The 235,632-nt window shown below is 41.2% G+C and overlaps 9 protein-coding genes across 24 annotated transcripts; 5 read left to right on the top strand and 4 right to left on the bottom strand.

The window, feature by feature from the left end:
• Positions 1 to 3,800: 3,800 nt before the first annotated feature.
• Positions 3,801 to 37,101, bottom strand: LOC146370861 (phospholipid-transporting ATPase IH-like). Of its 7 annotated transcripts, XR_014797115.1 has the most exons (32): positions 36,615 to 37,100; positions 27,992 to 28,114; positions 27,664 to 27,753; positions 26,545 to 26,625; positions 25,754 to 25,861; positions 23,315 to 23,443; positions 20,633 to 20,736; positions 20,473 to 20,523; positions 20,304 to 20,368; positions 20,113 to 20,194; positions 19,850 to 20,000; positions 19,550 to 19,747; positions 19,283 to 19,456; positions 18,566 to 18,732; positions 16,851 to 16,922; positions 15,950 to 16,023; positions 15,762 to 15,865; positions 14,884 to 15,065; positions 14,195 to 14,428; positions 13,877 to 14,054; positions 13,685 to 13,787; positions 13,258 to 13,403; positions 12,780 to 12,839; positions 11,755 to 11,882; positions 11,525 to 11,660; positions 10,997 to 11,020; positions 10,089 to 10,154; positions 9,844 to 9,947; positions 9,571 to 9,736; positions 8,829 to 8,943; positions 7,668 to 7,887; positions 6,653 to 6,751 (listed from the first exon to the last, which is right to left on the bottom strand). XR_014797115.1 is itself a non-coding variant. In XM_084907639.1 (31 exons), exons 2-31 carry the CDS (start codon positions 36,651 to 36,653, stop codon positions 6,479 to 6,481), a joined length of 3,612 nt encoding a protein of 1,203 aa, XP_084763765.1. In that variant the 5' UTR covers positions 36,654 to 36,835; positions 36,929 to 37,101; the 3' UTR covers positions 3,801 to 6,478. The 7 variants fall into 7 exon arrangements, 6 of the variants coding, with proteins under 6 accessions (XP_084763765.1, XP_084763766.1, XP_084763763.1 ...); XM_084907639.1 differs by lacking the exons at positions 7,668 to 7,887; positions 8,829 to 8,943 and having other exon boundaries at positions 3,801 to 6,751; positions 36,615 to 36,835; positions 36,929 to 37,101; XM_084907640.1 differs by lacking the exons at positions 7,668 to 7,887; positions 8,829 to 8,943 and having other exon boundaries at positions 3,801 to 6,751; positions 36,615 to 36,782; positions 36,929 to 37,101.
• A 16,947-nt stretch (positions 37,102 to 54,048) lies between these two features.
• On the bottom strand, positions 54,049 to 135,925 carry sox1a (SRY-box transcription factor 1a). Of its 7 annotated transcripts, XR_014797166.1 has the most exons (4): positions 135,357 to 135,925; positions 134,849 to 134,957; positions 61,533 to 61,581; positions 54,881 to 54,928 (listed from the first exon to the last, which is right to left on the bottom strand). XR_014797166.1 is itself a non-coding variant. In XM_084908053.1 (3 exons), exons 1-2 carry the CDS (start codon positions 66,342 to 66,344, stop codon positions 61,561 to 61,563), a joined length of 864 nt encoding a protein of 287 aa, XP_084764179.1. In that variant the 5' UTR covers positions 66,345 to 68,790; the 3' UTR covers positions 54,049 to 54,928; positions 61,533 to 61,560. The 7 variants fall into 7 exon arrangements, 3 of the variants coding, with proteins under 3 accessions (XP_084764179.1, XP_084764178.1, XP_084764177.1); XR_014797167.1 differs by lacking the exon at positions 61,533 to 61,581 and having other exon boundaries at positions 54,049 to 54,928; positions 135,357 to 135,923; XM_084908053.1 differs by lacking the exons at positions 134,849 to 134,957; positions 135,357 to 135,925 and adding an exon at positions 65,502 to 68,790 and having other exon boundaries at positions 54,049 to 54,928.
• A 2,973-nt stretch (positions 135,926 to 138,898) lies between these two features.
• On the bottom strand, positions 138,899 to 172,234 carry arhgef7a (Rho guanine nucleotide exchange factor (GEF) 7a). 3 transcript variants are annotated; one of them, XM_084907592.1, is made up of 23 exons: positions 171,780 to 172,234; positions 171,425 to 171,670; positions 166,282 to 166,365; positions 160,464 to 160,548; positions 160,237 to 160,370; positions 158,583 to 158,784; positions 156,767 to 156,855; positions 155,946 to 156,040; positions 155,654 to 155,749; positions 155,281 to 155,403; positions 152,919 to 153,057; positions 152,773 to 152,832; positions 152,513 to 152,659; positions 152,070 to 152,156; positions 151,882 to 151,960; positions 151,655 to 151,794; positions 149,571 to 149,792; positions 149,331 to 149,424; positions 148,933 to 149,022; positions 148,326 to 148,505; positions 144,328 to 144,427; positions 139,934 to 139,988; positions 138,899 to 139,786 (listed from the first exon to the last, which is right to left on the bottom strand). In XM_084907592.1, the coding sequence occupies exons 2-23, from the start codon at positions 171,587 to 171,589 to the stop codon at positions 139,664 to 139,666; spliced, it is 2,589 nt and encodes an 862-aa protein (XP_084763718.1). In that variant the 5' UTR covers positions 171,590 to 171,670; positions 171,780 to 172,234; the 3' UTR covers positions 138,899 to 139,663. The 3 variants fall into 3 exon arrangements, with proteins under 3 accessions (XP_084763718.1, XP_084763716.1, XP_084763717.1); XM_084907590.1 differs by lacking the exon at positions 148,326 to 148,505 and having other exon boundaries at positions 171,780 to 172,233; XM_084907591.1 differs by lacking the exons at positions 138,899 to 139,786; positions 139,934 to 139,988; positions 144,328 to 144,427 and having other exon boundaries at positions 144,792 to 148,505; positions 171,780 to 172,230.
• A 6,216-nt stretch (positions 172,235 to 178,450) lies between these two features.
• Positions 178,451 to 196,554, top strand: aff3 (AF4/FMR2 family, member 3). The gene is made up of 19 exons (XM_084908066.1): positions 178,451 to 178,852; positions 180,709 to 180,753; positions 184,003 to 184,080; positions 185,159 to 185,192; positions 185,302 to 185,359; positions 187,475 to 187,526; positions 187,764 to 187,798; positions 187,946 to 188,135; positions 190,189 to 192,147; positions 192,293 to 192,411; positions 192,525 to 192,690; positions 192,775 to 192,878; positions 193,410 to 193,473; positions 194,875 to 195,011; positions 195,114 to 195,185; positions 195,289 to 195,382; positions 195,474 to 195,523; positions 195,628 to 195,833; positions 195,949 to 196,554. The coding sequence occupies exons 1-19, from the start codon at positions 178,781 to 178,783 to the stop codon at positions 196,068 to 196,070; spliced, it is 3,657 nt and encodes a 1,218-aa protein (XP_084764192.1). The 5' UTR covers positions 178,451 to 178,780; the 3' UTR covers positions 196,071 to 196,554.
• A 3,001-nt stretch (positions 196,555 to 199,555) lies between these two features.
• rev1 (REV1 DNA directed polymerase) lies at positions 199,556 to 211,422 on the top strand. Its single transcript, XM_084908065.1, has 22 exons — positions 199,556 to 200,139; positions 200,935 to 201,009; positions 201,550 to 201,682; positions 202,779 to 202,947; positions 203,043 to 203,504; positions 204,017 to 204,858; positions 205,283 to 205,381; positions 205,483 to 205,599; positions 205,687 to 205,813; positions 205,891 to 206,019; positions 206,112 to 206,266; positions 206,352 to 206,471; positions 206,566 to 206,786; positions 206,893 to 207,065; positions 207,191 to 207,420; positions 207,499 to 207,689; positions 207,778 to 208,044; positions 208,358 to 208,457; positions 208,609 to 208,814; positions 208,917 to 209,067; positions 209,188 to 209,290; positions 209,393 to 211,422. Exons 2-22 carry the CDS (start codon positions 200,944 to 200,946, stop codon positions 209,502 to 209,504), a joined length of 4,173 nt encoding a protein of 1,390 aa, XP_084764191.1. The 5' UTR covers positions 199,556 to 200,139; positions 200,935 to 200,943; the 3' UTR covers positions 209,505 to 211,422.
• Positions 211,423 to 212,210: 788 nt separating this feature from the next.
• txndc9 (thioredoxin domain containing 9) lies at positions 212,211 to 215,020 on the top strand. The gene is made up of 5 exons (XM_084908059.1): positions 212,211 to 212,314; positions 213,116 to 213,301; positions 213,642 to 213,760; positions 214,050 to 214,304; positions 214,394 to 215,020. The coding sequence occupies exons 2-5, from the start codon at positions 213,128 to 213,130 to the stop codon at positions 214,506 to 214,508; spliced, it is 663 nt and encodes a 220-aa protein (XP_084764185.1). The 5' UTR covers positions 212,211 to 212,314; positions 213,116 to 213,127; the 3' UTR covers positions 214,509 to 215,020.
• A 1,266-nt stretch (positions 215,021 to 216,286) lies between these two features.
• On the bottom strand, positions 216,287 to 219,478 carry mrpl30 (mitochondrial ribosomal protein L30). Its single transcript, XM_084908060.1, has 5 exons — positions 219,181 to 219,478; positions 217,714 to 217,800; positions 217,272 to 217,418; positions 216,873 to 216,946; positions 216,287 to 216,727 (listed from the first exon to the last, which is right to left on the bottom strand). The coding sequence occupies exons 1-5, from the start codon at positions 219,220 to 219,222 to the stop codon at positions 216,595 to 216,597; spliced, it is 483 nt and encodes a 160-aa protein (XP_084764186.1). The 5' UTR covers positions 219,223 to 219,478; the 3' UTR covers positions 216,287 to 216,594.
• Positions 219,479 to 219,688: 210 nt separating this feature from the next.
• Positions 219,689 to 223,882, top strand: mitd1 (MIT, microtubule interacting and transport, domain containing 1). The gene is made up of 7 exons (XM_084908058.1): positions 219,689 to 219,937; positions 220,042 to 220,143; positions 220,735 to 220,871; positions 221,546 to 221,632; positions 221,732 to 221,844; positions 222,024 to 222,084; positions 222,175 to 223,882. Exons 1-7 carry the CDS (start codon positions 219,793 to 219,795, stop codon positions 222,268 to 222,270), a joined length of 741 nt encoding a protein of 246 aa, XP_084764184.1. The 5' UTR covers positions 219,689 to 219,792; the 3' UTR covers positions 222,271 to 223,882.
• Positions 223,883 to 225,181: 1,299 nt separating this feature from the next.
• Positions 225,182 to 232,396, top strand: cracdla (cracd like a). Of its 2 annotated transcripts, none has more exons than XR_014797170.1 (10): positions 225,182 to 225,757; positions 226,651 to 226,710; positions 226,905 to 227,049; positions 227,147 to 227,282; positions 227,373 to 227,525; positions 228,188 to 228,439; positions 228,555 to 229,629; positions 230,156 to 231,067; positions 231,440 to 231,554; positions 231,659 to 231,769. XR_014797170.1 is itself a non-coding variant. In XM_084908056.1 (10 exons), exons 2-10 carry the CDS (start codon positions 226,662 to 226,664, stop codon positions 231,853 to 231,855), a joined length of 3,027 nt encoding a protein of 1,008 aa, XP_084764182.1. In that variant the 5' UTR covers positions 225,366 to 225,757; positions 226,651 to 226,661; the 3' UTR covers positions 231,856 to 232,396. The 2 variants fall into 2 exon arrangements, 1 of the variants encoding a protein (XP_084764182.1); XM_084908056.1 differs by having other exon boundaries at positions 225,366 to 225,757; positions 230,156 to 231,060; positions 231,659 to 232,396.
• Positions 232,397 to 235,632: the final 3,236 nt, after the last annotated feature.

Genomic DNA, 235,632 nt, shown 5'->3' with positions numbered 1-235,632 from the left:
GGATCATCTTTGGTAACCCTCTTTGCAAATTCCATGTGTAAACAAACTTCACAGACTGCATATATAAGAGCTTTAATTACATGCATCCTTGACACAGCTAGGTAAGACGCTCAATAAAATGATGGATGAATTTCATAAATCTGTATTCATTGTGGGTGCTGGCTGCTGCTTATCTAGTTTCTAATGTTTTAGCGATGTCTTGTGTAGACTCAAAACCTGAAAATACAAGATAATCCAGGGAAATTCAAAGAAAATGTCACTCAGACAATAGCAATACAGCATTTAATCCATAAGTTAGCAGACAGACCTCTTAGGTGAGGACCATCATTATTATGTACTTTTCCATTCAGGTGACACTAGGTCTCTTCTGGGGACTCTGACCCCAGTGACCTTGTATTTTTAGCACTAATGTAGAACAAGAGGTTTATTGTTGTTTATCTGTCATTGCTCTACTCCAGTTATGTCAGATGTTCACTCATTTTCTTACACTGCCATAGTTGTACGGCAGGGATGTTCTTGCCATCTGTAGAAGCTAAGCCTACGCTTGAAGCCACTGAGGTGTTCGTTGATGGGGATGACGCGATGTCACTGGTATGCATGAATTCATTAAACAGTCGAATAACTCCAGCCTTACTTATTGACAATAAGAAGTGCACATTCTGGCTTGACTGGTTGACACCTCAAGATAGAAGTGGTATTGTCAGTTAGTCCAGAGAGAAATCTGTGACATTGCATGATGAACTTTCTTCTCATTTATATCATGAGGACTAACCCTAGCTGCCCTAACCCAGAACTGCAAACATTTATGATAACTGGCAAGTCTGGCGAGTCTTTCAAATTGTTGTGGAAGAATTTTGCCCCACTCTTCTTTACAGAATTTGCAAATTGCAATGCAGTTTTCAAGCATAAATGGCTTGTTTAACTTCATGCCAAAACATGTCAATTGGACTCAGTTCAGACTTTTTTCACTCCGAAACCTACCGTTTGTTTTGTGAGCCATTCAGAGATGGACTTGCCTGTATGTTTCGGATCATTGTCCCACTGCATAAACCAAGTGAGCTTGAGCTTTAGGACACAAACTGGTGGAAATCCTCTTTTAGGATTTTCTGGTAGAAAACAGAACATTCATCAATTACGGCAAATTGTCCAGGTCCTGAAGTGGCAAAGCAGCCTCTGACCATCACACTATCACCAACATGTTTGATTGTTGCTTTGATGCTCTTTCTATGAAATGCTGTGTTAGTTTTATGTAAAATGCAACAGAATTTAAACTTTCCAAAAAGTCCAACTTTAGTCTCATAGTCCACAGAATATTTACCTAAAAGACTCTGTGTTTTTTTTGGTCAGGAGTGGTTTTCGCCAAGTCTCCAATGGATGCCATTTTTGCCCAGTTGCTTTCTTATTGTTGAATCATGAACTCTGACTTTAACTGAAATAAGTGAGGCCTGCAGTTCTTTTGATGTTTTTTGATACTATATTGCTGAAAATATTCACTCATCCATTGAAGTCAAGTCATTGAATTCAATCACTTCCATGGCTATGTGTGCAACTTGTCTGCTAGCTAGCTAATGTCCAGCTAACTTCACTCAGAGATGGAGAAAGAAAGACAGGTCAGGAAAGGAATACCTAGTTAAAGGTAAGGACTGCTCAGTGGTATTTAATAAACTGGAAATATATGCAAGTTCTCAATTGTTAAATCAGATTTTGGATATGTATTTGATGTGAATTTATGTTATTCTAAATTGAGAGACATCCTGTAAAACAAACTACAGTGTGCTAACTCTACGGGAGGGGATTAGGGCCACTGGGGGGGGGGGGGGGGAATTCTGAGATTGATGTCAGAATTCTAACTAGTTAGAATTCTTACTAGTTAGAATTATGAGAGAAAGGTCAAAATTCTGAGATTAAAATAAGCATTCTGACATTTTCTCAGAATTCTGAGTCAGATTTCTAAATTTTTTCTCAGAATTCTTTTTCTCAGAATTCTGACTTTTTTCTCAGAATTCTGAGTCGGAATTCTGAGAAAATGTCAGAATGCTTATTTTAATCTCAGAATTCTGAGTGAGAATTCTAATTTTAATCTCAGAATTCTGACTTTTTTTTCTCTTCAGAATTCTAACTTTAATCTGAGAATACTGAGTCTGAATTCTAACTTTAATCTCGGAATTTTGAGTCAGAATTCTGACTTTTTTCTCAGAATTCTGGCTATAATCTCAGAATTCTAACTTTAATCTCGGAATTCTGAGTTAGAATTATAACTTTAATCTCAGAAATCTGAGTCAGAATGCTGACTTTAATCTCAGGATTCTGAGAAAAATGTCAGAATTCTGACTTTAATCTCAGAATTCTGAGTGAGAAATCTAACTTTAATCTCAGAATCAGAGTCAGAATTCTGACTAAAATCTCAGAAATCTGACTCAGGATTCTGACTTCTTTTTTTTTCAGAATTCTGAGTCAGAATTCTGACTAAAATCTCAGAATTCTGAGAAAATGTCATAATTTTGACTATAATCTCAGAATTCTGTGAAAAACGTCAGAATTCTGACTTTTTTCTCAGGATTCCGACTTTAATCTCAGAATACTGGATTCTGAGATACGAAAGAGGATTAGGGCCGCTGGAAAAAAAAGAATTCTGAGATTAAAGTCAGAATTCTTACTAGTTAGTTTGTTAGTTTGCTGAAGTGTGATGGACAGTGTGCTGGGTGGAGCTAGGTTACATAAAGGATAGCAGAGATAAAAATGAATTTAGCTGAGTGGCATTCACTGAAATTAACCTTCATAGCTACTTTATACCATCTAGTATAAACAAAATATTGTCAGTGTACAAGATGGAAATCAGCCAAGACCATTCATGAAACATCTGCTTACATCTAGTTGAATTCAGTCGTGCGAATCCACACAGAGCAGTGAACCTAATAGTAGCAGCAGTAGGCCAGATCGGCTGATCACAGCCTATACACTAAGAAAACCCACTGGAGCTCACAATAAAAATTTTCAGCTGTGATTCTTTACCCAATGCTGTGATACTACGACCAATTTTAGGGTTCCCCCACCTGCCAAGTTTCAATTTAACACTCCCCTTTTTTCCATAACTGATTCAAGCAGAGTAGATTTATAAGGACTCATTAGACTGAAATAAAGTTTGCATTCGCATTTGTATTCCCGCGCTATGTTAATGTGATTTTAATTACATTAATATAACATAAGGTTCAACTAGCTTTCCACAGAAATAGCTGGTAGAAACATCTTCAAAAGAGCTACTTTAAGTAAGTTTCAGAGCCCGTACTTTTTCACTTTTACTTGAGTAATGAAGTTGAATCAATACTTTAACTTTCATAAAATTTCTGTACTTTTGCTTCCTCTACAAAGCAGCTTCATCCAAGCCTTACATCAGCAAGTGCAATGCACTGAATGCAGTGGTGTAAAGCACACCACTACTGGACTCTAGAGGAGTGGAGACATGTCCTTTGGAATGATGAATCAGACTTCTCTGTCCAGCAATTTCCAGAACGGTGCTTGTGTGACTGCATTATACCAAGTGTAAGTTGGGACAACTCCCCCACCCACCAAAGTTAGGTGGAGGGGGAATTATGCTACAGGGCTGTTTTTCAGGAGTCGGGTTCGGCTCTTGCAGAAAGCCTTCCCAGATGAGTTGACGCTGTTGTAGCTACAAAGGCTGGGCCGACATGTTCAAGCCTATTGATCAAGAATGAAATGTTACTCAGTTGCACCTACGTGTGATGGCAGATGAGCAAATACTTTTGGCGATATAGTGTATAACACAAACCATGGCAGGAAAAGTGTTTTCACTCTTTATTACAAGCAGAATGACAATACAGTGCTTTGCCCTCATTTGCTACAGACAGGCTGGCAAAAAGTCAACAGGTGAACTTTTAAAATCTTTTATCCAAAACGGAAAAAAAGTAATTTCTCAAAACCTGTTTAGTAATACAAACAGTGCCATACTAAAAAGGTATGATATGAAGTGTGCTGCTCAGAGCACAGAAGTCGACATTTCAGACCTTTGCCAAGCTCAGGAGTGACAAGATGAGCACCTGCTGTTGTGCTGATGGACATAGAAAAAAGCAGTTTGACATTCTGATCAGCAGTAGAAGGCTGGTGTGATAAATCCATTGCGACAGAGCTGACACATACAGACAGTTCATTCCTAGTCAAGTTATTTGGTCACTTCTTTTTATTCCCCCTCCCCTTCTCACCAAATACAATCTTCTTAGAAAAATAACTTGTGAGGAAGAGTGAACCATAAACCCCAGCTGACAAGACAATAAGACCTGGTTTTGAATGGTCAAACAGATCTGTTGTAAAACAAAGTGCACTGTGTATAACTATTGGTAAATCTAATGAATCTTATAGTTTTTTCCTCTCGTTTTGGTTACAAACTCGACCACATACTCTAGCATAGAGTTAAAATATAGTCTTCTCTCTGAGATACAAAAGTAGCAAAAAAAATATACACAATGGACAACACAAAAATTGACTAAATGGTGAAGATTTGAAATGTGGAGGAATTTGCTACTAAACATGTCTGAATTACAACAAATGCTTCCCCGTCATATCACAAAAGTTACATTATTCTTGTAGAATATGACATTTAGACTATGTCTCGATATGGTATGGCAACGGCACAGTGAGGTGGGACACTGTGTTACAAGCACCAAGTACGTTCCTTTTATCGCTGAGGTCAGGATGTTGAGCCCCTCCACGTTTGCACACCTGTGGAGGCTTGTGGAGTGAAAACTGAAGGGAAAAGTCCAGATTAATGATTTTATACATATTGGCAAATGGTGATGTGTATGAAACGGTATAAATGTATAAAAAAAAAAAAAAGAAGAAAATCTCACATTCATGACTTCCAGAGTCAGTAACTTGCTATGTAACCCAACAAAATTCAGATTTTTAGAAATGCAGAAAAAGAGGTTCACCGAAAATGAGCTACAATCTTCAGCTGGAGGACGTGATGGACAAATCACTTCAACATTCTCATTGATTTGATTGTGACATCGCCGATTCAAGTCTCCCACCTTCTTACAACAAATTAAATCTATCCAACACCCCTTCTCACCACAATATAGATCAACATTGTTTTTTTAAATTTACATCCACACATCAATAGTGACTGACATCAATAATTTTAGAACAGTACAAAAAAAAAAAAGCCTCATGGAATTATGTGACACAGAGACAACCCCTTATAACGTGACAACATTAGCATTCTTACGTTAACTTTTGCATAACACGGAGCACAGCAGCAAACACACGAGCACAATGCAACAGGGAGGAGTAGCAAGTCATTTAGGACATCCACAAACAAACACGCAAACTGCTGCTGTTACCCTGCACAACCACATGGTGGCAGGAGAGGGTGCAGTTTTGCTAACTGTTCAGGGAAAAGGAAAAAAAAAAAAAACACAAGTGCCGTGGAAGGTTTGGTGATGAATGATGTCTGGGACAAAGAAGGATGTGGAACAACTGAGAGAAGAATAAATCAGCATGCAGAGAGAGATCTGACATGCTACGCTGACAGATAAGGGAAACAAAGCTCGACACAATTGTGAGGGTAAAAGAAAGTAGGAGGAATAATAGACTCATTGTACTGTATATATTTATATCTATGCTCTTTGAACCTCCTTGTACTCTCACAAATGTGTTTAAAGTGACCAAATGTAATCAGTTTAAAAGGGGAAAAAAGGGCATCTATGAATTAAGGCAGGGTGGCTAAAATACTGCACATCCCTCTTCAGATTTCCCCCGCCTCTCTCCTTCAGCTGATGGTTGTGTGTAAGGCTTTGTAAAAACATCACTTATGCTTCTTTTTTTTCCCAGTTTTTCTAAATCTAAACACCTTTCTCCTTTGGCTCCTAGCCTGCTGCTGTGTTGTTACCTGTAAGGCAAAGGTGTGTCACATACAAACATACAATAAACAGGCAAAATTCATGCGTACTCACGCTCATGCACACGCACGCACACCTAAAGGGCTGAGCTTGAAGGCTATCCCCCTTACTTGGCCAGACCACAAAATGTACATAAATGTTTCCGACAAACATTTACAAAGAAGCGAAAAAAGGGGACGCAAAAGTGGAGGACCAGGCAAGAATGTCAGACTGAAAATGAGACGAGGAAATACAAAAAGGTTCAACAGTTCAAACGGCACAGCTCCACGGTGCGAGAAGCATTTTCGCACATGGTTCTCCTTTTGCTCAAACTTTTTCAAGTAAGAGTCTGAGCAGGGAATTTGCTGAATCAAACCAAAAAAAAAAAAAGAAAAGAAAATGAGACAAGTATGTGAATTAGGAGTACGGGCAATACTAACTAAAGGGTTTTTCACTCAGGTGTAGCCCAAAAATGCACATGGTGAACTTAGCATGGAGTGTCCATGCTTCAGATGTGTTTGAACATGTCTGCGTTGTGTAATTCACGGATCTCTGAGATGCAGAAGCTTCAGAGTCTGCATCTGTGTTCACACTGAGGTTTCCGGCCCAGGAGCGTAGTAGGCGAACCCTGCCCCAGAGAGACGGAGCATGTAAGGGCTGAGAGGACACAATTCTGTCCCTCCGCTCTCTGCCAAATGGGCCAGGAGTTTCTGGGGTAGAGGGTCAGACCTGCAGAGCGTCAGTGACTCTGCGGTGCCAAGGTGGAGGTGAGAGGAGTCCGCGCTCGTGCCTTTGCAGGATCGACAAAAGGACAGTGGAGTCACGGCCGCCACGCTACCCGGCAACAGCTTCTGATGATCCTGCACAAAAACAGAGAATCCACCATCATAAGACATTTCAAGCGATAGAAGAGGAAACTGGAGGAAAAGAAACATGCAGGTGAAATTATAGAATTTGCGAGAAAATCTGACACATGCACACGAAAGGCAGAATTATTTTCAGAAGGTTTAATATACTTATTTGGTGGTCTGCATATTTATTTCTTTCTTTTTTAAATGTGAAAAGTAACCTTGACTCTGCTTTAAATGCTGAAAAGAACATACTCAATAACAATAAACCTTCTGAAAACAACCCATCATGATCAGCCGTCATGTTCGATTAAGCATGCTTGTGTAATGAAGACAAAACTCACTTGCAATTCTATGTTTCAGCACCAGATGGCGCCAGTGTACACTTATTACAGACACTGATGCACAACCTGGTTTGCCAAATTGCCAGAGACAAACTAAATTTCACCCCTGAGTTTAATTTGTTAACATGAGTGCTGGAAGTAACCTACTTGGGGCCTTTCCTAATAAAATATAACCTTAGTTACAGACTGCACTTATCAAATCTGTATTAAACCTGTAGCCTTCTCTCTGGGTGCCCAAACTTTACTATTGACTGCATCATAAGCTACACCCAACAAACCATGACACGTATCCTCATGTATAATAAAGACAGGATTTCTCTCCTGGCTTCTACCCAGATCAAGTTAATTCTCATCCCACATGTGATGAGTTGCTTTGAAACTAGCGCTGCTGACTTAATTGGGGATTGTGATTCCTGAAAGTAGCTTTGGCAGAAGGAAATTCTTCATGAAGCAGCACTGCACCCCCGTCACTCTGAGCCACAGCACAATTGCATGCCGCATGCAGTGCAAAGCAGCAGGAAGCATCATGGCATCAGCATTAAGAGCCCAACACCCCACTATCCACGCCCTTTGTGTGCCGTTACCATGGTGACCCTAGCCCCCCTGTTGTGGGTACTCTAGGGTTTGCTGAGTAGGGTGCTGTGACTATGTGGTACCAAGGAGTCAGAGCTTCTAGCAGCTTTTTTTCCCACTGTCTCCTTCACAGGTCCTATCAGGGTGGAGTGGGTCCCTTTCACGGCCTCCACCTCCACCAGCAGAGCCAGGAGACAGGCCGTCCTCCAGAACCTGCACTGAACTTACCCTCTGTGGATGATGTTAAAGGACAGGGGTTGATGAAGGAATCTGCTCAGCCTTTTGTCTTTTGTCTAGTAATGCTTCAATACTTTAAGCTGACATGAGGATTCAAAATGTGTTTTCTAGATGGATTTAAAAGAAATATGGATATTTAATTTTGGGGTGAACAGTCCCTTTAACAGCTGTCTAATTCCCAGACATGGTCTGGGATTGCAAATCTTTTCCATAAATCAGGTTTGTGCTATCATGTAAGGCTGCTATGGTTTGGTGATGTTTGAAAAACTTGAACTCCAGGACTATTTGTCATTAAATATACAGCTACTCTTGGCTGCTCCCTTATTCACAAGGGGTGAACCACAGTGGATGGATTTGCATATTTGATATGCAGATTTTTACACTGCATGCCCTTCCAGACACCCCCACCACCACCCCCTCAACGGATTTGTGTCTCCTCCTGGGATTGACCTGGGGATTTTTAACTTGTTAGGCAAATGTATAAACTGCTACACTATTTGTCATTAAATTCAATTTTAGAATTGTTGGCCAAGGCAACAAACATCTAAAAATGAATCAAAAACAATTAAAAAACCCCAAGAATACTTGCTTAAAGTGACATGAAAGTTACTCAATTCAACTGTTTCAGGTAAAACCTAATATGACAAAAGTCCTACCAACAACGACACATCATCATTTTAACAACATATAGATGAGACTGGCTGGAACGGTGACAACAAAATACATGTCACACATACCAAGGGAAACTAAACACAATGAAATATGTAATGAAAATGGCAGCAAAAGGATACTACAAATGCAACCTTACAAACCGGGTACTGTGTCGTCATTAGCAGCTAGTAGTTAGTTTCACATTAGTAGAGATGGTGCTATGTGGTTTATACAGGGGCATGCCACCATGCAAACAGAGATGAGGGCTTAAAAGAGAGAGTCACCTCCTCTTCCCGCTCCTCTCTCGTCTCTCTGGCCCAATCAGAAACTCATTCTGCTGGAGGACTGCGAAAGCATGAAGATGGTGGATGGTTCCACAGTAAGGCACGGGCGGGTGGACTGTAGTTACCATGAAAGAGCGTGTGAGTGAGTGGGGGGACAAAACAAAGGAGGGCGAGAGAGGAGACAGTAATGAGGAGGGAGGAAGAAAAAAAATAATAAAGAGGAGGATGGAAGTAGTGAAGATAAGGCATAACAAGGCAAAAAGAAAGGAAAGGAGAGAAAGGCTCAATGAGAGGTGGTGTGGATTTTGATTACGGTGATCCATTAGGGTGCAGTGAGAAAGAAGAGAAGAGGAGGGGAAAAAAAGCACAAGAGGAAGAAATCTGTCAGACCTTTCACTCGCTTTTCCACTCACGGTGAAGCTTGTTTCACGGCAACGTAAGGCTAAGCCACAGGGAACGGGAAGTCAGTAAATCCAGCTGATATTCAAATAAACTAAGGATCTGAATGGCCTCCTTTCATAATACAGTCAACAGATTTATGGCACACCACTAGGGTACTGAGATGTGTAGTATGAGCTCAGATTTTGAGTAGTGAAAAGGGGGAAAGCGTTAATTAGTCACTGGTTAGCATTTAGTGAACACTATCAGAAATCACTAAAGTGAAAAAATATCTACAGCCTAATTTCAGACACGAGACAATTCAAACCTCCAGCTTCATGTGGAGGTGGTGCCAACATTGTACCTGTGCGCGTTCAGTGGCTGTGGGACACATGGCCCTGCAGAGGACCTTCTTGATGACATCTGGCAGCAAGCTGACTGTAATGAGGAGGATGATGCTGAGCCAGGCCGGACCGCTGGACAGCATCTGCATGAACACGTAGTACATCCTCTGGTAGTTCAGGAAGGGCCTGAGCAGCAAAATAAAAGGCAGAAAGAAAAAAAATCAATGACTTTCCTGAAATACACTGATCAGCATAAACTTTACTGATACAAGTAAAATCATAGCACATCTTACCAAATGATCCCACCCCAGAGAAGAGAGAAAATAACATAGAAAAGTAGCGACCCCCAGATGACAAAGTGATTAATCCAGGTCCAGTGGTGCGTGTCCAAGGCAAGCTGAAACAAACAGAACATAGACATAGCGAAAAGGAGCTAGCCAATGAAGTCGGTGGGTACAAACTAAGATATCATTTATGTAAAGGTAGTTGATATTAGCTTTTCTTAAATATTTTCCCCTCAGTGGATTTCCAAACACACCTTTAGTGTTACAGTGAACACCAGAACAGTAAAGATGAGAGTCCCAAACGTCCAGTTCCCAAACATCTGCAGGGATAAGAGAGGAAGAAGAGAGTTAGAGGCAACATCAATCGCACAAGCTGTTCTCCCTGCATCCACGGATTACTTAACACCCTACGATACCCGCCCGCCCCTCCAGCAAGTAAAACGAGGAGGGAACAGACACTCTTACATCATATCTGCTGTGATAAAAGGTGAGAGAAAGGGATATTGTGGGCACTGAACTGGAGGCTTTTTCACTTCATATCTCAGTGTGCAAATATTTCTACCTGATGAAATCCTAGAAAGGTTTAAGGAGACATCGGGGGTGAACAGATGGGATGAGAAGATGAAAGAGGGAGGATCGTGACAGGATAGGAAGATCAAGGCAAAGAAACCAGCTGTCTGTTGATACCAGTGTCCATTACTTCTTTCCTTTATAAACTGCAGAAATAGTACGGACCCCCCCCCCTTTTATAAACCTCCCACATCAGTGAAATTACATGGACGTACAAATACACACAAATGCACAAACAAGGTTGACGGAAAACAAACAAAACAAACAGATGTTGGATCTCGAGCCACAGCGATACTAGTATTCATTTGTTTACTACCAGAAGGAAACACAAGGATAATGTGAGGAAGCATCTAAGATTTCTACCATGTCAGTTAAGATCAGGATACTGTGCAAGGATTCAGGGCTTTACATAGATTAGGGGAATAATGGAGCGCTAGAAAACTACACATTCAAACGGAAGTGCATGGATGGCGGTGACGTGAGAAAGGATGGAGCGGTATGAGACGGTCAAACTGAAGGCGTAAACAATACGACAGGAACGAAAAAGGGTATGAGAGACAGAGAGAGCTGACAGGGAGGGAGACAGGCTTACCATCTGTGTGTTGGTGGTCATAAGCTGAAGGAGGAGAGGGAGAAGAAGAAGAAGAAAGAGGAGCAAAATAAAGAGAGAGGAAGCAGGGAGAAGGAGGGGGAGGGGAGAAAAGAGAAAAGAATCAGGACAAAGGGCAAAATGAATTTCAGGATGTCTCAACTTAAAAAACAGGACCGATCAAAAACAGTTGACATGATACAAATTAACAATACAGAGAAAGATGCTATTGTCAATATGAATGGAGATCCAATGTAGCTGACCTATGGGGACCCAGGACAGACACGTTACTACTACAGATCCACAATACCAGGACCGCAAAGTCAAACCGCTACACCTAAGCTCCTCTTTAACGAGACCCCATCGAGTGAGCGTTTATAATGAGAGCACTTACTTTACATCCATTTATTCCCTCTAATCCCCTAAAAGATGCCTCAAACACCACAAACACCCCTTAAGTCTTCAGTTTCCGCTCTGTTCGCGTACTGGCCGTTATCACCGCCTTTTGCCGACAGGGAGACAGAGGCTTACCTGGCCGTTGCTGGTGAAGGTGGTGTTGTCAAACAGGAAGTAGGCACCGAAGAAGAAGACAACAGCATCAAACACACCCAGGCATGTCCAGTAGAGAAAGACGGGCCAGCGGAGGAGGGAGTTCTTCGCAATGTCCCTGAGACAAACACAGAGTGACAACGTACATTAGGAACAACAGCTATTACATGCACAAAGAGAATCTTTGGGGATCGGATTTCTTCTGAGCTCACCTGTACAAGGAGGGCTCTCTCTTCAATGTGTCCATGCTGACGTGCTGCTCAACCAGGCTGTACAGCAGAATGGGGAGGGAGGTGAAGCTGATGTTGTAAAGCGTCAAATACGCCGTGTCGTACAGAGGCTGCAGAGGAAACACAGACCGCATCAGTGATCTGAAACCATTTACATACTGACATATTTGACTTATTAGAGCTAGGAACGTTACTGTGGTTCTCTTAACGGTGTCCGGTGAAACCCTTTAGGTGCACAAACAACTTTTACACCAACAAAACAAGCACAATGGCTAATGTGTGATGGCTTTTGATGAAGTGACATGAAACAACCCCTTCCCTCCTCACTCTGATGCTCAGTTTGAGTTCTCACAAGTCATCTTGAATACGCCTACATGTCTCAACGAACTGGGCTGCTGCCATGTTAACTGCATTAACAAGCTGTTAAACATGTCTAATTTATTCTATCGGTTTTAAATTGGTCTCAACAGCTATATGCTTCGCTAAGTTTGCCAGATGATTAGTGACTTCATCTGCCATATAAATACTGTTGTGCATGTAATGTTGTTTTATGTTACTATGGTTGATAGTTCCTCAGAGCTGGAGAGAACACAGAACTGAGAGAAAATGTGGCGTCTATGGGTGCTTTTCATTATAATAACTTATGAACTATCACTTCCTCTCTCCTCCATCTATAAATTATTCCTTGTCCAGCATCGCTGAAGTTCTTGTAATCACTTAAATTCACTTCAAGACACCTCAAGAGAGCCTTTTGGATAAGGATTAGGTCATGTCTCCTCTCTTGCCCCTCTCTCCTACATCAGTGGGAGGAGTTAAGAATCAAAGAAGAGATACAAGTGAGGGAAGAAGGATGACATGCCAGCACACGGCTTGAGCAAAACTTCTCTCATCATCAGTGATAGATACAGAAATAGTTACTATTTGAAGCTCCTGTGACAATATGTGACCAATGCAAATATGACTGCGTGCTTCTCAATGATAACTCTGACACCGTATAAAGTACTTACCTGCTGGGAGAATCCACAGAAGAATTGATAGAGGAACTGAGGGAAGATGAAGCATACATTCTGGAAAGATTTAAGGGGGGGGGGAAAAGAAAAAAAACACAACAAGCAAAGAAAGTGATAAGCTTGTGACAAGTACGAATGAAAAAAAATTAAAGACTCTAAAAATGCTACTATCTACACATTTCTGTTTATGCAGAAATTGTGTGCTATAAGCTCACTGAGTGGGCCGTAAGCAGCTGGCCTGCCAAAAAGGGAAAAAAATGAATCAGTTGGCAGGGCACTGTTTGCTGTGGAAGCCGCCCACACTGATCATCATGGGCATGAATCCGGGAATAGGTTGCACCACGGATTCATGAATCCAGTAATCTGTCAGAGTAGCTGCAAAATCTGGTTCATTGTGGCTGTGTTTCACTGGGAATTACGATAAAGTGATTAAAACGTATGAGCCACTTGAGCGCATGAGGCGCCCGTCTAGTACCTTGTAGAAGAAGTACTGAACGAGCTCAGCAATTCGGATGTAGTAGTAATGGCCATGGACCAGAAGCATCTTCTTCAGGTGTTTAAACTTCGGGATGGCGTAGTCACTATTTCTTGCTGCTTGTCTACCTTCTTTACCCATGATGCCTAAAGAAATGAAAAGAGGGTTAAATGCAGCCTGATCACGAGTCTAATCGCATGATTATTGCTGCAGTTGCTGCCTTTAGCATTTTACTTGCAAATATCCTGCAATTACTACAATCATGCCACATGTGATCACCTAAATTGATAGATTATTGTCAAAAACAAAGGTTTACTTTAGGTTAACCTAACGCTCTGCTATCAAATATCATGATCAGCATTGGGTTAAATACTAAATGGATGATTTAGCAAATTAGCTGCTAATTATGGTGCTTAAATGTACTCACCAATTCCCACATGTGCTTCCAAGATCATGCTGACATCGTTGGCTCCATCGCCAATAGCGAGGGTTATGGGGTGCTCCTTGGAGGCTTTAATCAGCTTCACAATCTGCAAAAAGCCCATCCCATTCCAATCAGCACCACTGTGAATGTGCCTCTTTGGAGGTGGCATATTTACTTCACGCATACTTCCTTTACCTGTGCTTTTTGCAGAGGTGCCATGCGACAGCAGAGTACGGCGCTACAGTTACGACAGATCTCTAGAAAGATCTCTCTGTAGTTGCCGTGGCCTGCACCCTCCTGGTTGGGCTTCAATACTGCAGAAAGAGTGGCCCCGTCGATAATGAGGCCAAAGTCGAGGCAGTCTACGGACAAGCTGAGAAAAATAAAAAAAACAATGCATCACAGACTAATCAACAGGGAAATCCATCTACACATCAGAAGGACTAAAAGATCTACTGATTTGACCAAGAGGCAGTTGCACACATAATGCAGATTGCCCACGTGAGCATATACCCAGAGATGGAGCGCTGTCTGAGAACAGTCCTGTTGAGTTCAAACAACACATCGTGAAGGCTCTGCTCTTCCGTGCGTTTCTTGGTGAGCTCCAGGATTTGGGTGGTGCGACGGAACAGCTTGCTGGCGTAGCAAGTAGCCGCCGCTGTCTCCATCTTGTCCCCCGTCAGGACCCAAACTTTCATCCCAGCCTTGTGCAGTGACTCAATAGTGTCTGCTGCTTTCTCCTGGAGCCTGCACATCGATAAGTCAATAAGTGATGCAGCCTCCACTCAGCTATGCAGAACTAAAGCATTCATCAAAGCTTCAATCAATCCATTACAGACTGGTGATAACTTATCAATGCATGGCCACCCCTGTCCCTGCCCATCAGCAGCTTATCTGTTAGGAAATTAAACTGTTGTGCTTGCGATCAATCAAGTTGGGGTCAATGCTGTGGTCTGCTATTTCCGAGCGTAAAAACATCTTGCATATTTATTCTCTCAGTGGAAAAGAAACAGCAGTATTAATAGTAAGTCACCTATCAGAGCTCTGACACAATATTCTTCTTGCACTCATGAGTCATGAGAACGCTCTGAAGACAATCCTTTAAGGGCGGCTTAATGATTCATTAATCTTCCCTTCTGTCCTTCTGTCCCCCCGCTGCTGCACTGTTTTTAAATCTCTCTGTTCGCCTCTTTCTGACCAACCTGTCCTCCACTGCTGTGGCGCCCAGAAGAACAAAGTCTCTCTCGATGATGTCATAGGCCTGAGCCAGCCTCTGCTCCCTGTCCTGCAGGGCCAGTTTGGCTTCCATCAGGTGATGACACGCCTCCTGGTATTCAGACTGTGAGAGCCTTCGATAGGCGACGCACAGAGTTCGCAGCCCTTCCTGGTGTTACAGCGAAGTGAGCGATGGAGAAAAATGAACAAATTCAAATGCTGATCGCAAGTGTTCCAATCTCATCCACATTAGAGCCATACGTGCTTTAGAATAAAATGTGTTTTCATTCACATCTAGCAGAGTTATAAGTGCACTAGCATTTATTTGTAGTTACATTTGTATCTGTCATTTCAAGGTAGGTGCAATCTTCACTTTTTAGCTGGGCTCCAAAAACTCCCCTGAGGGAAATATATGGCTCTTTAACTGCTACATGCTCAACTATCCTGTCTAAGTAGTTGCTAACTTTGTCTTCTAATAATTTGAGTGCTGGATCGGTACCATTTAGAGATTTTTTTGTTGGCTGGAACAGTGGACTGCTTTAGCTAAAAGTAAGACTCATTAAGGTGCAAGGCGTCAAAGAAGGGCAGTAAAAAACAACAAAAAAAACAACAACAACAACAAAAAACACACACAAAAAAACTAGTATGCTAAAAGATGAAAAAATAAAAATGCCACAGAGAGGTACTCTTCATGTTTTTAAAGGAAATATTAATTTTCTTTAAACCTCTTGTTCAAATGTAACATTAAAATTTAAGTTTATAGCATGAAGCTATGAAAGATTTCTGAATGATATCTAAAACTGACCTGATGCAGTGTATCATCAATCCCCTTATATAACCAGTGCTGGTCAAACTGTCCACTTACCACTGCATTTTGTTCCACCCGGGCTTTAACTTGTTCCACCTTTCCCGAGACCACCCGTGGAAAAATGGATGAGTCAGCACCCTTACAGAACAGCAGGTAGTCTCCTGGGAGCACGCAAAACAAATATCCGTAAAGCCAACTGCAAGAAGTGCATCCGATAAACAGCCCCGTGTTAGACGATATCTTACCTGAGCTCGACTTGACTATAACGCTCATTCGCCTCCTGACAGAGTCAAAGTTCAGTACATGGAGCAATTCAAACCTGATGGAGAGACGGCATTGGCAAAGACGCAGTTATTGTTTTGTTAATTTTCTTATTTGCAAAGATATTTGATTGTGGCTTTTTTTTCAGTGCTGCATATTATCTACAAATTGTCCAACACTCAACAGTTCTGATAAGTGCACACACTCATTTTTGCATTTTTTTTCCTCCATTCAATTTAGTTTTCCAATAATTTGTAAGATAAACAACTCACATTATCCCCTCTTACAGTTTCATTACATCCTTTAACTTCCTGATTAGCAAGCTGTAAAACAGACCACAATGCAGATTGATGGCCGAGGCTTAAATTAATTCTATTTTTGGCTCGAGTGGTCTTGGATCCCTTAAAAAGGGTAAAAGCACAAAATGCAAGAAAGCTGTAAAACCTTTTGCTTTCACATTGCCGCTAAAGTCTTCACCGCTGCCCACTGCACCACCCTCCCTTCCTGAGCTCCCCTGCTTCCTTAAAATAGCTCACTATTGACAGGCCACTGCAGAGAGTGATAGGGAGGGAAAGCGGTTACACAAACACATCCCACGGATCAAAACATTAAACACTTGCCACAAAACCACTCTCTAATGGAAACTCGTTCGGCTTCCGTTTTTTCTGATCAGCTGGAACGTTTTGATTCGATTGAGTAGTTTCGTAAAAAGCAACCCTCTGCCTGCTCTTTGGTGGTTGTAGTTTTTTTGTAACCTCGGGTGAACATGAGACACAAGCTGAGGGCTGTTGTATGACGGCTTATGTGTGACCGCAACTCCATCAAGTGAATTAATCTCATTTTATCTCCTGTGGAGTAACCGCACCAGTCTCTTAGCACACCGACCTTTCAATCTCATCATCTTTGTTGAGGATCTCCATGTAGTTGTCCTTCAGTCTTAGATATGTGTAACCGAGCCTAGCAACAAGAGTGAAAGGAAAAAGATGCATTAAAGCCCAAAAAAAAGGAACCATGTACACCAATACTCGCTTATGCCCCACTTGGAAAGGCTAAAGGTGCTCTGACGCATTCTGCGTAACCTGAGCTCACACATACGCCGAAGACAGAGCACATCTGTGAAAGCTATATAAGACAGCAGCATTCCCTGATGGTGCATGGTTGACGTGTCCTACACTATACTATTAAAATAGCACACACAAAAAAAATGAAAAGGTTCTCTGTGTTGGCGTGGACTTGGTGCTTCTTGGTATAAAGATTATAAACACTGTAGGTGGTCCAGTTTGAGTAATTCAACAGTAATCAGACAGTAAAACACAGCACAAGTTATTCAAGGATAATACAAGTCTGAAAACTTCACAGCAACCTGTCTGCATCTTCCTCTGTGCCATCAAGGCTTTAAATTGTTCTTGACCGACCAACAATTTGCACTGCCAGATAGTACTTCAGGAAAAATTGAGCCAAGACCATTTTGTTGGAGGGGGTGACCCTGCACCCTCCCTCTGCCAACATAGTGGACTCACTGCAAGTGGTGAGAGGAGGATATGTCGTTGAAAACAAGCTGTTACTACAATCAACTGTACAGGAAGTTATCATAGTTATATTTTTCAAACAATTTTATTAAAATGTCCCAAAAGCTGCCACAAACATAATCTAAAGGAGCTCAGAGTCATAACTTAACAGAAGGGACAGCGAGCAGACTGTATCAGCACCTACCTGTCACACATTACTTTAAATTATAATATAAATTAAATGGGTCAGTTTAATAAGCATTCACTCCTGAGCAGCTATCATGAAGGAGGCAATTCACCATGGAAACCTAAACTGTTTATTTGGGCTCTAACATGGAGACAGCCTCAAGGGGTCATTTGTGGAACTGCAGTTTTTGGTACTTGCGGTACAAAGAAGTGTGGTCAAATATTTAAAAAAAAAGAACATCTCCTTTACTTTACTTCAGAGAAACACAGTAATGAAAGAAAAGATGACTAAAAAGGTGTGAAGGAGAATTTCCAAAGACTGATTATACTTACATTAGACTAGTAACTGTCTGTAATACTGAAATCCAGAAGATGGATTCCAAAATGCACCAATATGTTGCACCATGTCGTTTCATACAGGTCAGATTAAATAAAAAATAAAATACTGGTGCAACATATTCATTAAAAGGTTGAGATTTTAAATAATACAAACAGCCTATAAAATAAAACAAACTGTAATATCTTATTTTATCCTGTGTATCCTCTGCTACAGGAGGTAACAAAGGAACCAAGGAAGCACTTTCCCTTAGTATTTAGAGAATTTAACCAGCTCCTGTTATGGCTACCACACAGACACTTCCAGGTCAGGTTTCCCTTCCTGAAGCCTTTCTAGATAAAACTGATGAATCGGCCAAACCCCTAATCCGTTGTGAAATAAACAGCAGATTCCTGTTTACTGGCTGAGTCCGTGTTGGAAGAGCAGCCTGAAGGCAAAAGTAAAAGTTCTGGACGGTAATTGACCGAAATACATTTTCAACCAAAATATAAAATACGCACTAATAAAGTTTAATGTAACTTGAACCTATAAAGATTTTAGGGGACTTTGTGTGGTTTTAGCACATTTACCTTTTCATTCCCTCGACCAAAGCTACCTCATCTGGTGAGGAAGAGATGTAGAAGGAGGTGGGCCTGCCCTGGTGGATGCCCCTCTTGATGCCATCCACCGTCTCCTCCTCCTTCACCTGCACCGTGTGGCACAGACACAGCGCCCGAAAAAACAAATCCTCGTATTCCTGCAGCGACAGACAAAAGGCACAGCTACATATCGTAATCATTTCTTATGGAGGCAACAGGCCGAGTTAGAAGGTGCATAATTAAAACAAGAGTGAAGAACGAATCCTCTTTTTGTTTTTTACACAATCAATTCTGTTTAGTCGATAGCGTGACATTTCTGTAGTATATATCAAAAAAAAAACCAAACAAACCCCCCCCCCCCCCCAACAATAACGCAGGAAATCTTTTCAGCACTTTTTGGCAGTGAGCACCCTTCGTCCTCTCTCTCTCGCGCTCTAGTCATCTGTGGCAGCTACTGCTGCTCATGCTGACTACACAAGTTTTCTTTTATTAAATCTAAACTAATCTTTGTTGCCACTACCATAAGTGCAATGCTCATCACTTTTCCGTGTACCAGAGGACTTTTTTTCACCCCCAATATAAGACAAAGTATACACTATACAATGAAAGTGTTAAAATTTATATGTATTGGGTATAGGATATATCAAAATCCTCCAGCCTTATAACTGAGGTTAGCTTCCCCTTGTTTGTTTAGCAAAACACACTTACTCTTCTGTAGCCACCAGGTGAGGAATCAATCATGTCTATACTTGACGCAGCGCTGAGGATTTGGCCGTTGCAGATCGCGTGTGGGATATAGACGTTCCCATCAACGCAGCATTCGATAAACTCCATGTTGTTCTCAGTTAGAGTGCCCGTCTTATCAGTAAACACGTATTCCACCTAGGAGGGAGAAAGGAGAAGGGTACAGTAAGGGCATGCCTCAACAGAGTTTAGATTGCATCCGACAGTCCGCATCTGGGCGTGCGCGTGTACCTGTCCCAGCTCTTCATTCAGGTCCGAGGTGTTCACCTGAGCGCCTTCTCCCAGCTCCTCGTCAAACATCTCCTCGTCCCAGCTGATGAAATAGGAGCCAAGAAATTTCTGCATCTCCACCGTTACATACATGGACACGGGGATGATGTAATTAAACAAAACCATGAAGGCCAGGAAGTCTGTGAAGGCTCGGATCACCTGAGTTGGGGGAGGGAGACAAACAGCTATGAAGTTTTAAGTGACACCAGACGCTTGGTTTAAGTGTTTGCTTTTAAAAACGTAGAGGACTTATGAACGGACCACATGGCGCTGACGCTCGTGCTCAGTCCTGTGGTTGTACCAGGGCTCATCCCGATCGGGCGACCACTGCCAAGCGTACTTCAGAACAGTGTTGATCACCGCTTTACTGATCAAGATGCACAAGTACACTATGAGGAAGGCATTCATCGACCTGCAGAGGGAGAAGGAGAGAGAGTATGCGTACAGAAGGGTGCATTTCAATTAACCAGTTCAAAGAACAACTTTCAATCATGCAGTGAAATGAGCTGGGACATTCATCATACTTTTCCACAGCAGAGCGCTTCTGAGATTTAGACTGGTAATTAAGTGCCATCTTGGTCTCCATGCCAGTGTAGACTGCAACAGCTGAAGGCACAGACAACAGTGAGTTACAAATGCAGAAATGATACCAGCATTTCTTCAACTGTTGTAAAACATTCAGGAGTCATTAAGCAAAGTGAATCCACATCAATACCGTAAATATGCTGTGTGTTCTTCAGCGTGGCTCCTCTAAGGAGCAAATTCTCAGCTCCAAGTGGTCTGAAACAATACAATTAAGATGCTGGTGTTATTACAGAGAAAACAATTGAAGGCCGTTGGCATTAAACCCTTGAAACACACACACTCACAAAGTGAACACAAACCTCGCCACAGGCTCTTCTTTGTCCTTGTAAATATTGATACGTCCCACAAATCTGTAAAGAAGTCAGTGCGATGTCAAAACAAGACCCACACAGTGACGAGGACGTATCTTGTAACAGGTTTGTGTATAAAGATGCATCAGTGAGCATGCTTCCCACTCACTTGTAGAGGTCAGGCTGCGGTTGTTCACATTCAATAGTGGCATGTAGTGAATCCACCTCCTGCTCTGTTCTAAAGGCCATGGTATCTGGTATAGCATAATAGGTCTGAGACAGAAAAGGTGCCGGAGAGGGGGATGAAGAAGACAACAAGAGGAAAATGTCACCCACAGTCGCTAATGAGAAGAGCCTCAGCCTCAGCAGGTTCACTAAATGACTGAGGGAAAAAAAAAAAGGCAGCGAGATGAGTCGGGCGCTCTTGGGGTCACCAGGGGACAGCATGCTGGGATGGTGAACACATCAGAGGGCTGCCCCGAGGGCATGTATGAGGAAGATGAGTTCAGTAGTCTGTTCTATACTGTGGGTAATACGTGTGTGTGTTTGTGTATGCATATGATCATCCATGCATAAGATCATGTGAGTGACACCAGTGATCACCTATGGAGGAAAAAAAAAATGCAGTGCTGGTGGGCCAGTGTGTCACCTCGATCATTATGAATTTATGAGTAGGTGCATGTTGCCTGAAAAGTGCAGGGCTGCAGCCAGTTACTGTTCTGATTAGTGAGTAAATCTGCTGATTATTTTTTGTGAATAATCACTGACAGAAAACACGAGAAAGTAGAATAAATGGAAACATCACACTCCCGCTAAACCTTAAGGGTGCCTTCTTAAACTGCTCCGTTTTTCAGACCAACCAAAAAGATATTTGTCCTATTATTAGCAACAAATCTGTACATTCGACAACCTGATTTTTACCCTAAAGTGGCACGTGAATCAATTAAATTCATCGTTACATGGTCGCTACTTGCAGAATGTATGAAATGACAATAAATCATTGATACAATCATACTTCATTTATCTGCAATGTTCGCTGCTGTGTTCCAGTGGCAGTGTCACCCAATGAAAGGTCATTATGGCATTTCTGTTTTTCCTTCGTTTACACTGGCGTTCATAATAAACACGGGCATAATTTTATCCCTGTGAGCCAAAACCTCAGACTTGGGACTGCTCCAAACACTTCAACCTTTTCTTTTTTAAACGTTTAGATCTTCATGATGTCAAAGAGATAAGATATCCTTAATATGTTCATCTCGGCCACACAGCTCTGCCTGTGAGCACAGCAGGCCCGCCCACCTGCTGTTCAAATCTTCTATTTGTGGGGTCAGAAGAAAGTTAACTTAAGGGGAGTTAAACTTTTAAGAGAAGGGAGCCAAATGATTGGCACAGTTTAAAATAAATGAATCTTTTAAATACTGGCAGAGTCAGGGAGCTGGAAAATAGCGTAATAAATATGTAATAAATTAACCTTTAGTCAAACAGCCAAAAAGCAGGGTTGTAAAGCAGCTTGCACGAGCCCAGCAACTGTGAGCAGGGTAAAGCAGCTTAAATAGTGCACTGCAGCAGATAACTAGTAATAATTACAGGCAATATTCACACAATTTAAAATCTGTAACACATAAGACTTTTCTTACTCCAGGTAATTAAAAACTCCCAAATTATAAACCATAAGGTTTATAGGTTTACAGTAAAACACTGCAGAATAGTGTTGAGATTACATATTTACTAGAATGATGAACATGGTTACGTTAGCTTCCTGCATTTTTTCTTAATCAATATTATAATAATCAATAGTCCTGGCAATGCAAACTCATGGATGTGAGATTTTTATTTTCATAATACATACAATAATCTTTTCTCCGTATGCCTGGAAACAGTGATGCTTTCCTTTTTTGTTAGGGAGACTAAAACAGTTTAGGGAGAGAATAATAGCATTGGATAATACTACACTGTTACATAACAACTGTTGTTCTTTGTGAGCAGACAGGCATTGTTTGATTTCATAAAAGACTTTTATTTGTGGTGATTTGGTGCTTCAGAAGGCCTTAACTTTGATTAATTTAAGGACCTATGTAAACTTCTTTTTTGACAGGAAATATAAAGACAATCAGCCGGAATAGGGTGGAGTGCCCACTCCGGGTCGGGGATGAGTTCCTGCCCCAAGTGGAGGAGTTCAAGTATCTCGGGGTCTTGTTCGCGAGTGATGGGAGAAGGGAGCCAGAGATCGACAGACGGATTGGTGCGGCGGCTGCAGTGATGCGGACGCTGCACCGGTCCGTCGTGGTGAAGAGGGAGCTGAGTGTAAAAGCGAAGCTCTCAATTTACCGGTCGATCTACGTCCCTACCCTCACCTATGGTCACGAGCTGTGGGAAGTGACCGAAAGAACGAGATCGCGGATACAAGCGTCGGAAATGAGCTTCCTCCGAAGGGTGGCTGGCCTCTCCCTCAGAGATAGGGTGAGAAGTTCGGCCATCCGGGAGGGGCTCAGAGTAGAGCCGCTGCTCCTCCACATCGAAAGGGGCCAGCTGAGGTGGTTCGGGCATCTGACAAGGATGCCTCCTGGGCACCTCCTGGGGTTGGTGTTCCTGGCATGTCCCACCGGGAGGAGGCCCCCGGGGCAGACCCAGGACACGCTGGAGAGATTATATCTCTCGGCTGGCCTGGGAACGCCTTGGTGTTCCCCCAGATAAGCTGGAGGAGGTGGCTGGGGAGAGGGAGGTCTGGGCTTCTCTGCTTAGGCTGCTGTCCCCGCGACCCGGCCCCGGATAAAGCGGATGAAGATGGATGGATGGATATAAAGACAAGTTGAGAACAGACTGATTCAAACAGTTTCACTAGTTGTGGCACCTTGTGACTAGACTCCCCGTCCAAGCTGGTGGTGGTGACGTAGCAGGTCCCATCAGGGCGACTAGAGGAGAGAAGAATGAGGTCACAGGGGAACGTTTCATCTTCCTTCACCACAACGATGTCCCCCACCTGGTAGAGGACAAACAGTGGTTTCGATATCATTAATAATAAATACATAAACACAGAATTAGTGACAGGGACTGACAAACCTGTTAGAAATCCTTTACCATCTCTCTTTAAAAAAAATTAAAAAAATAAAATCAGAAATTGCATAACGGATTATGCGAGCAGAGCAGCTTAAACTCTGATAAATCCCATCTCCACGGTGACCATACACATGACACACGCTCTCTGATTTTGCATGATTAATGTATTCATCATTATTCCTGCTCCCAAGTCACACTTTAATCCTCTCTGATCTATGGAAGGAAGAAACCTTAGCACTAAAGAAGAAAAAAAAATCCCCCAGAAGACAGACACAGACAGCTAGAGAGAGGCAGAAAGACAGGAAAGAGACAGTGACAGATAAAGCCAGGCAGGAAACATAAAAAAAAAAGAAAAGAAAAAAAAAGTATATTTGTGCATTTGGGCTTTCACTTGGTAGATTTGTGCAAACTATATACCGAGGTTCCCACATAGTCTGCATTAACTCTACTTTAAGAGCAGCAGACACGACATGTAACCAGCACCAATTACATATTATGAAAAAACAATGCTTCAAAACGAGAATGAATGTGTCGTTATTTATGAGTCCTTAATAAATTGGCAATGCAGTTTAAAAATGATCTCATTTTATTGTCTCAACAAGTCGTCGATTACTCATTTATGCTCTACCCCACTCAGATCAGCTGGTTGTTGTGTATGTGGCGGTCCAAACACATAAACAGTAATGGAAAAAGGACTGGTTCTTATACAGGGATTTTCTACTTCAGCAGGCAAAGCACTTTATACAACATGCCACATTCACCCATTCATACAAACACTGTTTTTTATGCTTCTTCTAAGTGTTTTCTATATTCTGATGAACGCTTTAGAGCAGCGGTCCCCAACCTTTTTTGTGCCACGGACCGGTTTATGCCTGACAATATTTTTACGGACCGGCCTTTAAGGTGTCGCAGGTAAATACAACAAAATAAAACTAGTACCGGTACCGAAAAAATGAAGATTTATTCATAACACATGTGAAAAGACCCAGGAAAACTGAGTTAACGATAAAAACGATAACAAAATAACGCTGAAAACCGATAAAAACCCTGAAAACCATACATTTCACACCTGAGCCTCAACTCTCGCAGCCCGGTACCAAACGACTCACGGACTGGTACCGGTCCGAGGCCCGGGGGTTGGGGACCGCTGCTTTAGAGAGCAACTGGTGGTTCAGCATCTCACTGATGGAGACTGGAGCAGCCTGTCTACCTCATGACCTACAGGCACTCCTGTGTCGCCAACAGGTAAGTTTTAGAGTTGTAACACCCATTACACGGTTGAAGGGTGTTTCTCCGCTCTCTTCTTTCCTTTTTTTCTAGCAGATAAATTAAAAATTTATCGGCTGCTATAACTGCCAATGCAGATTCATCAGATCAGCAGACTGATATTAGCACACACATAATATCGGTCAGGCTCTATTCTATACATCTATATTTTAGGTGATGGGCTAGTATTAAGCAGTCTGATGTTTTCATTCATACTTGGATGATACAGGACAGATTACTGCAGAGCAGCATGCCAGCTGAGTGACACTAGTTTATATTTTTCACAGAAATATTGGCATTCGCCCCTGCATTTGGTACCACGAGCAGCACTGCTGTAAATAAAGCCACACTAATAAATGCAAATTAATGAGCCTTATTTCCAGTGTGTTTTCATACAGAAAGAGGTGTAATGGCTCTATAAAAAGAAGAAGAGTTCATTTGTGCATTAAAGTGAACAGAATCGGATAGTGGGCTGAGAAGATAATACTGGAATAACGTGAAATCCTGTGTGAGCTGAGATGGAAACATTAAAAAAAACAAAAAAACAAACTAGCAGTTGGATCAAAGATGGGATGTGAAATTATGAAAATCATTTGCAGAGGGCAAACTGAATTACACCACCAAACAGAGATTTGCTGTTGCATCAGAATGACAGAAGAGAACATCAGAGGATGATGACAGGAATATCCTAAATCGTGAAATACATCAGTCGTCTTCGTCCTCCGAGGGACTTGCGCGCTACACCAGGGGACAATCTATCACAGCTTCGGGGAAATTAATTGGTGGGAAAGTGAAGAGAGAGCAAAAGCAGCAGTAAAGAAAGTTCGAGAGGACTGCAGAGAGGAAGAGAAAGGGGTGGGCTGGTGAGAGCGACAGTTACAGGGAAAAAAAAGTGAGCTATGCAGCAGAACAGCAGTGTTGCTTTGTGGCCTCAGGTGCTATGCTGCTCTAATGAGGCCATTCTTACCCGTAGCTTGTGACTCTGTGTCCTCACCACCTTCCCCTGCTGCACCACGTCCACCGGACACTCGTTTATAGAGCAGTCAGCTTTGTGTCTGAGCCAATCCTCGTAGCCCTGAGAGAGATGCAGCAAGTGGGTTGCAGCAAGGGAAGGGATAGAAAACGAGATTGTAAGGGGAGGCGGACAAAAAAGGAGGAAATAAATATGTGTGTGTGTGTGTGTGTGTGTGTGTGTGTGTGTGTGTGTGTGTGTGTGTGTGTGTGTGTGTGTGTGTTGACAGTGGGGAAACAAAGAATATAGACTGTTGTACAAGCAGAATCGGGGCCAGCACCAGATCAAGAGAGAGGAGAGCAAGAGGTCAAAGTCATACATAGTAATTAATTAGCATCGCACTTTCTGAGCTTGGTGACCCGTTTCCTGGATTTGTAGCCAATGTGTCATGTTTTAGATTTATGTCCTAGTAAAGCTCTGGCTTCCTGAGCGAGAATAGCTCTATCTATCACTGATAGTACCCCATCCCTCAGTACTGGGACGGAACGGAGAGGATGCATCGCCCAGAGTCACGGGATCCTCAGCTCAAGTGATTAACAGAGGAGACCATTCATGATCATATTTCTCACATCAGCAGACAGATTCAATGGCATGCCCCTTTGCTGGGAGTGGAATGTGTATATACAGATAATAGAGCAACGGAGAACGGAGAGTGCGTGGGTATTTGAGGCCAGCAGTTGATGCGTATAAAGGATAATCACAGGCAATTTTTCTTGGACATATAAGCATATTTGTGTGCATCCTACCTGTTTGATGGCGGTGACCGTGATAACAAAGAAGAGGGGCAGGCCACTAGTGACTGGGCTGGTGGGGGTGTCGATGATGAGCTGCAAGGGAAAGAAACAGGAGGAGGAAGACGTAGAGTGGGGGGGGGGTGAAGAAGTGGCCACAAATAGAAGATAGGATGTCAAGTAAACAGCACTGTTTCAATGTGCATCAGTGAAGAGCTTTTAAAACTTCAAGCTTGGGATCAAATTTGATCTTTTCCTTTAGGATTAACCTCCTGGGATAGTTATGATCAGTATATTTAGGCGTATACACCCCTACAGTTTCAGAGACACATTAAATGCAGCAAGCAATGTCATTATTTCAGTTTAAAAAATGTTATTAAATTACAAACACATCCTCAGCACGCCCCATCATCAATAAATGCATGCACCCAGTCTGTGGCCATGTTTCAAAATCCTCTATCAAGGCAACTGCTGGAAGAGAAATTGCTTTAATAGACCGGAACTATTAACTATCGGACTATTATCACTAGTCCATCCTTGCATTGTTATTCAGCCACTATATTAGATACAATGTGGCAGTTCTGAAGAAGAAGAAAAGCTTCTGACGTACAGAGAGAGCACTACAACAATCCATTCGAGAACGTTGACTTTGCAAATTTGCATTAGCCTCAGATGAGTGAGTGCTCTTATTTTGAAATATGTGAACGATAAGGGAGTGTCTAAACAGCTTTCAGCACTCATATGATTAAACAGTGCACACAGCCACATAATGAGACAGCACCACTGTGACTTCTGGCAATTATGAATCAATGCCAGACTCTTAACAAATGTAAAATCAGCAGATTCTAAAACAACCAGAGATCCATATTAAGGGTGGAAATCAAAGAGTGACACAGAACACTATTACTGTTTCCAAAGAACTTGTGAAGCTGTGTTTAAAAGAAAGAAACCAACACCCCCCAAAAAAATTTGGAAAAAAATGATTTGCTAATTCTACAAGGACGGAAATCTGGCATAAACATACAGTATCTTCTACAGAGAGTGCACAAACATGCAGTGCCTGCAGTGCTCGCACAGTAGGCAGATTAAAGAGATGTGGAAAAATAATTGTCATTAATAAAGCTGAAATCTCACCTGAACCAAAAATATGACCAAAAAGTAAAAGTTAGCGATTCTTCTGAACTGCTCAAACAGGTTCTTGGGAATGAAGTTCCAGAAGGTGTACTGTGGAAGAGAGTAACAGCAAACTTACTATCAAGGCATTTAGAAGAAAAGAAAAGCAAACATCATAACAGATCCTGTGCCAAAAAACAATGATAAAGACAAAAAAAGTAAAGCATCCTTTAAAAATAAAAGAAACGCAGCTACAAAACAGGATTACTTGGTTGCCTGAGTATAAAACTAACATAGCGTGATGATAAAAAGTGTTACAGCAGTGACTTGTGGGCTGAGGACCGCTCACCTTGGAGGACACAATGCGGTTGTCGGGATAACGCTGAGGGATGTACGCCTCAGCTCCTGGAGGGGGTTCTTTATGCCCGATATACACCGTCCGACTGTCCACCCAGATCTCCTCCCCGACACACTGCAGAAGAAAGAAATAACATGCAGATATAAATAGCAATAGAAGGTAGGGACAAGACACTGGGTTATAGGGCTGTGCGATATGACCAAAATCTCATATCCTGATATTAAGACATCTATCGTCCAATAACGATATAAATCACAAAAATTTATCATTTTCTATAAATTCTGTAAATCTCGGGCAGCTCGACTTGCGTGAAGTGTTTCCAGCTGGGCGTCGCGTACCTGGAGTTGAGTGTTTTAACTGATGCATGAAACTATACATTTTTAGACATAAGTTGTAACGGCGACGTTTTCTTTGTGAGTACTTATTACACGGCGTGCTGCAGGGGAAAGTCTGTTCTAACGTTTGAGTCTAAGGTTTTGTTTTTTTTTTAGCACCTGGCGGCTCTTTTTTAATTCTCATCCGTAAACACTCTGCATCTTTCACGTGATTCAGTTTATTTTGAAAAGTCAACAGGATCTTGAGGTTTATTGTGAAAGGTTTATGTGGAACAAGCGGACACGCGGTGGTTTTACGGTCGTTGTTGCTAACGACAACACATAAAAACAAACGCTTGTCTGTCTGTAGTGTGGTTATATTAAATATAAGAGAAAGTGAGAACTTTAAGAAATTAATATAGCTGCTACAGTGACCATCAAAATAATGAAAAAATATTGCCGTAAACAGTTTATTTTGCGACACCACGAAACAAACGATAGCGTAAAATGAAACAATAGATGTTTTTATATCATCATCATCCGATATATATCGTTATATCGAACAGCCCTACTGGGTTATATCACAAAGTGTCCGATTACAATTAATGACCTCCTTGCTATTATCTGGCTTACATCAATTGAAACGATGCAGCTGAATAACACCAGCATTTTACCAGCACCTCCTTAAAACATGACTTCACAGCGTGAAAGCATAGTTTACCAGTATATGAGCAGCCAGTATACATTATTGTAGATAATATACAACTAATCAAAAAATACTTGCAAACAGTATTTATACATTTTTTTGATTAGAATCAAGAAAAACAGAGTCCTACATGAAAAACTGCAACAGAATGTTACACAAGACTGTGTTACACGACTTCTGTGACTTCTTTTAACAAACAACTTTACAGACAAGACAAGCCAAATTGAAGGATGTGTTAATGTTTGTGATGCGTGTAGGTGGGTTCGGCTCTGAGTCACGGTACAGTGGATTTGTCATTTATCTTTTTCTTCCTGCAGAAGAGTCAGGATATTCTGCAGTCAGCCCTTTGCTCCATCTTTCGATTACTCTCTTCCATCTGCACAGGTCCAAAACACAGCTATGTTGTTGCCCTTACAATTTTCAACTGATTCAGTGGCTTGACTTTAAAAAATTAAATACACATCAGTTCCCGTGCATGCAAACCATCCCCAGGGCTTAACAGAAGGCACTGTGGGACTTCACCGCAGCACATTTTTTCTCAGAGATGTCCCACATTAAAAGCTACTGCAGTAACAGAGCTCTCCGAGACAAAACAAGAATCACGAGACCAGGATTTGGCTGTTTGCGTCTACACGAGTCCTAATGTTTTGGCCTGAGTGGGCACCGTTAGCGTAGACTTTGGCAAAGCGGCCGACCTGACACAGCTCAAAGCAGAAGTGTTGACCATTAGCAGAAAAGTTCTGGAACAAGCACTTTAGAGGAAGTAGCGCTTCACTGCTTCAAACGTCCTCAACATTTTGGCAGAGACGAAGCTCATTATTGTCAGTGAGAAAAAAAACAAAAAAACAACTTCTAATACATTTGTGCTCAGTCCACAGGACGTACATGTCCCAAATGTGTTTCCTGTCAACTTAATCCACAAGTTTTAACAAGTTTAAGATCAAATGAAGGTTAATGCAACATCACAGTGAATTCAATGCAAGATGAGACACCCAAATAGCTAACTGCAAAACTTAAAAGCAAAGAGACCCAGATCCTGGCATCAGACGCTTGGCAGTGAGATAAAAATAGACACAGATCCAACAGTGTCAGCCGACTGGAGACCCCTCCAAACTATTACGGGGTGGAGGAGCAGCATGACCCAGACAAACACTGAAAACGGAAAGAAACCGAAAGAAACTCAAAGTAAGCCAGAAACCAAAAGCAGCAAAAGCAGAGAACAGGAAGAAATCAGCAACAACAGATTTCTACAGAAGAAAAAGGGTAACAAGGACAAAGGATGTATAGGGAGAGTAACGGGGAGAGAAGGTGGGGCTGAGGGCAAAAATAGAAGCAGTTGTCACTGACATGATGCAGCATGTGCGAGTAATCTTTCATTTATTTATTTTTTGTAAAGGGAACTGACCAAATCAAACAGCTGTCCTGGTAATATTAAGCCACCTATCCTTGAGCCTTAGTTGTTTACTTTAAACGTCTTATAAATACCCGACATAACCATGATGTGCAAAGGAATTTCATGTTCATGTTAATACCGAAACAACAACAACAAAAAAAACTTGGTTACAATCAAACTCTCTGACCATACAGTACATTTGATGGTTTAATATTAAGAACAGTGTATTGGACCAAGGACGGCTTTGTACAATTTGTTATAGTGCTTGCATCAAATCAAGCTAAGGATGTGATCCATTCAAAGGACAAACCGGGGATCTAAATGGGAGGCTGGAGAATAGAAAGCACTGTCAACTAAAAGGGCAAATTCCAAATACTCCTAATTTGGCATTCCAGGTTTTTCCTGCTATAGAAAGGGCCTTTGGTGGGAGGTTCACTTTATTTGACAAGAGGAAGCTACTTTCAGCTGGTCCCTTGTCACATGGGGCAGTTCCACATATTTGATTTGACAGAGTTTGGCCTTTTGAACCAGTGACCTTTCAGTGGCCAAGTAAATGCATAAACCATGTGTATTTTTCACCTTAATTGACAGCAATAAAGACACCAAGCAGGACAAAACACAAACTACAGGAGTAGATAAAAGTCTGAGCCTGGGTCACCTGATCCAGCCCCAACTATAGGTTTGATCGAAAAGGAAGTCTAATCATGTATGAGGGTGTTTATCTTCCAAATCTAAACTGAGAGCTGATAACACACATGAGAGGAGGCTGATAGTTGAAGGTTCTGGCTCCCCTTCTACTTGTGGTAACTCACAAAGTGCTCAGTTGTGGATAATATGGTGATATGAAATCTTTACGATGTGACTGACCCTGATCGCTCAGGCCTTTAAATGTGAGGAGAAGGACTTTAAATTCAATTCTGGATTTAACAAAGAACCAGCGAAGAGAAGTCAGTAAGAGTGTGTGTGATCTGTCTTCCTGTTAGTGCTCTTGCAGCAGCATTTTGGTTCAACTGGAGACTTTCCATAAAGCTATCAGGAAAACCCGACTATAAGGAATTACAATAATCTAGCCTCAGATTCGTTATGCATTAGTGGGAGTTCAGATTAAAGTTTTGCACTCCAGTCAGGACAAATGTGGAAAATGGTCATTGCTATTTCAATGAAATTGCTCGCTTACATCTTAAACATTCTAAATATTTACTTCTGTCTATTTCTACATTAGTTCAACCATTCTTCAAATCCACAGTTCTCTGAATTCACCATCCATCTCCCCCATATTTCTATCTGCAGTGTTTTCTCCCTTTGTTCCCACCATCTCCTGGCAGCGAGTGTCACATTATGACAGCGTGACTGTGGGAGAGGGATGGAGGAAGACGCAGAGAGATTGCATTGTGGTGTGCAGTTATCTGATCATTAATCCTCACTGATCCGTATCAACCCATGTCCCACAGCTCCCTCTTCACTCTGCTGCTCCAACAGACAAAGTGGCTTGGTGGCTGGTAGCAGGACATGGAGGCTTTGTCTTTATTAACAACCCCAACCAGCAGAGCGACGGGTCTTACATCACCATCAATCATCAACAATGACAGGATATACTTTATTACAGCAAAGAATAAAAAATTAAATAAAAGAAACCACCACTACAACTTTCCCTTTTATGTTTCTGCAGTGTGTGAAGCACTCCTATTAGGTAGGTGCTTTGCCATTTGTTTATAATTCGAAATGCTGCTTTAGAAAGCCATGAGAGTATTTCCAGATCTAGCATTGTGTAATAATGTGCCTACCATTCACACAGGCTTTGCTCCATAAGCACTTAACGGCACCATGAATGTATATATTTTCATTACGAAAACACCAACTGGACCCCAGCAGTGCCATCTATGCCACCTCTGTGATGCGGTGCCTTTCTACTAGAGAGGGGCAATAAAAGACATACGCCATTAACTGGCTTGATTATATGGTCATGTCTCATACTTCCTCCACTGCCGAGTCATGCTGTGCTGCACGCAGCATGTTTAGCAGTGATCCTTCATTAACCGACAGATCAAATTCCTCTGAGCGAGCCTTACCTTAATGAACTCCTCATGCTAACATAGAATGGACAACGTACACAACTCCAGAGCAGGATGTGATGCTGTTTAGCTTTATTCAAAACAGAAGCTAGCGACCATATTATTAAGCAATTTTAGCTCGTTTTAAAATATATATTGCTACAGAGCCTCAGAAATGTTATCTTTGAGTATTATGTGGATGCTACAGTGACTCCATGCGTAACTGTCTCTTATCACCTGGTGCATTTCTTTAGTTTAATTGGCACGATTCAACTTTTAATTTTACTGCTGCTGTAACCCATCGATATTAGCCATCTAATGGACTCTGTTGCACTCTAATGAGCAAAGCAAGTAATTCTGTGTAAATTTGGGGTGGTAACACTAAAACAAATGCAATAACCTATTAACAGAGGCTTTGAAGTCTGTTGTCGCACTGAACACGGATAACAAAAAGGAGCCTGAGGACCTTGATCAAAAAAAGACACTCATTAGTCACTGACTGCCACAGCAATACAGTACGCAGAGACTTCTACAGCATGTCTGCAGGTTCATTAGGCAAAGAGACAGATCACAGAGGCTTCATTATAATGGCTGCAGATCGAACATGTAAGATTTTTTCCTCAATTTAATGCTCTGATACAACATTAGTCAAGTGATTATGAGACTGGATTAGTGTCCCAGAAAATATCCACAGTATCCTCTTGGTGTTTTTTTATTTGGTTCAATGAGACTTATTAGACTCTGTTGTTTATCAAATTTATTTTTGGGGGGTATAAAGTGAAATGAAAAAGGAAGTGGTAAAATAGGGAGAGAACATGGCTCCTAAGGACAATATGGGCATTTAGGGATTCTAATCATTCATTAAAAATAGTGTTTGGGACAAATAATTATACAGGCGCAAACAAACAAACAAAAAAGGGAATGGTGACCCTTCAGCCCGCGCACAGCATTTCAAAAGCTTTAAAGAGCCACCGGATACCTCATAACACAAACACCGGCAACATTATCAAAGGATAAATATGAGCTGATTACTTTAACATGACAACATTTGTATTCCGCTGTTGTCCCAGCTTCCTCTCCCACTTCAGCTCGCTGTGATCCAACAGTTACATAAGTCTTTAATCCAGCTGTGCTACTTCTCCTCTCCCTCTCCTCTCTCCTTTTCCTCCTGCCACCCTAATCTGCATCCAAAAAAAAAAAAAACCCAAACCCTCTCATTTTGTCTGCGTTTAACACTGAGACGATAATACAGGCTTGAAATGGTGTGTCATAAAGAAAACGTTGTCTTCGGGCCATGCTGCGAGAATCAAAAAAAATTAAAAAATCTGTCTTATTTGCCAGCACAAAAGATGTGTGACTGCTTCCTCTGATATTCACACAGATCATCGGGCAAAGCTCAACCCCAAACACAAATCCTGTGTGTTTTTGTCACCTACAGCTGCCATTGCTCCACCAGTGCCCCGTCTCCAAAGGGTGCAGCAGACAGGAATAGACTGCCCTTAACTGTTTGTAGCAGTGATGTGGCAAACAGTAATCTAGCAGGCTGTGTTCTGCCTTTCAACACCAGTCAGGACTCAAAGGGCTGTAAAGTTGCTAGAAACCCTTCTTAAGCCCTTCAGCGCGCAAGGTGCTGCTGGCACCTTTTTAATCAAAAGGGAAACATCGCTGGCCTTTCTCTTTTTATCTGCTGATTTTGTGAGAGGTCTCAGCATGAATAACAGTTTACATTTAGAGATAAGATAGAAGAGGGTTAGGATAGCAGGGGGGCAAGGGTAAATTACAGCTATATACAGCACAGTGCAGTGGCAATAAAGCAGATACGGTTTCAAATATTGAGACCCTGAGAGGCTGTTGTGGAAGTTAAAAGCATGAGGACATAATTATGCTATTACATGGCATCAGCTATTTCTAATAAGTCCAGCCCCATACACACAAGCACTATCTTATACAGATTATGACCTCATGCAGATCTCACAGTTTGCAACAGTCTAAGGCATCACTCCATCTCTATTATTACCAGATGAGAAAAGGGCACTGAAGAGGAAGGGGAGCGGAGATTGAGAACACACATAACACACACACTCAGAGCACAGGTGGTCCTTTTACAGATAAATTTAATTATAATAAAATCTCTTCCTGCAACGACTGCTAACATAGCAGAAGAAGTCTGTGTGCACACTCATGCACCTATCAGCCTCTATATCTCAATGCATGAGGGCTCAGCCATTCTTTTATGCGCAAAAAAAAAAAAAAAGTTTAACAGACTTAAGTTGTTACGCAACAAAAATGTCCCATTTAAACGTCACGCACCACAAAATCTCATGACACCACAGTTTTCTTTCCCGATATTGTTTGCCATGGTGCACAGGCCTAATTCAGCCGCAATTTTTCAGCCAGGGAAGAGGTGAACAAGCATGGCTGAATGCAGTGCAGAGTTTTCATCTAATTATAAAGGCGTATGCAACAGATCTGAACTATTACAGCAATGAGCAATATTGTTTTGAGCTATCTACAATACTTTATAGCGTCACTGACCAAGTGACAACATGTTTCAGTGATTTTATAGTTTTTAATGACTCTCTGTTGAAACAAAGACACCTGAAACAACAATGAAAATTTGTATTTTTTTTTTTAAATCTCTAACAAAACTAGGTTACACATATATGGCATTGCAATGCTGTCCAGAAAAACCAGGAAGCTCAAAGAGCAGAGTAGCAGAAATGCTTCAAGCAAGAAATCCTGAATTGATGACAGTAAAAATAAGGAAACTAGTTGCAAAAGCAATGGCTCAAAAACTTGCCCTGTGGATTAAAGTGGGCTAAATCAAATTCGCATCCTCTAACGGCCAAAGAACATGCACAGTCTTTTTTTAAACAACACTGATAAATAATTAGAGGGCTGGCTACATTTGGGCAGCAACCTCAACTTGGGTGTACTTGGCTCCATCTGGACTAAATAAAAAAGGCTTGGACCCTGTCCTCATCTCATGTAAGGATGTAAGGTTTGTTCTACTACGCACCCTCATTACCCGAGCATCTGTTATAATACGGCAGGGTTAATAGAAGGTGATACACAACTAATAGGTGCCAAGGCAGTCATCATCCATCCCTCCAGTTGCAAATCAATATGCAGAGGATTTAATTTGTGATTAATTGCATGTCTATTTAATATTGCAGGATGCAATTGGAAAAAAGAGCGAGGGATCGTAATGATGATGACCTCCCTCCCAGATCTGATTTCCCCTGACATTAGCCCTGCTGAAACATCAGTCAAGCTCCACGCACACTGTCGCGCACATGTGCACACACATAGACACCGAGGGGTACGAAACAGGCTTGAATGATGAGAAAGATAACTCGATACACGCTCGGCTATCGTCACTGCACCTGAGCCAGATTTAAGGTCACGGGAAAGGGCCACAGACGGTAGCAGATTTACCAATGCTCTATAGGTACACAGTCTGATGAGCATCACTGGGCCTGTCAAAGCAGGTTCCTAATAGTCATTTTTTTCCTCCTCTAATTCAGGCTCCCACCGACCAGCTGCCTCATGTCCAGATAGATAATCAGTGGCTGTTGATGACAGAGACTGAGACCAGACTAACCAGTAATATTATTACAGCTTGCAATCATTACTGTGTGGATATTTCCTGCTCACAAGCAGACCTGATTGCTCATTAGAGATAAATGATGAAGCTTTGATGGCCTCGCCTTTCTTAGAACCTCATTAACTTAACCTGAGCAACTTCTATCAAGCTAGAGGTGTAAGGCACGGCCTCTCACTTCTTTTGAGTCCCAGCCATGAGGAAGTTTAGTATGCATGCATGCATTTTTTCTTTAATTCTACACATTCACCAGTCATCACTGCATCTGTAGCTACTGGAACATTCTCCATTCAGCTCCACAAAAACATCGCAAAGCCCACAGCCACCGGCCTGTGCCAAAAAAACAAAACAAAATAAAACAGCTAGAGTCAAATGTGTATTATTGCAGTTAGTTATTTATCACTCTCACACAAACCCTCTGAGCAAATGTACACGCAACACGGTTTTAGGTGCAAAAACCAAAGCCATGAAAACGTGTATCGGAGCACTTCCAGTCACCGAGCTACACTTGTGTGACAGTGTTGACAGACACACTGGGGGCCTTACGTATCTGCTGATGATATTCCGGAGCAGGCTGAAATCCATCCTTTACACGGCTACACTGCGCGACTGAGACGTTCAGCTCTCCCTGGATGGATCTTCGTAAGCGCTACCTCGTGTAGATCTTTCCACGAGGATCCATCGCTCACCTCCTCCACCGTCGCCGCCGCGTGTCTGCGATAACGAGGAGCAGCAGTCACTCGGCTGCTCTGATTTTCATGGCATCCCTGGGAAGAGCCATGCAGCCCCCGAGAAATTACAACGACCCCTCACCAGCGCTGCTGGCTACATTTTACACTGAATTTTCAGCGCTTGCAAACCTCCAAACCCGCGGGTGTTGTTGCAGGGTGCTCTCCGTGTGACGAGTCCTTTTATTCTTGCAGGAGACGGTCCCTCGTGGAGTCTGTGTCCTGCTCTGTGTTACCAGCGGTGGCCCTCGATGTAGCGGTGCTGCGAAACGTCCAAAGCGCTCATCTGTCAGATGACTACGCTGCGCGTGCGCAATGGCATGTCTGGCGTCTCCCGGGATGTTATATTGAATGCTGCACCGAACGAGCGATATCCACATGCAGAAGCACGAGAGGGAAGAAAACGAGCACAGGTCCAACATCATAAACCCCACGTCCTGAGATCACAGCACGATTAAGCCTGTTAGACCTGGACAACTTTAGGTCAGTCTGTTTTAAAGATGGACCATTCAGTTGGAAAGAAATGCTTACTTAAATAAATAAATAGGCATAATCAAAATTAGAAAATACTCTACTAAAATTCATACATTCAAACTGCAATCACGTAAAAATGTACATATAAAATAAGCAGTTGCTCCTCTCCATTAGTAGACTGTTATGCAGGAAAATGGAATTTACTTATGGCATATTTCAAGTGCTTATTACAGAGTGCTGTGCAAACGTTTTGACATGCACAAATGTGCAAACATTAATGGAAATGTAGTATATAAGGCAATAACAGATTTTTTACAAATGTAATGAGCTTGAAGGTCAGTATTTGGTATCACCGTCGTAATTTTTTAACACAGCCTGAAATCTTAGACAGGCTTTCTTGTAATTTCTCAAAGTAGTCTTCTGGAATAGTTGACATGAACGACATTCAAAGCCCTTCTTTGGACACTGCCTTTTGTTCTGTTCTCTGTCAAGAGAACAAAATTCTTCAATACTGTTAAAGTGCAGGCTCTGGGGAGCATAATCAGTGACTGATAGTGTTGCATTGTATGATTTGTCTGTCTGGGTATGCTTTTACTGCACTGGCAGCATACACTTTCCAGATGTTATATCACAGTGGATCAAAATCTGGTACTTTTCCATCAGTCTTGACAAGATACCCAACACTAATGGCTGCAACGCCTCTCCAAACCAGGACAGAGCCTCCACTGTGTTCTACAGATGGGTGTAGATGCTCACAGCTGTACCTCTCCAGACCTCCTCCGTACATATTTACAATGATTTGAATTAAAAATTTGGATACATCACTCCATAAGACCTGTTGCCACTGTCAGCATATCTCCATTCCACAGCTTTTTTTAACGATAGATATGCCAGGTTGTCAGATGATAGCTCTTTGGGAATCACCTTATTGCTGCAGTATTTTATGCCTCTCAAACTATGTTAACTTTAGATTCATCAAAAAATGGGAACAATTATGTGTTTTTGCAATAGGCTGCTGGTAACAAAGTTCGTAAACATACCATTTAAAATTGGTTCTTTGCTAGGTTGTCTGTTATGTGTAGAGCATTCATCTGAAAATGCTCAGGTACAAGGACTAGACAGAAAATGAATGAAAAAGCAGCCAATGCCCAAAGAAAAAGTTGGCTGACTATTGCTTTTAAAATTTGAATCTGCAATTATCTCAGATTTACAGCTATTTCAAGTACAGCAATTAAGCTTAAGTTCAGAAAAAGACCATTTAATTCAGATGTGCCAAACATACAGCAAAGCCAGGTCTGCGAAATTATCCAGTCCTGAACACTGGATACAGAAATTAAACGTTTCAGAGAAGCATTTTTTTTCACTGTTTTTCTTGGCGAATGGATCATGTCATACAAACTCAATTTCATCCAGTATCGTCACTTTTACAATCCTCTTATTGACAACAGTAAGACATTGCTCATTGACCAGCCATTCCACACAAAGGTAAGATGGATGAGTTGTAAGTGGAGTTGTGACCACTTACTTTTTTATCTGTTCACAAGAGGATGTGTTTATATGTATGGACAGAAAATCTTCAGAAAAATGAGTCATGAAGGAAGAAGACCCAAATGTTGTCCAGAATCCAAATCTTTCCTCCAGAAGGATACCATTCAGTGGGGCAAACAATCTAATTGAGGAGTAGGCAAACAACACAAAACAAGTCCACAAATCAGTCCAGAGGCCACACACAAGAACAAACGAGAGGAACCCTGGAAAGCAGGTAAGAAAACTGCAGGTATACAGACGAGGCTGATGACTGCTGTGGCAGACAAAACACAAGCGACACTAACAAGGGTGATCTGAACAATCACACAAGGAAAATGAACAAAAACAGCAAATAAAACTCACAGGAATACCCAAAGACCAGCGATAACAAAATAAATCAGGAAATGACTCGATGGGAGAACAACCTTGTTATGTTTATGCAATGGTTTTACTGGTCGAGCCGGTGGTCTGAGCCACACGTGGCCTGTGATCTAAAAGGATGTCAGCAACCCTGACCTAACTTTCTAGAAATAATTGCTCAAATGTGCCAGGAGTGAACAGTGTTCTTACTTCATGTTTTTAATAGCTCAATAACAAATAAATCAGAAGTACACTAGAACACACACAAATACAAAGTCTGCAGACAACCTAGCAGAAATCAGCCAGCTCTAAAGCACACAAACCTACAGGTGTATGCAGAAATAATATGATAAAGTAGAAACCTAAAATCTAAAATTAGCTCCACATCCATCTGAGGGCATAAATCTGGCAGCAGGGCAGAAACACACGATGTCTTCCCCAGATGCTTTTATTTGTGGAATTATGACTTTCAATTAGCACTGACGCTATTAATAATGCAGGGATCCAGCACTTTCATGTCTGACCTGCTAATGTTTAATGTGGCTGTTTACGTCCCTCAGGGCACTTAATGGCTGATGACGAGCCCACCTCGGCATGCAAATTACACAGTCTTCTGTCTTTATCGGCTGTGACAATTATATGCATGTGTAACGCCATTGTTATGTGATTGAAGTATTCCTTCTTGCCTCTTTTAACCTTTGTTTTCCCACAAAAAGCTCATTGATAACAAGGGTTTAAGCTAGCTTATGAATGTCCCCACAGGAGGTATAAAATACTGTAGTGTATGCACTGTAATGTGTGCTATAAGGCTAACAGAGGGATTCCTGACTGATAAAACAATGTGTTCATGTTCACACACTATACCCTTGTTATAACAGGAGGAATGAATGAAAACCAAAAATCATTCTCCGAATAGCACATCTGGCTGGATCTGTTGTTTTTGTTTGTAACTGGCCTTAATTTCTAAAGTAAATGGGCCAAAAAATTTACCAAAATTAGCAGAATATGATAATGTTTCTGCTGTTGTTGCTGATATCATCACATAGTTCACTGGCTGTAACTGTTCCTTCTGAGAGGAAGAACTAGGTCATTGTTCATTTCTTCCTTCTGTCTTCTGTGTGGGTGAAAGACAGCAGCATATGGGGCAGTGGGTTACTTCTCTGTCGCCATCAGGCTGTTGTGGGCAGAAACTCTTTAACAATTAACTTTCCCTACAGGCTCAAGAGCTCAGATTGCTCAGTACAAGGCATGCTTGTATCATATAGCAATCTTTACACTATAGTACATTCAGTAGTTGCCATGTCAGTATCTTTTTTGTCATGTTTTAATACTAATTAATCATGAAGTATGATGATATAATCCATAGTCACAATGATTGATTCATTTGAATTACAGAAAGTTTGCCAGGAATCTTTTTCTGCTAAAGTAAAAATATTTGTTGGTATTGTAATAGCAGCTAATCTTGTGAGTCCTTATAGCAGAAGGTTCTAGTATCAGTATCAGTAGTTCATGAAGTGATAACTGTTTACTGTTTTCAAATTACAGAGGATCTAATTATTCCAGTACACGAGCTCTGGTCGAATTCTTGTTGTCTGATTTCATTACAAAGTTTCAGTGTGTACTTTTGTGTTTTTACTCGCCATAATAACAAAGTTATTACGCATTGACATATAGACCATATGGACAAAATTACTGGCAACCTACATTATACACCTAAATGAGCTGCTCAGCCACTGAAACCATGCCAGAAGCTCCCAGTACACTGTTTGTGTGCTGATGTTAATGCAATAGGAGATTTGGAGTGCTGGAGTTATTGAGGTGACTTTTACACACTTTGTGTGATCTACCACTTTGTGACTGAGTTGCTGTGGTTTCCTTACATTCACCTTGCATTAAAACTGCTTCCAGTTGATCGTGTAGTATGTAAGAAGGAAAATATTTCATCGTGTTACAGTAAGAAGTCTAAATCAAGCCAAAATTCGGAGATCTCTTTAGTGCAACTGATTTTTTCACAAATATTTGTAAATGTTAAATGCATGACTAGGTGCTTGATTTTACACATGTGGGATTGGGAGTGCAAACACCTGAATTCAAAGATAAAGAAATGTGTCCCAGTACTTTTGTGCATGTAGTGCATCATTTACAAAGTTGATAAATGCTATGAAAACACTAAGATGGGTGTGATTAAAGGCTTTGTGGTTTAAAGGTGTTTCATAAGTGTTTCTAACTGAAGATAGCTGGCTAAATATTCAAAAAATACTGTAAGTCATCGAGTTTCCATATGCTGACATGCAGTAGGGTAGCCAAACTACTAAAATATTTATAGAAAACATTTTTACATAACTTTTTTATGTGTGTTGTTTGATCATTGGTGCTCTTGTTACATTACAAGCAGCTGACAATGCACTGTTGTCAGCACTGGATACTATTATGCTGTAGATGTGAATTTGTTCTAGTATTGGTTTGCTGACACTGGACATTAAACAATCTGTGAGAAATGGCTGGATCTTGTTTGAGACATACGTCTCTTCTCAAAAGCGATGCAAGGATAAGTATTTTAATTAGAACAACAATAATACATTATTTTAGGTATGTAAGCCTTAAACATAAAATGTTGATTGCAATTCTGTGATTAATTTAAATAAATATAAAAAGTGTTTGTAAAGCTTCAGTTGTAAGTATCTAATTTGTTTTCAGCACAGAATATGACATTCATAAGGGAATGAAGACTGGATTAAGATCAGTTTATGTCGGTGCATTATGAGCTTTGACAGTGAATGTTTACCACAGATCCACTATGGTTATAGATGACTGGTGAAGGTTAGCTGGAGAGCTTCAGCATGAGCACTCAGGAAACGCTGGTATATGGTGCCATCTAGGGGTCGCCGTGCAAAAGCACATTAGATGCCTCAACGTGCAACACGCTTATATCTGCCCCACGGCGCTGCTGGTGCAGATTCAGGTAATTTGGTAGCTAATTAATTGCTTTGATTAGCTGTAATTGGAGGGCCGTTGAAGCACGAGTTAACCCTGTATCATGGGAGAGCAAATTAACAGAAGGTAACAATTAGGTCTATAGTCTTTTGTCAGCCGTTCGTTCATTCATGAAGCTTCCACGGTGTCAGCAACATCAGGCTGATGTGCTGTGACTTGACTGAATGAGTTTTAGAGTGTGTTTGGTGTGCGAGTGATTGCTCGGGTGAGTCGGTAAATGAAGAAGTGAATCAGCTTTCGGGTTTCTGTGTGACCTCTCGACTCGTGTCAGAGGTTAATGAATGTGGTTAATGCGGCTTGCGACACTGAGATCGTGTCAGTGTGCACGGTGCGCGCCGCAGGACGCCAGTGCCCCTCTGAGCAAAACAAAATAATAGGTGTGTTTGTGTCTCTGGCGGTGCTGATGCGCGTCACATGCCTTCTCTCCATGCCCGGTCCGGGTGCCAAGAGAGGGGCTTAAACCTGCGTCTGGAGATGGGAGCTGTGAGATCCCAGGGAACGGATGCTTGGCACCGTGAAATAGGATTTGGGAAGGACCGAAGCAATGAAGCGAGAGGGAGAAAAGCCACTGCCAAGTCCTCTCTACGGAATTGGTGCCCCCCTCCTCACCCCTTAAACACATTCAGTTTGCGCGCACACACACACACACACGTGGCTATATGAAGAGCAGAAAGAGGGGGTTGTGAATGGAAAGAGAAGAAAATAGAGAGTTTAAGAAGACGAACAGCGTTTGGAGCAATATCATACAGTCAGTGAGACATTGACCTCAACATGTGTTCCTCATCGTAACCAACTCTTACAACTCTCTAATCCTGTCACGGTGTTGTCAGGTGCTTCCTGTTTGCTTATTCGTGGGTGTAAATGTCCGCAGAGGCATATGGCATACGTGTGTGCGTAGACTATTCCCTATAAGAGGCTGACAAGACACGAAGAGAAATGGTAGGGAGGGATAGCAACATAAGGGGGTGGGGCTCCCCACTTGGCTGTCAAATACTGTGATTGATTTCCCACCCCGTGTTATCAAGGCCAGCAGCCACAAGGATCCTAATACACACAGGCTATGAGCAGCCTCAATGCACTGAAAATAGGTCTATCAAGTCTCTCGCTCGCTCCCGCTCACGTGGTCATAACAAATATCTAATCAGCATAATTGGCTCTGCGTGCATCGAGCAAAGAGAGCAGAAGAAAGAGAAAACATAGTTGGCTCAGAGTGTCTCCAGTCTTGACAGTGTACGAGACAGAGAGAAAGAGAAAAAATCAGTTAGGAACCTGAGCACAGACGACTGAGGATGTGTGGAGTCACATTTCTACTTCATCTCACACGTTTATTTATCTCACTCGGCGTGATCAGATCTGATCTGAGGAAAGCAGCTGAACTCGATAAGCCTCGCAGTCTAAGACAGACGGATGTTGTTCAAAGTGGGGACATCAGTAAAGAGTGAAAGAAAACTGGAGGCAAAAAAAGTTAAACCCCTGTCTTCGTCACACTTTCTTATTCTCTTTCTGCTTCCACCTGTCTTTCCTTTTCTTACCTCTTGCCCCCCCGAATGATTTCTCTCTCATTCTCCCCCCCACACCTCCAATTTTCTACAAAAGGACTTGTGCAATTTTGCCATTACTCATATTATTGCTGGTGGCTGCAAACCGAGTCTTGGCTCCATTCCTCAGGGGTAATTGGAAACTGCAGGTGTGAGAGGGCACATTAGCATACACAAGCCTTGCACAGCATACTGCTTCAACCCTAATGGCAGCATGAAAAATACATCTATCACGCTAATGCCGAAGAGACGGATGTGTTCTGTAGTTACACCACTGAGACCAGTCATAAAAATGCGATATCCTGTGGCGTTAGAGAGCCGGTGCACACTTTTTCCCAAAGTGCGTCTGTTTGTGCTTTTAACGCAAAGAAAGAAAGAGGAGAAGGGGAGCGCGCATCTTGTAGTATGTTAATTTAAAGACATTGACAGGTGTATTTTTCAAATATCTTAAATATGTCACAAGTTATATGAACTGTGGCTGAAAACATGCTGCTTTATGCAGCAAAAAAGGGGCTACTCTATGTACGGTGCCAAAATATGTCTCAGTATGCTGGCACAGGGGGCTTCAACCAGCAAACAAACAGCATTTACTGAACAATAAGTTACATTTAATGTGCAAAGTGTCAGTTGAACAGCAGCTGCGGGTTCCAGATGATTGAGGTAACAAGAAGAAAAATACCAGCCAGTGAAAATGATCAACCTTAAACTGAGCTGGTATTTAATGAAACAGGCAATAACCCAAAAAGGTTTTTTGGAAATTTCAGCATTTTAGAGACAATGTGACTGAAAAAGAAGCAGCTGAATACCTTACAGGTCATTCACTGAGCATAAACTATGAAATTTTGTCAACAATAAAAGCCTTTCTTGAAGCTGAGAAATGGTAGTATCATCTTAAATCAATCAGAGTGGCCAAATAACATCTCTTCAGATCTAATTTTGCCTTGAATATAAACAACAAAAATGCATTTAAAAATTGCAACAATCTTTTCTCTTGAAGGTGTTTCACGACATGACAGTAAGAGGGGAGAAAACTGCAGTTTTGCAAATGTATTTCTGCTATTGTTTAGCATTCAAAAATCCAACTTAATTTTATTAACTATATATCAAAATCACCTTAATCACAATTTAGTTGCAAGCACATGTGCCAAAACCTTATTTCTAGCTAGGTGAAACTTAAAGGGGACCTTTAAGTGTCATTTCTAGCTCACTAACAGTAACATATACATGACAGAGAATGGCTAAAAGCATAATAGGTGTAATTAAGAGTCATTTTCTGTGGTAAAAGCTCCCCAAAGCCTGCGTGACATGGCAACAGTTTGATCAGTAAAATCAGCTGTAACATCTGGTAAGGCTATATGATTACATGAAACATGTAATCTGTGTGTTTATGTTTTTTTACTGGTGACATATGCTTGGCTGGATTGTTGTCCTTGTTCATCAGTGCCTCCTTCAAATCATTATTACCAGGTGTTATTTAGGCCAAAAGCTTTCTTGCCACTTTGGCATTATTGGTGCCATCTGTTGCTCAGTTACATGATTTGTAAAAAAAAAAAAAATTAAATAAATAAATAAAGGAGGGCTTTGGCATTATATACAATCATAATCATGACTCGTGTTTTAAATCAGTTCTTCAAATAACATCAAAATAAAAAAATAGAATACATGTTGATCACTTCGGTTAATAGTCAATATTTTGAGATGAGACCTGCGGTGAAAACTGGCAAAGGAAAAAAAATCTGTTTCAGACAGTGATGGCAACCCTTCTGGATATAATTAAATGTGAGTTCTTTGAGTAATATTTGTTCAGAAATTATGATCTGGTGGATTATTGAGAAGCAGAGATGACTCTAAACTAATCACTAATTCCGCTTCTGAATCGGGAGACATTTGTTTGATTGTCATGAACTAAATGAGGAGAAAAAGTACAAGGAGAAAAACAGTAAGGACTCACACCATTGTAGGACATATTTTGCATATTTCTGCCATCAATCAGCCTTACTGCCGAATCTGTTTGTGTAATAACTTGTTGAAACCTTAAAAGAAACCTTGTACTTACAAGAAGCTGTTAAAATTATTTAAAAAACTTATGGAAATCATGCCCACATGGTTGTCAGCAATAAAAGAATTTAAAATTCACTAGAAATCCATATTGTCAAATGTAATTGTAGGATATTTTCTATATCTGGATGTCCAGTGAGTCACCGAGGTACACCTTGCCATCAAAAAGGAGAAATTTAAAGCAGAACAACCAATTTCTTCTAAGGATGTGAAATAATGACCCATTTGGACCCCCTGCTGTGTGTGCATAGGGTGTGTGCCCATTCAACTTGCTATGTTAGCAAATTAAAGGGGACACACAAGTCTGTATGTGTTATTACCATAACCGCACACACATACGCTGACTTGCAGAGACTTTCTTTGTCCTGTCTTCAGTTTTTCCTGTCTATAGGACACTGCTGTAACAGCTTGTTAAACAGTGACATGCATTGACTTCCAGACGCCCTGCTGTGCACATCTCACTGCAGTCAGGGCTTCAAGAACACGAATAAGCCATCACTCCACTTCTTCAAGGCTGTGGTTACTTCACAGTGACTGACTTGAGCAGCCTCACAGAACATGCATGTACTCTGTGACTATACAGAGGGAATATACAGAAAAACACAGGAAACCCGCCAAAAATGCAAAAAGAAGAACAGGAGAGATAGGGAGGTAGGACGGAGACGAGGCAATGAAAAATTTCAGAGCTGATCATTCATGTATTCAAATTTTAATACTTCGTGTCAGCTCTGAAAAAATGTTTCTTTGGTTTAAAACATCATATTTTCATCATTTGCATCACAAAAAAATGCAGCACAAAAATATGCATCCCATTTATTTGTAGCTTTGGTGGCAGCCTCATGCGCCATAACAGCTAGGTGATCTCAACAAGAAAACACACGAAGCTATACCAGTTATTATGATAATTAATGTTTGTCACACAATTTAAAACATAGAAGCACACAGAAAGTTCAAAGGTAGCCTATTCCTGCCTTTTTAAGCCTTTATTTTACCAGTTCATTACCCCAAGTGTGCCAGGATCACACAAGGCTGATAGGCCTTCTGTAGTTAGTCATTTAATTTACATATATGTTGAAATTACACAGATCAGTTTTAAAGGGGAGTTTAAGAGGGCAGTGTGTGAAATCTTGAACTGACACATAGGAAATGACTTAATCTAAAAAACAGAATAGATAAAAGAAAGAGCTAAGTGAGCTCAGTGGACTGGTTACAGGCAGGATCTCACATGTTTTGGGATGTCAGTACTTTCCCGTATCATCTGATGCTGTTGCGGTCAAGTTCTGCTGGTCCACACATTTGCAGTTATGAGTTATGGATGCGTTGTAAATATATGCAAAATGACTTACAAATAACTTTGACCGGCATAGCTATCTGTGGAAAAGAAAACTGAGACCTTTCTCTATGGAGTTTCTCCCTGTGCATGTGTTAGTTCCCTCTGGGTACTGTGCTTTCTGCTGCAAAGATGTGGTGACTTTAAATTTGTAATGGATATGAGGTAGATAAAGTGCTTGAAGTGTGTAGAATACAGCACTATATGAATATATTGTTAAAATCTGACTTGGTAAGTGGACTGGTTCTTATGTAGCACTTTTCTAGTCTACTTGAGCGCTCAAAGTGTTTCACACAACATGGCTCATTCATACAAGCACTTTTTTTCCCTACACCTAAGTGCTTTCTATCTAAAGCTCAGATGAATGAATCAACTTGGGGTTCAGCATCTTGCCCAAGGATACTTCAGCATCCAAACAGAAGCCAGGGATTGAACCACTAACCTTCTGATTAGTACATGACCAGCTCTACCTCCTGAGCTACACCCACCCCAACAAGCTTGCAGCAAGTACTACCTAAGGCCAACCTTAGCTTCAAGGACCAGACTATTTTGAGAAGTGCTCAGGGTGGTATGGCCATAAGCTAGTAAACTTGTTTTTTTAAGCACTTTGAGTTGCCTGTAAGAATAGAAAAGCTTTATATAAATGCACTATACTATGCTGTAGGCCTGCCAGATCTCTGAATCCCTGTTATATGGCCATCAGCTTGAGCCATTAGTGATACACTAGAATCACTTACCAAACGGTCAGCTGTTAAGTTCGATAGTGTGTAATGCAGCTGCCAGATTTTGATAAGGAATAACTCTGGTTCTGCTTTTGATACTGAAAACAAAAGCTTGTTTTAATCTGTGAAAATGTGCAGCCATTACCAGGCTGTAGCTATGTTCTACGTAAACTGTGCATCAGTGTCTCTGACTTCTTTTCAAACCTCACAGCAAATACAAATAATAGATTCTGTATTTGACAATGAGACGCAGCAGGTGAATGTCTGTTTCGAAGGTGGGTCATAGCCTAGCCTAACGTATAGTGCTCTTATTAGTGCCCACATGGGATTTTAGCCAAAAACGCTATGAGAAAAAAAGAGCAGTGAGGTGTTGTATCTGCGGCTTTTGGCAGATGGAGTTCATCAGTGAAACTGCAAATATTACAAAATAATGTCGCGAGGAGTTCATGTAGGTCTATTGTTTTCATTAAAATCTGTAAGTGTTGCTGGATGTGTGTGCATGTGCTCTCCTTGCAGGAGGTCAGTATACTCCTGCGCTGACTGACTGAGGAGGATTATTATGGGATTAGGGGTGTCTCGGTTACCGGGGTGAGATGATAATCACAGTGGCTGTCCTCTGATCTCGACGGGGATAGGAGTGTCAATCAAACTGGAAACACTCAGAGATGAGAGGTACCACTGCTGTGAGCGTGAACACGTGCGCAATGTGCTCTCTGAGCTGGGTGTTACATGTTTGATCACATGTGTGAATGTTTTGTGTGAATCAGCTGTCAGGTAAAGGGAAGTGGGGAAAAGAGGAGTTAGTGTTTTTTTTTTCTTTCTTTTTTTCATCTCGCTAGAAGATGAGTGAATTTATGTTTTATGGAAATAAAATATGGCCCACACCTCCCTCCCTGCCTCCAGATGGTCCCTGTGGAGAGAGGGTGATTATCTGGCCCATCTGAGCAAGGGAACCTGAGAGTGTTGATGTTGGGTGGGCAGTGCGGTGCCACGCCAAGCCTCCTGTCCCCAGGAGCCTGAATACGATCCCCTTTACCTGCCCCCTGTCTCTGGTCCTCTCCCTCCCTCCTCCACCCCATCACCGGCTAGGCTTACTGCAACTCCCCCACCTCCTCCTATCCTCCCGCTGTCTACGCCCCAGGATAGACTTTCTTCCACCTGACAAGGCTTGGCCTGGATTACTGGAATACCTGGACAGGTAAGTCAACTGATGAAGGTGTCAAGTGCATCTATGTGTTTTTATGTTAGTTTGTAATGCTTAGCAACCCATCAGGAACAAAGCAGTAAACATCCACAAAAGAGGGTTGCTAAGAACTCTGCAGAGCACTTTGTTCCAAAGTCCACTTTAGTAATCCCATGAATAAATAACCAAGGGCCACCAGCTCGGTTAATAAACTCTTCCTCATTTTGATTTTCAACCTTTTACTCCCTCCTTTCTCTCCCTCTCCTCTCTCCATCCTACTCGTCCTGCCTGCTAATTAGGCCAGGTCTTCGGTTTCCCTGCCATGGGTGATATGAGTTTATCAGAGCTGCCTGTCAGGCTGCAGGGGTCAGAGAACGGTGTTGTTGGACCAGACTGCAGCTTGAGCCGTGGCACTAGCTCAGCCATGAGACAGAGAAAAGAAGCTAACGGATCAGAACTAAAAGAGATCCTATCAGATGCATTTTGTTTTCAAGCTCAGAGATCCCGCTAAAGGCCTCAGCAGAAGACAAAAAAAATCATGACGGGACTTCTAAATGATATCGCAGCTACTGCCTGTATGTAACTGTTTCCTTATTATCACTGATATAACACTGAACTATAAGCACTAGACCAAACTTAACTAAATAAAGCTACAAGTCATCTCATGCTTCATTAATGTGGCAGTAAATAAAAACCCAGGTGTACATAGAGGTGTTTTGAGCACTTTTTGAGCTCGAGCACTAGTTTTCAAAAGCTAAGAGCTATTTTTCCTCTTAGCTGATTCTCATACATCCTATAAAAAAAAATTATGATTTTTTTTTTGCAACACTTTTAAATTTGGCATATGATTTGCAACAAACAGTGATTAAAGTCTTGATATGTCCTTTGCTGGTATTTAAGCAAGATAAGACAAAGATGAAAGGCTGATTAGCACTTCAGCTTCACTTTCTTTCTCCTTTGGTTAGTAATTAGTAGGTTTAATTTGACAGTTTTAGAAAGACTTTTATAAATAGATACTTGAGAGGTTGGCCTCTCTCACTGAACTCAAAACACAAGATCTTCTTAACCATTTTCTTCTTTCTTAATGTAATAGTACATTTTTTAAGCACTTATTATTTGAGTAATGCAAACATTTAATCATCCATAGTCCTAATATATTAAAAGTGAACTGAGTTGACATCAGTATAATCACTGATATTATTACACAAGAGTTTTTGCTGTTTTATTAAATAAAGATGTGCATAAGAAAAAAAACATTAAAATGAATGAGATATGTTTTAATTCATGAGATTCATTATGTTACATTTGTTATGGGTTTGTTAACGTATTAGAAAAAGAAACAGGTAATCCATTACTTTTGACTTGACATGAGATTGTGCTGTAGGTGAGAAGTTTAACAAAACAAATAATGATATATTACTTACCGATTTAGTCACATTGTATCAGGCTGTGCCACATGTGCTGTTCTACTCTTTTTAAAGGGACATCCTTTCTGTGAGATGTTGAACTATTAATTATACATCTTATTTCTTTATCTTTCCCTCCTGCTGCAGATTACGAGGGTGCACTGCAGTGCATTCAAAAGAGGGCAGTGTAACCACACATGCAGGCCTTCCTTGATGCTTGCCCCTATTTCCGCATCTCTCGTATAAACAATATTAAAGCGTTAGAATACACCTGTACATGTAGTATTTTATATAAACGTTTGCATCTTTGCAAATAAAACCTTTCCAACAGCAACTTGTTTTTTTTTGTTTCAGTTTAATAGCCTATTTGTCAGGGACACAACGTCGAGAGAGAGAGAGAGAGAGAGAGAGAGAAAATGAAGTATGACTAATGTAATTTGAACAGACATTTCAACAGTCAGAGTGAAAAACCCAGTGGTCAAGCTGTGAGGAAAAAGCTGCACCTGGTAATTGCTGCAACACCCACTGACCCCTGTGTAATGTGCATCAGCATAACCCTTCACAACATGTAAGAAAATTGCTTCATAGTTAGTGCATTATTGTTTCAGTGATGGCAGAGAGGTTGCTTTGCTTGGCCCTGGGTGGCATCATTAACACAGGCTGGAGCAACGCGTTTAAATCAGATGGCATTGTCACAGGTGTAACTACTGCTGTTCATGCATGTGATTAATGTCCCCTTTTTTGATTAATTTCCTACGTTGGCTGAGAAGTCCTCGCATTTGTGATTAATGAACCTGCAGCCTAATATAATGTAATAGTGGCTTATTTTTTATTTTTTTGTATGTGTATATGCATGTGTGCTCTCACTGGTTCCTGTGTGTGGTATCCCAGTTCAGTCAATAGTGGCAAGCGAAAGGTCGGGGTAGAAGAAATCATGCACAAAACCTGAAATTTTCTTAACAGAAGAGTCTGTCTCACTTGGAGTTGTGATAAGGGTAATATGCCAGGCTGCTACAATAAATCAGTTTTAAAAAGACAAGGGGAAAGATATAGAGAGCCTAGCACACAGCTAGATGAAAAGTTAGTGGGAGGCTGATACATAAATCCGCATACAATGATGCAACTCTGGTCTTAAGGGTCTAAGCTTCTGTGTCTGCCTGAGGGCTATGATGGGTGTGACCAAGATGCTGCAAACCAGATCCTCACACTCTTCTCTTTTCAAGAGGAAAAAAACCAATATACTGCTTGGTTATCCTCACTGTTGACCTTTTGATGTCTAAGTCAATATTGTGTCTTTTTTTTTCTCACCACCACTCTCAGGCTTCTTCCCTCTCCTGCCCACCTTCCCCATATCCCCGGTGGTGACAGAGATGGAGGACACAGGGGTCTGTAATTAGTTGGTTGACCCCGGGGTTGGGTTGTGTGACCCCGGCAGCCGTGAAGCGCAGATCCAGCCTGATCAGATGAGTAGTTCTGAGGGATCAGTGGTTGAAAGACAGCCGCCTCCGTACCTCGGCCAACCCAGTCACACTAGCCAGCGCAGCAGCGATGGGCACAGTTACAGGAGCCCGGCCGACGAGCCCAAACAGAGTCACAAACACCTGTCTGGGGTAGACTACAAACATACAGACACATGCTTTTCAACATCCACAGACACCGATGGGGCTGCAAAACAGACTACCTGCCACCATTCAAGGAAAGGAAGGGAGGAGGGGGGCTGAAGGGTAACCCGACCCAGGTAGGGGAAGGATAGGGAGGGAGGGGACGGGAGGTGAGGGAGGAGTAGTGCTGGCCCTTGGTCAAGTGCCTTGTATTCCACAAACAGGCCGCATCCAGTTACACTTTACCTGAGAAGCTGAGCCTGAGGAGAGGATTCAAAGAAAAGCTTGTGGACCTCCCTCTCTTTGGTGTACTTTCTTTGGCGAAGAACTACATTCTGATTTCTTCTGAGTGTATAACCAGGGATTTAGTGAAAACAAAGGCCAGTTCACATGTGTAAGTGCTGCACAAACATTATAAGAGCTGCCTTCACTGCGTTACTGTATGTACGAGCAAGACTGAGGATTGGTAAATGTGGCTCAGCTGCCTGCACTGCCTCCGCAGCTCACCACACTAATTAGAAGCGGCGAGATGGGAGAAAGGGAGAGAGTGTCATCAAGGACACGCTGGGAGACGTTCACCTGAGACAGCTCAGTCACTGATGCTCCGGGCACATCAGTGTGACCTGAACACCGGCACTGTTTGAAGTTGTGACAGAGAGAACGAGAGACAAAAGCGTCTGGATCTAACTGTAGGCCTTGGGGGAATAAAGAGATGGGAAGAAACAGAGAGGAGGGAACACAGAGTGAGGAGAAGGAAATTCGTTGGAGAAAAATAGGCAAAGAGGACAGGGAAGAAAAGCAAAGGGAGAGCACTTCCCCACTTTCCTGTGTGAAAATTGAGGCCTGCTCTTTAGGACACTTATTATTTAGTCTCACTTTCTGTTACTTATCCCTCATTTGTTTCTACCTCTTTACCTCTCTCAAGTCATCATGTTTACACAAGCTGTTACTGCCATTTCCCCGTTGTCTAACCCTCTGCTGTTTTTCCTCTTTTTTTTCTCTCCCCCCTCTTTCTTTGTCTTTTCGCTACTGGTTGGAAATCTGGAAGGCTTGCTCATCGGCGCCAGCCTCTGTTAATCCCCTCCCAAAGCACCTTAGCAACGCTAGGAATTTAGAGATGCTAAAAAAAAACCACACGACGACAACGACAACAACTGTTCTTAACACTGGGCTCATATTGGCAAGAGTGGCCACATCTTGAGATGTGTGTGTGTTTTCCATAAGTAGTTCAGAACAATCTGGAAGGGTGTGATAACCAAGGATCTCTCAAGAGTGTGTGTTTGTGTGTGTGCAAGTGCAGAACGTGTGGGTCTGAACGTGTGCACAGAGTGGGACTGCGTGTCTATGTAATATAGTTCCTATATAACAACCAGCAACCTGGTAATCACAGCATGTAGTCACCTGAGATACTTATTATCTAGTCTCTTTACATGTTCCCTCTTTGTCTGTACCACGGCACAAGCCGCATGCTGCTGGATGAGCGTTTGTCTTTGTGTGGCGGGCTGCACACACCTGAACAAGTCAATGAGAGGCTGAAAACGAGTGAAAGAAATATATAAATTATTACAGACTGCAGTGAACAATTTATGTTATTATGGGCCCAACTTTGATGCTAGCAAAATGCCTTGATGAAAAAAAAATCAATAAAGCAAGGTTACAACACTCACAGCAATTACGACGTCAGTTATTTTTCATTTATTGGCTTTGTGATTTTCACACATCAACACAGATCACCCCAGCACCTTTCGCTTTCTCTACCCAAAATCAATTACTTAGGGGCAATGGTAAAATAATTGAGGGCGCATTTAGGCCTTGAAATTAATACATAGTTTAAATGTTAAAACTTTTCTGTAACTTCTCACTTTGAAGTATTAATTTACCTCTCAAATTGAATGTGAAAATAAATGACGGAAAGCACAGTATTTTTTTTATTCTCAGGCCGTAATAAGATGCAAGAGTTTATTTGGTATGTACTCTTTATCCCCCCCCCAGCCATGGGTGGCTGTGTAAGCTAACAGAAAAAACAAACTGCAAAATGCAAGTGCATAGCACACGTCTATCTCATAAGATGACTTTTAATCCATCAAAAGACAAAACAAAACACACAGAAAAACCCGATAATAATAATAATAACAGTAGTTACTTTTCTAAAGCAAAAAATATATATGTATATTACATGGCGTATACACTCATGCACAAGAAAGATGTTAATAAGAAATTAACAGCATATCCAAACAATACATGTTTATTATAGGGGATTGTGTTCAAATGAAAATGACCTGTTTCATCTGATCCTCTGTTCCTATAGTGGCAAATCTTTACAAGGTTTCTTTTGGGCTGGTCAAACAGCACGTTAAATACACTTGAGGCTGTAGAAATATTCATTACAGGCATTTTGACGGATTTTACAAATCTGAAAATGCAGCGGGTTCTTGGACAACATGCCAGCTGAGGGACTAAGAGTATTAAGACAGTGAAACTGGCTCCAGTGAAAAACACGAGAAGAGCTGCTGCAGTCACTGCAGTTTCCTTTTGTGTGTGTGAGTGTGCATGTGTGTGTTTGTTTTTGCTCAGATGGGCAAAAATATGGGGCTAGGATTGTTTTGTTACCCACAATTTTAAGCTAAAAAAAAAAGCCACACGATCTGAAGTCATACACTTTACTTGGATACAAAACATTGGGTGACAGGAGAAAGGGGTTATGTAATTAAGGGGTTTCAAGAAGGTAGCATCACAGAGGAAAGAACGAGTTAATGGAAGAAATTTGGGGCTCTGACAGTTGCTGACATTTTCTGAGAGGTCTTTTCGCCCGCACCACCTATCTCCCAGTGCTCAAGGTAAAGATGGCCTGCCAGTAAAAGGGATGAGAAGCTATCTGTAAATCACAGTCTCCCCACAGTGATCCAGTTCAGCTGGTCATAGACTTGATGGCCATTGTCCTGGAAGACAGATAGAAGCACAAAAACAAGGAGACAAACAGATATATGTTACTAATTTGTAGAGGATATCAAAAGTCAGTAAAAGTAAAGTTATTAGCAAAAACACATAAGTATGTATATATATATATATATATATATATATATATATATATATATATATATATATATATATATATATGTATATATATATTATAAGCAGACAGAAACACATAGAGAACATGTACATTGTCTAGTCTGATGAATGGTTAAATGCATAGAATATATATTTGCAGAGAAATTAATCAAATTTATCCCACACCTTAAACAGTCTGATAGGTGACAACAATCTAATGGCTGCGGAAACAAATTGAATAGGGTTATAACCATTAAGAGCAATTTATCTGTACCTCTCTGACATTTTCCGGTGACATACACATCCTTCACTTGTTCCAATCTGACCTATCTAAACGACCCAGTGTTTTGATCACTTGACCCAGCAGAGTTCAAAGGGCAGCCGGTTCAAACGGCTATCAGTGCGCTGCAGGTTGCAGTGGGCATCATAAAACTGCTGTTTCTTATCTGAACTCTTTGACCCCTCATTAACCCCTCTCTACTGCTTTGAGAATTATCGCCTGCCGCACATTTGTCGAGGCGGTGAGAGTCACTGAGAGTCACTGAGAGTTTGTGAAACACCGAGCTAGTTGTAACATTTATAAGAGCAAGCATCTTTAGCTTCACTTTGGCAACGCAAGGGTTTTACCGAAATTGAAACAACAGCATTGTAACATGCTCGCGGTGCTAACATATCTATGCTGCACTGAGGTCATGTGGGAAAGGAAAAAAAAGATTTCCTTAATACCAACTTGTGAGTTTTGACATCTTCAAGAAAGCTGTGCGAATAATAAAATACTGTGAAGTGAAGAAATATGACAAAGTTTTGATGTGCGGCAACCTTATTTGCATGATTTAAAGGATCATATTAAAGTTAAACAGCGGAACTTTCCCTGTTATAATTAAAGCCTGGATATTCACAGGCACCCAGAAACTTTTAGTGACAACGCATGAATGTGGCATAATGTAAGCGGTGGTAATACTCACTGACTTCAGAATCACAGTTTCAGCTGAGGCTGATGGGAATGCTGTTATTTAGCGTTAAATACATAATTTGGTCTGTTAATGGCACATGATGAAAAGGGAGGGGATTATTAGATTTATTTGATGGGAAATATTGCATATGAACCACATGACTTATCAGCCTCACTGAAGGAAAACTCAGTACATCAACAAAGTCCTCAAGATACACTGGACTACATGGACTGGCCAACCTACAAATTATACCTACAGCAACTACTAAGCCATGGAAACCCATGTCACAAAGCTCCCTGTGCACAGTTTTTGTGCTGATGTTAATGTCATAGGAGGGTTGGAGCGCTGCAGTTATCGTCAGTAGAGCACTGGTGATTTTTATGCACTATACGCCTTAGCACTCAGCAACTCCGCTCTGTGGTCTGCCACTTCATGGCTGAGTTGCTGTGGTTTCTAAATGCTTCCACTTTGCCATAATACCACTTACAGTTGATTGTGGAGTATCTAGGAGGGAAGAAATTTCACAAACTGACTTGTCGCAATGGCGGCATTCATTTACAGCACCAAGCTTGAATTCAGTGAGCACTTTAAAATGACCCATTTTTTCCACAAATGTTTGTAAAGGTTGACTGCATGGCAAGGGGCTCGATTTTATATTCCTATGGCAATGGAACTGAAAACACCGGAACAGAGATGTGGCACAATACTTTTGTCTATATAGCATACATTGTCTGAGAACCATGCATCATGGCATTTTGTTTTGCAGATGAAAATATGTTATTGGACAGGTGAAGTCTCTGACCTTCTGGTGCACTAGAGGAAAAGTCAGCAGAATGCAACAAAAAGACTACGGAGAACATGAATTTTTTCTCAAAATTTCACCTCACTGCTTTTGCTAGACGGTGTCTGAACACCACCTGACATCGTCTACGATGTAAAGAGCATTGAGCATAGAGCATCTCTATGTGTGTCCAAAGCTTCAAAGTTTGCCTCATTGCTTTGTGGGGACCAGCTGGGAAAGAAGAAGCAGTGCTTCTGCATGTACATGCTTTTATTTTTAAATAAGACTTCAATCAACCTCCTGAAATTATAAGGTTCTGTTTAAAAAGAAAAAAAAGGTGTTCAAATGGGAGAGAAGAAAAAACAAGATAATAAGTAGGCTAGAAAGAAAACAATATTATTGTACTCAAAAGTACCATTACTTTTGTACTAAAAAGAACTTATTAGAGTCAAAATGCTTTCGAGAGTTTTATAGTTTCCGAATGCTCTCTTAGTTTATTCCCCCACCCCCCAAAAAGACTCAAGGTTATTGCATATATTTAGTGAGGGACAGGAAGCCACTTACCGTGCTTTCATTAACATTTATTCTAAAATCCCCTTTTCTCTCTGGAGCACATGTAATAGTCTGACTGTTGCTGCCAAACAACACTAAGTTTGCTTGTCTTGAAGAGTCCATGAAAGAAACTCTTTGTGGAAGCACTTCTGCTGAGAAAGGGGGAAAAAAAATCTAACAGTAAACGATTCTTCCTTCAAGAGCGCAAACAGGAGTATTTCAGAGGACACTTAAAACTTATCATGTGGCCTTTCCTTGTTGTTGTGTTTGGAACAAATAGGTACTGAGGTATTTTCTTATTTGAGCAAAGCAACACAATGCTTTTGCCTGAGAAAATGAGATTAACTTTTAAAATATCTGGGGGGGTTTTCATTTAAAGAACAAGATTATTTATTTTTAGTAGCAAATAGCTGATTTTATTCAGGTTAAGGAACAATTTCTTCATTTCAGAGCCTTAAAAACTTCCCTCTACATCTGTTCACCCATTGATGGATTATGGATTTATGTCAGGTAACAAGGAAGTCTCCAAGAGAAATAATTTCCTTCCATGGTCATAGTAAGTATGACAGGACCAATATGGCACATGGGTAAAGTTGGGCTTAAATTCTTAAAGGGCTGTACTTTAATCCAAATGATATTTCCTTAAACCCAAACAAGTTGTTTTATTATCTAAACCTAACCGAAGTGCTAGAAAACACGAACTAATGAGGAAAAAAGGTATTGTTGTTATTAAGCTGCAAAGTCCACATAGGGTGGAGGTCAGGGTTAGTGGATGGGTCAACAAAACACTTTTTTATTTCAAAATGCTCTTATTTTTTAACTATGTTCCTTAATCTTAACATGTTTAATATAATAAGCATGATGATCAAGGTTTTGTGTCTCGGCCTTTGCAAACATAGGCAGAAAACAGATGAACCATATTGTGCTCCAATGGGTTGTGTTCAAAGGGGTTAAGCTGGAGGACCTGTCACTGTGCTCGCCAAAGTAATTGCTTACATCTCCTTATGCTGCTGTAATCACTAAACAACTCTGACAAGGCAAGAGTCAAACAGTCAGGGAGACTGTAGAACAAGCCAGCTCTTACTTTTATCCATTTTAGTTGTGGTAAAAGTCACAAAGTCACATCTGTGAGGTGAGAAAAAATTAAAGAAATATCGCTCTGTATAATGCAATTTAATTTAACAGAGACACAGTCTGAATTATTAAAAATGACCATACAGTTGAATTGACACTTCTTTAAAAGAGTTAAAAAAAATTATATGAACACTATATTCTTCAAGAAGATGGGAATTTATTGACTGTATCTGACTTTTTAAGCAAAGTCGAAAGAATAAAATGCCTCCTGAAAGGACAATCTGATGAATGCCTGTAAAGGTTATTCAAGTTTTTCTTTTGTCTTTATTTTTGTCCTAATATAGCTTCAACCTAGGGGGTTTACTTAGAAGTTGTCTGTTGTCTGGCTGATTTTGTTTGGGCCTGACTTTTGTGCCACTTTATGATCGTTCTGCAGTTATTTGATTAATTATCAGAGCACTGCATGCACAGGTGCTTGTGAACTAGGCCTTTACCCCAACGCTGAAATCTAACATAAAAGATAGGATAATTAATTTTTAAACTCTAAACCAATCACATTACTTCACTCCTACCACTAAAAAAGTTGTGCCAGTCAGAGTGGCTCGCCACATTAAAAGATTCCTTTTAAGTGCTGTGTGCACGGTGGAGAACTTCGAGCCCTGAAAGCATGGCACAACAAATCTACAGTCAAAGTTTTTGTGGAAAAGGTGAAAGCTCAGTCATGTCATGTTATTTAAGTATGTTGACACTTATTCTTTGCAACACAGTAATCCAAAAATATACAGAACAGTCAGTATACTGTATGTAGTTTTGAATTTGTTGCAGGTATTAGTAACATGACATCAATCCAATATTTCTAGAAATAATTCTGCATCATATTTTAGCGTGATTAAAATTGTATTTAATAATAAAGCATGAAACACTGCTTTTGCCAGAAAAGTTGAAAAAAGGGTTATGATGCACAGGATTAATGATCTCTGAGTCCCCCTTCACAAACTGGCAGGTTACTGAATATTAATCCAACAGTATGATGAGTTTGGAGCTTCAGCCCGGTCTCATTTCCAAGTTTGTTTAATTAAAGGTAAACACAGTAGATCATTGTGAATGATGACAGTTCTCAAACCAGAAGCTGTATGTTTATCATTGATGATAATTCCCTGCTGCCATCAGAGGGCAACAGGACAGGTCATTTATTATATTATTTAAGTAACCCAAGGCGGTTTTTCACAAGTACTGACTGCTCTACCATACTTCTGCAATGCATATTTAAATTTTACACAGTAGGAACGTTTTTTTTATGTGTCTTGCATTTCTTATTTTGGACTTCCTATTTTGCTTGCCCATGTTTAAAGAACCTGCTGAGAAACCCGGTTTCTACCAGGTTTCTTCGCTTCATTTAGATGTAATGCCCACTTGTTTGCAAGTCTCCCACCTGCATGCCATGTAACTCTGAATTTAACAGAAACAGATGGAAAAAGCAGATGTTATGGTAGTTCTGCTGCCAGTACCTGTGCAACCTAAATTAAATACAGCAGCTGCCTGTGTCCTTGGATTTAAACTTATTCCTAACGACTTTAATACAGTTTGCTCCTGAATTTCTGCCATTAGGATTTTTTTTTTCCAGTGCGCGAAGTATCAAATTTCTACATGGCAGATAAGTCTCAGGTAGGATGATGGGGTGGCTGGTTTGGTCTTTAATATAAAAGCCTTTGACACACAGAATCTATAAATCATTTAACTCTATTATGGGAAACTGTTGTTAATTACACATCTCCTACTAATTGTATATGTTGGTATCTTTTACCCATTGCTATGAATCTTTGCCAGTCTTGACTAAATCATGCTAGCCACCTATACTGTGGCCACAGTGGAACATGATGGAAACACAATATCAATATTGAAATGTTGATATGGTGGACAATAGGAAAATGAAATTCACTGGTTGACAGTTTGGTCTGCTGCTGTCGTGGTGACAGAAACTGATGACAAAAATGTAAGTCATGAAGACATTATTTTTTGTAGAAAGTGATAAAATGTATTGGTGTGATTAAAGAAATTTTTAACACAAGACATTTCAAGAGTTTTTTTTCCACAGGCAAGGCTGGAGGAGGCTGAGATTGTGTCTTTTGTAACATTTTGTAACATTCTTTCAAAGTTGGATTCATGAAACTTTTTTCAGATGGCATTGGTGAAGATGTAAAATTAAAAAAAAAAAAAGAATACGAAGAAGAGGTAACAGTGTAGCCCAGATGGGAGGGTCGAATAAGCTTTGAAGATTTTTACTTATTTGCAGTAGTTTCATAAATGTCACTCCATGTTAGACTATTTTTATTAAACGAGAAGGGATAAGTCCAGATTGGTAAAGGGAGACTGCAGACTTGTGACTTTTGTAAAAATCCAGGCTACCATCTTGACTAGGAATCCTTAAACACTTTCATTCAGTGATGGACAGTGAGACCACTCAGTATGCTGCACCCCACCCCCTTAACTTGCATCTTCTACAGACTTATTCTTCCCTTTCTCCTCCTTCCTCCCCCCCAAAATCCCCGCTTCCTGTGGAGTGGCAGGTTTTGTGTGGTCCCCAGCACTGTCCCGTTTTTATCTGTCCTCTGACGGGTTACCCCGGTCCCCCTCGCACCTGCGCCGCTCCCAGGTCCCTACAGGAATGCGCTGGGGCTTGTAATCGCCTTTGTGGGGGCCATTGAGTTGTACGGCTGACTGAAACTTCCCAACCTCACAGCGCGCTGGCCGCTGAATGGGACTCAGCGTGGGGCGGCTCTCCAAACCGCGGACCCTGCCAAATTCCTACAGTGGCGCTCCACAATCACTCCCACACAGGCCCCGATATACCGCCAGGCAGGAGGGACGGGGAGGGGTCGGGATGTGGTGGTGGTGATTGTGTGTGTTGGATAGACACATGGCAAAGTCTACATTTAGCTCCAGACAAGACGGACACTTTCTGCGTCGCCACTCCGGATGCACATGGCTCACCCCCCCCCCCCCCTTTTTTTCGTTATTGTTATTATTATTATTATTATCATCATCATCATTATTGTCACTTTGTGAAGCTGTTACAGTAAAGCAATGATTTGGGGTAACAATAAATGAAGAAGATGTATTTTAATATCTCACCTCTTAAAAAAAAGTTCCAGTGCAGATGCTATTCCAGCAACGGTGAAATCTGGAAAAAAAAAGCAAATAAAAAAAATGCGTTTGGTGGATGTTGTGAACAAAGTTTCAAAATAAAGCAATTTCTCATAACTTTTAGTACATTTGTGCCGCGTTTCGGTGCATTAGGTCTGTGTGCCGGCATATAGCGTGGTAGCTGTGGGTAGATAGAGCAGCACTGCAGGATTAAGAGGCAGCAAGATTGTTAAACATGTCAACGTGTAATTGCACGATAAGGCCCTTCCGAGGAATTCATTGGCCCAGTTGCTTTCTCTATTCCGCGCTAATCTCGCCCGGCACATTCGCTCTGTGCAATCTGTCTCCATAATCTTCTGTGACAGAGCGGGCGACGAGAGCAGGCTGCTTGGTAATTTTTTTTAGGGAAGGGGGGAGACGCAGAGAAAATATGCAGAGGCGTGATAAAGTGACGCTAATTATCCCCATTTAGGACAGGGAGTGCAAGGGATCGGGGCTTTACGAACAACGGAGTGTGCGCTGGAGCTGATGGCCTCCTAGCACGGAATATATCGGTGGCTACAAGATAAGGGTATCGCACGGTGGAGAGATTTATTGGCCAGCCAGCTGTACGTGCGCGCACTCACACAAACACACATAGACTCTTTCTCCCACGCGCGCGCGCGAGCGCACGCAGCAGTAGCAGCAGCAAGCGCCACATAGCCTGTATACTTTGCACCCTACACTTACCCCCTCTTCCACCTCAAGGTGTAATTTATTCGGGTTAAATTTGCCAGAACGCTCCTCTTTTTAGCCTGGCGATGCGCCGTGACGCGCTCCGCCTCTCCGGGCTTTCAGTGTTAATCCGCATCTCTTCACATCAACAGATAAGATAGAAACAGATGCAAAAACACACGAGGAGGCCATCCCCTGCCATACGGTGCGCGCTGTATTGCGGAGATGTCTCCATAGATGCAATTGCTTTCGGGTTTTGGAATTTCAACTAATTTCCAGACGTTGTTCCTCTGATTTCCCCCCCCCCTAAAAGATTAATGCGCAGCCAGACGTTACATGCTTTACTATGAGGCCTAACAGGTTTAATTGACATAGCATGCAAGTCTTCATCAGTGTGAAATAGGCCCTTTAACTATGTATTTGAGATTAATTGATTTTTTTTTATGCCTAAGCAGGCATAAATTCCCCTCATTTGCATGTGTATGACTATTAGGGTATCATATGAGGCCTACAGGCGATAAAAACGGAAAATCTCAAAAACATCTGTGGCCTGTCTTCAGCCTAATATATACATATATTTCTTTTAGATTAATGATAATTATAAAAATGACGCGGGCATCTTATTCAAAATGCAGGTGTTTTTGTCAAAGGTACGAAAACCGGTCCAAAATCAAAACACTACATCTGTGAAATTCTGATGAGTCATCACCAACTCAACAAGCTACTTGTCTGTAGAGCTGTGACGAGTGGAAGTCAAAATTCAGTCCGAGCAACAGTTTGGACACTGTCAGGTTTGTGCGTCTGTTTTTCATCTAAACAGAGATTTTTCTCCTTTAATTACAATCACGGGTCGTTGGTTCACTCTCAAGTTTCAGTGGTTTTTATCGAACATGAAATTATTGTTCGAATCCCAGTTTGTGCCTCACGCACTTTGCCCACACCCCCTTTCACTTTCCTGCTATTTTGCTCGAGAGTAAAAGGAGCAAACAAGTCCCCCACCACCTTGCTGCTTCTCACATTATGGGAGTAAATAATTAGAATAAAAGCCAAGTAACATAGATTGCATTTATTTGTTAGACGAGTGATCAAGCCTCTTTAAGTGCCGGTTCTTTGATTAGCAAGCTGATGAAAATGCAGCTAAAGAAATTAGGATTCTTGTGAATCCCACCCTTTTTTTCTTTTTACCCTCTGTCGCATTCTAGCTTATAACGTAGAAATCAATATACATAATCTAATAATTCACATATATTATCTGACATCACCATAAAAATAAAGCTAATAAGAGAAGTGAATGCAAGATGAACTGATGGTGCAGTTCGGGTGAAAGATTACTGACAACCCAGACTTCGATTTTTATCCCCTTATTTAAAGAAACAAATAATTTTATCTTTAAAATCTTTTTCTTTCTTTAAGACATTTTTAGATAGCTGTTCTTTGCTACCCCTGCCTTATTCTTTTTTTTTATAGTGTGTTCAGAACAGAAGCTGTAAAATTGGAATTTTAAAAAAATGCATCTCAGGAGATCAAACACATGTTAAAAGTGATTAAATAAAAAAAATAGCTTAATATTTTCCTTTAAAAAATGAAATACACAGTGGAGAAGTTGTTCAGTTTTTAAGAGCAGTTTATACTAAAAAAAAATCTGCTTTCATCGGAAAAGAAATGAAATTCTGGCGCAAGTTTCCGGAAAAAAAATTGCAAATAGACACACTGATTAATATAATAGTAGAATAGATAATGAACTAGTTTCATTTAGAAATATATATATTTTTAAAAAAGATTTAAGCTGCTCTTGCTAATAAAGGATTAAAGGATTCACATCTCATAAGGTTTTAAAAGGGGAAAATGACATGTGCTTATTACAAAAATAATCAAATTTCTATTCATAAACGAGAAGGCTTCGTTCATAACACTAACAGGTGGCTGTCATGCTAAATGTTCTTCTTGTGCGTTATGTCATCATAACTTTTCAAAATATTCAAAATCAAGCTTGTCCTTTTATATTTATATTAAAGGAGAACGCGGGCCACAATCTGGGCCTGCATTGAATATTTAAAAAATGTTTTCATAGTATTGGAGCCTGCGTGCTACTGAAATAGAGAAAAGCAAACTTTTTAAAAACAATTTATGGACAGGTTTCTAAACATGAAACTTCAGCTTCTAAAACAGCATCCTGTTAGTGAAATGGTTCCCTCACAGCCCTACAGGCTGTAGCTTTTACGCGTAATTACGCACAAACAATTGGACCATTTAAAAGCTCGAGGGATCTGTCCACCAGCGTCAAAATTTAAATAGAAGATTTTGTTTTTCGTGAAGACTTCTGACGATATTCTTGTTACCTAAAACAAAACAAAACACTTCTGTAAGACCACTGTGAAAAATAATCAATCTAAGACGTTCTCTTAAGAATCAAAGCAACATCTTGTGAAATTTATTCAATTATTCTTCATTGCAATATCAGAGCTTTTCGCTCGCGGAAAAGCACTTAAATTACAACAGCGGTTGCCCGTCATCCTTTCAAATATTAAAATTATTCACAATTTACAAGAATTAGAGTGTTACAATAAAAAGAGATGATTTCCAAGAATTATGACACAGGCTTCTGCAAATGAACACAAATGTTTAAAGAAGCTGATTTTCCCATATCTTTTAAAGCACTTTCTTATGATTATGACACTTATCTCATTTTCAAATAACTTACAATAAACTCCCCCCTCCCCACCCCCGACCCCCAAAAATGATGAGACAATTGAAGCAAATCTCCCCAATGTGAAAACCTGGCGTAACCCTCAACTAAGACTGTGAAATAAAGGACAAAAAAAATAAATAAATGATAGCACAATAACCAATATCTCAGCATCATATTTGTTATATAATTCCACTGGTGGCTATTCCAAAAAAAGCCGAGATGAATATGCTATTTACCCTTCATTTACAATATCATAAACATTCTGTACAAAATGCAGGTAGTTCTCAGGACCGGGGTTATTTTAGAAAAGAGGTAAATATTTGGTTATGGTTCGTTTGCAGTTTTCAATTATTCTATGAGTTCTAAATGTGTGTTAGCGGGACGGTCCCGTTCACTCCAGCCGTGGCGCTCTGGTAATGCTGCGGCAAGGCATGGAGTCTAGTTTGCATTGAGGGGTCCCCCGGCTCTCCGGTAGGTAAATACATGCTTATCATCTCTCTCAAGTCTCCGGGGCAAGGACCCCGTGAGTGTGTGCTGCTGACGGGAGGGCTTACACTCGGCTCCGACTTCACCAGCGACCCTAATGTCCCCATGGCAGCTGAGGAAGAGACGCCGGAGCTCTGGTGCTGCGTGTAGGTGATCCCGCCGTAGCCGGATGGGGAAGCGTTCATGTAGCTCTGAGAGTTCGAGATGGGGCTGTACTGCAGGGCTGTCATGTCATAGCGGTGCATGGGCTGGGGGTTGTGTGAATGATGGTGGTGTGAGTGGTGGTGGTGGTGCGCTCCGCTCCCCGGGTGCTGGCTGTAGGCTAGCTGAGCCTCCTGCATCATCGCTGCGGCCGCCGCGGCAGCAGCCACCTGCCCCGAGTACGCACCGTTCGCCCAGCCGTTCATGTGCGCGTAGCCGGAGCTGGCGGAACCTCCGTGACCCCCGGGGCTCTCCAACCTCTGCCCGACCCCGGATGAACCCATGCCAACCCCTAAACCAACTCCACCGCCACCGCTCGGCCCAGAAAGAAGTCCACCAGCAAGGGAATATTTGTCCTTTTTCAGCAATGTCTTGGTCTTCCGTCTTGGTCGGTACTTGTAATCCGGATGCTCCTTCATGTGCATGGCTCGCAACCGTTTAGCCTCGTCGATGAATGGACGCTTTTCAGCCTCGGACATCAGCTTCCACTCGGCGCCCAGCCGCTTGCTAATTTCAGAGTTGTGCATTTTGGGGTTCTCCTGCGCCATCTTTCTCCGCTGCCCACGGGACCACACCATGAACGCGTTCATAGGTCTCTTCACCCGCTCCTGATTCGCTTTCGACCCGCTATTCGGCCCCGTTTGCCCCGTCGTCGTGTTCGTTTGGGGGCCGGGGGAATGAAGGTCAGTTTCCATCATCATGCTATACATTCACCTGGTTTTTAAACTTCGCCACCAACAGAGAAAAAAAAAGTCACTTTCACAACAGGTCAGGCGCACACAGGTACGGGTGCGCTCGAGATGACTGGGCTACAAAATTAATATTCTACCCCAAATTGAAATAAACACGTGATGAAAATTAATCCGAAAAGGCATATAAAATGTTCTCCAACCAGCAGTTCGCCCTGTTTTCGCCTGGGCTGGTTCACATCCACTGTGATAGAATGCGTATTTGAGCCACTTTTCCTGTCGGAGTTGAGAAGTTGGTTAAAGCGGCGGCCATATGATGAGCACTGACAGCGGTTAAATGAGCCACAAGCGGCCAATGAGGCTCTAGCAGCGGAATGATTTGCATGGCGTTTGGTCAGGTGACTAGAGGACGATAGAGGAAGAACACACCGGAGGAGGAGGAGGAGGAGAATGAGGAGGGAGAAAGGAGGGTCAATCCCACAAATAGCACGAGGCATTTGAAATTTCCAAACACGCTCTCGGAGACTTCATCCACAAAAATAACGAAGATTTGTTAGCACTGATGTAGCGGCCAAACAGTGGGTGCAGTCTGTGATTAGGATGAGTCAAACATCTCAATTTATTTATATTTTAAAAAAAATAGGTTAGACTATGGCTGCTGATTTTTTTTTTAAAAGAAGGAAGAAATCAGACAGCTTATAAATTAGGAAGCATAAAAGTTTAGGTGAAATTCTTTTTTACCTTCAACTTTCTTCCCAGATTTGACATTGAAAAGACACTTCCTCTCCTATTTAACAAGTTATCCTCACATTCGCAACGCGCACTAGAAGCCTGGGCCTCACTATTTTTATGCACAGGATTTGCAATACACTCTGCCCCCAAACTAGTCTCAGACGACTTGATGCAGAACAAGCGCCTCAGATATCAAATTTTAAACCATCTCTCTCTCTCCCTCTCCTGTGCCTCCTCACCCCCACCCCCTCCTCCTTCCAGGTATGTAATTAAGGTTTGAAGTAATAGCAGGTGTCAGATAGAGAAATTAAGCGCATTTATAGCTGAAAACTATTTGAAAGAGATTTGGTTAAAAGAAAACTGTTGGTCTGAGAGACGAAGCCCAAGAGGATGGATAGTCGTATAATGACGTGAAATTGCCGGGGCAAAGAGCCATTATCGCCGTCTGCTGGTGATGGTGAATGAGTCCTGGCCACGCGCCCGCATGCAGCTATAGATGAAAAGAAATACTACACGTAAACTGTCATTTTTAGTGGATATGTTGTGGGTCTGTTAACGCCTCTTATTTAACATCCAGTCAGGTATTCCGTTTGTTAAAAAAAAAAAAATACACGAGAGGGGAAAGCGGTCTGTGTCTTTGAGTCCGCGCATATATAATCCAGATTTCACAGCTGACCTCCCCTGAAAAGCCCAATCAACCTCTAATTGAAAGGGAAAACGAAATACCACTTCCCGCGGCGAGACTAACGATTTAATCATTCTATCGTTCTTTTGCTGTTTTTATTTTAATTGGAGCTTAGCTTGATATGGTTCTCTGTTTAGAACCAGAGGGAGCGAGATCACTCGGACGGATCCGGGCGTCTTTGGTGATAGGGTTAACTTGATGTCACGGTGGTCAATAAACGGTTACAGCGGTCCAGGCAAACGTGGCTTAAGGCCCGAGGGAGATGGCAATGTAATGATGACACCCGGAGAGCTTTGGGGAGGTGAGTGCGAGTGAAGCGATCACACACACGCACGCATAAAAAGAAAATAAGAAACCAATTCTTGTCTTATTATACAGATACAGTGATTTGTCAGTATCTGCTCAATATTAAAAGTCTAATTCATAAAAACATTTAACCTTCTTTTTTCTTTTAATTTAAACATATTTTTAACGAAATAGTGTAAGCACACATATAACACCGCTAATATTAAATCGGCCTATTAATAAATGTATTAAATACATTTTCATGCTTTTCAGATTTCTTAAACCTGCCTGGACCCTGCCCTGACACGACTCTGCTTTAATTCACACCAGTGCTGCAATGCATCAATGCATCTCCAGCAGTTATTTTAAAAAAGTCGACATCCTGATAAAAAGATTAGAATTGTTATCGTTAGCTTTCTTAAATAGCCAGTAGTAAGAGAAAATATGACTTCTACTATTACTGTCACTCTTGTTAGAATCATACTATTATTGTCGTTATTTGTTCTCCGTGCTGAGTGTCTTTAGGTTTGTACGCACAGGATTAGCCTTTACAGTGACATTGGGACCCTGGTGGCCCCTGTTTACTTTCTCTGTCATTCCCCGTCAGTCACTCCTCTTTTAACAAACCTCCTTTCAAACCTCCTCGCTCCTTTTGTGCGCGGCCTTTGTGACGGGTTGTGTGCGCACTGTGATGATGGTGCGCGACTGGGGCCAAGGGTCAAAGCGGTTATCCAACCCTCCCACCCTCCATGGCCACAAGAAAATAAAATATATATATAAATAAGTGAACAATTTTAAATAAATACACCCAGCTTGCGTGCCGACTCCTCGAGCGCAGCGGCCAGCGGGTGCTATTATGCTTTTTATTTTATTTTTTTATTTTACTCTGCGTCCAGGCAAAGGAACCCCTTAATTTAAAAAAACAAAAACAAAAAAAAGAAAAAAAAATCTTTTGACCGATTATATCTGGCTTCCTCCCTTTCATCTTCTTCTTCTTCTTCTTCTTTTTTTTTTTTTTTTTTTTACCCCTTGATGCAGTTAACCTGAGCGGGGACAGCGTTTTTACACGGCTGTGGCTGTGCCCGAGCAGTGCACAAGAGCCGGCGCTCGTGGAACTGGGTGGCGTTAGTTTTAAGGAAGTAAAAGGAGTCCTGAACACCAAGGACACAAAACGTTGAGCTAATTATTTAAACGAGTTTAAGAGACAAAGCATCTGCTCCTTAGCCTTAAATTACACATTCTAAATCTAAAGATGTGACGGTCAGCCCCCCGCCCCCGCCCTCCCCACAACCTACGGAAAAGTAGAAACACCAAGACAAACATAGAGTCCTGCGTGAAAACAGGCTGCCACTGGATAGTCTAATGCGTCCCCTCGTATTTTACACCATCAAACAGTTATTCTTGTTTACGGCGAAACAAATGTAGGCGCCGGCGATAACCTCATCCGATCATCTTCCCTCAGAAAAATCTAACTAAGCTGATTGAAGAGCAACTTGTAGGATCATGAAGCCACAGTGTGAGCTTTGCGCAGCCCCTTGTGGAGCTCACTTGTTCTAAAATAAAACGACAGCCTGCAGCTGGAAACACATATTATCTGCACTGCACTGAACACAGACGCTCCGAAATAAAGGCTGTCAACAAGACATTTATTTCAGCAAGCGGAAACGCCGAATTCAGAAAGCGTTCAAATTCGCTTCACTCTGTTATTATTATAATAATTTTGAGAATTAATTCCACCACGCGTTAAAAAGGCGATTTTACGCACAACAGACAGTTTAACTACAGATTAGATGTATATAAAAATGACTTTCTTGCGTAAGGAATTGTAATATGCAAACTTACGCATGTCCCCCTCGTTCCCTCTACTCCAGACAAAGTGGGAAGAATTCTCCCTCCATGCTCCTAAAGCCGTCCTAAACCCCTCCAAAGCTTCATGTAAAACCGCTACTCCCACTACAATCTGGCCGCTCGAGTGCCAAGGCCATCCGTGCCCGGTGCCCAAACCCACCACTCAACACACACTGAGGGGCAGAGACAAGAAGAAATGACATTTATTATACACTCTAAAAAAGACAATTCCAAGTTATTGTTTCTCTCTGCAAAAAGGGGGCTTGCTTCTAACATAATGAAGCGTCTTTTGTGTGGCACAGAACAATACAAAACAAGTATTCTAATAAATAGCCACTTTTTTGTGTGTGTGATGGTGGGGGGAGAGGAGTGTGTGTGTGTGTGTGGAGGGGGGGTGCTCTCCAGGATGAATGGGCTGGAGCGGCGGGGTTCTGAAAGGCAGCTGTGCGCCATTCGGAGAGGAGGGGCGAGGACTTGGCGAGGAGCCCCCGCACCCCCTTCGCCTCCTCCTGGATACTGACTCCCATTACTGATCCTGGAACAGAAAAGGACGCAAAGGTGGTGGGGGGGGAGGGGGGGGGGGTCGGTATTGACTTTGGAGGCTGTTTTTACTCAGGACATACACTGTTTCCTACAATATGATCTTGGAGTCATCAAATATTGCCTCATGCTGTGATGTCCACAGAATCCAATTAGATGTAACCTGCACAGCTTGTAAGCATGTGGTTTTGACAGCTTCTAGGTGGGGAAGGATTTAGCCTACACACACTCACTCACTCACACACACACACACACACGCGCGCGCGCGTGCATATAACATACAAAAAACATGCAACAGCCACACAGCTGGGCTGATTAAAGCTTTCCTATCTACACACAGGTTTACCGTTTTGAGATGCAGCATGTGTTTCACACACATGGTTCGGTCTCCTCCTCTGAACTCACCGTTGATTGCTTCACAGATTAATTTCTTCCCCGGCCTAACCCTCACATGTCCCATTTGTTTTGCAAACACAGGACCAGAGCCCATTTGAGCAGCTCCTTCATTGTTAATGGATTCAGCAGTGCTTCTGCTGCTGCTCCTCCTGTTGCTGCTCCTCTCTCCCTCCAATGCCTGTTGCAGCATCCCTGCTCCAGGGCTGCCAGAACTCACAGACTCCCTGACTTGTAGCTGACGGGTGTCTTTGCTGCAGGCATCCATCTGCCTACTGGGGGAACCAAGGTGGAAAAACTCCTAATAAAAGTAATTTCATGCTTTTTCATTCTTTGCCAATAAAAATGCTCTAGGAATGCTTTCTTACAAACGTTCATTATTGTTTAGTAACCTAATCAGTTTAGAAGGGCACACAGCACTTATGTTATTATCCCTCAAAATATTTTTCTTTTAAATTTGTTTTAAAGTGAAAATACATTTCATAGATGCCTAAACATAGATACATAGATGCCAAGATTTCTTCCTGGTGTGCAACGTCAAGATAACCCTCAAGGTGTGAGATAACCCACTGGCTTATTGCGTTAAACCACTGGTGGTTAACCAACATTTCCTTTTTTCTAAATCTACTTTCTTCCCAGGACAAAGAGAAGCCACATTGCAGATTAAAACAACTTCTCCACGCTGTCAGGTTTTACCGATTCGCCGGTGAATATTTTGCGAGACGTGTTGCATCAAATAAGCACTACAAATAAACCACATAAGTGGGAGATTGACACAGAGTGGCAAGCTAAGTAAAAGTGGCTGGGTGAGAGAGGGGGTGGGGTGGGGTGCAGGGTGAGGTTGGGTGAGACAGCCCGAGAGGGAGATAAGATCAAGTTCAGACCTAAAAGCGTTGAGGGAAAAAAGTGAGCCAATTGGCTAAAAGCAGAGGTCTTAGTTCAGTTCATTCTGTCTATCTCGAATCGCAATCATATGGCACTTAAAAATATGAAGACCTCAGTCAGCGATTTAATGTGATTTATCATCTGTTGCATGGGTGGAGAGGCGGTGTTTAGAATAGTTAACCTGGTTTATATGTAGGATTTCAAAATGTATTTCAGTAAATAGCTTAATGTCTTTATTGAGTCTCAAGCAGGATGGTAACCCCAAACTGCCAAAGTGAAAGTGTGTATTTTTTCTTTTTTCCCCCCTGTTTTTTTTTGACAAAGAGAACATAACATGTCATTCAAATCTGGGGCACTCTTGTCTACAAGCAATTTGTTCTTTTGTTGCTCCATGTGCTCTATTTTCATCTTCTTCTCTTGTTAGAACCGTGAGAGAAGAGCATATAAGGGTTTGATGGAGTGGTGAGTCAGAGACAGGATGACATAAAGAGAGAGAAAAGTGAGAAAAAGAGTGAGTAAAAAGAGAGAGAGAGGAGAAGAGAGGGGAGAGAGAAAGAGCAAGCGAGAGAGAGAGACCAAGAAGGCCAATGTCAATCCCACAGCAAACAGCAGCGGATAATCACGGGCTTTAGGAAAACACTGTGTCCATAATGCTATTACCCAGGATTACCTACTCCAGCAGAGAAGGCGAGACTCTCTTCACAATGTGCCACAGACCTTTCAGATAATCATCTTATCACAGATGACAAACCCAGAAGAAACATCCCATTATTCAAGAAAGAGGGGGGGAATCTACAGCATGTTTGGATGAAGACATATTGTAAGCCTAAATTATTCGAGTGAAAAAATATCAGATTTTGAAATTAGTACGCCAGCCACTTCCTCACTTCCTCTCTTTCATTCTCTCACTGTCTCTTTCTCCCAGGGTGCTTTCTCCTTTTCCCGCAGGGCAATTAGAGACAAGATTTTATGCATTGTTCAGCTTATCAATTAGCCATAACACCTTCCCCTCTGATTGGTCTGTAATGAACATAATGGTTTTAACAGTCAGGAGTTGCAACTCTTAGAGGTGCTGTGCTAATGGTGTCGCCACGGCGATGGAGTCACAGTAACAGCTTTGCGGAAAAGCAGAAGGAGGAGGAGGGGGTAAGTCAGCTCTCCCTAACACATCTCTAATTAGAGCTCACAGTCAGTCATTACTGATGTAATAGGGTATAACACTAATGGCTATCAGGCAAGCCTCCACAAACAACAGAGGGGGGCTCTTGTAAGGTGAGAGGAGCAGAAAATTTACGGAGGAGGGGGGAAAAAATGGGAGATTATGGTGAGGAGACAGGTGAAATGGAAAGTTGGGGTGTGGAGTGGTTGGGTGTGGGGGTGTGGGTCAAGGAGTGATTCAGGGAGAGTGTGCCTTGCAGCAGAGAAGGTTTTTAAGTACAGTAGTCAGACAAGGTCAGGGCCCATTAATGGAAAATCTTTCTTTGATGATAGTGAAATCTGTCACGCTAGACTTTGGGCAATATATAGAGACTGACAAGACTGAAAATTGTGAAAATTAAGGAGACATGAGGCTGGTTCAGGGAATGTAGATGACTGAGAGCGAGCCGGCGTGGCTGTGAGGGAGGACGGCGGTGAAGGCAGACTCCTAGTTAACCACTTTGGCACTTAGACCTTGTTAGCACTGATGTACTCCGCAGTCCCATTCAGCCATTGATGCATGTTTTTACACTTTTCAGCACAAATTGCTCTGGCTGTAGCAAAACAGAGTGACAGAGGTAAAGATAAGGAAGATGGTTGACAGGAAACCAATGTTGGGAGAAATGAAAAGTGAGAGATGTGAAAAGAAAGCCGCAAGTGCTGCTCACTGCATCTATCCAAAGAGAGAAACCAAAGTATGAGTAACTTTTTTTTAAAAAAAAAAGATCTTTACACTAATGTGTAGTTTATTTCAATATTTGTATACAGTGCTATCTATATGATGCACCACACAGGATGATACACATAGTTTTCAGTATTATCCTGAACTAATGACACACATTTTCTGTTTTCAAGCTTGGTAACTTTCTTGGTAATCATGAAAATAGGCCACGCTAACTGGAATAAAGGTTTTCTTCTGTGCTTGCTTCACCCAGGATCAAAAGTTGCAAAGACCAGCCTCTGTAGGTTAACACTGATATTCGACCACTTTATTTGCACACACTGGTGTTAATTGGCATTTGAGGTCATCACTGATAGTGTAAATGGTGGTGAAAATTGGTGGATTAGTCTTTGCATCGGTACAACTGGTAAGACAGAGGCAAGACATTTCTGTTCTTGTAATCCACCCATTAGTTCGCTGACTGTCTGTGACCTGAATGCCTCCAAAACATTTTTGGTTATTGTAAAACTGTGTGTGAAACAAGCTTCAGGGTTTACAAGTTTACGGTCAAAGTCCCAAACTTCAAGTCTTCTTTAACACAACATGGCATTCATTTTTGTAACCGTAATGGTGTGGCTGATGAGTTTTTACCTTATGGGTGTCCACAGCATTCTCAACCAGGTTCCAGCCCGAATTCAAGTTTACGAAAAATACCCAAACAAGCACTAAAGCTAGATGAGCAATTGCCTAAATGCCAACTACAGGCTTCAAAACAGGTGCGCACAAACCAGTAGATCTACGTTACAGTGACTAGTCCCACCTTTTACACAGTTTATCTCTATTATTTCTTATCTGCTGGTAGGTCACTGGAAAGGACTTAAGCAAACCCTTGGAATGCTTCCTCTCTGCTCCCTCCTTCACACTCACAAATCCCATGATGTCTTCTAATCCATCTGAGCCATTGGTAACCAGTTTTGTAGATGTAAAACATCACTGACAATGTATTGTGTCATTTTCTTGTTTTTTTTCACTGCTAATTAGCTGTTTTACAAGGTTTGAAGCTTGAAGATTGTTTGTAGATTTGTGCTCCAAATCTACACATAATCTCAGCCTTGCTGAAGGTGGTTTAGCACTTACTTGCTAAAGTAAGAAAGACTGTCTGGTTGGTACAATACTCCCCGCTGGCAGCAGCCTCCCCCAGCAGGACAATACATCATGAAAACTGTTCAGTAACAGTACAAAAAAATCACAAATATCCAAATGAGCCTGATCTACAGAGCTGTATGCTGACAACATATTTTCCTCTTTAACCAAGAGGATGCAGTATCCATAATTTCCCAAAAGATTTTCGGATTTTGATCAATCAGATCACAGGCCAGATTTCCACTTTGCCTCAGTCCATCTTATTTGCTTGGGCCCAGAGAAGGCTGCAGTGCTTCTGGATCCAGCAACCATTTGTGCCAATGACAATGAGACTTCCTGCATCCACGCAGTGATTTCCACTACACCATCAAGTCTGTTTTTAATGCTGTGCTGCCCAAGGGATGGAGGATTACTGCGGTTAAGTATTGTGTTTTTGACTTTTACCATTTGTCCAGAGATTTCTTTTAATAATATTATATACCGTACATAAGAAACACCCCAATTTTTGGCAACCATACATGGAGAACTATGCTTCTTCAGTTGTTGAAGTATTTGCCTGGGCAGTTTCACACAGTAGTAAACCTCTTCTCATCTTTACTTCTGAGAAACAAGCTTCCTTTTATACACATCCTTGTTACTGACTTTTTGCTAATTCAGTTTAATGTGATTGCCACTTAAATATGGATTTCAAATGATTTGCAAACATAGCATTCTTTTTCTATTTACACATCCTGCATCACAACTTTTTTCTTTGCTTTTCTTTTCTTTTTGGAAACTGAGCAGTGAGGAGAATTTAGTGTCTTTGTTGTCACTAGGATGTGAAGTTGAACCTTGAAGGAGTATTGTATGTGTAACCTATTGTGTAGCTTTACTAACGACGGCAGCAGCAGCTTGGCCTTTGAGGAGCTGCAGGACTTCAGGGGGGCTCTCTATTTCCGAACTCAGCCTTGAAAGTGTGTTTGATTGTGTTTGTGTGTGTGTGTCTGAGACAGAGGGGGGGCTCCTCAGTTGCCGAACTATAGTCCCTCACCCAGAATTTGAAATAAGGTCATCGTCCCCGGGAGGCCCCAAGTCAAAGCCTTCCTTCTTCACCTGCCCTTTAACTCTCCTCATCGCCCTCGTTTCTTAATTTAACTCTTCACCTGAGTCCCATGTTTCTTTACTCCCCTAACAGCCCTTCCCCTTTTTTTTGTTTTGCATTGTTTATACTTTAACACTTAGCCCTCTAATACATTCTGTAGATAAACGCCAACCAAAGGAAGCATAGACACGAAAGACCAGCATCACAATGACTCTGCCACTTCAACTAATATGGAATATTATGCTTTACCTCAAAAGTTTGAACTTGTTCTTTTTGTTTGTTTATTTTTTGTCTTGTCTTGTGCACAAAAATTGAAGCTCCCAATTATGTCATTGGGCCTTAAAACTGTAATTTGATTGGAGAAATGAATTTTATGGATTAGCGAGACAATAAAAACAAAAATGGCATTGTTCGTAGATAAGACAGGTAATAAGTGTATTAAAGCTTGTGGTCTGTGTGTGTGTGTGTGTGTGTCTGGAGCAACACAGATGCATATCCAATAGGATGCAGAGTGAGCAGGACAATAACGCACCATTCTTATGCTAATCAAGGAGGCCATTAATGTTTACATTCAAAATCAGGCCTTGCAAAGAAATGCATTCACTCCCTGCTAAACTGGGATAATTAGTTCCCTCTTAAACCCATATTCCATTAACTCAGGTGAATCCATCTGAGTTTCATCAAATTTCTGCCTCATTTTGCATAATAATACAATTAAATAGATAATGACATATTCAGACTACTCTGGGAAGACAAGCACCTATAAGAGAATATTATATGTGTAAAAAAAAAAGGCATTTTGCTCTATTTTACATGTATCTGAAAATATTTAAAAGCATTTCCTATAAGTCAGCAGGACTGACTTGTGCATAAATTAAATCTCTAACTGTAAACGGCTTATTAGAGATTAGTGACTGATGCATTTAATGCTCTCTGCAGAGTTTCTGCTCACTTTGTGTATACGACACATCATATTACACTGTTATTGGAGTGCGTTTATGTCTACAGAGAATCCCTGGAATCATCAGTGACATAACAGGCACTGCATTTAACTGGAATGTACTTTGATACATATTTGTGTGTGTGTGCGTTTCCTTGTGTTTGTGTCACTGAAAGAAGTTTTTTTAATACATTCACACATGCATGCTTGGGCGTATAAAGCTAAGCAGTTCCCATCAATATTCAGACTTTATCCCACCAACAGTTTTATAGAGCCAGTCACTTTTCCCATGGTGTGTGTGTGTACGAGTGGGTGTGAGTGTGCATACGAAGAAGCAAGTGCAGTCTTATTCAATATAAACCTTTAAATAATTTTTAAATAAAGTATTTTTTCTTCTTCTCATATTTTAGCCTTTATGTAATATGTATGTTTTTCATATCCTCATTTGGAACACAGACATTTAGTATGCTGAAAACACTTATGATTTATATAGGTGAGTAGCTTCACATGTCTCTCTTTCACTCACTCACACATACACGCATACACACACACACACATGCGCACACACTGTAATGGATAGGAGCTGGCTGAGGGCGTCTGTCAGGGGCGACTGTTCTAATCAGAGCAGTGGGGAGAGAGATAAAGGAGAAAATAATGAGTGTGGCATCAGGCCTTTCATAGCGCAACAAAAGGCCACGGGATCAGATAGACACACACAATGTGGAGAGGAGAGGAAGGGAGGAGAGGAAGAGAGGGAAAAGAGAGAGGGAGGGATGGGAGAAGGCAGCGCGGTGAAAGAGAACAAGGGATGGACGGGGGAATGGGTTTGCAAATATGCCTTCTTGCAAGCGTAGGTGATGTAGGCAACATTATGAAATGCAAGCTTATGTCTGGCTTCACTCGAAGGATGCCGTCAAATGGAGTGGATGGATGTTTCTATGACAACATCAATCATTTTAGCACAGAGTAGTCTTTCAGCAAGTACTGACTATAAATGCATTTGCCAGCACACATCCCTCCTTTTTTCCATCTCAAAGACTTTGCTGGCCTCGTGCCCTCTTTCTTACTGCAGATTAGTGCTGCTTCATTTACTGCGTGTGATAATTTCCAGTCATCCTTTGATTTTTAATGCTTAATTTATCCAGATTACACTCCTTTGATTATTAATGCCTAATTTAGCCTGATGACACCAATCATTAGATGGTACCCAAACTGAAAGCAAACAACCTTAGTGGTCTTCCAATGTACCGATACAGCCTCTTCTACAGATAATGATACCGTTCAGAGAGCCCTGTGAGTGTTAAGTCAATGCCCACATTTTTACCCAAACTCCCATCAAACTTTAAAGAGAAGAGAAATACTAATTAGAAACTGCAAGCTAGGAGAAATGAGCAGGCAGACTCAGAACAGAAAATCCTATTCAGGGACTTAATGAGCTTGTCGAAGCTGAATAATTGATTTCTAATTCTAGCCTGCAGCTGTTGACCCAACCAGGGAGTGTTTTGAATGGAACTGAAATATGTTGCGCTCTGACTTGGCACTGTTGGCTTTCTGGTAACAAAACCATTATCAGATACTCTCATGTCTACCTCACACTTTCAGGTTTTGTTTAAACCCAGATGTAAAGTTTCTTATTCAATTACTCGGCTGCCGTGTACCAACAAATATACCCAGGCTCGCCCTTTGTACTCCCTTGACACCTTAATCCTGCTACAAATCTTGTTTAATATTTCAGACTTGCAGATAATTTAGTAAAAGGCTGTTTGATTTGTACCCCCCCCCCCACCCCCCCTTTCCCAAAAAAGCCCAGTAAGGTAAACTCTCCCAGCGTTTTAAGCGTTGGGAACCACAGTCCATATCAGATTGTAGGTGTTTTATGTTTCGCTCATTTGCTGCGGAGTGATTCTTTGTTGCCCTGTGTGGACGATCATATCCTGGGGGCTCTGGGGCAGGAATAGCATAGAGCACCCTGTGTGTGAACCACAGCCGCCCAGCGTCCCTGTAAGATGACCTCACGGAAAATAGGCCTAATTATTACCGTGACAGCCCATGCTATCATATTCTGCCAGATCAGTCACTACAAGGGAGAGAGGGGAGGGGGGGAGCAGCGGGGGAGAAGAAAAATTAACAGAAATATATACCACTGTGCCACCAACCCCACCCCCCCCACCCCAAAAGTGCGCATTTATTTTTAATACCCTAATCAGCAAGTCCCAAAGGTGGTTTGGCTCTCACTCACCTGCACAGACAGACGTAGCCGAGCACAGGTAAGGCAGCAGTGAGAGAGCAGGAGGAGGTGAATTGGGAGCAGAGCCAGAATGAGGCCAGTTTTTATCGTGAGAGGCAGCGGCTCGTGCTGCGGTTCTGATCGAGAAATGAAAAATTAGCGTGCTCATATTGCATCCTCTCATGTTCTAGCAAAATAATTGCCTCAAAAGTTGCCAACACACAACCCCAATTTTTTTCTTTCCCTTTAAGAGGAAATTTCTTTCTGTACAGTAGATAGTAGATGGAAGGATGAAGTGGTGGGGGAGCGCAGAAGTAACACAGGGGGGCCCAGGAGGACACGGTAATTACAAGACACAGAGGTGAAGGTAGACAGCAGCGATTAACTGAAGGACTGTCCTACTCCTGAAGCCATAGTCATTAGGGCTGGATCATTATATGATAGATTTCAGGGCTATTTGCCTGGTTTTGTTCCCAGAGACAGTATTCCGAGAGACACCCTGGGAATGGGACATACTACACCAATAGCTACCTCCGTGAGAAAAAAACATGGCAAATATCAATGCTCTGTGCTGATGTGTGGTAGATGCTAATGATTATACTTGGATGCTTTCATACCAGACTGCTGGAGGTCACAACAATGGGTTACACAGTAAAAGAAAATTTTACACAGTGAGTTTTGACAATGACACAAAAAGCAGTTTGTACATTGTGCGTGGAATTATTCGGCTTCTTTTAACTTAAATGGAACTTTTATTGGACTTTCTTACACTTTTGAACATGAAAATTCCAGTCTTTTGTAACTTGGGTCTCTTATTTGCAGGTTTTGTTTTAGTTACAGTGACATCGCATTCAGCAGTTTGCACAAAAGCCAGCAGTTCAAACACATCTAACTTCTTTATTTAGAAGTACTACTAAAAGTGAGTGCACAGAAATGTCAGTAGTAATGTGTTTTGTTTTTTGTTTTTCTTGGATTTACAACGTATAAGAAGAAATTTCTCCTACCAAGTCAGTTCTACTTAGCCTTTGTTAGCAGAACTGGCTTTTTTGTCTGTATGATGATGTTTCTTTTAAGAAATCCTGCAAATTGTAGCATGTGTTACAAAAGCAGTCATTAATCATTGTTTCCTGGAATGACTCAGGGTGCTATGATGTCCCCATAAATTGAAATTTATCTGTGGTTTCCAATCATTTCCAAATCACAGTCAAACACTGTAGTTAACATTTGATATTTGTACCCACAAGCTTGGTTAGGTACAGGGAGAGATCATGCATGACCCATCCATCCACCCCAAACTTTGTTCCTCTACTAAAAATGCCTCTTTTCTTTTGACTTTATTACCAACACTGCAGGCTGGTTTCTTTCCTTGCTGATCTTTTTTTTTTTTAGTGATGTGGCATAGTTATCATTATACAATAAATAAATACACCAAAGGTTTATGTTTGACATTACAGCTTATTCAGGATTTTACGGTAAGGAAATTCTAACAGCTTGAAACAACTTTAGATGATCACTTCATATCTTCTACATTGCTGTGTTAGCAGGAAAAATATGTTCCCTGCTAACACTTACAAACATCACTTTTAGAAATAGAGACACACAGGCCACTTACATGATAAAATAATCTTAGTCAACATATTCTAATGATCAACAAAACAGAAAACGCTATGTAGACAGATCAAAACTGGGAGAGGGGGAGCGTTACTAAGCAGATGAAGCTTCTGTGGAAGTGAGTGCCATCCAAAAATCTTACACCACAGAATAACTAGTGGCAGCTCTTGGTTTTCTCCTGTGAGCTCACTGACTTTGGGGGAAAGGAAAGTATTTATTTTCTGTGAGAGCTCAGAAAACGTCTTAGGAGTGGCTTGTTTAACAGAACTTGATGCAATAATCCTTTTCAACATTTGTATGTGTTATGAGAGGCTTTTGAGGGGCTTGCTTGCTTTGAGATGCAAAAATTGTAGCAAGTAAAGAGTTAATGTTATTGTCTTGCTTGAAATACGTTTTTGAGCTTTTTTATATTAAAAATGTTTAGTTCTGTTAAATAAGTTGTTTGATCTTTATTTTCTTTTATATTTGTGATATACAGTGATTAGTAGCCACTCCTGATAGTGTTTCTTATTGTGTTTTTGTGTTTGGAACATTTTAGTTGGACCGCCCAGCCCTGTATGACCTAAAGCCAAAAAGACTTTTGTCACTTCACTAAGGCAGACTATAACAAAAAACGATCTCCACCTTAACAGGTCTTAAAATTAAGTTAATACAATGTGAGTTGAACAAAACATGACGTATGACACTGTGGCAATATTTATCCAACAAAATTCATCAAAAATGTAGAACCACTGTGTGAGAAACTAAAGACACACTCAGAGATTCCAAAGCTTGTTGAACCACTTTTAACAGGAATAACTTGAAGTAATAATTTTCTGTGTGACTTTATCAGTCTCTCACATAGTTGTAAAGACCTATTTGGACTTTGATTCGACCTTTGCAACACCTTGATTATTTTCTTTTTCAGCCATTCTGTTATAGATTTGCTGCAGTGTTTGGGATCGTTGTCGTGTTGCATGGCCCAAATTCAGACCAGGTTTATCTGTCAAACAGAAGGCTTCACATTTGACAATACTTCGGTATACAGAGGAGTTCATGTTTGACTCAGTGACTGCAAGGTGCCCAGGTCCTGTGGTTGCAAAACTGGCCCAAATCATCACCCTTCCACCACCGCGCTTCACAGTTGGTATGAGGTGTTTGTGCTAATATGCATCCCCACTTTGGTCTTGTTTGTCCAGAGGACATTATTCCAAATGTCATGTAGTTTGTTCAGAAGCAACTTTGCACACATAAGCCCATAAGTATTTACATTTGAACACGTAAGTATTCAAATGTGTTCAATTAAGCCATACTTTTTCTAACTGGGTTGTCATAAACTTTAATACTTTATATGATAAATAAGGCCAAAAGAATCTGAGAGGTAGTTCTACAGTTTCTCTGAACATTTGGGTATCTAACCTTTGGGTGAATTTGCTGGGACATCCACTCCTGGGGAGAATGACGACTGTTTTCCACTTGTGGAAAATCTTTCTCACTCTGGAATGATGGACTTCAAATTATCTGGGATTGACCTTATAACCTTCCACATATTGTTGGGCAGCAACTGTTGCTTCTTTAAGATCATTGTTAATGTCTTTCCAAACTTTAACTTTTATAAAGATGGCTACATTTGCTGATGATCAGTTAAAAAACTGCATTTGATTAGCAGCACCACGTGGCTGTTACTTACCCTCTTAATACCCATGTAAGGGAGTACTTCATTTTTCACACACTGCTTCTTTTTTGGCTTCATTTTTTGCTAAATAGATAATGACATTTTGGAATATGTCATATTTTATTGTTAATTCGAAGTTGCATTTACCAAATATTAACACCTGCTAACACCAGATGATTTTTATTATGTCCTAATACCCCTTAACGAAAAATCTAAACATTTCATACTTTCGTTGTACTTTGACTGTGAGCACCTTTTTGGGTAGGGTTAGAGGACCCTTGCACAGTTTGTCATATGTTGTGTTCTGTATGTAATAAATACTGTCTCATGTAAATTTGCATTAGCATGGTCCTTCGCAGGCAGAAATTTCACAGTAGACACATGTGCCGTCCAAGCTCGTATACAGATGAATAAACAAATGGATAAGGCTAAACGTGTGATATGTTGGCTGTAACAAAAAGCTTAAATTTCTGCTTTTCTACAAAAATGGACCCATGCAGGACTCCCGTGCTGGTTGCTGCAAATGGGGGTAATGCAGGCTATGTGTTTATTTGCATACAGAGTAGGAAAATCAGATTTAACTACAAATCATCGCAGGGGACACATGTGGAGACAAATTTTAATTCCAGGTGTAAACGGATGCTGATTTAACAGCAAAGGGTGATCACACCACATGGTGATTTGATTTGGTTTTGTTTTCTGCTCTTTGCATGATGTTAATTAATAAATTAAGAAAGTAAAACATGTCAACAGTGCTACAAATCACACACACACACACACACATACAGAATACACAATCAGGCAACAGTAATAAGCTAATAATGAGATTAATTCCACTGATTACAAAATCAGCCTTCATTTGAGACCACTGTATTTTCATTTGTGAGTTTTTGATTGTTTGTGTTGGTGTGTGTTGGGTGGGTGGCGGGGGGTACTATTTCGCTTGGGTTTGTTTTTTTTTTTCCTGGAAAAGAAAAGCAGACTGTAGAAGCCCTTGTAACCCAGCCCTGCCCTCCACCCCCAGACCCTCTCGCTGTCACCGGCCATGTGTAGTGTGTAACAGGCACTGACAGTTGCTGTGCAGGTCAGTAACCCTGTGGCCTTGTCTAATTGAGGCTAAGGATCCCGGCTTGTCCTGCCATCTATAATTAACCACATCATCTGCAGCCGTATGAAAGATTCAGCTGGACTGGGAGTGGCCGACACATGATCCCGCCGTTAGTGTTTACTGCTAGTGTGTATAAATGTGTGTGTGTTAGTGAATACATCATAGTCACGGTGACTTTCAGAATCTTCTGATTTACCCAATAGGTGGAATACGAATTTTTAATGCAAAAAAAAGTAATTTACTATATCTGATTAGATTTGGATGAATACATTTAGCCCTATAACTGTAATGCTGCAGACAGTCTGTCATGTTATTGCAAGTAAAAGCTTGCAAAATTTGCAGTAAATCCAAGGTATCCTTGTTACCTTCTCTTTAATTCCTGTTCCTTCCTCCCAAGCTTGAGCTTTGCCATGACAGAAACTTGAAGTGCACTCTACACCTTCAAACACCTTGGCTCTGCCTTCCCCTGCCCTTCTCTGCCTCCTCCACCTCTTCCATCCTCCTCCCGTTCGCTCAGCTCTCCCGGCTCACCCTGCCCCACTCAACTCCTCTCTCTGTCCTGTCGATGCCTTTGAAATAGGGCTTTCAAAAATGCTGCTTTTTGAATTAATGAATCATTTTTCGCCAGGTGTCGTCGCGAGAGGAGGAGGAGGGGGGAAGAGGTGTGGTGGGGGATGAGGGGAGTAAAGAGGAGGGAGTGGGGGCTAATAAATACAGAGTGGAGAGAGTCTCACCACTAGCAATCCCTCTCCTCCCTTTGCCCGACGTCCCCCCACGCCGCTCCACCTCTCCTCACCCAACACAGACACACACACACGCCTTTGCTTTCCTCCCACGCCTCTCCACCCCCAGCCCTAGATGAAAGGCCTAGCTCGTTCCTGTACCTTTAATTTAAAGCTGAAAAGGAAAACGAGAGCGGGGGTGCGAAACACGCTTATGAATATGGAGAAAATTGAATGAGAACCGTCCCTTTGAATAAATCAGTATGAATATCCCTTGGCCTTGTTGGGAGGAAGGTCACAGGAGACCCTTGGATATACAGATGGAGAGCGGCTTGATGGACCAGTATGTGTGTATGTGCATGTATCTGTGTTCTTGTTACATGTATGCATTTGTTTTGAGAAGTTTAGACTCTTTATTATGTTTTTGATAGTTTAGTACAAGGCAATTAAAGACAATCATTTGCTGATTAAATGGGATAGTGATTACTACTAGATGGACTCCGTTAGATAGATGATTTGAATGACTGATTCAACAGTTGTTATAGCCTGTAACGTCTGTGTCCATAAGCAGATACCTACTGCAGAGGCGCGTTCACCTTGAATGGCACGTGGCCCTGCAAAGCTTGAAAAGGAGAAAGCGCTAAAAAGAGTGCGTATAACCATGGCAGTATGGACCATTCCACATGAAGACTCTCGAGTTGTTATTTACTTGCAGAAGATTGCAGCAACGTCGCTGCAGACCAAGTTTGAGTATTATATAGTGTTCAAGGCTGCAAACAAGCAGTAAAGAAACTGTGGACTATGTGGGAGTTAACCCGCAAATTAAACGTATTGTGGAAGACATTCAACAACATCATCCCTCACATGAAAACAACAGAGTGGCAACAACGACAACTATATATATTTAATAACAATATAGCAATATGAGGAAAAGCAGCAGCACACTGTCCAGTCACTCACAATCAGAAGACATGAGGAGAACCAAAACAACACATTTATTAACACAATATTAATGTTGGCAGTTTAGTTTGATCTTGATCATTAATTAGCCAGATTACGGAGCAAGAATCCTGAACATTGTGATGAAAGTTTCTTTCTTTTGTTACATTATATTGAAGAGAAAGCACATTCTGAAGATAAAACTTGTGATATTTCCCGACGTCACATATGTGCATGTATGTGGGGTTGATGATGGTGGAGCAGATATTTAGCTGAACCAAAATAAATCTCTGTATGTTCAACACTGTGAACACATATACTTGAAGTATGATCCATCCCAGCAACCTAAACTTAACAGAATCTATTGTTTTCCACAGGAAGCTATTAAATCAGCAGGTAGTATAGGTAAGTTTTATTCTAAGTTGTTCTTCATTTTGTGTTGAAATAAACAGCAGGGCAACACATCCACAGCCCAGCAGGTTCATGGCTGCCTTTGCTGCTTATAGTTCTGTTATTGTGCGCTGTTCTGCACAATGAAAAAGAATCCTTCGATTTGGCTGAGAACATGATGCTTAGACTGTGACAAATCAGAGGGCACAGTGGTAATAGTATATATATATGTGTGGTGACAGTTGAAAAGATCCTTTGTTACACGTTTTCTCCTTGTACTTCCTGTCTCTATCTATCGTCAACTCATCAATAATGCTAAAATATAGAAACTTTTTTTAAAATAAATGTAAAATCAGAATAAGAATCGTCACACAATAAAATCCCAAGTTTGCAAAGAGTATGTTCTGCTGCCTGCACGAGTTGTTATTTCTAAATATTTGAAAAAGAAAAAGTTATGAACTTATTTTTGAGACGCTAGCTAAAAATGACTCAAAAAATGGAAAATCTATAGACAGAAATTTTAAGCACTACATCAAAAGAGTAATAAGATAAATTTTATATGATGTAATCAATGTTTTTTTTTTTTAAATCTGCATTTGGTTTATAAAGGCAGAATTTTTCCCAGTGCTTAAAGGGACATCTTAAAATGTCTTTCTGCAACCCCAAAAATATTTAGTTTGTACATAACAGGCTCAAACTAGAGACTTTGTTAGCTGTAAAATGTCCTATTAAAAATGTAATCTGTGAGCATAATAATAATCTATGATCGACTAATTCTTTCAGAATTACCAGTTAATTTGTTTATAATTCACCAAAACTTGGGTTAACGGTGAATACTTGTCGAGTCCATGACATAATCTGTCAGCAGGGTTCTCACTGAATCACTGATGCGCATTCTTCTGTTCTTCCTGCTGCTCATTTTCAGACGTAGGTTTTCATGTTTAAAATGACAAAAAAGAAGAAGGAGACAGTCTGTAACATTGTTGAAGATTCGGAAATTGAATTTGTAAGATCTGCTTCAACAGCCCAATGAAGACATGAATGAGTGGAAACGGAGAGCACGGAAAAGACAAAAAAACCAAAACACTGGAGGACAGAGGAAGACTGGAGGAGCAGATGATTGCAAGGACTCTGTATCATTTTGAGGTTGTCTTTAACCCAGTCCACTGCCTATTGTGAGAGAGTGGCAGGGAGAAATTGAATTCCCAGTTATTTTGGTGAACAAGGAAACACTGACTGAGTCTCATGAGTTAAATACTAATTGAAGGCGACAGAGATTTGGATGAAAGTCATGAGAGCCCAGCCTGAGTGGCACATGGCCTTGGTCTCAGAGCACCACAATAGAAGAAGCTAGAAGTGGTGTGTGTATTCTCGTTACTAGTGAATGTGGGTTTAAGGACACTCTTTCTTTCTTTCTTTTTGGTTGACACGTGGATTCCATTCGATCGCACACATAAAAACAGAGACGTAAACAGTGTTAATATCAGTAAACCAATCAGCAGGTTATTAAGAATCTAATAAGCTTAAGCATAGAAATCAATATATGTATATATTTTTTATTTGGTCTGGTAGTGTGAGGACGACGGGAGAGGATTAGGGCTACTGGGGAAAAAAGTGGGCACGTCTTTTTTTTCTTCTTCTTCAGAAGTCTGAGAAAAAGTCAGAATTCCGAGATTAAAGTTGGAATTCTGAGAAAAAAGTCAGAATTTTGAGATTAAATTTTGACTTTAATATCAGAATTTTTTTCTCAGAATTCTGGAGAAAAAGAAAAAAAGTCACTTTTTTTTCCAGTGACCCTAATTCCTCTTTTGTAGAGGACATCTACAAAGCAGGTGGAAGTGAATTCTTTGTCTCACAGAACATTTTCGGTCTTGTTTGGACTGAGCCAAGTAACATTTTAATGCCTTTGTAGTTTACATTAATGTGTCACATATCAATAGAAAGAGGAGAGAAATTTTAATGACATGTCATCTCATTGTTGTTGTTTTCTCTGTATTATTGTAGGTTTTTTACCTTAAAATATAAAGCACCTTGAAGCAACTGTCATTGTGTATTGCTGCTAAATAAATAAAATTGAATTGAATTGAATTTTGCTGTGTGCCGAGCATGACAAAAGTAAACATGGGAAGAAGGTGCCATGTTCTAGACTAGTTGCATGGAGAATTAACATTGATTTTATGGCTCGTTGCTAGTTTGTGAACTCTGCACATCTGTGGTACTCAGAATTCAAAGCATACCTGGCAACAGGAAGGCATTTAGTATAGCTAACAGCGCAGGTGTGAAAACATCCCTAGAAACCGAGCGTACGGCACACTCATACAGTAGCTACATGTCAGTGACAAGGTAGTCACATCATTTTCTGCTTCATTGTCTATTTTATTCAAAAAATGACCCTTATTCACAAAATCAACATCATGCCTGATAAGAGTCAAAAATAGCAATTCACACTAATCATGAAAGTGTTTACAGGATTGTTTACATAATATCTATACAACCTGACTTGCTTTTTTGAGTTGTCCCCGCTGCTGGCCATTTGGAGTAAGTCCTTTCTGCACACGTTTCATAACAAGTGGTTAGAAATTGGTCCCCAAAGAATGGAAGTACTAAACTAACTTTAGTACTATTTCTTTATGCCCATAGTATACATTAAATGACTTTGAAAAGACTTGATTGCTTACAAAACAGTCTGGGAAAAACTGGGAATCTTGTAGGGTCACTATTTGAAAGATTATAGCTTTCACTTTGAGATAATTTCCCATCATGTTTGTTTATTTGTACAAAGTGTGCCTCTTTGTGTTTCTGAAAGTTTGAGAAAAGAATAAAGAAATAAATAAATTGTCTTTTATTATGTAATGTGGCAATTGTCAATAAGGTGCTATGCAGCATGTCCATAAAAGTGAATTGAAATGTGCTAAAATTTAATATTGCGCAAACATGACATGTGTCAAGACATGCAAAAATACTGTGTCTGAAGTCCCCAACTGTTAAAATCTTTTTTTTGTCCATAATTGAAAAACTGAGGTTAATATGCAAACATTTCCTTCTTTTTAAATCACTAAGACACTTTTTAATTCATTAAAATGTTTATTTTCAGTTTATGTGGATACTAACTCACAATCCTTAAAATGATTGGTGCCCTAGGGGTTTTTAAATTTCTACTGTATGTCATTCAGACACCGCGAAAAGGTTTGAAGCCAACCTGAAAGTCACAGCTGTGACACATTATTCTTTCAATGTACATAAAACATATTTGAGTTAAAATAACAGAGACACAGAAACCTGCAGATACAACCAGAATAAAGAAATAGGAGCAAATACTCAAAGGTCCACAAAGACACATAGGGAGGTAAGCTACAGGAAGCTCAGAGACAAATGGTTGGAATTATACTAAAAAGAAAAAAACAGCTTTAACTTACTATTTCAATTAAGCGGCACTTCATTGGAATGACAGTCTCTAAAAACAACATTGCAAATGCATGAAATACAATTCAGTGACGCAAAAAAAGAACAATTTCTTCTATCTGATATCTTATCTTATCTTGTAAACAACTTATCTCAATTTTTGAACAATAGCACCTTTTCAGACTTGTCCCTTAGAGAAAGTTTTCCATCTTGCATGATATTAAATTTCTGATTGCTGAAATTTTGTTTAATATTGTTTCGAAATAGTTACTTTAAGATTCTGTTTTCAACTCAAGTGTGCCATTAATTTAGTTGTGACGCAATCATTATATAATATATAGGCCTGTCAGTTATGTGGTATGAAAAAAAATTAGATGGAACAAAAATACCCATAATTTTGTTGTTTTGGAAAAAACAACACAATTATCACAAATTCGTTTACGATGATGAAATATCTACTGTGCAAAAGCTGTCTGTCAGTTCTTTATATTTTCTAGGAAAGTGGCAAGTGGAAAAAAGTATATAAGGCAGTTTGTTCAGTTCTAATGTATGACCACCTGTATCCTTCAACAGAGCCTGAACTCTTAGGCAAACTTTCTTTAACTAGTCCTCAGGAATAGTTCTCCAGGCTTCTTGAAGGACATTCAAGGCTCTTATTTGGATGTTGACTACCTTTTGTTCAGCTCTCTGAAAAGACGATCCCACACAGCTTCAATAATGTTGAGGTCCGGGCTCTGGGGAGGTCAGTCCATGACTGATAGTGTACCAGTGTGTGTTTTTCTGTCCAGGTTTGCTTTTACTGAACTGGGGCCATTTCTGATGAGGCTTCAGCTAACAGCAGATGGATCGAATGAAGGGCCAAATGAGTCTCTCGGGTCCCGTGTGAGGTCCTGACTCGACTTTTTTTTTCCATTTCTTGAGTACATCACTTTCAGATATTGTTAATCTGCTGTAGATCGTTTTATAGGCCTGTCATCTCTTCTTTTGTCCTCTTCTTGTCCAGTTTCCTCAAATCTTTTGAAGAATGCAATGTACACCGTGCTCATATATGCCAAGTTTTCAGTTAATAGCACTTCGGGAATCACCTCATTAGTGCAAAAATACTACCTTATGGCTGTTGAACTGTTCAGATTCAGATAAAGAATTTTTTTTAATTGTGTAACTAGGCTGCTAATAATTAAAAGCCTAAAGACAAAATTTAGAATTAGAATTATTTATTTGATAAATTGTCTGTGATGCTTAGACACAACACTGGTTTGTTAGGTTCTTCTTTATGCTTGATTGACTCATAGGTCAGCTTTAACTGAGTTAACAAAAAAAGAAAAACAAAAAACATTCCTCTGAAAAGCCAGGAACATAGACTGGACTGAATGTATGGAAAAAGCCTGGAAAACTATAGCTCAAGACCACTTTAAAAATAACAACTCTGGATTTCTCGGTAGCAAAATAAAAATGAATAAGGGGTAGTGTCAGACTTTTGCACAGTACTGTATAATTGCATAAATGTAAATCCAGTCAAATGCAGACATAAGGCACATGGTCCTCTCAGCTGCTAATGGAGACTGCTTTTATTCAAGTATATCACTTTTTGTGTTTGATGAAGAAATGCAAACAAACCAGACACAACCCGAGTCTTACTACTCTCTCAATACCAGACTCGTACTCAAAAGATTTCCTTATCCTTGGATTCACCTAACCTGTCCTTTACAGGAATGCGAGCCTATCTTTAGCAGGCCTTCTTCTCCAGACTGAGAGAGTGATATTTTTCACTTTTTACCCAGCACATTTCCATGGGATCTCAGGGGCAGCAAATGCCAGCTCACAATAACATGCGGCCTTAACTGTATATATACAGTTTTAAAAAAACAAACAAACAGATGATGTAATAAAAAATAAAATAAAAAACAATAATAATAAAAAACATCAAAGATGTCTCAAGTGAAAGGTAACATCTGAAGTTTACAAATGATATCAGGTTTATGCCATTCGCTGCGACTCATGGAATAAAATGTAAAAAATATTTTCAACAATATGAGACGCCACTTAAAGCTCATTCTACCTTAGCTGGTGTAAAGGTTGTATATTTATCACCTGCCAAAGATACGGTCGAGATGCATGAAATGGAGAAAGTGGTTGGAGTATTTTTTTGTTTATACGTTCATCGTCCGTCTGCCATTCACAATAAATAAGTTCCAGCTGAAACTGAAGTGATGCATCTCATTTTGTCATGCAGTTGATAGCACTCAGCTTTGATCTTTTAAATGTCAAATTTTGCCTTTGTGAGCAAAGTCTTTGAGGCAGCAGACATATCTGCAGTGTTTGTTTTGTTTGGCCTAATGGTACGGATCACACAAATCATTTTGTGTTTCCATGTGGAAGCATTCAATGAAGTGACAACACATTGAGCAACACACACACACACGGTGCTCAGCCTGTATGTGGAAAGAAGGTTGGGGTCAAGTGCTGTGAGGCTAATTAGTTTTTCCAGAGGAATACAAGTAAAACCATCCAACGGCACAGTGTTTCTAGCTGCAGGTCAGGGTGATGACCTCATGTTAAGAGACACAGATCTTTTCTTCCACCTCCACCTCGCTCCACCTTCACTTTTACATTGCAAAAAAAAAAGAAGAAGAAAAAATTCAATTGACTTTTCCTCTCTTCTTCCTTCTGCTTCTTGGTCAAAACTCTCAAACGCAGGACATGAAAGGGGACGCTCCTGTATGTACACTCACCCATATTCACTTAAAGGTTACAAGGACTCGAGACAACTGAGACCAGTTTCCCGTCAGTGTTGTTACAAATTTTAGACAAACAATCTCTCAGATTCGTTCGAATTAAATTCTGTGCAGAAATTACGATTGAAATTTGCTTCATCTTGAGCTCTTGCACCACACTTGCAAGTTATGCATACACTCTGAGGCTACATGTTACTTATAGGAATAAAACTAGATGTTGAGCTTCGATTTTCTTGATTTAAAAATGAACAGAAAATGCTCGCTTGTATTTTTTTCTCCCTTTTTTAATTGAAAAGCTTGTCTCAGGGCTGTGCATCTCTTGTCGCTCTGCTAATTACAACCTTATTAGCCAGGAAGGACTCAGGTGCTGCAGAATCCTTCAGTGAGGGACATCTGTGGCTGACAGTGCCAGGAAGGCTGTGTCATCGAGTCTTAATAGCTAATGAACAAACACAAGGATTTTCTCTCAGATTCATTATCGTCACAATGAATGAATTCAAGGTCCTTTTGGTTGTCGTTCTCAGCATATTATCTTCCCATCAGCCCATCAATCATCTTAGCCGGCAAACAAGTCCCTCTCTGCCAACTCAAATATAGACGCACACACTGCGAGAACGCACACAAACATAGATACACCCAAGCAGACACACACCCACGCACAAAATCAGATCAGCTAATCAAGATGTGGTGGCTGAGTGGGAAGAAAAGTCAAACAGGGCCGGACAGATGTCTCACTCTGGTGACTTCAAAAGGCAACTAAAGAACACAAGGCCATGTAATGTGATTTAGATATAATGCTTCCAGGTCAGGGGTGATGGCTAGACTGCTGGGCAGTGGGAGAGCAGCTGACAAGCGTGTAACTAACCATGACGGATGGGAATTCAATGGACTGCCTACTCTGAACACTTTGAGCTAGACGGGAACAAATTACAGAGCTGACCACCTTGTCAGCTAGAGCAGAAGAGGAAATTCATTTGTTCCCAGAATATTTTCTGACATGTGTATGCACTATAATCAAGTCAGGCACAACTGTATTGTGAGGGAAATCCTTCTCGCTGACCCTGCAATAGTAATGTCCAGTCACCACAGAATGACATGATGATTAATAAGGGGGAAAAAGCCATTCTTACTGTTCTTCCAGCACTGGAAATATGTGGCAATGATGAGGCAGTTTTCAGTGGCTGTGGTGAGCTGAAAGCAGAACGCACTAGGTATTTAATGCTTAAAGGGTAACACTGATGATTTTTTTTACAGCTTTCCTACAGTCAACTGATTGATATTGCTAACAACAAAAATTGGCTGCCTATCTAAGACATGTATCCAATTCATGTGCCATAAAAATCCATTGCTGTCCAGAAACTATTAATGAGGCACAGACACACTGGGTCATGTGTCTTCATTTAGAAAAACATGAGCCATATGAGGCAGAAATCTCTGTAACATATTAAAGTCATCTTTTTATCTCTTGCTGTATGGGCCAAAGTCTTTGCTCATAGGGGGTCATATGATTATATAGATAATGACAAAAAAATCCATCAGTTTGTGTTGCAGTTGCAGAGATATAATGCTTTCACAATTGCATAAGTATTGGCCATGTTGTGGCCAAACTTTAGCCTTTTTTCCTTTTTTATTATTGAGAAACCCCAACCGGTCGCAGCAGATGGCCCCGCCCCTCCCTGAACCTGGTTTTGCTGGAGGTTTCTTCCTGTTAAAAGGGAGTTTTTCCTCCCACTGTCGGCAAAATGCTTGCTCATAGGGGGTCATATGATTGTTGGAGTTCTCTGTATGTATTATTGTGAGGTCAACCTTACAATATAAAGCCCCTCGAGGCAACGGTTGTTGTGATTTGGCGCTGTATATATGAATCTGAACTGAATAGAACTTAACCAAAAAATTTAAAAGTGCAGTGTTGAGATGGTTAGCACTTTAGTCTCACAGCAAGAAGGTCCTTAGTTCAAACACACCATTCGCCCGGGGTTTTACATGAGGGGTTTGCATGTTCTCTCTCTGTGTACAGCTCCCACAGTCCAAAGACATGCGGTTAGGAGGGGTTACATTTGGGTAAGGTTGGCTGTCTTTCTGAATTGGATAAGCGGAAGGGAAATTAATGGATGGCATCCACAGTATCAATCCTTGGACCCACCATTATACCACCAGCAGGACCAATCTATGTGCTAGTATTTCTGCTAAGCTAATGGCTACTGTCAGCAGATGAGACACCATCACAAAACAAAAGTTTTCTTTAAATAGATTCAAATAAATATGACAAAGAGTTCAATGGACTTCACTGGCCTCACGTAGTCACCAGGTCATAATACAACAGAAGATGCCATAGAGGGGAGAGTTACACAGAAATTACTTCATCCTATTATGTCAGTATGCCACTGTTTTCTATAGCTACTTAAATCCATGCCACAAAGAAATGTGACTTTTAAGAACAAAAAAAGGTCCTTATTCAGCATGACTATGCAATTCTGAGTGTTCTGTGAGCATACTTTAGATATTTTGTATCACTTATTGGTAGGTTGTCTTTTTATTGATAATGCTAATTGTTGCTTAGCCTCGTGTGTAACTTGAGCCATCCTAGGGATACCCTGTGACTCTGTCTTGCTTTATGCATTCTCACACGGGAGACTTTTATCATTTTCTTATTGGGTTTCTATCTATAATGGTACAGGGTTTTTAACTTTTTAATATAAAGTAACTCTAGACTATTGTTATTATTTTGTACTATATAAATATAATTAAATCAAAAGGTACATAACTTCTCTTTAATTGGAGCTTTGTAAATCTTTTCAGGTGTCATCACCACCAATGGTCTCAATTATCACACACCGTAGACCCCCTTCCGTTGTGCAATGAAGGACCTTGCATAGCATCAGTGTTTTGCAGGGAAAGAACTGCAGGTTTTGCATATATGATTGTTTGGTTTTCAGATTGCATTTACGACAGCTTTCACAAAAAGAATTTTGAAATGTGAACACCATTTACATATCTAAAACTCATTATTATTAAATTACTCCAATGTGACATGAATGTGTCACAACTTCAATGACGCCTCCCGGATGTCAATCCTTTCAAAAAGAACTTACATTGTTAGTGATGCATAACAGATGCTATATCAGCTCTTTGAAACAGGGTGAAATGTCTTGTATTAGACTAAAAGCAACAAGGCTATGACCTGCCACATTCACTAGTGCACCATAGTAGGTGATGGTATGTCTCCTTGTTTTTTTCAGATGTCACTCAACCACCCACAAATACATTCCCACAATTATGTATAAATTTTTCTCTTTTGCTATTTTGAAAGATGGAAAATTGAGAATAGTGAGAGCTTCATGGCTCTTTATTTTCTTTTAAAAATGTGAAGGGCCTTACATTTTAATTGTCTGCCGTGATGATAAAGAATAAATGAATTTACTTGCTGTATATCCCACTATTAGACTGCAATTGCCATTTATTATAAACCAACAGGCTATGTGACAAAACATTCAGAGAAAAAAGTTTCAGAAAAAAACTAATAACTCTGATATTTTTGAAGCTCAAGAAAAATCAGAGGTGATGACTTAATGTTGGGAAGCTCAGATGAGCTATTATGCAGAGAGCACAGACATCAGTAAAGAGGAGGTAAAGGAAGAAATTAAGACACTGAAGGGTTAAAGCATTTCACCAATTATGCTCCCACTCTTTCCTATACTCTGAGAAATTAATCGGAGAAATTAGCAAAGCAATTACCACTTTTAATTGGACTAATTCTTATGGTCCTGTCACAGCTGCATCCGGAGGTACAGCTTTAAACCTTGAACATGTCTTATTCGCCTTTTCACAAACGTTATTATTAATTTCTGTGACCCTCTTTTAGCCTTTGACATCTGAACCATTGAGGGTGAACTGCTGTCAGCTTCCCCTAGATTATTATCCTCTGTTAGCATCTCTATTTTTTCCATCTCTTACTCCCAAGGAAAGAAGACAGCGGTGCTGTCATCTGTGACAGAGAAAAATGGAAGTAATTAAAAACTGAGCTTTAAAGGTGTACAACTTTAAAGAGGCTGTGCAAAGTGTAAATAAAAACAGAATGCAATCATGGACAGATCATTAAAAACTCATATTTTAACTGAAAATAGTGCAACATATAAAATACTTCACTGAGAAATTTTTATTCTTTTTGTAACATATATGCTCATTTTAAAATATCATGGCACATTATAGCTCACGTTATATTTTACAAGAATTAAAGAATTTTGAATATTTTTAGGTAAAAAAACAAGAATGAAACTTTCTGGGCAAACAAGAAAATAAAACATTCTCTAAAATGCAAAATCCACAGCTGCCTTCTCTTGACCAGGATTGGAGCGAGTTTGAAAAAAAGGAAAATGATGGATGCCATGATCCTCTGGGCTTGTTTTCAGAACACAGTGCAAAATCCAGCAAAATCCAGTGTGTGCAATAGTGCACATGGTATAGGAAACTCGCACATCTGTGAAGATGTCCTAGATGACTAAACATACACAGTGTTTGATACAACATATGGTACTGTCCAGACAGCATCTTCAGGGAAGGCCTTGTTTGTTTCAGCAAGACAGTTTCAGTCACAAGCAAAAGAGAAATCTTGTGCACAAACAACCTGTATAACCTTTTTGCCTCTTGTTTTCAACCTTACAAGCTTTATTTAATTTGCTAATGCCATCTGAACACCAAGAGCTTTTCATTGGTTAAATGTATTATCAATACAAGAGACTTTTTTTTTTGAGAAGCACATATTGTGCCAAAATATTTATCTATATTTTGCTGATCAAACACATTTGCACTCCTCAGAGTTAAAATCCATATTAAGCCTCCAATCTGTTATGGAAGTTGCTGTGCTTAGTAAAAAAAAAATGTTTTTGGCTGACTCACTCTTTTCAACAGGGAATCTAATTATGCTCATGAGGACATAATTAGATACCATGAAAATGTTATTGTGAAAATTCAAACTCAAAATGGCCATACGAGGCTAATTAGGTCATCACAACTAAGCAAAGAAAGCCCAGCTTAGCCTATTCTTTATTGGACCTACAACAGACTTATCCAATGTGCCCAGCTGTATCATCAGGTCTGGAAGATGCAGAGTCAGCCATGCAGAGTCATGTTAATTATATAGCATCAGAAAACCTTTGCATAATTGTTTGAACTGCAATTTCTATGCTGGATCTTTAAAATAAGATGGCTGGAAGGAGGCAGGCAGAAATATATATACTCTTTAAGGTTTGATTTTTACTTGTTCTTTGTAGAGAGAAAGCTATCTTAGCTATGTCCATAATTCCTAGGGTATGCCACTGGCTGCACTGTAGGTGACACGCAGCCTAATTAAAAAATCGAGCTGAATGCACCTGGGGACCACAAATAGCTGTGACTGGTCTGTATGGGTTATTGTATTTTGTCTTTTAAGTTTTCAAATGCTGTGGAATCTTCAGCGTGCCTACAGCACAAAGCGATTCACCATTCAATTAACCCCGCGCTTTAGGGTTAAACAGGAAAGATCTAGCCGAGGATATGAAAAAATGCCAATACTTTCACTGTTTCGTTTCATACACAAAAAATGGCCATAGGAAAGAAAAGAACACCCCTTCTGTTTACTGTTGCTCAACACTGCTGTCTTAAAACTCAATTGATCCGACTCGACGCCAAGTAGTTCACTTGAGATAGAGTCAGAGTATATTTTACACCGAAGAGGAAGAGACAGAAGCATCTGTTGCCCCTGATAGCTTTGACTTATTCGACTTTTCCTGACACAGAAAGATTGGTGCCTGCTTTGAACCTTCTCAGATATGTTAGCTACAATACATTAACCCCGGCCGGTAGCAGTGATTCCCACTGGGGCCACTCACAGAATGTCCTGCCCTGATGGGCTGATGGGAATCAGAGGAAATCAATAAGCAATGATAGACTTCTGCTGTCCACTCAGCTAATCCCGTTAGTGATAGCTGTGGATTTAATCGAATGATTGCACACACTACAGACACGGAGACAAGCGTACGTGCACACAGATACAGTATACGCGCACACACACCTCCAAGTACACTTAACCCCATAACATTCGTATGGATAAGATCTGTAGATCTTCCACAGACACTCTCCGCTGTCATTTTGTTGAGACAAGCAGCAATTTGAGAGACAATTCCTTCGAGCGCGAAGAGGAGAATCAATTTAATAAATCCTTTGCTCATAGTCCAAGTTGGACCAGATTGCAGGAACATTTTCATTTGAGCAGAAGACGCGGAATAAAGACACATTTTGTCCTTATGATCACTCGATAAAGGATCTCTTTTTGATATGGAGATCAGTACAATGCATGGCAGTGTATGGGAAACTGAGCAGAAATGGACTTCCTTTGACAAAGACGATTTCTCACATGCTGTATACATATCAAAGTGACATAAACCCTGATAACTACTATCAATACATGAGCCACACATCTGTTGCAAAGTATTTTTGGGTTAATACTTCACCCCCCCCACCCCACCCCACCCCGTCCCACCCCTTCACATGTGTGAATAGACATTATAAAAGCAGGCCCCAGTGGCACATGTTTAAAGGTACATTAAGAGAGCACATCAATTGTAGATGACATAATCCCCAGTCCTCTTTTCAGTCGCTCTCTCACTTCCTTAATCTCTCCGTTCTTTAACCCTCATCTTCTAAGAGGCTGAAAGCTCCCTTCATCTTCTCCTCAAGCTAGCAGAGAAACCGCGAGCTGCCTGGGGAGAGAGGGAAAAGAAGAGGTATTACTGAAGTCTGATTAAATTAACACTGTGATGCAGATTTCTTGCCTTTTCCTCCCTCTTGTCATCTTATCCGACTGTGTGTTGTGAAAATTAGATGAACTTGTTACATGAGGGTCCACGTATGTGCAATGTGTGCGCGTGCGGGCACACGCACCTCTGCTTTTTAATTAATTACTCTTGTTGGTGTCATTAGCAGGCTCCATAACTCCTGATTTGCATTGGTGTCTATGATAAATAAATAAATATTAGATAACACAAGCTAATAAAAGACTGGAGTGTTCCATTCTTCACACACACACACACACACACCCCACCCCTCTAACCTATTGTAACCCCCCAGCCTTGCCCACCTCCCCCCAAGGCAGAAGCAGAGCAATCCCCTGTAGAAGTACTATAATTACAACGTTTCCACATCCAAATAACTAGTGGTTTACATAAGTCCCGCACGAGCTGCTCACTGTTCAGAAACTATTCTTGCTATATCCCGGTCTCCCCCCTCTAATACAAATGCTGCTGAACAATGTGTGACCTCCCACAATGCACATGATGTAAGTTAAAGTAAAAATGAAAAGTTCACTTTGTCCAAGCTTACATCCAATTTACCTCCTTAAATGTGGACTGAATTCCAGCTCAGTCACTGATTAAATTCCATCTCTTTGAGGCTAATTAATCATTTCCATTGTGTCCAATATTGTCATAAGAAAGGTGCTTAGTTGACACTTTAATTCATGAAATGTGGCACCTCTCGTCTAATGCGATCAGTACAATACGCCAACAGTAGCAAGAAATAGACTCTAGTTCAATGGAGATTATTAATTATACTCAATATAGATATTGACAGAGACAAAGCATATGAAGATGATCATATATATGGAAGCTTACTGGAAATATAACAAATTTGCAGTTAAAAATCATGGTCTGAAGCCCTTTTTGGGGGAGGGGGATCACATGTCCATAACTTTAAAACATAGTTTACAAAACAGGAATACACAGACGTTCGCAAATTTTGTCTTGTATGTACTCAAGAGGCAGGTATCCAAATGTTCTTTCCTCCACTGAATTTTGCAGCATCCCCTCATATCACATTTGATCCTAATTTATCCCCCCAAAAAAGGACATCGTATGGAAATTGTGCAATTTTATTACTTCTGCCCGTTCAGTGCCTGAACCAATGCCATTGTCCTGCTTCTTCTTCATTGACCCCATCCTGCCTCCACCCATCTGCTCCAACAAGGTGATGTTTATCTCCAGCAGGAGGAAATTAAAGCCTTGCTTCATGAGCAGCAGATATGCAAATCTTATACAGTGCAAATAGATTGCGAAGCTCACACAACGGACAGTGGCGTATTGGGACACCCATTGAGCCCCAGTGATTTGAAATCCAAATCAAGACATGCGGAATTACAAGACACACATGGGCTTTCTGGGAAAAAAAAAAGAAAAAAATCTGCACGTTGAGATATTAAGGGAAATAAATAGACGAGAAGATGAAGAATTAATGTTGGAGTGAAAATTAAAAAAAAAAAAAGCCAGATTATTTATTCAGCTGCTCCGTCAGTGTAGATATGTTTTAATAACTTTTGTTCAACCACAGGTGAACGCTTATCAGAAGACATGACACACACACACACACACACACAAGAGAGTGATAGAGAGAGCGAGAAAGAGAGAGAGAGCATGGAAATACACTCCTCTGATATCACCATTACATGGGATATGTATTTTCTTGAACTCACAAAATTGGAAAGTAATAGTGGCCATGCAAAATGCCTTGCAGTTGTGGAGTATGTAATTTTGATATGCATTAGTGTTATTGTCAGGAAGGGTGTATGGGCTGTTTCCTTGTGTGATTGCAGGTCTGGCTTGTATTGTGGGAGGGAAGCAGACAGGAGAAGATAGTATTAAACCTGTCCTTGCCATTCCAATCTGTCTGCATGTTTCTCTTTATCATTCTGCAGTTTCTATCCACTTACGCTATAATTAAGTTTCCTGACCCCTGCCTTGCAGCCTTAACTAGGCATTGGGAAATATACAGCCACTGCAGATCTCATGCCTGATGTGCTCTCTCTCTCTCTCTCTCTCTCTCTCTCTCTCTCTTTCTTTTCCCTCCCGCCTCCCTCTCTTGTCTCCTTCCCTGTTTCAGAAAATCTCTCTCCCACCGTCTCCCTCATTCTCTCTCTGAGTCTCCATGGCACTATAATGGAATAAGAATTATTAATCGAGTAATTGTGTGGAACACATTAGTTTGCACTGAATTTCTCTCATTTTCGATGCTTGATTATCAGGCTGTTGGACAGACTCTACCCTCTCCCTTCACGTCTATACCCACCACTCTCTAAACACATAAGAAATGCCCCCCCCCCCCCCCCCCCCCCCCCCACACACACACACACACACACACACACACACACACACACACAGACTGGGCTGGACCACACTTTTCTAACCGTATAATCTCTCCCTCTTTATAATGCACATACTTGGACACACATACACAGTGGACTTAAGTATCACACCTGATGCTTAATGTTTGTGAGGTGGAGAAGCGAAAGCCTTCTGGTGATGGGAGAGTTTTGTAATGTCCCTTTAACCTTCACTCTGTCTCATAAAAAAGTCAAACGTGCAGAAAACAACCTCTAGCATATGTACAACCATAAATTACAAAAACAGAAGGGGGGGGGGGATGCCTAAAAGCCAGACACAGACGTGTTGGCAGTAACACCCATCATAAAAACCCCACTTCAATCATAATTAGTCTAATTAATTTAAATCAGTGTTGGATGCCTATCTAAATACAGTGACAACATAAAATGAACATCCACCCTGCAGCACATAGCCTCAGCCTATACGTTCCCATAGTGAAACACACCCTCGTAGGATTAGAGCAGAAGAATAGGGGGATTATTATTTCATGACCTTTCAATCCGCTGCCTGTCAGGTTGAACTAAAGCCATATATGCTGCTGGAGGACTAATCTCCTTCTCCCTTTGTGTCCGCAAGGGATGTGTCATTTCTTTATCCCCTCTATCCAGATTTAGTCCATAAAATAAACTTCCTAGCCTGATCTGATAAGAAGCCATCTCCTTACCGGGATAAGGCTGTGGTGCCTCGTCTCCCTGCTTCCCCATAGCCGTATTTTTGGGTGTCAGATAACTCAGACGGGGATGGGAACAGTCAGGAAATGCCACTTTGTCTGTCTGGGAGCAGGTGACAACAAAAACGACAGTGACTCTGATTAGAAAACACCCCCACCCCACCCACCCATCACCCCGGCACAACCACCACTCTCCATTTTCCTTTCTCTCTTTCTAAAACTACTAAAAATCACATATTATCAACACTTGCTAGGCAGTGCGTTAAACACAAATAAATTGATGTTTGCAGGCACACGGACACAGACATGACACACCAGACTCGCTGCACAGACATGCACTCCTGATTATTTTGTTATCACTTCATCTTAATTTGGTAAGTCATCACTGATTCAGCTGTCAGCCTGGACCAAGATCTGCTGATCTGACCATTGCTGCCTGCCCCCATTCTGTCTCCTGTTTCCTTCCTCCCTGTGCTATTTTTCTTAATTATTTAATGGGCATAAATCATGTTTCACCAGCTTCCTTAAAGCCACCACACTATTTGACTGGATATTATTCTTCATGCTTGCAGTTCTTTTATGAGGCACACACTCCCCCCGAAGGTCACAACCTACAGGTGGCACAAATGAGCAATAGGGATTGGGGGGGAGAGGTTTGATGCATCCAGTAAAGCAGTAAAGCACATATATGTTTAAAAAAAAACATGCTGTAAAATTGCTTTAGAAGTGTTTTTGATGCTGCATCTGAAAATAAGGAATCAATTTTGTCATTTAAAAAAAAAGTTTTCTTTTAAATTACAACTAAGGGGTACGAGGTGGCCATGTCTAATCACAGACTAAACAAAGGCATTATTAGTCCACACTGCACAGGCTTTAAGATTAAAATTCTCCCGAAAACAGCAGAAGGAAACACATGAACCAGAAATAAAATAAATGCTTGGAAGTGGAGGTGGGGGGGTCATCGCGTCCCGCTGTGCAAAAATCAGCAGCAGAGTCGATTTTCAGCAATTAAATATCAGCAAACATAGGCAAAGATTTGGACTTGAAGCAACAATTTATACTTGACTGGATATTTTTAAAGTGTGTGTGTGTGTGTGTGGGGGGGGGGGGGGGGGGGGGGATGAAGGAAAGACTCTATTAGGCCATAAATAAATAAATATTTTTATGCTGTCTGATTATGTAAATATCTCAAGGTCTCCATCTTGTTTTTATCCCCCTATCATACATTCAAGGTTTTCTGTTTTTTGTTTTGTTTTTTTGCCTGGAAAAAAAAAATTCGACAGAGTTTGTTTCTTCCGTTAAAAAAGACTGTTAGGACCCATCCAAGTGACCAGTCCCCCCCATCATCACCAGCACCACCAAAGTGTAAGTGTTGCAATTCATTGTGAACCATGCCCACGCTGAAATGCCCTTCTGCTATGGACCTCTCGCGGTGGCCGGAGCACCTGTTCCCCGGCGCCTGTTGATTTCAGGACACTGCTCCTATACACGGCATTATGGCTTTGATTGTTACGGAGGAATGTTTGTGCTTGTCCACAAAACGGGATCTCCAACACGGGCTACAATGTCGCCTCCAATTCGACACCACCGGGGGAAAAATAGGGAAAAAACCAGGTGCATTTACAGAAAGCAGTGGCTATTTATGCGCACTGTGGCACCAAATTGCTTAAAATAAGCGGACACGAATGAAGAGGGGAAGAAAAAAATACTCAATGCTATCATAAAAGAGACAAAAATGTCTCTTTTAAAATGTCACAGTTGTGGTGATAAGAATCTGAGGATGCAGGGAGGACTTTGGTGAGAAGTGACTAATTACCCTGTGGACCGTCCTGATAGTGGAGAATAATTAGAATCACACAAAAGACCCCAAAGCAGCATCTGAATAACAAGAGCAACATTTTCAATAGAAAATTTAATTTGATTTTGTTGCGAGCTCCCTCCGTGCACTCGAAAGGGAAACTGAGAGAAAGCATATAAGAGGAGAAAGGAAAAACACACGCGCACACACACGCAAGATACAGAGAAAAACGTCTTCCCGGGACGTTTTTTTGGTTTTTGTTTTTTTTTTAAGAAGAAAAAAAAGCTGACAAAACCCACGGAAGGCAGAAAAAAAAAACAAGTGCACGGCCTACACGGTGGCTTATATATTCACAATTAGAGCGATTAGATAGGAAGCATTCATTAAACACGGATTAAATAAAATAACCCGGTTTATTATGAAAGCAGCAGCTAAAAGTTTTGTTATCATTTGGCCCCGTTTGATAAGAAAATTAATCAAATATTACAAATTATGTAAATAAAAATGTTATCTGTTGCAGAATTCTTTATATCATAATGACAGCCTTAAATGGAGAATTTAAGGCTGCCATTGTGGAGAATTTTAACCCGTTTTGTTTTTTGTTTTTTTAAACTGCCAGACTCAGGAGTGAAATAATAAATAGCACATATAGGAGAATTTAAGGATTTGAAGGCCAAACACAGGAGCACATTAATTGCTTCTTAAATTTTGTTATGTGAATATAAAAATATAGCTGTTAAAAAGCAGCTGCACTTAAAAGAATTAACACAGCATCATAAGTACAATTTGCAGTCTGGATGGAGAAATAGAAATGAAGCAGAAACTGGTGATATCGATGAAAAATTGCACACAAAAACCTGTTCTCCAATCATTTTCCAAAGCCTTTTCTGCATGGCCTATATAGATGGGCATATGCTAACTATTATGTAGGCCATATTACATGCAAATGGTGTAAGAGTGCTTTAGAAGATTAGAAGATAGACACCCGGCCCGCAGTGGGCTGAGAGGAGTGGGCTCTCCTCCAAGACTGTGTCCTATCTCCTCAGGACTGAAAAAAGCATCCTAATCCTTTACCTTTCATAGTGATCTAAAGCCGATTTAAAACTGTCACTACCCTAGTTTGTGTTTATTTCATGTTCATCTGCAGCTCAAGGCGATACTCTGCACACCCACTTATGACATGAGCAAAAAGATGTGTGCATATGTGCGTGTGTGTGTGTGTCTCAGAGGAGAAGAGAGAGCAAGACTGCAAAACATAACGAGAAACTCAGAGAGAGCGAGAGAGAGAGAGGGGAAGGGTGTGTACAGCTAACTGACCAGTGGATGAAGAAGTGGCCATTGTGTGCGTGTGATCCGACTGCACTAATTATTTTCCTTTTCAGGTGCTCAGAGTTTGTCCTTTGAGGCTCAGACATCCACCTCTTATTTCATGCGTTGTCTAACAAAACCAAGCAACTCAGCTTGAATTCGCTTCCAAAAATACACTCTCCCACACAAACAGATAGTCCAGAAGACGGATGCGTAAACACAGTCTCTCTCTGTCTCACACCCACACACACACAGACACGCACACAAGCACAGGTATACACACTCAATAACACAAACCATTGACCGCTGAGCCGGCAGGCCTACAGGCATACCGCCTTCCTCTTCTCTCCCTCCTGCTCCTCAAGGCCTTACTGTATTATTCTGTAAGCAGCAAGAGCCCAGCATTGACAGAGCTAATCACTGGAGGCAAGAGCTCTCTCTCTCTTTCTCACACACACACACACACACACACAGAATGATTGACACACAATGGCAGCGAATCTATGCAGTGCCCCCCCTGTCTTGCTTTTTGCTTTCTCTCTCAGCTGAAAAGACAAGGGGGGAGGTGAGTATGATGTGTGTGTCTATGCTTGTGCATGTGTGTGTGTTAGTGGTGGTGCTGAGGTGGGGGGTGTTACAAGCAGTGATGTCCAACAAACCGAAACACAGCCAGAAGAGAAGTGAAGACGGCAAAAGATGAGCCTGTGACTAATGCTGTTGCTATCCCTACTCCTAATCCGCCCCACTCCGTTAGGTGCAGTCTGGAGAGAGTCTCAACCCCTCTCATATGAATATGATCCCTGTGCTGGCTGAAGCCCAGCAAACCACTGATCCTGTTATCATCTCGCTGGTGAGAAAAAGAGAAGAAAGGGAGAGACAGAGAAAAAGAGCTTTGTTTGTTATTTACACAGGCCTCCCGTGTCACATACTCCCAACTCTATATTTCTCTATAATTTTGAGCCTTAAAAATCCTCGACCAATAATATGGTATTTACATAACAGGTGATAGAGCCGGGCTGCCCGGTAATTGTAAGGTTTTCCGTCCAACCCTCCTGGCTTTCGCACATAAAAGAGTGAGAAATTGAATATATGAACACTGCATTTTTTCCAAATGTGTTGACAGAAAGTTGAAGAGAAAGTTGCTATTCTGCCGTTTTACTGCAGAATCAGTCCTGTCCACGGTGACTTGGTGGCAAAACAGAAATCCACTGGGCAACATTTTTAAGATATGAGTAAATGAGCAGCGTCTTTCTTTGTCAGGCATTTGTAGCTGGACAATGACACAGAAAGCAAATATGGGAGTTTGGGAAATCCTCCTTCAGAGGAATTTGACATCTTCTCTTCCTGTCAGAGATTTACTTTTAGAATTAGATCCAAAGAAATGTTCACATATTTTTTCACCCTAAAGCCTCAAATGCTGTATACAGCTATTAGAATGTATGCTGTTTGCTTTTTTCTCTAGGAGTGTATTGTCAGTCACATTACACATGTAAGACCAGGACTATTAATGACTGCTGAATGTATTTTTAGTGTGTTTGTGTTTTCTGTATTCTTGTTGCTTGCAGAAAGATAAAGATTCAAAGTGAACTAAACCCAAAATTTCCAGAATTCTGTTGTTGTACAGTTAAAATACCTTGACAAAGTTATTTACTCAAGTTGTGAGCAAATTCTTGATGTTCAATTGAGTTATGCCCAGAAACTTATCATTAAAACTATTAAAGTTGCCGTTGAGATTGTAATTTCACAACTATGAGTAATTTAATGTAAAGTATTTACCATCAGATTGTTTGTGCTACTACTAAATTTAGATACGTCCATTGCAAAGATCACTTATGTAAAAATATCTCTGTTAACATCGTGACAATGAGGTTTTTGCCAAACACAAGCAAATCCCACAATTGATGTAACAAGATCCTGATTTATTTAGTGTTGTTTTGACAATGTGCGGCCAGTTGTTATCTGGCTGACATGTGCTGGTTGCCCAAGGTGACAGGAAGTGGTGTAGTTAATTAAAGAGTGGACAGCACTCCAGACTCCACTCACACACTCCTGGTATTGTCATAAGCACCACTCCTACCACACACTCCCTCAAGAGTCATTTTCCTCTGTTTCTTAGGACATAGAGGGCCGTGCCATGCCCTCCAGGGCACTGAAGCACTCTCTGGTGAGTCTCTTATGGACTTGTGAATGCACAGATGCGTGCGCAGTCTGCAGTCGCCATCTCTGCATAGACTCATCCAGATAGCCAGCAGATAACACTTTCAATTCAGTTTGATATTATCGTTTTTCTTTTCTTAGAGAAATATGAACCTGTCACATGGGGCGCCTTACAGATTTGTTACATAGTTCCACGGTAGATAAATCCAACAATAGAGGCCAAGGCCTTGCCCCCCTCTGCATGGACTGTTAGCAAAGTTGCAGTGCTAATCAGTAGGAGAGGATCACATCTGGTCTGACAGCAGCTGCATCACTGTTTAGAGGAGCTGCCAGTGTGAGAAACACACCGGTCGATTCTCTTTTCTCCCTGGACAGAGTGGGTGTTCTTCTCATTCATTTCTTCTTTCTCAGTCCTTTTCTTTGAGCTAGCCAATTAACCTGGGAGCAGTGCACTAATGAGTTCCCTCTGGTGGCTCCGCGCCACTCTATGGAAAAGAGGGAAGAGCAGGGTGAGCAGAGAGGGGAAAGAAGAGAGGGGTCAGCGAGGGAAAGCTTGGGACTGCATGGGGGAGTGGGGGTTACAGACATGGCAGAGGCAGAGGGGGGTAAGAGTTTTGAGAAAAGGGTGAAGAAGGGCTGATAAAAGGGTGAGGAGAGGGGAGGGGCGAGAACAGAAAGGTTCAGGGCAAGGAAAATATGGGATGGGTTGATGCAGGAGGAGAAGGGACAGAACACCATCCAGTTGGCCACTACGGGCCTATCACCAAGACATTGTCAGCCAGACAATGGGCTTATCAGCCTCCTTTTCACACCAGTCTGATTAACTGGGAGGAATGGGAGGAAGAGGAGGGGAAGGGAAAGGGTACGTCCTTGTACCAGCCCAGTAAATGTCAGAGAATGGGCCAGACCCCGGGACTAGCCTCATGGATTGAGTATACATCACTGAGAAAATGGGAACAGTTTAAAACCCACTGTAAAACCCACATCTTCCCCATATGTGTGTTAACTGCGGAGGGAGATGCGTCTGTAATAAATCTACAACCTTTGTAAATGCATCTCGCCAGCCAGATTAGCAAGGAAGCGATAAGCACCTTGGAGCACCATTAGCTAAATCAGTGTGTGTGTGTGTGTGTGTGTGTGTGTGTGTGTGTGTGTGTGTGTGTGTGTGTGTGTGTGTGTGTGTGTGTGTGTGTGTGTCATCAGTCACACAAGCACCATAAAGCAGAGAAAGGTGCAAGATTAGTAGATGCTAAGTTTAGAGAGAGTGGAAATATAAAATATTAAAAAATTCCACGTGATGTGCAAAAATTTAAAAAATGAATTGTTGCTCAAACGAATCAGCGACGCACACATTCGGATGACTGATCTGAAATAAAATTGTTGCATACTGCAAAACTTTACAATGCACACCAAATCACAAAGGTCGAAACATTAAAAGAAAGCATGCCTTCTCAAATATGATCATCTGTTTGCAACCTCTGGATTATTGTGAGTACATATTTGGGAGTGGCCCTAACACATATTTGATCACACTGCCTTGCCTGCCAGCTGTACTTCTGAAGCTTGGTGAGAGCCGTGTGAAACAAATGACTAAGAGCAGGCTGGAGCAAAATTGTTTGTGACATTGTTCAATTAGTCTCCCGGGATATTGATCCCAGCTTGTTTGTTTACTTGCTTACTGCTTCCCATTTGTATGGCCTCAAGAACCATCTGTCACAGAGAAAGCGAGTGACTGAGTGAGATAAGGCGGGTAGAAGGTGACGGTGAGGCAGGAAGAATGATTTGCAACATGACAGCAGAGATGGCAAAACTTCTGAGCGCAGGCTTAATATTATATAGGAGGAAATAAGTATGGCAGAGAGATCCTTTACAGCACATTGCTTGAAATGTTCTCCAAAGTAAAACCTTTATAGAAATTTTAAAAAAGAAAAGAAATCATAAACCAAATGATACCATTTTAGTGGGGAGTGTTATAAAACCAATGCTTGGAGCAACAAGTGGTTGCAGTCTTCTTGTTCTTCATTTCCTTCTTTTTTTTCCCTCCTCCATTTCTTTCTTTTTTTTTCAAAAGAAAGGATGCAGTAATTAGAGGGTAGACCAGGTGGAAGTACACAACTCAAGAGCCCCAGCGCTTGCTCGCCCTCTCCTTCACAGGAAGATAGGGAGAGGGGATGTGGAGATGTGGAGGAGGGTAGAAGAGGGTGAACGTGACTGGAGAGGAGAAAGTGGCAGAAGAATACAGCTAGGTAAAATTTAAAAAAAAAACGGGAAGAGGGGGAGCAACAGCCGAGCTTGGGAGCATATTGGGTCAAAGAAAATAAAACGTGTCATTTAGCCAAAGAAAGAAGATGAGAGCAGTGTGCACAGCGAGGGGTGGGGGCGAGAGCTGGGATGGCTGGGTGAGGTGAAGGGGGAGGTAGAGGCGAGGTTAGCTGTTAAATAAGGTGGGGGTCATAAGAGAGGGGGTGGATGCCCACCGTGATACAAATGAGGGACTGCAGGCAGGGGGGGCCACCCACAGTACAACTTGGCCAACAAAGGTGCTTCTGTCTTGGCCTCCCTCCTCCACAGACCTCCTTGAGAGGACAGGATTCCATTAGCAAGCTGCAGAACCTGGGGTCTATTCAACCGCCCGTCCAGGCCTGACTGTGGACGAACATACAGACACACGCGCACATGCACGCATGCACAATGACCCACACACGTGCTCATGGAGCACACATGCATGCACTCATTCACAGTCACTCACTAACACACATCCACAACACCGCTAATTAATCCTCAGATTACCCAGCCAATTATTACCACACTTGTACTAATTAGAAATTATTTAAAGCATTTCCCAATTAGGGTTTACATGCTCAGTTGGGCAGGAGTCTGCCTCAATAAACCAACTGGTTTTAGTGTGGGGGGGAATGGTAAGCTCATTCATATACACATGTATTTTGGTGTGCACTCTCTCTCAAATACACACACGCACGCACAAATACATGCATTTCAGGATCTGACTGTGGTAATCAGGCCTTCTCAACGAGCCCCTCTGTTAGGACGAGGGGGATGAGGACAGACAAGAGGAAGAAAGAGAAAGAAATAAAACAACAAAAGACATGCTCCTTCAGTGCTGCTGCAATACTGTAGGCTGCTCTTGTTAGGGCTGGGGACAGTGATTAGGAGAGGCCACAATAAGACCCGCCAGGAAACACATGCCAATTAGGTTACCAGGAGAACCACGGGCCCGCATCACTATGGGAAACCCACTAGTCTCCACACTGCAAGGCCCAGAGGCACACATATGCACACTCACAGGCACCTATGGCACATCCCCTACTATTTTGATTACATTATGACTTGAATAAGAAGAAGGTGAGGGGAAAACATGAAGGTGCAAAAGAAGACAAGACAAAATGACGGTGTTAAGGTAAAAGGAAAAGCAGCTGCTTGATTAAAGGAATAAACTTTAAGTTGAAGGGGTTTTGTAGTTATTCTCTAGTTTGTCTCCTTGTGTTTCTCAGTATTTCCTCTTGTCTGCTGCATCTTCTTATTTGTGTCTCTAATTCCTCTTTTCCACTTGGACCTTCTCAGCTCTACTCAACTCAACCGCTCTACTCGGTTTCAGTCGTTTTACATTACAACTGAGTACCACCCGAATGTGGTTGGGGACACTAAAGCAATGCGGTCGAAAGTCCTGTGATGTCATTTGTATGCGACCAAACAAAACAGAAAAATAGAAGACAGTGGAAGACTAACCCTAACCCTGCTGCTAAACTGATGGCAAGCATCTGGACCTGGTTGTGGAGATTTTTCCTTCATTGCTGGGTTTCAAAAACGGCGTTTTTGATTTTTGGGAAGGAGTTGCTCTCACGACTCACTGAGTGACGCCACCGATCGGCCAATTAGTGGCATGCAGTCTGGTGACGTCACATTTTTTGGTTCGACTCAGATTGTTTGGCACCCCAGCCCAGTGAGTAACAAAACTACCACCTAATGGAAAACTCTAAAACCCCCAAACCAAAAACTGTAGTCAAGTTGAGCTGATAGGCCAAACTGAGTAGGTTTTAGCAGTAAAGGCCTAGCAGGTTATTTTTGTCATTTCCTGTTTTATTTTGATAGTCACTTGCCTTCTGTTTCAGTTGATTTGATGCCCGTTTCCCAACTTTATGATGTCTTCCCTTCTAAGATTAATTTCATGTTTTCTTAGCTCCTCTTATAAATTGCCTTGTGTATTTGTTCCCACCTCTCTACGTCCTCACCTTTTTGTTCAGTTAAAAGTTGTCCTGTTTAACCTCACCTGCCATCCAGCATTCTTTGGGTCCTAATCTCAACAAGGCTGCGCTTTTACATTCCTGCTGTTGATTAAAAGTTTACCTTCGAGTCAGCATGCAGCTTTCAGCTAGGCAAAGATGAAGGCAGAACAAACAAGGGAGTGAGAAAGAGAAGAAAAAAACACCCGGGCTCCAGTGGGATAGCAGGAGTGCGACTTCAGGGAGAATTATTACCAGATCGAATTACAGGCTCATCCATGAGTGACATGTAAGCCTCAGATACACACTCAAATGTTTACAGCACCGATATTTGCTCAAGCACGATGTTATCAGGCCTCGATGTAATACTCAAGGCTTTTGTTCTGACTTGCGTGGCAACATTCACCATGTCTGCAGATGCAATAACCAAGAAGAAGATAGCAGCGGCACAATGTTTGCCAGCAGTGTTGTCCCGAGGAGCTGTGACATGACCCAGGCAGAACAGAGAGAAAACTCACTCTGGAGTCTTTGCGCTGATGTGATGATGGCTGAGATGTTGATTAATGCGCGCAGTCCCTGTTATTAAATAAACAGGGTGAATACACAAAATATATTGAATAAATTAAAGCGTGAACTGATCTCCACTGCGACATCCAGCTCATTAGAATGCATGAGGAAACGATGTTCTGATTGCGACAAGAGTCACTTATTAAGCCATGTTTGTCCCCCGCCAGAGCACCACTCTCTGCACTCCCCCATCCCTCCCCCTTTCTCCCCCCAAAACACCTTACCCCCTCTTGCCCACCACACAATCCACACCAAATCCCTCACTCTCCCGCTAAACGCTCCCCGACTTAACTTCCCCTTCCCAATGGACATCGCCAACAAACCACTAACCCTCTCTTCTCTTTACCTCACCTCCCTCCCACCCCCCCTTTCCGCCCTTAATTTTCCTCCACCTCCTCCCCCTTCTACTTCTCCTCCGCTGGGATCTGTGTCATCATTTTAATTAATTTCTAATCAGGCGAGAGTAAACTAATCAGGGAAGGCGTTAAACAATGACAGCTCTGCCTGCTCAGCCTCACACTGGGGGCTGCCATTACTGTTCAGCATTGCTGAGAAGAACTGCACACTGATAAACAACTCAGTGTAGATGTGGCTATCTGCGCTCATCTTCTCTCTCGCTCACATGTTAATAAGCGGTATACTGCATCGTATACATGGCCTGCTTCTAGACTTGGACACGAGTTGAGGACTTGATTGGTGCAAGATTAAATTACGGTTCACTTTTGTACGATTACTTTCATATTCATCTTTGTGCATAGATTTGTGATTGAATAAACATATCAGTTCAAGGACACGTGATGGAAATGCATGTAAATGATCAGAATGGTCAAATAAATAACCTAACCCTGTCTGAATGGAACAGTATGTATCTGCTTAGAATGGTTTGCACAAAGACTGCAGTTATCTGTAGGCGGCCAGATCCCACCAAGGCTGAGCCATTCTGAAAAACAGACAGACAGAGGCAGAGAGAGGGAGAGGGAGCACTTCTGGGCAATACATTAAGTGAGACAATGTAACAAGAGAGCCTTGATTAACCTCTTCCGGGCTAACCTTGTGCCTAAAATACCTTAAACCAACGTAAGCAGGCCGTAATTGGCAAATTCTAACTGTATGATTGCATGACAAAGAATGTGATGGCAGATGATGACAAAAAATTAGTTAATGACCACCATCACATGGAAGTGAACATTTTCTAGGTGCTTTCTGAATCTGGAATCTGAGTGAGCCATCAGTCACGCTTTAGCCTAGGCTACGTGTCTGCAAACTGAGGCTGGCCTCACCGCGGGCGCTGACGGGTGAAACTGAGTTACAACTCTAGGTGTTATGAAGAAAGAGGTTTTTATGTCTCTCTCATCAAAGCGTTGTAACAGGACCTGATTTCTCCTCCTGCAAGTGCCATGGCAACTAATGACCATCGACCTAAAAAACAAAGACCATTGGTAGTTACGTGACACACAAGCAAACACGAGTGCGCTCACAGAAATGCACGCGCACACACACACACAGACACAACACTGGGGTAATAATTTCTTGTAAACTTTGTGTAAAGTCACACAACATCACAAAATCAAAGGAAGAAGAATATGAAGAAGATATTTCAGGAAGAAAAACTACACAGAGTGTGTTAAAAACGATCTTTTTTTTTTAAGTTACCCCACCTCCCCTCCATCCTTGCCCTCTTTGCCAAGTATTAGATTCCCATGCCAACCGCTTCCCTGGGATAGAATAAGGATTGCGGAGGTGGGAAGCTGAAACCCTTCCATAACATGTCAAACAACGATGGAATCCAAAGCGCAAGAGGGAGAGAAAAAGGGTTAGAGGCAGATTTTCTACGGGGAGAAAGAAACTGTCACATCATCAGATTGGTTATTCTAAGTGGAGGGATGTGGGTATGGGGGCGGGGAGGGAAGGAGGGACGGGGTGGCAGAGGCTTGGGCTGGCAGAATCTGGCAGCGATACACGATGGCGGTATTTCCACTAAAATAATCAGCCCCCAGGCAACGGAAGGGGGTGGGGAGGGTTTTTTTTGGGAGGGGGAGCAGGGAAGAGCAACACAGAGAGGTTAGGGATTGTAGGGTTAGGAGAAGGAGTTGGGGTGGGTGATGGAGAGGGAGGATACAAGGGAGGGAAATAGCGAGATTGAGAGAAAGAAAAACTGGGAAGCCAACCAAGGAAATCCTGCTTCTCAGATATGCAGCTGTGGAATTAAAATTGGTATAAAAACACGAGAACAAAAATATACTTCACACTTCACAAGCCTATTGAAGGGTAGAGCGGTGGGAGGGGGAAGATGTGCCACTCTAAACTGGCACTGATACCTCAGGCACAAGGGGGTAAACAGCTATTCTCACTTTGTCTGCTGCAGTGGTTTCAGGGGGTGAGTGAGTAAGTGAGGTGCCTGCAGGGGTCTCATCAGGCTACGGGGCGAGCTCAAGAGAGAAGACAAGAGCTCCTCGAAGATGAAGAAACGCAAAAATGCCCCCGTGAAACAATTTCTACACTTCTGCGTCCCCTTGAGCGCATCGTAACGTAACAGCGAGGCATTGATTTATGATCAAACGACCGTGATCGTCACTCAAATTCAATAATAACAACCTTCACAATCAAAGGCTCTCTAAATATACTGTACCTCCACTTGAGGCCAGGATTAGGCCTTTCTGCGCGCACATTTATGTTGATGTGCTGCATTACTGAACAAAGAACTATCAGAATCGGAAACAACCATGCAAACACACAGATGAACGACAAATCAATTAATTTGAAACACGGAAAAATAAACTGCACAAACCCACATCGTGTTCGATTGCTAAAATACAAACGGCCCCTATTAAGAAATTTCACATAGGCGAGCGAGACAAAACGAGTATGGCATAAACACACAAACCTGGAAGTGCGGCTCATACATCAATTCCAATTTAAAGGAATTGAAAGTTGCATTTCTCATAGAAGCAGGAAAAAACACAGCTTTTCATGATATAAAGATGAAAAAAACTAATTAATGACTGAGAGCTCTGAAAGTCGCGTTATCAAAACCAGCCTACTGGAGTGTGACGCCACTAAAATAATACAATCATCAAGCATAATGAGTGAGTTAAGAAGTTTCTCTTATTGCATGTATTAGAGTCAATGGTTGCAGCTGAGCATTGTGTTATTTCATCACTGTAGAGACTTGATCTTAATACGAATCTCTATGTAACACAAACCCATTCATGCAGCCTGCCTTTCCCCCTCTGATTCAATTATCATGTGCTCTTTTTGAGAGATATTCAATTAAAATGGCTCCCCCCTTTTAATTTATCTGAAAATAATTTGGCAAATATAAATAATAATTTCAAAAGGCTGCACATATGTAACCATGTGCACACACAGGCTTAACTTGGCCAAACTAAGTACAGCAAGCGGGCGACTAACATTCATCTTGTTTAACAGGACATATATGATTACTGATTCCATATTTTTGCATTTATTGGGCCACAGTTTTTTCTTAAAGTTTTCTTTTTAAGATGGCTAATGAGAGAAAAAAAACCTCTTAGTTACATGATGAACACTGGAAAAGGAAGGACAATTGCGTGACCATGAAATCATGAAAGGGAAAGAAAAAGACAGAGAGAACAGCAAAACTACCTTATTCAGAAGGCAGCCTTTTTGTTGGGAGTATTCTCTACTGAATCTGCCGGCTTTCATTTCATTTCTCTGACATTCTCTCTGTCTGACCATCCAAGTCCTCTCCTGAGACAGATGAGTGGAAGCAGAGTTCCAGAGAGAGCTATCAGGATTAGGATAATTAATATCATCTCATTTCACTGTGATCCTCTCCGTGGCCCACTGCACACACAAGGACAGGATGCAGCGAATATTGTGGCAAGAGTATCCAGTCGGCTGTCAATCTAGGCCGCGGAGCACCCCCCCTCCACCCCCCCAAACACACACACATACACACAACCCAACTCGCTCACATACAAATGCACCCTCCTCAGTGGCTAAATTGCAGTTTGAGAGACGACAGAGGAGAGGCAGCGGTGGCAGCGGTGGTGGGGGGGCCGCCGGGGCCCGAGGGACGCCATACAATGGAGCGTGCGGCTGACCAGCGTTCAGGTGAAATTGAATTGGAAATCTTCCATGGCTGGTTAGCATAACAAAGGGCCTCGTGGCTTTAGACAAAGGCTGCTTCTCTAATGCACAAAATCAATCTCTCTACGGGCTTGGTGCATTGTTCCCTCCCGCCATACAGGTGTTCCTTCAATGGTCCTTAATCAAAAGTGTCAAAACAAAGTTAAGAGTTATCTCTGCTCCTCCGCATCTGCTTCTGCAGAGCAGAAAGAGGAAAAGAGACCAGACACTCAGGAAGGCAAACAGCTGAGTGAATATGTGTGCGGGCATGTGTGTGTGTGTGTGTGTGTGTGTGTGTGTGTGTGTGTGTGTGTGTGTGTGTATACAGGATGCTGAATGCACTACATCCTACACCACAGTCTGTTGGTGTTAAAGTTGTGTCGCCAAAGAAGCCTAATCACATTTTTCTCCTCAGCCCTGTCCGCATGTGAGCAACTGGTACTCTGTGATGTGATCACTGAGCAAATCCAGGCATGAAAAGAAAGCAGAAGTTTGTCCCGCATGCTTATTTCACAGGAAAAGAGGGTGGCAGCAGCGAGGAATCATTTTTGAAAGATCTCTTCTTTTACAAATGCACCCTGCGCATCATTTCTCATCTCTATCTTCAATCTGAAGGCCTGATTGCTAATATTGGTAGTAGTTGCCTTTCTCTCTGAAGGTTGTTTAACAATGAAAAACACAATTACACCTCTTATGCACCCCCCCACCATCCCCAACTCCCTTCTGCTCCAATTCACTATAACACTCGTCCCACTCACTCCATTTCTCAGACCTTGACTTGTTCAGACTGGATTGAATCAAAGAAGAATAGTTAAAACACTAAATAGAGACCTTAGTCCATGGCCTTTTTCTCTTTCAGTCTGTATGTAGGCAAACAGATTCATCCACTATGAGGAGGTAAGAGTTATAGTTCTCCCTGGCTTTATGTACTCACTTCTGCTCCAGAGCGTGTAACATGATATTTATACACCTGAACTTTAAGTGGCCTATATGACACTGTAGTTGCTACCAGCACCAAAAAAAAGTCTTTAATGACTGTCAAAGATCTTTCATCTTGTGTTTTTCCAGTGGGCTGAACACAATAAATTCATACATTCTTTATGGAGAGTGTATGTATTGTATGGGTATTTTGATAAGGATTACTATATGCATAATAACGTACATAAAATGTAGACTAATCCCATCTCCTAATAAGTAGCATCACAGGCTCAACGCCTCCAGTTTGACAGCCGCCAGACAACAATCTAACCACTACACATCCCTCTTGAACATTAGATACCATGTGGTTTAAAATGTCAGATAAGTGGCAAAGAAATCTCTGCATAATACACTTTAAACCGGCATTTTCAGATTACAGCAAAAGGGGCAGCAATGTGATACAAGCTGTTTCCAAACATTACTAAGCTTTGTTTTTTTCTTGCAGTAACTTATTAATATGACTTAAATGTCGTTGCCCAATGTGGTAGCAATAAAAATCACAATGTGATTTGCATTTAGATTGTTTCTTTATAAGTCTTTTCTTTACCAAAGTGCTTGAAGACATGAGGCCATCTATCTAAAAGCCGAGTTTGAACCAGAAATAGACCTTTTAAAGGTATAATGATCCTAAGCACACAATCTACCAAGAGCTCGCTCTAGAAAAAAAAGTAAAACAAATCATTATTGAAAAGTTTTCAAATTTGTGGCACTTTAGACTTTAAAAAGAAATACTCAAATTATCTTGCAGCTCAATTGAGTTTGCACTGAGGAGTGGTCAGATTTTTCAGCAAACTAATGGGACAAACCAGTACACAATTATGCAAAAAGAAGAAAAAAATGCATTTTGGCATATAATTGACATCTGTACAAAGTCAGAGTCAAGCTTGTTCATCAGCCATGAGAAAGCTTTCAACACTAAAATGCTCCATGTGAAACCAGGAGAGACATCCTGCTGGACATTTCTCCTGGACTGCTTAGTAATGTGTCAGTAAAGCATGTGGTTACTTCATGCACTACATTTTTAATGACTAGTAATTAGTTACCTATTACATTTTAAAAGAAAACTTTCCAACACTGTACATTACTGTACAAAAGTCTTGAGCCACCCCTCTTTTCTTTGCTATATTACTTCTCGTGAGCCAGTTTTTAACAATAGCTCTCCAGGCTTTCTGAAGGTCTTTCAAAGAATTTCTTTGAACATTGGCTGCTTTTTCACTTATTTTCTGTCCAGTCCTTGCACCTGATCATTTTGAGAGGAATTTTCTTTTGTTTTTTTAAGCAGTTTAACACTGACCTATGAATCATTCATTCAAGTAAACAAAAGGCATGTAATTCAGGGTTGTGTAACCAGTGTTGTCTCTACAAATAACAGACAGCTTGACAAAGAACCAGTTTTAAATCGTATCTTAAGGCACTTTGGTATTAGCAGCCTGTCACAATCCAAATAATTTGTTCCCATTCTTTTTTAGTTGAATCTACAAATAATGACAAAGATAAGACAGTTTGACAGGCCTAAAGTAGTATTTTTGCACCAATAAGATTCCTGGAGAGCTATTTGCCAAAAACTTGGCTTATCTCAGCATGGTGTGCAGAGCGTTCTTAAAAAACACTGAAGGAACTGGACAAGTGGAGGACAAAAGAAGAAGTAGGAGGCCTAAAGCACTATCAACAGCAGATGATCTGTATGTGAAAGTCACGTACTCAAGAAATAGGAAAAAATCTGACATAAACCTGACATAGAACCTGAGAGATGCATCTGGTCCTTCATTTGATCTATCGACTGTTCACTGAAGCCTCATCAGCAATGGTCTGAGAGTAAGGGTGGCTATTCTTGAGGAAGAGAAACAGGGAAGAAAGGCTAAGTTAAGCCAAATTACATAATAACTGTATTGAACATCAGTGACAGCAGGTATTATGGAGGACAATTCCAAAATCTTTAGTTCAAATCATAAAAATATACAGAGGAAGTCAGGAGAGTGGTACACAGTAAATGTTTGCAGCCATGGTTTGGTGCTGCATTTAAGCTATGGTTGTTGGAGATGTTTTCAAAATTGATTACTTATGAACACAGAAAAGTACCATCAGATTTAGATCAACCATGCAATACCATCTGGAAAGTACTTGATTAGAAGCTCCTTTAGTTTTCAGCATGACAATGATCCCAAACACACTGCCAATGGAGTTAAATCATAACTGGGTAGAAAAAGACACAGTGGAACACTATCAGTCACGGACTGACCTCCCCAGAACCCAGACCTCACAATTATTTAAGCAGTGCGGGATCATCTTTTCATAGAATGGAATAAAAGATGAGCAAAGAAGAGCACGGAATGGCCTTCAAAAAGCCTGGAGAACTATTCCTGAGCAATATTTCAGACAGAGTTCAGGCTGTGTTGAAGAATAAAGTAGCCATGTCCAATATTGACTTTCAGACATGGTCTTTGGTTTTTATACTGTATTTCCATGAATGTTTGCACATGTGTCAATAAGTCGCTGCTTGAATTCCCATTTTCCAAACAAAATATAAAGACATCCACAGGATATTGTAATGTTATGTGGTGTCTAGCGGAGAATATTTAATGTGAAATGATGTGAAAAATGGTGCATGCCTGCTTACTATCAGTGTGGGTGTACAGTGCATTGAAAATCCAGGAGATTTTAGGCCACAGAAACACAGGACATTTTTTTTATCTGCCCTCATTTTCTAATTTGGACAAAAGTATTGGACCAGCCCTCTTAATCACCGAATTCAGGTGTTTAATTTAGTCCCACATGCAGCCATGCACTCTGCCATTTCAAAGATTTGTGAAAGAATAGGTCATTTTAAAGTGAATTTGAATGTGGAACTTGAATAAGATGACATTGTTGCAACAGTTTATGAAATATCATTCTCCCTTGAAGTGGAAGAACATATGAAGCTGTAACTAACCTCAACACTCTTCAGCCACATGTGCTAAGGTGCGTAGTGCTATGCTGACTCAATAACTGGAATATTCCAAACCTTCTCTGGCATTAACACCAGCACAAACACTGTACACCAGGAGCTTCATGGTGTGGACTCGTAAGACTAAGCACCTGTATTCCAGCCTTACATCATCCAGAATAACAGGAACCACTGGATGGAACTGTTTAAAGCAAACCACCACTGGATTCTGTAGCAGTGGAAACATGTTTACAGAATGATGAATCATGTTTCTCTATCTGTAGACTGATATAGAAGAGTTTTCGTGTATTGGGACCCAGCTGACTGCATTGGGGCAGCTGTAAAGCGTGGTGAAGGAGGGTTAATGCTATAGGACTGTTATTCTGGGGATGACTCTGGCCTTTAAGTTGGGCTGAAGAAAAATCTTATTGCTTCAGCACACATTTTGTACAATTCTATGCTTCCAACTTTGTAGGAATACCTTGGGGAAGGCCCTTTTCTGTTTCAGCATGGCTGTGCCATAGTGCACATGGTTAGATGAGTTTGGTGTGGAAGAACCTGACTAGCCTACACTGAGCCCTAGTCTCAACCCCACTGAACACCATTGGGCTGAAATAGAAAATATATTGTTAGCCCACAGAGACAAGATTTCTAAATTATGTAGAAATCTTTCCCAGAAGCGTGGAAGCTGTCATAGCTGTAAAAGAAGGACCAACTCTGTATTTCGTAGCAAAATATTAAGAAACTAGGTTTTAGAATGAGATGTTATAAAAGCCACTGTGCGTATAACATGTAGGTGACATAGATTTATTGCCCACATAATGTCAGCAGTCCACGGTTAAGATCATATTGAAGGGGAGAAACCTGAAATTTGAACCCATAAGGTTCTGGATTTACATGGGCTGTTCTTGGAACTCTCTAATCACATCTTGAACTTTTGGAAGTCGTATTCTTGGAAGAATGCGTGCTGGTCACCTCAGACGTTGGGAGCCAAGGAGCCACTGCCCACTACATCGCCTGCTCCACATAGTCAGATCTGTTTATTCAGATCCAAAAAATCTAAAGAGTCAAGCTTGGTTAAAATAAAAATGCCTTTGAAATTACCAGGAGAAATTACTTACCTCTGTAGCTGAAACCTTTTCTTTGGCCTTAGCTAATGCTTGCTAATGCATGCTTGCTGTTATTCATTTCACTTGTGGAGTTCCTCAAGGATCTGTCCTTGGCCCAGTTTTGTTTTCAGTATGTGGTTCAATATCAGTATCAGTCATGATATCACCCACTAGAGCTCTGTCAAAAAGCACTACTGCTGTACAGATAACAGCAGTAGTGCTTTTTGACAGAGCTCTTTTTCCATGTTCAAGCAAAAAAGTTGTTCTCTCATGCTTTTCCAAAAATTGATCATTCCTGTCTGCTGGACAAGGTCATCCATGCATTTTTTAACCCACTTTGACTATTGCAGTGTTGTACCTACATCAGTCAGAGCTTATGTCAATGACTGCAGTTAATTAAGAACCCTGCACCTAAAAATATGAACATATTACTAAAGTTAAAGTTAAGTACATTTTGAATAGATTTAATTTTTTTTAATAATGCCTTTAAAAGCATAAAATGGGTGTATGATGAAGTATATTAAGGATTTATTAATCCCTTATTGTGGTTAAAGCACTGCAACTTAAGAAAACGCCAGCATGCAGAAAAATGTTAAAAAAGCACACAAAGCAGAGCTGAAGTTTTATTTCATTATGTTTTATTCAACACAATGGAAAAATAAAAAAGCATGACAGAAATTGAATAAAGCACAATGAAAGTCAAAAAAACAAACTCTCAACAGAAGTGCTTCTGGGAAGAAAATAACGTGACAGAGCAGATGAAGAAGTGACACAAACCAAAGGTTTGCACTGAGATGGCGTAAGAGAAGCGCACGACTGACCGGTGTTGTGAGTGAAAAATTGTGCAGGGTAATTAATCACATGATACATATAATACTGTGGATACATGTTTGGTGTTTTTTGTTTAACCTCGTTTTCTACGGCACCATCTTCAGGACAGCTGAACTGGTGTAGCATTTTTTAAATCTTTGCATTATTGGCTGGTATTGTGCTTCTGTACCTTTAACCTACCCACAAAATCGACTTCAATCACAGCATACTACTTGTTAGCATGTTTTCTCTTATGCTAACACATTGCATGTCACTGAATTTCATTGTGTTGACTGCCACTTTCATCTGCAAGACAAAATTACATTGAGGGTGGTTGCTTAGGCAGTAAGCATTTATTTTTCAGCCACATGGTCAGAAGTTCACCTTGTGATCTGAACATATCCAGAACAAATTTTTTAAAATTTCACTTTGTTAAATAAAGTGAACCTGGCGCTCTTGCTCAATATATTTTTTTTCTATTGGCCTATCGATTGGTTGAAAAGTAAGTATGATTTCAACTGAAAAAGATTTTTCTGTGGTTCCCTACATCCTGTAGGCTCTACTTTACACTAGTGTGGACATATTGTTGTCAGGGCAGTTGAAAAATTAGCTTACTGTGGATGCAGTCAGTAGTGCTCTCTTCCACTATCTCAAGCTGGCTATCCACCAGCCCTCAACTAAATCTCTCACAGCCTCTCCTGCCCTGGCCCTTGGGAGGATTCATGCAGACTAGTTGATGAAAATTCACTTAGTGGAGAACACAAACAAAGCTGTCAGTCTTTAGCTTGCCCATGGGATAGAAGAAGGCTATCGGGGTGGGTGGGGGGCAGAGTGGCATAGTAGGCCTTAAACTGAAAACGAAGAAGACAAGAAGGAATAGATGATGGGTGCTGTTTTAGTTAAAAAGAATCTAAGACTAGAACCGTGCTATAAGGAAGGATTACAGCTGGTTGAAGGATTGTTATTATTAATAATACATTTTACAACTGCTTAAACAATCATACTGTATATTTTCAAATTTAAATAGCCATTGAAGCTTCAGACATGACAATTTTTTTTAAAAAAATGAAATAAAATAAAATAAAATAATGATCCTTGATTTAGTAATTTTCGCACCTTGAGAGAAAGGGTTTACCTTGCCATCACCACCACTAACAAACACATTTTCACTAATTGTTTTGTAAAATAAAATGTATTTTTAAAATTCAAATTACCCAAATATTCAAAATATTTGTTTTTATAGTTTTATAAAAACTAGGAAAAGGCTCACACTGGAGAAACTGTAGCAAGCGATTATTCAGAATATTGTAAAATAAAAACAACAACAACAACAAAAACCTTCCGAAACAATTATTCAGGTTCTTACCAATTTATTAACTAACTATTTTAGCTCTAATCCACCCATTGCTAAATTTATGATGGAGATTTTTTTTTAACCATTCTGGCATTTATTTAGGCCAAATTATATGGAAGGGCTTACAAAATAATTACAATATTAGTCAGTAATGATGATGAAAACTTTATTAATGAGGATAAATAAATAAATAAATAAATAAATAAAAAACACTGGCGTGTTTCCCATAACTGAGACACGCAGCATCAAGTTATTGACTCTCTCCAGCTATTCTTGTACAATTCAATCAGAGGTTCACTGCTGCAGAACAACAGGAGGCAGGAGCGGTTAATCATTTGTTCAGAAACTATATGTGTCAACACATGATGGCCGTTACTGGTCTGATCGTACTGTGACACCCATGACAGTAATTACTGAGCACACACATGGACACACACACACACACACAGCTGCCACTGACACGTAGGAAGCAAGTCTCCAACGGTCTGTTGGCCTTCACGACCAGATGGTAGTTCCCACTGGCTTTCCTTACACAATCACACACATATTTGTAGGCCACATTTATATTAGTGTATCCAATACACGTTTGTTACAGAGTGCATAAGTCTTCAGTAGTATTATTACTCGCATAATATTCTGGGTTCAAGGACTTACTGCTCCTGCAAGACGCAGCCTACATCACCATGTTTAACAAGCGCTCAAACTGATCACGACTGCAGAAACCTTGACCTCCTCCATCTACAGTCACTGAACATAAAGCAAAATCTGAGCGCATCACAACTTTATTGATTTGTATTATACCTCAATAAGGATGGGTCACGGAAGAATACCCGAAAGAAAACTACATAAACATGCTCAGCATTTAGGAGCAAGGTGAGAGGCGTCCCAGAGGAGAAAAGTTGAAAGAGAAATCGAGTACATGGTAAAAAAGACAGAAGTACAAACAGACAATGAAGGAGAGATAACGGGTATAAGAAGAGGAGGAAACAATGAATATGGAAGTCTCCCAGGCTACAGGAGCAAAGTCACCCCCTCAGTATCCCCACTGGGGCCTTTAAGGGTCAGCTGAGAACTAAGAGGCACATTAGTGTCTACTACATTGCCTGTTGAGGTGACTGGAGGAAGGATGAGAGAAACACAGCCATGTTTGGTGAATTATACATACATTCCTCCCTCTGACACACACACATAAACACAGGTTACTCCACACTCTCTCTTATGTCAACCCTTCTTCAAGCCGTTCTGAGTCTCCATCTTATTTTTTTGCTGACCTGTATGTGGAAGGGTTGACAGAGGTGAGCACACAATCTCCCAACGCCCAAACACAGAGAATTGGATCACCCCTAGGGTGACCTTCTTGGTGCAATGCCTTGCCTATCTGCACCCTATGCTGTCTAGGGGACCATTTAGGGCAGACGTTGACCCCTGTTTGGCCCCTGGGGTTCGTTGCTCCTCTGCTTCAGCTGCTGGGCAACATGACAACCTATACAAGACCCTGTCAAACACATGACTGACACATACCCGCCCATCTCCACCAACATTCACAGCCGCGCCAGCAAATTATCCCAAAACCCAGACAGATGACCATGTCTTGGCTCCCTATTTGCTCTCTTGTCATCTTCCATATGTTGCGCACACACACACACACACACACATGCACGTGCACGAGCACACACAGGCACACACACACACACACACACACACACACACACTCAGTTCTGTCCTGGGAACCACTGTGTCAACATAAAGCAGGTTTCATATTGCAGTAAAAGGAGATATGTGCTCACCAATAAACAGCTTATATGGTAAATAATTGCTATAAACAAATATCTTCAAATGTATATACTGTACAGAATCTCTAGGCATGATTTTTGTGACTGGAACTCTCCTTGTTTCTGCAGGTACTTGCAGTCTAAGCAATACTGCCCAGACATAAGGAGGCTTTGGTTGTTGGCAGGTAAACTGTCCACATAGTGACCCAAACAGCAGCAGCACATGTGTACATGAAAATCTCTGCAATTGCTTAACAATTATTTCTGCTTTTTATTACTTGTTTTAAATTGATTTGAATTCATAAATAAAGACATAAAGACACAAATAAGGTTAAGACAGACATCTGCTCCACAAAAACTGGCTTTTGCCCTTAAAGGCTAAGTCAGAAAAGTAGCTGCCGGTTCCCAGATTTCATGGAAACGAAACCAGAACAAATGCACTGTATGTTATTTAGTCCCTGTTACTTTTTCCATCCTCCTGAGATTGATTTTGTTAGTGTTGCAGGGCAGTCTGATCACGCACTGCTCTTCATAAACCACAATGCATCCCATGCCTTTGCTGTACCTGTGGTGGAGATTGGCGCGCACACACACACACACACACACACAAGCGCAAACAAATTGCACGCACACATACAGAAAAGCCATACACACAAACACAAAAAGAGGGTCCCCGCTGTGAGAAAAAGAGCTACAGTACTCCCTACATCAACAGTGGCCTAGATAAACACAATACACACAAAAGAGTCACCCCATGAAAATAACCCTCCATCTAAGCATCACTGCACTTATCTACTCATAAACATAGGGATAAATCAATTCAGTGAGAAACACATATTTTTTTCTCTCATTTGAAATTACAGCTGCGGGACCAAAGCTAGAATGATAGCATAGGTCAAATTCACTAACCTCTTCTCTCCATGGCAACAGTCTACCTCTTACAAAAAAAAGGCTCAGTGTGGTTTGTTGAAGTCACTGAGAGATGTTTTTTTTTGTTGTTATTGTTTTTTGGTGACATGCTTGTGTTATGAGAGTGTTGGTGTATCTTTGCCTGCTTTTCACAAGGACACAAGAATGCATACATGTGTATACATTTACATCTGTCTGTGTTTCAGTGTGCGTGTATGCGTGTATGTGTGTGTGTGTGAAACGACAACCCCGTTATCACAGCGTCTGTATTAGCATCGCAACGTCTCACCGCTTTGTTTTACCCTGACCTGTATAATCAGTGTCACATTAGCAACACAACAAATCAAACGCTGCGAGTTTCCCCTGTGCAACCTTTCACACACATGCGCTCACGCACACACACTTACATGCACACCGCATGTCCTCCTTCATGCTCCCAGCTGGCCACCATACTGTGTCAAACAGATGTTAATTAATATGATAACTAATACTTATTACACAACGCTGAAAGCTCCAAAACTACTAATTAAATTTCTTCTTATTCAAAGCAAAAAAGATGAAATGGATGTAAAACAACTCTGCTCTCTGTTTATATGCAAGCTAATGCAGTTCATATCAGTGTAGGCGGTTAGGTTTTACTATATTTGAAGTGTAACAGCACGCTGACTTGAATCAACAAGGCAAGTTAAAAGTCTCTAAGACTATAGTATTCGTGTTAACTCGTGAATGAAAACAATTGTTGACACGTTATAAGATTATTAAATGTAATAAACTGGTAGTTATACTTTAGTAAATCATTATTTTAGTGTTAAACCGTATTGAAATTATAATAACAGGTAGTCATCAGTGATGTTGTAAGTTATGTCTGTTTTGAACCAGATAAGAGATACATTTGCATGTACTACTTATTTGCTCTTTAAAATAAGTATTAGAAACATCGGTTGCAATTTCATAGCCATCCAAATGTTTACATATGCTGGAGACTGTATTTATTAGTTATTTACAAAGTTTTATTTACGTCTTTTGTAACTTTAACCCAGCTATCCAGATGATGTTCGAAGCTGGTTTGCTCAATAATAATTGACCAGTGAGTCAAAACCAGTTTTTGTTTTATCAGTTATTAAAAGGCCAACTTTTAACAAAAGTCCACCATTAACAATCCAACAATTAACTATAAATGAAAGAATCAACCACCAGAAAAATCCTATTCCCAATATTTTGGTAATTAATTTACTGTCTGAGCTTCAAAATTGTGAGAATTTGCTGCTTTTCTTATCCGTACAATATTATTGTAAACTGATTATCGTTAGATTTCGGACCGCTGGTTGAACAAAACTTACAATTAACTGAGAAGTGCTTTACCCAATCGTTTCTTTTTGTTTTGTTTGGTGTTGTTTTTTTTTTTTTTACATTAGGTCTCAAACAACTTTTCACAAATACATTAGTAACAACGCAGAGATATGAAACAGGATGCACATACTTAGAGATTCACCACCAAATCATCCAATTAAAGGTTTCAGTATGTGTGTTTTGTAATTGAGTAAAAACTTGTATTTATAAATAAATATCGGCTGTGAGACTTGAAAATCACAGCTTTGAGTCTTTGGGTCCACAGTTTTGGGTGAACCAGATATTGTGATTATTTTATGGAAGACTAATATAAGAGCCCGTATTCATGAGCATGTGTAATTGTTTATACATGCCTTAAATCCCTTTCCTCAACCTTTCAGTATTTAGTATACAAAAGTATTCAGATATCAGTTAATAAATTATTAAACAACACTACTTACAAGCAAATGACATTTAGTTAAGTATGTATAAATTAATAATAATAAATATATTTTTTGCTTTTATTTTTGCTGTTGTCAATTTGCCCAGTTTAATATGAAGCCAAGGTATTACAGATACTTTGATTTGGTATACAACTACAGCTTTTATTTGTTTTCTTCTTCTCCTTTTAATAAGGGCTCTTTTCCTTATCGTTTTAACCAAAAATGTCAAAATGCAAAAGGAAGGATTCAATTAAACAAGGTTACTGAAGTATTAGGCAAAGTTTGGGATGGTGGAGAGTGAAAGTGATAGTGTGATGTTCTTTCTCATGCTGAACGTGACTTTTAACACCAGCTGAAAAGAAAATGGAAAAAAACAAAAAACTCCACTCCTGATGAAGACTATATTAAAAGCTCACTGACAAATTAATAAATGCAGGGGAGACAATTATTATTTTTAAAAGTGCATATTGGCTTTATCCACAGCAATGCAGATTCTTGTCCTGATTTCTTGATGCATGAGCAGGGAAGTCAGCATCTGCTCTGCTCCTTCTACTGTACACCCTCCAGCACTGAAAAAAGGGAAGAAAGAGGAAGAGAGGAAGGAAGAAACTGAGAAGAGGGGAGAAAAAAGAGGAAGAAAAGGAGAGAAGACAGACGGAGACAGATGGGCAAAAAGACAAGTGCGGAAAGACAGATGGGAAGAGGGAGCTGAAAGGAGAAGGAGAAGAGATAGAGGGATAGATTGAGCAAGGAGAAGGAGGCGTATTCTAGGAGATCCAGCTGACATTAGTGGGTGAGTTTATGAGATGTGATGATTAGCCAAATCCTGCTAATCAATGACACATTCACATGGGTTCCTGCTCTGTTGCTAAACACTAATTGGTCTATTCTGCAGCAAATAGGAAGATGCTGTTCCCCACTTCACTGTAAGCACTGCGAGCTGACACGGAGGGCACATATGGGGACACACACACACACACATACACACACACACGCGTGTCAAATGTTACTTGCATGCACATACTGTACATCTGTAGCGGATTTTGGTGCATAAAAGGTCAAATTGAGACTGATTCAATTTGAAAGTGGATGAGAAGCAGAGGATCATGCTTGACTCCCTCTAACAATAAGGAGAGAATGGGATCCTAGAGCGGCCCAGTTGAACCAGCAGAATGGGTGGGTGGGGGTCGGGCTGGGTGCCGGGAGGGGGGTGGCGGCTGGAGAAGGAGCCCTAAATTCAATTTCACTTTGTTGAGCATTTAGATAATGTCCCCTAATGTAATGCCGGGCTGTGAGTGGATCCACAGTATAGCCTCGGCGGTCGTTAATCACAATGCAGCAGCAGCGCCACCAATGTCTGAGGACGGGCACTGCAAGGACGGAGTACACCTGCAGCTGTGTTGGAAACAAAAACACCAAAATATTATATTTGATTATTTTTTCCAGCCTTAGTTTTCGAGCTCAGCTGAACTTGAATTCCAAAATACGGCTTGTGCGCATTATCCATCGCTGTCAACTTAGAAATACAAGCAAGCTTAAGAAAAGAAGCTCTGCATAGATGTGTGGGATTCACGCGTGTAACACATATGAACCGCATATGCTGCAAGTGTGTAACTACTGTATTGCACTACCTTATCATTGCAATTTGCTCTTGTGCACTTTCTTACACATTCTTCTGTTTAAGCCTGTCTATAACTGTCTGATCGCCATTCAAACAGGATGATGTTCACATTGATTTTTTAAACGTTTTCATATGTTTATGCTGGTGAACTTACTGAACATTGTTTTTAGCACAAGAGCCACTAGAAAATAGAGTTATGTTCCCTTGTGCATGACATACCAAATTAAAGGAGACTCATAATTCCATCTAGTGACGCTTTTTTAAAGCTCCCTGCTACCCCTACTCCTGTTTCATAAATTCATATTTAATAAGTGAATTGATTACTCAGGAAACAATCAATTCAGTTACTTGTCAGGTAAGAAGATGAGATATTCAGTAGTTCTAGTGCTTTTAAAAATACTTCCACAGTTTTATTTTGAATGTACTACAATTTGCTTTAAATGGTAATTCATGGAAAAAACAAGCAGTTAGTAAAGGTCACTATAAGAACTTCTTCTTGGTTTAAAATACCCAGTTTTAATTAAGTTATGATGAACAAACATCTATATTCAGTAAAGAATCCCTCACCTCGGAGGATGAAGCTGTCTTAATGCCTGATATATTTTTATTCTCACACAAGCACAAACAGACAAACATCGACACCCACGGCGTGATGAGTACCGTCGATGTGGGGTGTATTCCTCACTCGGTGAGTGCCAGTGGTTAACAGTGCTTTGCGTTGAAGAGGGGGACAAGAGGAGGGTTCACTCAAACACATGACTGCTACAACCTAAATATTAGTGCAGGGACTCTCCCTCTCTCTCCCTCTTTCTCTCTGAGTGCGCCTCAGTATGTGACGTGCGTGTGTGCGTGTGTGTGTGTTGATGTAATTATGTGTAGAGGAGAGGCTGTTTGGGGTAAATAGAGTTGCAATTATTCTTTTAACCTGTTTGATTGTCAGTCCCACTAACACACGGGGCCAGGAGAAGATAGAAAACAGACAGAGAGAGAGAGACAGATAAGTACTGCATTTAGCGATAAACAGTGGCACACATTTAACTCACAACTAAAAGGCCCCAAATTTCTCGATGACACGTATTAGCAGAAATGTGATTTTGTTTTTCCTTTGGAATAAAACAGCAGAGCGACGATTGTGTGCCTCCAACATAAAACATATATAATTTTCTAATTGTGTTGTGACCTCCCCGAACACAGTAAAAGCATGAAGCGATGAATGGATGGATTTATGCGTTCATATATTTTGTCACTTTTTTATTTTATTTTACTTATTTCAAAGCAGCTTCAGATGTGCCAGGAGCGTTTAAAGGAGGTGCAAATGTTTCTGCAATAAGTGATTTGATTGCTGCGTGTCATGACATGATAACGTGAACTGATTGAATTTGTGATACACTTGCTGCTGACAGCTGTTTGACTGAGCTGAAGTGTAATGCTCCATCAGCAGCAAATGGAGTAACCCATTCAGCACCAATACTGGCGCATTAGAGAACAGGAAGTGCATTTTTATTTTCCCCTCAATACCTTCTAAATGGCCTCACAGCAAAGCGGATGACTGGGTTTTGAATGATTACATTTCTCCGGCAGCGATTTCAGGTGGCAGGGGAGTGTAATTCAGACCTTATTTTGAATATATGTACTCGCTACATTTAATGCAAATTATGTTACATTCAGTCACTAAATATATCAAATATAATCAATGACTTATTAATCATATCTTTTCAGATCTTCAGACTGCCAAAGTGTCAAAATAAAAGCACATAAATACGTATTAAATATGGGCTGCTCAATTTTCAATCAAATACTTTATATAGAAATATTTTCTCCTCCCACTCTCTCGTCATATTTTGCACACACACAGGCGTACATACACACACACAACTAATAATGTTATCGGCTCAGATCACCAACTCAGCAGATCTCATCCACATGTCACCTGCAATAGCTCAACACATGCATGCACACACACACACACACACAGATGCAGAGTTTTGTGCTCCTTGTCAATAGGACGTTAAGGGTTTTGGCACTAATGACCAGTGTAGAGATAAGAGAGGAGAGGTTAATGTGTTGCAGTGGGTGATCAAGATAAGACCGATCCCTTCAATCCTGCAGACAATGAGACAGTGAGAAAGGGAGAGAGGATAAAAAAAACACAGGAGGAAAAATATCTACGGAAATACAAAGAAAAAGAAAAAAGTGTGCTTGTTTTTTATAAGTTTCATTGTTGAGTGTAAAATTTGCTGGGGTTTTTTTATTATTACGTTTTATGTATGAATAAGAGGATTCATGTCAATTTGGTCCATCAGTGTTTGTGCACATAAATATGCACACAGCACACAGTAAAAACACTAAAGATGCAAACACATACAAACACTCAATAGCCACCACAACCAGCCAGTCCTGCCTTTCAGCGAACGTGTTATCAGTGCAGCTCAAAAGACAAACCAAATATACGACCCTGTCTTGCATGCTAAATGGCTTTATTTGGAGGCTTTCTTTGCACCGGTTGAGATATGTGTGTTTACAAGTGAATACAGCTACTGTATTATGTGTGTGTACCTCTGGTGATTTGTTTGTTCGGTCTATTCATAGCATCACAGGGTAGATACAGTTTATTGTGATTGCTAATAATTTAAGTAATTGCTCAGCTTTAACAGACACTCGGTGCACGTGTATCCACAAGCACACGCACACACACACACACACACACACACACACACACACACACACACGCTTTCCTTCCTGTGAGTGAAAGTAACATAAAATGGCTGCCCACCCCCAACTCCCCCACCCCATCTGTGTGGCCGGCTGGGTCGGCTGACATTTGGACACTTGTCAATCATCTCTTTCAATAGCCAAGCGGCAGGAAAAATGAAGTCGGGGGGTCAGCAACTCAGTGTATCGCCATGGCAACAACTGCACTGAAGTTCATGTGCCTGCTGGGCCTGTAGTTCGAAGTGTGTGCGGCTCTATGCGTGTGAGTGTGTGTGAGAATGTCCAGTTTTGTTTCGGTGTTGAGTGTGTGTGTGTGCGTGCCGTCTTCTGTGCCCAATTGTTCCCTATCAGCCGGAGGCAAATACTCCTCCCATTCTAGCTCTTCCAGCTCTCACCTTGCAACCTCACATGCAGCTTTAGCCTTTTCTCCCTCCTTTCCCCCTTGCTCACAGTTTTTTTTTTCAAACTCTCTCCTCTAACCAGCAGGTCAAGGAACAAGGCCCTGCAGGAAGTACAGCATCCAAAAAAAAAGAGAGAGTACTTAACCTTTCACCACCTCAGCCTTTCCCTCTTTTTTGCCCCTCTTTTGCCTCTTACCATTATCCTCTTCCTACTTCCTATGCCAGTGTGTGTTTCGCTGTGATCCTCTACTCACGCCCGCTCTAAATGCAATTGTTTTCTCATCCTCTATAGTTGTGCATTCATCTGCTTGTCAGTTTGGCCTTTGTTGTCGAGAGGGTGAGAAGCATGCATGTGTTATCCCATGTGGTTCACATGTGTAAGCGGGCCTGCGTATTCAGCCAAAGCACAAGAAAACAGAATGAGCGAGCGCGCAAGCACAACAAACTATGTGGAGTCTGCGCCACTGGAGGTCTGTTTATGGAATGAATGCAGAGGATAATTTGTGTTCTCAGCCAGGGAAAATAGCTCAGATTGAGCCTCAGAGGACAATCTACTGACCCGTTTACCGAACACTTATCGCAGAGAGGTTCACCAGCACTATTCATCCTTTTGGGGCTCCGACAGCCACACACACAAGCAAGCAGCTAGTCCCCTCCTATCTATCCAGACTTTAATGACAGCATGATGTGCAGAGACAGCAGCAACACAGAAATGAGTTCAATACAATGGTCCAACGGGCGTGAAAACCTGTAGCTCTGGGGGGAAAAAAACAAAAAAACCCAACCTAATAAAAATTTACACTTACACTGTAGCTTCTGGCAGATTTTAGGGATTAGATAACATTTTAATTGGAGGGCTAAATGATAACCTTCTGCTACTTAACTGAATTTTTTATCGACACGTGTTGGAAAACAAAGCATGCATGAACCACACAGGTTTGCTCAAAGTATTTAAATTTATCGCCCCTCTTACTGAACATAGCAATTTTTATGAGTAAAATCTGCCGGTAATAGCCGTTTGATGTGGCTTAACATGCTCCATTACCCCAATGCACCAACACTGCCAGAATCATTAAACACACACATATACACAGAGCTGCAATACGTAATATAGACACCAACATTGCTCCATCCAAAAGTCCCCCTAACAATATGCACACACACACACACACACACACTTGGTCCAACACTCTCTCCTCTTTCCAGTTCCATCAATGGACAAGGCCTGACTGGAATGGTGTAATTCTCTGGGATAATTCATGGATAATTTTGGGATAATCTCCAGCAAACCATTCGCAGCGGTGCCACCCAGTTTGCCCGTTGCCTGATTACCAGGCACCAAATGCCAGCCACTTGTAGTGACCAACACCGCCAACAACCACTCTGATGCATGCAAATAAACAAAACAAACAAGGACCTCCAGCAGGGAAACATCCAGCTCGGCTTGCACGGATATTCAACAAACACTGCAGGTTATCACAAGCACACACACACATTTGCATACACACACTCATACACACGAAAGACAGGGCAAACAAACCCAAAACACAACAATGTGAAGACATCTTGTTATATGCAAAAGCATGCGTGTTGAGAGCATATCCAGCGCTGACACACTCACGCACACAGAGACACACACACTCACAAATAGGAGAACATATGCACACATACGGCCGAGAGGTTTTTCATTAGGTGTGATTGCCATCTCGTGGCAGGAGTAACCATATGATTAAAAATAAATGCAGCACATGATCTTCACTGTGACATGCAATTAAATGATCAGTGTTATGTCTTCTCATTTTGCACTGAAAGGCAAAAAGCACCTGCTGAAATCTGGCTTAAAGAAGTGTTATGATTTAAAACCTTTAAAAAAAACAAGGTATACGAGCACCTGTTTACTGTTGCACATAATGTCACATTTATGGTTTTATAAATCTATTACATTTTTGCGTAAATACGCGCACACTGAGGCAAATAACAGAGAAAATTTTTGAGCACAGAACCTCAGGAGGCTTATGCTGGATTTCTTCTGCAGGAGGGCTACAGTGCTGGTGTATAGCTTGTTAAATACTGACATCTAGTGGCTCAAAGCAAAAACTTAGGTGCCTTAGGGATTGAATTGCACGTGTTGGTCAAATGAAATATCACCACCTCTTGGCTAATACACCTGCATAACCAAAACAAGAAGAAAGCCTAATATATTTAAGCAATTACAGCAATTATCCAGATATTTCATGCAAATCATTTTCCCCTCACTAATATTTTAAATTCCTTGAGTTATTTCCACAGCACTCGTTTGGTGTCAAATAGCAGGTAGAGGTGTTTGCATGCACCTAAACAGAGCAGAGCCTTCCTGGTAATTATGACTAACAACAGTATTTACCTAACACCATGGCTCGTTATTTAACATTTTGCTTTCCAATGAAAGAATCCATCCATCAGTGAGACAGAGGGCTTCACACTCGGACACACACACACACTTACATGCACACATCAAGTCCTCCTGATGTGCAGTTATGTGCAAACTTGCACACTAAAAGTAAAAACACAAACATTCTTTTAAAATGTTTGTTGAAGCGTAAAAGCTCATCGCTCTGTCCATTTGATATTTACACCTGTGGACAAGTTTTTGCACAGTGTGTCCACAAAAACTTTTTTTTGATACACATGACACACGCTCTCTGATTTTGCATGATTAATGTATTCATCATTATTCCTGCTCCCAATTCACACTTTAATCCTCTCTGATCTATGGGAGAGACATTGTGCAGACTGAGCGTGGACCACAACTTCTGTATGTGGGTTACACCTCACAGGTGACACTGCACTTGTTGCACAAAAAAGTGTAAGAGCATGCAAACAGCCCTGACTCCCCACACACACACACACACATGCACACACACGCAAACTCAGTCCACCTATTTAGTACCATTTGAGATTTACTCACTGTTAATTCAAAGCTTTCGCTCTCAGAGGTGTTCACAGTTTGGGTTTTGAATTTGGGTCCTCAAAATCCTCTCCCTCCACTTCCACGAAACTCTGTCCAGCATATACCACTTTAGAAGAAGAAGAAGGAGGGAAAAAAAGAAAATTAGAAGCACAGCTGACAGCACTTTTTGTTTCCCGAAGCTTCCAGAGGAATGGATGTTTCCAGTCACTTTGTAAAAATCACTCCATCAATGGTAACAAGCCCGTTTACATGAACCAAGCAGCTGCTCAGATCACATACAGGAAGCAGGGTCCCTTCAGTCAGCCTGTCACTCCACTCGCACTAAGTCCAGCACTTTTTTTCTCTTTTTTGTTGGTCCTGCTGTTTGAGATGACACTTCTTTAAGGATGTGCAGCCTAAGCTGGAGATCATCGCACAGACGCAGCTTTGACCTGTGCGATTACAGATGATGACAGAGAGCGATAATCTGCGTGGACTGATGCATCAGAGTGTCAAGAAAGCTCACCTGCTCTCCTCAGCCACACTCCTGTCTCCGGGCGGTAAAAGCCCTCCTGTCATGTTTACACCAGCGCAGGCACACCGGTCTCCTCTGTCCTCTCTCTTGTCAGACATTGACTGTGGGTTTTTTTTTCTTTTTCCACTGCTCTGTCTCTGCACTTGACCAATCCACTCTATCAGCTCCACCACTCTCAACACCACACAGATTTGCACTGTGCAACCTTTTCCATTTTCTATGATACTTTCACTCACTTGCCTTCTCCCCCCACTGCTGCCAAACCAGTCACCTGTAGACTCAGAGGTACTCAAAACCATTTCCCAATCTCCCGCCCTCCTCGCCTCATTCTTATCTTGTCTATCTCTCCTACTCCTATTTTCACCTTCCTCACTCCCACTCACTTTTCACTCCTACCCACTTTCAGTCCTTTCACTTCCTCTAATAAATCCTCTGCCTCTACCCAACTATTACAAATTTTCTCTGACCCACTATTTGCTATTAGCCCCTCGTCTTCCTCCTCCCCTTCTTCTTATCCCTTCACTCTCCATCGCTGTCTCTGCCTATCCTCCTTATATATCCTCAGCCTTCGCTTTGCTTTCTCCCCATCTCCAGCGGCATGAATATATTATTATCTACACAATGGGGCCCTGCTTATTGTTTATGAATTACCAGCCTTGCGGCCAAACAAAGCCTATTTTCATAAGAAACCTCCATTTCATTTCAGCTCCAATTAGATTGGGGGCTAAAGAATAGGAGTCCTCAGGCCTCAGCCCCTAAGGATGGCAGGTCCATTCAGCTTCATTCAATGGGGCCTTATTGCTTTCCCATACAAAAGAGCACGTGGATGGGCTTTCAGACTGAAACACCAACCAAAAATGACTGGGAGACAGTACTGTACAATAACAAATCTTTAAAGAAAGGACACTGAGCGCTTATCCTCCCATCCATCAATTCATCCCTCACTCTTCGCTTTCTTCTTCTCCTCTGTTCGTATATTGTAAGACCTGGACATTAATGACAGACAGTTGAAAGAGAAAGGGAGTGAAAGAAAGAGAAGAAGAAAGAGGCAAAGCAGCTCAGTTTTTCACAATACATGTCAAGTCTAAATGATCACTGGCTGCTGAATAGACAGAGGGAAGGGAAAAGAAATGAGTCGTGTGTATGTATGTGTGTGTGTACAGCTGATTGATTCTCTGCTTTGAAAAGAGGGAGAAAAAAGAGTGAAGGAAAGAGAGAGGAAGACCTTGGTGCTTTTTTTTCCTGAGCTCCACAATAGTCGGGGGGTCTGAGCTGTATTGTGGAGCAGCCACAGTGACAAGCTGTCACTCCATCCTGGTTGGAAGAAAGAGTCAGAGAGTGAAGAGGGGCTGGAGCAGGTCAGAACCCCGATAATATGCGTCTGCCTCCTTATTTCTAAAGTTTCTCACCCACCAGACACTTGACAGGAAGAAGAAGGCTCTCAAGTGTTCCCCGGGAAAGTTGAAGGACAAATAAAAGCAAGCTGGAGCCCAAACGTTAGCTGCAATGTGTACTTATGTACCTTTATGGGCAACATCATGCTCAGAGTGCCAGGTAAACTTCCCAGCAGTAAGGCAATGGCTCTTTTCATGAGCCAGTTCATTATTTAGGATAGAGAGGCAGCCAAACACTTTCAGGGAGTCAAGCCAGCAAGGTCAGAGTGTGGCAGTGCTGGCCTGGCTTTATCTGCCAAGATCTGCCTCACAGGATGAATGCGAATTGTGCCTTTGTTCTTATGAAGGAATATTCAACATGAAACAAAAGGCTGCCGTTTTCATTACAACTGAGTGGACAAGGTGAGAGTCACAGTGAAAACGTTGACATCTGCGCTTATTCATCCAACAACAGCCGAATGAGATCTTCTCCCCCCTACAAAGCTTGTCGCGATTACCAGGGTGCACAATAGAATTCAATAGAGTGGATTTTTTTAAAAAGAGCTATAATACACACAGACCACTATGATATCATGGTATTGCATGTAAATAGTCAAGCACTTTGCCATCAGTTTTTCATGCCAAACTTACCTTTACTGTGTTAAACAAGGCAAGAGGTTAAGGTGATAGGGCACTTTTTACTGTGTGCAATAAACAGTGAAAAGCTGGGGGAGAAAAATAGATATAGGCTGGTATAAGGTGTATTTTTTCAATTTAATATTGCATTGCTTCCAAAAAGCAATGGCAGAGTTGATATCTCTCCTACCTTGCTTTCTTTCTCAGCTAACCCTCCTCCTTCTACCTCGTGGATCTGTTTGGAATATCATTTGCTCGCAAAGTTCTCCCAAAACATGGGGGGATACACAAAACTACAATGGTGTCAAAGTTCATAGAATGGGCTTGGTACCTAACAATTTGTGTTGAAAATGCGAATCAGTGATCGTTACTTATCTTCAGTTATTGTGGTGCTGCTCTTTCATTCAATCTTTCATTCAATAAGCAATCCAGTGTATTGGTGAGTGGCTACACAGGCCTCCTTCAGAACCTCCTCGGCTGTGTCTATTAGGAGATTGCACTATTTTACCCACGGGTATATCCAAGTAATAATGTTGTTGAGCATTGGCGGGCTTCATAACTGCTGGACAGTTCCAGGAAGTGTGGTCTGACTTCATGAAATATATAAAGCACATACAAGAAAGATGCCTTTTCGATCCTTTCCCATTTCTGACTTCACAAAGTTCTGTAAAACCCCTTACGTATTTTTGTTTTTATTGTTTCACATTGTCTCGCTGCCAGTGTTTGTGATTTCTTTTCTCTACACTGAAAATATTTTCAGTAGGTCTTAGCTTGTGCTCTGTTGTGAAAATTGAAAACTTACAAATAAATAAATAACTAATAACTAAGGCCTAGCAGCCATTGTTAGGGACCCTCCAGCCAAGGGAAGAATGACATCTGAATAAGATGAATTAATTCACTCATGTGTAGCAGCAGGACCGGGCGTATGGCTTTATTGCCCCTAACTTCACAGTTTTGGCTACTTTTGGTTATTTTCATTCCCGTCGGCTTCATCTCCAGCTCCAATGGTACCCAGTTTAGCCCAGAGTGTTTCTTCTCAGCACTAAACAGCAAAACAAAAACAGCAAAATCCAGATGTTTCCCTGTGGAGAAACTTCAGAATAAACCAGATCTATATATTGAGCGAGTTGAATTTAACCCCAGGATAGAAATAAGTTCTGCTCGTAGCATCATGTAATTATTGGTTCTCAAACCTGTTGAAATATGGCGAGATTCCCAAAAAGGCTTCAAACCAGCACCTATCCACAGCCTCTGTGCGTAGGTGCTGAAAAGAAATAATGAAGTAGTCACACACAGGCGTATAAGCTGATTTTGTGGTTTTCTATGTCACCTAAAGCTTTCAGGCAAGTTAAATATAAACTAAAAGTTTAATAGTAAAATTTTGAATTTAAATATTGGTATTCTTATTAGGTTTATTTCCTGACAGACATGTATTAATCCCAGCGGGCACACAAGTGCGAGCGCGTGTGTGTATATATTCCTTCCATAATACTAAATGGGGATGGGGCAGATTTAGTAGCGGCATTCAAAAGCATACCTCAGAGAACACATTTATTTATCCCAACGGGCAAAGGCTCATCTTTTTGCAGTATTTACAATATACAGTACAACATTAATATCTGTACAGTTCCCTTAGGAAAAATGAAAAAGTAAAGTTGTCAAACAAAAACAAAAGAAAAAAATGGATTAAAAACAGACATAAAGGAGTTTCCTGGCACAAGCTTTGCCAAAGGTTAAAAACATCAGGCTTAGCCTGAGTCTGCGGAGGATACCCTGCAAAAAAATCATTTCATAAAAAATTAAATAAAGAGGTTATGAAATGGCTTTGTTCAAGTTAAGACTTGTCAAAGCCTTTGGACCATTAACACCATTAAAGTACCATTCTGTACAGTGGATAGTTGTGCCGTTAAATGATTGTAAACAGACGGAGAGGAACTCTCTCCAGTTATCCTCCAGCTTCGTGAACACAGCCACAGACATTGATGCTGGATGGTTCAGTACAGTCACGCTTGCTTACTGATCAAGGAATGCTATTTTGGGACAGATGGTCGAGGAAGTTTAACAAGTCATCTCAATAAGGCCTGTCTATTAAGCTGAATGGCACTTAAAGTGCACTGGTGGATCCATCTCAAACAAGCCCACATTTACTTGCCTTAAGATGGACATTTACCTTCACGCAACTGAGCTTAATTCATGTATGTGACTGTCTTTCAAACAGTGCAATCAAGTTCACAGGTACTGTACAAGTTCTTTCTTTCTACAAGCTTCACATGGGTGTTAACTTGAGCCTCACAGGTTTGTCTCATCCCACGCTGGGTCATTAATGCTCTTCAGAACATTTCTAACAACTTTTTCTAGATCCTTCCGTGCTCGCTGCTCTTCCTCCAGTGACCTCTTCATCTTCTTGTTATCCTGTGTTGGAAAACAATCATGAAATACATTTTAAAACAAATCTGAAGATGACATTTAGTCACTCAGCCTCTAAAATTATCCAGTTTTTGACATCTATAATTTCATAAACACAGTATCATGAGTTACCCAACAAACATCCAACATCACCTGTTTCAGCTCTTGAACCTCATCCCTCAGGGCATATACCACATCCACCAGGCTCCTATTTAAAAATAAATAAATAAAATTTTAAAAATAATTATAGAAATTAATAAAAATATTTATAACAAACGCACTTAGAGAGCGCAACTTCCCCCAAAGTGCAAGAGACTTTGATGTTTTGTGATTTTTTTAATTTTTTTGTTTAGACGTGGAAAGCCTGCTAAGGCATCATTGTGAGGTGGTAGGGCGAAGTACTTCAAAAAAAACAAACAAAGCAAAAGAAACAATGGTGCTAACAATGAGTCATAGACAATTGTATTGTAGTTTTAAGATGATCACATTTTGTCTGACCTTGACAAAATTTTCACCCAAATTAAATCAACTCAAGCTGTTGTTGTTATCTACCATCACACAAAATTTGAAAATGATATCTCAAAAACTGCAAACAAACAGTCAAAAAAAGGACAAATAACACCAACAGTTTATTTTTCCTACAAGGAAGGCTGACACATAGGTCTAGGCCGTAAAATCCATATCACAGTATATATCACGATATATTCTTTTCTTCCGTATTTTAGCACTATAAAGGCGCACTTAAAATCCTTTAATTTTCTCAAAAATTGACAGTGCACTTTATAATCCAGTGTGCCTTATGTATGAATTCTGGTTGTGCTTAATGACCTCGAACCAATTTTATGTGGAACACGGCACTCAAAAATCTGTCAAAATGTTTTAGTACGACTTTGGTAAGCTACGAAGCCGCACCGCTTGGTGTGATTGTCAGAGCATTACGGCTAGTGATGGTAAATTCGATTCTTTTTACTGAATCGAGTTTGAATGAGTCACTCACCAAAATGAATCGGGTTTTTCGAGTCATTTGAGTCACTGAGTCAGTTGCCCAGAGAGTGCAAAAAATTTACATTTTCACTCAAACTTACTTTGTTTCTCTTTTCATGTATATCCTAGTACTAAGATGAGTGATTGAAAAAGAAAAACAACTATTTTTATAGAGCAAAAAAGAGCAAAAAAATTAAGATTTCTAAAGGGAAAAATTATTTTATTTATTGTTATTTTCCTCAAATGTGTCAAATATATATTTTTTCATCTAAATGTCCACTGAGCTGTTCGCCAGAGGGCGGTAATGGGCCTTAACATTGGTTGCCAACCAAGAAGAAGAAGAAGAAGCTGTGAGCCAGGAGGGAGGGGGTGAGTGAGTGATTCCTTTATGCTACAATTAAGCACAGCAAGGGAGGGGGTGAGTAACTCAAATGTGCTGTTAGCATGTTAGCAGAGCGACGCTACTGTGAACTGAGGAGACATTGTCTTGATGTGAGCTTTCTACTCAGGGTTTTTTCTTCCAGTTCAGAGCAGAAATGTTTCCGTTAAGAAACTGGCTGTTGTTTTTTCCCCCCATAATTGTAATTATAAGGTAGATAAATTTCTGCTAGTGAAATTAGTTTGCTAACAGCAACAGGGATGAGTCAGTGAATGAGACAGTTGGGCTTGTGAATCATGATTCACGAGTCAGTAAAGTGATTCTCAAGTATTGAACGATTCGTTCATAATTCGCACATCACTAATTACGGCTACCGTAGTCAGGAGCCTCGCAGAGTAATCTAGGTCCAAAACTCTGTCCGCTTCAGGTCCCAAAGTCAAACGAACACTGCGGCATCACTGATCATTAAAAACTGTCTAAATTCTTTCATCTTTAATAAAATGATCAGCGTTGCTGCTTTACCAGGTGTAACAATTAAGTTTAACATTCAGGCATCCATGAAAACCGAGCAGAGCCAGGAATTAGCAGGAAGTTAGCTCGCTAGTTTCCAGTTAAACATGATATAGCAGAGTTCTGACAGAGAGGTTTCTGGAAAAAACAAACAAACATACGGCTCTGCTATCACTTCCAACATTAACGAAGACAGAAAACTAAACAGCAGTGACGTTTGTAGGGTTACTGAAGTTGGACTAGCTGGTATTTAATGAAGTGCTAAATAATTGCTAGCAAGCTATGTTAGCATAACATAAACAGTGAAGCTGGAGGATTAACGCTAACATTTTTGGGAGCATTTCAAGTTGCTATACATCAATACAACCATTATAGCCCAAATTTTAATAATATGTATGCATTAAATGCTTAGTAATTACATACATTGCAAAAACGTGCAATAAACTACAAAAAAATTGAAAATCGTTTTTGTTTTTTTAACATATATTTCTAGTTAGAAAAATTTAAGGGGCTTATCCCTCAAAACTGTAAATACAAAAAAGTTGCACAAAATAGTTTCCCACCACAGGAAATTAATTTTGAGTGTCTTCATAGTTTTATTTTTGAAATACACCAATTTTTATATACTGCAGGAAAAACTAAATATTATAGTGCAAATTTGCAAAAAAGCAGCATATGCATCAAAATAAACTATTTCCAGCAGTGCAATTTGAGTTCTACGCATCCCAGAAACGACACAGAAAGTCATAAAGTCAAACATAACTTTTAAAAACACCAGTATAGGCTTATGAGGCCCTGATGGTAAAAAACTAAATTTCCGCGAAAATGACGTCACTTCCGGTTTCGGGCAGGTCATGGCGGACATGCGACAGTTCGCGCTGACGTCTATTCCAACGTAGGAAGTGTTACGAACAGCTGATCGGATCGGCAAAGCGTGTTTCTGGGATATTATGTTTTTGTTGCTGCAAGCGCTTTTTATGCAGTTTTTGCAAAGCTATATGTGGAAGGAAACCGTGACCTAGGACAAGCTGATGGCATAAGATGTAAGTACAACTGACAGTTCTACAGGGATTTAAAAATAGCTGCGCAAAATGGAGCGTGCCCGCTCCGACCGGTTTTAAAGGGTTAAGCACCGGCACCATTTCAAAAGTACCGGTTTGGCACCGGTATCAGATAAAACCTAAACGATACCCATCCCTAGTCAGAACAACAACTGAGATAATCCATCCACAATACGAGGTTAGTCATTAATATACTGCAACAACATGGGAATAGAGCAGCTGCGAGAGCATTCAGCATGAATGAATCAATGGTACGGAAGTGGAAGAAGCGCAGTTTTTGGCTTTCCTCATATTCCAAAATGTGCTTCGTCTCTTCGCTATTACTGTCGCCCAATTTGCAGACGATATTGCTTGCAAACGATATTGCTTGCAGACACTGCGATGCTTTCGACCAAAACAGGCGCAGCTTGATGACACCATCAACATGCGCTATCGCAGCAGAGCGGTATAGTCAACCGTTGGCCAAATTCATACAGTTTCTACGGTATACTGTTTATACCGCCCACCCCTACTGACACATACCCTTATACAACTTACTTCACTCCTCACTAGACTACGGTTGTATATATAAAAAAACTACTGTACTATGAGTGAGTCCCACACAATATTCCCTGCTCTTAACAGAACTCTCCCTGCAAATCCTGATCTGACCTTTGCACAACTGTAATTTCAACACAGACCTCAAATGGTGAGGAGAGCCTTCAGCTAGCTCGCAGTAATTACGCAGGGTTCCAACAACAGTTTTCTATATTAGTATGAATCAACTGTGAATCAAGAAATCACTTAAAATAGAACTTGTCAGAAAAAGTGGTCTAAAAGCAACACTTCACACCATTATTTAAAGAAAAACAGATGAGAAACAAAGTCATTGACATCTATCAGTGTTGAAATTGCTACAAAGCCATTTTTGGGACTCCAGTGAACCACGGTGAGAGCCATTATCTACCAATGGAGAAAACTTGGAACACTGGGGCAACCTTCCCAGAGGGAGCCAGCCTACCAAAAGTACTCCACAAGTGCATCAACAACTCATCCAGGAAGTCACGAAACAACCCAGAACAACATCTAAAGAACTGCAGGTCTCCCTCGTCTCTGTTCAGGTCAGAGTTCATGATTCAACAATAAGGAGGAGCTCTCCCTTGGATGTCTCTAAGGAGAAAACCGCTGCTGACCAAAAGTCCAGCCTTAAACCTGATTGAAATGCTTTGGCATGACCTTAAACAGGCTGCTCATGCTTTAATAAACAAACCCTCCAATCTGGCTGAATCAAAACCATTCTTCAAAGAAAACTGGGCCTAAATCCCTTGCTTGGTAGCAGTTCTTGCTGCCCACGCGTAGCACAAGCAGTTATTAGCCTTTTCCACACAGGGTCAGGTAGGTAAAATTTGATTATCTGAAACATGTAGGTGTGTCAAATATGCAAAAAGATAAAATAAAATAAATAAAAAATAAAAAAATAAAAAAAAACAGGAAGGGGGCAAATACTTTTTCCACAGCTCTATAAGCACCGCATACAGAATACGGCAAGGACTAAGCTGAGAATTACAGGATTTAAAGACATTAGGCATGAGCCAGGATAGAAGCACGGAAAAGAGAGTCATCCATCATCTTACTTTTCTTCCAAAGTACTTTGTCCATTGCGACTGGGATCCTCCAAAGGTACTTTCTCCTCACCGGGGATGATCACATGGAGCCCCGTTTCCCTTTGTGGCCCTGTTTCAAAACAGAACAGCTCTTCAACAGATGGTACTTCCGAACGCAGTAAGCCAGTGCAGTCATCTTTGGTAAATGACTTTTCCTTTTTTAAGACCAAAATCTGAATTTTATTGGAATGACACACAGCATCCAAGAGACACAAACACGCACAGCTGGTTGTAGTTGTGTGTTAGTCACGCACAGACCAGTTTTCAGACAGAAGACACAGAGGATAGTGAAAGCAAATGGGAGACACAAAAACAGAGTCATGTGACTATTCGTCATACACCTTGGTAATTTGAAACTAGCAAAGACTTCACCATCTCTCCCAAATGAAACCACATACTTGTTCTGCAAAAACAAAGTCACATGAATGCCAACGTCTACCAAATGACAGATTTATTCAAAACTCATAATACAGCGTTTGGGACTTGAACACTTCAGCAGTGTAGAACAAATACACTGAAGGCGCCGTTTGCAGATAAGACATGGCCACGTGTGTGAACTGAATACAACATTTGAGCACACAGAGGACAATGTTGGCTAAAGACAGTTAGTCTGGTCACCCTGCCTGTCCCACAGTTCGACTTAGTTTCTTAAACCACAGAATACACCTGTCACAAAATATAGCACATGATATAAGGACAGTGATATTCTTAGCTCAAATACTCATAGAAGATTGAATGGATTTTTTTCCTTGCTCCAAGATGACTAGTATTTACAGAAAGGGTCATTATGTGCTCTTTAGATTTCAAGTCCACTCTGACAGTATTCTGAGCTGAACGAGTAGTTCACATAGAAATGTTCCTGTATAATCATGATCTCTCTCGCTCTCTTGCTTGTTTTTCTGTTTAAACCCCTCAATGCTATCAAAACACAGAGGGTGAGCATTTACACCACGAATGAGCATTTACTTTACAGTAACACTGAATACTTAAGTCTACCTTTAGGATTATATCATACACACTCTAGGCAGACGACAAAAAGTACAGAATTTTAACAGTTTCTATCCCTCAACCCACCCACTGGCCTGTTACATGATTGTGCAAAAGAACTCAAACACTTCATGTCATAAATTCTGTGTAAACGTTGACACAGACCGAGAAAATTTCAAAAAGAAAACAAACGATTCTTCCAGGGATCATTTTGTAAACATCGGCATACAGAATAAAATATAAATAAATTTTTTTAAAAAGGAGCATTTATACCAAATAATAAATACAAGAAGAAGAAGAAAAAAAAGAGCAGTTCAAACTGTAACATGGACCAATATATTCTATGTCACTTACATTGCTTACTGTAAGAGGATGTCAGCCTGTACTTTTAATATCCAAGACTGGAAAAATACTTCTTCATAAAAATAGTCATTAACGCTAGATAGTATGGGAAGCCTCACAAGCCGGACGACGCGAAGGCAAGTCTCGGTAATGAGGCCACAGCATAGGTGCTAGTTTGTTGCAACAAAAAAAAAAAAGAAAGGAAGAAAGAAAGAAAGAAGAGGGGTGATGTTTTCAAATGGCATTGAACATCTTTGTGTGGTTCAAATTGTCAGAGCATACAACAAGAGCTACACCCAGAGTTATTAGTTTCATCTGTGATTTTATAACCATCCTCTCCTGTCTGAGAAGCCTGTCAAGCTAGTTGACGTTGAAAGCTAGTAAACATGGCTGACAAGCTGTTCTCCTGGAACATAACGCGACTTCATGACTCAAAGTTGGACGCAAGTAAATGCTTCTTCCCATGAATGAGTGAGATAAGAAAACTGATATCAATTCATGCAGGGTTAGAGCTGGAGCTGGAGTTGCAACATGTTTAGCCAAAACTAGCATAAAAACCTAGCACAACTTAAAAAAAAAAAAAAAACTAGTTCTGTCAGTCAACAAGCACCAGTTAGTGCGCTAAAATTAACCTGCTGAATTTTGTTTATTAAAACTGTGACATTTAAAAAAGGTCCTAGCTGTTGGATTTATTACCGTTAGACAGAGGCAGACTAGCTCTTCTCGTTCTTTATGCTAAGCTTCAGAGTCATACTGAACGAGGGTGTTATCACTCTTCACACAGAACTTGGCAAGAAATGTAGTGAGTGCATTTCCCCAAATGGTAAGTTGTTTCTTTAACGTATGGGACACGTATCCCCCATCAAACGAAGGCGTTCAATTTCTACTATAGGATTGTAACCGTTTTAGCTTGTAGCTCACAGACTGACGCTCTTTGCTTGTTTTATATGAAACCTTTTATTTAAATAATTCATTAACTTGAGTATTAAACCATTATATAAATGCAACCCTGTGATACGGACAGAAACATAACTAGACATTAAAGGGGACCAATTAAAATCCTATTCTTATTCCTTGACTCTACTAGAGTGTCTTTGCATGATTATTGCTCATAATAATCCTTATTTAGCTTATACTGGTCCTTTGTGTGGTCTTGACTTTAATCCAAGTTATATTATCCCCCTTTTAAGCCACCAGATTTCTCCTTATTGGCGCTCTTTACAAACAGAAGATGTATCAAGAAGACCCCTCTCTTTATCGTCATACATCTCGACGTGTTGTTACGTATCCCGAAAAAATAACAAATGACTGTCAAACTAAGCTTTTAGAGCACTCTGAATCCTGAAGCCTGAGATTTTGACTTGTATTTCAAAGTTGAAACTGTATATTTAAGAGAAAACTGGGAAAAGCATAATGGATCCACTTTAAGATCAGACTGAGGATCATGCCTTAGAGACTACACTAGGAGTAAACTATCAAAAGGAATAGTAATAAAAGTCACTTCTTCGCTTAAAAAAAAAAAAAAAAATCAAAAGAAAACAATTTATGTCCAATTACTTAATACCAGCGGTGGTATGTAGTCCTGCAGATAGTCTGTCCCCCCACCTGATACCAAAGAGCTAGAATTATATTTGCAATGGTCACAAGAGACGTACTAAAACTATCTGTACATTTGCATACTACTATAGGCAAGTCTGAAATTGAGTTTTTTGGTCATTTAGACGGTCAGAACCTTATTATTTATCAGTCTTGGTAGAACGACTTTAATCAAATTAGTAACACCTTACTCAGAGAGTGAAGTGATAATCTTCTCTTTCTGTAGCAGCTATGAATAAAGGACAAAAATTATGGACTGAATTTGACAAACTATTAGCCGCTGAATATTTAATTAAACCACTGAATATTCAGTTTGGACTGAACACACAAAAGCTATCTGGAATGTTAAATTTCATGCTGTCACGGGTTTGCAACATGGGTATAACTTCATGTTCTGAAAATTCTATTAAACGTCGATAATTTGGATATTGCATTTGCATGCCGTTATATTTTCAGACAGCAGGGGGATATGTGCCTGTACCTGTGTAGCATCTGTGCTATGTTTCAGCATACATACTCTAGAAACACATACTGGAGAGGAGCAGTACATGGTAAATAGAATACAGTCGTTCCTGAAATACATCTGAATATCAGACAGGAAAAGCTCAGTCCCCATTTCTCCCACCCCTGGGTCTCCCTCCCACATATTCCACTCTGAAATCCCTGTACTCTCTCCTGAGAGCTTACCCCATTTATGTTCAAACCAGGGGAGTGGTCACATTCAAGATAAATTAACAATAAATTATCAAACACCTACTGCATGACAACTACAGAAAGAGAGGAGGCACATAAAAGGGGAAATGGCAAAGGCAACAGGGAGATGCCTGAAACATCTTCAAACAAACTGTCGAAAAATAAATAAAACAAATAAGTTAACAAAAAAATTGAAAAATCATAATAGAAAATAAATAGATAAATTAAAAAAATCATTTTTTTTTTAAACACATTGAAGAGAAAAGAGGTAAGCAGGCTGTACTTCACTTCACAGCACAGCTTGGCAGTACTGTACGGTCTTCAGTTCTGGTGAGAGATGCAGCTCTTGCGTGGCACTGAGCCCATTCTGTAACTGTGGGTGGTCCAGATGGAGTCATAGTCTGAGTCCTCCGAAAGGTCAGAGGTCAGTTCTGGCCGGGACACGCTGCTACGGCGGCCCGGCGAATCCACGCAGGACTGGTCCACGTCGGCCAACACGTGGTTGTGCATCAGGTCGGTGCCCTGCCAGGCTGGGTGGAGTGGGCGGGGTTGAGAGTGATGTTGCGAATGCAGGAGGAGGAAATGGTGGTCGAGGGAAGACGAGTGACGGCACAGGGAGGGAGGGAGGAAGGAGGAAGCATACGCAAACACGCAACAAATGGCAAATCATAAAACCAATGGAAGATGCAGGATGAGACGATGGAGAAAATTATAGAAAAGCATCAAATAAAAGATGAGGAAAGGATAAACTCAAGGAAAATAATGCCAAAAGTAAAGGAATGGAGGAGAAACAGGAAGAAGAAGAGATACTATTAGAGGGGTCAGTACAGAATAAAGTTAAAGAAAGGCACTGAGTACAGAATACAGATGCAGCTGCTACAAAGAGAGCAAGATCCAGTATGAACCTCTCTTCTTTCGTTTGTATATCTGCACGGGTAAGAGTTTGTTTTTTCTTACTAGAGTTAAGAGTCTGCCTGGTTTTGGCGCTGGTGCAGTATGCCTCGATAACTTTCAGGATTTGGGCGTCTTCTTCCAGAGCAGCTGTGCCTGAGAAAGAGACGGTGCCAGGAAAAAGCACATTTAATTCACATGCTAATGTCTTTGTTCTCTCACTATGAAAGAAATAGGAAGACTGATACCGCTTTCTTAGCCGTAGTGAGTAAAATGTAGGGAGAGAACAAGCTATTAGTTTAGCAGCACTGTTTAATCTATAAGGAAAAGGAGGTATACACAACAATATGCAGTTTTCCGTAGAGTCAGGCAGCAATTCAGCCATTTCTTAAATGTCATACTATTACTTTTTATGGAGGCAAAAAAGACTCTAAGCATATGAAAATAAAAGACTTTACACATACTCTTCCTCAAGGCAAATTCCTCTTCAGACTGTTTCCGCTCGGGTTTGCGCTTGGGAAGAAGTTTCTTCACACTCTTAGGACTTTTACTAAGATCCTGCACATGAAGGGCAAAAGGTAGAATACTTTATAAACAGGCTATATTAATTTTTAAAAAGGATCATTATTCATTTCACTAGCACATACATTTTCTTAGCATTAGGATTATATAGTTTTAACATAAGCAACGTAAATCAGCTTTACCTCCTTGTAACAGAGGGCGGCAGAGGGCCGTAGTGGGGGTGCAGGTCGCAGGCAGCTCAGGCTCCATGGTTTGGGGGTATTTGGTGGTTCCAGTGGGCCCCACATCATGGTGTTGTGAGGTGTCCCATGGGAGGATGGGTGAGGCAGGGTGTGGTAGGTAGGAGCCACTGTCAAGGCCCTGTTCTCACCATGTCGGGATGGGGTGAGAGGGTGAGATGGGAGCTGAGGGGGACGAGAAGCAACAAAGTGAGTGAGTTATACAATGAATATGTAGCTTGCAAAGAAGAACAATAACTGTATGGATTTGCGCGCTTACAAAAAGGTGTTTTTGCTGTTTCATACATGAGAATAGCAAACAAGCGTCACAACAAAAAGCAATAAAAATACTAATGTTTAATTTTTACCCCTGTTCCAAATTATCTTCACATGCCTCAGTATCTATCAAGACAATTGTTTACAGTGCAGGACACCCAGGGCGTTCCAGATGTTTCTATAATGTGAGGCAATAAATGCAAGCCATGTTGATTTTCAGAAAATTTCTGGGGGTTATAAATTGAGGGGAGTTGATTAAAAAAAGAACAATCAGGTCACGGTCAGAAGCAGATGAATAAGTGAAGGACCTCAGGTCACACATTGTGAGAGTTCAAAAGGACGGCGTGGGCTACAAAGGCCATGACCAAGCTATTGCAGATGCCTGCAGCCACAGCCCAGAGGATCAGTAATAGGTACAATTCCACACAGTCAAGGTCCAAAGAAATAGTAAACCCAAGATGATGCCCCTTCTCACAAGAATAGTGTTACGTGAGGCCAACAGTAACCCACATATCGCAACCAAGGCGAACCTACAGAAAACCGATTTCAAAACAGACACTGCTCTTCGGGAGCAGAGGTGTGGTGAAAGAAAGGTGAAGCGTTCAAACCAAAAATACATTCCCAGCAGTCAAACGCTGAGGTGTGAGTATAATGCACTGGTGTTTGTTTTTCAGCAAATGGGCCTGGAAACCTTGTAAAAGTTGGTGGAGTCATGAAATAGGACTATTATATCTAGATTCTCAATGAAAGCATAAGCCAGGCTACCGAAAAACTTGGACTTGAGCAGAAATTAACCTTCCAACAAGATAACGATTCAAAACACAGAGCCAAATTATTCAAGAAATTACAAAAAAAATGGATTTGGAGTGACACACCCAGAGCTTTGGTCTGAACACTACTGAGAATTTGTTGACAGAGCTACAGGTCATGGGAAGGAACCCCTCAAACCTTAGGAACCTGGAGAAATTAACTAAAGAGGGGTGGGCATAAACATGGTTACTGCGGTGACAATTAAATAATCATGACACCAAACAACTGAGCAGGAAATGTGTAATTCATACTGGACTGAGCACTGCGGACTGAAAAATGTCACGAATAAATGTTCGGTTGATTGTGGGCACAAACTTAAGACACAAAATGCCTCCTTCAAGAAAACTAAATGTTTACAACGTCTTATTTTGTGAGGGGTCACCACAGTTCATCACCTGCATTCACCTCACCTTATCCCTAGCATCCTCTTCTGTCACAACAACCCTCTGCATGTCCTCTCCTTTACTACATCCACAAAGCTTCTTTGCAGAAAGTGTGTAGAAAGTTCTTTCCCTCCTGTTTGGCAGCTTCATATTCATATTTGAACCAGATATGGTATATCACGCTTCCATAGATCTACTCCTGGTTGGACATGCTAAAACTCCACTACATACATCTGTGACACAGCCCTATGTATGGCATTTAACTCATTTCACAGTGGTGTCACCAACATGCACAGGGGTACACCAAAAATAAAATATCAATTTGTTCTTTCCAAGGATAAATGCTAAATATTATGCATTTTTAAAGTTAATTTCAGTAAATGCAACTGTGTATTGTGGTCAATTCCAGTAAAAGAAATCAGCCACTTCACGTGGGTTTGCATCATCATTTGAGGTGATTACATGTATAATGCACTGTAATTAAAGGGTCACAGTCAGTGAGAAATCAATATATTCTGGGTTTCAATGAATAGAAAGAAAATGATCTACATGTGGGTATGTTAATCACTAAGTTCTGACCGTGTGGCAGGGAACAGTGAGTGGTTTGTGGCTGGGCGCTGTGGCTGCAGTGTGTTTGATTTGTCTGGTCAGGTGTTCCACCCAGTCCTGCAGGTCCTGCTGGTTGGTGCATATCACCAGTAGACGGTCAAACATTGTGCCTGCAGGAACAGGGACAGTATTGTTTAAGGTGTTAATAAAAATCCACAGGAATGAGTCAGCATCTTGCTTGTAAAACGTGCCCTTACCATTGAGCTCAAAAGCATTTCTATGGGCTTCGCAGTCTTCTAGTTTGGTTACTGTCATGCCTGCCAGGGGCAATTTTCCCTGGAGAGTGAAATAATCACATCATACACATGACATGCAAGAAAAAATAAAATAAATAAATAATTTATTTTTTATATATATATATATATAAATTAATGAGACTACTGACCTGGAATATGAAGCCACTCATCCTGGGGCTGGCAGACAGCATGAGGAGGATGTGGGGGAAGAGCATGAGGTAACGCTCATTTTTCTCCTAAAGCAGAAAGTGTAGAGAGTATGAGTAAGCATTTCTTTGTACAAATAGGATGCCTTTAGCTTGTATAGCCCACTTCAAAGTCTACAGATGAACAAATGGCTGCAGCAGCAAAGGTTAGGCAGGTATAAACAGTAACTGTTTTTAGCTTTAATTTAAATTTTGCGAGTTTTGGGACACATTTCTTTACCACTAACTTGAACTTTAACAGTAATTATTTTGACTCTTTGCATTGAACTAACTATTTGTACTATGTGTACAAAAGACTACAATTTATGCACTTTAATATTATATTTACAGGAAGCGAATATTGTTTATAGCAGAGCAAAGTATAGATGAAGGAGCCAAATAAATACCTCTGACAGCTGACTCTGGACCAAGACCTGGCTCATGTAGATCACAGAGCCTAAGGTTTTGATGTCATCCCCCTCCCACAGCCGGATGGATTCTGTAAGAATCTGCAGCTCCAGCTCCTTTCGTTTCCGCACCTCCTGGCACTGAGCCTGGCGTGAAAGAGACAGACGGCTGTTTCAAAATCTTTTCTTAAGCCATTTCATTTCATAGGAAGTCTGGTTACGTGTTGTGTCTGCCTGGAGAGGAAGAAAGTTCAGCTTACCGACAGACTTTTGAAAGACGACATGCACTTCTGGATGTCTGGTCTGTCTGGGTGATTCTCCTAAAAAGGGCAGACACGTTATACATTTAACAAAACAAGCTAAACACAGGAGCTGAAGAAAAATGGCTATCCAGTGACACACACACCTCCATGTGTCTCTCGAGCTCTTTAAGTAGTGTGGGGTATTTGTCCAGTCTCATAAAGGGTTTACTGAGGCCTGTGGTCAGGGTGAGGATCCCGGGACTGACAGCACCGCGCCCTTCCATAAAATCTCCCAATACATCACTGCAAGAGAACCAAAGACAAACAAAACATTTAAGCTACACCACAAACAGCATCATCACAGGGTCTGCACGCAACACATAAGTTGGCTTTGTTAGTTATTTAATAGTTTTAAGAACCACTGAAGGTCAAACCATCCTAATTGGCATTCTGATTGTGCTACTCACTCCTGTTACCTTCATAAGGAGGCTTATGGAGGCAGCTAGAGATTGCAAGTACCTATTATTTCAATCAATCTGCACATTATTTTTTTAAAAATCTGACTAATCTGACTGACTATTAATCTCTGGCTTACTTCCACAGCTTGTCTTTTATCCTGTCTTCCTTCTCTCACCCCAACCGGTCACAGCAGATGGCCGCCCCTCCCTGAGTCTGGTTCTGGTTTCTTCCTGTTAAAAGGGAATTTTTCCTTCCCACTGTCGCCAAAGTGCTTGCTCATAGGGGGTCATATGATTGTTGGGTTTTTCTCTGTGTGTATTATTGTAGAGTCTACCTTACAATATAAAGCGCCTTGAGGCGACTGTTGTTGTGATTTGGCACTGTATAAATAAAATTTAATTGAAATGAATTCATCAATGCTCTGTAAGAATGTCAGAAAATCTTGACTATTCCTCTCACTGTGACTTAAAGCCCAAAGTGAGATGTTCACTTAGAGCCATAATTTGTTGAACAAAGATACTTTTTTGGTAATATTGCCTCTGTTCACTACCACAGAGGACTTCATCAAACATAAAACAATGTGTCAATATGTTAATTGCTTTTAGCTATTTTTATACACAGTCCTCCACTTTCAAAAGGCTAAAAACACATTTTTATAAAAAAAAAAAATTAAAACCCAGTTTAAAAAAACCCCACCCCTCATACCTACCTGTACACCCTGGACAGGTTGCCAAGCTGACACAGGGCCAACACAGAGAGACCATATACAGACAACCACTTGCACTCACGGGCAAAATAAGATTCATCAATTAACCTAACCCCACTACTTGAATGACTACGAGAACCCACCCAGAGAGAACCCCTCCCAGACACGGACACAGGGAGAACATGCAAGCTATACCCTGAAAGCCCCGACCAGATGGTGGAGTCAAACTCAGAACCTTCTTGCAGTGAGGCAACAGTGCTGCCCACTTTATAAAGTCCATATTTTGTTTTTTAAATTGCTACCCATTTGTCTCATATGGTATAAATTTGAAAATCCTTAGTGAGTTATCACATTCACAAGATTTGTTTTTAGAAAACCTGACCTCTTACCTACACTTTGAGGTCGAGGTCACTGAGTTTCAAATTTGTTCAAGGTTTTTTTAATAGACGCACCTATGATATCAATTTGATATCCTATATCGCCTCATTCGAGTTATTGTGTTCATGTAACGACATTACATCCATCAGCCTCTCAGACTGAGGGGTAAAAATGATAAATAACACATTGCCTTTTCAGCACCTTCATATGGACAGCATTTGTTACAATCCATCCAGGCAGTAACGTTAGAAAACCTATAGACACGTTTAGAATGACGGATAATTCAATAAGTATCTACAAGGCTGACAAACTTCATATTTCAGATGCATCTCAGGTGAGCTTCTACAGCTCACTCGAGATAATCTCTCTCAATTTTCTGTCCTCTAGAGGTCCTCGCAGCTCCTTTAAATTTCATGTTACTAAGACTGCTGAGCAAAATTTACATTCAGCCTATCACCTCCAGATAGAGTTTGTGCTAATGCGTCAGACACATGAGTGAAAGAGAATACTGCACTTCCTCTTCTGTTAAAGCACAATCTGTCCAAACACTGATGGAGCATTAAACTGTTACCTGTGTGGTCATTCTTGTTGTTCTTGGATCTGCTTACTTTGCTTATGGCTATCTTCTGGTCACTTGTTTTAATAACTAGCTGACATGCATCAGGTGAAATTAAGCCATCTCACAAACTTGATGGTTCAGTGTGCCCCACCTTAAGCCTCTTACGATGTCCCCTCTGTAATTTACTACTGCAAATACATTAAATTAAAAAAAAAAAAAACACCTCAACAGCAGTGTGTGTAACAATGGAATATCGACTGGACAGTGATGATGACAGTGACAAGCCTAAACGAGAGGAAGCTAAGACCAAATTTAACGTCAACAAGATTTGTTAACACAGTCATTTGTACGACCTGCTGTGCCACGTGTGGGAAAGGCCGGCGTCACTGTTTAATGATACTAAATACAGCTGATATGAGCATACCTGTATTGGGTGAGTACATTAACTGCAGAGGGATGGTTCGAGCAGTAACCAACATAGAGAGCCTTCATCTGTGGCATGTGCTTGAGGAAGAAGCTGCCCACCCTTTGTTGGCTTTCTGGAAGCCTAAACAGATAAAAAACAAAAATAAAAAATAGGATCGCAGAAGGTCAAAATACACCTATATTAACTCTCCTACACTAAGAAGAGGCAATATGCACATATGCAGTGTAATTCCGTAAATTTCCATAGTCTAAGTACAGTCTAGCCCAATATCCCTGTAGTACATGCAGTCCAACACTAGATGTCCCTCTGTGTATTGAGAAACAGTGAAGATGCTGCTGCAGTGAGGCTGTGTGTGCTGGGAAGGACTAACTTGGTGCACTCCTCCAGTGATTGGACGAGCATCTGCTGGAAGGTGCTGATCTCTTCCAGGTTTCCCAGAATCAGAGCCACATCTGAGCTGCTCAGTCTGGAAGAAAAAGTGATGAAGTACGGAGATTGGTAAAAAAAATTATTCAGTAACACATACAAGTAAGCCAAGGACTTCTGCCCACTTAGTTCTTTAGATTATGCAAAAAAAAACCCAAAAACAAACAATTCACGTGAATTTTATACATTTCAAAAGAACTGCATGTTATGCCGCATTATGTCTAAGTGAGTCATACTTTTCAATATTCTGAAGAGGTCGCAGGTAGTTCATCAGGAGACTCTGAAGGTCCTTGGAATATTCAGTCTCTGTTTCTAAAATGTTCTGTAACACCTAAAAATAAAGGAGAGAAATTAAATTATTATCTATAATAACAGACTTGTTATAGTCATTCAGAACGGCTATAACACTCATTCTGAAAATCGAAATATTTATTTGATTGCTTTCTAGTGCACACCAACATACAAGATTAAAATGTGGATGTAAATACACAGTGTATCAATTATTTTCACAATTTCTGTCAAGGTAATTAATAACACAAGAACAGAAGATGCATACATAATTTGATCTTCAACAATAAATAAATGAATAAAAACATAGCTTTGGGTTCAGTGCTGACCTCCAGCATTACATTTAAAAATGGATTACAATGCAACATATTTATAACTCCAATACGGGGCAGTTTTTTTTAATAAAATCAGTATTTTTTTTTTTTAAATATTCATTTAATGCAGTCGGTTGTACATAATCAGCCAAAAGACCCACATATACAGATAACCATACACAGAGTAGCTACTATGTGATAAAGATGCAGTGTGATGAAACAATTTTGCCCATCATGCAGCTGTGATCACAGATGCATGCAAGGCAAAATAACTGAGAGGACAGCTTCTTTCAGTGAAGATCATTAACAGAAGGGAAAAAAAGCAAAGACCCACACAAAAACAGAAAGACGTGAAACAAGAAAAGCCAAAGATAGTAACCACAGAGGTGCATGGAGGAAAATAATACTAACAGGAGAAAGCAAAAAAAAAAAAAACTGTTAAGTTGCTTGCTTACCAAATTATAGTACGTCTTGCTGATTGCAGATGTGTCAAAGCCTTTAGGTGGGCTCTTAAGGGTGCCAGACTTGGGGGACACTTGTTTGTCTGCGATCAGAAGGGAAACAAATGATGTGATTGATGCAAGTATACACTGACCCTCAAGCCATTTTGAACTCAATATTACACAAACTCCATCAACAAGCCAGTTTATCTACCCACAGTTTATAAATCACTGCACACTTTATTAAGTACACCGTCACAGCACTAGGTTGGACCCCCTTATCCATTCAGAAGTGCCTTAATTCTTCGTGGCTCAGATTCAAAGTGCTGGAATCATCACAATTGCTGTAGATTCTAACTGTAGCCTTTGAGTACAGTGAACTCACCGTTATATTTAAGAAACCAGTTTAAGCAGATTTGAGCCTCGCCATATGGCACGTTATCCTGCTGAAAAGCAGCCACGAGGAGATGTGCACATCATAATCATACAAGGATGGATGCATACTGTCAGCAACAATAGTCGGTTAGCCTGTAGTGTTTAAATTACGCTCAACTAACTGTGCCTAGGAAAAATTGCCCCCATCGCTACACCATCAGCAGCCTGAAACATTGATACAAGGCAGGATGGATCTATGGTTTCATGCTTTTTTTTGTCCTTGTCATCTGAATTTAGCAACAGAAATTGAGACTCATCTGACCACGCAACATTTCTCTAATCTTATGTTGCAGTTTTCAGCATGTGTGAATTGTAGCCTCAGTTTCCTGTTCATAGCTGACAATAGTGGCACCCAATGTGGTCTTCTGCTGCTGTAGCCCATTTGCTATAATGTTTGATATGTTGTGAAATGTTACGGTTATCCTCGGTTGTAACATGTGGTTATTTGAGTTATTGTTGCCTTGGTATCAGCTTGAAAGATGCTCCTCTAAAGTGTGGCATCAACAAGACATTTTCTCCGAAAGAACTGTCGCTGACTGGACATTTTCTTTTACAAACCATTCTCTGTAAACCCAAGAGATGGTTGTGTGGGAAAATCCCAGTAGATCAGCAGTTTTTAAAATACTCTGACCAGGCCATCTGGATACCACTAAAAATATAAATTGTTTATACAGAAACCATTGGGCATACATTTATTTATTCCTTACGTAAATAAAGAAAACAACCCAAGCCAATTAACCGCCATGTTTTGGGTTACAGTGCAAGCAGAGTCATTTAAACTCCCACCAAGGTTAAAATATTCGAAATACGAGACACGAAGGACGGTGCACTTCTCTTGGCCTCAAGTTTCCGAACCACAGTTTTAGCTTGTTAAAATGAACCCTTCATGCAGAGAAAGCACATCTTGTGTTACTCGAAAACATCTTCACAGTGGCAGCGCTGTGTCACTGGCATCTCGACACAAGCGGGAAAAACAAAAGACTGCAGCAGATGTGGCACTACATTACTGTCACGGCATCGGGTGGAAAGATGGTGACAAAGGCAGCTGTGAAGCTGTGCAAATGGTTAGCGTGACAGAGATTTCTCTTTAGTATACTATTTTCCACAAAGGTATGCAGGGGCAGGAGATTTATTTAGAAATACGTGGACTGAAGGATGCAACTGCCAATTTTTTATGTTGTAACAAACACAGTGTGATGAATCACTACACTAAGGTATTAATATCTTGGTCTAGTGAGTCCAATTTTGGAAATAGCATGAGAGTGTCTCTAAATGTGAAATTTGTTTCAGAAATTCAACCAGTTAGTTATTAAAAGCACATCAGGAAGTTCTGCGTCTCCCATAAATTCTTAATCAGACCCTGTTAATCACTCATCAGGTTAGCCGAGGTACCTACCGGAGCCCTTGACCTCACGCACATAGTTGCTAGGGAACCAGCCAGTCTTGCCATTAAGCATCCCTTCCCACCAGCCGCCCTCCTCCTGACGAGTCACGCTGATGAAATCGCCCTTAGCAAAGGTGAGCTCATCCTCGTTGGTCTGCTGGAAGTTGAAACGCGCCTTGACCAGCAGCTGCTGTCCGCTGTTCTCTGACATGTCCTGGTGAAAGAGGCGGGAGCGTCAGCAAGGAGGAGGAGAAGCCAACGGAAATGGAAATAGCATTTGTAACCACTACTATACAGTAAATCTTACCATCTATAACTATTGAAGTCTTTGCTCTGATTTAACTAAAATGTGATAAACTGATTATTGCTATTAATATGTTGTGACAGACAGGCTGACCCGAACTGGTGCAAAATGATGGATTTCAGTAAGAGACAGTTCCTGCAGTAGAAACCTGAAACTTCTACAGTTCTGGTGATAATTTCTGTTCATTAAGTTTCCTACTTCTTAGAAATTTATGAGACACTGACATAAAATTTAGACACTTGCTGAACAAGTGTCTAAAAAAAGAAAGCTTCTGTGATTTGCCATACCTCGGGTGATGAACTTCATTATAAAGGCTACTCTCCTGGCACTGATCAAATTAGGGCTGTTCGATGTAACGATATATATTGGATGACGATATAAAAACGTCTATCGTTTCCTTTTACGCTACCGTTTGTTTCGTGGTGTCGCAAAATAAACTGTTTACAGCAATATTTTTTCATGGTTTTGATGGTCACTGTAGTGGTTATATTAATTTCTAAAAGTTCTCTCTTTCTCTTATATTTAATATAACCACACTACAGACGGACAAGCGCCTGTTTTTATGCATCGTTGCTAGCAACAACGATGATAAAACCATTGCGTGTCCGCTTGTTTATTTTCCACATAAACCTTTCACCATAAAGCTCAAGATCCTGTTGAGACTTTTCAAAATAAACTGAATCACGTGAAAGAGGATGCAGAGTCTTTACGGATGAGAAGAAAAAAAAAAGCCGCCAGGTGCTAAAAAATAAACCTTAGACTCAAACGTTAGAACTTGCTTTTCCCCGCAGCACGGCATGTAATAAATACTCACAAAGAAAACAGCAGCCGTTACAACTTATGCCTAAAAATGTATTCATGCATCTGTTAAAACACTCGACTCCAGGTACGCGACGCCCAGCTGGAAACACTTCACGCAAGTCGAGCTGCCCGAGATTCACAGAATTTACAGAAAATGTTAAATTTAATTGGATTTTTCTTCCAGGACTATGTTCCCTTTATGCTTTAAAATGGCTTAGGTGTAACTGTACGCCTCTTTCCGTGTATGAGGATGACATGCAAATTTGCTGCTGCCTCCATCAACCCCTGAGTCATTTGCCTGCAGCAAACTCTGCTCAGGCACTATAAAAGCACTTTTCACAATGGCAGCATGTAATACTGGAGTCATGTGTTTGGACCAGAAACCAGTGAGCAGAAAAAAAGAATAAGAACAGACTGTTTGTGACACATCAGAAGTTAAATGTTAAGTGTTTTATTTATGTTCTCTAGAGTGTTAGAGCTGTAATGATAAATAACATATGCCTTTGACACATATCCACCAAATCTGCGTCAATACGGGCCAGAAGCACGTGTTGACCTTACCAGGCTGCGAAACTGGTTCTGCAGCAGCTTGGAGGATCGGGCCAGTGAAGCCTGAGAGGACAGCGACTCGAACGACTTGATGCGGTGGGCTGAAGAGTGTCGGGCACACACCGAATCGCTGCCCACACCGATATCTGCGCAAGAGCGGGGAAATATAAATCAGCCTCATGACTACTCCCACATCCATAATGACACTCTCACACACACACTGCACATTTTTAACTGACCTGCAGTCACTTTATTCAGAGTAACCAAACTGCTGAGCACTTTGGAGAAGTTCAGTCCCAGCAGCAGGTCACTGGCCTCGAATGGCTGCGGGTGAGAGACAAAAGAACATGAGCCTGACAGTCGGCCGCAGCGATGACAACACCGAGCAATCAGTCAGTAACAGTCAGCTGAATAATGTACATAACAAACACTATTGCAAAACACAGAGAGGATAAAACTCAAATATTGATGATTTTTCATTATTAGAAGCCAAACCATACAGGATACAGAGTAACACAGAGGCCATTATTTGGCGAGTTAAAACTTTTTTATCTTAAAAGAGATAAAGCATATTTCCCTAACATGACTAGTTATGATTTCTTAGTAAGATGATATGTCAATGCTGTATAAACAATAAACTTGTTCTACTGTTAAAACAGTTCTGCCTAACTCGGCTCGTTTTAGCAGAGTGCCCTCTGGTGGATAAACTATGCAACGACAGCACTCATTACATAACTGAAGGGTGTTTCTCACATCTCTTTACTTTTTTTTAGATTGTCATTTCACTAGCTGGGACCACATCCTCAATTAGGTTGGACAGCATTCCTAGTAGATAATGGCAGATGGCGTAAGCATGAATTGAGGCCGCAATTTGGGGACTGGTGGTGGCTCCTGAGCAGATCCCCATCTACTAACCGTAATGAGAAGTCAATGAATTGAAAAAGGGAAGCTGGGTGGGACAGAAAAACGAGAACAAACAGGCTGTAGTGCCGGGGGATCATACATAGACAGACAACCAGAAGGGGAGTGTATGAGGTGTAATTATTATCTTATCAGCTGTTATAAATGCAGACACCAACATTGCCAAATAGCTAATATGTGTATTTTTATTATTGTTAGCAAAAATCACAAAAAGATAATAATAATTTTCTTTATATAGAATTATTTTTTTCATTTTCATCCATTCCAGCCATCGATATTCTTAACTGTTTTTTCCCTTCAGGGTCATGGGGTGGGCTGGAAGCTCTCCCAGCTCAGTGGCTAAGAGCCAGGAGAGGCTGCTAGTTCGTCACAGGGCGAACACATAGAGACAGACAGCCATTCACATTCACATCTATGGCCTATTTATAATCACCAGTTAACCTAATTTGCTTGTCTTTAACCTTCGGGAGGAAGCCTGAGTACCCAGAGAGAACGCAGGTAGGCTGAGAGAAAATGCAAACTCCACCGAGCAAGGCTTCAGTCGGCTGGGGGATTTGAATCCATAACCGTCTCTGTGAGGATATGATGCTAACTGCTGCAGTGTCACATCCTTTCATTTTGATCAGTGCGTTTTCGTACATCAACTCCTTAATGTGTGGGCTGCAGTACATTTGTGAAAACTCCTCAAGTGACAGAAACTGCAGACCTTGCATTTAATATACATACACAGGGCACATAATGTTGTTTACAACATTTTCAATCAGAATTCCCCAGGCTAGTGTAAAGTCTTCTGTGTGAGTGATGTTTACTAAAAAACTAGAGCATCTAACCGTTTTGGAAAATGACATGAACTGAATACGTCTTTGACCTCTTTTGTTATACATCCTTTATTCAATCTGGTAATTTCAAGGAAATACAGATGTAAATGAAACAGAATGAACGTGAGCAGAAGAATCAGAAGACTGATGCGATAAGTATCCCTTATTTGGCTCTTTTCATGGAATTTCGTGACAACAACAACAAAAAGCACTGTCTGTCCCACCACCACCCTGACACTGGCCTCTCTAGTATGAATGGCAGTGACCGTATCTCTGTTGATGACTTAGGCTATCTCTTCCTGTGCAACGCCTCCAAGTGATTAGTTACTCTCGCTTCGGTAGCACAGAGGATGAGCGACTGTGAGATACGAGTCTCTTTCATCTTCCGCTCTGATTGTAGACATGTCCTCAGGGAAAATGTGGATGACTGTTTGAGTGAGTGGTGTGGAACATAGAGTATGTAGGTGTTTGTGTGCTTGTGATTAAAAGCTACAAGACTCGCTGCCACTTCTCTAATATCTTAAGATTCAGTTTTAGACCCTTAAGATTTCTTCTTCAGTTTAAACAACAGCTTTTACTTCACGGTGAAACATGACGAGTTATGTATATTAAAGATTTTTGCACGGCGATCATTAACATGACTAACGTGACGAGCTCCGACTTGTCTGCTGAGCCTCAGCATCATAGCCAGGTAATGATCCCCGCAGGCTGAAACAATGGTCCAACACCCTTCTGTGACTCAGCACGCTACAGCAGTGATACACTTGCTCCCACACCGTCACAGCTGAGGAAATGAGCAGTTATCTGCACAGGATGATAGAACAACCTGGTCCATATATACTACGGGTAATATGAGACTGAAGGATGAGTCGAGTAGATTATACTGAAAACAAATCAACACCGAAACAAAACTCTGAAACAAAAGTGTTTACTTTTAAAAGCGCTCATATTAGGTGGACAGCGTTAGAGATGCTGTAAACTTACAGGCAAGGCAGCTAAGCAGTTTCCTGTTTGGCAAAACAGCAACAAACAACTCTTCACCGGCCAAGTCAGTCAACTGATCTCAATCCAGCTGATCATGTGTTTGAGTTCATGAAGACTGCACTCAGGACAAAAGGCCCCTGACAAAGAAGTCAAGCTAACAGACCAACAAGAGAGTTTTTAAAATCTTATTAGCTACTTTAGCCTTGCAGATTCATGGTGCTTACAGCAAATTGAAGGCTTTAAATAGCACGATACATGCCTTTTTTAAAGATCTCACTCGCTTTTAGTGCCTTAAAACTGTTAGATAATTTTTAACAATAAAACCGAAATCAACTTCTCAGATCAGCGTAGCCTACAGACTGTATATAAAAGATAAGCAAAGCCACTGTAACTTCACCCATTTTGATGCCTTGACTGGAGAGTGTTACCCAATTGGTGTTTTGAAACCAGACATCACAAACGAGGAGTGGAGCTGTCTGAGTAAGACTGCATGATCAATTCTGACTAATGGGAACAACAGTTTACGAAATCATCATCATGTTTGTCTTAAGAAGATTAGCAATCGAACCCATAATGTCATCAGGAAAGTGTTTGCAGAGATCACAGATCAACGGATCTAAGGGTTGTTTAACTGTAGAACTAACCAGAGTCACCCAGTCGGCCACTGCAGAGGATCCAGGTTTAAAGCCCTCGCGCTTTGTCTTCACGTTTCAGACCCAAACACTGTGTCCATCACTTATATTCAGTCTGTAGCCAACACTAGCAACCATAGACTGTTTGAGAGATACCTGGTGCTAAGTAACTATTATAAAATGGTAGCATTTGCTCCTAATGCCACCAACAACACAAATACAATTAAGTTCAGTTCAGTGATATGAATTAGTTTTGGCAAATCCTAGCAGACAGGTAGCAGCTGTAACACCCCTATTAATGCAAGCTTTTAAGACATCAGTTATAGGGACATAAAACGTTTTTTGTAGCTGGTCTTAAACATGTTTATTTCTGCTATAAATGGGTGTCTCAACATGGGAGTCTATAACTTTCTTTTTTCAACAGCCTTCAGTGGTCATTTGAGGAATTTTTGCCACTTCACCGGTTTCGTTTTTCAGCCCAGGAGATTGCCACTTGGTGTAGACAGGTGGATTTGTTATTAGTCTCTGGGTTGGCATAGTGTTACTATTCCAGTGGGGCCAGAGGGGTAATGAGAGCTGTACTAACTGTATTTCCTCCTCTATAGCATCACTAAAGAGCCGTATTGCCAAGGTTCTGCTTAGACCCTCAGACAGCTGACACAACACAGAAATCCACTGAAAATAAAGACCAGGCTAACAAGTCTGATTTTCAGCGTTTGCTTTACATTTTCTCGCTTATAACCCTTTTTTAAAAAGACAAAAACCTATTGATTTTGTTTAATGTGGCACAAGAACAAGACGAATTAAAATAAAAAACATTTTTCTCTTCAGCTTTCAACCAAGTAACATTAAACAGAACAAAGCTGAAGCTGAAGCACACTGATATTCTGGAAACCTTAAATAAACCATGCTGGACTCCAGGAAAGCTGCATCTTGAGCTCATCTCTGTGGCAAGCACTCAAAAAGCTCGTACCAAGATTGCAGTTTGATGGCACAGATACATAAAACGCTAAATCCTAAATGCTTTGCCTTTTCCAGATTCTATTTGGGATATCATCACTTCTGTAGGAATATGGAACTTTAAGTTTTATCGGGGTAGCTAGATGGGATAAGTTTGCTCTTTCTGAGGGACCACAGGGGTTATGGGAACTCCGATGATTCCTCTTCCTGTGGTCGAAGGCATTAATGTTGATGGATAAGTAACAGCAGGCGTCCAAATATCAGACGTGGTCGCAAGCATCTAAGCAGAATTATTAAAAATCAAATCTAAACGACATCGTTCCTTGTGAGATATTTCAACCACACATGGGACCGCAGCAAATCTGGGATGTCCCCGCTCAGCCAAGTGTCCAGCTTAACTCTATTTAAAAGAGGTCGGCCAGAACTGCAAAAGCACAGTGCCTTTTTTCCCCCCGTCTTTAACATGCAAGCGCCCACTGCTCTAATCTACCATCGGACCAGTTACCTGGGGTCCGAGCCAGCAGTGCTCTGGGCTCTGGATAACATCCATCTTTGCCCTGCAGCTGGTGAGCAGTAGGACTCCCATGTCCCAAATTACTGTAATCCTGCTCTCTACAGTTCACTCAAAAAAATTCGCAAACAGCTGATCACACATGTGCACACGAGGATTGAACATCCTTTAAAAAAAAAAAAGAAAAAAGTGGTATTTGTGAGTGGTGCATCCTCAGGTAAAGTAACAGCCTGACACAAAAGAGGAGATAGGATGAGGACTATACCAGAAAGAAACACAGATCCTTGCTCAGCACTGCTGCCAGGACCTGTCCCTGCAGTCAGCCAAAGCAAACATAGGTCTTTACCAATAAAGCCATGCATGCACTCAGCTTGCTTTACTTGCATTTCATTCGTCTGTTACTACTAAAATGGCATGTTTCACACACTCAAATTGACAGTGCTTTTTCCCCAGCTCCTCCTCTTGTTCTGTAGCTGGAAGACTCACCAGGGAGAAGCAATGCTGAGGAACACTGACTTGCATTGTCAGAGTGGGACGGTTCAATGACCCCTCTATGCCCCAGCTGATACACAGCCATAAACAGCACTCTGTCCTTAATTTGCAGAAGAGTGGGGTTGGAAATTATACAAAATTATCCAGATATTTCTACACGGGCCCAGGAGTGAGCTGCTTAATCCGGGGACATGTTAAGACTTTACACCTTATTATTGTTATTATTATAACGCGTTAATAACTATGTTGGGACAAGACTGGCTTACATAACCATCCCCAGCCTCAGTGACTTGTTCTCAGAGACATGTTTATAGGGTGGCCAGTGTGAAATGGTGGTGAGGGTAAAGCCACGCATGAGCCCGAGGACAAAGCTTTCTGGATTAATCAGACAGCGTAAACACAACACGTTCCTGAGACTGCGCGTGAGGAACGTGGATATTTCCACAGTATCAATCAGAGCCCACCGAGGTGGCTAAAATACTGCACATGCATCCACCTTACGGTAAAAAAAAACAAAAAAAAACAAAGCTCTCAGCCGAGCGATGGGTGATTGTTCTCGCTTGCTAATTCACTCCTCCTCCCTCTCTCTGTCAGGGGCTCCGTCCCTCCACTCCATGGACGCATTGTCCATTGTCTCCTCCTGAACATGCAAACTCTACGTTTCAAGCAGCTTCTCTACGTGTTAAGTGATTGCAATCCCCCCTACATACACCTAAAATAAATCCGAGAGGGTACTCACCTCGACGCGGAAAGCCGTGCAGCCCTTCAGAAACTCTTTTATGTTGCTCAGGCACTCGCCGTCGTTCTTCGGCTCTTGGTAAACCTGAAAAAACGGAAACGCTGGTCAGGAGTTAAACTTCCAGTTCACGCTCGCCTCTCTCACTGCGGTTGCGTGCGACTTTCATTGCCTTAAAAATCTATCTTCTTCTCCTTCTTCTTCTACGACGCGCATTCTACTGTCTCCCGTGTGTGAGCACTGACCGGGCCTGACACTCCGGGAGGCTGAGCACAAACCCCCCCCCTCTCAGCGGGGAAGTGGAAGAGAGTGCAGCGTTGGGTCGAGGGAAATGACGTTGACAAATAGGGATGCCCCCCTTCCCCGTCTTCCCCACCCCACCAACTTCTGATGTTGCTTTAGCATGTGAGTGCACTGATTTTTATTCCTGTCCCATTTAAATACGTAAAGAAGAAGAATAAAATAAGACAAAAATAGTGGGCGGTGTCGGTAAGCAAAAATATGATTTTATCCAAAGGACTGCAAAATTATGTTGAATCAGTAAAATATTCAAAACATGATCATCTTCATGATGATAAAGTTCAATCTACTAACAAAAAATACATAGAAATAATAAAATAAATTATATTTTAGCCTACTGATTAGTACATTTTATAGATGAAATTAAGCTTAGCAGTCTTCTAGGGGGGTGAACCACGCAGTCGTTCTTGGTCAAACATATCTGTAGCATTCCTGTACTGCCGTTTCTTTTTATTTGACTTGCAGAGAAATATGAATGAACTTAGCACAAAAACTAAGGAAATTTGTGTTTAGTTGGAAAGTTTGAAAGCTTGCTTATTTTGCTTAAATGTTGCCATAATTGTGGGGAAAATGTATTTGCGGTTTGAGCAGCAGAGTTGAGTGTGTTGTTGCCCTCGCCAGATCCCCTCTGCCAGTACCAAACAGCTTATTCTGCTATTGGATCTTGTTTGATGTTGTTTATTGGTCTGGATGATTGAAGTCTAATGAAAACAACACGTGCTGGCGGTTTAACAATTTATTCATTTAACAAATGGCATCCCATCCTTCGACCAGCATTTGTCACGAGTCAGCCAGTGTGGTTGTGTTGGTCACTCTGGCAGGAGCAGCACATCCAGGCTGATCCCACAGGGGCCATTCCATCCTCTCCACTCGCAAATTCTTGAAGTAGTGTCTGATATACATCACTCCGTGGGAGCGAGCAATGTCATCTTGGAGGATAGAGTTTGGCCTCAGACTGTGGGGATGTGGGATTGCTACTGGTTGCAGAATCTCATCTCAAGCTCTCTCCAGTGACCTGGAGGCAATTTCAAAGGAAACCTTGTTTTTCCAGTGAGGGAGATGCCCGCCTTCACAATCACACTGCATACACCAAAAGCTGTTACCCTATTGGTGCATCAATCAGCATAGCGTTCTCCATATCTTCTCCACATTTTGAGCCAATAATCCAAATGCTGAAAGCAGAATATGAACACATCGCTGAACATAACGTTCTTCTGCATCCAGGTTCCAGTGCACATGTTGCAGACAAAAGCGCAAATGAGCCTGACAGTGAAAGGCAGGCCTCCCGGCAGCTCTATGAGACCAGAAATTGTCTAGATAGCGAGTCGTCGGCCATATTGTCCTGCAAAACCTAGACTTCAAATCTGTAGAAGACTGCCTGTGGTTCCTAGTTGCTGACAGGTTGAGAAAACGGTCTTCATGTGGTGTCATCTTCTTGGGATACCCATTTGGTAGCCTGTCTCTGACATCCCCTGTTATATGGAAGTCCGTTTGGAAATGGTAGTAAGATTCACTCCATATAATGCTGCAACTTGGTTTGGTGAAACATTAGCTTGAAGTTGCCCTTTGGCACAGGCCCTATCAAGATCAGTCAAATGTGGTATGCTTGGAGGAGACGGCAACTGACCGCTGTAGCAGGGTCCATGCTCACAGGTGCTGACAATCAGGCACCTGATTGTCAGCACCTGCAATGCCAGAAGCTCAAAACAAGAGTCAGTAGCAAAATACGCTACATACTCAACTCTATTGCTAAGGAGCATTGTTACAACAAATAAATCATTGACCAAACTTTATATTTTACCTTTCTGCTAAGTTTATCAATATTTCATGATGTAAAAATGTAAAATGTAAAATGACAGAGTATTCAAGGTGAGTACCAGTTCAAGGATCTGGTATATGAGTGAAGGTTCCACAGGAAAAAACTCATAACATCAAACACTTCTCATTAGTTTTGTAATATGCTTCTTCACAGGAAGCTTGTTTATGTTGGAAACTGTAATTTTCTGAGGTGACTTTTTTTTCATATCAGCTGTTTTGTGGGGGCAGTTAATGCTTGATTGTTGGTACTAGTATAAAGCCCTGATATATGCTGTAAAAACACAGTAGACTAAGGAGGGAAATCCCTCTGTGAAACATACTGTAATAGGCTGCAGCTGTATCTAGTGGCACATCTGGCCACTTTATTAAGTCCACTGGTTGTTTTGCAAATATTTAATTAGCCAATCACATGGCAGCAATTTAGTGCCTTAAGGGTGTAAACATAGTCAGGAGGACCTGCTGAAGTTTAATCTGTATATGAGAATGGGAAAGAAAGATGATCTAAGCAACTTTAAATGGGGAATACTAGCTGGTGCCAGAGGAGCTGGTCTATTCGGAGTATTTCATAAACTGTTGATCTACTGGGATTTTCCCACACAACCATCTCTAACGTTTACAGAGAAAGGACAGAAAAACTGAGAAAATATCCAGTGAGTGGCAGTTCTCCGGGAGAAAATATCATGTTGGTGCCAGAGGTCAGAGGAGAATGCACAGACTGCTTCAAACTGTTGGGAAGACAACAGTAACACAAATAACTGCTTGTTACAACCAAGGTATGCAGAACAGCATCTCTGAATGCACCAGACAGTGTACCTTCAGGTAAATGGGCTACAGGAGCAGAAAACCACTTCAGGTGCCAGTTCACATGGGCTCACTAAATATAGAACGTTTGGTCTGATGAGGCTCGACTTTGTTGTGACATTCAGATGGTAGGGTCACAACATATGCACAGATCTGTTGCAAATATGTCATGATTTCATGTCAATATGGACAAAAATCTCTGAGGAATGTTTCCAGCACCTTGATGAATCTGTACCAAGAAGAATTAAGCCAGTTCTGAAGGTGAATGGGAGGCCAATATGACTCTAGCAAGGGGTTCCTATAAACGGCCTGTGAGTGTAGTAACTTTTCTCTCTTGGCCACACTTCAAGATTTATTAGCACCAAATGGAAATTTCACTTGTGATGGCAGAGCAATGCAGATACACCTGGTCACAAGCATAAAATAAGGAAACAGGTGTATCAATGGGGAGTCACTGCATGAATTTAAATTAAGTTTAAATCCACTATGGTGCCCCCCATGCCTTTGTTCTGTGCAGATAGTGTGACTTGAACTGTTAATGAGCAAAATGTATCTTGTTTTTCTCTTGGGCCTCGTAAAATGTTAGCACGGGCTACAACACATGGAAAGGGCTCTCTCCTGTTCACATACTGTACAGTGCAGCCCAGAATGATAGTGATTGGTCAGCCTGAATTTGTGGTCACAGAGAGACACCCTCCTACTTATTAAAAAAATGTAAACATGTCAAGACAGATAGACAGATAGGTAGATAGATACAGTATCTTCATTTCATAGTTTTAGTTGTTTTTCAAATAAAAATTGTTCCTTGGATAGTGTATATTAATCATAATAATTTAGCAGACACACTGTATTAAAAATCCCTTCATCACACTTGGCTAATATGCCATTATTGGGTTGGTGCATGTTTTGGTTGAAAAAAACATAATAACAATAATGATGATAATAATAATTATAATAATAATATTTCTATTCATTTACAGTTTCGGCTCATCAGATCTGAAAGCATTTAAGAATTAGCCCGAGAGAGAGAAAATACATATTTTATATCTGGTTTTGTTTTTTGTTTTCCTTCTATTAATATGAATTAAGCTCATTACTCTATGTGGTGCTTGCACATTATTCATATGCTGGCATACCTGTGGCCACATAAGTGATTACTTTATCACTGCAAGCCTTTACACACACACACAAAAAAAAACTTAAATGAAAATAAAGAACATTATTATTGTGACAGAAGTAGATTTAACATTATTGAGACCAGCACATTTGCCCACACAGGATTCCACCCATCACCATATAAGGATAGGTAGCCTATAAATTAAAAAAAGAAAAGAAAAGGGGGAGGCTGTCTTTTAGCCACCCTCAGATGTTCTCCTGCATGCTTGATGATCAAACATAACCTCCACCCCAGAGTGATGTTTGTCATTTTAAGGGAGGAAAATGGAAAAACCCGTTTGGGCATTGGCAGGCAAATTTGTTGTTGTGAGGGTGTAGGTATAGCCTCCGGCAGCACATCCTCTTTTGAGGAAAACAAATGGCCTCCTTCAGGTTGTTGCTGAAACCAGCAGACGCTGCTGGTAAGCTGACAGACACAAACACTGCGCTGTTTCTTTAAAAAGGGAGAGGGTCTATTGCTGTCTATGCGCCTTTGCAGTCAATGGCGGCCCACTCTTATAGCAATGGTCTGTGTACAGAAAGCCCCTCATCCCCGGCGGATCAATCGGTGTGCACTATCAAAATACACTCACATACAAGCCGCATCCGCCGGGATTAAAGAGAAAATAAAACGGGTTCTTTCAACGATAGCAAAGATCTGCTGAGTGGTTAGAGCTGCATTAAAAGCATATGTCGAGGCCTTTATTTGAAAGCCTCTAAAGCATCTAACAGCTCCCAAAGAATGACCAGTCTTCCTTTTGCTGTAGTGTTACATTATTGAGAGCAGATTATTATTGGGTGGTACAGACATCGACCTGTATTTTCCCCCTCCCTTTTTCTCCTCTTTTTACACGCTGACATACGCGCAACCATAGTACTTCCATCGCAGACAATAACACGGGCTGCCGTGACCTACAAAAGAAATTTCCTCATGGATCAGTGGGCAGAAAGAGAGGCCAGACAACAAACCGCGTCGGTTTCCCTGTGCTGGGCAACGCGGAGACACGCCGACGCGGGCGGGCGGTTGGGGATGCGGAGGAGAGCGGGGAGTGAGTGTCGGCTATTTCCCTACCTTCTCCGTGGACCCCGGGCTGAGCCGCTCCAGGAGTCTACACAAGACCACCCCATCCTTCAGGGAGGTCTGCAGAAATGCCTCGGGATCTGAGATGGTCTTCTTTGGCGATTCCAGCACCCCGAGCGTAATCAACCATGTAACCGTCTGTTCCGCCGAATTCATGTCCAGTCACAGCAGATCCGATTCAACAAAGCGGCTGTGTTTTGGTGTCTCAGCAGCTCAGCGCCCTGGTTACGCTGTCATCTGTGCGTTAGAACAGGAACAGCATTAATCCAACCATATGATGCATGATATGAGAGAGAGTGTGTGTGTAGGGTGTGCTGTGGGAAGAAAGGGGGGGAAAAAACTGTACCTCGGGTGGATGCGGATGACGGCTGGCTTGTGGAAATTCAGCAAGTCTGTTTCCCCCCCTCTAACCTGGAAAGCTGTCAAGTGCGGTTCGCTGTGATGCGTCGAGGCAGTGGACTGCATACATGCGCATCGCAGCCGCCAGCCGCTCGTCTATTGGATGACATCACAGGAGAGGGACAAGCCTGTCCAACCAGTTGTTGGGGCACTTTTATCGTGTCATGAATAGGCTTTTACTGCGTGGCTTTGCATATCCTGCCCTTTCATCCGTTTTTATTATAACCACGCTACAGGCTATCCGTTGTTATCTGCTGTAAGCTGTGTGTTTTTTGGAGGGTTTTTTTTTTTTGGACAGGCCTCAGTTGGGAAAAAAAAAGGGGGAAGCAGCTGAGCAGACAAATCGGCTTACTGATGTCCTTTAAAAGACAAGCTCTGAAGAAAGGTAACATAAAATATATTTTGACCGAAGCACCTTCATAACACCGATCTATGTAGCCATAAAGACATGCTGCCAAGCTGCTGTATGGACTATTATGGTGTAGCCCTCAATTATGGGGTCAGGATAATATATATTGGAGGTAACATAAAAAAACAACAACCAAATAAATAAATAAATAAAAAGTCGTTCTACATAAAAAATTTTTTTTACATAACTTTTATATTCACTGTAAAATGCTAGCTCCACCTTTTAAGGCACCAGGATAAAACAAAAACGAAACACAGATGACTTTAAAATAACAATCTCAGATTAGTCTTTATTGCAATCTTTAAGTGAAACGTGTCTTATAAATACAGGATCATAAAGCTCATTATCCTTAATGTAGAGCACCAATACCAGATAAACACCAAAACACACTATTACACAGACGTATCAGGTCAAGATGTTGCACAACAGCCCAACCTTCACCGAGCCCTTTCCAAATACACGCGCGCGCACACACGCATCAATCTTCTACTTTTAAATAGTGTTACCGGTAAAGAAAAAAATAGCCCTGTTCTGTTTACAGTTTGGTTCAGTGTAAACAGCACACTGTGAATTTTACCCTGAGGGCATCAGCTCATACTCTTTGTATTTACAGAACGTGGTTTGGGTTACAGGTGTTATTAAGGCTCTGCCTCTTCACCAGCTCCTCACATAGTCCTAAAATATCTCCCAAAGAGAAGCTGGTGGGGACATTCCAGTTATTTTTCCTGCACTTTTGAAGCTTTGAGAAGAGTTTAATGGAAGAGCTACCGAAAAGAGTTTGTCATCTGCCTCAATAGGTGATAGATTCAGTAGATGCCCTCAGGCAGCTATTCATTCTAAGCCTTTAGAGAAACGCACACACTGAGTGATTTGTCAACAAATGTAATCCACCAGATGATCCCGTTTTTACTGAGAATCTAAATAAACGCTGACTTATGTGTCTCATTTTAAAGACTTGCCTAAACCGTTCACACATTCAAAACATATAATTAGACTCATTAGATGAAGGAAAACCACCTGATCTTAAAAAACATTGAAACTACAAAGAACTCAGACCGAAACATTATCATGCAACCATGTTAATATTAGGTTAGCCATTAAACTGGCCGTGAGGGGGGTTGAAGAAAATGAGCCAAATATGGCATTAAACTGACCAAGAAGAACATAGAAATTTGATTAAATAATGTGTAAATAAGGTGCTATTGAACAGGAGAATATTATTTAGCTCTCTCACTTCTTTTGTCCTGCAAAGGCAACAGGGAAAACGTTTAGGGGAGCTCTCGTATTTCCACTGCACCCTGTACTGTAGCAGAGGAGTGCATAAGTTTCCACTTTGGCCACGAGGCGGCGCCCTCTATTCACTGATCTGTTCTAATCTTCTCAGCGTCGCATGAATGCCTTCTGGCTTAAGTTACGAGACACCTCTTGGTGGTTTATATGCTGCATGCTACACTAACACGGCGTGAACAAGGTAAGCAAGCAGCCAATTAATAATAACCCCAAAAAATATGAATACAACGGCTGCTTCGCCTTCAGTGTATAAATTTGAGGCAGCATGGGTACAAGTGCTTCTTAATTAGACTTTTTTTAAATAAATTAAAAAATATATATATATATTTTAAATTGCGTAACATCTGGAAAAAAGTTATTTACATCAAAACTTTATTAATAACTGTCAACATTTCTAAGTAAGCGTGGGCCAAAATATTGATATGGCAATATAGCCCATCGCTTCCATCTGCAATGCATTACTGATACATGGGTATCCATTATTTTTAATAATGCATGTAGGCACTCTAAATGGACTCCCTCGCCAGTTTGACTGATCAGAGCGCAGACTTTATGACTCCTGGCGGTGGCATTTGTCAAGTTTATGAAGTGGAGGGATGTTAACAGTGAGGACCAAAAAAAAAAAAACAGTTGAAACTGTGGGACACAGAGTAACTCTTTTCTTACTCTGACAAGTTAGAGTAAGTAAGGAGTTGTGTATTTATTCACTGATGCATTACAGTGAATAAATACATAATCCCTTCTTTTTTGCCTATTTGGGGTGTTTTGGGGTGCTTTTATAGCTGTACAGATATTGTGATGCATGACAGTGTTAAAATGTATCAACTATATTTTAATGACTGTATCATTATGTCATCATTACCATAAGCAATGTGTCATGATCATTTTCTATATATTCTGTGATTCCTGCCACAATTTCTAACAGTTGGAGGGATTTTTCAGAGTCTTTACTCCAGTGAAGTTTTTATTGTTATAAAGCAGCAGTAGATCATTTATTACTACAAAGGAGGGGGAAAGGGAAGCTGGACTGTTAAATCAATTAGATATTGTATTTTAGTTAGTTCAAATTGTGAAATATGAGCACTGTACAAAAATGCACAAACAGTGTATCTCACCCCGCTTCTGTTCTCCTCACACCTTCTCCATCTCCCTTATTTTGCAGAAAGGAGTGTGTGTGGGTGAACGTGTGTACATGCATGCCTGCATGTGCACACACACATGTGTTGTCAGGAAGGGTGACTCTTGAGGCAAGCTGTGTTCTAAACAGGCAGCCGTTGAGGGATGCCGCTGTACCTTTGAGGTCCTATCACCATGGGCCTGTAACCAAGGGTGCCACTGTGTGGCTGTGGAGACTAGCTCCAGGCATTTCATATCCCTCCATTCCCAGTTCATCTGTACAGTTTCCACTCTGTTCCACAGGCAGATGCTGTACTTTCATTCTCTTTGCCTTTGTGTGCATGCAGAAGGAACCAGGAATAGTTTATGTAATATTAGAATAAATCAGCCAGATACTCAGAGAGATACTCCCACAGACTTCTCAGATGGACTTAAATAGCTCACTGCTAAAACCACTGGGTTCATTTGGACTCACTTTACACAGAATTTTGCTTACATTATTTGAAAAATGGAAATTATTACAAATAAACTTGGAAAGAACTGTTTGTTTATTTGTTTGCTTATTTATTAGATATTTATTTATAGATAGGAACATTTACTCTCACTAATTACACTCAGCTGTTGAGTTATTATTAGCATCTTAGCAATTCACTCACTTTTTTGGCTACTGAGGAGATATTTCAATGGTTTATCCATACACTTTTCTAGCAGCTTGAAATGCAGTTTTCATTTTGATGATGACTTCTTCATTTCATGTATTTATGCATTGCTTTGGATTTGTGCCTCACAGCCTATCCATCACTTTAAAGGAACTCCAGTGTTCAAACCTTCTCAGGTCAGCTAAACTATTCTTTCTATGTACATGTTTCAAGGCTACTGGAAAAGTAGCCTGGAAGCATATTAGTTATCGTATTTGCTACATTTAACTTTTTTTGTAACTTATCGCTTAAATATGCATTTTACAAAGTATTTATTTATTTTTGCTTGTTTGGGGTTTTTTTTGGGGGGGGGGATCATACTGATGATGTAGAAAACTCAAAAACTTCTTAAAAACTCATTCATTACACATGATACTCTTGGCTTTAAAGAGTTAAGAGTTCTTACCTTTTAGTAAGGAAGTACAGAGTTCATTATAAGTATATCAGTGCACAAGAAATGAAATGTGCATACCATGTAAATAAAAATGAGCATGCTCACACAAACACATGCCACCTGTACTACTATACTATCTGAAATCAAAGAAACCATACAGAGAGCAAGTCCCATTGAACGAGCTAAAGCCAAAGGCTCACAATCAGTCTGTAAAGTCAAGCCCATCTCATGTCAAATGTAAACAAAAGAACAGCACACATGAACTCACAAACAAGCGCAGTCTTCTCATGTGCACAAAGTTTTTGATGTCTTCAGCATTTGGCAGATCAAATGAGTTTCTTCATGTGGGCTCATAAACAAGCAAAACTGAAGCCTGTGACAGAGTCGCAGAGTTATCTGTGACTGCTCCCGTGTTCGGTCTTTGACAGCTGCCATAAACAAAACCAGGAACACTGTGTTCTCTGAAGTGTGTGCAGCCCAGACCAAACTCCACATTTAATCAGTTAAAATGCTCCCCCTGTCCCTCTTTATAAAGAATATGCTGCTGTTACAGGGAAATAGCTGGTTTGAATGATCATGGTGTCACCTGTGCTTCTTTAAATCAATGAAGTCAGAACTCTAACGTATCAGCCTTTTTGTGTCCATATCTCATTCTTCTTCCGGCATCCCCCGAAAGCCATCTGAGCTAGAGAGACAGCTCATATTTTATTGTGACAAGGCAAAGTCCATCCAAGAGCCAGAGTTACTTCACAGGCCAGAATGCATTAAGCAGAATAATGGATGGGCTAGACAAACACACAGTGCCAAAATGTCAGAAAGAGAGATGATCAGACATACAGTACATTTTCTGTGGAGGGGTTGAAGCCTACAGCAGGACATGACAAATTCAATTTTCCTCACAACATGCTTTCAGCCAAAGATTTTTTTTTCCATGTGAGGTAAAGCTTTGCATGTAGAACTGCCTGCTGCAAAACTAATAATCATGTTTACCTGATCTTATAGCAAGAGTAAAATCAAAACAAGACACAGGAGCGTAAATCAGGTGCAACATGAATGTCCCTTTATGGCCATAAGAGGCGTGTGAAACAATGTACACAATGTGCTTGATTTGGCTCCCTTTTTGCCAAACTTTACTACTAACATAAAAGTGATGCATGTTTACTTTGTTGAATATGCTTGCATAGACAACTATATGTGTGCTGATTTTCTATGAGCTATAATATGTGTGAATCTATGAGACTGTTTAAAGCTGATAGGAAAGTAACGAATAACTTAAATAACCACTCATTGCAACCTGTGAATGCAGAAGAGCACATAACATATTGCACCCTGAAGCAGATGGGCTACAGGAGCAGAAGACCACACCAGGTGCTAGCTCTGTCAGCTAAGAGCAGGACAGTGAGGCTGAGTCACTGATTATTGTTGCTGAATATGTCCACCCCCTTATGATCACAGTGTACCTGTCTTCTGATGGCTGCTTCCAGCAGGATGGAGTGTTGCAAAGCTTAAATCAACTGTCTTCAAATCTTGTCTCGCTACCCTGATCCCCAACCGGTCTCTGCAGATGTCTGCCCTGCCCTGAGCCTGATTCAGCTGGAGGCTTCTTCCTGTTAAAAGGGCGTTTTTCCTTCCCACTGTCACCAAGTGCTTGCTCAAAGGGGGTTGTTTGATTCTTGTGGTTTTCTCTCTATTACTCTAACGTTTTCACCTTAAAATATAAAGTGCCTTGAGGCAACTGTTGTTGTAATTTGGTGCTATATAAATCAAATTGATTTAAACTCATTACAACCAAGGTATGCATAGGAGCATCTCTGAAACACATTGAAACACACAACACATTGAGCTTTGAAGCATTTACACTACAGCAGCAGAAGACCGCACCAGGTGCCACTCCTGTCAGCTGAGAACAGAAAACTGAGGCTACGGTTCTCACAGGATCACCAGAAATTGGATAATCGAACACTGGAAAAACATTACTTGGTCTTATGAGTCCTGGTTTCTGATGCAACACACCAATGGTGTGGTCACAATGTGGCACATTTATTTTATTTTTTTCAAATCAATGTTTCAAAGATATTGAGATATATTTGTTGGGGAGGTAATGTATTTTTTGGCAGACTTCAGGCACCTTAGCGCCATAACCTACCTGTGTATTGTTGCTGATAATGTCCATCCCTTTATGACCACAACACACCTATCTTCCAGTAACTACTTCCAGCAGAATAAAGCACAGTCTCACAAAGCTCAGATCATCTTAACCTGGATTCTTGAACATGACAATGAGTTCTCAAATGTCATCAAATTTCAGTTAGTAGAGCACCTTTGGGATGCAGTAGAGCAGTAGATTCACATTATGATGACTGTGTGATGCTAATCTGTCAATATGGACAAAAATCTCAACAAGGTTCTGTTTTGAGAGCCTTACTGAATCTATGCCATGAAGAATTAAGGCATTTCTGACCGTAAAAGAGGGTCCAACCTGATACTAGCATGGTGTGCCTGATAAAGTGTGTATGCAGAAACCAAGTTCTTACTCTTTAGCTGTTATCAACTTCCCGTATCATGTCATGCTATTATTTTGTGCTCGCTGCAATGCCCCAAGTAACTGAAACTCGGTGAAGCTTGCGGGTTAAATAAGGCTACTCATACCTTCACCCTATTAGTTAGACTGGATGTCCCAAAACGTTTTCTAATTCTACATCATCGAGTGTGTCGTCAGTGGTGCACTCAACAGCTGACGGCTATGATCTCCCATTTACGCACTTCAAACTTTTCGCACATCCACAGGTCCACTGAGTCGTGATCTCTCTGGTGTGAGCTACGCGTGTCATCCGTGACGTCGCCGGACCGCCTACCTCGCCCTCGGTCTGCCTCTCCGGTGAGACTCCGCTGCCGCTGCTGCTGCTGTACGGTGGACCTACGAGCCGGGACCGATGCCAGCGTGATGATGGTGGTGATGGTAGTGAGGGAAGGATCGGATCTGCTAACACCAGTCCTCACTGGTATGGACGCCGGAGGAGAGCACTGACTATCCATGAACCATGCCTACTGTCCTCGCTGGCAAAGGGAAACTTTCCATTGTCTGCTTTCTGCTCCGATGCGCATATTCTCAGGTGAGAGGGCAAAGAGCAGGGAATAGGTCCTACTTAGAAAATAGGAGTAGACAGCTTTATGTCACTGTGCTTATTTTACAAATGTCATGGATGTAAATGCTGCGCTTCGTCCTCGCGTTTAAAATGTCACAGATTTGTTCCTGAAGTAGTTCGAAAATATTATGTGAATAATAACAGGTTCATCTACGTCAACTGTGTAGTTAATATTTATTACTGTGTATTTTCATTGCGGCAGAATCGTGCTTTTTGCACTCCTTTAAAAAAAAAATATATAGCATCTGTAGAATTTCCATTTAAAGCTCAGATAGAAAAGGCTAAAAATACCTTGAAATCGAGCATAGCTTCAGTAATTGAAGATACTTTAAGAATGTAACAGGTGGTTAGCAGCCTTGTAGGTTTGCATGCTGTTTGCTGCAGGTATTGTGACGGGTTGTGGTTTGTTTGGTCCAGAGGGGGTTTACTCATCTGGGTATTGCACCAGAGCTGGAGCCTGTGATGTTAGTAGGCATGAACTTGTTAAACACATTGCACGCGTAAAGTAGCACTGTGTGACTGTAAGTGTTAGCTGATGAAGCAGGGCAGACTTTTTCCTGTGCACCGGCACAGGTACTAAAATACTATCCTTCTGTGTTTGTTTTTCATTTAGACCTAAGGCCTCATAACTGTCTTGTGGGTGTAGCAATGAGACAGCTCTTCACACACACACTATTTTCCTTCTGCAGGCTTACACTTCAGCCACTCAGACACCATAGTGAGTCATGCATGCGAGCAGAGACACACACACACACACACACGAATGCTTTTGCTGCTCTACACACACGCACTGAAATGAATTCTAAAGTGCAAAGGAAAAGTTAAATGTGTAATTGCCTAAAAGCAAATTGTGAAACAGAGTCAGATCATTGTTCTGCAGGTCGGGGTTGATTCGAAACATCTGAACTCAGTATTTCTGCTGATACTTGGTGCAGCACTGTCATCTGTGGCAGACACGAAAAAACAAACGAAGAAAACCAAAACTCACAGTCAAGACGAAACCCACTCCCACGACACACACGGTTACACAGATGGGGAAGTGAAAGTAGCGTGAAGCATTTATTCTTCGTCTTAATGCTTGAGCTGCGTGGTTCTGGGTTTTTCATACAAGTGAGTGTGAATTTAAATTGTGAGCTCAAGTGTTTAAAAGGATAAATGTAAGTGTGTGAGAGTTAGAGACGGTGGGGTTGCCTAATGTGGATGGAAACAGAAAGTTGCTTGCAAAAGAATCAGCATCCGGCTGATTATCTGCAGCTGTGATTTCTAAGATATGAGTCATCAAGAAGCTTCAGAGTCATCCCAACTCTCACAGTTACTGTGCATGTGAGAGACTCTCAGGTTTACAGTAAAGTGCTACGCTAAGGTATGAATGCAGCTGCAGCAAAAAGGCGGGAAGCAGAATGCAGAAGGTGATTTTTTTTTCTTTTTTCCTTTTTTTTAAGTCTGTTTGCATCCTTGTGATGGAGGCTGAAACGTAAAACCCGTGATCAACGCCCGGAGCGAGAAATGAACTAGCCCGTGTATTTACTGTGTGTGCGCTGAGTGCATGTGCATCGCCATGTTTGCTAATCAGCGCGCCTAAGTGTGCAGTATTTGAAATTTAAATGAATACACCCACGCCTCACTTAACTGAAACTAAGATGCTCAAATATGATTTGTGTGCACAGTCAACAATAGCTCTTTATTCATTGTCTAATTGGTAACTAAACCTGCATCTTCTGCTTTGAAGTGTTTAAAAAAAAATTCCCTCTGAGTATCTGTCAGTCCTAACCCTTAGTCACGTTCTCCTCAATTACCAAACGTCTGTCCTTCTTTTTCCTCAGGGAAGAGGAAGCCAACACAACAGCTGTGCCAAAGATATATTTGAGGTAAGAAATAACTCAAGTTTGATTTCAGTTGGTTTGTTTTTAAAGCATTAGCACTTATTACAGTGTTGACTTTAAACAACTGCCTTATTAAATTTGCCACCTCATATTCGAGATGTGTCTTGCACTTCTTACAGCTCTTTCATTTGATTGCATGTTTTTGCAGAGCCATTTCAGTCTGTCTTTAGACTCAGAAGGCTGATTACAATTACATTAATGCTTAAGAGGAGGAAATGCCAGCAGCAGCTCATTTGTGGGCTGCAGCCTGTGCATATATGCATTATCAGTTTATCTGCATTTGCTGAACACTTCTGTCATAAATGTCAGGAAACAGTGGAAGATATCCTCCAGCTTTTTTCCACAATCCACACTAACATTTAGATGTCATTTTGTCTTTGACTTTGGGATCTCAGGATACAGTAGCATTGATGATAATTATTGATATATTTTAATAGGACACATATGATAACATGGTTAATAATCCAGTATCAGATGCTATCTGGTTGACACTAGTGTGTAGTAGATTGTGGTTATTATTGCACCTCGAGGTTGATACCAGAAGTTTGTGCTTGTGTATCAGTTCATCTGGTTGCCTTATCACCACCCAGTAGCTGTAACTCTTCTCTTGTGCACCTTTTTTCTACAGTTACAATTGTTTTCCACACCTCTCACCTTTAACAATTAGGAAGTTATATGATAAATTAAACAGAAACTCCTCATAGTGCAAAAACAAGAAGCATTTTAATTACAAAAACATACACAGATTTTTCTTTTATTTAAAGTTACTAAATGTTTACTGTTGACTGATACTAGCTAATCATTCTGACCATAATTAACCAGATCTGAGTGTGTGCCGAGCGGCCCACTGGTCTAAGTTGCTTCCCCGTGGACGGTCACTAGTGTAGACAGAAGAGCAGGGCAAAGAAGAAGAATAGAGTTACAGAGGACCTGTTGGGGAAAGGTGGGAGGAAGACAGCAACACATAATACTCCACCTGGGAGATACTGTTGTTTTTAATGGAGAAAAGGGAGTGAGGGCTGGTGCTGTGTCCTTGGTGACTAAAGGAGAAGAGATAATGAAGTGAAAGGATGAGCGGAGAGAGGAAATACACACCCTCTAAGGCTTAATGCTGAGGGTGGGAAGAGGGAGGAGGAGAAGAGGGAGAGAAAAAAAAGTCATTTAATGTACATATATATATATGTGTGTGTGTGTGTGTATACATTATTATTTTTTGTCTTCTCTCTATCTTTTGTTTTTTCTTCTTTGGAAAGAGCCAGACTAGACTGTTTACCCCGGATTCCTGATTTTATGCCAAGCTAAGCTAACTGGATGTGGATTTTATTAAACGCACAGATAATAAGAGTGCTGATAATTTACTTACCTGAACTCTTAAACAGAGTAAGTGCAGCAAATTAACCAAAATGTTAGCTGAATCCTTTAAGATCAGCTCCACCAACTCTCTGCCGCACACACACAAAAACACACTCACGCAGATCTTCTGACATCAGATCTGATAAAACATGACCTTTTCCAGAGCATGCTCACCGCTTCAGCAGCCAAGAAACCCTCTGCTTTTGTTCTTTACCCAACGATTGCTGCATGCACGTATATATTACAGCCAGAGCTGCCATGCTTCCACATTGGGACACATCTGAGGAATCACATGAGCTAAAATGGGGAATGAATGGTACAAAATCAAGATGTTTTGTTAGCATCTATGAGCTATGCGGGCAATCTAATCAGAAGAGATTATGATCAGAGCTGGAGCAAAGGTGGTGTTCTGTGGATGCACTGCCTCCTGCGTGTGCCTGGTTTCCTCTCAAGTGCTGTGCAGAGAGAACAAATAAGAAATGGCGCACATTCTCGTAATAGTCCAGGTGTATAATAGTGTGTATTTACCACAGACTTTCACATTTCACCTCAGGGCGAGCTGCAACACACACACACGCGCAAACGCACACACACCATCACAGTCTAATCTGTAAGTAGTAACACAGTTAATCATTTGAAATATACTATAATGTGTCATGCATCTAATGTCTGCATGGAAACTATTATTAGAACAAACAACATAATGCACAGGTACTCATCAGACTGACAGGCCTGACATCTGTTATACTAACCAAGAAATATACAGATTTTATGAGACTGTGACATCCCCATTAAAACTGCTTCAACTGTGGTCGACCAAGATTTATTTTTTAAAATGTAATGCATGTAATCTTAAAGTCTGAGAAGTTTATAAAATGTCCATCACAAGTTCCTCGAATATGAAGTTGTGTCAAAAACTAGTACAACTGTCTCAGTGTACAGGAAATCAAAAGCCAATGCTGATCTCTCTTTCTGTATAAATGAGTTATCAGGTGAACAGTTAGTAACCTGAATAGCACAAACCCCCCACACAGTCACTGTGGGAGCACATTTAATCTGTGGTAATAGCTGAAACACTGCATGCCACAAGAGTGAACCGAAGACCCTGCCCTTTGCAAGTAAAGCAGTGTTTCCTGTAGCAGTCCGTGACGGGTGGGTCGATGATTCTTTTAGTTACTTCCTTCTAAGATCTTTGTGGAAATATTTAAAACAGATCAATCCAGCAAAGCTACGTTTTCACTTTTATTGCATGTTCTACAATTGGTGATTGTACCGGCGCACTCAGCACTGATGAGCATTCGTTGCGGTTCGCTTTCAGATGTCTTTCATGCTCTTCTCCCCAGGGCTTCCTTCCACAACAAATGTTGTGATGAGCTTTTTTGTGTGTTCTGACTCATGTATTGAATACCTTTGAAAATGCAGAATGAAAAATGCAACAGCTCCATGGTGCAGTCCTCCTGAAAACTGCAAAATCATGTCTGTTTCTAAGTTTATTAGATCACACTTTGAGCCCAAAATGTTCCGTTTTGTTCACATTCAAAGCTAGTGAGCTGCTGTTACATGCACCTGTTTTTGTACACCGACAGCTCTGGTGAGCCGGGGGTTTTAATTCACTGCACACTGATCACAGATGTTTCAAGCGTGCAATTCACATCTCTCAACTTACACTAGACAGGGAAGCTAACCCATATTCACAGCCAGACACGCTCCCCCTGGTGGGGAGGAACAGTGTTCATAATTAGAGTCAGCTGTTAAACATGGTGCTCAGGACTGTAGAGAAATGAAGAAAGTTCTGCTGATTTAGTATTCAGGAAGATTCATCCATCACAGTGGCATTTCACCATTGGCCTTTGACCCCAACTCTGCATTTCTGCTAAACAGGACATGACCCAGTCCTGGAGGGACTTTGGGGACTCCTTGAGGCGTGACCCAGCACAACGAATCCTGTACAACTCTAAGGTATGTCTGTGACTTTGTGTTTATCTTTAATGTCTGAAGTTCAGCTTTATTACTTCATTTATACATCATGTTTGGGGTTTTCTTTGTGAAGTAATGGTTTTCTGTATGATTATCAGTCTCTCACATCACTGTGAAAGGATTTTGGTCAACTCTTCTTGACAACATTGGTTTAGTTCATCAAGGTTTAGGCATTCATTTATGTGTAGCTCTCTTAAGGTCCCACCACAGCATTTCGATCCAGTTGACGTTTGAACCTTGATTCTATTCTGTTGTAGATTTGCTGCTGTGCTTGGGATCTTTGTCCTGTTGCATGACCCAGTTTTACTCAGACTTCAGCTGTTGGACAGATGGCCTCCCATTTGACTCTAGAATAATGTGATATACAGAGTTCATAGTTGACTCAATTACAGCAAGATGTCCATGTTGTGGGGCTGCAAAACAAGCCCAAATCATCACCCGTCCACCACCGTGCTGACAGTTGATATGAGATATTTGTGCTGATTTGCTGTTTGGTTTTCTCCAAACGTGGCACTCTGTGTTATGTCCAAACATCCAAATACTTAGATCTCCTCTGTCCAAAGCACCGTGTTACAGATGTCTTGTGGTTTTTTCCAGATGTAACATGTTGGTTTTAGAGAGAAGAGGCTTTCTCCGGTTCTACTTGTAGTGTCACGAACTTTAACATTTAACATGTTAACTAAGGCCTGTAGATGTATCTCTTTGGTTTGTTACTATTTTTCTAGAGGTTTGCACGATCTGACCTGGAGGTGAAGCTGTTGGGATGTAAATTCCTGGGAAGATCTGCAGGTTTTAAAATTTTGCTCAACTGCTCAGACTTTCACCTCCTGGTTCTCATCTGTGTTTGAGGTTGAAGGACTGAGATTACGCTCGCTGTTTCTGAATCAGCGTGTCTGTGGTTGACAAGGAAAAACAAATGTGTGAAAAAAAACCAAACCTCAATCACTTCTGGTGATTTTCCTGCATATTATGAGTCAATGTTTATCTATAGGGACGACACACTTTTAACTGTTAAAAGTGAGATTTACTTACAGTTGTTTTGTTGTCTGTCTTTCCAAAGGATACCAAACAGCCAACTACACAACAAAGGCAAAGTATGTTTTTGCCGATTTTTCTGTCAAATTTGAATATCTGACATTTGTCATCATTTACAAGCAGCTCCCTGTTATTAGTGTTGTAATCTGGTTTCTTTCTCTCTGTCAGACCGAGGGGATGTTCCGCTGCGAATGGCCCGTCACCCTCATGTGGCCCCCCACAAATCGTAAGTGTGGCCTAAGGAAACACGATCCTCTGATGTTCCTCAAGCTTGAGCTGCTTCTGTAGCGCGCACACATACACACACACAGAGTGATGAAACACATCACAAATACTCGTGCGTGTCTCGACAACTTATGTAAACTGTCTTCATCAACCTCATCGTGTCAGTAGCTGCAAGGAAAAACATGAGTGATAGCGAAAGAGGGGCGAGAGATGTAGACATCTCAGGTCAATCAGCTAACGGTGTTCCAGGCTACAAGTCGGGTTAAAGGTTACTGAACATTCCTGAAAGCTGTCAGTGGAGACCGATGTGCTGCTGTTTGTTAACTTTTTACATCCTCCTTTTAACGTGAAACACATGTTGAGTGGTGTAAGCCAACTATACAATTTCACAACCTTTGTTATGTAACACAGAATTTTTTTGGGGGGGATGACTTTACTAAAATATTTATAGAAAGTTCTTTTTAAACATTTGAACATGTTTCTGCAATGTAAATAAAGCTTGTGCAGTTACATAATATAACCAATACATAACCAGTCATCTTTACTGAAGACAATATTGAGTAAAGGGTTTAGCAGTGATTGGTTAATCTGAGTTAGTTATCTTTGTATAGTTTAAGAGCCAAAGGTGCTTAATTTATTTGGTTTTGAAACTGAGTTTTATTTGTTTTGGGGAGAAAACTCACTGCATTGAAATTTAATTTTGAAATCAAAAGAAACTTAAAGTACTGTACAAAAGACTTAAACCACCACTCAACTCTTTATATTTTATTTCCAAGGAGCCAGACTTTCTTGTCATTTTGAAAGTCTTGCAATATTTTTCTTTGGACTTTGGTTGATTTTTTTATTTATTCCTTGTACCTGACCATTTTCAGAGGAATATTTTGGGGGTTTTCTTTTGTTTGGTTTTGTAAAAAACACTAGGCTAGTGGTCTCAAAGTCAGTCCTTTGTTATCTTGGCTGTGTGCTTAGGTTCGTTGTCTTGTTGGAAAATTAACCATTGCCCCAGGTCCAAAGGGCTCAGGAGCAGGTTATCATCAAGAATGTCTCTATACCCTGATTAGTGTCCGGATTCAGTCCTCCTTCTGAAAACATCCCCATAGCATGATGCTGCCACCACTTTAGGGATGATATTTTGGTCAGGTGATGATGCCATTCACGCCAAAAAGTTCAGTTTTTTGTTTTTGCTCAGACCAGAGAATTTTGCTTTTTATGGTGTCCTTTGGCAAACTCCAGTTGAGCTGTCATGTGATTTTACTGAGGAGTGTCTTCATCTGGCCACTCTACCTCACAGGGCTGGTTGGTGGAAGCTTCTCCTCTCTCCACAGAACAATGCTGAGGCTCTGTCAAAGTGACCATCAGGTTCTTGGTTACATCTCTTATTAAGACCCTTCTACCCCAATCGCTCAGATTGGCAGGGTGGCTAGATCTTGAAGACTCCTGCTGGTTCCAAACTTCTTCCAATTACGGATGATGGAGGCCTCTGTGCTCACTGGGACCTTTTAATGCTGCAGAAATTTTTCAGTATCATTCCCCAGGTCTGTTCGTGGATACAATCCTACAGGTCTGCAGACAATTCTTAGACTTCTTGGCTTGGTTTATACTCTGAGAGGTACAGTCAGCAATGGCATCTTATATAGACTGCCGTGTGTCTTTCCAAATTATGTCCAGTCAGCTGAATTTACTCCAATACAAGTTGGAGAAACATCTGACAGATGATCAAGGGAAGCAGGATCCACCTGAGCTCAATTATGAGTGTCATGGCAACATGTACTTGTTACCTTATAATGTCAAATTGAGCCATTTGAGAACACTGCAGATAACCATCCAGATAAGTGAGTGGATTTAAACCATGTCCTGGTTGCACCCTCATGTAAAGTTTCCACTAATGAATATATGTCTGAAGATCTGTGGGCTGTGTTCAAACTTATCATTTCAATAAAGAAGAACACAAACGTTTGGAAGTGCTGAAAATTTGAAATGCATCATTCTGATAGACTGATTAAAAAAAATGTATCAGATCGAATTAAGTATGGGCTGTGAAAGGTGGTTGTCCGGCAGGAGAGATTAGGTTTCAGTTGGTTCTTGGCTTTGTGACTGTGTATTTGTTGGTTTACAGCATGCTCGCCGATGACTTGAAGCTGAGCAGTGATGATGAGGAAACTCCCACGGTAGGTAACGCTCATCTTCCCATATTGTTGATCATTTCTTTGTCAGTAGTCTTGGCCTGAGGCGGACATGATTAGAAGATATTGAGAATCCTTGAGGAGACAGAGAGACTATGCGGGAGAGTGTGTGAGGACAGAGAAAGCCAAAGGGAAAGAAAAAGTGCCTGGCTTCTCCCCTTGAATGACACTTTTTCTAATGTGTATAATAACAAATTACTGTGTTTGTTTTGTGTCCCACAGGTGATTCATGAGTCAGCTTCCTGGGACAGACACAGGTACCTGCTTACAAATCCTTCACTTCCTTTTCCTTTTTCTTCTGTATGCCTGTAAATATGAGTTAAATATTGTGAATAACAACAGTATATATGCCTGCGTACCCCCTCTGACCCCTCTCTGATGTTTGTGTGTGTGTTGACTGACAGCCTGTCAGCACAGCGAGCGCACACACATGGCAGGCGGGTGAGACATTCCAGCTCAGACTCCTCAGGCTCAGACTCCACCAATGAGTCAGGCAGCAGTAGCTTTCATTCCCGGAGCCCAAGCCAGAGTCCAGAAGTTCACCCTGATCCCGAGTCGCCTGCCAACATCCAGCCACTGTGCAACAACAAGGAGGTACCAAATGCTGAAGCCACAGCCTCCCCGTCTGCGTTCTCCGTCTTCTCTGCCCATGTCTCACATGTTTCTCTCCTTCTCTGTTTATGAGCCTGAGGGTGATTTCTCTGCAGGGAGTTGTGGGCTTTAAGGCAGTTGACAGCAGGTGTGGAGAGGGACAGAGCAATGAGGAATGCATGCAAGTGGGAGAGGAAGAGGACTTGGGGGTTGAGGGGCAGAGGTAGCTTGTAGAACTAGTGTGTAGGTGTCGTTTTAAACGTGTGACTCTTAGAGAGAGAAGCCCTCGAGATGTGGAAGTCATCAAAACCTGAATTCAGGTTGACAGCTACAACTAGACCTTTTTCAAAAAATAGATATTACAGCAAAAAATAATGTGGACTGCTTGTTTGTTATTATCTCAAATAAATACAGACAGGGTGTAGGCCAGGGTATCGGCTGTTGGAGGTGGGGGGCATTGTAGATGTGTGTTGTGTGGGAAATGAAGGGGAAACCAGCTTCTCTTCTATGAATGGAAGGCCCTGTATGACATAGCATAGACTGTATTACTGAACATGCACGACATTGGGCCCCTATATAGAGGAAGGGAGTGTGTTTGTGGGGAGGGAGGGGGGGTGTAAACCATGTGTTTTTCATTTACGTCAAGTATTTGAGTGTCTCCCAAGGAACAGATGGGGGGTTGGAGTTGTGGAAGAAGCAAATCCAGAGTTCCAGGTAGTGAGAAAAAAAAGGGAGGGACAGAAAAGAAGGAGGGGAGGCAGTCAAGAGGGCACAAGAGATGCAGTGTCTTCTCTGGAAAGGGAGCGAGGGATGAGGGTAGGAGGGCAGAGGGGTCACTGTTTGGCTTGAGGAGTGGAGGTTTAATTTAGCTCCTGGTCAGGGAAGACAGAAAAGAAGTGAGCACGTAAGAGAGAGAGACGTTTGCGCTCCAGCTGTGAGTAAACTCTTTGTTGTTGTTTTTTTACGTGAGTAAAAAACTCCTACTTTCCTTCTGATTCTTATGGTTAGCAAGCCAGTTGTTGAGCAAACATTAAGTGAGTCATTTGGTATAAGTGGATGAGGGGTTGAGCTACTGTAACCTCAGTCCGAGTCCACTGAGCATGCGTTGGAAAGTATGCTGTTGAAAGGTTCTAATGTTGGAATTTATTTATGAGTCATAATCCAGATTTGTCATTTGGACTTTAAATAGTTTCACAACAGCTGAGCCGGTGAGGTATTTTCTCATGTGCTGTGAATGTATTACAGTTTTACATGTTTCTATTAGAATGTGCAGATAGTGTGATATATACACATTTGGCTGAGGCTTGTATCATTCCTTACGATGGTTGAATGTAAGATTAAGTGATCCAGAATCGTCTGTTCGCCCTGGATTATCACAAAATTAGCCCATAATGATGAAAATAGGTCAGGAGGTTTAATTACTCTCCTACTTATAGTAGTAGTGTAATATCTTGTATTTTTTTTAGTAGTATTTCATGATTTAACGTTTGACTTTTCGATTGCACGTGTAGCCTGCAAAAAAATTACTGCATAATTAAGTCCTAACCTCTTGCTTTATTAGAAGCCCCTGCAATCTGGCAAGTCTCCACTGCTTTAGCATCAAGCTGTTTCTTTCCTCAAACTACTGAAATCATTCCACACTCTGTTCTATAAAATTATTTTTTTATGATTGAATTGTTCACTCACTTTTTATATCCTTTTGTGTCTGCTTTCTAGACACATTCAGATCAGGTTGATGTAAATAAGAATAGGTTGATGACAACTTTTAAGGACCTCTTTAGCCAGCATTGCCTTTTTATGTTGGAAGTAGTTGAAAAAAGTACATAAAATAGAATTAGAATTCATTCAGCCAGTGGCAGTGATAAAATGCTGTGTGCATATGGCTATGTCAGTAATAATAATTCAGATCTACAGTGGATATAGCTGCATAATAGCATTTTTATTATGTTGTTCCAGCCAATTTCTGTATGTTGAAATCCCCACAATCCCCGACTGTCATCAATATTTTATGATTAATTTTTCTTTTTATCTCTCTCTGTTTCTGTGTTTTCTTAAGCCTGATCACCCCCCTGCTGCCCAGTGGCAGTTAGATAAATGGCTGAAGAAGTCGCGGAAAAAATGTGCCAGCACTGAGCAAAATCCCTCCCAGACTATTCCAGGACGCCTGCACTCTCCCCACACCCACCGAGCCCCATCCCCAGCAAGGTCATTTGACAGCAATCAGGAATACAGCCCTAGCCAAAGCCCTATTCCCAGCCCACAGTTCAGTTACAGCAACAACAACAGCCCCCTTCCAAGCCCTGGTTACAGCTACTGTCCAAGTCCGAGCCCATTTACCAGCACCTGTCAAAGTCCCAGCCCTAGTCCAAGGCACAGCCCAATTCCAAGTCCAGTTCTAAGTATTTGCCCCAGTCCATGTGGGACACTAAGAGACAGCCGTAGTCCTAGCCCTATAGCTAGAGATCCTCCAAGAAGCCCGAGTCCCAGTGTACCTGCTCCTTCCAGGGTTTGTCACTACCCTGAGTTTCAGAGTCAGAACCAACCTCAACCCAGTCAATCAACCAATTCCCACAGGATAAAAATTAGGCCATGGATCGCCCCGGTGTCTGACACTAATACAAATATCAAGTCCACGAGTAATACTCATCTTCAGCCATCTCACAAACACAGGCCCAAGACTCGACCACCACAGGACCAAGGCCAAAGTCAGACTAAATCAAAGGCTTCTGTCATTTTAACCTCTAGTCAGAATCAAAGCCACACATCTAGACCCAAGCCTAACTTTTATCCAAACTCTAAACAGCTGGCTGATGCGTCCCAAACTAGAAACACATCACAGTTTGCGCAAATCCAGGGAAGCAGGTCCAGTCACAAGCCCCGACCTCCATTTCAACCAAATCCTCAACATAGCCCCACAAGAGCAAAGCATTTAGTCCCTACTGCTCGTGAAATCAATCCTATTCATAATTCTCAATCTACCTCCAGAGCTGCTAGTAATTCTGGTTGTGGGCCAAACTCTCAGTCCATCCCTGGCCTCAAAAAACACAGGTCCAAGTCTTGGGAGGCCACTGCCCCCACCACTGTGAATGTTAATCACGCGAAAACAACACCGAAAAAACCTCAAACTAAGAAACAGGAGGTGGAACGCAGAAGAGATCATCTGACCACAGGAGAGGGGAGAAAACACGAGAGAAAGGAAGATAGACAAAAGGAAAAACAGCAAGGGAAACGGGAGCAAAAGGAAGACAGGAGGCTGGCGGAGGAGCAGCTATTGAGACGGTCCTGGATCCAGAGTTCGGCTGAAGAAGACGAGGGGGAAGAGGAGGACAGGAGGAGAGAGGAGACGGCAAGAGAGGAAAGTCGGAGGAAGAGGGAGGAGCAACAACAGCGACATAAATGGGAGGCCAAACATAAAGTCCCTACCAACCACTCACATCAGCAAGGGGAGACAAAAAAGCGGGGAAGAAGTGAGGAGGAGAGACAGTTCCAGCCAGACCCGTCGCCTCCTTCATCTTCACGGTCCCCAACTCCTCAGAGAACATCCTCCTCATCCTCTTCTTCGTCTTCATCGAGTTCAGATTCTGAATCTGAATTTCAAGCTCTGATTACCAAAGTCCCAGCAGACTCCACCTCTCAGAGGAAACTCGCCAAGCCAGGGCAACAGGGCCCAGGAAGGCCTGACGCCAGCAGGCCTAAGGTGGTGCAGCAAAGGCGACCCAGCTCAGGTAACCCGAGTGAGGACCAGCAAAGTGCGGGGAAGCAAAAACTCTACACCCTCGTCCCCTTTGGGCGAGGGAACAAGACTGCACCCCACTCCCAGCGAGGGCTCCGAAATCTGGTGGTGCACATAGACCTCTGTCTTCTCAAGAGGGTCCCAGACACTGCTACTCAATCCACTCCTAAAAAAACCTCCTCTTCCTCCTCATCTTTATCAGCCAAGGACAAGCAAAGTGAGGCTATGAAACACCTGCACGTCCCTGAGACACAGACTAAAGACAGCACAAGAAAGCGCAAGGTAGACAGTGTTTCCTTTCATTCTTTGCCAAATGTGACGTGCATGTCCACAGAAATTGAATAAATCATTGTGTTCTGTAGGAAAAATGTCATTTGAATACTTTTGTATGGTCTCATGATGTACATGTGTGTTTGTGTGTGACCAGCTGGAGAATGGTGTGTCACACAGAGAAAACAAGAGGAGTTATGCAGACAAAATCTCAGGCCACACAGAGTCGTCATCTTTCACAGCTGAGACCGTAACGACTGATACCGTGGACAGTGGGTAAGAAAAACTATGACGACACACTTCAGTTTGCACATACAGCCACGTGGCATGCACACCCAGTTGCACCGATGCAATTTAATCCCATATTATGTGGCATTTGTATCAACCAGGTGTGTGGAGGACGATTTGGACAGTAAGAGGCCGCTGTCTCCGCTGTCTCCCTTGTCTCCCCGGCCCCAGAGCCCCGAGATCCCCAAGTCTAACTCCAAAACAAAAGCTGCAGAACAGCATCACACCCACAAGAACAAAGACAAGAACAGAGATTCTGCGATAAAGGTAGCATAAACAGCTACTCTAAATAATGCCAACTCCACTTATTCCAACCATTTTTGCTCATCCCGTCTCCTTTCGTGCACTCAGCCCAAGATGGAAGTGGAGTGTGTGAAAGTGTCGAAGCAGCCCCAGCCACCACCTGAGTCCTGGAGCACTGCAGCACAAAGGGGGACTGTGCCTAACCACGAAATGTGAGCAATCCCGCGTAGTCCACACAGTCCATTCCTGCACAGCCCACGCTGCCTTTCTCTTATAAAAACACAGACTGACAGTCTATGTAATCTTAGTGATGGTATGTAAACAGGATTATATAATAAGATTCCACAAAAATCACTATAATTAACCCAGACTGCATTTCAGACAATGTGTAATTAGATCATAATGAAGTTGTCAAGGGTCACGTGATTACATTTTGTTCATGTCTTTTAAAATTTTGAACTATACTTTAAAATTAGGAAACCTTTGCGATAAACACAAAACCCCATGTTTCACAGTAGATAAGGTCATTTGATTTACCCAAGTGTAAGTGCTGAATATTCAAAATACATTTAATTTGCTTTGCTAATACACTTTTTAATTGAAAAACATCACCAACATTCAGTACTTTCATTTTGAGACCATTACATTTTCCCTTATATCACCCAGTATGCTCTGCATGATCTCATAAAATACTCTTTACAGTCTGTAATCAACGTTATTGTGTGTTTGTCTCTTTTTTCTAGTCCTCACCATGCTGAGTACTACTTACATGAAGCCAAAAGGATGAAGCACCGTGCTGATGCCATGGTGAGTCTTTGATCTTTGCTTGAATATAAATTGTTAATATTTAAATTATAGTTATTGCAGATAACGTGGAAGAAATTTGGAGCTTATTTATTTATTTTTTAAAATCTGTGTTCATTAAGCATGCAGTTCTTTGTCTCTGTGTAGCTTTGCATGATTCACAGTTCAAAATAATCCTTCTTTATGCATTTCTGGACTGTGACGTAGCTCCTCGCTTACAGTGTCTCCGAAATCACAGACTGCATTTAAAAGATGGGCATAGCTACTGTGACATCACCCATCTGGATTATGAACATGGAAGACCCTTGTTAACAAAGTGACCATACTTGGATGAGAGTAGGGAATGCTAATTTATCAGCTAATGTTAACAGGCTTGGTTTGGATGCAGCACCCATAAACTTTGTGGGTGCACTGCAAAATCAGTGTTACGTATAAATGAAATACACAATACAAAATTTCACTCAGTGAAACAGCGCAAAACTATTCGACAGTGTGTAGCTCACATTATTATTTGTTATTAGTCAGATAATAGAAGTAAAAATTAAAAAACAACTACTCTTAATGCAGGCGTTCACAACGACTGCGTGATGGATTCATTTGTTTTTTCAAACTGAGCTTGAGTTTTCAGATTTTTCCGACCAATCAGACCACTGCATTCGGCAATAAACGTGCACCAGTACTGAATATACAAATAGTGAAATAATCCAATTTTACCTCAGACACACAGCTGTATGCTGCTCTGGGTCAGTCGGCTCTCTAAAATGATTTCTCTCCCTCCTAAGATGTGTTCCCAACTCTGCCAACATGAGCTCAAACTGCCCCACTGACATCCTGAAATACAACAGACAACCATGCTGCTGCCTTTTCCTGGGAATCGAATGAACACAGACTCTCAGTTTCTTCTTTTTCTCGTTTAGAAACCTCAGGAGCAGCTGATCATCCCAAACAAATTAGAGACCAAAACTTTTTTTGTGCCAGGCTTTAAGTGCTATAGTGTAAATATGCCAATCAAGTTAGACATTTTAACATTGGGGTCTTTGTGGATTGACTTTTTTTTTAAGTGGCCAATCCAGGAATTGCAAGTACCATCTGAAATGAAACATTTACAGCACTTTGAAGCATACCCTTACAATAAAGATTACACTGACACCATCTTCTGGTACAAATTGGTTTATATCAGGGCGATTGGGGTGCCAGCCATACTTACGGCAAGTTTAGAATCACTAAATAACCTAACATTTTGGCTTCTTTTGCCTCTCCAACTGTGGGAGGAAGCAAGCTACTGGACTCAAACCCAGAACCTTTTTGCTGTGACAGTGCTAAACATGTATCACTGGGCTGCCCAAAAAAAAAAAAAGTAACAAATAAAATAATATTTTGCCTCTTTTGATTATTTCTTTCCAGGTCGACAAGCTAGGGAAGGCTGTGAACTATGTTGATGCTGCTCTCTCGTTCATGGAATGTGGGAAGGCAATGGAGGAAGGGCCGCTCGAAGCAAAGTCTCCTTATACCATGTATTCGGAAACAGTGGAGCTCATTAGGTGAATGACATTTCAATGCTAAAGCGGTCACAAGTCATTTGGATTTGGATATGTGCATAAACACAAATTGCGGCTCTGGTGTTAAAAACCCTGTTTCTTAAGGTACGCAATGAAGCTGAAGAGCCACTCTGGCCCCGGGGCGAGACAGGAAGACAAACAGCTGGCGGTTCTGTGGTACGTATGTCGTCATCTCATCTGTTTAAGCCACATCTATCATCATACTGAAGGACATGCATTTTGAGGATGATTTTGCGCCATGTCCGACTCTTACCCACAGTTTCCGATGCCTGGCCCTCCTTTACTGGCAGATGTTTCGCTTGAAGAAGGATCACGCGCTGAAATACTCCAAAGTGCTGCTGGATTACTTTAAGGTACATCTAAAAACAAGTCATTTACTTGAAAACAAGTCAACTTTTATGATTGGATGACACGTCAATAAGCCTTATTTGCATGTTGTTACAGAGCTCTCCTAAAGTGCCTACTACCCCACCCGGTTGGAGTGACTCTGGGAAGTAGGTGGATGATAACTTTGAATGATAGACCTTTTCTTTAGCCCATTTAGTCCACTGAAACCACCGCTGATTGCTCTGTTGTTTATGTGTGTTTTCACTCTTAGGGGTACAGGAGGACCCCCCTCTTCACTCTCGCCTAATACCAAACACCTCACACGGGTTTCCCACGAGGGCAGCAGCTCTGCCTCCCTCATAAGCATTCCCCACCGTATCCACCAGATGGCAGCAACTCACCTGAACATTACCAACAGTGTGCTGTACAGCTATGAGTACTGGGAGGTGGCAGACAACCTTGCAAAGGAGAATAAAGGTAGTGGTGATTTAAACGGGAAATAAAAAGGGGAGAGATTACCATGAAAATATATCAAATGCATTTTGGTTTTCAGATGTTTTAAGACCAATATCTTTTTTTTCTTCCTCATCAGAGTTCTTCAACTACTTGAATACTTTGTCTGGGCCACTGACTCTTCACAGTAGCATCGCTCACGCTGTCCAGTACACCAGGCAGGCCCTTCAGTGGATACGCATTAGTGCCAAACTCAACTAACTTAGAAAGGATTCACTATAACCTGCCCACTGGATCTCATTGACGGTAGAGGAGGTAAAACTCTGGAGAGCACTGAGATGGATGAACTCCCACAGAGCCTAATAACCCCCACAGTATGTTTTGGTGCATACGCTTCCTTACTGTGTGCACATTAAATGAGCCTCTTAACCATTTGCCAAATGTCCCTCGGACCTTGGAGGATTCACATGTATGTTCAAATTCACCCGGAAAGCCTTTTTCATACTTTGGAAGTAATCGTTAATCTAGCGGACTTTTTCTCAAGGGGCCAAAGCAGGAGAATATCCTTAAAAAAAAAAAAAAAAAAAAGACCTACAACTAGAGAACTTGTTTGCATCTTTTGCTAATGAGGGTTGTAATGATGTACTTTTTTCATTGTTTTTACTGTGCAATATTTGATGGATGGTTTGTTTTTAGAAAAAAAAGAGGAAGACTTGCAAGAGAATAAAATGTTTGTCCCTTTTTATTTTTGAGTGTGGAGTTACATAAAGAAACTTTGTACTGAAGAGGTCCCTCTGTCGGTTTACAAATTGGGTCTGGTTAAGGGTTACATGGAAATACATACAGGATGATAATCTTTTCCCTCAATGAGGAATATTTCTTCTAATAATCAGCATGTCAAACCCATCAGAAACCACTGGATGATGGCTGTATATAGTGCTTTTCTACTCTGAGCACTCAAAATGCATTTTACTAGAAGCCTCATTCTCCCAGTAACACACAAATTCTTACAAGTGCTTTTTTCTACACCTAAGCACGCCCTGTCTAACACTTGCACACTCCAGTGGATGCACTAGATTTAAATATCATCCCCAAGAATACTTCAACATGCAGACTGGAGTAGCTGGGAATTGAACTACTGACCTTCTGATTAATAGACTGCCTGCTCTACCCCAATGTTGAGATTACTTGAGAGAAAAAATGTAGGTGGCTAATCAGAGGCAACATGTGTTGCATGTGTTTCAGTGTACTTAATGAACCTTTAAATAAGTGCAGGTGTACGTTTATAGAAAGCTACTTTGCATATTTTTGACCTTACTTGTGAATAAGGACTGCTCAGATGAACACACTTTCTTATGAATGTTTCTCATTAGGAAACTTAGTTCATTATACTGATTATAGCTTTGCTGATAGGTTCCTTTGATGATTTGGAGGAGGATCTTTTCTGGGCTTTTTTTCCCATTACAGACACTCATGCACGCACACACAGTCATAGTTGATTTACACACAAGAGAAGAAGGTCTGCACAATGTGACTGTAAACAGATTTATGTTCCCCAAAACATGAGTCATGAACACAAACACTCACACTGAGTGAAAGTCAGCCTCATTAGTCACCAAGTTACACTCTCCATCACTCCACTCCACCACTTCCTGCTGCACCAACACAGATGTCGCACATGAAGCTTCAGCATCCGATGTCTGGTACCATAGCAACAGAGAACAACCAATAAGGGGTGTGGGGATGGGAGGGGTGAGTGCTTTTTGGGACAGGCTTGGGTCAGTAGCATCCTTGCTTTCAGTGAAATACGAAGTCTCCAAACACAATCAGTAGCAGACTACTTGTTTATCCCCCTGAAAAATATGACCCACTTTATTTACACTTCCTTTAACACGCAGGCTCCTTTGTTGCAGTCTATATTTTAAACAAACCGATCAAAGATGAGAAAGCTTTGATTAAGTGTCCAAATCAAACAAGGTACTACAAAGGAGACAGGGCCCAGGCTAGTTTTTTTATGATCCTCAGCGTCCAACTCACTTATTTTGCTAGCGATGGAGGAAACTCCACCCCGTCTTTGCTTTTGCTAGCGCTGTTTTTAATACTATGCAAGACTACGGTTAAAATAGAGAGCAGGTTCGCGCGGATGAGTGTTCACGTCCTCGTTCGTGCTGCACGTGCCTCTGCATCACGGCCGTCAGTTGCCTGTGAGATGAACGGCCATCTGAGGACAACCGTGCTGGGAGCCAGACAGTATACGCACACCACGGAAAAAAACCGGTGTATGTGTGTGTGTCCCTAGACTGCTCCGCCAACCGCTGTTGTGTCGCAGAAAAGCGGACACCTTGCACACAAACCCTCCTGAGTTCAAATGAGCAGCGTCACTCTGAAATAACCGACTGTCGCCGCGACAAAATAGCGGCTTCACAACGGCGACTCGTTTTTCGGCTCCCGAGTGAGTAAATTAGCACCGCCAGTGGGTTAAAAACTGCACAGAGCTTTCATGAACTGTTATAGACAATCCAGGTGACATGTACGTGACTGTCCGCGTAGTGGCAGCATCGCAGCTCCAAGCAAATACTGTATACAGTGCTGAAAACAAGAAGCCGGGGATGATGCGTCAAGCTACCTGAAAGGGTACACGACGACCGGAAGTTGGGCGTATTTTGTTTTTGAAAATAGCGGTTTATGCTAGGCAAATTTTTCAGTTTAAATCAACAGATATATAGAAATGTGTTTGATTTTAAGGAAAGCGCACTAATTATAATTTCGTATTTTTTCTACACTACATATCATACATACAGAAATACATTTTTAAAAACTATAGAAAATCAAATGCTGTCCACATGTTTGAATATGCTGAACGGTTATCTTAGCTTATGAGTGTGCGTTTTCCACAAGTTTAAAATATGACATAAAACTACTGTGTTAACAGTCTGGATATTGTAAAATAAGCTCATGTCTGCAGTGCAGTATATATGTGAGTAATCAGACACACCATAAGAAATTACACTGGAGGTATAGGTCAATTAAATTCCACATAATTTTGCTCCCTTACACAAAATGTTACCATAGTGGTCTGTTTTTGTTCTACCTCTTTTGGCTGCTCAATATAGGGGTTGCCACAGTGGATCATCTGTCTCCATCTCACCCTGTCCCTAACATCCTCCTCTGTCACAACAACACTCTCCATGTTCTCCAAGAACTTTGTCTGTTGTCTTCCTCATCTCCTCCTGCCTGGCAGCTCCATGTCCAAGATCCTTTGTCCAGTATATCCACTGTGCTTCCCCTGCACATGTCCAAGCCATGCCAGCTTTGCTTTGCATTTGTCTCCAAATCGCTCAACCTGAGCTGTCCTTATGATGTACTCCTTTCTAGTCGTGTCCATCCTGGTCAGTCCCAGTGAAAATCTAGCGTATTCAGCTCGTCTTTTTCGTGTCACCATCTCCAAACTATATACCATAGCATCTCATAAAACTTCCTTTTCACTCTTGTTGCTATCTTTATCTCAAAATTACTCTTGACACTTCTCTCTGTCCATTCCAAACTGCCTGCACTCCTTTCTTTACCTCCCTTGTACACTGTACATTGCTTTGGATGGTTGATCTCAGGTATTTAACCTCATCTACCTTCACTTCATCTGCTTCTTGTAGCTTCACTGTTTCCACAAAGCAGTTTCCTTCTCATTCACACACATGCATTCTGTTTTGTTTGTACTGACTTTCCATCTGCAGAGTATACCTCCACTTGTCCAGGCTCACTACAGATCATGTCATCTGGAAACGTATTGTTCCACGGAGACTCCTGCTTGACCTGTCCGTCGTTATCATTACAAACAAGAAAGGGCTCAGAGCTGATCCCTAATGTAATCCGACCCCCATCTTGACTCTATTTGTCACACCTCATGGCAGCTCTGCACACCCTTGTTCCAGAAAACCATAACAGCCTAGTCGACAACCTTTATTTTGAAAGTTTTGCTACCGGAACTACTTTTGCCTTGCTCATTGGTGCTTGCTGAGAGAGAGAAAAGAAAGCAAAGGGATTCAGGCGGTTGAAATGGAGAGCGAAGGGACTGGGAGGGTGAGTGAAAATGTTCAAGAGACATGGCGTGGCAGCATGACACAATAAAGGGGACCTCGGTTCACCAAAAGGAGTCCTCGGAATAACAGAATCGGGGAGGCGGAGGACTCGATCTGACTGTCTAGAGGATTTTCATCTCGTTTTGCTTTGGTCTTACCTCGTTTAACCCAATCAGTGGGCACACAACGTTTCAGCTGAGCAGTATCTGCAGAGAGAAGTCTGTGGCTAACAACCAAGTCTGACAGGATACAAGGTAAAGCACTTCTCTTTGCGAGCAATCACTCAGGAAGGTTGGTTTGTTTACAGCCGTGGTTATCGCCACACTAAAGTTGCATAGTCTTATAGCGCTGTTTAACGCTGGGTTGCTAATTCTACCAGTATTGTTAGCAAGAGTCTGCAAAACACTCAAACTGTTCCTGATCCTTGATTTATAATACCATTTAGTGGCGTAGCGACATGCATTATTAACCAGCTAAAAACGCTTAGAGTTGCTAGGCTAATGCTAGCCGTCCACCTAGCTCGTACATGGAAGAAGTGACAAAGTGGCACATGGGGCTATGCTGTGACCTATAGCGACTCGTTGTGACCTACCTGTCAACCGCAGAGAACCTGCCCGGGCATGTTCTTTGGCACGGACGGCTTTCCCTTAAAGATGTGCGGCCAGTACCATGGCATCTAAGCTCATTTAACATTGATTCATTTAACTGTTGTTAATATCAGTCATCAACACTGGTTGCATTGTTCCTGCCATTTGGTTTGCACATGGGGAAGTTTTGTAAACAAGAGACATCACTCAGGAAGGACTGACTTTACTGTCACCTGGTGTTTAAAATAACTGCCACACCATCTGAGCAGCATTTATGCCATTTAGGTTAATTTGAGATTGGATAAAAAGCTGTTATGCATCGCAAAGGTAATTTTCTTGTCCTCCTGGATTTAACCATAACCTGTGAAATTAAGTCAGCAGTTTTATTGTGTGCATTTATGATTGTGCATCTCTGACTTGTTCTGTCTTTGTACTGAGGAATTGTCTCTCTTCTGCTTTCAGATACTCAGTATGAGTCGAGATGGTTGGATGAGGAAAAGAGCCAATGCCAGCGATGACAATGGTTGGGGCGAAAGGGTGAGTCTTATTTAACTCAGCTCTGTATGGAATGGAGCTGTGTGTAAGGATAGTCATTTAAAAGGTATTACATGGTTTGTGCATTGTGTGCCTTCCAGCATTAATGGGGACACTAGGAACACCCCATCGCCCTCCCACACACTCATTATAACAGCTAAGAGCTGGATTTAGATCACTAGTTGTCTAATTGGTTAAGACTGGCATTCACATTTATGCTTTATAAGAAGAGTGAGCTCTCCATATAGCAGTCCAATATACAGGCAAGGCAATAATGAAAACTCAAGTAGACAGCAATATATCATAATATCAGTATCTGTGCAGAATAACTGAGTGAGAAAACCTCCAGTGTATGTGTATATATATATGTGTGTGTATGTTTAGATATTGTGTGCAATATTATGACTGTATGTACATATCACATAAAATATTTTAAAATCTTCATAGTTTTTGCTGGTCATGTGCAAACCATAAAAATCTGGTTTGTTAATTGTTTCCTGTTTGTCTTTTTGTTTCTATAACTGCTCTAATTACTGCATGCAGGGCGGCTACATGGCCGCCAAAGTTTCTAAGCTGGACGAGCAGTTTAGACTTGACGCCCCCAGAGAAAAGCAAAAAGAAGGAGCGTGCTCCAGCATCTTCACCGGAGTGGCTATTTATGTCAACGGATACACAGGTAATGCTTTGTAAATATTTATGCAGATTATAAATTTGGTTTGCCTCATTTCTTCAGCTGCTCCAGCATGAAGACCATAAATTCTCTAAGGTTTCTCTCTCAGAGGATTAACTGATGAAAACAGTCTTCTGAATACTGTTTTCTTTCAGAAATTAAAAAAGTACATACAGACTTCTTTGGCATTTTTACTCACACTGATTTATTAGTTTTTTTGGTTTGATTTATAGTTTCATAAATCAGTTTTTGACTGTCTTGATTTGATAACTCAAGGTACTGTTTTTCCACTGTGATCAAATCACAGGTGTTGGGAGATTTTGAGTTTTGTGTCATGTTTATTTTGTAGCTTCATTTAAAGGAAGAAGAGCTTATGAGTTGTACAACTGCAGAATAGGGAGTGAGACATTGTGTGCAGAGAATATCGTGCTGTGACAGTTAAACGCCTACACCCTGTTTCAACGTAAACCAGCTAACGGTTTCTCCTGTTAAGGAGTTGTTATCGAGTTCTATACATGCCACACCTACTAATGTTGTGAAAGCTGTTTGAGTATAAAATAAAGGAGGTACTGACGCCCCGCGCGATTGCTCCGTGACACATCTAGTGCACACGTTAGTGCAGAACAGATCGTGTCGGGGCTTCGCCCATGTACATGCAATATCTTTGAGTCTGTGTTTCTTGCCTCCTAAGAGTTTTCTCCTCACAACAGGTTAGTGTATGCTTGATGTAGTATTGTATTTTGCTTTCATAAAAGCTTTGTAGCTCAAAATCATCATATGAAAAATGATCAAGGGAAAAAAATAACTTGGAAAAACTGAAATAAACATCAGGGTCATCACCTGATGACATCTGCAGCACACTGGAGACTCATCTCACAGGCAAAAGATGCCAAAGTGCAGTAGCTTGGGAGTTTTTATCCACACAGTGACTATGGCTGTGTTAAAATTGCTGGTTTTTGAAGCACTGAGAAATATGACAGTGATGTATCCTGATGAGCTGACAGCTGTCATGATGCACATCAAGATGCTGTCTAAGGTGTTTTTTGCCTTTTAGTACGTTGACATTGTCATTTTTGCCACACTTTCATATTTTTGGGAGCAGATCCCAGTGCAGATGAACTACGCAGACTGATGATGCTGCATGGGGGTCAGTTTCATGTCTACTATTCACGCTCCAAAACCACCCACATCATCGCCACTAACTTGCCTAATAGCAAAATTCAGGAGCTCAAAGGGGAGAAGGTCATCAGGCCAGAGTGGATCACTGACAGGTCTGTTCATTGCCAGTTGATAATGTTTATATTTAATATTTTGTTGTACAATATTAGCTGAAAACCTTGTTTATCTTGTCATTTGTTTAAAACAGTATCAAAGCTGGGCACCTCCTGCCATATCTACAGTACCAGCTGTATGGCAAACACAAAGGCCCGCTCTTCCCTGGCATGACTCTTCGTCAGACCTCAGAGATTCCTGGACCGAGCCATGGGGTGCTTCAATCAAGTGCCCATCTAAAACTAAATCTGCCGCAATGCAAAATTAAACCCCCTGTTCTCAATCATAAGAAGTCTTTATGCAGCGCTCAGAGCACCCCCATCCCCATCCCCGTCCACATCCCCAGCCAATCCCGACCTCAACCTGAGTCCATTCAGCACAGCTCTCCAGCTCGCTTTGTTAACCCCGAACCGAGTCACTCTGCATCCGGCCACCTCATTACAGATCCCAGCCACAGAAGCCCTTTGCACACACACCTGCTGCTTAATCCAAACTCCACAAAGCACCCACACAAGTCTCCGCAGTCTGCTTCCCCACAGGAAGCGGAATTAAAAACGTGAGTATGTAAAGTAAGTAGTTACACTTAAAGTGGACCTCTTATGCATTTTTCCTTATTCATTATTTAGCATCGAAACACTATATTTCAGACATTTGTTCTACTTTCAGACCACTCTGATGTCATAGAGGTGGCCTATCCTTTATAATATGTTTGACACAAGGCTCCTGTTGTGCACACATTCAATGTTCAGATAGTCTTTTTCAGAATGAAGTTTGCTTAAAGGGAGATGAGTTAGCACAACTAATTTCAGATCGTGTAAGATAAATGAGGTTTCATTTGAATTGAGAATCAAGCAACTCTAGTAGACTCAAGTAACACAAATAAGGATCTGAAAATGTGAAAAATAGGTCCACTTTAGGTAATAGCTCAGTAAGTTCTGTAGATTTTTTTTTTTTTTTTTTTTTTAATTAACTTTACATTTTAAGGTTTTGAACAGAAATCTTTAAAGAGCTTGAAGTTTTTTTTAAATGTCATTGATTAAAAAACTCTTCATGTCCTTTTTATCACAGAAATAGAAACTTGCAGACCTCAGTGGATGTGAGCCATTCAAAAATGAATGAAATCCAAGAGTGTAGCAAAGAAGAACCTCATCTCGCTGGGGCCTCAGATGTGAAGGATGCCCCCTTGACCAATGGACACACTCACATTGTTAATGGTGCCTTAAATTCAGAGGACCTGTCCCCTGTTACAAATCAACCATTTTTGATCAACAGCCTGTCCAAATGCAGGGTTAGGAGTTCACCAGATAAACCTCAAAGTCCTTCTGTACAGTTCCAGGCCAAGCCTGACCCCTACGAGTTTCCCCAAAGCCCTCCAAAGCAATCTGACCAGTCCCTTGTCCTCGTGCAGCAATCCAGCTCACAAAGAGCCAATGAGAAAAGACTTAAGCCTCCACCACCAACCTATCAAGAGGCTATAAAAGCCACTGAAAGCCACCTCTTCCCAAAGCAGCTTCAAGCACCCCTTCAGGTCGATATGATTTCTGAAAAGACTCTTTCGCCTGCATCTCGCTCTCTTTCACATTCTCCAGTTCGACTAAACGGAAGTCACCACAACGCCTTTACATCTGACTCTGCCTCCCTCAGCACAAACAATGTAACATTCAAATCTGAACCTCCCATGGACGAGTCATCATCATCCAAGTCTTCAGCACAGCTGCTAGAACATACGGGCAGTTTGATCTCCGAGTTCTACTCTCACTCACGTTTGCACCAGATCTCCACGTGGAGGAGTGGCTTTTCTGAGTACGTCAATGAACTGCACAGCAAACGAAAAGGAGCAGGGGGCGCCAGCCTTCCTGGGAAAGAGCGTTTGAGGAAATCTGTGGCCCAGCGATCTATAGACACTAAAGGTAGAGTTGCTGTGTTTGTTTTCTGTACATTTCTGAAGGCTTCTTTTCTTTATGTTGCCTAAAGACTTTGGACCAGGGATAAAAGATGTGCCCTTGCCTGTTCCAGCTGGGGACCTTGGTTGTATGTCAGTCAAGGTCTAGATCCCCTATAAAGGGAAAAAAAAAAAGCTTAGCAGTATATCATGATTTATAATTCTACAATTACCTTTTTTTTTTTCTTTTTTTTTTTTGCAGTTGTATGACTTGTATGCTTGTATGCTAGAAAACCTGGTATATATTGAGTATAGCAGTGAATACCTTTAATTGGTAGGCCGTCGACATCATTGAGGCACTGCATACATGCACCACAATTGTGCATTAATATTTTATTTAAATCTGAAAAACTGCCCATTGACAATATTTGTATGTATTTGTTATGTGTCAGGTTCATCAGCCCAAGTCAGTGTTAAATCTTGTATTCTCCATGTGGACATGGACTGTTTCTTTGTGTCTGTGGGGATTCGAAATCGACCAGATCTTAAAGGCAAGCCACGTTTTTGTCTGTTTAAATGTGCTATCAGTAATTTAAAAAAAAAATATGGATGTAACACACTCGCTGCTCGTGTTTAAAATTGGTTCTTCCAGGTAAGCCTGTAGCTGTGACCAGTAATCGTGGACAGGGCAGAGGGCCTGTGAGACCAGGAGCTAACCCTCAGCTGGAGATGGAATACTACCAGAAAAAATACACACATCCACAAGCTGGTGAGGTTGTCATAACAGTGGCTTTCACAGGCTTTTACATGTCCAGCCCTTCTGTAACTAAGCGTCCCCTCTCTGTTCACCTTTCAGAGAGCGCAGAGGATGAGATACACACAACTCCTTCACAAGAAAGTCCTGACTCTCGTACCAATGGAGTAGAGCAGGATGCTGTTGCTCTCTCAATGGCAGAGATTGCATCCTGCAGTTATGAGGCCAGGTAACCTATAAAAACAGATCAGGTCTGCCTTAGTTTCGTAACAATAAGAATATGAACATATATTCTTTCTTCCACAGGCAAGCGGGCGTAAGAAACGGCATGTTTTTTGGGAAAGCAAAACAGCTGTGCCCTGCGCTGCAGTCTGTCCCATATGATTTTGAGGCCTATAAAGAGGTGGCCCTCAATATGTATGAGACTCTGGCCAGGTAGAAAAACAGCGCTATCTTTTACTCACACTAATTATGTTTTCCCTTAATTCTTAATATGCATAACTTATTCATGATTTTACTCTTTTCAGTTATACCCATGACATCGAGGCCCTCAGCTGCGATGAAGTGTTGATAGATGGCTCTGCACTGCTAGCTGAAGTGGGCGCCAGCCCTGAAGATCTAGCCAAAGCGGTCAGAGCAGACATCAAGGAGAAAACGGGATGCTGTGCTTCAGTGGGCATGGGTAATTTGTTTGCCTAGTTCGTACTGTAAAATAGATCAAGGCGGCCGCTGCATTTTACAAAGTCTGACTAATCTGGTCTCTTCAGGGTCCAACATCCTTTTGGCTCGGCTGGCGACTCGTAAGGCCAAACCTGACGGCCAGTATTTCCTAAAGTCTGAAGAAGTGGACGATTTTATCAGGGACCTCCCGGTGACAAGCTTGCCTGGTAGGTGTGCAGCACCACCTTCTGGTCAATCCACGGATATCAATTCTGTGTGGTAAAATATTCAGTCAAATGATGGTGATGCTACTTTTTCAAGGTGTTGGGCCTGTTATGGGGAGAAAGCTGGCCCTCATGGGTGTGCGGTCCTGTGGTGACCTCCAACAAGTTTCTCTGTCTAAGCTGCAAAAGAAGTTTGGACCCCGTACTGGACAGACTCTGTTCCGCTTCTGTAGGGGTCTAGACGACCGGCCAGTCCGCTATGAAAAGGAAAGGAAATCCGTCTCTGCTGAGATGAACTACAACATCCGCTTTACTCGGGTTAGACCTGCTGTTTGTCCTTCCTTCTGTGTCATGTGTTCTACTTCAACATGCCAGCTTTTTTTTTTTTTTTCCCCTTCTAATCCTCTTATGTATCGTTCACCAGGTTGATGAGACGGAGTGTTTCCTGACTAATTTGTCCATGGAAGTGCAAAAACGTTTACAAGAAGCAGGTCTGCGGGGTCGAAGAGTCACTCTGAAAGTCATGGTTCGCAAAATTGGAGCGCCACTTGAACCTGCTAAATACGGTGGCCATGGCATATGTGATCATTTAGCCAAGTAAGAAAGAGATCGTTATTCTGTCCTTGTGTGTTACAACTAAATCTTCATATTTTCTCCTCTGTTGTTTATCCTTACCACTGTTTCTTTGTAAGCTTATCTTTATCTGTCTCCCTTTTCATCAGGACCGTGATGCTCGCTCAGTCCACTGACAGTGGTCAGCTAATCGCTGCTGCAGTCATCAAGCTGTTCCACGCCATGAAGGTAGAGGTGCAAGACTTGAGAGGAGTTGGCATTCAGGTTCAGCTTCTTCAGGGACATCAGTCTGCAACACAGGACTGCCGAGGCCTGCGAGGACGCTCCATCAAAGAGATGCTGTTAGGCCAGGGATCGAGTGCCAGATCTAATAACCGAGGCGCGTTCGGTGTTTTTGATTCCGCTTGTCTTCATTGCTGTCTGTAAAAATCACTTACGTCTTGTAATATTATTACAGATGCCGCAGACGCGCTTCAGGAGAAGACTACTTCCTCTACAACAGTCCCAACAGCAAACTCCGCGCCATATCCTTTGTCACCTGCTGAGCCAGTACCCGGAACAAGCAAGGAACAACCAGCGTGCAGACAAACTCCAAAGCATTCTCGGACACGTCTCAACTTCAGTATCGAAGTCCCCTCCCCTTCACAGGTCAGGACTGGAGTGAAATGTCTGACTGGTAAAACAAAACCTAAACAGTAACACGCCTCTAGCAAACTGTCTCCTAATTTTGTCCAAGGTGGATCGTTCTGTGTTGGAGGCCCTGCCTGCAGAGCTGAGAGAACAAGTGGAGCAGTCGTGGACCAGGAGAGATGGGAGGCCAAATAACTGCCATTCCCCTGGTCTGCAGCTTTCCCCTCTCATTTCTCATCCAGTCTCTCCCCCTCGTCCTCCCCTTGCAACCGTACCTGCACTGAATTATCCACCTGTAGGAACGTTGGTCCTGCAGATTCCAAACCAGCCAGAAAGTCCAGGAATTGTACTGGAACTGCCTAACTTCTCACAGGTGTGTATGCTATTACATTTTTTTTTTTTTTTTTTTGTGATGGTTTGCCGGTGGTTTAATTTTACAGTCTAAAGTAGAGAGAAAATCAGGAAAAATTGGAAACTGTAGTTGTACTCCATTCCACAGAAACATGTAGTGCCTTGTAGCAATTTTGCTTATTGGAGCCTTTAAACAGCACAAAGCACTTTTCTCTACTGGAAATGTGCCATGAACACATGAGTTGTGACTGAAGCAGATGGTCCCACAAGTTAAAGAAAACAAAAGCTGGTTTCATTGTTGGTAGTAAGTGAGCTTCCCATCTGTCTGACTGCAGGTCGATCCAGATGTGTTTGCTGCCCTTCCCAAAGAACTACAGGAGGAGCTGAAGGCTGCCTACAGCCGCGCAACCGGTGTCCACCCTCAGGTGAAAATGTGTAAGTCAGCAGATGAATTTCCTGAAGGAGTGCTTTTCTTTTTGGTTGGTCGTTTTTACTTTTTATTTTTTTTAACCCTGATTTTATTATTTGATTTGATTTTGTTTCTTGTTTGTTTTTTGGGTTGTTTTCCCTTCTGGTTTCTCTGCAGTGGAGCAGAAGAATCCACTGCTGCAGCTAAAACAGTCCGGGGCAGGAATCGGCAGTGGTCGTGTAAAGCGTCGCTACAAGAGAAAAAATGCAGTCAGTCCTCTTAAAAAAGGAGCTTCTCCACTCAAGAAGCGTCTAACAACAAACAGCCCAGCCAAAAGCCTGCCACCTACTGGAAAATCACAGGAACCAATAAACATTCGAAAGGCAAGTTTGTCCTCTGCTCTATGCATATGATGCTGCCAACACATGAAAACATATGATTTAGTTGACTTATCTTTAAAAATTGCAACTTCTTTTCATTCCCAGACTGAAAATGGTCCCTCAACATCAGTTTCAAAACCAGAGATCCCACCAGCTGTGGTTAAATTGGCTGCTCGTCCTCCTCCAGCACTGGCAGGAGCCTGTGACTTGACAGACATTAAAACACTACTACGGGAATGGGTTACCACCATAACAGGTATACAGATGTGTTATGATGGCGTTTCCTGTGGTGCTGCTGTTGTTGTTGTTGTTGTTGTTGTTGTTGTTGTTGATTTTTATGGGTTTCCAAAAGTGCATCTTTATCTATTTATTTTAGAACCCATGGAGGAGGACATCTTGCAGGTGGTGAAATATTGCACTGACTTAATTGAGGACAAAGATTTGGAGAAGTTGGATTTGACTATGAAATACATGAAAAGGTTAGTTCAGATTCCTCAATTTAACTGTCTTCCTCTTTCTTTGTTTTCAAGGTTTCACTTGCTTGTTATGCTTGAGCTTTTTTTCCTTTTTTCCCCCTGCAGGCTCATGCAGCAGTCAGTGGAGTCTGTTTGGAGTATGGCTTTTGACTTCATCTTAGACAACGTGCAGGTGGTTTTGCAGCAGACTTACGGCAGCACCCTGAAGATAGCATGAAGAATGACGGGGTGCTCTCCTCGCTACATGCGATCGTTGTAAACAACACTTTTTTGATTTGTTAATTTCACAATACAAATCATGATGTCTAAATTCTGACTTATGAAAGATACAAATAATGGCTACACTTTTATGAGAAAGAGCCATGACAGTATTTTGGACAAAGCGGTTGTTTTTATCACAGAACAATGATGATAGTAGCAGCTTTTTGGAAACTCACTTTCATTCACTCTTATTTTCCTACGACTCATTTTCGTATGCAAGATTTTATTAATGGCAAAAAAAGCATTAAGGGTATCTGTTTTTTGTAGCACTGCAAAACTTTCAGCTGGTATTAGATCGCATGCTCCTGTGGTGACCTGAGCATTAGTGCTGTAGATCTGCTCCAGAGATCTGTTTCCAGAGACAGTTCAGGTTCATTTTGGGTTAGAGAGTCACAGAGAGTCAGATCTGGAGAGTGGGGCAGTTGTGTTAATGTGGCCAAAAAAATGATGTGAGCAGGCAGGTGATTACACATGCCACAGGTCAGTTTTTGTTTTTTGTTTGTTTGTTTGTTTTTGCATGCATCAGGATCTTAACACTGAACCCCACATTCACTGTGCACATAAATGTCCAAAAAGTTAAAAACAAGCGTACTCCTCGTAGCACTCGACGGCTTTCTGGCTCGATACCAACGAAGGCTGCTGTTAGATCTCTGAGTCGTAGCTGGACTCTGAGACAAACAATAACATCCGTTCCATCCAGGCCTGATTTCGAAATGTATTTTTTGTTTTCCTTTTGGGTTTTTCCCCATCTTGAGCGTTAGAATCTGGTATGTTAAATTTTCCTCGCTTGGATACGTGATCATGTTAAAACAAAAAGTATATTTCAGCAGTTTTACAAACCGCTTACCTTGTAGCATTCTTTATACATAAGACATTTTCAGAAATGATTGGAGAATTTTTTGGGGGGGTTTTCCCCATCATTGTTTTATCGGTGCTCTTTGCCACTAGCACTTATCTGTGAAGCATCTACTGCTGCATGCAGCAGTGTCACTTTTTTTTTTTTTTTTCTCGTTTCTTTCCAAAAAAAGAAGTGCCAAACGCTGTTATTATACTGTGTAAATAATGTTTTAAAGATCTTTGTCTAAAGTTTTAAAAGAAAAAAACATGTATGTAGAGAAATTACCTCTTGTATTGTTTACCGGTAGTGGATTCTTAGTAACTGTCTCTAAATTGTAACTCTCTAAATGTTTCTAAATGTTCCGACATGGAAGTCAGAAGCTGGCCAAAGCACTTGAGGTGAGGTTAACTGTTGATTCTCAGTAGCACTCTGATATAGGAGGATGTCGACAGGGGTCATGGCAATCAATGAGTAGCCTATGCATTTCTGTTTTTTCTCACATAACAATGAGATGTCCCTTCAAGACCACGTAACATTAAATAAAGCATTTAGTGTTTATGCTGAACGTGCATAGGAAGAGGCGATCTGATTTTTAACTCTGTCACCCCCAGTGTCTGATTCACACCCTCGAGACACTTTGTACAGCTTGCAGCTGTGTCGCAGTATTTGTGTGAGGTTTGACTTTAACAGCAGATGCAGCTGCTTGACTTGTGATCGCACCATGGAGGATAATTTGCTTGCGGTTAAAATGCGTGTTTTAAAAGATAATTCTGATATGCAAACCAAATCAATCGGTCGGTCATCTTTTGAAACTTGTTGAAATGAATGTAATTTAGAATGTGTGATTCACTTTCAAGACGTTGCTTCTCTTCACCTCTCACGTGTTTCCCGAGGGGAATGGCCAGAAGTTAAAATAAAATAATAATAATAAATTGGCCTGTCTTGTCTAATCTGGCTCGTGCCTGAAGACCTGAAGCTGTGAAACTTGTTTGTAAGTTTTCTAAACCTTGGTAATAAACTGTAAATTCTGTATTCATTTATTTGTCTTTGCCTTTCTATAAACTGGCCTTCAAAAGGACTTTCAGCTGATAGAATATGGTTATGAAAATTATCTTTCAGTGTGTCTGTTGTTATTCCCAGGTCTGACAGTGATGAGCATATAAATATGCTAGACATGTCTGTTAGAGATGTGTATTATTTTGATGCCAAAAAACATTGAATTTAATAACTTATTTTGTATTGTTTAAATGGGATAAAGTTGACAAGCCACACCATTTTTTTTTTCTTTGGGGGTCTAGAGAAGGCATATGATAGGCTGGCAGGAGAGGAACTGTGGTACCTCACTAAAGAGTAAGTGGTAAAGAAGTATGTGAAGGTGGGTGAGGTGTGCAGCAGGAGTGACAGATGGCTTGAAGATGGGGGATTATATGAAGAATTGATGATATCATCAATGAATATATAGGACAAAGTAGGTTGCTTTTGGAGCTGTATAAGCCATGGCAACAGCTTTAATCTTCACATTTCGACTTTATTCTCAAAATAGAATTTCGATCCCTCCCCCCCTCGCCCCTCTTAAAATGCTATTTCAAGTCTTACCTCGAAATTTCGACTTCATTCATGATGTTTTCCATATAAACTACAAATATTCTTCAGATTTACTGCAAACAATATAACAATATATTTTTTCTTTAATACATCAGATGACAACTGAGCTTTTGGGTCGCTATAAACAAAAGCAGCAGTACAGCGTGAAAAATATAACACACACACACAAAATAAATTAATAAATAAAAATTAACCCGTAGTATTTCACGAGTTGCCCGGATGTACTTCCCACGACGTCAGACGGGCCCGCTGTGACGTTGTATCCGCAGAGAAACGTTTCGTGCGCGGGCTGAGGTGTTGACGAGCATCTGTCACTTTACTAGGTAATCATTTAATAGCAGCTTGGTTATACTTTATATTTTCGACAAAACGCAAAGTTGACGTTCATTAAAAAAATAAAAGATCAATAAAACTGTTTCCAAAGCTGTTGCTGTAACGTTTGTTAACAATGGCGGGGCTAATGCTAGCTAGTTAAGATAGCAAGCAAACGCAGACTGAGGGTTTATAGGGAGATTTTTGTTGAACTGCTGGCGTGTAGAAGTACGTGTAGCTACGTTTCTTAGTTTGTATTAGTTAGCTGCAGATACGTAAGAGGTACCCAGTTACGGTCTGTGCCTGTACCAGCTAACTGTAGGCACCACCGGGCAGAAACAAGGTGTGCCCCCCAGCCGTTACTGGCTTTGTCTGCGGCGTTAGGTAGCTAAAAGAGGAGCTCTCGGACCAATTTCTGTGTAAGCAACGTTGCTAACGTTACATTGTTGTACATACTTGATCACACCAGCTCACAGTGTAGGGCTAAAACGGGGTTTTCCCCATTATAAAATTTGGGAACAAAGGCGATGACGAGATTCCTTTCTCTTTATTTTGCGTCTTTGCGCAAAATAAAGCTTATAAATAAGTCGTATGAATAAGTGAACTATTTCCTAGTCGTCATGCGCTCCATCACACTACCTTTGAACTTGTAGCCAGTGCAGTGTGGATGTCACATGACGGATACACATCAGCCACTGACATTTGCAGAAAGCTTGTATCTGTTGATATCGATATTAGGCACTGTGATGTTGTTATTGTTCTGCTGTCTGGTGTCATGTCTCACCATTGTTTATCTGCCCATTTTCAAACAGAGTCAGGCAGCCATGGCTAACCAATCAATGGAAATCATAGCAAAAGTTTTGGAGCAGTCAGCCAAGCTGGTGGAGGAGCAGGTGGATGCCCAGTTGGCCAAGCTGAATGAAATGGATGAAGATGATTTGGAGAGGCTGAAGGAAAGGCGATTAGAGGCACTAAAAAAGGCCCAAAAACAGAAGCAGGTGTGTGGGACAATTTATAATCACTGTAGCATTTTGCTGTGTTAATTTCTTAAAGCAGATAAAATAATTTGAATCACTGAGAAGATTCACTTCTTATCCGCACCATCAGCAGAACTTAGTCTAAAAAATGAAACTTTAGACACTACAATTTGTACTGAAGTCACTCAGTTCTTTGAAGGATCATAATAAAACACCTGGTGTCATGTTTATAGACTGTCTTGCTCTGAAGTTAGGCTACACAGCAATTTGGTCTATTATTCAAACCCTTTAAAGAGTGTTTTCATTGCACTCCACTATAATAGCTTTTCTTGTATTTGTAATCTTTTGTTTTGCTTTTCAGGAGTGGTTGTCTAAAGGTCATGGGGAGTACAGAGACATATCCAGTGAGAAAGACTTTTTCAGTGAAGTGAAAGACAGCAAGAATGTCGTGTGCCATTTCTACAGAAATTCAACCTTCAGGTAAGTCACTAAATGATGCAACAGGACCATGAATTAGAAATGTAATGTAGTCCAAAAAACAAAACAAAGAAGAAGGTAGTTTATAGAAAATTAATATGTTCTGAAAATTAATGAATTTATTTATTAAAATCATCTTTTAAGACAAAATGACATTTCCTACGTGTGAAGTGTGTTTCAGTTATCTTTAACAATCAACATTGTGCCTTGTTTAGCGTCAGTTTTTTTTACTCAGTCGCCGAGGTATTAATCTGTTGATGTCAGACATCTGAACTTGTCGCTCTGTCTTTAGATGTAAGATCCTCGACAAACACTTGGCCATCTTGGCAAAGAAGCACGTTGAGACCAAATTCATCAAACTGAATGCAGAGAAGGCCCCATTTCTGACAGAGAGGCTGCGCATCAAAGTTATTCCGACTCTGGCTTTGCTTATTGATGGAAAAACAAAGGACTATGTGGTCGGATTCACTGACTTGGGAAACACGGACGAGTTCACCACAGAGATGCTCGAATGGAGACTTGGCTGTGCGGACGTTATTAACTACAGGTGAGATGTGCGGTAAAATTCACTAGAGCACCTTATGTGTTGGGAATGAAAACGTTTTATCTAACATGATCCCTTTTTCCTGTTTCTAGTGGCAACCTGAGGGAGCCCCCAACAGCGACACAGAGATCAGGAACAAAGTTCACAAAAGTGGAGAAGAAAACCATCAGAGGGCGAGGTTACGACTCGGATTCTGAAGATGACTGAAGAGGCTTGACAGCTGTCGGGTTTATTCTCTCAGGGCTACCTCATTACTAAAACTCCAGCAGACAGCCCACTTCCTTTTTTTCCTTCTCCTCTTCTATTAGTGACTTAGTAATTTCTATTTTTTTAATTAACGCAATCCACTGATTCATTTTATTTAAAAAGCATGTTTGTTTCAGCCTTATTTAAGGACTTCTCCACCATGATTTATATTGGAATATCTGAGTAATAAAATGTATGGTTCATGAACAAGGGAGCACACTGAGCGACCACTAGCTGTTAGCTGTGTTTTGTTTTTCTTGATTTACAGGTGTAATCATTTATTGTAGACAGCTGTCTCACGCACTTTCCTGTAACCTTTGTACGTCTCGTGTTGGAACCAAGTTCATGGTGCATGTGAGTGCCAAGATCATCTTTGAAGAGCAAAATAAATTTTTACATGACATTTCATGGTAGCATGAGTTTGACCTAACTAATGCAGACTTAATAAAAACAAGAAAAGGATGGAAAAAAAACTGCTTGTGTATTTTTTGTGTTACTTCTTCAGGGTTAGAGGCAGCGTATTTGCAAGAGTTGTATGTTGTCTTTATGGATGGAAATAATACATCCTTAAACTCACTGGATACTTTTGTCTTCAGAACAGTCTAAATTCTTCATAGCATATATTGAACATGGTTCTTGAAATATTCCTCAGAGATTTTGGTCTATATTCACAAGATTACACAGATGCTGCACGTCTATGATGAGAATCTGTCGTTGCACCAGATCACAAAGATGGATTGAGAGGCATTGATGGTAAATGGCCTGTATTTGTATAGCGCTTTTACTAGTCCTGCCTAGGGACCCCAAAGCGCTTTACACACCCAGTCATCCACCCATTCACACACTGGTGGAGGCAAGCTACAGTTGTAGCCACAGCTGCCCTGGGGCAGACTGACATGGTGGTGTCTATTTGCAGTAAAGTCATTGTCATGTTCTTGAAACCAGTTTGAAATATGCTGGAAGCATCAGAAGATTTGTGGACTGTGATCAACAACACTTGGGTAGGTTGTAGTGTTTAAATGATGCTCTGTTGGTACACAACCTTGGAGAAGGTTGTGTTGGAAAATCCCAGAATATAAGCAGTTTCTGAAATACTCAAGACTACACTGTCTGGCATAAACAACTATGGCACACTCAATCACCTTGAGGCATTCTGATACTGCAGCAGGCTGTAATGACCATGTCTACATGTCTAAATGCATGGAGTTGCTGCCATGTGATTGGCTGATTAAATATTTGGATTAGCAAGCAGTGTACCATATGTACCTAATGAAGTGGCCAGTATAATTACTGGCAATGTTTTTGTGTGAGCCTTTGTTCTTAGAAAATAAAATAGGTGGAGTTCCCTATTTGCTGTTTTTGCCTTTAAACTGAAAACTATAACGATGTAAAAACATTTTATGGGCGTGGATTATTTGTAGCTGATGAGACTGGTTGGTGCTATGCTGAGCACGTTGAGCATTACTACAAAACTAAAAACCGCAACACAAAAGGGGGCCCTCGATTTCTATAAATAACTGTTTGGCAGTCTGATACAATTGAGGTGGTGAGCAAAAAAACTTGACTTTGGGATTTAGGAAGTCATTTTTAGTTTTAACAATCTGAACAACCAACTGTTGTTGAATTATCTCAGAACCCAAATTACACTTTTTACCAAATTACTAGCTGTCTGTAAAATTAATATGCTGGTATTCAAATTGCTAAACTGTTGATATGTAGAAAAAAATAATAAAAATAAATCAAGTTTTCTGGAAAAGTTTAATGAGTAATTCCTGAATTAACTCAAACTTAGAACAGTGGGTTTGCACAGAGTTGAATTTTTCAGATGCGACGTTAATGTCAATATTCCTGCTTCATCAGGATGGCACTTTGCTCAATCATTTGAGAGACAGGTTGATGAGAACATTTAATCATATTAATCTGCAGCTCAGCATCAGAACACAGGAAACAGCAATCAAGAAGTCCGGTTGGTGCCACGGCTTTCTCTCATTGCAGAGAGAATGACAACAGGACATTTTCCAGGACATTCACACACGCAACAGTGGAGCTAAGATTCGATTGCCTTGTTGTCTACAGGTTGGAGGAGGTGGTGTACAATAAGTTCTCCTTTGCTGTTGATGTATGCATCGGCCATGTCATGCTCAGCAGGGAGCCCATAGGGAGTCTTTAGGGGCTGTATCCTGAAGGTATCAGAAAGAGATGGCAAAGGAGATATAACAGTATAGATATGTAGGTATCTCAGGCAACCTCAATTTGAAAAAACTAACCTTTTTTTAATAGTACTTTAAGAGTGATGTGTTACTACTTTTGGTTAATCAATCCTACCTTACAAGGTGCTTGACAAACTTCAGTTGGCTGTTGACTGCAGGAGTATTTTTATGAATTACGGGGACGTGAGCCTAAGTGCGAGACAAAGACAGAGAAAGTTATTCCAAAAGATAAAGGCTGTGAGCGTCTGCATGAGGTGACACACTCTGTACAGATCATTTATCCTGATCAGAGCTCCTTCAGGGTACAAGTCACTGTTGAAAGATGCTGAAAGACGCAAAGAATTAAATGGAAATTCCTGAACTAAAGCTGACAGCAGTGTTTTGTTGTATGTGCAAAAAACACTGAACATGATCCAGTTACATTAAGTTAATCCAAAAGTAAAACAAAAACGATCTGTAGCCTTTACAAAAAGGGAACCCAGTTTGGGGTCCTGTACCATGACAGAAATTTTACCTTTTGAAGCCCGAGGTGTTTTATTATCTCTTTCTCCCAGTATGGCCTTCGCAGCGCACTTTTGACCCGCGTCACTATGTGCAGCTTGTGCGGCTGGTCTGGATCGCCACCATATTTCTCGTGCTCTTTCGATCGCTCAGCAAAAATCTGTTAAGAAAATGCAGAATAAAGGATTATCATTATTCCATGGCGGGATTCATCTGTAATGACGGCCCTAAAGCAACACTAAAAAAAATGCTGAGTAGCTAATAATCCACCTAAACCATTTTGTCTACTGGACCTGCTGGAGTTATACCCAAACTTACTTAATCCAAATAAATATTAATGTAAAAGAATTAGATTTTGACACACACATGGGTAGGGCCACAAGACGTTACATACTTTGAGTGTTGCTAATTACTTTACAAATGTACAACATTATAGATTCTAAATTTATTCTTACCTCTTGTGGGATTCTGGATTTGGAGAATTTGCTTCGTGCTGACACATACCATGCACAAGGTGACAAAACTGGAGCTTCTGTCAGGGTCTGTAACATATGCAAACAGAGAGAAGGTAAAAAGCAAAGCCCAGTACCAAGGAAAATGTGTTTACTTACATATGCAGAAAATCTAAAAAGTTCTGTAGAGTTAGGTCTCAGAGATAGATTGCCGTTACTGGTGGTAGATATTCTTTTCTTTAGGGAACAAAAGTTGTTTTTTTTTTTTTTAATGATTTAAAAATCTGATATTCTGACACATCAGCAGATATTTTGTTTTTATCTTTCAGATCCACAAAATATGAACAGATTTCCCTAACATTTGTCATGTGTAGTTATCCATTTACTGATTTACGCTTTGCGTGACTCTGGTCAGGTTGTTGTATTTGTGTTACTCCAAACAGCTAATAGCAACAGGGAAGTTGGAGCGTGCCCTCTGGTGGACAAACTACACAGATCACATTCCTCCCATATTAGCTTTTCATCTCTGGATCTCTGTTAAATCTAGAATTGGATATAAAATTCTTCCTTCTTACATACATCTGATACACCTGAGCACTTCCACGTGTCTCTTTTCACTCCCCTTCTGTTTACACACCACTGCACTAAGTCATTATTGCATAAATACATTTTTGCCTTCTCTCTCTCCCTTAGTCTCCTTTTTCCTGCCTCTCTTCTATTTCCTCTCATCGCCCTCTCCAGTCACAGCATATGCCTGCCCCTCCATGAGGTGGTTCTGTCAGAGGTTTCTTCCTGTTAAAAGGGAGTTTTTCCTTCCCACCATCAAAAAGTGCTTGTTCATAGGGGCTATTTGAAATCATAGTATTTGATTTCTCAAATACTCTAGAGTCTTTACCTTACGGCATAAAGCATATTGAAGCAATTTTGATGTGAACTGGTGCTATATATAAAATAAACCTGAACTGAACTGAATCTTAGATGACAATATTAGTATTAAAGGTCTAACTTTAATACTTGGAGCACTTTCTGCAGCAAATTTAGCCTAGTGCACATCACAGCTGACTGGATAGTGGTGCAGAGAAGCCCAGTGGCTTCACACAACAAGTGAGCTTCATTAATGCTGAGTTAGTTACAATGGCCTCGTTTTCTATTTTTTATTTTTTAAACACAAAACTGAGCACGTTGTATATGTATCCAGGACATTGGTGATTATATTTGAAAGTTCCGCGTCCTAAAATTCAGCACTGCAGTCATCTAGCAAACAAAATAAATAAATCCAGTAAACCTAGAAAAATCCAGTAACTATTCTCCAAGTTCCATCCCTGACTTGGGTTTCAGGTTTCATGTTTAGCTGGATTTTTCCTCAAGCAGCGTTAAACTAAATGAACCCTTATGTCAACTTAAAGATGTACGAAACACTTTGTAGACAGTTCAAGTCTGAAACATTAAAACGTGCAGTGATGTACCCACCTTGACTGATAAAAAGCTCAAACTGCGACCGACAGCTGACATGTTGTGTTCCTTCTGCTGCTCTTTAGCTAACAGGGGCTATGAGACAAGGTTACAGCCTTGCTAACCGCTAAATAACACGGAACTCGAGCCTAACTAACCGCTATGAAAAACTGACCTATAATCATACTATATTTATCAAATTCGCACATTTAAACATTAATTCGGCACTGAAAACAGCAGTGAAACAGGAGAGTCACGCTGCTGTCAAGCCCTCTCTCTCCTCCGTCTTAACCGGAAACGTCGGGGAGTTACATTAAAAGAGCACCGCCTCTTCGAGAGCACCGGCAATTTGCACATTGTTCCTACCCTAATTTTTCTAGTGTGATAAATATGTTGTTTGAATAAATTTAGACTTAATAAAAACTGAAAATACTTTAACTGTGTGTTTTTATAAAAAAAAAATACATAACCATCAATTTTCTAACCAAAGTCATTACGTTTCTCCGGGAGTTATTTTTATGGGGCACTCGTGGGTAGAGCTACTTCTCTCAGCTTCTTTCCTGTCACTGGTGAAACGTGAAGTTTATTTAGTGTTGTATATGTTTTAAAAGACAGTTGAAAGACAGAACAATGACACAAAACCACCTGTCGGGAATGGAGGCGTCCGCCGTGTCTGTCTTGAAGCGAGCGGTGGAGCTGGACCAGAGCGAACGTTTCCAGGAGTCTCTCATCTGCTACCAGGAAGGCATCCAGCTGCTTATGGACGCGTTAAAAGGTCCTCCTTTAAAAATAAATAAATAATAATAATTACACATTTTAAACATTTCCCTGAATTACGCTGAACGTCTTATTTTAATGTTCTCTTTGTCGTGTGAGCAGCTGTAAAAGACGACTCAAAGAGAGGACACTACAGAGAGAAGATAAAGGGCTACATGGACAGAGCAGAGCAAATCAAAGTTCATGTGAATCAGATGAAGGAAGGTAATTTGCCAGTAATGGAGCAAAAAAGGGCAAAGTGGGCCGGGCAAAGATGAATTACCCTGATCGACTGAGCCTCTTGTTTGCAGTGGTTTTGACTGTTAGACCTGTAGCACCTGTGTGTAAATGAGAGGGAGACAGGTGTAACAGTGGAGCTCCAAGGGGCAGAGGTAGATGTAGCGACCCCTAAAGGGAGCAAGAAGTAGAACTTTGTGGTAATTTTGACACAAGCAAGAACTCAAATCAGGTGAACAAGGTGCTTCAGTGTTGCATATGACCAAATTAATAATTTGCACAATCTGACTGACCCTGTGGATTTGGGTTGCTGAAGCCTGCTTTGTCCTGTAATCCAGCTCTAGCTGAATATTGACTGTGCGATCTTCTCAACAACCAAAATCTAGTTTATTGTTTTGTTATATCCTTTACATTTATGTATAAATCTAATTATGTCTAGTATCTCTTATAGACAGGATCCTATTCCAGTGTAGGACTGTGCTGGTTAAGTTTTTAGACTTGGGGGAAAAATATATGACAAGAGCCACAGCTAAAGAAGAGGGTTTTCAAAATTTGTGTTTCTCTTCTCTTCCCTGATAGATGGGAAGTACCACGAGCAGATAAGAATATCAGAGGATGCTACTGGTTACAGCTATGAGGTTCTGTTCAAGCCATACATCAGCAGCGCTCTCACTGAAGTCTGGGTGGAGGACCCGTACATACGGCACACCCACCAAGTAAGAGTTTTGTCTTCATTAACTGGGGTTTTTATTTATTCCACTCTGTCATCAGTCTTTTATCAGGCTTTGTTCAGAGGGTGGAGCTTATCTTTAATGAGTTTATCCATTAATTTGATACCGATAGAATGATACTAGAGGACTAAGTCTGCAATACACGTATACATTTTCCGCCTTGGGTAGCAGGAGCAGCCGACGGGGGGGACATAATCTCTTTAACGTGTCCTGGTCTGCGCCAGGGTCTCTCTGTGGCCAGAAAGCCTTCAACATTTAGATGGCTGAAAGATTCATTGATTAATAGAACTATCACAGATTAGTGGAAGTTAAACAAACAAATGTTATAAAAATCTGTCTGGTAGGTTATGAAAAGACTGCTAAGCTAATTTTAATTAAACTTTTTGTAGAGGTCGTGTATGGGAAAAGGAGGAACACATTCAGTTATGATGTGGATGATGTGTTTGATGAAAAGCCTGAACGCATATACTGAAAATCTTTTTTTTTCCTCTGATCATGTGTTGCAAGCTGCAAGCAAGCAGCTTTCTCCTTATTAGTTTGACTAGCACTTTATAATAAATAATTGTAATTTTATGTTTATGATTTAAAAATCAGCCCTAAATTGTACCAACCTTATATAATATGCCAAACAAAGCCCTTGCCTTTCCTCTCACAAACAGTTGTACAACTTCCTTCGGTTCTGTGAGATGCTGCTAAAAGCCCCCTGCAAGGTGAACAAGATCCACCTCCTCACGTCGCAGGATGAAGTGAGTTACTCACACAATAGAGCTGCATTTTATAGTCAAAGCTGAGCAGCCACTGCTGTCTCCTCTGTTTAGTTTATACTGTAATTTCCCATCCCGCAGGCTGATAGTGGCCAGCAGAGCGGCGCTCTGGCCGAGTTGAAAGAGAGTCTCAGCGCTCACGGAGTGACTCTAGACCTGCAGTACTCCTCCACTATCCATGACCGGGAGATCAGGTACACCTGCAGATTTTCCTCATTTACAGCAGCCACATACGTGCAGCGTGAGGATTTTTGTTTTCAAATGGAAAGAAGTTCATCCTTGTGACATCTGATGTTCACTTCTACATTAACACTCCATTGCTCAAAATACGGTCTCTTTTATCCCAGTAAATTAAACCTGATTTTATTTTTAGGTTCGATAATGGTTGGATCATAAAAATTGGAAGAGGGTTGGATTACTTCAAGAGACCTAAGGTGAGACTACGCATTATATACTTATTAGTATTCATCTGTAAGTATGGAGTGGCTAAAGTGAATGAGATCTTTCTGTCATTTGTCTCGCAGGGCCGATTCTCTGTTGGATACTGTGACTATGACCTCAGGCAGTGCCAGGAGACCACCGTAGACATTTTCCACACCAAACACACAAAAACTCTATGAGACTCACAAAGCTAAAAATGATTATTTTTTGCCAAGCTGTTTAATTTACTTACCTGCCTTCCAAACACAAGCAGATCTACAGTATTGTTGGATTTGCTTTAGCTTGTGGGTGTCTGGGGACTGACTTTTATAACAAGATGGGTTACTGTTTGATTTCTGCTGCACTGGAACATCTTAAATTTCTGCTAACTGTACTGCCGCTGCTATTGGTGGATTTTTAAGTTCAGTTTTCAGTTCTTCAGTTTTCTATGATTTTTTTTCCCGTTTTCTATGATATTTATGAAAAATATGGATATTTTTATCATTTTTTTTACTTCCACAGATTGTAATTCTACAGAGACCTTTTTTGGGGAAAATTAATTATTTCAAAAAAAAAAAAAATTCTAGATTACTTTACACAATTAAAAATGTATTTTTGTTTAAATCAAATTTAAATTTAAAAATTCAAAACCAAAACATACTTAAAACGCATTAATAGTAAAATGTGTTACAGGATTGCCAACTTTAGGCCCTTTTTAAATGAATTGCTTATGATGGGTAATTGGACCTCTAGGTAATGAAACATTAGGCCCTTTTCGGTTGACTGGAAATGTACCGTCCTGATTCTATTAGTAGATTAAAGAAACCAAACATGGCCCTAAATATCGTTTTGTACAGAAAAATGAATAAAATGTAACAGTTTTTAAACTATTTATAATACATAAATGCAGAATAAATATTAAAACTGACCAAAGTGTGCTGAAAGATTGTGAGATGCTTTCTTGTTTTCTACAGAATAGAAAAAGTCCAAGACACAGATAAAATGAAAACAGTGACCAAGAGGATGAGAGTGGGTAGAGTTACACAGAAAGGTGTACTTACAGTAAGTGTTTATGGTAATCAGCTGGTTGTTTTCCAGGTTATTATAGGGTTAGGGTGGAGGATTACACTAAAACCTAGAATTAAAACATTTTATTGAACTAAAAAACAAAAACTAGACTAGAAAAAAATTCAACTAACTGAAAAGATTTTGTGAACTTGGAAAACTGACTAAAAAATGGTAAATGGCCTGTATTTGTATAGCGCTTTACTTAGTCCCTAAGGACCCCAAAGCGCTTTACACTACATTCAGTCATCCACACACTGGTGATGGAAAGCAACATCGTAGCCACAGCTGCCCTGGGACGCACTGACAGAGGTGAGGCTGCCGGACACTGGCGCTACCGGGCCCTCTGACCACTACAAGTAGGCAACGGGTGAAGTGTCTTGCCCAAGGACACAACGACCGAGACTGTTGGAGCTGGGGCTCGAACCACCACTCATTCACTTATACACACTGTATTTGATTCAGACATAGGTCTTTACATCTGTAACAAGTTCACAAACATTGCAAATCCCATTCTGACTCTTATTACAACAAAGTCTAAGCTTAAGGCACATTCACCACCTGCTTCATAGCTTTCATACATATTACATGGATCAGATCGAGCAGTCATGGAGCACTGAACTCATGATTCCTTAAAAACCTACATATTTCCACAATTATTGAGTTCTGGATAAGGTTATTAACACTTACAATTACCGGAGATGTACATGTTTAATGCATTTCGTTGCCCTGTACCTGTGCATGTGCAATGACAATAAAGTTGAATTCTATTCTATTCTATTCTATTCTATTCTATTAATATCTTTGACTGATTTTTATGTCCCAAAGCCATATTGTAGCCATAGCTTCTTCTGTTTCTGCTGGCTCTGTATTGGTGCAACATTTCATGCATGTAAGACACTGATGTCTAGTTAACGATTACCATCAAACTCTTATCTGAATCCAGAATCCCAAACTAAATACATATAAGCTGCAGGGGAAAGCTTCTTCAGTGGTTTCAGATATCGGCTAATTGTTCTTGGATGAATCAATGGAAACATCTTGCCAAAAAAAGTCGTCTATAAAAGTGAAAAAATTAAAAAAAAAACAAAGAAAATTTCCTCACATTTTTTTCACATTTGCTAGAATGAATGGTAACCCTCGTGACTTCAAACAGCGCTGTGATCGGATTATCTATCGGCCTTAATCTCGATATGCACAGCCCTCATCTGGCCTGTGAGAGGAAGAAATTATAATCCATCACAACACCACATGAATCAGAGACTGCCATATACTGCTAAAAATCAGTACCTTTGCTTTCTTTCTGTCAGGGGGACAAATGCTGTGATGACAAAAGCAGAAAGTGCAATAAACGTGTATGATGCTTTATTATCTACAAACAGCCTCCCTATGATTGCAGATATTAGCCATAATCACATTACATCCCTATTGTAAGATAAAAATAAGCCTGTGTGTGTATTCTCCTTTATGTGTAGATTATGGACAATAAATCTATGAATGAGGGAGTTAAATAAAACCACATCCCAGACTGTTATGTCACTGTGGGCTCTTATCACAGTGCATGTGTCCCATTGGATGTAATCCAGATGTCACCCAGCTGGATGTGGGTTCTGGTGGGAGAGACGAGGATTTATCTGTAAGGAGACTCATTGGAGATGCTGCTCAGCCAAGCTTCCAGACACATGGATGCAGATGCAAGCGTTCGCATGCCAATTCCTGCAGGCCCTCCCTCTCGCCGATTGTAGCCCAGTGGCCTAGATTAGCTCTCCCATCTCCCAGTGCTGTCCTGTGTGAATGCGCAGGAAGTAGGACTCGCAGGAACAATGTGTCATCTCGTAGCTGCGAAACGAGGCGTCGTCTCACATATCGTGAAAAATGTGTGTGGGAGTTATAGAGGAGCAAAGGTCCCAGGCGAACATTTCAAAGACCGCACCTTCAGGACTGTGGCCAAACAGTCTTGGGTGAAAATGATGTGACGTGCTGGGAGGTGGCTGATTCCTGTTTGTTTTTATTTATTTATTTCATTTCTGAACACTCACAGCACACCCATAGCCTCCGCTCTTTGATCATCGGAAGGGCGTGAGCGAGCCTGTGCAATATGTAAACAGCTCTATGAGCCATAATTCCTATATTCATGTCCTCTTTCCAGCTGGAGCTTTATTTTTTATTTTTTTACCCTCTACTCTCATTTCTGGGCCTAAAATCAGGTTAACGTTTTATAAGGAGCTTAGCACAGAGGGCCACAGTGTGCCACTAATGTAATAGAGTATCTCTCTCTCTCTCGCGCGCGCTCTCTTTCTCTCACTCTCTCTCACACACACACATTCTCATCTGTCCTCTTTTCTCTTGTGCATTTGCTCACCCTGTCAGGAAGTGACCTTCTCTCTCTCTCTCTCTCTCTCTCTCTCTCTCTCTCTCTCTCTCTCCCTTTCTTTCTTTTCTCCCAGCCTGTTTTTTTCCCACCTCCCTCACTCCCTTCCCTCGGTATCTCCCTCCGTCTGCAGATGTGGTAAGTCTGAGGTTTAATCATTAAGGCAGGGACACAGCTGATACGAGACCGCTCCGTGAAGAGAGGACGACGATCAGGAGGGACAAGTTGAGGTGCTTGGTTTTAGATTTTTGGTAAGTTCAGCCGTTGTTTTCTCTTTTTTTTTTTCTTCCTCCCTCCCCATCTGGAGTGTGTGTGTGTTTTCCCCCAGGGAATGTCACCTGGTGGAGAAATGTTGCAGCGTTGTGGATCATTACGGCGTTGTGAAATCTTACAAGAATCTCTCTGCAATGTCAATAATCCACCGGATTATCCTCTGTTTCTCTGGGAGCTATAGTTCAGCTCAGTGAACGGTGAAACCGCAGGGAGCACTTCACTGCAGAGAGGAAATCAAGTCTGAGGTTTACATACTGTTTAAATCGATTTGCTTAAACTGATCGCAACTTTTTTGAGGATCGAGTGAAAAGGGTGTAATCGGTGGCATGAGAGGTGCAGTGTGGACTTTGCTTGTTTGTCCATAACCTGGCACATCTTGTCTTATCAGGCAGTTATACAGCCTCAGGCTCTGTTGACAACAGTTCCTTAGATACACCAGCACCCTGCAAAAGGTGGGATATACTAATGTCAGGCCGGTCTTCATGAAAAAAATTGGACTGACTTTAGCATAGAGTGGCACGCCAACTCAGTCAGGATGTTTGTAAGTAAAGCAGTGAAGGAAGATTTTAGCTTTTGCTTTGTTCATCAAATGTGTTGTCGGGCTGTACAGTGCGATGCCATGCTTCAAATCCACGTTCTTCCTACTCTGCAGTACCTGGGGTGTTTTTTCTTGGCAATGCCACATGTAACATCGATTAAGACGTTGTTCATCTTGACAACAGACTGTCCTCACCCAGCCCTCCCAACTGATAATGAACAGTAATAAACCTTTGAACCTTGAGTCCATGTTTACTCCTGCAAAGACAACAAGCGAAGTATTTTCCACTGAACACTTAACTGTCATCTGCTCTACACTTTTTTTTTCTTTTAGGGATCAGACCGATGGAGTCTTTCTCGGGAGACGCAGAAGAAAGCGCAGAGGACGTCGCAGGTGAGGTGATCTGTCTCGTAGTTTAACCTGAGAGTGCTAACACGTCGTCATGAAGTGAAATATGAAAGAGATGCTCATTAAAGAACGTCTCGAAAACAGAAAATAGAGAGTGTGTGAGAGCACGTGAGTTCTCCTTGTTCACGTGCGCGTGAAATGCTGTGACCTGGATCTGTCTCGGTCTCAATCTCTGTTAGGTCGTAAAAGATCCAAGATCAAGGATCTGAAAACTCGTCTCTTTGGGAAAAGTAAGAGAGCAGGCGGAGAAGGAAATGCCAAACTCAGCCAGTCAGCCAGTGACATCACTGCAGGAAAAGATCTCGGATCAGAAGAAGATTTGGTGTGAGTGTTTACGTGACACGACGCCTTTCGAAAAATTCTCTTTCAGATTCACTTACTTGTCATTACTTTGACTCGTCCTTCTTCTGGCTCCACTTAGATGCGCACAGGCCATCATGGGATCACGGGCGCTGTCCCACGACAGCATCTTTCTGGATGACCTGGTCATGACAGAGCCTGAACCCACCAGGGTCTTATCTCAGGAGAACGTTCACAGCAAAATCAAAGCTCTCCAGGTACGGCACTTTTTTATTTTAGGCCTGTTGTTTAAACTTATGGTAACAGTGACTCTATTAAAATCCTCGTGCTGCGCTCTGTCATCACAGATGACGCTTCAGCAGCAGAAAATGCATTTGGGCCCACCTCCTATGGTCCTGCCAATGAGACGTCCAGCGGATCTGAGCAGCCAGGAGTCACTTCCTCACAGTCCTCCTCATGATTCAGGAGAAGACAATACATCTCAGGAAACCCTTACAAAGGTGAATAATCCTGCTGATTAGATGATGCGTGGATTCAAAAGCAGGATTTGCATTTGTTTAAATTTAACAAGCAAGCATAAAGTGTTCTGATCATATGTTTTTATTCTCAGCATATCCCATAAAAAAGGCCAGCGCTGTACCCCCCATTTTTTCCTACTATAGTTATAACTGAAAAAAGTGGGGTTATAAATATATAGCATCATTTAAGAAAACAGTATATAGCACAGTAATCCCTAAAACAGCTGGTCGCTGTAAAACGTTTTATTTAAGCAGGAGAAACTGGTGCATATGTTGGGGACTATTTTAAGACACAGATTAATGCACGGTCTGGACACTCCTGAGGATTTACGGTGTACGTGGGATTGACTGGACAGAAACTTCAAGAAAGGAATCTGTCATCTGAAATGCTGTTTCCAAAAGTCGAATCAGTGATGGAGCCAGAGGGTTCTTATGTAAGGTGCACTGTTAAACTGTGTCCCTGCAAGCCTGGCCCCTCTTTGGCTCCACTCCATATAGAATATCAGATAGGTAATAGAGGTTACCAACAACCATGTGTGATACATTGACATAATAATCCAAAACACTTTATTTTGTAGTTCTTTCTCTTAGCCCGTTGTTTGCAGGATTGTACAGCGATTTTGTTGGCCTTTTTTTCTTTGCAGGCAATATCTCAGCCAACATCTCGCACTCTCTCACCCATCCCCAATCCTGCGCCTATCAAATCTCTTCCCTCGACTCCATCCCATGCTTTTCCTCTTTCCGTCCCCTCTGTTTCTCCTTCTGCTGCTGAGGTCCCGTCGGATTTTAGAACACCGGCTCAGTTCGCTTCCCGCTTAGACACTTCTGCCGCACGCCACCGAATGTCTATCAAACCCAGAAACCAGAGGGCCAGCACTAAGATGAAAGCTGCCGCGGTAAGTTGCTGTAATTATTTCTCTCTCTTGTATGCTCTTTGTATAAGCAAATAGTGCACCGCCACTTCACTTTCCTGCCCTTCATATCTCTCGCTCTTTTTTTATTTATCTTCAGACCGTCTCTCAGTCTCATTTAGACACCATGAACAACATTGACCGACCCGAGCCTGTCAAAGAACTAAAACACCATCTTGGTGCTCAAGAAGAAGTAACAGTGGAAACAAAAGAAGAAGAAAAAGTTGCCGTTCCCAATGTACATCAGCGTCTTCCTTCAAAATGTGCAGAAGTGGCACCGGTCACATCAGAGGCGGTACCCAAACCAACAAGTCAAAGTTTCTCCAAACAGGACCACGTTCTTCCTGAGACTGTAGCCTCCCAAGTACCTCGAGTTAAACCTCGCAGACGTGTGGGTTCAGCATCTGGTGAACGTCCACACTCGTCCTTCATAGAGTCAGGACTGAAGGAACAAAGACAAGGGGATTTGGAGAAGCAACTAATGCCTCATGATGATAATGCCTCAGGAATGGCATTCAGGTCTTCCTCTGCTAGCCAGGAGGTTCAAGGTGATAGCGAGACCACAAGAGGAATTAAACGATATGCCCAAGGATCTGGCTCTTTCCACTTTTCTGTCACTGCATCGAGAAACCGAGATGGAGAAAGACCCCGATCGGGCAGTTTTTTGGGAGTTTTGGGACAGGCTGAAGCCAGGAACAGGATTGCCAGGGAAATGGAGGAGAAAAACAGGGAAAAGGAGGAAGTTAAAGAGCCAAGAGAGCATCCTTTTGCTTTAGGAAGGTTTCGTCAAGAAGGCGCACCACCTAAAACCTCAGCTGTTCCCTGGGACAGGAGTGACAGCTTCAAAAAGGTGGAATCAGTGACAGCATATAAAGATGCACCTGCAGACACAGGCGCTGCTGAGGCGGAGGAGATCGAGAGCAGCCAGGAAGAGGTGGAAGAGGCGGTGGAAGCAAAGGAGCCCCAGGAGGAACAAGGAAAAACAGCTTTCGGTGTCAAACTGCGCTCTACATCTCATTCACTTCGATTTCGGCTTGACACATCTTCTAACAGGCATTCAAAGTCAGCACTGGGTGAGGACCAAGGTGACCAAAAATGCCAAGAAATAAGTGAAAAAAAGTTGCAAGCAAATGCGTCTTGGATGCCATCCTCCTCTGGAGAGGTCAGACCAGCTGGTGAGTCTTTCAGAGCTCCTAACATTGTCATGTAGAAGGTTTGAAAGTACTTAAAATAGTTTTTAAAAATGTCTTGCAAATTCAGAAAAATCCAGCTAAGTAAATTAGACCAAAAAGGAAAAAGCTAGAGAATTTAGGCAAAATGTGTAAAGTAAAAATAAAATAAAATAAAATGAAGATTAGATTGCAATAAATATGTAATAATATAGCATAACGCTGACATAATGTCAAAATATCACACTGGAATCACACTGATTATAGAAGCTGATGTTTAATTTGGAGATCTACTTTAAATTTACACTGATAGTGAAGCAGCGTCTCACAGCCATTATCTCTTTGATTACAGAGTTAATATTGAACAGATGTGCACTGTTGTTGCTGTTTAACATGGTAAATAATCACTCTAGGAAGATAAGATTTTTACTGATCACAGGGGAACTTTGTACTCATTAAGTTACCACCGGGGCGAACTTTAACGGTAACAGTGCTGCCGAGCGTATCTAACAGATTTGTGTGTCTCCCTTAGATCAAACCCCATCTGGCTTCTCTCCTCCAGTCAAACATAATGCTCCATTTGCCAGCGAAACTTCAGACGTTCAGACGACGCCTGCAAACCCAAAAGAAGCAGAAGCTACACCCCGGGAGCCTCAACCTGCCCCACAGGCGACCTCATCTGAGGTGTCCTGGATGGCTCTGGCCATGGAAAAAACCAAGAGCCTTCAACAGCTTTTCATTAGTAGATTCCCCAGAGATTTTGCAGGAAATTTACAGGCAAACATGCAATCTTCAGCACGACCGCAGGCACAAGCGCAGCCCACAAATCCAACAGAGACTTTTACACAAGTACGGACACAGACTGTGCAAGCTGCAAAGCAGCCATCGGCAGAAACGAATCAAAGCAGAAGCCAAGCACAGACTGTCAAAACATCGCCAGGATTTCTGCAACAGAAGGCATCTCCTGTGCTGTCCAATGCCTCCAGAGATCCACAAACCAGTGAAGACCAGATGAACGCAATTAAGTCTGCCTCACATTCAGTGGTAACCACCAATCCGTGGACAACCCATTCTCCTTTGCGCTCCCCTTCACAAACAGACACCTCGTTTCAGTTTGCACAAGGCAGCGCCACACAGTCTCTTGCGCAGTCTTACCTTTCCTCAGGCCAGCAGCAATCCTCCTGGAGCAATCGAGGTCTCCAGTCTGCCCAGCAGCTCAAGCCCACACCTTCAGCGCAGACTTCAGCTCCCGCAGCCTCGTCAGCTGTTGGTTCTGCTTCAGCTTTTGCGTCAGGAAGAGGGGAGAGAGAAGCCAGTGAGCAAAAAGAGGCTCCACCACTCACAAGCCGAAGAGCATTTTGGTCTGGTTCTGTAAGCGAGAAGGCTGCTTTTTTAGAGAGACGGGGAGAGTGGACCACACCGCCTGGACCCAAGGGGGTTTGTGGTACTTCTTTATAACTATCTTTCATATCATTTGCCATCCTCACAGTGCTGCCTGACCTCCCCTTGCTGTCTGTGGCAGTCAGATCTATGCCCATTTGAAAAAATAAATGTTTAAAAAATCTCTAAGACTCTATTTGGCAACTATAACAGTAGCCTAGCATGTGTCCGTCATTCATTTGGTGTCCTGGTGGCTACCAACATATTGTTTTATTGCAATGGAACTGATTATTTTGACTGGGTTTATTAGCAGGTTAAATTTATGATTGTTTCTGGACTTTTTATGGCACTTTCTCACGGTGGTTGAAATGCAGGCCATGAACAGATAATAGGGATGTTTTGAACTGACAAGATTGTCCTGAATGTGTGTTCTTAGGTGGAATTGAGGAAAACGCATACAGACATGCAGGGATCAGGTGAATCCCCTACCTTGGCAAAAAACGCACCTGTGATCAAAGAGACAGATGAAAGACAAGCAGTAAACCTTGCAGGTGTGTTTGCTCAGAGTGATAATAAATCATTGCTGTACAAACACCTTTTTAATATTCTTAATGAACCCATTTGACCTAGATTTTTTCTGCGTTTCGTTTTTTAGAGTTAAGCCCCACCAAAGTTGCAGAAAGGTCGCGTGAGGACAGATGGTCACGGAAAAATGCAGCGTCTTCTTCATCACCGTCATCATCACCCACACTGCCCTCGGTGCTGCAATCCATGTCTGACAGCGGTCAGCCGTCCTGGATGGAATTGGCCAAGAGGAAGTCAATGGCCTGGAGTGATAAGACCATGGACTAAGAAGGACACGAGTCGATGAAGAGCCCATCATAAAGACTAAAACCGCTTCATGGTTAGTGTAGGCTGTGTGGTGAGGCTGTCAGACAGCCGGTTGTTTGATGCCGTTTTTATTTGGATTTAAGTGTTAATGTTTAATTACGGAAGAGGATTAGGGCCACTGGAAAAAAGAAAGTGGGCACGTCTTTTTTTCTTCTTTTCCAGAATTCTGAGGAAAAAGTCAGAATTCTGACCGTAAAGTAACAATTTTGAGGTAAAAGAATTTTGAGTAAAAAGTCAGAATTCTCACATTAAAGTCAGAATTCTGACTTTTGCCCACTTTTTTTTTCGGTGGCCCTCTTCCGTATTTAATTGAGAGGGAGGGAAGCAGAATATCTTCTGAAAGTTCACCATGATCGCTGTTATTCAGTTAAGGACGAATATTTCATGTGATTGAGCATTTCACAGCTCTTAAAAGTTTATGTTAAATAATAAATTTGTAAGGACGAGTTTGTTGTTGTCATTGAATGACTTAAACTTCAAGTAAAATGAAATGGTCAAATTACATCGCAGTATAGAGTCATTCACTTGGTATCACCTGAATATCTCCTGAAATTGTCCATCAAACTGCTAAAAATAAACTTCTTATAACACACAGTATGTGGAGAGCGACAGTCAACGCTGAAAAATGTCCCGATCTACCTGTTAGATTAACCTCTTGTCTGCCGGTGTTTCCTGGACGTTTACTTCTTCACTAACTTAGTCCACAGCCCCACCTGCAGGCCAGATCTGAGACCTTGTACTAAGCTTTACAGCAGCGGTCCCCAACCCCCGGGCCTCGGACCGGTACCGGTCCGTGAGTCGTTTGGTACCGGGCCGCCAGAGTTGAGGCTCAGGTGTGAAATGTATAGTTTTCAAAGGTTTTTATCGGTTTTCAGCGTTATTTTGTTATCGTTTTTATCGTTTACTCTGTTTTCCTGGGTCTTTTCACGTGTGTTATGAATAAATTTTCTTTTTTTCGGTACCGGTACTAGTTTTATTTTGTTGTATTTATCCGCGACACCTTAAAGGCCGGTCCGTGAAAATATTGTCGGGCATAAACCGGTCCGTGGCGCAAAAAAGGTTGGGGACCGCTGCTCTACAGCATTACAGCAAACATGGATTCAAATTTTTTTTTTTTAAAAAAAGTCTGAAATCAACAGGTACCTTATTTTCACACTTAAAAAAAAGATGGGTGTGATTTAAAAGTAATAAAAAATAAAAAGTCAATTAAGGCTGACATTTTCAGGACCTCTCATGGCCTTACACTGTTAACATGACTTATAATAACCCGTACCATTGTTAATAATTCATGTTAGCCCATGCTACACCCACACAGGTGAGTCATCTCCTGGGACTATGTGGGTGACGTCGCTGTCAGCCTTGTTTGTGCATAACATACATCAGAGATTCTCAGTGTGAACATTTAGACTTCCTAATGTCTGCTAGATAAATGAGGCTAGATTTGTGAGTTCATAAGTTTTAATGTATAAAACAACTTTTGAATTTTTTTTCAATAAGGCAGTTTATACTTTCAATCCTTTTTACAGCCATATATTTTGTAATAATTGCAGCGTCAGATAATAAGAACAAGTACAGGACATCTCTTTTACATCAGGAGACTGCAGAGTATGAAAAAGGTTATCTGATGTCACAGTTTTTACACTGGGATGTAACCCATAATGCACTGGGCTCCCAGGAGACAGCAGCTCAGCTGTGAAATTAGTGTTGTCTGGGGAAACGCAGAGTAACACATTTTTTTTTAATGAGCTTTACATTCTGAAATATTTAGCACACAGACTGGCCTTAAGTATAACTCTGTCACAACAATACATTTTCTGAATTTAAGGTTAAATAATTTAAAGGAAATTATTATTAGGGAGGGAATAACAAACCCGACTGATGCTGATACAATCTTGTAGTTAAAGTGGGAGATGAAAAAGAAGCCAACAAGTATTGTTAGCTATAGGTTATAAATACTCTACTCCAAAATCTTGTGCACCTGGTTGTCAGACAATCATGCCAGTATTTTCAGCTTTAATGGAGAATCTATAGTGGAAAAACAGAATCCACTCTACCTGGATTTAATTTTCATCCCCACATGGCGCTGTTATCTGGCTGCCACATAACGCCTCTGGAGAAGCCATTTCTTTTTCTACAGGACTCAGCTATGTTTGCTGGCACAAAACAGTTTTCTTTGCGTCACACAAACCCAGTCAGGTTGCGTGTTCTTCCAGGTAAGTTTTGCAAAAGTTCCGTTCCCAGTCATCAGTCATGTGTCCTCTGTGTGGCACCTGAATATCATCATAATTATAAAAATCACTGCCAAGGTAATCACAACCTTAATCATCCTGCAGCCCAGGCACTCACAATACGACTGACTCACTCCCACGTCAGTCTGCTATTCAGTTCTGCACCATGCCAGCCACCCACAACAACAACACAACTCACCTGTGCATTAGACTCCAGATAATTATAGGACATTAACTGATGTAACAACAGTTCACATGTCACTTGTTAGCAGAAGAGCAGATTGAAAGAGTAAAAAAAGTAAGAACTTCAGAACATGAAATCAGACTTCCACGTTTGAAGGAATGAACTTTAAATTATTCTTTTCTCTTTGTATTACTCGGATTCAGACCTCCTATAGGTCCACTCTAAATGCTGAATATAGTTACTTGTTTTAATATTAGAGTACAGCTTCTGTCTTTAACACCAAGTGAAGTCACCAGCAAAAGAGCACATGTTCTTTAGCAAAGATTAAACAAAGACAAGGTTAAATAAAACCTGGTGTAACGTCATTGGTCTTCACTTCTATTGTGAGTTAAAGAGTGTTTGTGTCTTATTTACTGTGAAGTAACCGGGACATCCAGAGCCACTTTGGCTCCCTCACTCATTTTTTCCCAGGGTGAATGTAGTTGTTGATTATAATGTGGATTTGAGGTCCTGTGGGTTAATAAAATTATGACAAATGACACATCCAGGAAACCTTCTTTTACACAGTCATTGTCTCAGCCATGTGTATAAAGAGTAATATCACTCCTAGCTATAGTTTGACAAAATCAATATCTTTGAATTAGAGAGACAGTGCCATGTTTGTTTATTACTAAAGATGGCACGATACCACTTTTTTATGTCCGATACCGATATCATAAATTTGGATATCGTCCGATACCGATATGAATACGATATAGTGTGTTTTTTAATTAAAACTGTTTTTTTAATATCTTGCTGCATTTTGTATAAGTTCAAATTCAAGTTTAAAAAAAACAAACAAACACTAAAGCTATTCTGTTATACCTGTATGCAAAAAATACACTGCACCCAAAATATTTCATAGTTCAGCAATACTGATCAATCTAATAAACTTAAACCTACTCCATCCTCCCTATTCTGGTATTTTAAAGAGTAAGCAACCTAATTAATAGGGTTGCAAACTCCCAGCAAAAAAAAAAAAAAAATAGGGAACCAACCCCACCTCATGATGCTTAATTGACATAATCAACTTTAATTTGATGCAGTGTGAAAAAAAATGCACAGAAATCCATTATTTTTCAAGAATAATTAAATAGATTCAACATCTTTCTTCAACAGAAGTGCAGACTGCACAGATGGTACCTTCCCAAAGGAAAAAGTACTATAGCTTACTAGGGTATATTAGACTTGAATAAATTCTAACAACAGCTTATCAAGCTTAAACGTGCTGCTGTTGTTCAGCCGCTGGTTTCCTCTTTCTGGCGCGAAGTGGGCGATAAACAAACA

The sequence above is a fragment of the Perissodus microlepis genome, chromosome 16 (assembly GCF_051167445.1).
Source record: "Perissodus microlepis isolate ML-2025 ecotype Zambia chromosome 16, ASM5116744v1, whole genome shotgun sequence".
Classification (NCBI taxonomy): Eukaryota; Metazoa; Chordata; class Actinopteri; order Cichliformes; family Cichlidae; genus Perissodus; species Perissodus microlepis.
This window is presented reverse-complemented; position numbering and strand designations above follow the sequence as displayed.

Bases quoted from the DNA above. Each gene is read 5' to 3' on its own strand.
- LOC146370861 (XM_084907637.1), bottom strand. From the start codon at position 36,653: ATGGATTTCAGCCTGCTCCGGAATATCATCAGCAGATAC. The intron at 20,737-23,314 runs GTGCCACAACTA...TTTCTGTCTCAG, and splicing joins ACGGGGAGTCTAGTCACAAG to ACCTATTATGCTATACCAGA. The intron at 20,001-20,112 runs GTATGATGAATG...CTCCCTCTGCAG, and splicing joins AAGCGCTCTGCTGTGGAAAA to GTCGATGAATGCCTTCCTCA.
- sox1a (XM_084908051.1), bottom strand. From the start codon at position 66,344: ATGTATAGCATGATGATGGAAACTGACCTTCATTCCCCCGGCCCCCAA.
- arhgef7a (XM_084907592.1), bottom strand. From the start codon at position 171,589: ATGAATTCGGCGGAACAGACGGTTACATGGTTGATTACGCTCGGGGTG. The intron at 153,058-155,280 runs GTATGCTCATAT...GTTCTCTTGCAG, and splicing joins AATGTACTCACCCAATACAG to TGATGTATTGGGAGATTTTA. The intron at 148,506-148,932 runs GTAAGAAAAAAC...CACTCCACCCAG, and splicing joins CAGGCAGACTCTTAACTCTA to CCTGGCAGGGCACCGACCTG.
- aff3 (XM_084908066.1), top strand. From the start codon at position 178,781: ATGCCTACTGTCCTCGCTGGCAAAGGGAAACTTTCCATTGTCTGCTTT. The intron at 187,527-187,763 runs GTAGGTAACGCT...TGTGTCCCACAG, and splicing joins ATGATGAGGAAACTCCCACG to GTGATTCATGAGTCAGCTTC. The intron at 192,148-192,292 runs GTAGACAGTGTT...GTGTGTGACCAG, and splicing joins ACAGCACAAGAAAGCGCAAG to CTGGAGAATGGTGTGTCACA.
- rev1 (XM_084908065.1), top strand. From the start codon at position 200,944: ATGAGTCGAGATGGTTGGATGAGGAAAAGAGCCAATGCCAGCGATGAC. The intron at 205,814-205,890 runs GTAACCTATAAA...TTTCTTCCACAG, and splicing joins TCCTGCAGTTATGAGGCCAG to GCAAGCGGGCGTAAGAAACG. The intron at 208,815-208,916 runs GCAAGTTTGTCC...TTTCATTCCCAG, and splicing joins AACCAATAAACATTCGAAAG to ACTGAAAATGGTCCCTCAAC.
- txndc9 (XM_084908059.1), top strand. From the start codon at position 213,128: ATGGCTAACCAATCAATGGAAATCATAGCAAAAGTTTTGGAGCAGTCA. The intron at 213,761-214,049 runs GTAAGTCACTAA...CTCTGTCTTTAG, and splicing joins TACAGAAATTCAACCTTCAG to ATGTAAGATCCTCGACAAAC. The intron at 214,305-214,393 runs GTGAGATGTGCG...TCCTGTTTCTAG, and splicing joins GCGGACGTTATTAACTACAG to TGGCAACCTGAGGGAGCCCC.
- mrpl30 (XM_084908060.1), bottom strand. From the start codon at position 219,222: ATGTCAGCTGTCGGTCGCAGTTTGAGCTTTTTATCAGTCAAG. The intron at 217,801-219,180 runs GTGGGTACATCA...CATATGTTACAG, and splicing joins TGAGCTTTTTATCAGTCAAG to ACCCTGACAGAAGCTCCAGT. The intron at 217,419-217,713 runs GTAAGAATAAAT...TTTTCTTAACAG, and splicing joins AATCCAGAATCCCACAAGAG to ATTTTTGCTGAGCGATCGAA.
- mitd1 (XM_084908058.1), top strand. From the start codon at position 219,793: ATGACACAAAACCACCTGTCGGGAATGGAGGCGTCCGCCGTGTCTGTC. The intron at 221,633-221,731 runs GTGAGTTACTCA...CCCATCCCGCAG, and splicing joins TCCTCACGTCGCAGGATGAA to GCTGATAGTGGCCAGCAGAG. The intron at 221,845-222,023 runs GTACACCTGCAG...TTTTATTTTTAG, and splicing joins ATCCATGACCGGGAGATCAG to GTTCGATAATGGTTGGATCA.
- cracdla (XM_084908056.1), top strand. From the start codon at position 226,662: ATGGAGTCTTTCTCGGGAGACGCAGAAGAAAGCGCAGAGGACGTCGCA. The intron at 227,283-227,372 runs GTACGGCACTTT...CTGTCATCACAG, and splicing joins GCAAAATCAAAGCTCTCCAG to ATGACGCTTCAGCAGCAGAA. The intron at 231,555-231,658 runs GTGTGTTTGCTC...TTCGTTTTTTAG, and splicing joins ACAAGCAGTAAACCTTGCAG to AGTTAAGCCCCACCAAAGTT.